The following is a 266757-nucleotide window of genomic DNA, read 5'->3' as shown; positions in this document are numbered from 1 at the left end:
GCTGTGCCCGTGGCCACCATTCAGTCAGAGCAGCTCTGGCTGCTCAGTGAGCCCCCAGGGGCAGGGCTCCAGGCGGCCACTACCATCTGGCCAGAGTTGACATGCCGGGAGAAACTGTTCGCCATCCCAGGCAGCCCCCCAGGGGGACTCGGAATCAGATGGCACCTGTATCACCCCGGATTGGGCTGGTGACGGAGCAGTGGGTGAGGCAGGCCCTACCCTCCCGGTGCTCATGTCCAGCCTGGCGGGAAGATGGACGGTGTGCCTCTTACTACCATGAGGTAAGCGCTCCCCAGAGAGGCATCTTGAGCCTGCTCCAAGGCCCGTTACAGAATCAGAGTTGCCCTACAGTCACATTGTGGATTTAGTTTTTGTTTTTTTTTTTAATTTTTATTTTTTTATTATTTATTTATTATTTTTATTTTTAGCTGTGTTGGGTCTTCGTTTCTGTGCAAGGGCTTTCTCTAGTTGCGGCGAGTGGGGGCCACTCTTCATCGCGATGCACGGGCCTCTCACTATCACGACCTCTCTTGCGGAGCACAGGCTCCAGATGCGCAGGCTCAATAGTTGTGGCTCACGGGCCTAGTTGCCCCATGGCATGTGGGATCTTCCCAGACCAGGGCTCGAACCCGTGTCCGCTGCATTGGCAGGCAGATTCTCAACCACTGCGCCACCAGGGAAGCCCCTGGATTTAGTTATTTTTTAATTTCACTTTTCTGTAATTATAATAGCGACCATGTATCAAACACCTGCTATGTGCTACTCACTTTACGTCCCTTCTTTCTAACCTGCACGACAGCCCTGCTGGCATCATTATCCCCGGTTTACTGAAGCCGAGACTGAGGTTCCAGAGGGTAAGTAACTTGTGCAAGGCCCTGGGACCAGTACGCACGGAGCCGGCATTCAATGCGACGTCTGACTCCACAGCCCGTGCTCTGCCCTCCCTTGAGCTGCCTTGTTCAGGAGACAATCACAGGTCCCTGACTGATACAGTCCACTTCGATCTGTTCCACTGTCCATATGGGATTTAATGAATTCACAACGAATGTAACCTATAGAATCTTAAATTTTTTTTAATTTATTTTTTATTGAAATATAGTTGATTTACAATGTTGTGTTAGTTTTTGGTGTACAGCAAAATGATTGTTCCCTGTGCTATGCAGTCGGACCTTGTTTATCCATCCTATATATAATAGTTTGCATCTGCTAATCCCCAACTCCCAATCCATCCCTCCCCCACTGCTCCTCCCCCTTGGCAACCACAAGTCTGTTCTCTATGTCTATGAGTCTGTTTCTGTTTCATAAATAAGTTCAGAATCTTAAATTTTTTGAACTAAGGTTTGTACTTAGATCATTAGTCCTTCAGCTTTATTTTCTTTATAAATTTTGTTTTTACCCAGGTAATGCTTGTACATGGTACAGAAGTTCAAATTTTAACAATAGGTATGCAGAGAGGAGTCTCCCTTCCCATCTCCCACCCGCCCCCAGGCCTCCCTATCCCCGGAAGCAACTGCTGTCACCTGATTATCCATCCAGAGAAGTTCTGTCCAGCAGTTTTCCAGCTGTATTCTACCTGAGCCCCAGGCTTCCCACAAGTGCATCAGAAGCCAACATAGAAGAGAAGGTAGGTAGGGCTCCAGGCCACTGACCCCCTCAACTACAGTCCCCCTGCTTTGCCCTGCTTCCTATGTTAGACTGCCTCCTGAGAGTTTGTTTTTCCAGTAAGTCCCTGTACTAAAAGCAAGTTTGAACTCACACCTTCACTTTCAAATGAGGATGAGGTCCCCTTTTCCATCAGTTTTGTGATGGGAGGGTTTGGGGGGAATGTGAGGTACAATCCCTTAGGATTCAGAAAGAGTGTACGGTTCCAGGGGTTCGGAGACCAAGGAGACGGGATAAGGAGAAATCTCTAAACTCAGCTAACTTTTAACAACCCGCCACTCAAGGCTAAGAAAAGCTTTAAGAACAAGGGAAAGATCCTCATCATTAACCTTGCGAACCCTTAGGCTCGAGGAGTGTGGGCCTACCTCTTGCATCTGCTCATGGCTGAGATTCTGCCTCACCAAGCAGCCCCACCCCTCCAGGAGGACTTCTTGGGCTCGAATAAAGGCCCCATTTGCCCTGTGGTTCTGAACACGACCCCTGCGTCCGCCACTCGTGGGCTTCCCAAGCTCTCCCCTTCAAACAAAGCCCCTTCATGTCCATCCTTGTGTCCATAGCTGAGTCCAGGACATGGCACCCCAGCCAGGCGGTATTCCTTTTCCTATCTAAACACGGCAATAAAATAGCCTTTCAGCACTATTAGCCAGAATTTCTTCATGAGGGAAATGAGGATTTCATTTTCCTCTTCCTTTGCAGCTTGCTGCTCTGCTCATGGTGGTCAGCCTGAATTCAGCGGCGTCAAGATGGGCCGTGTCTAATTTAGAGAGATTTGCATGCAGGCTGCATTCCTTCTTTATCTGGGGGAAATGCATCGTCAGGGAAGCTGGAAGGCAACCTTCAGTCACCCTCACAGCAGCACCAGTGCCCAGGTGGCATCTCCTGCCATTACCAAGAGCGTCAATTTAGTGTCCACAGGGAGACCAGACTCGCTTTCCTAAAGGCAAAAACTTCTTGATTAGATTTTCTTACTCCACAGTAGAGAGAAAAGCGGAGCCACATTTTTCAATCTGTCTTGCTCCCTGGTACACATGGAAAGTGGTTGGTATCACAGCGGCGGGCCTTCGTTATCTGTGCCGAGAAAATGGCAAGCGCTCCTCCAGTCACCTTTCCCTTGATAGGTAACACACGCCCTTGGCATAAACTTCAGAAGGTACATAAGGAGATTCAGTGCATAAGTCTCCCTGCCAGCTGCATCTCCGGTCCACCCAGGCCCCTCCCCAGAAGCAGCCAGTGCTAATGAGCTGCAGTATCCTTTCGGAGGCAGTCTTCAGTGTCTTCAAGTGAATGAATATAGTCAACACAAACGGTGGCATCTCCCGGTCTCTGGTCTGCACCTTGATTTTCACTCTACATCTACCCAACGCACAGAGTCCCTCCCCCTACTCCTTTAATAGCCGAGCTCCGCTGCAGAGCGGTACCATAATTCGGTTAATCCCGTTAATGGACATTTAGGTTGTCTTCAATCTTTGGCTATTACAATGCTGCAGTGAACATCCTTGTATAGAACGTCATTTCACACATGTGTGAGTTCAAATTCGCAAGCAGAATTGCTAAGTCAGGGGATGTGCAGTTTTCACTGGGATGCATATTGTCACGTTGCCCTCCTTCCGTCAGTGGTGTACGTGAGGGCTGCCGCACACCCTCCGTGGCCGTGTTAGCCGTCTTCATCTCTGCCTCTCTGATCGGGGAATGGAGTTTACTGTCTTAATTTGCATTTCTCTTATGAGTGAAGTCATTCAGTGTTTCGGAAGAATGGATTTATTGAGTGTGTGCCATATTAGCTGATACTTGTTGAAGCTCGTGCTATGAGCTCGTCAAATTAGCACATTTAACCCTCGTTCATGAGGTGTAGGTACTTTTATTATCAATCCATTTCACAGATGAGGAAAGCAGATCGAGAGGGTCAGTGGCTTACAAAGTGACAGAGCTGGGAGGGGAACAGCGAAGCGGTTTCAAAGCCCACACTCTTGACCCCAGAGCCACACTGTCCCCCAACTACGCGGCAGAGAAGGGGCTCCGCCCCATCGCACTGGAATTAGAAGCCCCAGAGAAGCAGCCCGCTCAGCCTCATGACTGAAGCCCCCAGCGGCCCTGCCGGGTCCCTGCTTTCTCCCTGTGTCTCTCACACCACATCTGAGCAGTGGCTGCAGCACTCACCTGCGTGAGGGCCCCGGGGCCAGGCTCCCTGGCTGCTCTTCCCTGGAAGAAGGTTAGGCTTTCCCACCGCAGCAGTGAGGAGGAGAAGCCACTTTCAAGCACGCTTGGAGCGAGGCTCCTTGCCTGCCTTTCCCGTCATCCCCCCCTCTGCCCATCCACCAGCTCACACCCCTCACCCAGCACCTCCCTGCTCCTCGTCCCACGTTGCCTCCTTCCAGTCGTCTCCCGGGAAACGTTTGCTGAGCACCCACTCTGTGCCAGGCCCCATGCTGGGCTCTGGAATTGTGCACCCCAGATTGAAAGGCAGTGTGGACCACCCCCCACGGTAGCCAAACAGGGTGTCACGAGAGAGCGATGATGGGCTTCAACAGAGGTGAGGGGCAGAGAGGGGCCCCCAAACCTAGCAGGAGAGATTGGGAGAGACGGGACCCGGCACCGTAACTGCGTCTTGAGTGACTTTCACGGGGGGCTTAGGATGGCCGCGAGTCTCAACACCCAAGAAGTATCAATAGAAAGTCATTCGAGGCAGAGGGAACTGCGCAGGCAAAGGAACGGGGCCATGACAGTGCAGGGGGCCTTTGGAGATGAGGGGGTTTTCACAGTTACCTCACTGGTTGCCCTGGCTACCCTGAGGTCAGCGAGGCCGGGGTTGAATGAGCTTCTGGCTGTGGCAGAACCTGACAGAACCACATATGTGGTGATTTCCTGGGAGTTCGGAGGTCACGTTTGTCCAGAGTCACAGCTTGTTCCAGTTAAATCTCCACAGTCCCTGAGTGATGGAGAAACAGATTCCATTGGATGCTGGTGAAGCCTCCATTCTGACCCCTCAAGCAAGATCCGGCCTCGCAGGTCATGCAGAAAGTGCCCAGGACCCAGATACACTGATACTAGCTGAGCAAGGAGCAAGGCCACCACCCCTAAGGCAGCGGGAAGGCTGCAGGAGGCTTCCCACAGCCCCTGGGAAGAGGCTCTGCTCTGAAGCCCTAGAGAGCAGCTGGGGAAGAGCCACCAGAGGCGGGTCTTCAGAAACCAGGCTGTGGTCTGGCCACCGCTGAGGAAGGTTCCAGCCCGGCTCCAGGCCCTGAGGCCTCAGCAAGCCCGCCCATCCAGGAAACACCCAGATGCAGGAGGGCAGGGGACCAGGGGCAGGAGCCCCCAGCCCACCCTCTGTGAGGCATGAGCCTCACCCTCTCGGAATCTCGGCTCTCCTTCATCTGGGGACTGAGAGGGTCTCTGAGGGTGCAGCCCGGGGAACTCCACACCTGTGACCAGCTCATGGTACCTGGGAGTTCATCACCCACCTCCCCCGCACCATTTACTGAACACCCACCAGAGCTGGAAACAAAACAGACATTGTCCCTGCTCTCCAGGAGCTCACATCCTCGTGGGACAGACTGAAGGACAATAAACAAGTAAATAAATACGTAGAGTGATTACTGTCAAGGAGCAAACTCAGTGCAAAGTGATAGAGACTAGTTAATGGGGGACCCTGAGGATGGGTGGTCTGGGAAGTCCTCTTCAATGAGGTGCCTTTGAGCTAAGCTCTGGATGATGTCAAGGAGCTGGGCAGCCCAAGAGCTGAGGGAAGAGGGTTCTAAGCAAAAGCACAGGTGCAAAGGTCCTGAGGCAGAGAGAGAGCACCGTCATTCTCCAGAAAATAGCCAAAAGAAGCCACTGTGGACCCATGCGTGAGGCGGGGCTGATGGGGGATAAGGCCAGAGAGGTGGGCAGGGACCAGGTTTTGCCGGGCCTGGAGGGCCACGGAGGGGTTTTGAGCATGGAAGGGATGTGATCTGGTTTTGAAAAGGTCCCTTTGACGGCTTGATGGAGCTCACACTGCAGAGCCCAGCGTGGAAGCAAGAGACCCAAGAAGAGGAGATACTGGCGCTTAAGACCGGGAGGAGGTAGTGGGTTAGAGACAGGGGGTTAGGGATGTGGCTGAGGCAGAGCCAGCCGGTCACTCTATAGGGAGGGGCCCCCTGCCCTGTGGAGGCTTCCCCCAACACTGAGGACTGGGAGCAAGTTCACGGGCCCGGCAGGAGTCAGGTGGGGCCGGCAGAGGGCTGCTCAGTAATAAATATCTGTAATGAATAAATAGAAGTGCTTTTAGGGCTGACGGAGTCATATCATTTCCACCTGCCGTAAAATTTCATCAGAAGCAGGCGCTGCAGGGGGAGAAGAATGGCTGCAATCAACGTGCCCACCCACCCTCAGGCCCTGCCTCCACTCTGAGCTGATGCAGCCCCACGCCCTGGAGAATCCAGACCCAGACCCCTGTCCCCAGGCCTTCCTGGGGCCCAGGGGAGTCTGGTCCTCCCCTGCGCCAGCCCCACAGCTTGAACAGGCAAGAGGGAGCAGTGGTCAGGGACATGTGTCTTGCCATCAAAATCCAGGGGCTTCACTCTCCTTAGCTGGGAAATGGGCACAAAAATTCCAGCCCCCACTTTTCCCCCCTCCCCTGGACAGGAGGACTTTACTCTCTCCTCATCTAAAGCAGATTAGGTGGGTTTCAGAGGAAGCAGTAATCAACACTGCTGAACAGAACAACTGGAACGACAGAGCTGGGGGGAAGCAGAACTTGGGGTCAGATGTTTTACAAATGAGAGAACAGAGGCCCCAAGAAAGTAGGTGACTGTCCTAAAATCACACAGGATCTGCAGATCCAGCCATCGAAAACTACCCTAGTGTCAGCTACATTATAGCACCAACTAAATGCCTGGCTCCTCGAATCCTCGCTACATTCGTGTGATGTGGAGACTATCGTTATACCATTTTGCAGATGAGAAGACTGAGGCCCAGAGAGAGCTAGGGTCCGGGTCACCCTTTCAGTTAGAGACAGCCAGATGAGAGTCCAGTTCTCCAGCCCCTCACCACAGGATTTTTCTGCTTTATTCAAGCGTGGTAGGGCTGAGATTGTTTTCTTGAGGGCTTTGAAGGACTGGGGTGGAAATTTTGCTGAGTGCCTACTACAGGCCGGGTAGTCTCTGAACTGAAGGCCACTGTTCCCAGCACCTTGCTGCATCCCTGTAGCATCCTCCAGGTGCCACGCTCACCTCCATTTTACAAATAAGAAAAGGAAGTACAGAGAGATCAAGGAATTTGCCCAAGGTCACACAACCGTGTCACTGATGCTGGCCATGGCTGCCAGCACTCAGACAACTGGAGATCCTCAGGCCCCTCCTTTGGCCCCAGTGCCACCCTCCCCCAGCCAGTGGGTGTAAGGCCAGGAAGCCTGGCCAAATGAACAGACCCAGCCGGCAGCCTGCCTGGGCCTGTGGTTATCAGCTAAGCTCATTAAGTAGCCATGGCAGGACTTGGCCTGTACCAGCTGCCTTCCCCACTACCCCCAACCTTGCTCCGACCCTCTTGAGAGCAAGGCCTGAGGACAGGTTCTTGCTTTTAGCAGCTGCAAGCAAAAGTCTCTCTGTAATTGGGAAAGATTAAAAGATGCACAAACAAGTTTCACCAGGCAGGCCTCGTGGACCCACACGGGCAGTGAACACAGGGCATGGATGCTGGAGACAGGCTACCTGGGTTCAAATCTAATCCTGCTTCTCCCCAGCTGTGTGACCCTGGGTGAGTCACTTCACCTGCCTAACTCAGTTTCCTCATCTATAAAATGGGGCGATCATACTATACAATACTACTCACTGTCTAGACCAGCAACAAGGTGATACACAGGAAGTGCTTGAGCACCTATAATGTGCCGATCAGTGGTCACACTGATATCCTTATCCTCCCTGATATCCTTATCTTATTGGGTGTTCTTGTTCACCTTCCCCACTGGACTGGGAGCTGACTCATCTTTGTTTATAACTTCCAGAATGAAGGAGAAAACCCATGAGGGCATCAATCCATCCATCAGCGAACACCCAAGCCAAGGTCCTTTAGGAACAAAGAGTGAGCAATGTATTTTATACAAGTGCCTTTTTTGGGGGGGGGGGGGTCCTCATTGCTGCTTGCAGGCTTTCTCTAGTTGCTGCGAGCGGGGGCTACTCTTCACTGCCGTATGTGAGCTTCTCCTTGCGGTGGCTTCTCTTGTTGCGGAGCATGGGCTCTAGGTGCATAGGCTTCAGTAGTTGTGGCTCGCGGGCTCTAGAGTGCAGGCTCAGTAGTTGTGGCGCACGGGCTTAGTTGCTCCGCGACATGTGGGATCTTCCCGAACCAGGGTTCGAACCCGTGTCCCCTGAATTGGCAGGCGGATTCTTTTTATTTTTTATATTTTTGGAATTTTTGTATTTTATTTTATTTATTTTTTATACAGCAGGTTCTTATTAGTCATCAGTTTTATACACATCAGTGTATACATGTCAATCCCAATCTCCCAATTCATCCCACCACCACCACCCCACCCCCGCCGCTTACCCCCTTGGTGTCCATATGTTTGTCCTCTACATCTGTGTCTCTATTTCTGCCCTGCCAGCTGGTTCATCTGTACCATTTTTCTAGGTTGGCAGGCGGATTCTTAACCACTGCGCCACCAGGGAAGTCCCAAGTGCTCTTTAAGGGGTTGGGGAATTGAACCGAAGTGCCATGGGTGGGCCTGAACTACTGTCCAGCCACTGCTTACAGCCCGCACGGATGTCCCCCACCCCAGGCCCTTGTCCACGCCCTTCCTTCTCTGTAACCTGCCCCACTTCCCACTTCCCCAAACCCCTGTTGACCTTACTCATTCCTTGAGACTGGCTCCCTGTCTGGGAAGCAGGAGCACAAGTCCTGCCCTCGGGGGGCTCCCAGCCTCACGGGAGAGACAGAGGCAGATATAACCCCCATCAGCCAGAGCGTGATAAGCAGAGGTGCCGAGAACCCCACACACTCTGCCCTCAGCCCTGAGGCCCCCCAGCGCCTCTTCCACCCCCTCTCTGCCCTCCCCAGACCCCCAGTGAGCTTTCCCTGAGCCCACTTCTCCCCACCTGCCCTATGAGCTGACTGAGGGTGGGAGCCGCGTTTCATCCATTTCTGCTCTGCTGTGCCCAGCACAGGGCCTGCCACCCAGGTGGTGCTCCTGCAACATTTCTTCAGCAAATACGTTCTGAGCACTTACTCTGTGCCAGACCCCGTGGGAATAGAGAACAAACAAGGCAGACATGCTCCTTGCCCTGCTGCCTTCCAAGCAGGGGAGACAGAAGTAAACAAGCAAGAGATAAACCAGCAAGGCAGCCTGAGATGGCGCTTAGGAGCTATAAAGGAAATAAAAGAGAGACTGGAAGGAAGGGTGGCTACTCTGGTCTGGATGGTCAGCCTTTCTGAGGAGGTAATGTTGGAGTTGAGACAGGACTGCTGAACAGAGCAGCTGCCAGGGGAAATTGGGAATAAGATCCTAGACAGAGGAAATAGCAAGTGCAAAGGCCCTGGGGCAGGAGTGTGGTTTACCTATTGAGGAACGGCCAGATGTGCCATGAGAATGAGGAGGAGAGCGGGAGGAGATGAGTTTGCAGAGCGGGGCTGGGACCAGACCGTACAGGGCCTTGTCAGCCACAGTAAGCAGTTTGGATTGTCTCCCACATGCAATGGGAAGCCATCGGAGGATTTTACGCAGAGAAGAGAAATGTGTGGAATACAATGACTGAGCCAAAGAGGGAGGGAGGAAATGGGTGAGGGGAGGGAGGATGAGAGGATGAATGATGGAGTGAAGGGTGGAGACTGAGACTCTGGCCGCCTGCATGGAGGAAGCGCCACCGTGTGGGACAGGATCTGTTCCCCTCCTGTCCTCTGTGTCCCTCTGGCCCACTGTCTGGAGGGGCCGGCGCCCAGCCTGGGCTCACAGTGGTCAGAGCGACAGCCACAAAAGCGTCTTGAGTCAGGGTGGGAAGCAGTGGGAACATCTGAACTGAATTATGTCTGGGAAGGTCCCCGCCACTTCCTGGAGGAGGCTGCTCTGGCCCAGGAATAAAAGGGAGAGTGGAATTTCTGCAGGTAAGAAGACAGGAGGGGCTTCCAGGAACAGAAATGAGCAGGCAGAGGTGGGGAGGCAGGAAAGAGTCCAGCTCTGAGCCAGGGGCCTTACAGACCCAAATCCAGTTAGTTGTCACCACAGCCCTGTGAGGGGCAAGCTGCTGTCCCCATTTTATAGATGGGAAAATCAAGTGTCGGAAAGAGGAAGAAGCTGGACGGTCATAGGCTATTGCGGGTGAGAGCTGAGACTTGAACTCAAAGCCCAAGAAGGGTTAATAAAATACATCCCCACATTCTTGTGGGAAATGGGGATTCTACCTGGAAAGCAAGTGGGGAGTAGGGGAGGATCCTGTCAAAGACCCACAAAAACACTCGTGGGCAAACAGAGTAGCTCATTCTCCCTGGGGCATCATGGAGGGCATCGTGGAGGAGGTGGCATCCGAATTCAACTGTGAAGGGTGGAGAATTGGGTGGAGAGGAGGGAGCGGGGCAGGAGGGGAGAGGTTGCCGAGGGAAGAGCGTGGCAAAGGCCCAGAGGGGGAAAGCATGTTGGAGGAAGTGTGCCCGCTCCAGGGTGGCCAGAGCATGTGTGAGTAGAAGGGGCGGGCAGGGAGGCGGGCGGGGCAGTAGTAGAGACGGTGACAGGGAGGTGATCAGGAGCCAGATTAGGAATGCTCCAATGCCAAGGCCAAGCGTTTGTACTCTTTTCGGAAGGCCCAGAGGGGCCCTGGAAGTGTTCTGAACCAGAAAGAGGCAGGTCATATACATATATGAGTCCGAAAGACGCTCCGGTTTTGCACATAATGGATAGAAAGGGGTAGGTCAGGAGGCTGTGAGAGCCGGGCAGTGGCTGGTACTGTTGTCTAGGCAAGCGTGCGGGTGGCTTCAGCCAGGGCCGTGACCTTGAGGATGGAGAGGAGGAGACGTATCTGAGAGCTATTATGGAGTTCTAGTGGGCCGGGCTCGGTCAGGGAGAAGGGGGCTGAGAGCAGAGGTGGGTCCCCTCTGGGGATCAGATAGCGCTGTCACCTCCCTGGCCCGAGACTAAAGCTATTCATTAATGCATTTATCCATCTCTCCAGCCATCCATCCACACACCCGCCCACTTACCCTTCCTTCCATCCAGTAGGTATCAGTCTCCTCTCTGGGAGGATTCCTCTATGTTTTGCGGGGTGGAGCGGGGCATGAGATGCCTGGGCCGGTCCCCAGCTCTCTGGAGCACTTCGTGGTCTAATAGGGAGATCATTGTGACAAGCAATGGTCACAACCCAGTGTGCCGAGCACGTGTGAAAAGGGAGACAAAGTTGGAGAAGGGTGTCTGGGGGGGGGAGAAGAGGAGGAGGAGCTTCAGCGCAGCCCAGCTCCACTTTGGGACGGTGGGTCTGCAATGTCATTGTCCCAGACAAAGGACAGTACATTATTAATGTTATTAATTATCATTAATCTAATTAAATGGCAATTACAATTAAGAACACAGCGATAAAAATGCCACCTTGGATTTAAAGGCCTCTTCTCCTCCGGCACCCGAGTGAGGGATGCTTCACGAGCTCAGCCCACCCTCCACTGTGGCACCACCTCCAACACTTGCATCTCAAAGTCCCGGCTGAGGGGCCACAGAGTCTGACTCCCCTCGTTTTACAGATGGGCAAACTGAGGTCCAGGGACAGGAAGTGACAGGCACCGGGGTCGCCCACAAATCTGTGGCTAAGGTGAATTTAAGCCAAGAGGCCCCATTCTTGCTGCTTTCCAACTCACCCCATCCCTAATAGCATTGTTTTTTCTGGGAAAAACAGCCATCAGAGGCAGCCATTCTGTTACTGATTAAACAAGGCAAATTCTATCGGAGCAGAATCAGAGACACCCCTGGACACCTACTTACACAGGCCAAAACGAGGAACACGGGCAGGGAATAGAAATATGAACAAACAGTGCAGGGAGACAGCTGAGGTGCCCTCTCCGTCACCCGAAGCCATCATATCCCTGAGGCTTCCAGACAGGATGCATCTCCCAGTCCTTGAATAAGATGCCTGCTCCCCAGGAAGGGGCTCCCCAGCCAGGGTTCACGCACACACACCCAAAGAGACAAAGAGACAAACCGGAGCTTGTGCACGCTGGACTGGAGCCGTTCCCCCTCTCAGAGCTTCCTCCAGAGCCCCACAGACAACTGGTGTCATTTCAGGTCTCCAGCCAGGGCCATCAGGGCCGGGTGAGATTGGGCAGAGCTGGGATGGAGCCCGCACTGGCCTGGCCCCAGAGCTCTGACCTAGACAGGACCCAGGGCTCTGTCTGGATGCTGCCCCAGGCTCACTGCCCCTTGTCTGGCCAACCCCCCAAGAGGGCTGTCCCAGGAGGTTTTATCCCATCAGTAGTGTTAGGTGCAGGGGGCTGGGCTTCGCTGAGATCCTGCAGTTACATATTGGGCAGTATTGTGAGCATGTGAGGGCAGAACATTGGTCTAATTCATTTCTGCATCCCTCACATCGACAGGCACCAAGGCAGATACTAACGAACGGGTGAATTCAAAGTTCATTCTGCCGTATTTGTTGAGCTTTGTGTTCCTGCTGGGCTCTGGGGAGATGGAAAGGAACAAAACAAAGCTCTCTACCCTTTTTTTTTTTTTTTTTTTTGGCCATACAGCATGTGGGATCTTAGTTCCTCAACCAGGGACCAAATCCATGCCTCCTGCAGTAGAAGCGCAGAGTCTTAACCACTGGACCACCAGGGAAGCCCAAAGATCCCTGCTCTTAAGGAACTCATGAGTGGAAGGAGACAGACACAAAGCAAGCTAAACCAATCAAAAGAAGAAGAATGAAATGATATAATTTCAGATAGAAATAGGTGAGATGAAGAAAATAAGGTAAATGAGGTAAAGAGCAAATTAGAGGGACTTCCCTGGTGGCGCAGTGGTTAAGAATCCGCCTGCCAATGCAGGGGACACGGGTTTGAGCCCTGGTCCAGGAAGATCCCACATGCCGTGAAGCAGTTAAGTCCGTGCACCACAGCTACTGAGCCTGCGCTCCAGAGCCCGTGAGCCATAACTACTGAGCCCGACTGCCACAACTACTGAAGCCTGCATGCCTAGAGCCCGTGCTCTGCAACAAGAGAAGCCACCGCAGTGAGAAGCCCGCGCACCGCAACAAAGAGTAGCCCCCGCTCGCCACAACTAGAGAAAGTCCACGTGCAGCAACGAAGACCCAACGCAGCCAAAAATAAATAAATAAATTTATTTTTTTAAAAAAAGAGCAAATTAGAGAGTGTGTTGTATGGGAGTGGTGAGGTTCTACTTGAGATAAGATGGTTCTGGGGGGCCTTTCATAGGAGGTGATGTTCCAGCTGAGACGTGAAAGGTGAGCAGGGCAGCCAAGGGCAGAGCTGGAGGAATGTTCCAGGCAGAGAGAACAGCGAGTGTGAACAGAATGAACCCGTGAGTGGGTGTACATGTGAATGAGGAGGAGGGGGTCTCCTGTGAGAAGACAGGCTGGGAGCCAGGGCCAAGCAGGTGTCCCCCCATCGGCCCCCGCATCCTCGATGGCTCACAGGCCCCTCTGAGAGTCCCACGTACTGGCCTGGTGCGCCATCGGCGCGTCCTCCCTCCGCCCTCCATCTCCCGCAGCCCCCGTGAGAGGCCTCCTCCAAGGTGACTTGCTCATTGGTTACTGTGAGTATTATTGGTGCACCATTAATAATCATCAACCCTCAACTGCCTCCCTGCTGTTCACTTTCTACCTTTTTTTTTTGGCTGTGCCATGTGGCTTGTGGGATCTTAGTTCCCCGATCAGGGATTGAACCCCGGCCCCAGCAGGGAAAGCGTCCTAATCACTGGACCACCAGGGAATTCCCTACTTTCCACCTTAACGTAGGTCAAAGGGCCTAAGTCACTGGGCTGTCTGAGTCTCGGGTCCCCCATCCCAGGGTTCAGCCTCTTCCAGGCCAGGCTCTTCCAGGGCTCTGACTCTGGCCTTCATGTCGTGTGACCTAGAACAGGTTACTGGTCCCCCTTAGCCTCCCTTTCCGCCTTGAACACGGAGAGGGGGCAGTACCCGCACCCCTCTACCACATTGCTTCCCACCCATCACCCAGCGGCTCATTGAATCCACACCCACAGCAACCCTGCAAGATAGAGATAAGATTGTTACCTTGACCACCTGCTTTAGATGTGGAAGCGGGGCCTAGGCGGGGCCCTGTGGCTTGGCCGGAGTCACACAGCCAGCAAGTGATGCAGTGGGCTTAAAACTCAGGCCCTGGCTGAGATTAGACAGCAGTGATGTTTCCACGCAAATGTCCCTATCCCTGTGGTTATATTGTGGTTATGTGAGAATATGTCTTCGTTTTAGAAAATGCACACTGAAATTTGGAGGTAATGGCATATCACATACCATGCTTGCAACTTTTCTGTAAGTTGGACATTAGTTCAAATTTTTTAAAATTTAAAACATCCAAAATACAGAAAAAAAACCCAAACAAACAAGGCCTGTGTTCCTTCCACCCTGAGCTCGGTGTCCAGGCACGGCTGGCCAGGCTGCCGCCAGCAAGTTGGGTGATGTGACTTTACCCCTCACTTTGCAAACCTGGAAACTGAAGCTCAGAGTTGTCCAGTCACTTTCTGAGGCCACGCAGCCAGTGAGGGGCAGGAGGCATGCCCATGGGGCGCTCCCCACCTAGTGAGGCAGAAAAACCAGAGAGAGGGGAACACAAGGGTGGGGAGGGCAGGTGGCGGCTGGCGATTTGCGGCTGGGGGCCCCAGCAGGAAAGCCCTCTGGGGGATGCGGGGATGGTGCCGGATGCCAGGCTGCTGGGGGCCAGGGCACTGGGCCAAGTGGTACCCCTGCCCCTGCCCTGTAGACCCCTTACTGGGCTCCCACCCCGGTCAAGGGCTGATTGATCCTCCACCTCCCTGGAGCTGGTGCCACGTCCGCACCTTGAGCTGCTGCTTGTTTTCTTGTCTCTGATTGTAAACAGATTTGACTAAAGAGGTAAATTAGAAGTTAATTAGAGAGAACATGATTGATGAGGCAGTTTGCCGTGATTGGGAGGCATGGAAAGGTTGGGCCTCCCTGCACGGAGGGGACGGGAGATGGGGGTGGAGGAAAAAATTCACAGGCCCATGGATCTGGAGGGGGCACCCAGCGTGGTGAGGGGCCCACTCAAGGCTGCCCTTTCTCCTAGGCTCCAGGGTCAAGGCCGGGGCCCCCTGGGCACGAGGGCCCAGGTGAGCACTCCATGAGACCCTGTAAATGGGGCCCAGGCCCTTGCTGGGCTTGGAATGAAGCAGCTAGTTTGTCCTATGAACGGCCAGAAGTTGCATCCTCTATGTGCAGGCTGGGCTGGGGAAGATGTTGGCACTTACCAAACACTTACATGGCTCCAGGCCCTGTGCAGCTTCTCAAAACCTTGCAAGGTCAAGGCTGTATCTCTGTTTTCTAGATTAGGTGCCCTTGGAGACTCAGAGAGCTAAACCAACTTGCCCAAGGTCACACAGCTAATAAGGATGGAGCTGAGACTGACCTCTAGAGTTGGTGTCTTTCCCAATTCCAGGCTGTGTGCCTGGTCATGTGTCCAACTGCCCAGGCAGTGCGGGGGTCTTTCCCCACAGCCCCCCTGCTTACATACCTCCAGCAATGGTGAGCTCACTTCCTCACGAGGCAGCCGGTCCAGCAGCAGGACAGCTCTGACTGTGGGAACATTTGTCCTTATGTGGAGCTGGTCGAACTCTCTCCAGTCCCACTTCCAGGCCCCAGCTCGGCCACTTGCCCGCTTCCTTCATACCCCTCTGCTACCCTCCACGTTAGAGGTCACCTCACCGAACTCCCTCATTCTTCTGGGGAAACTGAGGCGCAGAGAGGGAGCAAAACCCCAGAATGACACAGTGAGGGGGTGTCAGTGCAGGGCCCAGGCTCCCCTGTGGCTGCAATACCGCCCCCAACCCCCTGCCCCACATCTTTTGCTCCCCAGGCTGAAGAGTCAGGTCTTCATTTCTTTATCCATTATTTCCCTCGCTCATTCAATCAGCGAGATTCACCGAGGCCCCCCTATGTGCTAAGCTCAGAGAATATGAGTGAGGAGCGTCGGGCTGATCCCTTGGGGTGCTCAAGCCCAGCTGAGGGTGGCAGGGATACAAAGGAGAGGGGAGAGGGGCTAAGGAGAGGCCTCCCGAGGGACAGCGGGCCCCTCCAGGAAGTCTCTGTAGAGCCGAGCTCTGCGAGAGGTGTGAGAGTGCTCCTGGCAGAGGGAACTGTGGTGGGAGGGGGCAGGGTACATTCTAGAAACCGCCAGAAGGCCAAGTGGCTGGAAGTGAGGGTGAGGGGGAGCCAGTGCGAGGCAAGGCCCCTGAAGGAAGCTGTTTGGATTTTATGCTAAGTGTGAGAAGCATTTAGAGTTTTAAGTAGGGGAGGTTGATCGGAAGATGTTCCCTCCGGGGCGGGGTGGGGCAGGGGGCTTGGGGATGGATCCCATCTTAGGGACAGGATAGGTGGATGGACGGGGGCCACTCCTGAGATGGGAAGCCCAGATGAGGGCCAGACTGGAGGGGAAAGATAGAACTTCGGGTGGGGATGGGGCATGTTGGGTTTGAAGAGCCATTCAAAAAGAGATGGGCTCTAGGCAGGGGGATACTGGAGTCAGGGCTGACCAGAACCAGAGCCAGACTTGCATCCCCCAGAGGCTGATGAACTCACCCAGGTGAAAATATGTGGTCTGCAGGCCCGCCCGGTCCTGACACCCCTTTCCCTGCCAGTGAGTCAGTGTCCCTCTTAAAAGGAGTGGGAGGGTTGGGGGAGGGCCGGGGGAGACCAGGGCTGGACAGAGCAGGGCAGGCCATCCCTTCCCTTGTTCTAGGCTGTAGCCTCCTGTCAACGCTACCAGTGGCCACGTGGCCTGGTCACTGGCCTCACCCTACTGGTGTCAGTGGAGCTGGAAGCCCCCCAAGGGCCTTGAGTCCTGACGGTCAGCTTTCCTCACTCCTCAAGACTCCTCCAGACCGGAGCTGAGCCCACCTGGAGAACGTCCACTGAACCAGACCAGCGACACGGGAAGTCGGGCCTCACAGCTACCTTTCCTGAGCCTGAGCCACCATCCACCAGGTGCTGCAGTGAGTGATGGGTGTTTGGCTAGACAATGATCCTTTGTGCTAAGCTCGGTTTTTATTCCCATTTTACAGATGAGGAAACAGAGGCTCAGAGAGGGAAAGGGCCCAAGGTCGCACAGCCCAGAAGAGGCAGAGTCAGGATCCAAACCCAGAGCCAGCTGCCTCTTGAGAGATCGACGGGGCCTTCCCAGCCTCATTGGGGTGGGGGTGGGGAGTGGGACGGAGCCCCTGCTTAGAGGCAGTGGGGCCTCACACATCACATCTGCTTGAGGGGGCAGGAGCATGGGAGAAAAGAACAGTGATCCTTAGAAACTACCTTTCCAGGGACCAGGGAAGCAGGAAGAGCAATTGAATATTGGATGCTGAGACCAAGGTGGAACGGGAGCCCAAAGGACACACACTTGACCCATGGCCAGAGGTGGCCTCCATGAGGACACAGGCCTTCCAGCCTGGTCAGTGCTGGGGCTTCTGTTTCCTCCGGGCATGAGTGGCCAGTGGGGCACAGGGTGGAGGATTGTGATGGAGGGGGGTGGCGCCCTGGATGCAGGCCTCTTTCTCCCTATTCATGGGATGTGTGGTCTCAGAAGTCTCTGCCCTTCCCTGGGCCTCAGTTTCCCCACCTGTACAATGAAGTAGGGCAATAAGATGACATCCAGAGACCCTGACAGCTATAGATTATCCGAGAGAGGGTGAGGACAGACAAATCAAGAGCTAACATTTATTGCGCCCTCTACTGTGTGCTGAAGAAGGGCTTTTCATGCTTATCTCACTTAATTTTTATGAAACCCAGTAAGATAGGGATCACTATCTCCACTCTAGAGATGAGGAAACTGAGGCTCAGAGAGGTTGAGTAGTTTTCTCAGGATCACACAGCTGGGATGGGGTGAGACCAACTTCAAGCCTGCCTCTGTCTGGCTTCAGACGAGGCCAGTGTTTGTTCTGCTGCACACAGCCCTGCACGTGGGTTGTGAGCGTGTGTCCCATCGGAACTGCACCCTCAAGGGTGTTGAAACAGGTGGGGTTTGGGGGAAAGGGGTGGACGGGAGTATGGAAAGAAAAGTGTGGTGAGCGTGGGTAGAAGTTAGCAAGAATAAGTCAGTGTGTGACTCTGGGCAAGTTTCTTTACCCCCTCCAGTCTCGGTTTCTCCATCGTGAAATGGGGATAATCCTGGTCTCCCTCCCTGGGTGGTTTAAATGCGATGATATATGTAAAGCCATAGGCACAGTGCCTGTTGGTAAAATGAATGCTGAGATTCTGTCTCATCTGCTCTTGCAACAGCCCTACGGTTGGGGGAGGGGAGGTATACCTCTGTCAGATGAGGAAACTGAGGCTCAGAGAGGTGAAGAGACCCTCCCAAGGTCACACAGGGTAGGATTTGAAGCCAGTGGGTGACCTTTCACCACTGCACACACCGCACTAGCAAAGAGGAGATATTGGATGGATGATCAAAATTGGATGGATGGATGGATGGACAGAAAAATGAAAACATGCACATAGTCCTAGGAACCCTCTTCCCTCTGAACCTCTGAAGCTACCTTGTGGTTCTTAACCAGGTTTCTCCTGGGAGGTAGGAGGGCTGCACCTCCAGGATCATGGGCTTCTGCTCAGCCTGCTGTGTCCCTCGCCTACGTCTGCTCCTGGAAGGCTGCCTTCCCCTGGGGGTGGGGAGGCTCTGAAAGCCACACACACACCTCCCCCGCCCCCGCCCCAAGGTGCTGTGCTGCATTCAAGATCACAGCTGGAGGTGTTCCTGAATTAGAGGGGAATTTATCCCCTCCCTGAGCTGCTGTGGCATGATTTACAGGCCTTGGCAAGTGGCATGAATCTCTGGAGCAGGTTCCAGCCGTTTAAATATAATTACCCGGCACCTCCATCCGGATTCTCCCAATAGATCATTAATATGAGAGACCCAGGATGCCCGATGATGTGTCCACTTCAGCAGGGACCCCTGGGGAAACCCCTCTCCCCCCACCCAGGCCCAGCAGCCTGGGTCAAGTTGGTCAAGACTTGTCCCTACCCCCATCCTTGCCTGAAATTTCACCATTAGAATGTCATTCCTTTGGTTTAACACTACAGCTCTGGCTTTAAAAGGCATTTTCTTCAGTGCGGAGAACAATGGCCCAGGTGTCTAAAGATCTATGTTGGAAACCTTGTATATCTTGGTCAAGTCATTATCCCTCATTTCCTTCTACGGTATTGAGCTGGAAGGGCTCTGCAGCGATGATCAAGCTATACCCTCCCATTTTCGAGATGGGAAAAGCTGTAGTGCGGAGAGAGGATGGCTACTAGGGGTGACTTAGAATGCAGGGGAAGAGGGCCTGATTAGGGCCTGGCGTGCCTGACTCCCAGGTCCACCTGACGGGGGACAAAATCCCAACATCATCAGGAGTGGGCCAGGCTGACCCTCTCCCCTCCAGTCAACAGAGATTTTGGCCCCAAACAACACCCTTCTTGTGATTAAGAGCTCAGGCCCTAGAGACAGGTCACCCGGTGGCCACAAGCTGTGTCATCTTCAGCACACATCTGATCCCTCTAAGTCTTAGGCTGCTCATCATTAAACAAGGATGTCAGTGGTGGGACCTCATGGGGTCACTGTGGCTGTGAGGAGGACAGTGGACATCGCACTCAGCTCAGTGCCCAGAGGGGCCAACGCAGGGAGTGTTATTTCCTATTTGGAGTCAGGAAGAGCCAAGCTGGACCCCGGATCTGCACTTGCCAGCTAGAAGACCTTGGATACCTCTCGGGACTCAGTTTCCTCATCTGTAAAATGGGCATGAAATATCTACCTTTCAGTGTTGTGAGGATTTAATGAAAAAACTGGTAAGCACTTGACATATGACCTGGCACATTCTAGACCCTCAGCAAACGACGGCTGCGAGTCATGGTAACACAGAAGTCATAACCCTTCCCGGAGTGTGGTGTGTCCAGTTCCACACGGCCAGTAGCAGCTGAGGGCCCACTGTGTGCTTGGCCCTGCAGGAGCAAAGTGATGAGCAAAACCAGCTCGGCCCCTCCCTCGAGGACATCCCAGTCCCTGGGGGAGACCGGCACAAACAAGTTTCAAAAACCACATTTGTATGTTCATTCAATAATTAGTTCTTGAGCACCCACTCTGTGCCAGGATCCAAGCTGGAGAACAAGACAGCCACTGCCCTTGTTCTCATGGGGTTTCCATTGTAGTAAGGGCAACAGAGAGTCAAGAAATAAACATGTAATGTGGCAGATAATGGTCAGAGTTCAGAAAAACAGAAATGTAAGGGGCTTCAGAGGGGCGGGGACCGCGGTTTTATATTAGATGGTCAGGACAACATTTGATCAGAGGCTGGGGGTCTGAAAGGACCGTGTTCCGCGGAACACGAACATCAAATGCAAAGGTCCTGAGGCAGGAGTGTTCCTGCAATGTTTGAGGAGCAGCAAGGAGGCCAGTGTGACTGGAGCAGGGGAGGCGAGGGGACAGCAAGGAAGATAAGGGCAGAGAGGTGACGAGTGACAGGCCCAGATCACGGTGGGTCCTGTGAGGTGTGGTGAGCACCCGGTCTTGGCCCGAGTGACAAGATGAGCACTGTGAAGAGAGTCACCAGCCTCGGGACCCCTCGGATCTAGCTCTGGTACAGAGCACATGGCAGGCATTCCAGACACGCTTGAAAGGAAAGAAGGAAAGAAAACAAGCAAAGGCACTCAGGCGGTAGAGGGGGCTGGGGACACCTGGGCACAGACAAGAAAACATGGGGGCCTGGTCCCTGTCTTCAAACATCTGAGAGGCACAGAGCCCTCTTCTCTGGCCCAGAGGGTCCACCGAGGGCCCACTGTGGATGTGACGTAAGTCCCATGATATTAATAAAGGCACCAGTGGTAACTGACACAGACACAGCAGAGAACAAAGTGCGTCTCATGTGCCTTTCCCTCTGGTCCTAAAACAACCCCATGAAATGGGCTCTTTTATTCCCATTTTACAGGTGAGGAAATTGAGATTCAGGAGGCTTAAGTGACTTGTCCAAAGCCACATGTAAGTAAATTGCCGAGCAGGAGCTTGAGCCCAGGCCTGGGGCTGCCTTTTCAAACAGATCATGCCCTTCAGAGGTGGAAGGACCCTCCTCTGGAGCTCCTTGTGATGGAGGAGTTTCCAGAAGAAGCGAACTCAGAGCCTACCAGGTGCAGCTGGCTGGGGCAGGCTGTTTGGCCTTGAGGCTACAGTGGGGAATAAAGAGCACATTGTTTTTCCTTATAAGAGCTCACAGTTGAGGAGGAGAGACAGACACTAAACAGCTAGTTGTACAACGAATTAGTTAATTAAAATTGTGATACGGGTTCTGTCGTTGCTGTCACCCTGGCGCTGGTGCCCTGTTTCCTCTCCAAAGCTCAGGACGAGGCTGGGCAAACCCCTTCCACAGGCTGCCTTTGCTCGGCAGCCAGAAATCTCAAAAAGATGTTTGAGGGGGAAACGAGAGGGAAATAACTCCTGAGGATTCAGGCTCATGTAAGGCCACCTCGCTGAGTCTGGGGCAGCAGACCTTGGTCCCAGACACTGTGTGACTTCAGCCCAGTCACTTCACCTCTCTGAGCCTCAGTTGTCCCAGCTATAAGATAGGGTGAACACCACCTACCTTCCAGACTCGTCGTGGGGTTTTAGTGACATCTGTCCCAGTGCCTGGCGTATAGTATGTGCTCACTAGATTCCTGTCCGCTCCCTCTGTGTGGGGTCTGTGGAGATACCGCAGCCTCTCCTTGGCGTGGTTCAGCTCTTTGTTGTCCGCTAGGGTAGTCAAGAACCACATGTGGGGGCTTCCCTGGTGGCACAGTGGTTAAGAATCCACCTGCCAATGCAGGGGACATGGGTTCGAGCCCTGGTCCGGGAAGATCCCACATGCCACAGAGCAACTAAGCCTGTGCGCCACAACTACTGAGCCTGCGCTCTAGAGCCTGCAAGCCACAACTACTGAAGCCCGCATGCCTAGAGCCCGTGCTCTGCAACAAGAGAAGCCATCACAATGAGAAGCCCGTGCACCGCAACAAAGAGTAGCCCCCGCTCACCGCAACTAGAGAAAGCCCACACGCAGCAACTAAGACCCAACGCAGCCAAGAATAAAAAAAATTTTTTTAATAAAATAAAATAAATAAATTAAAAAAAAAAAAAAAGAACCACATGTGGCTACTGAACACCAGAAATGCGGCCAGTCCGAATTGAGATGTGCCATCAGTGTGAGATATACACCAGATTCTGATGACTTATACATAAAAGGAATGTAAAATAGCTCATGAATAATGTTTTATATTGATTATGTGTTGAAATGACAATATTTGGGGGTTACATCAAATATATTATTAAATTAACTTCACCTGTTTCTTTTTACTTTTTTTTATTGTGACTACTAGAAGCTATTTTTATTTATTTATTTTTTTGGCTGCGCCACGCGGCTTACAGGATCTTAGTTCCCCAACCAGGGATTGAACCGGGCCCTCGGCAGTGAAAGCGAGGAATCCTAACCACTGGGCCACCAGGGAATTCCCGAAAAATTTAAATTACACATGCAGGCTCGCATTTGATTTCTACTGGACAGCGTTGGTCTAGCTAATTACTCACAGCCATGGAATATTTAGACTGGCATTAACCACACCATTAACGTCATTTCAGGATTTTAAAAACACTCCCACAGCAGAGCCTCAAAATTGGCAGAGACCCTGCTGTCCTGTTGTGTTTAATAAGCACCCGGTTGGCAGGGTGAAGGGCCCTAGGAACCCTGTCTTTCTGATGCAATTAATTGCCCTTGATGGGGATTATCATTAGGCTCCTTGCTGGGAAACACAAATACACAGCTTGTGCACGTTTCACTGGCCTTGGTAGAGCGCGATTTATGGGCTTGGGTTCAAACCTGAGAGCCAAGGCCTAGAGGGGTTCTCTGGACCTTAGAGAGGTGCCCGCTTTGGGAAACCCCAGAGTGAGATGCCTCTGGAGTAGCTGCCTGGCCGCGAAGTTGATGATGGGCTCTGTCTGCTCTCCCCATGACATGTGGAGGAAAGACTCCAGCTGGAGTCAGGAGACCTGGGTCCTTGGCCTGGCTCTGCCATTTCCTCCCTGTGAGACCCTAGGCTTGTCCTCACCCCTCTCTGGGCCTCAGTTCCCCCATCTATACAATGGGGCAACCGTGGTTGATCCTTGATGACCCTTCTCTGTTAAAAAACAGAGTTATTTTAAATTCTAGGTTTTAGATGATGTCTTCACTCTACGTGGTCCACCCAGGCTGCAATCCAGAAAGAAAACCTCAGAGTGGCACCACAGGTCTTCATGGGGTTACTCAGCCTAGAAGGGACAGGGGCCAGCCTGGAAGACCACCCCTTGTCCCTGGCCTCTGGCCCAGGCATGGCCCTCAGCCTAGCTAGGGGCTTCCTCATTGGCCCATGAGTTCTGAGGGAGGCAGAGTGCAGACGAAGGTTCAGAATCCACGAAGATGGGAGGATCTGGGTCTGCATCATGTGTGAGCCACCTGGGCAGAAGGAAACCTGGAGGCTCATGTGACAGAAACATGGCCTGACTGTAGAAGCCACTCACGGCTCCTGCCCAGCTTGTGGGAGAACGGATAAAGAAATCAGTCATCAGAGGAGAAGAGCGTCCCAGACCTGGGTGGGAGGGGGTCACAGCTCGGCCCCCTGTGCTGCCCTGCACGTGAGAGCTAGGGCAGGTGGCCTCCTCGCCCCAAGAGGCTGGCTGGGCCCAATTCAAGGACCAGAAGAGGAGGAGCCCCTGTCCTCCCATCCTGTTGGGGTCCTCACTGTGGCCCACCGGATCCCTGCACGAGGTACACCTGAAAGCTTGGTAAGCCGGCAGATTCCCAGATATCTCCCCCAGCCATACTGGAAGAGAACCCCCAGGAGTGGGGTGTGGGACTCTGCAGACACAACCAGCCTCCCCAGAGAGTCTGAAGTCCACTAACATCTCATAACTCTGTGTCTAGGCCAGCGGTGCTCAACCCCAGCTGTGCACTGGGATCACCTGGGAAATTTCAAAAAAGCCTGATACCAGGCCTAGCCTCACCCAAAGAAGTTGGGTCAAATCTCTGGGGTGTGGTCTGAACATTATTATTTTTTTAAAGCTCCCTAAGTCATCCCAGTGTGCATTCAAAGGGGTACCCCAGACCCCAATCAATTCTAAAAGCCTCCAGATGAATGTTTGGAGAAAAAGGGAACTCATCGAGCTCAAAGAGGGGAAGTAACTTGCCCAAGGTCACACAGCAAGATGATGGCAAAGCCAGTCCCAGAACCCAGGCCTCTTTTCTGAGCCTGGGCCAATTTTTCTCCTGAGGCTGCATCTCCTTTTACAAACCAGAGCCCAGGCAGGCAATGCCCACAGTATTTCACTTTAATAATATTGGATCCTGGTACAGTCAGGGCCACCACAATGATGAGATGGGAGCCGTGATGGAGATTAGGAGAGCTGTAAGTCTTTTGCTTTATCCAAATTTTGGGCAGTAGTTTAGGAAATTTAATTAAAGGGGGAGAAATGGGGACACCTCAAGCTCCTTGCCTCCTGTTATAATGAGTGAAATACACCAGGCTGTAAAAGGAAATGCTGTCTGAGACACAGCTCCGATGTTTTATTGCCAAGTTTTATTCGCTGATGTAAACATAATCGCTGGAAACCAGAGCTCTATTAACGCACATATTTTTACCCATCCAGGGCCCCGCCTGCCCCCTCTTCCCCTCTGGGTTTGCTCACCCACCTCCCAGGGTCAGCCCTAGTCCTTTCTGGGCATGTCTCTGCTAAGTCTGGATTTCCCAGCAGGTTTCATACCCTCCCATGGCAGATAAGAGTTTAATAGAATTCCATTGCTCCTCTGAGCTCAGTAATGCATTCTGGAAATTAGGCGGCTACATACTGAAGCCATTGTTCCCCCTTATAAATGGGCTCCTTCCAAGCCAGCGACCGTGGGGTCTCCGATAAGCTCTCATGAAGCCACGCTCCACATGTTATTGGTGTGTTAAAAGGGGCAACTCGGGGCTCAATTGCTCATTGTTAGGAGATGATACATTCAGGTAGTTTCTCCATGAATCAGGCAGCTTAGGTATTTCCCCCCTCTTGGCATTGATAGATGAGCAGAGGGAAGCCATTTAGACGGCGCTATACAGCGCCCTGGCCCACGTGGTGAATGATTTCCAACGCCTGGTTTAATTTATTTTTAAATGAAATTTGTTATTGATTCTGGATTAAAAGGACAAATCTTATGGCTGTTACCACAGAGCCATGGTGCTCAAGTGACACCTCTCAAGGAGGAAAGGGAGGCTAGCCTCCCTGAGTTAAGGGGAGGCTGGGGACTCTCCAGGGAGCTTGGGTCAGAGTCAGGGGACAGTGCAAGATCCCCTGCTTGAGGGGAACTTTTAAAAGATCGTCTTTCCTGACTGAAATCCTTAACATGATGTTCACCTTCTGAGCCTCATTTGGATCATGGAAATAACAGTGATATTTGCCTCTCGGCATCCACGTGACCACTAGATGCTTGTTTAATTGCCTCCAGGGATGGGAAGCTCACTGTCTCCTAGAGGATTCCCAGAGTGAAATGAGTGACAACAGCCACCCGCCCTGGTGAATTCCTAGAGACTATTTCCTGGAATAGTTTTCGTTTACCTTGTGCCTCCACTAAGCTCTTAGTTTCCACAGTGTCTGCTATTTGCACTTCGATCGCAAAGCAGAAGAGAGGCAGAATTACACAGAGGAGAAATATGGGCTGAGGATTCGTCCTTTCACATCCAGCTTTTGCCCTGCTTCCCTGTGCCATGTTGAACAGGTTAGTTCATCTCTCTGAGCTTCAGTTTCCTTATGTGTAAAAGAAGGAAGCTAATAATAGCAGCCTTGGGCTTCCCTGGTGGCTCAGTGGTTAAGAATCTGCCTGTCAATGCAGGGGACACAGGTTCGAGCCCCGGTCCGGGAAGATTCCACGTGCCGTGGAGCAACTAAGCCCGTGCACCACAACTACTGAGCCTGTGCTCTAGAGCCCAAGAGCCACAACTACTGAGCCCGCAAAGCACCTAGAGCCTGTGCTCCACAACAAGAGAAGCCACCGTAATGAGAGGCCCATGCACCACAACGAAGAGTAGCCCCCGCTCGCCGCAACTAGAGAAAACACGCCCACAGCAACGAAGACCCAATGCAGCCAGAAATAAAATAAATTTAAAAAATAATAATAATAATAGCAGCCTCAGGGGTTGTTGCATGAATTATATGAGAGCATGGATGTAAATGTGATTCATAAACTGTAAAGTACATTTTAGGTGCTGTAAGAAATACAAATGGGACAGTATGGTATTTTGGGAGAGCCCTGAGCTGGGAGACAGAGGTCCTGGATCTAGTTCTGTCATGGTTGGCTCTGTGACTGAGGAATTCACTCATCCTCTCTGGGTCTTAGTTTCCTAAGCTGGGTGGGTTGAACTAGATGTGCTTAGGTATTATGCCAAGAGCATCGGCCCTGGAGTCAAACATATCACGGCTCTACCACTGTCTTGTGAGACAGTGGGGAAGATACTTAACCTCTCTGAGCATCTGTTTACTTATCTGTAAATAATAATAATAACAGTAATAATAATAGCCAACATGTATATGGCTATGTATTTACTCTGTATTACTATTTACTATGTGCCAGGCAATGTTCTAAGTGATTTCTATGTAGCAAGTCATTTAATCCTCACAATAATCTTGTGATGGAGGTATTATTATCTTTAGTTTACAGATAAGGAAGCTCAGGCACAGAAAGGTTAAGTAACTTATCTAAGGTCACACAGCTAGCAGTTGGCAGGATTCAAAATGAGAGCCCATATTTATAACCACACTATTCTACCCTATACGGCTTGGTAGTGCTGAGGATTAAGTGGGATAAGTAAAGTTCTTAGCACAGCGCTGGGTAGACAGTAATGGGCCAACAGAGGCTCAGAGATTGGGAGAAGGCAGCAGGCATTTCTTCCTGTGGGGGATGCAGACTGGACGTTGGCCAATGGAAGACCCAGCTAGACAGAGGGGAAGGCATGCATGTGGAGGGGGAAGCACTGGGAAGGGTAAGGACGTGATGAAGCTAGGGCATGTTCAGGGAGAGAACATGGGGCGAATGATGTCTGGCATGTGCAGGTGGTGAGGCTGGGACCTTGAATGCAAACCAGAGACGTCACGATTTCTATAATAAACAAGGCCATTGGAGGGTTTTGAGCAGAGCCATTACAGCATGAGCCTTTTCAAACTCATTAAATTCCTGGAGGTCTGTCCTTGAAGGAACCTCAGAGGTTACAGGGTTTAACCCTGTCCCAGACTATGAGAAAAAAGGATTCCTGAAGGTCAGTCAGTGGGTTAGTGGCAGAGCTGCTGTTCCACCCTGACCTCGTTCCTCTGCAGCCCACAAGCAGAGTCTCTTGTTTTCTCCTGCCTCTTCTAGTCTCCGATCTCTCCCTGTGCCCTTGCCTCTGCCCCCTTCCCTCCAATCTGAGGTTTAAGAGGAGAAAGCCCTGGGTTTGGGCCCCATTTCTGCCATTACATTCTCCTGGAGAGGCTTCAGCCTGGGACTGAAAGAATCCTGGGTTTCAGTCTTGGTGCTATTATGTGATCAATTTTTTTTTTTAAGATTTATTTATTTATTTATTTATTATTTATTTTTTAAATTTTTGGCTGTGTCGGGTCTTAGTTGCAGCACACGGGACCTTCGTTGAGGCATGCGGGATCTTTGGTTGTGGCGTGCAGGCTTCTCTCTTGTTGTGGCATGCAGGTTTTCTCTCTCTAGTTGTGGCGCGCAGGCTCCAGGGCGTGTGCACTCTGTAGCTGTGGCACGTGGGTTCCAGAGTGCGTGGGCTCTGTAGTTTGCAGCGTGGGCTCTAGTTGAGGCAGGCGAGCTCAGTAGTTGTGGCAGGCGGCCTTAGTTGCCCTGCTGCATGTGGGATCTTAGTTCCCTGACCAGGGATCAAACCCACGTCCCCTGCATTGTAAGGCAGATTCTTTACCAGTGGACCACCAGGGAAGTCCCTGCTATGTGTTCTTGAAGAGTCTCAGTTTCTCCATCTTTATAGTGGGGGCAATGAAGCCCATTTCACTGGGAGTGAGAGTCAAGCGAATTAATAAATGAGGAAATACTTTCGTAGGGCCCAATACAGCTGGTCAACCCAGGATAGCCTAAATACCACCTTTGAGTGGGAAGGAAGTGAGAAGTAAGTTAATCAGGCAAAAAATAGATAAATAAATAAATAAAAGGCCACTTCCTCCAGATAATATGGGCGGGAATTAGCTAGGACGGGGTTTTGTCCTTCCGCGGTGCTGAAGGCAGCGCCGCGCCACCGGTCCTGTGAAGGCTGTCAGTTGTGCAGAAACATTATTTGTAAGTGCGCGACACTTCAGGGTGCTGAGCATAGTTTTAAATAAACTGTATTGTTGCTGGTGACCACAGGCCCCAACTGGTGTGCTGCCTGCCATACTATTGTAAAGGGGTGTGAGGCACAGAGTAAAGATGGGGGTGGAGGGGCGGAGGGAGAAGCTGTCCTTCGGGCTCTAATTTCATTCTCAAAGTTGGGGTGCTGTCCACAATGCTGGATCCACCTGTGTGTGCCCTGGAGACGGATGTGGGCCGTCTCAGGCGCTGACTCCCATTCGGCAGGGGCGAGGGAGGAAATCAGAAGGCCTGTCCTTGGTGCTGAACCTGCCCATCTAAGAGCCCGCGGAGGTGCGGTCGGTGAGGTTGAAAAGATGGGTGTCCGTGGGGCTTCCCTTGTGGCGCAGTGGTTGAGAATCCGCCTGCCAATGCAGGGGACACGGGTTCGATACCTGGTCCAGGAAGATCCCACATGCCGCGGAGCAACTAAGCCGGTGCACCACAACTACTGAGCCTGTGCTCTAGAGCCCGTAAGCCACAACTACTGAGCCCGTGGGCCGCAACTACTGAAGCCCGCGCGCCTAGAGCCCGTGCTCCACAACGAGAGAAGCCACCGCAATGAGAAACCCGCGCACTGCAACAAAGAGTAGCCCCCGCTCGCCACAACTCGAGAAAGCCTGTGTGCAGCAACGAAGACCCAACACAGCCAAAAACAAATAAATTTATTAAAAAAAAAAAAAAAAAAAAGGGTGCCGGTGTTAACGCTGTCCCCCTCCGTGGTGCTGAAGCAGCGGCGGACAGGGCCGTCGGGAATGATGCCTGGCAAAGCACAAGGGACGAGAGCAGGAGGGACCCTGCCCGGGAATCAGGGACTTAGCCCCGGACTCGCTGTGGGGCCTCAGAGAAGCTACTTCTCTGATTTAATGTGCTTAATTTTCTTTTAAATGGGGCCACAGTAGGTCCGCCTTGTGTCTGTACTGGAGGTCTGTCCCAGCAGCCCCAGTTAAGCAGTCGGAGAAGGAATCGGAGGATCTCGTTGGATTCCTGCTCTTGGGAATGAAAATGGCTTCATTCACCACCACCTCCTTCCCCCTCACCACCCGCCCAACATTCCACTATGCCCATCTGTCCGAGTAAGGGAGCCCTACAGTCCAGAAGGGGGCGATCCAATCCACTGTGCAGGGCCCAGCATCTCTAACCTAGAAGGAGACCCAGCAACTAGTCTGCTTTACGCCCACTATTACAGACACGAAAACTGAGTCCCAGAGAGGGGAGCAACAACAGTAATAACTATTGAGCTCCTACCACGAGGGCGGCATTATGCTTAGCGCTTTACACACACGATTTTGTAAATCCTCACCAGGATCCCTGAAGGCAGCTATTATTCCTACTTCTCAGTTGAAGACCCTGAAGCTCAGACAGGGGTAGACACCCGGACACGATCACACTGGGAGCCAAAGGCTGAGGCAGGCAGGTCTAACCAGGTCTAACCAGGTCTCCTGTGCCTCAGCCCAGGTTCCCATCCTACCTCAACCTCACCTCCACTCCACCCCCACGTGCCTCCCTGACCCCGGCACCGCCCTGCTAGCAAAGTTGAGGAGTCCCTCCTGAGAGCGCTGGGTCTGGCGGCTGGTCGACTGGTTTTTCTCCTTTTCCCGATGGAAAGCATTTCTGTTTCTGAAGCCAACAGTGTTATGCTTTGCAGGAACCGGGTCCCTGGGGTGGCTTCCTCCACCCCATCTCGCCCCCGCCTTCTCTCTCCAGCGGGGGAAGTTGTGGGTACCGCTTTAAAAATCCCAGCCTGGGCAAAACTTTGATGATAAATCAAGCGACAGATCCCTCCGCCGCCGCCTCCTCTGGGCGGGCGGGAGGGAGTGGGAGGGAGGGGGTGCGGCGGCAGCGGCACCGAGCGGAGTGGCCTTCCGCGGAAGGGAAGAGTCCCGCAGTCGGAGGCGGCCGGCAGGGCGTGCGCTCGCTACCCGCAGCCGGGGCTGGGCCGGAGCCGGGCGAGGACTGGAGCCGGGGCCAGACCGGGTTCAGCGGGCGAGGGGCAGCAGCCGCAGCGGGGCAACCAGGCCGCACCGGGCAGGGGACGGCGGGCGTGGTGTCTGCGGTCTCCTGAGCCCCGATGTGAGGCGGCGGCGCCCCCGGCCCGAGCGCGCACCATGGGGGCCCCCCTCGGCGTGGCGCTGGGCGCCCTCCACTACCTGGCACTTTTCCTGCAACTCGGCGGCGCCTCGCGGCCCGCCGGCCACGCGCCCTGGGACAACCACATCTCCGGCCACGGTGAGTTGGGTCGCCGCCCCCGCGGACTTCCACGCCAAACCCCACCCTGGGCCGCATGGCTCCAACTTGGCCGTCCCCGGGCTCGAACCCGTGCTGGCGGTGGCGGGAGTCCCGGGGCGCCCCCTGCCGGGTCTATGGACCGACCCTGGCTCCCTGGCCACCCCTGCGGAGGAGGGGGCACCCCGAGGGCACCCCCTATGCCCCTCTCGCGGAGGGCTCTCTCCTCCCACCCACCCCCCCGACTCGCTGCGATACACACACCTCCACGACCACACAGATATTCACAGCCACGGACACACAGCCACACTCACTGCTTTCTCACACTCACAACTCCTACCCTCACACATCTCCAGACACCGTCTCAGATCCCCCTTCTCACTCATGTGCTCACTACACACACAGCAGGCACTAGGGCTGGAGGACTCACACCCTGCCAGCTGGCACCCAGGCGCACAACTCTTGCCTGCCCGCCTGCCTGCAGACACACTGGCATATACAAACACTTTGTGAACACACTTTGCTCACCCACCCCTCTCCGCCCATCTGCCTTTCCCCTTTGTGGGTTTAACCCCACAGCTGTCCTTGTCCCCTCCCTCTCCACACCTCCCCCACTGGGAAAGGTCCTGGGGGGCAGAAGACCCCACGTCTTGAGAACTGGTAGCCTGGGCTGCAGCCACCCCTGTCAGGTGGGTGGCATCTTGGGGACGAAAGCTTGGTGGGAGCCCCTCGAAGACATTGGAATAGTTGGCATTGTCGCTTCCAGCCAGAGGCATGGAAGGGGAAGAGGGAAGCCAGGAGCTTTTGTCTGCCTCTGGGGAGGCGGGGTGGTGGGGGACAGGAAGCCCCTGCCATCCTTCTATAGGGTACCCACCCATCCTCATCTTTGACCCTGGAGGACTGAAAGGTGGGAAATCTCAACTCAGCCACTGTGAGAGCCGGGGAGCAAGAGAACATTCCCAGCACTGGTTGCCTGAGTGTCAGAAGCTCCTTCTAGCCCCAGAGGAGCCCAAGTTGGCAGTAGAGTTGTATTGTCTGAAGCTGGCAGCTCTGGGGGCTCCCCCTGCCCCCATGAGCCGGGCTCCTTCTGGTATGGGGACCAGGGCATAGATGAAAATGGAGACCCTTTGTCCGTCCACCTCTTCCCTACAAAGGCTTCCAATCTGGTAGGAGAGGCTGCAGCACCAATGCTGGGCACTGTATGCCCAGGGCTGGGGAGAGGTTTGCACAAACGGCAGAGAACTGGGTGATTTATTCTGATGGAAAAGAGTGAGGGCCATGGTGGTAGGTAATCAGAGAAGGCTGCTGGGGCATGACGCATGAGTGGAATTGCTTCGGAAAGTAGGGGGCGCTTCCAAAGCCCTTCTCAGGGTCTCTGCTTTTGGGAACCATGCCTCCCTGCACCCTTCTTCCTTACCATGTTAAATAGAAACCGCTCTGTGTACCATTTACGCACCCTTCTTATCCCTCATCTAATTTCTACCGACCTGGCTGCAGTGGTGGTAAATAGGGGAAGGGTTGTTTTGATCCTTAGTTTACAGATGGAAAAATCAAGGCTCAGAGAGGTAAAGGGACTCGCCCAAGGTCACACAGTGAGTGAGTGGTTGAGCTGAGACTGGCCCCAGGGTCTGTTGGGCAGACACTGCTTTTTCCAGGACATTCATCTCCCTGTCAGATTCCCTCCCATTCAAGGGAGACTGGGAATTCCTCCTTCCGCTCCCCTCCTGGCTCCGCTCAGTTCGCTCAGTTCCTTGGCACAGTTGGAACTTACACTAGGAGGGTTTTCCAAGGAAGGGCTTTCCTGAGTTTGCGGTCCCGAGACATACAAGGACTGGGGCTCTGAGGTTTACCATCATCCGGTCCCTGGAGCACCAGACCCCTAGGATCTGGGTGCCACTCTGTCATTCCTGAGGCCCCAAGGTGACCCCCCCCATAGGAAAGCAGGGTTTGCCCTTTGTGTGGCAGTCTCCGCCTGCCCCCTGGTGCCAGGCGTGCTTAGGGCACAGCTCTGCCCCACTAGCTGTAACGTCCCTGCTGAACCCTGGGGAGGGGCCAGCGAAGGCCCAGAGGAGGGGTTGGATGTCAAGGACACAGCACTGGCTGCGGGGGGACCTGGCTTCTCTTACTGACCCACCATGCAGTTCTGGACCAGTGAGCCACCCCTCTAGGGCTCGTTCTGTCCCTCAGGAAGCGAGGAGGCCAGGCTGCTCTGCAGGGGCCAGACTGCCATCTCCCAACACTGCCAGGTTCAAAGTCACCAAGTAGTAGATGCCGAGGAGCCCCCAGTGCTGCCCCTCTGCCAGGCCAAACGCCCGAAACCACAGGAAGGGTTTGGAGCCACTCACTTAATCACAAAAAGAAACTGTTATTAATGATAGTGAGACACGGCGGATAAGTGGGTCATGTCTAATAGCCGTTTGCGTTCAGGAGGAGAATACCAATTTGATAAAAGCTATGTGCGCTGAAAAAGCCCAGAAATTGCTGTTTAGCAGATCGGAGCCTGATCGTTTCATTATTCCTGGGCACCGTGTGTCCTCAGCTGATTCAGGAAACGTGGCTGGGTTAGGCAGGTGTCTCTGCGTCTTGGGTGGGGGTAGGAGGCTGGAAGCGGGGGCTCCCGGGGAGGATTCCGTTGACCCCAGCCGCCTGATGGCTGCTCACTTCTCCAGCTCGGTCCCAGCCCAGCCCAGCTGCCAGGCTAACGCCTTCCGCCCGCTCGCCCCGGGGCTTGTCACAGGGAAAGCCCGCGGTCAGATGGGTCCGCAAGGACATCTGTCTGCTTCCCCTCTCCCTGCTACCTCCACTCAGCCCGCTTCGCAGAGGGCTTTTTAAAGGCATGAGGAATGAATGGGGAGTGAGTGGTGCCTGCCTCTTAGGGAGATGTCAGGGAAGTGGGAGGCAGGGGTGGTGATGGTCAGTGTCTATGCCAAGTAGGTATTCAATTAATGGCAGCTATTTTGATTTTTCCTCATCAGACAAGGTTAGCTCATTGCCATGAGCACAGCGGGTGGGAGGAACAGGAGCTGACATTTATGAACTGCCTACTGTGTGCCAGGTGCTACCAAACCCCTTGCCAGTGTTAACTCACTAAGGCTGACATTATTCGTGCCAGGCTGGTGCTGGACATATGAGGAAACAGGTTAGAGAGGGCCAGTGACTTGCCCAAGGTCACTGAGTCTGTACAGAGAGCTGGGGAGCTGTGCTTACACTGAAGGTGTGTCTGGGGGTTCTGCTTTGGGCCTGCCTCCTCCGGGACAGCCTTGAGGCAGACTTGGCCAGTCGTGTGATGGGACTCCTTCCTCTGCCCAGCTCTGCCCAAGGGACTGCCTTCCACTTCCCCAGAGAACTGGTAAGGCAGTGGGTTCCACTGGGAGGAACCAGTAGCTCAGAAAGGTGATGGGATCTTGCTGAGGCCACATGCAAGTTAGAAGCAGGAAGCTGGATTAGCCTCCTTCTCCAGGACGCTTTCTAGATCTTGTCCACGGCAGGCAGGATCTTGTCTTTTTTTTTTGGCTGCATTGCACGGCATGTGAGGTCTTACTTTCCCCAGACCAGGGATCAAACCCGTGCCCCCCTGTGGTGGAGGCTCCGAGTCTTAACCACTGGACTGCCAGGGAAGTCCCCGGAAGGCAGGATCTTTATGAAGATCTTTGTGGACCTCCTGCATTGCAATCACGCAGGGAGTTTGTTAATATGCAGATCCTGGGGTCCTCCCCAGATCCATTGGCCAAAATGATTGTTGATGGGACCCTGGAATTTGCATTTTAATAAGCTCCCCAGATGATTACCAAGCAGCCTGTAGTCTGGGAGCCACTGCCTTAAGTATTCACTCAAACCTGATGAGACATGTAGGGATGGAAAATCGTCTGGTGCCAGGGGCTGCTGGATTGGTCTGGTTTTGCAAGGGAGGAAGAAGTCCAGGCTGGAACAGGTATGTGGACCCTCAGAGGAGCCCCAGGAAGCCTTACACTGCAGCAAACATCCATCCTCCCGCCCCTGCCCTGACACACACACACACACACGCATACACACACACACACACACACACACACACACACACACACACACACACACACACACACACACACAAACCCTAGGCCAGCACCTTCAAATATTAATACACCCTGCTGCAGACAAAGATCCTGGCTTGGCCTGGCGCTTTGTCCACTGAGTGATTCACTGTCCTGAGGTTTTCTCTGTTGCCAGGAGGGAGCAGCGGGGCGCTGGGGGAGGGGGCGGGGGCCACCGGGCCATTTGGCAAACAGCCTGTGCACTGAAAAATGACTCTGGCTTTCTCGCGTTCCTTACCGAACTGTTGGTATCTCCCCATCAGTAAGCTGGCTAGTTTGGTGGCTGGGAGATGGAGAAAACTGAGTGCTGTCTTCTGAAGGTTATGATGTTAAAAATGTGTTCGCCGTTGTCTCGGGTGTTGGTGATTATTCTATCAATTACGCCCGTAAACACTCCGCCTTGGGCTGAGGGTTTCCCGGCCTCCGGTAGGGAATTTACCCTCGCAAGCGCTTTTCCCCAAGTCCTTCACACCAATTGCTTTTGACACTTTGCCTATCAGCGGCTCCCTCAGCCTTTTCCCCAAGCAAGGGGAGCCACAGGCAGCGGCAGGACGGGGAATTTGGCTCACTGCCACCCTGACAGCAGGGGTGTTGGGGAAAGTCTCCTGTTGACAAACAAGTGGGCAGGGTTGGGGGTGCCAGGAGAGTGGTCCCTTCCCACCCGCCAGCCACCGAGGCAGGAGATAGAGCGCTTGGAATGAATCACTAAGGCTCAGGCCAAGCCAGCAGGACCTCTGGGACCATCTCCTTCTACCCATCTAACAGAGGGGAAGACCAAGGCCACGGGCAAGGGAGCGTGTGCCCAAATTGCCTGGGAGGTTAGTGCTTGGCTTTTGGGATCACCTGACCCAACTCGATACAAAGAGAGTGAAAATTATACGCAAGCAAATGTTTATTGTCATGCCAGGGCTGTAAATGGCATTGTCTCATTTGATCATCATAAGAACCCTAAGGGGAGGGGACTTTCCCTGGCCCGATGTTTTCATGAGGAAAAACTGAGGCGTGGTGAGGTTAAAGGCTTGCCCAAGGTCACGCACCTAGCAAGCGTTGGAGCCCAAAGTGGAGCCCAGAAGGTGGCTCCAGGGCCCACGCTCACAGTGCTGTTGTATCCCAGAGAGGACAAGGGAGAGGCCCAAGGTCACGAGACTTCCTGTGGTGGAAGGAGTGAGCATGGTGACCTCCACATTCCATGCCCCAGCTGTGCAGCAGCAGACATGGCAACCCCCAGACCAGCACCCTGCCTCAGTGACTTTCCAGCTTCTGTTGGAGGTTGAGAAAATCATATGCATAAGGAGAGGAAGTACGTGGTGTGAACAGTGATGTTGGCACCCACGTGAGGGGTAGGTGTCAGAAAGAGGGGAAAGGGGGCATGAAGCAACCCCACCTCCTGGTGCTTGGCCATGACCTTGGACTTTAGGGACTGAACCAGCTGTTGAGGGGGTTATGGGAAGAGTCTCTCAGCCCCGAAGGGAATTTGGGGCCAGCTGGCTATACAGTGGCCGGCATCCGGCCACTCTCACCACTCCCATTGTAATGACTGGGGGTACGGGTCAGATTCCCTTGTATCCTGGTACCCTCCACAATGCCCAGCCTAGGGAGGTGGCAGGGAAAGACTGAATGGGTGGCAAGGAGGATAAGGCAGAGGTCTAAGGTCTGAATTCTTCAACTTTTGCTCATTCCAAGTCAATATTGTTTTAAACATTCACGTAATTTTAATTTCATGAGAAATCCATGTTATTAGTAGAAAAATCACAAAACTGGAACCCCTCCTCATCCTTACTGACCACAACAAGGATATCTGGGGTGGGTAAGGCTGATTTCACCTTGCAGTGGGTGAACTCAGACCCAGTCCCTTGGGGTGTATATGAGATGCTGCAGCCTTGAGGGTAATGGGGTCCCAGGATGTATCTTCTTCTCCCAGACCCCAGTGAGATTCTTCCAACAGAAAAAGGGGCAGTGGTCTCACTGGGGGAATAAATCCACTCCTTTCCCAGCTGGTCACCCTGGGATCCCTCTGGTACCTGCTGCTGTGGAGAAGGGAAGTGGGGATGGGGGGGCGGAGGGGCTGCTGCTCCTCCGGGTCCCCCTGCCCACCGCTGTGTCCCCTCCCCTTTCTCGAAGCCAGCAGAGGACTCAGCTCCACCATACCCAGTTGAAACCCTTCTTTAAGAAGCCCCCGGGCCCTCAGCAAGATTGGGTCCTACCTGAGAGATGGTTTTAGGAAGAACGCAGACAAACCTCTTACATTTTAACAGTTATGCATTTATTTTAATGTGGATTGGAAAAATATAACCAGCACATCAAAACTGTGATTTCACAGATATGATTGCTTAGGATGAGCCTAACGGGGATATTAAAACATAGTGGGTTAGTTTATAGAAAAACACAAACGACATACTAGTACGGGTGGTACCCAGGCCCATCTGTGTGCGGGGATGACTGGACTTGGGGGCTGCTGGCCTGCAGGCCACCCCTTCCCATCTCATACTCCGTACTCCTCATACTGGGAACTGCTGGCCTAACAGGGGCTGCTGCCATTTATTGGAAGCTTGATCATTCCTTCCTTCCTTCATTCCTTCAACAAATATCAGTTGAGAACCTGCCACGGACCAAGCTCTTTTAGCCACTGGGGACATATCAGTGAAGAAGACAGACAAGGATCTTGCTCAGACAACTAAACTTATAAGATACATATAAGTATAAATTGTGATGAGTTAAGAAGCAGGGATGATGTTCAGGCTGGAGAAGGGCACTCACTCCTGGAGCAGTTAAGGTACCCAATGGTGAGCTCCCCATCACAGAAGGTATGTAAGCTGGACCAGTTATTAGCTGGGGATGTCACGGGGGGATTCCTGCCTTCTTTTCCAAAGGAGCAAAGACTGGTGAAGTGGGCAGAGAAGCCAGAACACAGTGGGCGGTTAATTAGGATGTGTCACCCAGCAGTTTAGTGGTGGGCCTGGGACAAGGGCTTAGGTGGGCGGAGCTCCGGACTCCGATGATGCCTGGTCCCACACAGGGGACGTGGTGGGAGTGGGGCCTTCGCTGCTCCCATGTTGAGGGGTGGGGATAGTGACCCCTTTGTCATTTCAGCCCCCAGTTAAAAGTGCCAGAATTGGGGCGGGGAATGGGACCAGGGTTTTTATCCACCCTCCCACTGCCTCCACCTTCTGGGTGGCTTGGCAGGTTCCTGCCCCTCTCAATTTCCCCACCTGAACAGTGCCGAGTTCTCCTAAGCTGTAAGCATCTAGAATACCTCCATCTGTATCCTCCCAAGCGCTATTCTTTGTCCTCCAATCAACAGGTGAGGATGGAGTCGATGGTGGCGTGGGATTCCGTCCAGCACATGGTGCTTAGCTCTCAGTGGCCTTTCGGGCTATGAACCAAAACACCAGCCAGCACTCATGGGGGATATTCTCCGTGCCTGCCACTTCCCCCACCTCCTCTCATCTAATCCTCGCCCGCCCTGTGAGGAGGGCACTCCCATTTTACAGATGAGGACACTGAGGCTTGGGGGATGATGCGATTTGCCTGAGGACACACAGATGTTGGATGGCAGAGCCAGGCCTGAGCCCAGCTTGTGGCTCTTAACCCGCTCATCTGTCCTCTCCCGGCTGCCAAACCGCCTGGGCTTGTGGGCAGGTGCTTTGTTCCGCAGCGGCGCCCTGGATTCGTCAGATTCTCTCAGGGTCCGTGATGCCAAAATGCCGAGAAGGCCTGGGTCTGGCTGAAAGAGCCCGGGGCTGAGAGTCTAGGCTCCTGGATCCAAGTCCAGCATTGTCAGTGGGGAGCAGTGGGAGTGTGGGCGCGCCTGCCTGAGTTTCTACTGGGGGGCTGCTGTTCTTGTCTGAGCCTGAGTCTAGAGTGAGTGTTCGGGTAGGGTATTTGCTCGCGTGCAGTTGGAGGAGCTGTGGCAGTGGGGGAAGGGGCCTGGGAGGTCCTTTAGCGGACTGGCCTAAGGGGCCAGGTGGGTGCCCTCTGCCTTTGCGTCAGTACCAGCCTCCCCAGTCCCCTCCAAGCTGGTGCCCTTAGGATGCGAGGCGTGGAGGCTCTGGGAGCATCTGGAAGGTTAGAGCCGGAGCCAGGAGGGGGGCCTCGCTCAGAGCCATCAATTAGGGGGGCTGGCATTGCCCATCGGTGGCACATGCTCGCCTGCCCCTCTTCCTCCAGATCTCTCTCCGTGGGTTTGTCTCTCTCTCTCTCTTTCGATCTCTATCTCTGTTCAATCTCTCTCCATCTTTCTTTGTCCCTTTCCCTGTGTCTGCTCTATCCCTCTCCCTCCCTCTTCTCATCTCTCCCACCTTGGTCCTCCCTTTCCCTCTGTCTCTCTGTAGACACACACACACACACACACACACACACACACACACACACGTACGCTCCTCTCTTCAGGTGACATCTCAGGATTACACGTACACAGATTCTGTGCATGATGATGACACCCACACCGAGCAAGCACCCAAGAAATGTTGGTTGAATGAATGAAGCGAATAAACGAGTGAATGACCACGTGGGGAAGCTACAAGGGACGCTGGACATTGTCTAGACGAGTGCTTCCTAATTTTTTTGGAGATCGTGATCCTCTTGAGAGCTGGAATGTTGATGAAGACTGGATTGTTTCCTCAGAAAAATGCCACATGGTTTTGTCCATCGTCAGAGGGTTTGTTGAGGACCCCAAAGCCCACCTGTGGTCCTCCAGGGAAGCAGCCTTCATTTCACCGGGGAGGTAACTGAGGTCCAGACAGGAGCCAGGGCTGGCCCTAAGACACAGGGCCGGTGTGCAGCAGAGCCAGGCTCTGGAGTCCTTCCCCCCACTCCCCCACACAGTGCTCTCTTGTGACCTGGAAGAAGCTTCATTCACTTTCCTGGCAAGTCCTTAGTGAGTGTCTTCAGGGGGTGAGTATTGGGAGAGATAATGGAGGACAGTCAACCAGAGGTGGGAGCCCAGGAAACAGGGCAGGTGAGCCATTGGAGGAAGGTCTCTGGAGGTTTCCAGCGAGAGTGGTTGCTGTGTCCTGGTGCAGTCAGGGACGACTTCCTGGGGGAGGTGGACTCCTTTTCTGCCTGTATCCGGGGACCATCAGGGCTGAGAGGAGACTCTGCTGGTCAGTAGGGAGCCTTGCCTGACTGCCTGGGTCTGGGAGGGGCTTCATTTGGAGAGTCATGTGTGCATATCCAGAAAAGCAGGCTGTAGCTGGAGGCACTGAGAACAGGCTGGGAAGCTTGGTTTTGATCCCCGGGGCAGAGGCAGCCCTGGAGGGTTTCTGAGTGGGGAAGGCACAGGGTGTGGCTGGCGTTTGGGTGGGGATGGCCCTGTGAGTTGAAATGGGGGCTCAAACAGGACTTGGAGGCTGGAGGGGCTAACGGAGGAGGAGAGGCTGTTTGCCGGGGGCTGGGGGGCTGAGTTTCTGGGCTCATAGGATGATGGGGCTGGTCCAGGTGTCCAGGGAATGATGGGAATGTGGGCTCGAAAGGAGATGGGAGCCCGTGTGTGTGTGTGTGTGTGTGTGTGTGTGTGTGTGTGTGTGTGTGTGTGTGTGTGTGTGAGAGAGAGAGAGAGAAAGTACACTCGCTTCCTTTCTTGAACACCCAAGCTCCTCCCTCCTTAGAATCTTTTCCCCAGCGATTTTCTCCCCTTGGCAGGCTCTCTTCCTGCCTCCTGGTTCTCTGCTTCATGTACGTCCTCAGAGAGGCCCGTGACCTCCTTTCAGAAGCTCATCGTGGTCACCCCAGCAGGCACCCCAGGCAACCATCAACATGCCCATCTTGACCAGGAGGAAACTGGGGCTTAGAGAGGTGTCTGGGACCCCCCACCTAGTTCAAAGCAAGGGAGCAGAGCCCAAACTTTGTTTTCCCCCAGCCTGGCATGTTAAGGGTGTCTCTGGGGTTGGGGGGGTCTTAACTGAACCCCCCTGTCTCGGAAACCTCAGGCTTGGTTCCCGGCTGAGGGCGGGGAAGGCGAGAGCAGACGGCAGGGTGTCTGTTTTGCTTTGTGAGGTTTTAAAAAAATCATTTCCGACCTTCAAGGCGGCAGCAATTACGGCTGGCTCGCTGGGGAGCTGTTGGCTGCCTGTCATCGGCCCCAGGAAAGGGTCTCTAATGGAGGCCCGGCGGCCAGAGCACATGGTAGTGGAAATAACGCTCAAAACAAAGCCACACTAATGGTCTCGGGCAGGCAGAGGAGAGGGAGGGGGAGGGCAGGCTGGCTGACAGCTGGCAGGGGGGGCCTCGGGGGGCAGGGGCCCTGAGACTCACCAGCTGGTCTCCTTATGTCCCCCAGAGACCCCCAGCAGTGGTCACTGAACTCCAGCTAGGTGCTGGGTGCCCCAAGCTCCATCCCAGCTCTGCTGCTTTCTATCAAGTCCCCTTCCAGGCAGAGGGAACAGTAAGTTCAAAGGCCCTGGGGTAGGGCAGAACCCCTTCAGCTAGGACTTGTTTGGTTCTAGAATAGTCCTTGTGTTTAAAAGGCCAGGTCAGGCTAGTCTTCCAGGTGAGGAAAAGGGAGGTGGGAGCCTTGGGGAGGCAGGAGGTGGACCAAGACCCCCTGAGAGAGGCAGTGTGAATAGCAGCCTGAACATTGCCGCCATGACAATGCTCCGTGGAGCCCACCATGTGCCAGACATTTACAGGTATGTACGATCCTGTTGAGTGCCCACAATACCCATTTTACAGATGAGGAAACTGGTGCTCAGACATTTGCCTACCTCGAGGAAGTGTAGTTGGGGTTCAAACCCAGGTCAGCTTGACTCCAGCGCCCACATGTTTACAGCTGCATTCTTGGATTTCTCAAACACAGTTGGGCAGAAGTAGGAGGGGCTGGGACGGGGGCAGGAACTAGGTCCCAAGTGGGACCAGGTTTAACCCAGGCCAGGCCCTGGCAGGGAGGGTGTGGAGGAGGGGGCAGCATGGCCACTCTGCTCTCTGCCCCTGCCTGCTGGGCACCCCGAGAAGCTCTGCTCTGGAGCGTCCCTGGGGGCTGCCTCAGTTTCACCTCTCCGGTTGGTCTCTGCACCTGGCCTTCAGATGCCCTTGTCTCTGCCTCTCCTCTTCTGCCCTGTTCTGCATGGCCCCGGCCTCCCTCGCTCCACACTTGGTGCCTCCAGACATTGCTCGCTTTTCTCTCCTCTTCTCAGTGGATCTGGGGATGCTCCTTTCTGGGGTTCTGGGGTAACCACTCATACTATGGCTGATGCAATCTCCCTATGCTTCCTCCATTTGCCCCCTCTCTGCCTGTGACAGGCATTAGGGATGGGTACACGCCTGGGCTTTGAGATCAGACACTGTTGGGCTCAAATTCTGGCCCCCACTCAACCTCTCGGAGCCTCACTAGCCATCGGTGCAATGGGCTTACCCCACCGGCTTTGCAGGATGTACAGGTGAGGATGAAAAGAAATGGTACCTGCACAGACATCAGGATGCCTATTTGCCTTCTCCTCCACTGGGGAAACCTGCTCAACTTGCACAATCCTGCAAGTGCCAGAATGTTTTCACTCTCCTTAAATCTCCCTAGATTTGTAATTCCACTGCTGTCTCCTTCAATATGCGCTGGTGGCCTTGGGAGGCACTCTGCCCCCGGCCTTAGGTGCCAGCACTGCCCACCTGGCTGTGTTGGGGCCGCCTGGCAGGGGACCTGGGCAAGTCCCCACCTTCTCTGTGCCTCAGTTTCCTCATCTGTAAGAAGACGAGGGTGACAGTGGCTACTTCCCAGGTCGTGTTGGGGATTCAGTGAGATATTTTATTAAAGAAACACCTCTACAAAACAGAGTGAAATTTGATATACGCTACAGTGTGGATGAACCTCGAAAACATTATGCTAAGTGAAAAAAGCCAGTCCCCAAAGACCACATATTCTGTTATTCCATTTATGTGAAATATCCAGAATAGGCAAATCTATAGAAACAGAATGCAGATTGGTGGTTGCCAGAGGCTGGGGGAAGGGGGAGTGACTGCTTAGTGGGTAAAGAGTTTCCTTTTTGGGAGATGAAAATGTTTTGGGACTAAGTAGAGGTGGTGGTCGCACAACATTGTGACTGCACTAAATGCCACTGACTTGCACACTTTAAAATGGTTAATTTTATGTTGTGTGAATTTCACTTCAATTACAACTAAATGAATAAATAAATAAAAAGGAAACATCTTTATAAGCACATACTTGGTGTCAGGCAGTCACTTTATAAATGTTAACGCATTTAATCCTTACAACAGCCTTATGAGGTGGTGGTTATTATTACCCCCATTTTAGAGATGAGGAAACTGAGGCACAGCATCTCCAGGCACTTACCACATAGTCAGCGCTCAAAAGTGTTAGCTATTTTAATTGTTATTGGGCAGGTCATCAGCCAGGGCTGGGCAGGGGCCCCACCTGGGTGAATGTGCTTGTGTGTCCCTAAAACTCAGCAGTGAGTGGGCGTTGAGGCCCTCTTGTGTCCCGAACACTGAAACAGCCTCTTCACCTGCATGAGTTCATTTAATCCTCAAAATAAGCCTTTAAGCAGTGACACATGTGGGAACCGAAGCCCAGAGAAGTGCAGCAACTTACGCGAAGCCACACAGCAAGTCAGGGTGGAGCCGCAACTTGCATCTGCATGTGTAAATCCTGGGCTTCACCCTCCCCCAGCCCCTCTCTTTCCTCTCGGTCCCCTGCCCCTTTTGCTGACACATCAACACTCCAGTGTGCAGAGCATGGTCTGAGGAGCCTGAGGCTGCAGAGGTGAAGGCAGCTTCTGATTGGATCGGATGGAGGCCCTTGAGGAGGGGTTCTCCCCATGCAGGAGAGTAAACAGCTCCCAACCAAGGACAATATTTCTTTGATGTCTCCTATTTCATTCAAAATGCATGAATTCTGTATTCTATGCCATAATATATTCATGTTTGTTTTAATGCAAAAACAATGCTCTTTCCCCATTTGGGGGGAGGGAAGCCAATGCCTCAGGAAGTCACTTCCCTGGTTTGACCAGCACAGCCCAGAAGGGAGCCCTCCATTCATTTCTTTGGTCATTCATTCTACTAGCACGCATTCGGGCCTCCTCATTCTTGAAATGGTGTTAGTCCTCCCCATGCGCAAGGCACAGGGAAACTTACAGCGAATCAGACAGGATGCTGCCCCGTATAGGTGAGTGGCAGGAAAGGCTTCCAGGTCTGTGGGCCAGAGTGAGCAAGGTCTTGGAGGTGCCAGCTAAAGGTGAATCGTGGGACTGGGCCAGCGGCCAAGGAAGCCAGAGCTGGTGACAGTGGTGGCGGTGGTTGCCCACTGATGCCCACTGGCGTCAGCTGGACCTGCATCCCAGGCCCTTCTGATCAAGAAGAAAGTTTCTGCTCGGTGCTGCTCTGAATTTAATGCCTAACTCTCGCCAACCTCCCCTGTTAATGTGAGGAATGGGGACTGAGGCTCGTAGCCTTCAGTAGACAACCTCCCCTGGCTAGAATTTACGAACGCTGTTTGGTTTTCGTCGTGTTTATTTTTACTGTTACCCTCTCTTTATGGCAAGTGATGCTGATTTTCCATTTATGGCAGTAATAAAAGTCTCCTTTTAAGCTGAATTTATTTAGTAAAAAGGGAAAGATGCTTTCGAAAGTAAATATTAAGTAAATGATAGTGCAGGTGGTACCGGGATCCTGCAGAAATGGTAAAGGTGGTCCCCCAAAGGTTGGACTTGGGAAACTCTATTTCTGGTATGCCCTTTCCTGTCCTGAGCACCCCCAGCTGTGCAAACCCCATCAGTGTTTAAGTCCAATCATGTCCCCACTTCCCAGAAGCCTGACTCTCCAGGCAGACATGGGCCTGCCCTTTTCCTCTCTTAGCACGTGCACCTCCATCCAGAGCTTCTGCATGCGGTTGTGCCCTGCACATCTCTGTGCACTATGATTCTTGGCTCTGTGAATGGTGCACACCCTGAACAACTGTACGTGCCGATCCAGGCTCAGTCCCAGCTGTTGTCCAGACTGTTCTGTGTGTTTGTCACTCCTGCAGAGTGTGGGCCCCTTGGGAGTCAGGGCCTGGCCTAAGCATCTTAGGAAGCCCAGCACAGGGCCTAGCTCAGGGTAGGAGTCCATGAAATTTGATCTCTTTCATTCCTTCTGCGGGGAGCACTTGAGCCCCTACTGCGTGCCCAGCCCCCCATTTTCCCAATAAGGCACACTGCAGTTCCTCAAGCTTTGGTACAAAATGCATTCCCTGTCACTTCTTGAGAAGAGGAAACCTGTCCACTCCAAGATGAAACAGCCTTCATTGACTCACACCTCGATCCCTATTGCTGCAGGCCGCCTGCCAGAAGCTGGGGGCTGCCCAGGAGGAAACAAAGAGAACCCTCAGGTGTCTCCCCTGGGTCCATCCCAGGGCAGATGCCCTGCACCCATCCCTGCCAGCCTTCTCATTCCCTGGAGGCTTTTTCATCCCACTTATTTAGGTTTTCCTCTTATGGACATTTTACATCCCCTGATTTCAGAAGCTCTGTGAGACTCGCCTGTGAGCTGGGGCTTCCTAGTAAACACTCCCTCAGCAGCCCTTTTCCCTATTCTGCCTCCCAGCTGGGAGTTCTGGGGGCTGCAGGCCTTCCTGACCCTGTGTCACACACCCTTTTGGCCCCGGCACCCTGCTGAGCTGGGCACAGAGCAGCCTTTCTGGAAATGGCCCTCAGAGAGTCACACTTTTTATTTTTTAATTTAATTTAATTTTTAAAATAAATTTATTTATTTTATTTTTGACTGCGTTGGGTCTTCGTTGCTGTGTGTGGGCTTTCTCTAGTTGTGGCGAGCAGGGGCTACTCTTCGTTGAAGGCTTCTCATTGCGTTGGCTTCTCTTGTTGTGGAGCACGGGCTCTAGGCGTGTGGGCTCAGCAGTTGTGGCTCACGGGCTCTAGAGCGCAGGCTCAGTAGTTGTGGCTCACGGGCTTAGCTGCTCCGCGGCATGTGGGATCTTCCCAGACCAGGGCTCGAACCCATGTCCCTGCATTGGCAGGTGGATTCTTAACCACTGGGCCACCGGGGAAGCCCCAGTCACACTTGTTAGAGCTGAATGGGGAGAGGGAGCTTAGAGAGGACTTGGGTTTGGGTTGGGAAATTCTGCAGTCAGCCTTGGGATTGAAATCTGACTTTGTCTCTGTAGGCACTGAGCCTGGGTACCTCCCTCTGTGAAATGGGGCTGATAATAAATAGCACCACCTCATCAAGTCTCTGGGAGGATGAAGTGGGGTCTTGTGTACACTGCCTGCCACACAGAGGGGTTCCCTTCAACACCGGGGCAGGGGACTGGCCCCAGTGGCCCCCAGGTTCTCTGAGCCTCGGTTTCCCCACCTATAATAAAGGGACCGTGACCCCTGCCCTGCAGGGTCACTGTGAAGATTATTGGGAGCAGGCACATCGACTTTCTGGCTCCTTGTGGGCCTCCAGTCGGAAAGATGACTCCACAGGGTTGATGGCGCTGGTCCTTGGGCCTCAAGGGCGGGGGAGCTGCCGGTGAAGCGGCCACAGCCCTTCCTGGCATTGTCGGCCTTTCTTTATTGCCCTATTCACTCTTGGTCACATTTCACATGACAACTTTATGGGTCATTTCGGGGAGCCTCCAGGTTGCCTGTCAGTTTGCTGAGAAGCCCCTCGGCTGGGCCCAGTGGGGCAGGCTGGGCTTGGGCACCAGTGGTGGTTGTGAGGGCCAAAGGGAGGAAGGATGCGGAGAGGGCCAGCCTGCTGGGGCCCGACTCAGGACCTCCTGGTTGCCTGTGTCCATACATCTGCTCTCATGGGTGCCGTCCCCCCAAAACACTAATCTGGCACATAGTAGGTGCTCAATAAATGTTGCATGAATGAATGACAGGATGAATGAATGAATGATGTCTATATCTTTTGTTTTCTTCTTACAGTTTCTAACTTAAGTTCTTTGAGTTTTTGTCTAACCTTCATTGTTATTCTTACAGTTTCTAACTTAAGTCCTTTGAGTTTTTGTCTAACCTTCGTTTCTCACTTCATTCATTCATTCATTCAGCACATGTCCAGCAGCACTGCCTGTCTGCCTGCTCCATCCTGGGCAATGCAGGAGCCCTGCCCTGGGGGAGCTTCCAGGCTGGGGGAGACACAGACACCCTAATTAATACCTGCCATCTAACACACTCCAGTGGGGCAGTGCGGGGAGGACTTGGAGACCATTGGGGGCACCAAGGAGGGCTTCTACCCTAGCCTGGGAAGGGAGGGCATCTCCAGACAGAGGGCTACTTATGAGCTGGGATTCCAGGAACCATGCAGAGGCTGTGCCCCCGGGAGACACATGCATATGGCCCAGAGGGGCAGGAGGGGCTGCAGTTGGGGTCCGGGCAGGGCCAGAGCTGGAGGCTTTGGATGCCCAGCCCTGGGAGCCTGACTTTGACCATGAAGGCTGGCAGTTTCCCAATGGGGCATCCCAAGCATGGGGACTTCCTGGAGCTCCCAAGTGGCCCAGGGCAGGGAGGATGGGATCCTTTCTCTGCTTTCCACCAGAGCTGCTGCATATGTCTTGCATAATAACAGCAGAGTGTTCATTGTACACCTACTGTGTGCCTGGCATTGTTCTAGCTGCCAGGATGTGGCAGTAAGCAAAACAGAGCAAAATCTCCTGCCTTTGAGGGGCTTACACTCTGGGTGGAAGATGGACAGTACATGAGAGAAATCAGTGAGGATATAATATGTTAGTAAGAAGTAAGGAGAGGAGGGCAGGGAAGACACGGGAGGTGACATTAGAGCAAAGACTTGAAAGAAGCGAGGGGCGCTGTAGAATGTGGGGCTGTGGGGAGCATTCCAGCCACCAGTCCAGGGAAATTTTTGTTGCGTGAAAACCACCGCTGCAGGGCTGGGAAGCCATGGGAGCTGTTTTTTAAAAAATTGTGGTAAAATATGCATAATGTAAATTTCACTATTTTAACGGTTTTTCAGCGTACAGTTCAGTGGCATCAAATATAATCAGGTTGCTGTGCTGCCATCACCACTATCCACACCTGGGAATGTTTCATCATCCCAAAGTGTAACTCTGTACCCATTAAACAATGACTCCCCCATCCTCCCTCTTCCAGCCCCGACATTCTGCTTTCTGTCTCCGTGAGTCTGACTACTTTAGGAACGTCGTGGAATCATACAGTATTTATCCTTTTGTGCCCGGATTATTTCACTTAGCCTAATGTCCTCAGGGTCCATGCATGTTGGAGCGTGTGTCAGAATCTCCTTGCTTTTTTTTAAGACTGAATAATATTCCACTGTATGGAGGGACCACATTTTGCTTATCCATTCATCATTGGAGGTTTTGAGCAAGCAGTGACTCAGTATGTCCTGGCAAGAGATGGGGCCTGAGATAGGGATGACCAAGGGGCCCTTGGGGCCGCACTGGCTCTCTCTGCTCTGCCCCCTTTGTCTCTCTCTAGCTCCAGTTCTGCCTTGGTTCCCCTGCCTAGGGGATGCCCCTACCACCAGTCCCCAAGGGGAATCCTGCTGTCGCTCTGGCAAAGACTTATGGGTGGGCTAGGGTCCAGTCTCTGCAGGCTTCCCGGACCAGAGGGTCTGGGATGGGGAACCTGAGCTCAGAGATGGAGGGAGGTGGGGGCTGAGCTGGGGTCACCTTGGTTGACAAGCCCCCCAGGACCTGTGTCAATCCCCCTGGCTTGGCGGGGGGACGGCTGTTGGGAGCAAATGAGGAAGGAGAGGAGGTACGGGACTGATGGATGAGAGGTCTCATGGTCCAGGTGTGAATGAAATACAGATGTTGCATCCACCGTATAATCTGATGAGGCTACAAAGAAGCATCTTTAAAAATCTTTCTGGTGATGGTAGAATTTTGAGCTAGAAGGTGAGAGAAGGGAGTGCTGTTTGGTGAGCACCTACTATGTGCTGGGCATGCGGCATATGTTGCCTTGTATAACCCTCTCCCTGTCCTCTCATTCACCCCTTTTTTCAGCTAAAGAAACTGAGGTTCAGAGAGGTAAAGGGGCCTGTCCAGCTCACACAGCTAGGGACTAGAGGAAACAGGTTTCGAAGCCAGACCTGAGGCCAAGCCCTGAGCGTGTGTGTGCTGAACCCGGGCCTGAAAGGTTAGGAAGAAGGTTAGGGTTCTGCTCCTGAAGGGCAGGTGAGATCTTCCAGGTCATCCCCTGCCTTTCCCAGAAGCCAAACTCAGTGACTCAGGCCAGGGCCACGAGCTGTTTCCTGCAGATGACGCCCTGATAACCAGGCCTGGGGTTAATTAATACGATTAAAAGCAGAAAGGAAGGAGATGTTGCATTCAATGAAGCCCCTTTCTCATTCTCCTGTAGAATCCTAATTTGTGGACAGTGGTTTTTTTTTTTTTAAATAGAGGATATCATGGCCAGCTGATTCTTTTTTTTTTTTTTTTAATTTATTTATTTATTATTTATTTATGGCTGTGTTGGGTCTTCGTTTCTGTGCGAGGGCTTTCTAGTTGCGGCAAGTGGGGGCCACTCTTCATCGCGGTGCGCGGGCCTCTCATTATCGCTGCCTCTCGTTGCGGAGCACAGGCTCCAGACGCGCAGGCTCAGTAATTGTGGCTCACGGGCCTAGTTGCTCTGCGGCATGTGGGATCTTCCCAGACCAGGGCTCGAACCCATGTCCCCTGCATTAGCAGGCAGATTCTCAACCACTGCGCCACCAGGGAAGCCCCAGAACAAATTCTGATGGGAGCTGATGGACCCCTGGGTCTTGGTCATACCTGCTGGTCAGACCCAGTTTCAAATTCCAGCTCTGTGTGTGTCTTGGGCAAATGATGTCACCTTTCTGAGCCTCATTTTCCTCACCTGTCAAATGGGAGTGAGTGGATTAGAGACTGTTAGAGACGATGTCTGCACCATGCTAGGCGTGCAGTAGGTGCTCCGTAAATGGTGGATGATGTTGATGATGATTTGTGGCTGCGCCACGCGGCACGTGGAATCTTAGTTCCCCGACCAGGGGTCGAACCCGTGCCCTCTGCAGTGGAAGCTGAGTCTTAACCACTGGACCACCAGGGAAGTCCCTATTATTATCATTTTTAAACAAAGCTCCCTGGGTTTCCCTCCTTTCCTCCTTGGTTCACACCATCCCTTTTTTCCTCCTCTGCTTGTCAGTATCCACGCCTCCTTCGGGGCCTGGCTGAAGGGCCAGGCCACCTCCTCCTCCCTCCAGAGTCCCCTTCTCCCCTAAGTAGGAGGGACCCCTCCCCTTCCAATGCCCAAACCATGGCTCTTAGGACATATATCACTTTCTCCCTTAGGCTGTCTGAGCTGGTGGGGGTCTCAGACCATGAGATACAACCCCCATTGTATAGAGGAGCAATCTGAGGCTCAGAGAGGGGGAGAAATTCTCCCAAGGTCGCACAGCAAGTCTGTTGGCAGAAACAGGCTCAGTCCCTCCTCCCCAGCTCAGTCCTGTGCTCCTGGCAGTTATCTGCACACAGCTTCTCCCTGGGGGAAGGGGCTTCCTTGGGGTGGAGCCCAGACAAACCTTCATGTTGCTGCCTCTGGAACAGGAAGACTCAGATACGCCGTCAAATATCTAGAGCCTCGGTTTCCCCACTTGTCCTGAGGATGCATTGCCCCCATCACCACTGAGGTTGGAGTCAATGGGATCCTGAGGGCGTCTCCCCCAACCCATTTCACCAAGTGCCTCCAGGCAGGGTCTGAGGGGATCAGAGCCCATGTGGCGAGGAAGAGCTGGTGGCTACACCTGCAGACAACTCTCCTGGCTCCCAGGAGTTCTTGGAACTGGGTTCTCCCTCCATTCTCCCAGCTAGTGCCCCTCCCCACTCCAGCTCAGGACATCTGGCCCACCTGGGGATGGGGGGAGCAACACCCCCTCTGGAAAGCCTCCCTTGATTGCCTCAGCCTGGGTGAAATGCCTCCTCTGTACCCACCCAGGCCTTTACACTCAGAATAAAACAGACTGCCCACCTCGTCCCAGAGGAAGGGTCCTCTCCAGGACCTTCCAAGGCAGGGTTGGCCATTTGGGACTGTTCCTTTTTAAGAAAGAGCCCTACCACCAAAAAGAGTTTGAATTCTCTGGGAATAGCATGGCCTTGGGAGTCAGACAGTCCTGAATTCAAATCCAAGCTCTGCCACATGGCCTTGGAAGGGTTACCGCCCTGTGCTGGGCCTGGGCCGCCTCCTCTGAGCAATGGGGACATGTGAGGGGGAGGGGAGCTGAGGCTGGCACAGTGTCACCACCTGCCAGGACACCCGCCGTAGGTGGCAACTGAGCAGTGGGAATGTGGCTAGTCTAAATTGAGATGTGTTGTAATCATGTAAAATACATGCTGGATATCCAAGACTTAGCACAAAAAAGAATGTAAAATATCTCATTAATTTTATACCTGTTGAAATAATTTTTTGATATCTTGGGTTAAATAAAATAAATGATTAAAATTAATTTCACCTGTTTAAAAAAATTGTCGTTACTTTTTGAAATATGGCTATAGAACATTTAAAATGCCGTATGTGTCTTGCCTGCGTGGCTTGCATTTGGTGTCTGTTGGACAGCGCCCTCTAGAGGACAGTTACTGGGATCCGGGTTGGGGGATAGGGGCTGTGTGTTGGGGGTGAGCGGGCCTGAAGCCTGACCTTGCTGACCCCTGGCTGCTGAGTAGCCCCAGGCCAGATACTGCCCTCTCTGAACCTCATTTTCTGCATCAGTAAGAAGAGCTGGTGGGCCAGGGTCAGGGTTTTCAGTCAGCTGGGGGAGCTTGTGGGCAGGGGGAGGCTGAGTGAGGGTGGATGGAGGCTGGCCCTTCCCCAGGTCACCCTCATGGAAAACCCACCCAAGGACAGCCCATCTCTGCCCTTCCTTCCACCCATGAGACCCAGATGTACCATTTCCCATCCTCCTGTCGGAGAGATGTGCTTCCCCCACTCAGCCATCTCTGGGAGGAGAAGGGCCATGGCTGAGTCACGCAGGCCCAGGCTCCAGGGCTGGCTCTGCCCTTCCTAGCTCTGTGATCCTGGGATGAGCAAAGCCCCCACTCCCCGGTAGCTCTGGACCCCCTTTCTCCATTTGCAGGAGGGAAAAGTGTGGGTACTTTCTGATTCCCGTGGCTCAGGCAGTGGCACCTGGAGAGGGTCACAGGTGTGTCCCTCCCGCTGTCTCTTGGTCAGCAGGGTCACACCGCCGGTTACCTCGGATCCAACTAGGGGGCCTCACCACTCTCCTCCTTCCCCTGTTTGCAAAGGGTGCTGGGTGGGCAGGGGCCTGGATCAAAGCCGAATCCGGCTGTCCCAGGACCGGGGGCCAATGGCTCGCTCTGATCACCTCCCAGCCCTCCCGGTGGCTCGGTCCTCAGCGGCTCCCTTCAGTCCTGCTCGAGTTGGCAAGTCAGCATCAGAGCAGGCATGGAGGGCTGGGCCTGGCCTGGGACTCTCGGACGGGGGCCCTCCTGCCTGTGGACGCTGCTCCACCACTGACCAGCCAGGTCTGCGCATTCGTTTATTCAAAAAGTATTTATTGAGCACCTACTATGTGCCAGGCTGGGGATATATCAGTAGACAAGACAGGCACCGCCCCTGCCTCCTGGAAGGGAAAGCAGACCATAAACATAAATAAAATAAGTGTATTAGCTGTGCTGTCCGATACAGTAGCCGTTACCTACAAGTGGCCATTTACATTTAAGTTTAAATGAATTTAAATGGAATAAAACTTAAAATTCAGTTTCTCATTCACACTGGTCATATTTCAGGTGCTCAATAGATACATGTGGCTGGTGGCTACTGTATTAGCTCAGATATAGAACATTTTCCTTGTCACAGAAAGTTCTAGTGGACAGCACTGTTAGTATGTGGGACGGGAAGAGGGATTTGAAGCACTGGGTTGGGGCAAGGGATGCAGGTTTTTTTTGTTTTTTTTAAAATACAAATTCAATTTTGCAATTTTCTTTTCATTTTTAAAATTTTTATTTATTTGTTATTTTGGCCGTGCAGCTTGTGCGATCTTATTTCCCCGACCAGGGATTGAACCCTGGCCCTGGCAGTGAACGCGCGTGAGTCCTAACCACTGGACTGCCAGGGAATTCCCAGGGATGCAGTTTTAAGTGAGGTGGTCAGGGTAGGCCTTGCTGAGGAGGTGACATTTGAGCAGAGTCCTGAAGCAGGGGAAGGAGGGAGCCATGTGAGAATTTGGGGGAAGAGCCTTCTAGGCAGAGGGAACAGCACGCGCAAAGGCCCTGAGGTAGGATCTCAGCTGGAATGTTGGAGGAGCAGCAAGGAGGCCATCGTGTCAGGAATGGAATGAGCAAGTGGAAAAGCAGCTTGAGGACAGAAGAGACAGGGATTGATTTGTGTTTTGCCAAATTACCTCTGGCTGCTGTGTTGAAAATAAATTGTCGGGGAGGGGGCAGGGAGGTCAGTGAGGAGGCTCCCCCACTGTTACGGGGGAGAGGTGGTGACGGCTGGCCCAGCGTGGGGCAGTTGAAGTGGGCAGAAGGGACCAGATTCAGGAGATGTCCTGGAGGCAGAACCCATGGGATTCCCCAGTGACCGAAAGGGGGTGTAAGAGGAAGAACGAGGGAGGCAAGGGCAACTCTACAGTTTGGGGCCAGGGCACCTGGAAGGCAGAGGCGGGTGGGCGGGTACCTTCCTCCAGGAGCCTGCTGCCCATTGGGAATAAGGACAGGCCCCGCTCTCAGCTGACCGCACACCACGCCTGGCTTGTGTTCAGTAACTCCAACAACACCCATTCTCATCAAACGGGCTTTGTTATGCAACAGCGTAACAAGGTCCCTCCCAAACCTCAGAGGATGTGGGCAGCCCGAACCCATGACCGTGGAGGTCAGGGATGTCACAGACTTTCTCTTAGCCCAGAGACTCGTTGCTGGAGTCAGGCTCCACTTGGAAACCCTGTGTGCAGAGCAGAAAAAGCAACTTATCAATCCCGATCCTCCCAAAACCCTCGGGATCATGGGGAGGGGGTGGAGGGAGGTGGCCCCAGAGCAGGACCCCCGCCCCCAGTCAGACTCTGTCCTCCTTCTGCCCTGAGCTGAGCGGTGCCTTGAGGGACCACCGGGGCTGCAAGGTGGGCTTGTCTGCCCGCTGGGTGGGGGGTGTCTGGCGGGCTGCAGCAGCAAAGTGGGCACGGGATGGGGGCACTGATGGATGCAGCATTCCCTGGGTGACCTGCCTGTTGCCAGGCGTCTTTCCAGGGCGAGAAAAATCTCTCCTGAGAAGAGGAAAGGATTCTAATTACATCTCAGGACGGTATGTATTTGGAGAGACGAGAGTCAGAACATATGGTGGGGAGCAGTGCTGGGCTGCACTGAGCGGGGATTTGTTTTCTGTTTACCTGCCAGCGTGGTGGGCATGGCAGTGGGTGGGGCTCCTGCTGGGTCCCAGGAACCGCCTGCTCTGGGATTTGGTGGGTGAGCTGGACCCTGCTGGAGGGATGGGAGGCACATGTGTCTCCCACCGCCTCCTGGGGCTCTTGAGAGGATGGAGGATGTATCACCCGTTTGGGGCACCTGCGAGGTGCCGGGAGATGTGTAGCCACAGGAGAGCTGGCCCCTGTTCTCATGCAGCTTGCACAGGCAGTGCAGGCAGTGAACCGATGCAAGACCGTGGCCATTCCCCGGGCAGGTGGGAGGTGGGCAGGTGGGAGGTGGGCGGTTGAGAGGACCCTACCCAGGTGGCCAGGGAGGGCCTCTCTGAGGGGACCAAGTTTCAGCTGAGCTTTGAGTGACTTGCTGGACGAAGAGGGACCAAGGGAAGAACATTCCAGGCGTTGGGAACTGCGAGGGCAAAAGTGAGGTGAGAAAGTGAGGCATGTTTACAGGACAGAATGGAGACCAGGGAGAGGTGGGGGCAGGGCTTGCCCCCCAACCTGGTGCAGAGGGGACCCGACGAAGGGTTCCGAGGGGGCCGGGGGGTAGGTCCGATTTGGTTTTGCAAAGACGGTGCTGAACGCTGTGCCCTGGGGTGGGGAATAACCCAGGATGGGGGCAACTGGAGAAATCGGGGAAGAACTGATGAAAACGGCAGCTTCCTCCCTGGCCTCCTTGCTCACACCTTCCAACCAAGGCCTCCTCGGATCCATCGCTCCCTTCTCGAGAATCTGGTGCCCGCGGGCTCCGGGATCAAGGCCCAGCTGTGTGGGGCCTTCGGGGCCCCGGGCCTACTCCGTCGTCCCCAGGTCTGGCCAGCTGCCGCCGCACAGGCCTCTGCGCAGCCTCGCGGAGCTCGTCCAGGTGCCGCACCTGCAGCCAGGCCACCCCCGCCCGCAGGCCCGGCCGCTCCCTCTCTCTCCGCTCCAGCCCCCGCACCGGCCCCGGGCCGCCGGCCCCGCTGTTTCCTGAGCCCCGGCCCCCCCTCCCCCGGTTTCTCCGCACAGCCCTGTTCACAGAGACGCCCCACGACATGACGGCGCGGACGGGCGAGGACGTGGAGATGGCCTGCTCCTTCCGCGGCAGCGGCTCCCCCTCCTACTCGCTGGAGATCCAGTGGTGGTACGTGCGGAGCCACAGAGACTGGACGGACAAGCAGGGATGGGCCTCGAACCAGGTACCGCCCCTGGGGAGACTTCCGAGTGCGGCTGGGCCTGGTCTCTGCCCCTCACCTCCTCGGAGGGGCGTGGCCCCAGCTCTGTTCGTCCTCTGAAGCCCCCGCTGTCTCCTTCCCTTTTTCCCCGGAACGGAGGCCTGCTTGTGGGGAGGGGCAGGGGGCGGAGCCAGGCTGAGCACTTGGGATGGGCCCACTAAGAAGGGCCTTCCAAGGAGTAGAGCCCCTCCCTTCGTGTACAGGTGGGGAAGCAGGCCAGAGGGACAGAAGCTGTCACACACACGTGTACATGCATGCCTTTCCACATACGTGCAGGCACACGAGGCAGCCCAGTCACGGCACACACATTCACCTCTGCACTCGTACACGCTGGCACGCACACACTGTGCCCGCCTGCGGCGGGGAGGTGGGGAGGGGATGGCGGGGTGCAGAAGCTATTGGTGTCCCCGCCCACGTGCCGGGTAAGCACCATCCCCTGCCACCAGCCCCGCCGCCAAGCCCTGCAACACTGCCTGAGGGTCTTCTCTGGACAATAGAGCCTGCTGGCCAGCAAGGCAGGCTGGAGGAGCGCTCCGTCAATGACTGACGGGAGTTGGAGGGTAAATACCCCAGCTCCCTTGCTCCTCAGTTGGGATAACTGAAGGGCATCCTACTCCCTTTCCCCCAGGTGCCCAGTGGGAGTAAGTTCCAGTTGCCCAGGGTGGTAACTGGCTTGATGACATACCCATTATTGACTTCCTTTCCTCTTTTGTCTCACTCACTCATTCCTCTCCTGATGTTTCCTGGGATCACCTACCAAATAAAACCACTTGCACCTGAATCTTTGTCTCAGGGTCTGCTTCTGGGGGAACAAACTAAGACACTCTCATTCTTACGCTTGTGTACATGTAAATATTATGCAAACACATATGTATCTGCCCACCTGTTCACTTACGAACTCTTACATGACACACCTTCATATGCACACACGGGCATGCTCACACATTCTTGCATGTTTCATGAAATGGCCTCTAACATATTCACACATATATATTAAACTCATCTAGCTCCTGGAGGTGTCAACCCCCCAGCACACAGGCTCAAAGGACTCCAGTGGTCAGAGAAAGCCCTTAGGCAAAGAGTTGCAGGCTTTGCAGTTGGACGCCTCTGGGGTCAGCTTGCAGGGAGATAGTATGTGGGCAGGGCTCCGACAGCATCTGCTGCAAACACTCCTGAAAACACAACACATTCACAGATAGAGAGATGCAAGTGTACAGACAGACACTCCTACAGACACACCAAGCCCGAATCACATTTTTGCCTGTTCACACGTACCCTCCCTGTATATCTCCAAATACCTTACATATCAGAATGCGTAGCACATGCACAGTTTTATAGGCACCTCCTTTATCTTCCTTTGCTCTGACTCACCTCCATCCCCTGAGTGGACACAGAGCTGAAGGACCCCAACCTCTAGACCCGTAGTCCCCAGAGCATCACTTGCGGTCACGAGCATCTTAGCCATTGCTTGTATCCCCACCCCGTGATCCTAACACATTGTCTCTGTTTTCTCCACCCTCCCGCTCCCAACAGCTAAAAGCATCTCAGCAGGAAGACGCAGGGAAGGACGCAACCAAAATAAGTGTGAGTTTTGGTAATGACTTCTCACAAGGGCTCTAATGGAGGACACAGCTGTAATTAAAAAAAAAAAAAATCCAGTTCAGCAGGGAGCTTGGGCAAGAAGATGGAGGAGAAGGAAAAAAGAAGGGGGAAAAATTGGCCTGGCTCTGTTTTTTAAAAGCCAGAGATTTTTCAAGTTCATTGAATGACAGGCACAAACAAATGACGAGGAGAGAAGACGCATTCTCTCCTCTTGGGGCCAAGGCTGTGTGCATCCCTGATGCTTCATGTCTGTCTCAGCAGCATTTTTTATTTGGGGAACCAACAGGGTGTAATGAGACTGAGCCAGCTTTTTTTGGCCCATCACGAATGACTGCTATGGCATCTCATGGTCACTTGGGTCATCTGGCTCCAGACGTGAGGCGGGAACTACAGCTGAAGGATTTCAAGACTGGCCGGGCCTTCTAATGCATTGACTCATTTTATCGTTGCTCCATCTCTATGGGGAAGGGCAAGCTTTCACCCATTTTACAGGTGGGGCAACTGAGGCTTAGAGGGGTCAAAGCCTTGCTGGAGGTCGTGACTTGGCTGAGCTGCCTCCAGCTTTTTGTCTCCAGGCTATGCTGGAGCCCAGTGAGGTGGGGCACCCAGGGGACTCAGGGATTGACAGTTTTTGTAGAGGAGGGCACCCAAAGCAGGGCCTGGAAGAGGCAGGCAGGATCGAGAAAAGAGACTGTGTAGAGGGGACCGGCCTGGTGACACGTGTGGCCATGGGACCAGGGTGGGTTTGTGCACAGGGCATGCGGTCAGCCTGGCAGGAGGTTAGAAGTCCACTGGACACATACTTAGAAGATGCAGGTGCCCGCCGGGGTATGAATGTGCATGTGTGGGAGTGACCTCCAAAATCACTCTTTTGTGCTGCTCCTTCTGAAGCCCTTCAAGGACCTGTGGGGGAGCTCGGGACCCCAATGCCAGTTAGATGCAGAGGAGCTCCCTGAGCAGAAGTCACAGTGTAAAGAGTGGGCATTGGGAGGCATGAGGTGCTGTGCCAGGCACTGGAGGTGGCAGAACGGAGGCAGGGAGGCCAGGAGGGAGGCTCCCACAGAAGCTCAAGCAGGAGGTAGGCAGATGACAGACAAGGGCCTTCAAAGCATCATTTGTGCAGTCTGCCCCGGGGCCTTTCTGAGTTGCGATCTGGAAATTTGAGCCATTTCCAGCTCAGGGCGGCTGCTGGTCCACCCTCTCTAAATCCCTAGCCCCTCACCCTAACCCTCACCCTCTGCCAAGAGCACACCCATACGTAATACCCCATTTCTTGCCCAAACACCCATCAGTTAAGCCCAGGAAGGTAGAAATCTGTGTGTGTATTAATATACCCCGTTCATGGCAACTCTCTCGCCGATGATTTTGTTTGGGGTTTAAGGAGCGTCTCAGGCAAAGGAGAGAATAATCTAATTGACTTAGAGGATTAGAATTCAAGGCTGTTGGGCCCCGCGTGAGGGGAATGCGAAGGTGCTAACTGGTTAAATAAAATAAATGTGCTCAGCATGATTGTGCAATCCCCCCCACCCCATCCTAGCCCCGGCGATTCTTGCACCAGCTGGGGCTCTGGGGCTCTGGTTAGGAAACTCACAGACAAGCACAGACCCAGTTCCTTGTGCAGACAGCGTCTTGCACGTGACCGTTCTTAAATACACAGACACGCAGTTAGTGGAAACCTGTAAGCAGAGGCACACCCCGGTTTCCCGCAGCTTAGGAGAAGGCTCAGACTTTTCTCTGCGGGCTTCGAGGTTCTGTGCAACTTGCTCTGCTCACCCTCTGGGCTATCTCGTCTTGCTTGACCCGGCTCACACCGCCCCCTTCCAGCCGCTGCCTTCCAGCCTCCCATTCCTTCCGCCTCTGGGCCTTTGCACAGGCCAGTCCCTCTGCCTAGAAAACTGTTCCTCTCTCTTCCTTCAGAGCTCAGCTCAGCAAGCCTCCCTGGACCCTGGAACTCAGCCGGCACCCCTTCCTTCTCCCTGCTGGCTGCATTTCTGTCTGCACTTATCCATGCCTGTGAGCATTTGTTTCAGGCCTGTCTTCCCCGGAGACAGTGGGGCTGGGACTGTGCTTGCCTGATTGACTGTTACATTTCCAAAGCCTGGCACAGTGCCTGGCAGGTAGTTAGTGCTCAATAAATATTTATCAAGTGACTGTCACACATGCCCACACACCCCCAGGCCAATGGCAGTGTAAAGCCAGACACAGATTTTGATAAACGGACATGCCAACACGATGTGCATCATGCCTGTGCATGGATGTGTACAGGGGACATGCAGCCGTGAAGGGGCTTGTGTGAAACTATGGGACCTGGGGACCACAGGCCCTGTATCTGTAGGAGCTAGATGAGCCAGGCAGGAATTCCGGCCCCATAGTCCCATGTCACCTAAAAATCCCGAGTTCCATGGAATAATCTCCCAATTTTTAACTGTTGGGACCTAATTTGATTTTTGAAAAACTGTGAAAGCCAAACGGCTCAGTCTCCCCGCTGGTAGCGTCGGCACCTGGGGGGGGCCTCAGGTTCGGAGGAGGAAGTACAGTGAGTTTCTGGGAGTTTGGTGGCGGCAGGGCTCCATGATGGGCTCTGTAACCCGTTGGGGCCGCCATGGTGGCCCTGGGAAGGTTGAGACATGGCAGTGCTGAGTGCGGGGGTGGGACAGTGTGGACACAGTGGAGCCAGCCCTGAATGTCACAGGACCTGAGTCCTGGTCCAGCTCTGCCAGCTCCCTGGGCCTCTCTTTCCCCCCTCGCTGCTGTCTAATGAATATATGAAAACACTTCGGCAACTGTAAAGTCCTCTGGATTTGGCCGTGTGAATGACAGTGGGTACTAGAGTGGAAACTTAATACGAGTATTCGTATCACGTGACTCCTGTTCCTAGCATGTGTGGAGCAGGGAAAGGAGGCCCGGCTTCTCTACAGGAAATGGGAGGGAATGAAAAGAGCTCAGAATCTCCTTGGGAGATCATTTATATGGGAGGACAGGCATCTGTGATGATGATGATGATAATCATAATAATAGTAATAATAAAGCAGCTAACATTTATTGAGTGCCCGCCATATGTCGGGAACCATGATGAGTACTTTACATGAATTATCTCATTTAACTTGGGGCCTGGGAAAGGACCCCCTGGCCTTAAAAATATCTCCCTTGGGAGCTTGTATATGCTGAGGATTCTACCATCAGGGCCTTATTCCTGTGGCTCAGGTAAATTCTGCTATGTCCATTTTCAAGTTCTGGAAACTTTTCTTTTGACCTAACTGAAGTTCTGTCTTTTGGAATTTAGGTTAATTTCCCCTTAACCAGTCTTGCAAGTTGAGATGGCCCCCGACTTCCTAATTGTAAAATAAGGTGAAATTCTCCACACACCTTCTTTTCCAGGGGGCTTACCTGCCTTCATTACTGTTAGTTCCTCCTTCAGCCTAACCAAAGTTGTTTGTGCTGTAGATTCAGTTCATGTAACCTGTTTCAGTCCAAAATAGCCGTGGGCAGCCTGGGTCCCCATATACGTGTGGCCTCGTGCTCCAGCCCACTTATCCTAAGCCTCCTCTCCAGCTAAGCCCTAAAAGCTAGGTACATCCAAAGTGGCCTCAGGAAGCATACTGCAGCCCCCTGTCCCCAAATCTCCATAAATGGTTAAAAGGCAGCTTCATTGGTCAGATCAACCAGGTGGCCCTATAGGTCAAACCCCTGTTTACCCCGCTTGGCTGCCCCACAGGTATGATACACATATGGATACCGCATCTTTTCTGGTGCAGGGGATGGGGACTGGGACCACCGGAGCAGCACACGAGGTCTGCATCCTTCACTAGGGATTAACAGGCCAAGCGGCGGGTCATGGTGTATTATGACTTTATTTTCTGCAGTAGACGTTTCTATATTTTCTTGAAATTCCTGCTGTGATCCACAATATACAAAGGGCATGGAACTCTGAAGTCTGAAAGGGAGGCAAGATTCATGTGGAGTCAAAAATCACTCCATCCATCTTGGAAATCCCTTGAGACATCCATAGAGCAGCCGGCCTTTGGCTGGGACTGCAAAGATTACTCTGTGAAGGCCATGGTCACACACTCCCAGTCCCTGCTCTCACGGTACTCCCAGTCAGTGTGGGGGATGGATGTTAATCCAATAATCCCTCATGATAAAAAGTAAAATTACAACTGTGACCATCAAAATGAGAAGGAACGCAGCCAGTAACAGAGGACCTGACCTAGTCTGGTGGGTCTGGAGGGCTTCCTGGAGGAGGTAGAATGAGGTGAAGTGAGCACTGAAGTGTAGAGAGGTTGACTAGGAGTAGGGGGAACTTCTCTGGGTGTGTGTGTTGGAGGAACTGCAGGAGGCTGTTGTGGCTGAGGGGAAGGTGGGGATGAGACCCCAAAGGTCCCCCCAGCAGCCACTGCTGGGAGCCATCAAAGGAAGTGTTCTAAGTTGGGGGCGTTTTGGGAAGATCTGTCTGGCTGTCACAGGAGGACGGATTGGAAGGAGCCAGAGTGGCTTTGGGGAGACCCTGGAGGAGGCTGTGGTGTTGTCCTGGCCAGTGCCTGGGGATCTGGATTCTGGAGAGAAGGGAAGGGGGCCCAGTGATGTTTAGAGGGAAGATCAGTGGGATTCAGAGATGGATTGTGCCAGAGTGTGAAAGGAGCAGTGGGGATGATGACTTGGGAAGGTCTAGCTGGAATGGGTGAAGCCTTCTGGGGCCCAGATTTGGGGAGACTCTGGGTTGGGTTCTGGACATGCCAAGGGGCTGGTGAGGTGGCTGGGTGCTGCTGACGGAGGCACGGGAGTGGCGGAGCTCAGAGCGAGCCCTGGCCTGGGGCAGGGACCCTCTGACCCCTCTTCCCCACCCAGCACCTTCCCAGGGCCACCACGTCACTCTTAGGCTGAGGCCACGTGGAGGAAAGGTCTGGCACCATGGACGCAAATTAGCATCACCCATTCTTCCTGGTTCGGCTCGGGAGAAAGATCCCAGCCTGCCCACCTGATGGTCTGTGGGCTCCTGCCGTGTCCGGAAAGGCCTGGGCCGTGGACAAGCAGGGAGGAGGCTGAGCTTGGTGCTGGTGTGGACTGGCCTTGTCTCTTTCAGCATAATTAGGTACTTAATTGCACTGCTAAGGCCTGTCGATGCCTGTGCCGAGGTGATTATGATTTACAGCCAGCTGCCGCCTGGGGGTCTCTTCCCGTCATAACCTCTCCGGCTGTGTTGGAGGCCGGGGCCATAGGATTTTTCTGCCCAGTCTGTGAATGTTGAAATCCAACAGGCTGCTCCACCGCTCACAAGAAGCCTGGGTAGGATGATGGGCCCCCTCCCGCAGGAGGTGCTTCTGAGGAAGGCCTGGGCTCCCCCAAGTCATGGAGGGCTGGGGGCCTATGGAATGACGGGGGAGGGGGTAGAAAGACCTGTGGTTTACTGGTTCCGGGAGGCTCCCCAGAGATGTGGTTAAGGCCTGGTCTCTGTCACCAGCTGGGTGGCCTTGGGCAAATCACTTCCCCTCTCCGAGCCTCCGTTTTCTGACCCATACAGTGGGTATCCCAGCAGTGCCTACATCACGGGGTTATTATGAGGTTTAAATAAGGTGTAGACTATCTAGCACATCATTTCACAGGGATCAAGCGCTCCATAAACACTAGCTACCAGCAATACCGTTACTGTTGTGACTGTTTTTCTTACTTGCCTTCTCCGGACGGTGCTTAAAGGCGCAGACCCCTGGGGCTGGGAGGGAGCAGCCTCTGATGAGTGTCCCCTCCCTTTGTCCTGTTGGAAACCAGCTCCCCGGGCTGCTTGGTTACGGGTGTGAGGTCTGGGTTTTCCGTTAGACCTGGAGCCCGCCTGTGGATGTTGCTGGGGTCTGGCTGATTCACAGCTGTGTCCCCAGCGCCCAGCTCGGAGTGGGCGCTCGCTAATCGTCAGCTGGATGGATGGATGGATGGATCTAGCCCAAGAAAACCAAGGCCAGGGTGCTGGTGACTTGCCAGTGTCAGAATCAGCCTCCCAGCACCGTCTGCCGTGCTCCCTGTCTCCCTCCTCCTCCCTGAAGGGGGAGGCCACACAGAGGGGCAATAGGGCAGGAGGGAGCTGGTGCCCAGGCCTTGGTCTCTGGGCCGGAGCTGGGCGGAGGGGTGGGCTGGGCTCGGTGCTCCCTCCCTAGCGCTGCTCCCAGCCTTCACATTATTACTCCATTAGCGCCTTGTAGGGTTGACAAATGAAGGATAATTAATATCCGTGAGGGAAACAGATGTTGAGTAATTCGCTCCCCGCTGCGCACTTGCAGCAGCACCTCCTAACTCTCCTGAGAGCTTGGCGGGGCCGCAGGACCTCTCCGTGCCCTTGGCCAGAGGCGATGGAATCAGCAGGGCTGATGGCCTCCAGCTGGGAGAGGAGGGGTCCTCTGCCCGGGGGGGCAGCTGGAAGAGTCTCCCGCTGCTTGCTCTGGTGGGAAGGTGGGAAGTTCTGCCTCCGTCCCACCTCCTGCCTCCTGCTGTGCCATAAGCCCATGCTTTCCTGCTTCGTGGGGGGATGATGACCAGCCAGGAAGGCTCAGAATAAGGGAGGACGGGCCAGGCTCCTTATGGCTGCCCACCGCTCTCTTCCCTTCTGGAGCCTGGGAAACCGCCCTTGGCCCTGCCAGCTCCGCGTGGCCCTCTGTGGGCCTCTTGTCACGCCTTTGGAGGGTTTGAGTGCGTGGACTCAGGCCTGGGGTCAGTTCCCCGCTCTGCCATTCACTGACTCAGTGCCCATGGGAAAGTCGCTTCTTTCAGAGCCGTAGCTTCGCCATCTGTAAAGTGGGTAGGATCATATATACATGACCTGAAATCAAAAAGCGTAATATCTGGGTACCACTTCATTTGGAGAAAGAAGGAGCTAGAGTGAGGCCATTCATTTAACAAATGTTTTTATCGTTATTATTTGCAGGGTACCAGGCTCTGCGATGGTCACTAAGATGAACAAAATAGGTATCATCCCTGCCCTCGTGGAGTTTATAGTTTAGCCAGAGAGAGAAACAAAAATCAAGTAAACAAAATGGTTCTCAAATTGTGATGGCTATTAGGAAAGAAATAGACAGGGAGATGTGATCGAAGGCTTTTTGGAGGAGGTGATGTTTGAGAATGAATGGGAGTCAAGGGGACAGCACCCAGGCAGAGAGACCAGAAGGCTGTGAGGCCAGAAGGAGCTTGGCATCTGAGAGGAAGGGGCCAGGGAAGCCAGAGCAGATTAGTGGGGTGATTAGAAGTCATGTGTGTGAGTGCCCGCTGCACAGTGAATGCACCCCCTCAGAGACCGTCCTCTTCCTCATCCTGTCCTCCTCACTGCAAGGGTGATCGGCAGGGGTGTCCTCCTCCAGAATGTGGGCTGTGGCAAGAATAGGCAGGCTGGTTGTCTGTCCCCATTGCCCCCCCCCCCCACCCAAGGGGAGAGGGACCAGATGGGCTCAGAACTGGGGCCACAGGTCTGAATCCCACTCAGCTCCATCCTGGCCCTGGCGAGCCTGCAATGCCAACTGGTGGTGAGATCATTGGGCAGGGGGTCCGTGGCTGGCGGTTGGGGACTGTTCTCCCCTGTTCTGTGTAGGTGGGGCAGGGGCTACAGGAGGTGGGGCAAGGCTCCTTTTGGTTGTAAGAAATAAGGGGACAAGGAAGGATGGAAGCCTCCTCCCGTTACCACCCCCCCACTCTATAGGCCCAACTCCTCTCTTTTTTTCCAGCTTTTTATTTTGAATTGCAGACTCATAGAAAGTTGCAAAAAGAGATCACAGAGTCCCCTGTCCCCTTCACCCAGCTTCCCCAATGATTTATCTTATATGACTGTCCAACTGCCTTTTCTTTCTTAATTGAAAAAAACCCACAGTAGCTTTATGTTTGTGGCAGATTTATTCGTAAGAGCTGTAATCTGAAAACTACCCAAATGTCCATCAACAGGTGACTGGATAAACAGATTGTGGTATATCCATATGATGGAATACTACACTGCAATAAAAAAGAACAAACTGAGCCGTGCAACATGAAGGGATCTCACTGATATTATGTTGTGTGAAAGAAGCCACACACGGAGGAGTTCAAGAACAGGGAAAACTAATCTATGGTGATAGAAATCAGACTAGTGGGTAACCCCTCGGGGGTGAGTATTGACAAGGAGCGGCCACAAGGGTGCGCTCCAGAGGGTTGTAAGCGTCCCATGCCTTGCTCTGGATGGTGGTCACACCGGTGTACATGCGAGTAAAATTTCATTAAGCTGTGTGTGCCTTACTCTATATAAATTATATTTTAATTTTAAGTAAAAATTTTAAAACCACATCAAATAAATAAACGAGCAAAAAGCCAAAGTACAAAGACAGATGTCACACTCTTGCTCCCCCCCAACTGAACAGTTGTTAGCATTCTGATATATTTGTGATCAGCATTTATTTGTTTGTTTGTTTGTTTGAGAAGCAAAGCTAAGGATTCACTTTGCAGTCTACCCCGGGTCCTCGGCCCTTCCCTGGGCTCCACTCCAGAGACAACCATGGCTGTGAGGCCACTGTGTTCCCTCCCATCTGTTTTCAAACTTGCACACACACAAGTCACCAAAACCAGTGTAGAGTATTTTCCCGTGTTTCTTTCCAGAAATGGCATCACACTGTACGTAGGAGTTTTGCAATGAGATCTTTTCACTTCCTGCATGTCCCTGAGCTCTAACACGCCTAGTTCTAGCTCATTCTTTTTAACTGCTGTGCAATAGTCCACTGAATGAACTGACTACTGCCTATTTATCTGATCTGTTGATGGCCATTGAAGTTGCTTCTACTCTTTTGCTGTTGAACTCCACGTGCCCTCGTGGGAGTGTCTCTGGGGCCCCCCATGGCCAGGTCACCGTCTCTCTGTCGCCCCCAGGTGGTCAAGGTGGTGGGCAGCAACATCTCCCACAAGCTGCGCCTGTCGCGGGTGAAGCCCACGGACGAAGGCACCTACGAGTGCCGTGTCATCGACTTCAGCGACGGCAAGGCCCGGCACCACAAGGTCAAGGCCTACCTGCGGGTGCAGCCGGGAGAAAACTCCGTCCTGCACCTGCCCGAGGCCCCGCCCGCAGCGCCCGCCCCGCCGCCCCCCAAGCCCGGCAAGGAGCTGCGGAAGCGCTCGGTGGATGAGGAGGCCTGCAGCCTCTAGACTGATGCCCAGCCCGCCGCCGGCCCGCCCTGCGCCCCTACGGCTGTACCGAGTGCATGAGGAGCCGCTGGACCGCTGGGGACGGGATTGTCCGGGTCCAGCTGCCTCCCCATCCCGAGACCGCCCATGACCCCCACGTCGACCCTCCTCCCACCACCCCTTGGCTCAGCATGTAAGGCCCGCCCAACCCTTCCCCTTCAGACCCTCCCCGTGACCTGGCTCAGAGAAGGTGGCCCGGGGCACCGAGGGGACAACCGCCCCGGAACGCTGGGGTGGGGCACCAGGCCGGGGCCGGGCTGCCGCCTTCTGTCACCAGCTTCAGTAGAGTCCAGTGTTTCGCTTTGCTTGCTTGTCCCCCATCCCGTCCCAAGCCGGGGCCTCCCAGCCTCACTCCCCCTCCTTCCGACCATCCCCTGCTTGGACCTGGAGGTGTGGACAGTGACCCCTCCCCAAATTTGGACTTGAATCTTCTGAGCAGAACTGGGGCCTCTCCTCTGGCAAAGAACTGGGAGCAGAGCCCCCAGGAGACCTGTGGCCGGTTGGCAGGGTGGCTCACAGGGGCCCTGGGAGGAGAGGGAGACCCCACTGCCTCCAGGTGGGTCCTTCACGTTCAGCCTCCTTATACTAAGAAACAGCTCCCTGCCCGCCCCGGGGCAGGAATCTGCCCCTTCACATGGCAAGTCGGAAGGAGGGCCTTTCCTCTCTGACCCCATGGCCCCATGCAGAGTTCTGCACCAGCAGGACCCCTTCGAGGGGCTTCGAGGCTCTCCAGGAGCCCCCCCTCTGCCAGCTCCTAATGTCCCAGCTGCCTCCCAGGACCCATGCCGAACCCACCCAAGGGCCTGGGGCTGTTGGGAGCCGAGGGCCCCCCAATACCAATCCCCTCACAATTCCTGATCAGGGGGGCACCCACCCCCTGGTGATTTGTAAATATTTCTATTGGGCCCAACACCCCTTCAGAACTGGCTCAAACCTCTGGCCGCACCTCAACGATGGAGTCGGGGGATGTGGGAGAGGCTTTGCCTAGGGGTGGGTGGGTTACCCTGTACACATGATCCAGTCCGTGACTACCAGCCAACCTGAATAAAGCGGTTTAAAATAGCCTCTGGGCAGTGTCTTTCTGGGGCATTTGTATCCGGGAGCAGTGCCACCGGAGAAGGGCAGGTGGGAAGGGCTTGGCCAGCCCACGCCCACGCCTCACTCAGCATCTTCTCGCTCCTGCTTTCTGCCCCCCAAGCACAGAAAAAGCACTGGAGGGGGGGGCACAAGAAGTCAAAGGAAAAGCAGCCTTTGTCCAGCGCCAATCCAATTACCAGGCACTTGAATTATTCTCAGATTTTGAGATAACTACACATACAGAAGAGAGCATAAAATATGTTTACACTGTTCTGTGAATAAATAAATTATAAAGCAAGTAGGGGTGAGCTACCAGCTTATCAAGCAGCACCCCATAACTGAACCCTCTGCCCAGCCCATGTCTTCCAGATCACCCCCCTCCTCCCTCTTAGAGGTCACCACCACCCTGATTTTTAAGGTAATCCCATTCTCAATGTTCTTTTTACACTTTTACTACCTATATGTATATCATCTTAATATAGTTGAGTTTTGTCTACATCTTTTGAACTTTATATGCATGGAGTTATACCACGTCTATTCCGTAACGCACTGCTGTGTTTGTGAGATTCATCCATGTTGTTTCATGTGTCTGTAATTTGTCCATTTTTATTACTGCATGACTGTCTACAACTTATCAACTTATTTATCCATTATACTGTTGACAAAAATTTGTGGTCCCATCTGGGTGCACGATAATTAACAGCACTGCCCCGAGCATGTGAGCACGAGGGTGGACTGGCTAGGTTGGAGGTTTAGGCACTGCACTTTAGGGGTCTCATTTTCTCCCCAGGTATCACCATCCCCACACTACAGTTGAAGAAATGGGCTCAGAGAGGTTAAGTGGCTCGCCCAAGGTCACACAGCTATCGAACCCTGCTCTGCCAAGCTGAGCCCCTGCTCTCATCATGCCCTGGGCTCTGGACTCCCCCTGGCTCATCCCAGCCTAGAGTCCCACCCGCCGTGGTCCTGCTGAGAATCTGCCTGAGGGCTTGTCAGTCAAGCCTTGGTAGCCACTATGGCTAGCTGGCGCCTCCTTTGTGCATCTACAGAAATCACGAGCATCACCCACACTGAGCCTGGGGCATCTGCCTGTCCCTGAGCTCCCCTGCCAGCCAGACTGAGCGAGCCTCCCTCAAGGGCAGGGACCGGGAACTGTTGAAATGATGACTGACATTGGCTGAGCACTAAGTGTGCCCCAGGCACTGTGCCGACCGCCACAGCAGCCCCAAAGGGAGGCATGTATCCTCAGTTTTGAGATGAGGAAACTGAAGTTCAGAGAAGAGTGGGTTGGAGGCTGGCTGGCTGGCTGGATGAGGACATGGATAAACCAGGCTATGAAGCAGGCAGGGCTCTGGACCGGTTGCAGAATCCTTGGGCTGGATGGTCTATGACCTGTGGTCCTTTCAGGCCAGCAGCCAGTCTTTATTCCATGAACACGGTCCCTTCTAGAAATGCCCAAGTGCAAGGCAGACCCTGAAAAGCCCAGGTCCCTCTGGGAAGGTGTGGAGGGTACAGGCTCATGCTAGAGTGATAATAATACTTACAGGTCTTGAGCACTTCCTATGAACTAGTGAAAGACTTTCCACAGGAAATCCTGAGGCTCCACAGGATCTCATTTCACCCTCCCAAGGACTTGTGTCTCATCTTGGGTCCCCTCCCCCTTTAGAGGGGTCCCCGCCTCCTTGGAGGGATTTTTCTTGCTCTATTGGGAATGCAGCTCAGGGGAAAGAACAGTGCCTGGGTTAGAATCCTGCCTCTGCCCACCCTTGTTTCAGGACCCTGGGCAAAGCTCTTCATCTCTCTGAGCCTCAGTTTCCTTTTCTGTAAAATGGGAATGCTCCCAGGGAAATGCAAATCAAAATCATAAAGAAATACTACTTGCACACACTGAGATGGCAAGAATCAAAAAGACAGAGAATAACAAGTGTTGGCAAAGATGTGGAGAAATTGGAACCCTCATACACTGCTGGTAGGATTATAAAATGATGCAGCCTCTTGGGAAAACAGTCTGGCAGTTCCTCAGAATGTTAAACATAGAGTTACCATATGACCCAGCAATTCCGCTCCTAGGTATATACTCAAGAGAACTGAAAACATATGTCCACACAAAAACTTGTACATGAATACTCACTCATAACAGTGTTATTCATAAATAACAACCCCAAAGTGGAAACAACCCAAATACCCATCAACTGATGAATGCATGAATAAAATGTGGTGTGTCCAGACAATGGAATATTATTTGGCAATAAAAAAGAATGAAGTACTGATAACATGCTATACTGTGGATTATTCTAAGTGATAATCAAAACATTATTCTATGTGAAAGAAGCCAGATGCAAAAGGTTATGTATTGTAGGATTCCATTTATATGAAATGTCTAGAATAGAAAAAAATCTATAGAAACAGAAAGCACAGGATTTCCCTGGTGGCACAGTAGTTAAGAATCTGCCTGCCAATGCAGGGGACACGGGTTCGAGCCTTGGTCCGGGAAGATCCCACATGCCACGGAGCAACTAAGCCCGTGCACCACAACTACTGAGCCTGTGCTCTAGAGCCCACGAGCCATAACTACTGAGCCCACGTGCCACAACTACTGAAGCCCACATGCCTAGAGCCTGTGCTCTGCGACAAGAGAAGCCACCGCAATGAGAAGACCGCGCGCCACAACGAAGAGTAGCAGCCAAAAATAAATAAATTTTTTTTAAAAGACCCCTCCCCCTTTAAAAAAAAAAAAAAAGAAAGAAAAAAAGAAAGCAGACTGGTGGTTGCCAGGGCTGGGGGAAAGGAAAATGGGGAGTGACTACTAGCGGGTATGGGGTTCTTTTCAGGGTGATGGAAATGTTCTAAAATTGATCGGGCGTGTTCTAAAATTGATTTACACAACCTGTAAATAAACAAAAAACCAATGAAATGTTAATATAGTACATTTTACATGGGTGAATTGAATGGGATGTGAATTATATCTCAGTAAACTGTTGAGGGAAATGGGACCCTCTTAACGACAGCCCAGTGCCCACGTGCCCACAGCAGGCACATGGGAGGCACTTGGAAAATTCTGGCCGCTATTAATATTGCTGTGATTTTTATGTGGAAGCCAAAGCCAAGGTGTGCTGACCTCAGAGCAGAGCTGGAGGTGGCAGCCTGGGCGCTGGGGCCAGGGGGCAGCAGAGAAACAGGAGACCTGGGAGAGGGAATTTCTTAAAGGTGATCCCCAGGCCCTGCCCTGAAGGCTCAGAAAACCCCCTCACACCCCCAGGTTAGTTGTCCCCCAGTATAAGAATAACCCAGGGGAGGTGTTTGTTCTAAATTCAGATGTCCAGGCCCCCTCTTGGCCTTCATACCCACATGCAACCACATCTACATCTAGTGCCCCTGGCTGTTCTCATGCTTCTGAGTGACTCCAGCCCCCCAGCTCCCTTGGTCTCCAAGGCCCTGAATTCTGGCCCAAACCCTATCCACGCTGCCTGCCCAGCTGCCCTCAGGTGTGGACCCTCACAGGGCTCCCCTTTCAACTCTACCCCAGAAGCTCCCTTTCCATCCCCTGCTGGGTGAGGATGGGGGAACTGACAGCGAGGGTCAGGCCTCTGCCCCCTTTTTTAAATTAATATTTATTTATTTATTTATTTAATTGGCTGCACCGCGTCTCACGCGGGATCTTCGTTGTGACATGTGGGATCTTTAGTTGCGGCATGCGGGATCTTTTAGTTGAGACATGTGGGATATTTAGTTGCAGCATGTGGGATCTAGTTTCCTGACCAGGGATTGAACCCAGGCCCCCCACACTGGGAGCACGGAGTCTTAACCACTGGACCACCAGGGAAGTCCCGTCTGCCCCGCCCCCTATTCTTGATCCTTCATCCTAGGATTCAGAGTGTGAGGCAGGGACGCCCCATTTCAGAAGGTGAGAGAGCGTCCAGTAAGTTTCAACCCAGGGGCTGGACCCTCCCAGCACAGGGCAGGACTGACTGTGCTCCGAGTCACTAGTAAGCGCTAGCTGTATGATTAGCTAACCAGAAGGGCAGGGACCATGCAGAATTATCCCAGAAGTTCAGCAAGAAGCCAGCTTGGGGCAGGGGATAACGGAGGCCTGGTCCAGGGAGAGGGGGGAGGAACTCAGGAGCCCCATCAGGATCCCTGGAAATGGGTGAGGCCCGCTGCCTTCTTGGGGCCCACACATCACCTAATCCCGGGGCCATCCGAGTCATGGCAGCTTGTGAGCAACCCAGGTTTGGGGCTCTATCCCCAAAGATTCTGACCCAGTAATTCTAAAGTGGAGCCCAGGAATCTATATGTCCAACTGGATTCTGATGGAGGTGGCCAGTGCAGTATAGTTGGAGAAATACTGTACTATATGATTCTTTAAAGAAACAGACACAGATAACTTTAAAAAAAATAATACTTTTTATAAAAGTGGGTGTTTGTTTCACTTAACCACTTGCCACATATAGACTTATCTCATTTTTGCTGCTAACTGGAGAGCATTTCAGCAGAGGATGCACCACAATTACCCTCCTCACTTGCCTCCTGATGGACATCTAAGTTATTTCTAATGATTTGCTATTACAGGTAATGATTATCTGAGTATGGCTCTATGAACAGCTTGGCACTCTTGGGGTATTTCAGAGTGTGTGGGAAATCCTTAAACATGGAATTGCTAGCACCAGATATTCTATCAAATTGCTCTCCTCAAGCAACCTTGACTATCTTAAAAAAAATTTTTTTTCGAATAAGTTAATGCTAAAAGTTCAAAAGAGTATTTATAGAGAATTACATTCTGTTCCCACCCATCCACCATTTCCCTGTTCTTCCAGGAGGCAATTACCATTAGGAAGTTCTTAACTCTGCTTCCCGTTATAGTGTGTGTGTGTGTGTGTGTTTGTATGTGTTTAAATACCCAGATGATAGTGTGATATACATAGTTCTGCATCTTGCTTTTTCCACCTAACAATCTACCTTGGCGATGGTTCCACATTTTTATTGGCTGTAGAATAGCCCGTTATATGGATGAACCATGATTTATGCAGCCAGTCCCCTAGTGATGAACACTGATGTTGTTTTCAATCTTGTGCTATCATAAACAATGTTTATTGTGAATTTCCTAGAGTATAAATCTGTGCGTACATATGCAAATATGTCTGTAGGATAAATATTTAGAAGTTAGAATTGCTGAGTCAAAGAGTTTGTGCATTTTTTTTTTTTTAAAGATTGATTGATTGATTGATTGATTGCTATGTTGGGTCTTCGTTTCTGTGCGCGGGCTTTCTCTAGTTGTGGCAAGCGGGGGCCACTCTTCATCGTGGTGCACGGGCCTCTCACTATCGTGGCCTCTCTTGTTGCAGAGCACAGGCTCCAGACGCGCAGACTCAGTAGTTGTGGCTCACGGGCCTAGTTGCTCCGCGGCATGTGGGATCTTCCCAGACCAGGGCTTGAACCCGTGTCCCCTGCATTGGCAGGCAGATTCTCAACCACTGCGCCACCAGGGAAGCCCTGTGCATTTTTAATTTTGGTAAATATTGCGAAATTGATCTCCACAGAAGTTGGACCAACTTACACTCCTGCAAGCTGTGTTTGTGAGAGAGCGACCTGTTTCCTGATTCCCCCACTCTCATGTTTTGATCCTGGTCAATCTGTTGGCTAAAATGGGATCTCATGGTGGTTTCAATTTGCACTTTTCTTATGAGTGAAACTGAGCATCGTTTTGCTTATTTAAGAACTATTTGGGGACTTCCCTGGTGGCGCAGTGGTCGAGCATCTGCCTGCCAATGCAGGGGACACGGGTTCAAACCCTGATCCAGGAGGATCCCACATGCCACGGAGCAACTAAGCCTGTGCGCCACAACTACTGAGCCTGTGCTCTAGAGCCCACGAGCCACAACTACTGAAGCCTGCGTGCCACAACTACTGAAGCCCGTGTGCCTAGAGCCCGAGCTCCGCAACAAGAGAAGCCACCACAGTGAGAAGCCCGTGCACCGCAAAATGAAGAGTAGTCCCTGCTCGCTGCCACTAGAGAAAGCCCACGTGCAGCAACAAAGACCCAACGCAGTCTAAATAAATAAACAAACAAAACAAAACAAGAAAAAGAACTATTTGTACTCCCTTTTCTGTGAACTGACAGCTCATAATCTTTGCCCATTTTTCTATTGGTTTGTTGGTTGCCATCTTATTGATTTGTAGGAGCTCTTTGTGAGATGAAATATTTTTCTCAGTCTTTTGTTTGTCATTTGGCTTTGTTTTTGGTGTCTTTTTTTTCTCCCAAGTAAATTAAAAAAAATTGTTAAGTACTTTATATCTATTAATCTTTTATTTTATCATTTCCATACTATGTTTCATTTCTATAAATGTAAATTTTACCCTTCAGGGATTTAAATTGCTTCAAAGTATGAGATAAGGTTCCCATTTTATTTTTTTCTAGATGGCTATTGCTTATCTCAACACTGTTTTTCCTCCACTGATTTGAAATGTCATCATTATCATATTGCAAACTCCCACATATATATGGACCACTTCTCAACTTTGTTTTCTACCTCCCCCCCCATTCATGGGTCAGTACTATACTGTTTCAATTGTTATGGCTTTATAACATATTTTAGCATATTCTGAGGCTGTTTTCTACTTCCCTTTCTGTTTAATTTTTGTTTCTAGAACTTGCCTGGATTCTTCTTTGCTTTTCCATGTGAACTTTAGAATCAACTTCTCTAGTTAAAAAGAATTTGATTGTTATTGGGCCTGGGACTCTGCATTGCTAACACAAGAAAGTTTGTAAGCTGGTGGGATATCACATGTGCATAGCAAGTAGTCTGAAAAGACATCCATTAAGCTGAGAGCTGTGGTCACTTCTAAGGAGTGGGATAGAAGGGGTACATTCCAGTAGGCTGAATATTTGTAAAGGGCAGGTTTTATATCTGTACCTTGAAATACATACAAATGTTTAAAGAAAACCAACCAAGAAACAAAAGTAAATAAAACGGGGGTGGGGGGCGGTATGTAAGATGCCAAGGTTGGCAGGAATCCTAGTATGTCTGAGTCCCCTTGCCGAGGTCTCTTCCTCCAGTGATGAGAAGTGTTCTCCCTCTGAAGGAAGCCCTTGCTGACCCTACACGGAGCAGACCCCGGAGTCAAGTTCACCCCACTCCTCCTCTACCCTACTCTCCCACCCTCTTCACACTCTTCTTTTTTGCTTGAGTTAGTCCGATTTAGTTTAGATATCCACACTCCTTTGAAGCCACTTGTCTCAGTAAAGACCTGCCCACTCCCAGATTCAGTATGTGAATCTTAATTCATCTAAGCTAGGGGCTTTTAATGTAGTCCACAGACCACCCCTACCGAGGGTCCGTGGATGGAATGCATGGGATTCACAATCTTGCATTGGGAAAAAAGAAAAAAAAAACTACGTCTTTCTTTTCATTAAACTCCAACTGAAATTTATCATTTCCTTCTATTATGAATGTAAGCAACAAAACACAGTATCATTAGCAGTAACTTGTGACTTTGTCACCAATGGAAATCACAAATATTTTCATATCACAAAACAGTTATTACAGGTATCTCAGAACATTACTTACCTTCATCACTATTTAAAAATTATGGTTGTTATTAGATCGGCCGCTAGATTTTGTTATTTAGTGCACTAATAAAGAAGCAAGTTTATTCCTATATTGCTTAAAAATATATTTTTTGATATAGTTGGTTTCTTTTGTAATCCGGTCATTTTATTCTATGCAATTAAATGGAGTATTCTGGGAAGGGGTCCCTAGGCTTCACCAGACTGCCAAAGGGGCCCATGGCACAGAAAAAGTGAATAAACCCTGGTCTAAGCCAATGCTGGCAATTCCATTATCCGAGCTGAAGACTACTTAGGAAGTGTCATGTGACCTAGTGTGTCACATTCACAATGAGATGCAACGGGACATCTGTTGGAGGGAGAGTGGAGTCCCTCTTGGGAAAGGTTTCTTAAGAGGACACACAAGGAAGTCATACTTTCTTCCTCTGCTTCTTAGTGTCTGAGCGTGTGAGCTGGGAATTTCTTCCACCATTGGGCAGCCGTGTGAAGAGCAGCTGATCCACTTGAGATGCAGAAAAGACTGATGGGAGAAGCCTGGGTTTTTGAGGATGTGGTTGATCTGGTGAATTAGCCAGATAAGAACCTCCCTACTTCTAGACTCCTGTTATCAATCAATAAATTCCCTAAGGTTTAGGCCGTTGGGTCAGTTTTCTTTTACTTGCCGACAAGAGCACTTTCTCTAATCCACCATGCTATTTTTGTTCCCCCATGTTTTCCACACTTGGTCCTAACAATCAGTGGGATGACATGGAAAAGAAGTCAGCTCCTTGTTCCATCTGAGTCTTATGATTGGTCAGATCTTCTTTCCTCGAGGCTGAACATCTTCAGGTCCTTCAACTGGACTCATGTGAGATGGTTTTGAGACCTTTTTCTACCACTAACACATATGTCTATCCAGATCACTGGTTCTCAAACTTTAGCATGCATCAGAATCATGCTAATGTTTGTTAGCATAGGTTGTTTTTTTTTAATAAATTTATTTATTTTATTTTTTATTTTGTTTTTGGCTGCATTGGGTCTTTGTTGCTGCACGCGGTCTTTCTCTAGTTGCGGCGAGCGGGGGCTACTCTTCGTTGCAGTGTGTGGGCTTCTCATTGCGGTGGCTTCTCTTGTTGCGGAGCACGGGCTCTAGGCACGCGAGCTTCAGTAGTTGTGGCAGGTGGGCTCAGTAGTTGTGGCTCGCGGGCTTAGTTGCTCCACGGCATGTGGGATCTTCCCGGACCAGGGCTTGAACCCGTGTCCCCTGCATTGGCAGGCAGATTCTTAACCACTGCGCCACCAGGGAAGCCCCAGCATTAGGTTGTTAAAACACAAATTTCTAGGTCCCACTCCTGGAGTTTCAGGTTCAGTGGGGCTGGAGTGGATCCCAATAATTTGCATTTTCTAACAAATCCCCAGATGCTGCTGCTGCTGCTGCACTTGGGGACCACAGTTTGAGAACCACTGGTCTCGGTCCGTATAAAACATGGCTTTCAAAGAGGAAACCACTACTCAAGGCGGGGGTCTGGCTAGTGCTAAGCAGAGCAGAACTATTACCTCCCTCGATACCAATAGCATGCTCTTATTATTGCAGCCCAAATTACAAACTGCTTTTTCATACTGTTGAACTCTATGTCACCAAAACTCTGAAACCTGTATCACACATCTGGCTCCTAAACTCTCTCCCTGTTCTTTGTTGAGTGCCTATTGTGTGCCAAGTGCTTTAAGGAATTATCACATTTAATTCTCATGACAACCCTTGAAATGGGCAGCTATTTCTCTGGGGGAGGCTGATGCCCAGAGAAATAAAGAAAAACAATTCCCAGGTAAATAAGTGAGGGCCCCAGGATTTGAGCCTGGGTTATAGAACTCTGCAATTAAGAACTCTCCTCCGTCCTAACAGCATCAATTAATCAGCTGCCCTTTGGGGCCCAAGACAAATTTACCTAATTGTGCCTCATCTAGCTCATTTCTCTTTCTTGTCTACAAGGTCATCTAATGTGATTTTTGTCAAATGCCCCAGGTTTCTTGAGTATCTCCTTCACCCACAACTCAGCCCTTTCACTGCCCTCACTGCTGCCCAAAAGAGAAGGAGGCTAAGTTTGCTGAGTTGCATTTAGAGCCATATGAGTTTAGTCTCTGAAAGTGTTAATTGTGGGCACTTTTTTTTTTTTAACATCTTTATTGGAGTATAATTGCTTTACAGTGGTGTGTTAGTTTCTGCTTTATAACAAAGTGAATCAGTTATACATATACATATGTTCCCATATCTCTTCCCTCTTGCATCTCCTTCCCTCCCACCCTCCCTATCCCACCCCTCTAGGTGGTCACAAAGCACCGAGCTGATCTCCCTGTGCTATGCTGCTGCTTCCCACTAGCTATCTATTTTACATTTGGTAGTGTATATATGTCCATGCCACTCTCTCACTTTGTCACAGCTTACCCTCCCCCCTCCCCATATCCTCAAGTCCATTCTCTAGTAGGTCCGTGTCTTTATTCCCGTCTTACTGTGGGCACATTTTAATAAAGGTCATTTTCTAGGCTACAGCTACATAGATTTCCAATTTAATATGCAAATGTACCACAAGTTATTTAGGATGTGCTGGGCCTTTATTGTTCTAGTTGCCGTTATGTTGATTTAGCCCAGAGCTTTATAGTTAATAATTTAGTAGACAACCTTATTTTTTAATCTCCCTTTGTCCTCGTGCCTCACTCTTTTTTACATTAAGGGACTTAGGCCTGTATGAAGATTCAGTTTAATGAACGATCAATCCTTGAATAAGTGTAGTGGCAAAAGGACTCCCTTGAAATCTAGGAAAAGCTTTAGGTTCATGAGTTTTCACCTTCTTGATGGGATTCTTGGTTTCATCATAAATATCATGACTCAGTTTATCCCTAGTAGTCCTTTTTGTATTATATTCTGCTTTGCCCAATATTAACATCGTTAGATGAGTTTTCTTTGGTTAGTATTTGCCTGGTATATCTTTTTCTATTTTCATCATTTCTGTGTCATTGTCTTAGGTATATCTCTTATACACAGCTTATGCTGAATTTTGATTTTTTAAAAATCTTATCTTATAGTCTCTGTCTTTAATAGGTAGGTTTAATCCACTTACATTTCTTGTGATCACTGATTTATTTGGACTTATTTTCTACCATCTTATTTTGAGTGTATGTTTGTGTGTGTTTTCAATTATCATGAGATTCTTTTTTTGGGGGGTGGGGAGCACATATGGTTACTTTAATTTTTTTCTTCTTTTTTGACTCTTGATGGATAGCATTCTTTAGCACCCCATCCTTTTTCCTCCCCACTGATTTAAAAGCTGTGTATCACATTTCTTATAGTGTTTTCATTTTAATTTTTAACATACTTACTTAAGTATATATTTTACTAACAGTATAAAGTTTTTCAGTATCTATTTTCCTCCTAACAAGACAATCCCTCTAACACCATGTAACTGCCAACTGAATTGCCCCCCCCATCATCATTCTTGTTATTGTCTAGAATCTTAGCTCCACTGTTTATCACAGAAATGAATGTTTATATTATCAGAAATTATTTAGATTCACCAATATATTTGACTAATTTCTGTACTTAATGTCTTCCTTCTTTCACTTTCCCTTTTGCTGAAGTACTTGCTTTAGCAATCCTTTCAGTGAGGGTATAGGTGGTAAACTCTCTTAATCTATGAAAGTCTGAAAATACCTGTAATTTGATTTCCTTTTTCAGTGTCCATCTAGCTGTGTATTGAGGTAGGCTGATCATGTTTTACCCTCTACATGATCAAGATATTATTTCTCTGTCTCTGTCATCCATTGCTATTGATGAGAAATCTGCTGTCAGCTCAACTGGATTTCCTTTCCTTTGTAGGCAATTTGTCTTTATTCTCTGTAAATCTTTAGATTTTTTTTCTTTATCTTTGATATTCTACTCTATCATTACAATGTTTCTGGTTGGGATTTTATTTATTTATTTATTTTAAATTTTATTTTTTTGGCCACAATGCGTGGCTTGCGGGATCTTAGTTCCCCAACAGGGGATCTATCCCAGGCCTCAGGAGTGAAAGCCCTAACCCACTGGGCCACCAGGGAATTCCCGAGATTTATTTTTAACCATTCTATCAATATTTTGCACACAGTATGTGTTTTTCATCTGAGGACTTTCATTTTGATTCTGAAATATTCTGAATATTCTGAAATATATTCAGAATATATATATTCTGAAATATTCTCAGTCACCATCTCTTAAATATTGTATCTCCATTACATCCTTTAGTCTATCCTCCTGGAATTCCTATTACACATATGTTGGACTCTTTGCATATCTCACTATATCTTAACTGCTCTTTCATATTTTCCATTTCTTTATCTCTCTGTGCTGGGTGAATTACTCAGAAATATCTTTCAATTCATTAACTGTCTCTTCAACTGTGTTTTATTTAGAATTTATTCCATTTGAATTCTCTTCAATAATGATACTTTTCATTTTTAGGATTTCTAATTGTTTCTTTTTCACAGCAACAGTCAAATCTGTTTGTCTTTGTTTCATAAATTTTCTTTTTCTTTTTACAAGTTATTCATTCCTTTACCTTTGTTAGGATCCTAAACCTGTAACGGAATTTTCAGATTGCTCTATCATTTGCACTTATCATGAGCAAATTCATCTCCTAAGAGTTGAGTTTGTTGGCCATCTCTCTGTCAGTTTACTTCAAGTGCTTTAGAATTTTGGTTTGCAAGCTTATTTTGAAGAGGAATCTTTCTGTCCATTTTCTTTCTCTGCACCTGTCTAAATCCTCAGGACCCTAGTCCCAAACTGGGCTTCCTATTGGCAGCTCAGGATTCCCAGTTTTGGGTGCTATCAGAGATGTCACAGATGCAGTTAATGAGTCAAGGTGGCATGGCTCAGGTCCCAATTGCCAGCCCTGCATCTGCTCCCCCTGTTACCTAAGATATGGTTTCAAGCAAGAGGCTGATGCTAGACCTCCACTTCTTGAAGAACCCTTTTGGTCTTGAATTCCTGGTCACTTCTTCCTGTTTCCAGACCCAGAGCTTGGCAGGTCTGAGGCTTCAGCCTCCATTTATGTCTGTGTTTCTATTCCCTTAAGTTAGCATATTTGTGAGTGTGGCTATGTAGTTTTATTTATTTAAAAATATAGGGAGGCGGAGTCAAGATGGCAGTGTGGGAAGACGTGGAGTTAGCATCTCCCCACAACTAGGGCGCCTACCGGCCACTGGTGGGGAACTCTAACACCCTAGGAGACGGGAGGAACCCCAAAGTGAACCAGTAGGATGAAGGGGGACTGAGGGGGGTGGAGAAGTGGAGGCCACACAGGATCAGCACCCCTGAGGCCACAGACATCAGGAGAGGCAGGCAGGAGGGGCTCTCCGGAAGGAGCGGGAGAGGAGTGGAGGACGATTGCCCCGCCCACTAGTGCCTGGGGAGCCTGCTGAGCTCCCAGGCCGATCCCCTGCCCTCGAAAGCCTCCTGCAGGTCTCCTGGGTCCTTGGGGACATAGGAAGGAGGCCGAGGGGAGAACAGGAGGGGCAGGTTGAGGGGCCCTCCCAGACTGGAGGAGTGGGAGAGGAGAGGAGGGCGTTTGTCCCGCCCACTCGAGCCCAGGAAGCCTGCTTGGCTCCCAGGTGAGGTCCCCTGCCCTCTGAGATCAGGGGTGGGGGGCACGCCTGGGCCCCTTCTGTTCCTTGAGCCTAAGCCCCACCCCCCACAGCCCTCAGGGCCCTTTCCAGCCCTGCAGGTCCTGAGCATTGGCCCTGCCCACTGTCCAAACCTCGCCCTTGCTTAGACACCGCCCTCCACAGCCAAGGCATTTCCCCCCCCCCCCCTTTTTTTCCCCCTCCTCCTCTATTTTACTATTGTGGTACTGTTGTACTTTCCAGTTGTTGATTCATCAATATTTTTATTTTTATTTTTTTTATTTTTTTATTTATTTTTAAAAAAATATTTTTATTTTTATAACCTTCCTAACATATCTGTTAGTTTCCTAGTCTAATTTTATTTTTTCCTTGTTATTTTTATTTTCTTTTATTTTTTTGCTGCCCTGGGTGGCTTACAGGATCTTGGTTCACGAGCCTGGGGTCAGGCTGAAGCTCCTGTGGTGGGAGCTCTGAGTCCAAACCACTGGACTAACAGAGAACCTCAGACCCCAGGGAATATTCATCGGAGTGAGGTCTCACGGAGTTCCTCATCTCAGCACCAAGACCCAGCTCTACCCAATAGCCTACAAACCCCAGAGTTGGAAACCTCAGGCCAAACAACCAGTAAGACAGGAACACAATCCCACCCATTAAAAAAAAAAAAATGAGACGGCAAAAAAATATGTCACAGATGAAAGAGCAAGGTAAAAACCTGCATGACCAAATAAATGAAGAGGAAATAGGCAATCTACCTGAAAAAGAACTCAGAGTAATGATAGTAAAGATGATCCAGAATCTCAGAAATAGAATGGAGACATGGATTGAGAAAATACAAGAAATGTTTAACAAAGATCTAGAAGAAATAAAGAACAAACAAACAGAGATGAGCAACATAATAACTGAAATGAAAAATACACTAGAAGTAATCAATAACTGAGGCAGAAGAATGAATAAGTGAGCTGGAAGACAAAATGGTGGAAATAACTGCTGAGGAGCAGCATAAAGAGAAAAGAATGAAAAGAATTGAAGACAATCTCAGAGACCTCTAGGACAACAATAAATGCACCAACATTTGAATTATAGGGATCCCAGAAGAAGAAGAGAAAAAGAAAGGGTCTGAGAAATTATTTGAAGAGATTATAGTTGAAAACTTCCTTAACATGGGAAAGGAAATAGTCACCCAATTCCAGGAAGCACAGAGAGTCCCATAAAGGATAAACCCTAGGAAAAACACACCAAGACACATATTAATCAAACTAACAAAAATTAAATTCAAAGAAAAAATATTAAAAGCAGCAAGGGAAAAACAAAAAATAACATACAAAGGAATCCCCATAAGGTTATCAGCTGATTTTTCAGTGGAAACTCTGCAGGCCAGAAGGGAGTGGCAGGATATAATTAAAGTGATGAAAGAGAAAAACCTACAACCAAGATTACTCTACCCAGTAAGGATCTCATTCAGATTCGATGGAGAAGTCAAAAGCTTTTCAGACAAGCAAAAGCTAAGAGAATTCAGCACCACCAAACCAGCTTTACAACAAATGTTAAAGAAACTTCTCTAAGTGGGAAACACAAGAGAAGAAAAAAGACCTACAAAAACAAACCCAAAACAATTAAGAAAATAGTAATAGGAACATACATATCGATGATAACCTTGAATGTAAATGGATTAAATGCCCCAACCAAAAGACACAGACTGGCTGAATGGATACAAAAACAAGACCCATATATATGCTGGCTACAAGAGACCCACTTCAGACCTAGGGACACATACAGACTGAAAGTGAGGGGATGGAAAAAGATATTCCATGCAAATGGAAATCAAAAGAAAGCTGGAGTAGCAGTACTCGTATCAGATAAAATAGACTTTAAAATAAAGACTGTTACAAGAAAAGGAGGGACACTACATAATGATCAAAGGATCAATCCAAGAAGAAGATATAACAATTATAAATGTTTATGTACCCAACATAGGAGCATCTCAATACATAAGGTAAATGCTAACAACCATGAAAGGAGAAATCGACAGTAACACAATAATAGTAGGGGACTTTAACACCTCACTTACACAAATGGACAGATCATCCAAACAGAAAATAAATAAGGAAACACAAACTTTAAATGACACAATAGACCAGATAGATCTAATTGATATTTATAGAACATTCCACCCAAAAGTGGCAGAATACACTTTCTTCTCAAGTGCGCAAGGAACATCCTCCAGGATAGATCACACCTTGGGTCACAAATCAAGCCTCGGAAAATTTAAGAAAATTGAAATCGTATCAAGCACCTTTTCTGACCACAACGCTATGAGACTGGAAATCAATTACAGGAAAAAAACTGTAAAAAACACAAATATATGGAGGCTAAACAGTGCGCTACTAAATAACCGAGAGATCACTGAAGAAATCAAAGAAGAAATAAAAAAATACATAGAAAAAGATGACAATGAAAACATGATGACCCAAAACCTATGGGACACAGCAAAAGCAGTTCTAAGAGGGAAGTTTATAGCAATACAATCTCACCTCAAGAAACAACAAATCTCAAATAAACAATCTAACCCTACACTTAAAACAACTAGGGAAAGAAGAACAAAGAAAACCCAAAGTCAGTAGAAGGAAAGAAATCATAAAGATCAGAGCAGAAATAAATGAAATGGAAATGAAGAAAACAATAGCAAACATCAATAAAACTAAAAGCTGGTTCTTTGAGAAGATAAACAAAAATGATAAACCCTTAGCTAGACTCATCAAGAAAAAAAGGACACAAATCAATAAAATTAGAAATGAAAAAGGAGAAATCACAACTGACACTGCAGAAATACAAAGGATTATAAGAGACTACTACAAACAACTATATGCCAATAAAATGGACAACCATGAAGAAATGGACAAATTCTTGGAAAGGTACAATTTTCCAAGACTGAACCAGGAAGAATTAGAAAATATAAACAGACTTATCACAAGTAATGAAATTGAAGCCGTAATTAAAAATCTCCCAACAAACAAAAGTCCAGGACCAGATGGTTTCACAGGCAAATTCTATCAAACATTTAGAGAAGAGCTAACCCCAATCCTTCTCAAACTCTTCCAAAAAATTGCAGAGGGAGAAACACTCCTAAATTCATTCTACGAAGTCACCATCACCCTGATACCAAAACCAGAAAAAGGTCACAAAAAAGGAAAATTATAGACCAGTATCACCGATGAACATAGATGTAAAAATCCTGAACAAAATACTAGCAAACAGAATCCAACAGCACCTTAAAAGGATCATACACCATGATCAGGTGGGATTTATCCCAAGGATGCAAGGATTCTTCAATATATGCGAATCAATCAATGTGATACACCACATTAACAAATTAAGGAATAAAAACCATATGATCATCTCAATAGATGCAGAAAAAGCTTTTGACAAAATTCAACACCCATTTATGATAAAAACTCTCCAGAAAATGGGCATAGAGGGAACCTACCTCAACATAATAACGGCCATATATGACAAACCCACAGCAAGCATCATACTCAATGGTGAAAAACTGAAAGCATTTCCACTAAGATCAGGAACAAGACAAGGATGTCCACTCTCGCCACTCTTATTCAACACAGTTTTGGAAGTTCAAGCCACAGCAATCAGAGAAGAAAAAGAAATAAGAGGAATAAAAATTGGAAAAGAAGAAGTAAAATTGTCACTGTTTGCTGATGACATGATACTATACATAGAAAATCCTGAAGATGCTACCAGAAAACTACTAGAATTGATCAATGAATTTGGTAACATTGCAGGATACAAAATTAATGCACAGAAATCTCTGGCATTCCTATACACCAACAATGAAAAATCAGAAAGAGAAATTAAGGAAACACTCCCATTTACCATTGCAACAAAAAGAATAAAATACCTAGGAATAAACCTGCCTAAGGAGGCGAAAGACTTGTACTCAGAAAACTATAAAACACTGAAGAAAGAAATCAAAGATGACATAAACAGATGGAGAAATATGCCATGTTCTTGGATTGGAAGAATCAATATTGTGAAAAATGACTATACTACTCAAAGCAATCTATAGATTCAATGCAATCCCTATCAAACTACCAATGGCATTCTTCACAGAATTAGAAGAAAAAATTTTATAATTCGTATGGAAACGCAAAAGACCCCAAATAGCCAAAGCAATCTTGAGAAAGAAAAATGGAGTTGGAGGAATCAGGCTCCCCAACTTCAAACTATACCACAAAGCTGCAGTAATCAAGACAGTATGGTACTGGCACAAAAACAGAAATATAGATCAATGGTACGAGAAAGAATGCCCAGAGATAAACCCACGCACATATGGGCACCTAATTTATGACAAAGGAGGCAAGACCATACAATGGAGAAAAGACAGCCTCTTCAATAAGTGGTGCTGGGAAAACTGGACAGCTACACGTAAAAGAATGAAATTAGAACACTATCTAACACCATACACAAAAATAAACTCCAAATGGATTAAAAACTTAAATGTAAGACCAGACACTATAAAACTCTTAGAGGAAAACATAGGAAAAACACTTTTTGACATAAACCACAGCAAGAACTTTTTTGACCCACCTCCTAGAGTAATGGAAATAAAAAGAAAAATAAACAAATGGGACTTAATTAAATTTAAAAGCTTTTGCACAGCAAAAACCATAAACAAGACAAAAAGACAACCCTCAGAATGGGAGAAAATAACTGCAAATGAAACAACAGACAAAGGATTAATCTCCAAAATATACAAGCAGCTCATGCAGATTGATATCAAAAAACCAAACAACCCAATCCAAAAATGGGCAGACGACCTAAATAGACATTTCACCAAGGAAGACATACAGATAGCCAAGAGGCACATGAAAAGATGGTCAACATCACTAATTATTAGAGAAATGCAAATCAAAACTACAATGAGGTATCACCTCACACCAGTTAGAATGGGCATCATCAGAAAATCTACAAACAACAAATGCTCAAGAGGATGTGGAGAAAAGGGAACCCTCTTGCACTGTTGGTGAGAATGTAAATTGATACAACCACTCTGGAAAACAGTATGGAGGTTCCTTAAAAAACTAAAAATAGAACTACCATATGACCCAGCAATCCCACTACTGGGCATATACCCTGAGAAATCCATAATTCAAAAACGGACATGTACCACAATGTTCATTGCAGCACTATTTACAATAGCCAGGACATGGAACCAACCTAAATGTCCATCAACAGATGAATGGATAAAGAAGATGTGGCACATATATACAATGGAGTATTACTCAGCCATAAAAAGAAACGAAATTGAGTTATTTGTAGTGAGGTGGATGGACTTAGAGTCTGTCATACAGAGTGAAGTAAGTCAGAAAGAAAAACAAATACCGTATGCTAACACATATATATGGAATCTAAAAAAAAAAAAAAATGGTACTGATGAACTTAGTTGCAGGGCAGGAATAAAGAAATAGACATAAATTTTAAAAAATACTTGAAAAATTATTGAATAACAATATTTCAAGCTAAACAAAAAAGAGAGACAGAAAATGGACTTGAGGACCTGGGGTGGGAGGGCGAAGCTGGGGCGAAGGGAGAGTAGCATCGACATACATACACTACCAAATGTAAAATAGTTGGCTGGTGGGAAGCAGCAGCATAGCAGGGAGATCGGCTCGGTGCTTTGCGATGACCTAGAGGGGTGGGATAGGGAGGATGGGAGGGAGACTCAAGAGGGAGGGGATATGGGTACATGTGTATGCATATGGCTGATTTGCTTTCTTGTCCAACAGAAACTAACACAGTATTGTGAAGCAATTATACTCCAAAAAAGATGTATTAAAAATTTTTTTTGATGGAAAATAATAATTTATCTATTGTTGCAGTGTATAAATGGAGGTTATTTTCCCTCACTAATTCATGGATGGTGTGGTTAAATTTTCTTACATCATTTTTATTGAGGTATATATGATTAATACACAATAAAAGCATCCATTTAAAGTGTATAACTTGATATAGTCATACAATCACCATTATGTGATAAACATATAGTCATATAATCACATTACAATCAAGAAAATAACACTTTCATCAACCCCCAAACTTCCTCTGTACCCCTTTGCTATCAATCCCCTTCCCCAAACCCCAGCCCCAGGTAACCAGTGATCTACTTTTATAGATTAGTTTTGCCTTTCCTAGAATTTCATATAAATTGAATCAGACAGTATATACTCTTTTGTGGTTGGCTTCTCTCACCAAGTGTAGTGATTTTGAGATTTATCCATTTTGTGTATACCAGTACTTCATTCATTTTTACTGTTGAGTAGTATTCTGTTGTATGGATATATCACAATTTGTTTATCCATCCTTCTATTGATGGACATTTGGGTTGTTTCTAGTTGGGGCTCTTATGTATAACTCTGCCATGAACATTCATACACAAATCTTTGTGTGGACATGTTTTCATTTCTCTTGGGTAAATATCTAAGAGTGGGATTTCTGGGCAGTATGGTAAATGTATGTTTAACTTTATAAGAAACTTCCAAACTGTTTTTCAAAGTGGCTACACCATTTTGCATTCCCATCTGCAATGTATGAGAGTTCTGGTTGAGGAGCAGGTTATTTTTAAAGTATGAGCTCAAGGCCATATTCACTGAAGGTGACTGTAAAAACACTTTAGAAGGTACACTGAGCGATAAAATGTCAGGAATGGTAATGAAGGCTCTGTGAGGGCACAAACTTTTAGTGTCCTGTGTACTGCTGAGTCCCCAGTGCCTCGCACAGGTCTTGGCTCATGGCATGCACTCAATAAATGAATCAATGAATAAAGATTTGTTCCTGACAGACATTAACAGCTTTTAAAGTTTGGGTCAAAGTTTGGACCTACTGCATCCTATCTGAGCAAAGGAAGTTTTTTGGAGCCCTGTTTTCTCCTTCCCTCAATTTCACAAGACCCTTGTTTTGAACTAGTTGGCATTTCTACCCCATTTCTATGAGATCTACCATCCCTTTAGCCAGGCTTCTCTTCAAAGCCCAAGATGATCACTCTACCCCCAGCACTGCGTCTGCATTGCAGCCAGGAGGAAGGAGGAAAAGGGAGAGAAGGGCACACACCCTCTCTTTAAGGATACTTGCTTGAAGTTGAAGATCATTTCTGCTTATCTATCATGGGCCAGAACTTAAGCCACATGGCCACATGGCAAGGGAGATGGGAAAGTGTGACCTTTATTCTGACCAGCTGTGTGCCTAGATAAATAGCGGTTCTTTTACTTAGAAGAGGAGGTTAGATACTGATGACTTCTAGCTGGGCCTACCCTGAGCCTGCCTTTGTCCTGAATGCTAGGCACTAGTTCAATATACTGTATTAGTCGAAAAATATGTTTATTCCTCAACTCCAGGGAGAACTTTTTTATTCACTACACAAAAGGATGCCAGGCTGGTGGATAAGGAGGTGTCTCAGTCAGCACTTCCAGGCCTCACCCCCAGCCACCAGACCAGCCACCGTGGCTTCTCCCTCAAAGTTTTCTGATCCAGCTACAGGGGGTAGGGAGCAGTTGAAGGATGGTGCATTCAGAGAAGGGGGAGTTAAAAATGGAATCTGTAGGGACTTCCTTGGTGGCGCAGTGGTTGAGAATCTGCCTGCCAATGCAGGGGACACGGGTTCGAGCCCTGGTGAGGATCCCACATGCCGCAGAGCAACTGGGTCTGTGCGCCACAACTACTGAGCCTGTTCTCTAGAGCCCGTGCGCCACAACTACTGAGCCCACGTGCCACAACTACCGAAACCCACGTGCCTAGAGCCTGTGCTCCACAAGAGAGGCCACAACGAGAAGCCCACGCACAGCAGCGAAGACCCAACACAGCCAAAAATAAATAAATAAATAAATAAATAAAATAAAATAATGGAATCTGTAGACAGGCCCACATTGTTGACCACACTGGGACCCAAGTGTCTGCCTTCTGGTGACCTACCTGAGGAAGTTCTGATGGGCCCAATGGCTGAGCTGGGTGCAGAGAGCTGGGTCCACTCAGCTGCCCTTCCCACGGTCCATCAGACTTGGTGTCCAGGAAACTTAGCAGCCTACAGAGGGTAGGGTATATCCCAGAGCTGTGTGTCCAATACAGTAGCCATTAGCCCCATGTATTTATTTCAATCTAAACTAATAAAATAAAATATTCAGTTCCCCAGTTGTACCAGCCACATTTCAAGTGCTTAGTAGACACTCGTGGCTAGTGGCCACCATAATGGATAGCACAGACATAAAACACTTCCATCCTTGAAGAAAGTTCTATTGGACAGTGCTGCCCCAGAGGAGAGACATCTCAGGTTGAATTATAGAGGAAGAGTACTAAGAAAGAGGCAGGTGATGGGTCTGATCTACACTGTGCCATGCGGACCCAAGCTGGGCCACCATGGTCCATGGGCCCCACACTCTGTGAGGGAAGCAAATGAGAGAGAGGAAGGTGTCCAGGCAAGGGTGCAGAGGGGGCTGGAAACGTATCTGTGTCTTGTTTAAAGGATGTTTTAGTATGCGTTCCTCCAGAAGCAGATGCTGGGACAAAGGTTTAATGGCAAGTAGTTTCCTGGGGAGGTGATTCCAGAAAGTACCAGAAGAGGAGTGGGGAAATGAGACAGGGAAAGTGTGAGTGGTCAGGCAAGCATCCACTGTGAGCAAGTGGGGCTCCATCCTACCAGGGAGCTCTGGGAGCCAGTGTAGAGCATGTACCTCAAAGTCATCCCAAGGGCTTGGGGAGCTGTGGTTTTTATACATTAACTTCTACTAGTCATTGGCTGAAGGCTGCTCCCAGGGTGTTAATTTGCTAAGACTTCTGGGCTGCTAAGTATGGAGACAGAAGGCCTTCCTTACCTGTGGAAAGTCCTCAGGCAAAGAGATGCAAACATGGGGCAGCTGGAAGTTGGCTGGAGCAGACTGAGGCAGTAAGACCTGAAGGATATGGGCTGGGCACCCGGAGAAGACCAACATCCTTAACCCCCAGCCTCATCTCTCTCTCTCTCTCTCTCTCTCTCTCTCTCTCTCTCACACACACACACACACACACACACACACACACACACACACACACACACACACACGCCTTGCGTATCTCTCATCATGCTGGCCTCTTCCTTTTCCTCAGACTCACCCTGCTCCCTCCCACCACAGGACCTTTGCATATGCTGTTCTGGGAATGTCTGAAGCACTCTGCTACTCTTTCCCATCCCTTTTCATCTAGTCAAGGGCTACTTATTCTTCAGATCTTGGCTCAAATGTCCCTTTCTCTAGGTAGCCTTCTCTGAGGGACACCCCACCCCCACCCCAGGACAAGAACAAGTCCTGTTGCACACCATCCCAGCTCCCTGTCCTATAAGTGCGTCATTATATATTCGTGAGGTTAGTTGATTACCACTGTCTTCCAATCAGACTGTAACGAAGGGATCTTGCTTGTCTTATTCAGAGTGACACATAGTAGGTCCTCAAGAAATATATGTGGGGTGAATGAATGAAAAATGAGTGAATGAATGATTGAATTCCAGTCCGATTGACTAGGACTCCCAGTATCCAGAGAGAGAATTCACCAGTTTAAGACCCCAGGAAGAGGAAGAGGCTAATTAGCAATTCATTAGGATCCTTCTCACTTCTGTAGTCAATGCTAATCACTTGTTTGTTTAAAACAGGAAGTTCTGCACTCATTAAATCCATTAGTAAATGAAAACGTTTCTCAGGGAAGTCTGGCCTCCCACACTGGAGTGTAAATTCTAAGGCCACACCCCACCCCCGACTTTGTATAGACTTCCCAGAAGTCAGGAAAGCAGGTGCTCGCAAGCTGTAATTACCCTGGGAGAGGACTTGAGTCCTCCTTCACAGTGGGACCTTAGGAACCTGCTTCTTCAGCCCTCTGAGCTCAGTTTCTGCCCCTGTACAATGGGCACATTGTATCTCATGGCTAATTGTGAAGATTAGAGGGAGCTGTGGCGCCAGGAGTGTCTGCTCACACCTTGGTGTCATCCTCCCTGATGGCCGGTAGAGGGTCTATTTTGAGAACATAGCTACCCAACTGTCCTGAACTCTTTCCTTCTAGTTAACAACGAGGCTCCTCTCTCCTCCTAAGCAGCCCAGCTTAGAGGCTCACAGGCCATGATGTGCTCACCCTGGCCTTGCATTAGCTCATTTAGTTCGCACAGCAAATCCATTACTAGCTGCATTTGCAGATGTGAAAACTGAGGCTTGCAGAGCAGAAGCGCTGGCACACGGCCTTTTCTCCTCCCCACGCTGGGCTGTCTCCTCCAGGAAGCCGCCTCTGCCTCGAGGCAGACTGGGCTCTCCCCAGTCTGTTCTTCATCAGGTGTGTCTGCTGGTCCTGGGTCTTACTCATCCTCCTGTTCCCAAGGACCTGATGCTCTGCAGAAATGGAACATCTCCCTGGGTCCGGGCATCAACTACATACTAGCCTCAGTGCTCAGTAGTGCTTTTCCTGCATTAAATCACTGAGTCCTCACCAAAATTCTACAGGCTGAGCTACTATTATTACCCCCATCTTACAGATGAGGAAACTGATGTGTCAGAGGTCACAGGGCTGGAAAGTGCATAAATGGCCAAGGCAGGCTGCCTTCAGAGCCCTTGCACTTCACCCCACAGAGGACTGTTCTGCCCTCACAACAGGCCTCAGGAACGGTGGAGAGGAGGGCTTGGGGGTAGCCTGGCAAGGGCGAGCTCAGCCCTCCATCCTGTCAGAGCCCCGCAGAAAAGCCACAGAGAACAACTTCCCTGGTGCAATGTTACCAACCCATTCCTTAGGCGCCTACTGAGTGCCCACTGGCAGTAGAGTTGTGTCTGCCTTTGGATATCGAACAGATCAGCCTCCCTTCCCGAAGTTTCATCCTTTTGTTCAGCCTTGTTGTTTACCGTTCCCACCTCCCATTCACATGAGCCAAACACCATACGTGCTGTTCCCTCTTCCCAGAGGGGATCCTTCCCTTGGCATCTGAGGGGCAAATACAGCAAAGCCAGTTTGGACAGCCTCTCTTCCATGAAGCCTCCCAGTTTCCTTTCAGTTCTACCTCTGGGCTGCCACTCATACCTCTAAGGTATCATCATCATCATCATGACCAACTCCTACAGAGCACTGCCCAGGGGCTAGGCCCTGAGTCTAGCACTGTATTCTCACCATGCTCTCAGGGAGGTATTATTTTTATTCCCATTTTGTCAACGCTCGGAGCAATGAAGAGACTTGCCCAAGGCAGCAGGGTCAGAAGTCAAACCCAGGCTGTCTGTGTCCAGAGGCCATGCTCTTAACTGCTGCTCCCAACCTCCTCCCAATCCAAACTTTATTGCTGCCTTCTCATGATGATTGTTTTGTTTAGCTCTCCTCGGAACCTGGCTCCTAGGAGACAGAATTTATGTCTTTTTGTCTCTGGGCCTGGCACATAAAAAGCCTCGGAAAATGCTTGTTGAACTGAATTGAAGTTTACAACCTGAAGATTTTGAATTCTGTTGCATAAACCTGATGTAACTGAGCATGTAACTCATCATTTGATGTTGGCAGCCTCAGGTTTGAATCCTATCTTTGTCCTTTATTTGGTGCCTTTGGGCCCGTCACTGGGCAGCTGTCATCCTAACAATGAGAGGAAGGCACAAGCTGCAGCCCTGTCCAAGGTGCTGAAGATGCAGTCATGAATGCCATCCCTCCACGAGGGAAAAGGCTGCAAGCTGGACAGAGCCTCACTGGGGGCTGGGGCAGAGGGCACTGTGCAATGCCCTGAGAGCACTGAGTGTGAGCCCTAAGTTCTGTCTGGGCAGTCAGGAGAGCCTCTGAGGCTCGACCTGCTTCTCTTGGGGTTCTGAGGGCTCAGATGAGCTGGGGCACGGATGGGAGATGGTTTTTCTGCATGCACACAGGGGCTGTGTGGGGTGGCTGTCCGTACAGCACACAACCCATTCCCTGAAGGGATCCTCTCTAAGATCGCTTTTCTTATTTGGCTTAAGCAATACCTCCTCTCCCCCCAGCCTGGTTCCCCTTGAGAAATGCACAGCACAGGAGAGGGAGCCCAGATTATGTTAGACTCCTATCACCAAAATGTGAGTTTACCATAGAATTATAGACTCACAGATGTCTTATATTTTAATAATAACTTTTTTGTGAGTGAATAAGTTACACATGTATATGATTTAAAAATGTGAAGAGTAGGGGCTTCCCTGGTGGCGCAGTGGTTGAAAGTCTGCCTGCTAATGCAGGGGACACGGGTTCGAGCCCTGGTCTGGGAAGATCCCACATGCCACGGAGCAACTAGGCCCGTGAGCCACAACTACTGAGCCTGCACGTCTAGAGCCTGTGCTCTGCAACAAGAGAGGCCGCGATAGTGAGAGGCCCGCGCACCGTGATGAAGAGTGGCCCCCGCTTGCCGCAACTAGAGGAAGCCCTAGCACATAAATGAAGACCCAACATAGCAATCAATCAATAAAAAATAAATAAATAAATAAACTTTACTTGTTTCACTACTTCCAAAAAAAAAAAAAAAAAGTGAAGAGTAAAGGGAATTCCCTGGTGGTCCAGTGGCTGGGACTCGGCATTTTCACTGCTGAGGGCCCGGGTTTGATCCCTGGTTGGGGAACTAAGATCCCACAAGCCATGTGGCATGGCCAAAAAAAAAGAAGTGAAGAGTATAAAGGGTGCAATGTGAAAAGATTTCTCATCACTAATCCTGCTACCCTTCCTAGAGGCTGCCCCTTGAGTGTTCTTTAAGAAAATTCCACACATAAAGTACCCCTGTCCCTCATAAATAGTAGCATTGTTCTGCTTGCCTTCTTCTTTAATAATATATCTTGGAGATATACACAGAGAACCAGCTTTTTCTTTTTAAAGGCTACTTGGCACATTGCACGTTAGTAAGACACTTATTTAGCCAAGACTCTCTGGATGGACTTCTAGGTTGTTTCCAAACTTTGATTAATGCAAACACTGCTTCGATGAACTCTTTCTTCATCATCTTTGCATGTGGACAAGGAAATTCCTAAAAGCGGGACTGCCGAGTCAAAGAGTATGTGCATTTAAAATTCTGGTAGCCATTGTTGTTTTATTCATTTTATTATATGGATGGACCATAGTTCATTTACCCAGTCCATCCCTCCCTCCCTTCCTCCCTCCCCAACCCGTTCTCCTGCTTTCTTTTTAATTCCATATTTACTTTTAGGAAATAACTAACATTTCATGACTTTTGATGTACCATTTGTTCAGTATTGTTCACTAGAATTTCTGTTTTGGGGGAGAGCAAGGGGGTGTTTCAGTCTCTTCTGGATGGATGTTTAAGTCCTATGATTAGGTTACTTCCTATCTTTTGCTTCCAATCTCTTGAGATATTCATGTAAAGCATTAGGCATAATGCCTGATACATACTGGGCATTTACTATTTGTGAGTTTCTGTAAATCAGGAACAACCTCGCAGTGACTTGCCTGTGCATGTACTCCTTTGTGCACGTGTGAGTATTAAATTCTTAGAGACAGAATTGCTTGTCAAAAGGTGTGTACATTTAAATTTAGGAAATATGGCCAAACTGACCTCCAGGGAGCTTGTACCAACTTACATACCCGTTTCCCCCAATACTTGCCAACACTTTATTATCCAACCACAGTTTAGGAGGTGGAGCAATTTTGGAGACCAACAGTTTCAAACCCTAGCAGACAGGGAAACTGAGACCCTGGGGAGGAGGAGGGACTGCCCAAGGTCACCTGTGAACTGTGGCACAGTTAGATTCCCACTTCTGGCCTCTCCGTCCTCTTCTAGGGGACTGGGCAGTGTCCAGGATGGAATGTGTGAGAGCACCAGGTGGGGTCCATGAGGTAAGAAAGGATGTGAAAATGGGGTGGAGGGGAGGTGGGGTGCACCAAGGTCTGGGTCCACTGCACACCTCTGCCTTGGGGAATGTAACATGTTTTATTTCTTGTTATTTTATTATTACTATTTTTTGGCTGCACCGTGAGGCATGCGGGATCTTAGTTCCCTGACCCTGGATCGAACCCATGCCCCCTGCGGTGGAAGTGTGGAGTCTTAACCACTGGACCGCCAGGGAAGTCCCATGTTTTATTTCTTGAAGGAACTTCTGACTTTTCTCCATTACTTCTCCCTATCTCCACCCCCCACCTCACCCCCCAGCGTCTTTTCCCTTGGAAACGGCCTCAGAGATTCTGAAAGGAGCTTTCCTTACTTCAGAGCCTGCCTGTGTGGGAGGAAGCTGAGGACGTGAGGGTACTGACTGAGAGAGCAGGTTGAGACCCAGGAGCCATTGTGCGAAAAGAATGGAAAATTATATAAGGAGGGAAAACGGAAGGGGGTGGTGGAGGCAGCCACTCATCAGTGCTTTTTAACCCTTTCCTGCTGCAAAAGCGGGCAGCCCCAGATGCTGGGAGATGGCTGCAGTGAGAGACGTTTTCATAAATGGCTGGTGCCTAAGGCTTTGAAGGGTGGTGGGCACCACTCCCTCCTTGCCCTTTGCAGGCGGGCTTTGTACTCTGGGTAGAAGTGTCAGAAAAGGTAGAACAGCTCCTAATCTAGGAAATGATTCCTCTGGGAAATCAGGCTGCTTTTCAAGTGTAATTTGGAAAGTCGCTGCCTCCAAACTTCAGTGGGTTGTGGGCGGGGAGGCAGGGGGGCAGAGGGAAGAATGCCATTTATAAAGCAATCAATGCTTCGACAGAGGCAGCCATCACTCAATTATTTTCTGAAATTTGGCCTCTCTTCCTTACTCTGGAGGAAAGGCAACATGGGCACTTTGCTTCCAATCAAGCCCGACACAGAGGCTGGGGTAAGTCACACAAAGGGAGAGGAGCCCTGCCCTGCTCATCACAGCTGGAGCTGCGGAAAATCATTTCTAGGGCTTCTCAACTCTTGCGAATGAGCTGGAGGAAGCCTCATCAGAGGTTCCATTCATCTCACTTCTTACTTTTAAACTTTAAAGCACATATTTATGTGCCTCAAGTTGCCCATGAACCATGGCGTGTCAAACAGTTTGGGGTTGATGGAAGAGGTACATTTTCTCGTCTTGGGACTTTCAGAAACACAATTTCATCACCAGGCTCTCTCCCTTCCAATTTCTCCTGTATGCTGCCACGAGATGCATATTCCTAAAACGCTTTCAGTGCATTACTCACGCGTTCAAGAACCGTCCAAGACCTCCTCTCTTGATCTCCTAAGTCTGGGAACCCCAGGTTGACAGTCAAGGCCCTTCGTACATGTGGCCTCAGCGACCACAACCTTCTCACACCCACCATCCCTAGACCACCAAGCCACCCTTGTCACCCGCCACAAATATGGGGTGGTGAATGCCTGTCATTTTGGTCCCTCTCCACCCTGCAACTCTTCTCCTGGTAACCGGATGCAGGGTTTCCTTTTGGGGGAAACCACCCCACCCCAGTTCCCTCTCCATATGGTTTGGGTGAGCTGACCTGACACCTGCCTCCAGGCCTGCTCGTGAGAATGTAGATCCAGCCTTGGCAAACTAAGATCCCAGGGCAAAAAAAAAAAAATGGCCCCTAGCCTATTTTGAAAGACTCCTGAGCTAGTAATTTTTACATTTGTAAAAGGTTGTAAAAAAAAAAAATCAAAGAAGATGCCATAGAGAACCTATGCCCACAAAACCTAAAATATTTGCCATCTGGCCCTTTACAGAGAAAGTTTGCCGACACCTGCTTGAATGCACAATGCTTGGTTTGGGGCGGGGCGACGGAGGGGCTGAGCTGAGGAGAGCAAGTCCTAGGACTTGAGCTGGAGCCGTCAGAGGGACGTGCACACTCTCCTAACTTTGTTCAGCAGAAAGAACGTAAGCCTGGAACTACTGGTGGCCGTCTTTGACACTTTACAGAAAGAGGCTGCTGGAGAAGGAAGGCAACACTGGGGGAAGCAGAATCAAAAGACAGACTGGCTGTGGGACTTGGAGCCAGCTGGGCTGGTTGGTCGTGCGAGCCCAGACATTTCTTTCAACTCAAGCCAGTTTGACTTGGGTCTGCTGTCAGCTGCAAGGGAAGGAGTTATGATGAGTACAGATACTGGCAGGTATGGCCGATGCATTTGGGCATGTTATTACCTTGTCTGGAATGCCCTTTATCCTCTCTGCCTGCCAAAAAGTCTGCTTGTCTTGCCAGGATCTTTTTTGTTTTTTAGTTTATTTATTTTATTTTATTTTTGGCTGCGTTGAGTCTTTGTTGCTGCGCGCAGGCTTTTCTCTGGTTGCAGTGAGTGTGGGCTACTCTTCGTTGCGGTGCACGGGCTTCTCATTGCGGTGGGTTCTCTTGTTGTGGAGCACGGACTCTAGGCGTGCGGGTTTCAGTAGTTGTGACACGTGGGCTCAGTAATTGTGGCTCACAGGTTCTAGAGCGCAGGCTCAGTAGCTGTGGCACACGGGCTTAGTTGCTCCGGGGCATGTGGGATCTTCCTGGACCAGGGCTTGAATCTGTGTCCCCTGCATTGGCAGGCGGATTCTTAACCACTGCACCACCAGGGAAGCCCTCTTGCCAGGATTTTATCCCCCGCCCCGCCCTCCCCTCCCCCCCGCTGTGGTCCTCTGTAGTTCCTGGGTAGTTCGTTCTGAGACATAACCATCTACTTCCTCAGCTATAATTGACTTGGAAGAGTAGGTATTGCATCCCTAACAAAGCCACGAGCAATGGGGTGGGGATAGGGGGAAGGAAAGCATGTTGTCGAGCCCCAGGCACTAGCTAAACACCATAAACACTACAGCACTTATTCCCCCTGAAGCAGCCGTCAAAAGAGGGGGAGGCAGCAGCTCCATTTTAGAGATGGGAAAATGAAGTGAAGTGACTCACCGAGGTCACGCAGTTACTAAGAGGCAGAGTCAGAAATCAACCCCAGCTCTGATGAACTCTACATCCATGTTCTCTCCACAGTATGGTGCCCCCTGAGGGCCACATCCAGCTCTTCTCGGGATCCCCTGGATCCAGCTCTACACTTCCCTGAATCCTCCAGGAGCCTCCACTGCCTGCAGATCAGACCTCAAACATCTCAACCCGAAATGCAAGGCCTTTCAATATCTGCCGGTTAATCCCTCCCCTACCCGTCTCCAGCCACATTGATACTCAGAGTACTCAGGTTGCACCCCGAATGACAGAAGAAACCCTCACTGCACCACCAAGTTTTAACAGGGGAAACGATCACTTTGCAAAGCCTACGTTAACAAAGACTGGATTGAGTCAGCTGGACAGCTTCAAAATTAAAGTTGCCTGAATATAATAATAACCAGAGAGGCACTCTAATTAGTTTTTTTTTTTTTTAATCAAGTGCAACAATCTGCCTGCAGGAATCTGAGAGTGACTCGGGATGTCTTAACTCTTTGAGGAAGAGGTGGGTTTTTGGAACATCACAGCAAGCCCTCATCACGGCAAGTCCTCCCACGTGGATGATCTCCTGGAGGGCTTCCCCAGAGCGCGAGTTTTGTTACAGCACAGGGTGGGTGTGCATGTTCCTCCCCCCCCCAATTCTCAGCACACCATCACGGCCTGCCACACCCAGGCACCTGGGGAAGAAAGGCAGGCTGCTTTAATCTCCCTGGGAGCTAGGTCATGCTCGACAATTCACGCCACCTCTCTGACCTGTTTTTTCATTTGTCAGGACCTAGGGATTGAATTAGTCTATCACTTTGTGTCCCCAGTGGAATTAGGAACAATGCTCTGTGAATCCTTCTACAAACCCCTCAGTTAGAGGGCATTTCCTCCCTTTTCCAAAGGAAATCATCCCAGAATTTTAAAACTGGAAGAGAGTTAAGTGACTATCTCTCTCAGGACTTCTTAACTTGGAGTTCCTCTGGGGTCATAGGTGAAGTCTCTGAAATTGTACCCAGAATTTTGGGAGGTCAGCTAAGCAGCCCCAGCGGGAGGTGGAGATGGTGCGTGACTGTAGGCTTGGAGGATGCAGCGCCCTCCTGGGAGTGACAGGGGAGGAGGAATGTTTTGGGGGAGTGGGTCCTCAGATCTCATCTGATTCCTGGAAGAGCACAGGATCCTCAAAGCTTAAGAACTCTCTCTCTGGCCCATTCCCTCCACTTTACAGGTGGGAGAACTGAAGGCCGAAGCAGGGTGGTGATGACTCACTGACAGCCAGACCAGAAGCCAGCTGGACATCCCATTGCCCTTGCAGGGAAGGTCCTAAAAGGAAAGGAGGGGGGCCTCTCTGGAACTGGCTGGGGACCCTTGCTCCAGTAAGTCCCCATGCCAACCATCTTGTTTTGTTGTGTTTTTTTTTGGAGCTTGGGGATTATCTATGTCAGTGGAGGAGTTATGTAGATAGTGCCTCACCATGCATCTGGGGAGGAAGCATTCATCATTCTCGAATGCGCATCTTTCAGCATGGGTGAGTGAGTGTGTGCATGTGGCTGAGTACCTGAATTTACATAATCTGTGGGGTTTAAGTCTCCCAGCTAGAAAAATCAAGTGTTTATCCTGCTTTTTCTACACAAACTCCCTCAAGGTTACCACATGGTTGATGAAGGGACCAAGGCTCTAGCTACAAGCAAGCCGGCATGACGGGGCTGGAACAGCGCTGCTCTGCAATCCCTAATGAACGAGCGGGTCCAGGTGAGGCTCACCAATGGCTGCCAACTTCACAAGAAGAGTTCAGACATCATGTACCTCCTGATGGAAGAAAATAATACCACCCATGGAGGAGTGCAGCCAAAAAGCAAAAACAAAAAAATCAAACCCGATCAAGCCTCTTGTTCTGCCTCCTCATTTATAGGAAACACAGGTGACAGGAGCAGCCCATGAAATGACCCCCCACGGGGATGCAATCAGTAAAGCCAGACTGTGGGAAATGCTGTAGAATAAATGACCTTGTTTCCTCAACAAAAAACTTCCCGGGAAAAGAAAAGAGAGGTGGAGGGAGAATCTATAAATTAAAAGAGATTTATTAAGGGACATATCGATAATGGCAATGCACATACCTTATTTGCATCCTGATTCAAACACACAGGACCATTGTTAAATTTTTTAGGTGTGATAATGCTATTCTGGCTGTACATTTATTTTAAAAAAAAGAAGTTTGGATATGACATCTGGGGTTTGCTTAAAAAGCATCCAGGGGCTGGCTGTGATGTGGAGGTAACTGGGAAGGGGCGGGATGAAGCAGGGCTGGCCACGTGCTGGTGACGGGGTGCAGCTGGGTTATGGGCACATGGGCCTTCAGAGTACCGTTATCCCTGATGGAAAGTTAAAAAATACTTAAAAGGTATCCAAAAAAACTGTCATGAGTGTTTGCCTTTGGAGAGGGAAACTAGATGTCCAGGGAATGAGGATGGGGAGACTGACTTTTCATTATTTTGTACTGCTTGGATTTTATACCATGACTTTTTATTACCCATTCATGAACATAAACTCAGTTTTTTCTTTTTTCTTTTTTTTGGCCTTCCCTTGCAGCACGCGGGATCTTAGTTCCCTGACCAGGGATCAAACCCAGGCTCTCAGCAGTGACAACGCAGAGTCTTAACCACTGGACCACCAGGGAATTCCCCATAAATTCATTTTTTAAAAAATCACCCAATTTAAATAACAAACTTCAAAGTGAGTTCTTGATCGTACTTTTCATCCAAGAAGTGCCTTTATTTCATTTTCTTCCAAAGAACAGGTTAGGTTCTTATCTCCTTACTTGAGGAGGGGGAGGTGTGTGAGTCCATGCTGCAGGCCGGTGATCTGAAAACTCTCCGATGTGTGATACTTCCACGTGGTCCTCAGGCACCGCGGTCACACCTGATGGGTAGTACAGGCCTCCGCCCCACGTGTCCTCAAGCTCTTGGGTGTGGGTGGGTGCGTGGGGTGGCCTGTGAGGCAGCTAGGGCCGCAGAGATGGTAAGCTAAGGAGTTAAGCCCTTAGAGCTGCCAGACAATGTCATTTGAAAATACCAGGTATGAAATATAAGTAACAGTCAGCTGCTTTCCTTCAATCCAATTTCTAAGCAGTTGTGTGATCAATCAATTTATAAATCGATTGGCTGTCTAATCCACCTTGGCAGTCTTCTCTGAGGCTGACACCAGCAGCCTCGGCCAGGGTGGGGTGGGCCCCACGTCCTCAGCAAGGGAGGCAGGGGACCTCCTCTGGCGCCTGCCTGACTAGGGGGGAGGGGCGGGGTCACTGCAGCTCCTGGAGCAGGCGGAGCACGTTGGCTGCGTACGGGTTCTGCTGCCCAGCGGGCCCCCGCAGCTGCACCGGGTGGAGGCTGGGGTGGGGAGGTGTGAACTCCTGCGGGCAGTAAAGTTCGTTCAGGAGCAGCCAGGTGGAGTCCGGGTCTACCTTCATCAGGTGGAGGAAAAGGCTGTGGAGAGACGGAGAAAGAGAGTGAGGGCACGAGGGAGGGCTGCTGGTGCTCCACCCCAGAGGCTGCTTAGCGGGCTCTTGGAGAAAAAAATGATCATTGCATCACTCTGCACAGCAGAACAAAGCCCACTTTCATTCCTAATACAGGGCCATTAGGATGGTCCCAAAACCTAACAGAAAGAGAGGTAAAGAGCTTCATATCCATTGACATAGAGGAAAGGAAAGTAGTTAGTCTGAGCAGAACAATATTGACATCAAACAAGCTCTTGGCAAAGAAACCGGTTAAATTCTGGGCTATAAAACAGCTCTCAGAAGGAAGAAAATGGATAGGGCCCACCCCTTATTACAGAGTCCACTTCGCTCACAGGACCAGCCCCGGTGCAGGGACTCTCTCTCCTGCTTGGGGAGCCTGGGCAAACCCTCAACTCCTGAGTCTCAGACCCTTATCTCTGACCCTCCAGCACGCTGCTGAACTCAGTAGTTGGCCCATTGCTGGCCCCTGAGAGCCATGGATTCTCGGTGGTCTGGATCCCATAGAGGGATCAGATGCAGTTATTCTCCCACGGCAGGATCGGCTGAGCCTGGCTCTGGGACCTTTAGCAGAGGCAGAGCACTGGTGCCCTATACACGACATGAACACAGCTGAAGGGCCGGGGCCACCCAGCACCAGACACCCACCACGGGTGAGGTTCTTTATCTTGGTCTGAACCGTGGGGTCACAACCCTTTGCCTCGTATCTGTTCACATCCCATTTCTGAACGACGCCCAGGCCACTGTGCCGGGTAATCCAAGTGTAGACTTCCTATACCTGGCTGACTCAGCGATTCGGATCGGGCTTTTCAATCTTGGGAAGGATGAGGTCCTCCCCTAGCTGGGCGGCTCTCTCTCAGCCACCCTGCCCATCTCAGCTCACGTATCACATGTGCGGAGACGGTGGCCTTCCTGACCATGTCGCCTAAGTGGTTGCCCCTTATTTTTAAAGTTATACAATTTTTATTTATTTATTTATTTATTTATTTATGGCTGTGTTGGGTCTTCGTTTCTGTGCGAGGGCTTTCTCTAGTTGCGGCAAGTAGGGGCCACTCTTCATCGCGGTGCGCGGGCCTTTCATTATTGCGGCCTCTCTTGTTGCGGAGCACAGGCTCCAGACGCGCAGGCTCAGTAGCTGTGGCTCACGGGCCTAGTTGCTCCGAGGCATGTGGGATCTTCCCAGACCAGGGCTCGAACCCGTGTCCCGTGCATTGGCAGGCAGATTCTCAACCACTGCACCACCAGGGAAGCCCCGCCCCTTATTTTTCTCCCTCAGGACACCCTCCCCAGCATTTATCAATTGCCTGTTTACTGACCATCTCCCATCTCCCTTCCTCACAGCAGAAGCCCCTGAGGGCAGGGACCATGTCTGTTTGGTTCACTGCTGTATCTCAGGCACTTAGCACGGCACATGGTTAGCACTCAACCAATACTTGATCGAACAGGTTTCATGTTTAATAAGGGACTTATTATGCTGCACACTAATGACTTCAGATGGCATCCCTCTTTGAAATAGTTATATTTTGTAAAATGATCTAAAGGAGAGGTCAACTGCTCACTACCAAGGAAGGACCAAGGATGTTACTAACAGGAGTCACGTTACCGCAGATGTCACTAGCTGTACGGCTTGCCTCCGTCTCAGTTTCCTCATTTCTAAAACTGCGGATGTACTTCACCCAGGGTTCTGCTGGGGTTTAAATGAGAAAACACAGATCCAGCCCTACACAGGGGCTCCCACATGTGATCCCCGTCTACCAACTAACAGTGGACAGAATCTATTTGATGGATCACATTTTATTTTTGATGACCATTCCTAGGAGCCTCTCCTGTACTGCTGGGCATCAGATAGGAATGTAAATGCTTGCTAAACAGAGCTAAATTCTGGTTTTTAATTTCGTTAATCTAAAAAGCCTGTGCCGTCAGGGGATTTGGGTTTTACTTCGGTGAAGCCAGTTTTGCTTTCTTCCTTGGGTTTAACAGACATATGCTAAGGAGGCAAGGGAGACAGGTGGAGGGGGCACTTTGACACATTTTCTGGCCTGTTTTGTGCCTGAACAATTTAAGTTTTCTTTACTTAGGATAATCTTGAGTTTATAACCTCAGTGGTGGTTGCTGGAGAAGTGATTAGAATATTCTAATTCATCGTTTCCACTTCACCGCAGAAAGGAGATGGGCCCTGCGTGGGAGACAAGTTTTGTTTAAAAACAAAACTATCTTTGATAATTAGAGTGGCAAGGGAAATTATGAAAAAAATGCACCAAAAATGGGAAGCAGATTTCTATTTACACGTGACACAGTTGACAGTTTTCCCTGGTGCCAAAGACTGTTAGAATGCAAATGGTTTCATTTGATTTTTTTTTTCCCCTTCAAGAACTGGAACAAGCTACAGCATGGGCGCACTCTCAGCTTCAAGGAGTATTTTGATCTGGGCGACACCAAGCAAAGTGGTGCTGTGGCCCAGTTCAGTCACAGCTCTGCTCTGATTTACACGGCATGGAAACGTTGCAGTGTTCATTTTTGGTCTCCTTTTTAACTTACTAAATGCGGGTGTTGTACTCAGTTGGCAGGAAAGGAAAAGGAAGGAAGCCACTCTCTTTGCCCTTCGAGATCCCTAAATAAAATGCCAACAGGGAGGCAAAGGAAAAATCGTGTGCAAAGTTCATCTTCTTTTAGTAAGCTAGAGCCATACTCTTGGAAGAATTATTTTGGGTCTCACTTCTGAGCTCTTAAAGAGGTAGAATCCCCAGAATGGCCGGTGGCAACGCAAGTTTCTTCCCCACCTCTGAGGCTGGGAGCAAATTATTTTGCCTTTGTGAACCTGTTTCCTCCTTCTCCAAAGGAAAATAATCACACCTGCCCCACCCTCCTCACAGGTTTGCTCTGAGGCTCTAAGGAGATGAGGTGCAGGAAAACACTTTGAAGTGTATAATGAATACACTGTTCCTTCCAGAAAGAGTGTGTGTGTGTCTAAGGAATAATTATCACTACCAACCCTGGCAGCACTGCCATACCATGGAAAATTCTCAGATGCTCTGAAAAGGGCAGAACGTTTGTCTTTTGTTTCAGTCATAATTTCCTTCATACTGACTTGGTAGGGGTCCCAATTCTCAGCCACTGGGGTTGTAATTTTGTCCATTACTTTCAGGAAGAGACGAATGTAATATTCTTTGCCCTCTGCATGCCTGAGGTCTGGAGCAAACGCCGTGCCATGCAACCAGGTGGCTGGCAGGCATAGCTGTGCTCTTGCTTGGCAAAAGACATGCAACCCGCTGAACTCTAAACACCGACAAATTCTGAACCTGGACCCCTGTTCACTTTGAGGCCCTGGGAGCTGAGCCTGAGACCCAGGAGGTCTTGTCTGAGTACTCAGCGGCCCAGCTTTTCCCCAAACTCCAGTATTGCTTTGTCCTGGGACCAGTTCCTGCCCTTCCTGAGCTGGGGCGAGGGGCTCCCAGACAATGAAGGGCAGAAGGCTGAAGACCTCGAAAGCATCCTTTTGCATAATCAAAAGACAAAAGACAAAGGGGAGACCTCTGCTTTGAAGCGATAGGAGTAACTGCCTGGAAAATGTCCCTAATACATCTTGAGACGTGGCCGAGATGGCTGCTGAACATGTCAAGTGGCCGACTCCATCTTTTTTCAAACCCAAAGAGAAACACTTTAAAAAAATATATGTACACCATTTAACTCCTGAACAAAAATTTCTTTCTCTTTCCCCCAGGCCCGAATCAGTGGCTCCAGGGAGCACAGTTATCAAGAGATTATCTGGTCCCCAGAGTTTCGGCAGGCACTCAGCTGTGCCTCCTGCCTCCGAGTGTCCTGAGGCGAGTGATTATCTCTCAATAACCGGTAGGGCCGTGTAGCTTAAATGATAACTTGACTTTAAAAAATTTAGAACTCGCCGTTAGGCAGTTTCTAAGCAACCTCTGTTTCCATGGCAAAGAAGCCTGGTGTTTATACTGATTTTTCACTTAAAATGCGGCTTTATTGAATTTCACTTCATGCAGGCAGCCATTTCCCTGCACTTCAGCCCTATCTACAATTGACGGGTATCAGTAAGTACCTAATAAACTCCAGACACCAAACCAATAGAAGCAACTCATTCCTTTATGATCAACATCAGGTGTTCCGAGTGACAAAGCTGGGGGCGAGGTCGCCTGGGGAGCTGGGAAATGTGCCGCTAGAATCTGGCTGGCCGGGTCTGGTTCCCTCTCTGCATGGTTCACCAAATGTTTACTAGCGCCTGGTCCAGCCCAGGCACTGCGTCAGGTGCGTGGGACACAAAGACGGATGGACAAAGGCTCTGGCCTCAGGGCTCCCTGTCTGGTGGGGAGGACAGACTGACCACAGAAGCCCATGATGCAATGTGAAGAGGGCCAGGCTCAAGTCACGGGTGGGCCGGAGCCGGGGAAGGATTCCTGAGGTGGGGACGTGTCAAGTCACTTCTCTGTACATCAATCAGATCGGTTCTAACCCCCTTCCAGCTCCAACACTCCCAGCAGTTCTCAAGCATGGGGGCTGGATCATGGGCCCTTCCACCCCAAATGCAGCAAAAAGACACCCCTCTGTTGAAGATGCAAATATTACAGAGTATGTCCTCACCATCTTGCGTTAGACAACACCTGCTCAAGGGGAGCTCTAGAAAACCACCAGCCAATCGAGACCCAGCAAAGCTAAATAAACTTAACTGAAATTCAGAGCTCCCAGCTCTCCTGGGTGACAGGCTATTCTTTCTCTGTCAATTACTTGCTTGAGGGATCTGCTGCTCCTTGTCTCTTTCTGGATTTATAAAATGCTCTCGTGAGCCGTCTGCGTAAACGCCAGTGGTAAAGAACTTGCGGCTTTGTGATGTTTATTTATTTATTTATTTATTTATTTGGGGCATCTAAAGAAGTTATTCAGGGTGTCTCCTTAGGGACACGATACAGGCTACCTCTACGTGGGCACAACTAAATGCAAGCAGAGGGTAAACTCACTTGTTGGAAAGCAGGCACACCTGCAGAGTTACTTTGGCTTCCCTGTCATTCCCCTCTGGCAGAACAGCCTCCACGCTCTTTCTTCCTCTGGCCATCTCTTCTCCCGTGACTCCGTACATGATGATGCTACAAGTGAGGCTGTGTGTTTCCTTTTAAATAAACGGATGCTCAGGGTGTCGACATGTCCGAGCCAGCAAGCAATGGGGCGATGCTTCCATACTCAGTAATTTACTCTAATGGGTCTCGGTTCATCGGTTAACCAGTATTTCAAGCCTGTCCTTTCTTGCTATTCAATTTAGCTATCTTCCTCTGCACGCGGGCCGTTTTTTGTTTCTAAATGTTGGAAATGGAGGATTATGACTTGAAGCAACAACTTACTCTCCAAATAAATACTACCAATTACCTCTGCAGCTATACATACTCATTCGACTTAACTCTATTTACCTGTTCACAGTCATTCATCTATCGATCGCCAACCCACACACTCACACAGAGGCTGATATTAAAAATATTTAAATGCAACGGGGACAGGATTTAAAACCATAAACACCAGTGGAAGCTTACGATGATAATCGAGTCCCTAAAGTACCACAAGACAAAGTACCATAGATGCTGTGGAATGACTCCATTGCTTTGCGCATATTTAAAAAGATATGGCACTGAGAGGCCCAATCTGCTACTGACAATTCAAAAATAAGCCAGAACCAAGAAGGGTTTAAATCCCACTGGGGCAGGATCTAAAAGCAGCCCTTTCCATCTGGCCAGCTCTCCCCGCTCCAGGCACCCCCCCCGCACCCCCCCGTCGGCCTAAAGCCCATGATGACAACGCTGCCGGGCGCAGATTTCAAAGTGGCCCCAGCCGTCTGCACTCTCAGGCCGCAGGCCGTGTTCCTTGGTCCTCCCTGGAAGATGCACACCCTTGCAGATAAAGACATCTTCGTGGCAGCCCACCTGTTTTGCGCCCCCCTGCCCGCCACCCCCGAACTGTTTTCCTGTAACCCACGCTCTGGCACTAAGCCAGCAGCCTCCACTGATGGAGCCATCAGAAACAGCTCTAGGAAATGTACTTCTGCATTTACTGCAAGGACATTAGGAATAATCAGTCACAATGGTACCTAGTGTTCTTCTAAGATGACCCACGGGGAAATTTTCTCAGGGTTCAGCACCAAGGGAATTCCAGAGCTGTGCTTCCTTCTAAAAGCTTTCTTTTCTTATTGCAGTAATGACTGGAATTTGCGCAGCAGGTGCGTTTCCCTCTTTGCCTTGTCTGTTAGGAGGCCCAGAGCCACGCTGCAGGCTCATCTCTAGCGGAGGTGAAGAGTTCAAAGCCTGCATTTTATATATTAACCTCAACCCTGGCTTCACCTTGTTTTCCCTCTTACTATTTTTCCCTTAAAAAATGTCTTCACTTCTTATTTACCTTGCTGCATACACTTAAGTTTATAAGATGCTTTAGGTCTTTTTTGGAATACGGAGGAAGTTTAAATACTGATAACAACGACTATTGATTGACTTTTTAACTCTGGGCTGACATTTTGTGCTAAAGACTAATATACATGACTTTACTGAATCTTTGTGATAATTTTATTAGGTGGAAAAAATAGATATGCTTATTCTAGTCTTGTAGATGAGGAAACTGAGACTTCGAGAAGGAAATTAATTTGCCCAAGGGTATACCACTACTGAACAGCGATGTGAGGCCAACTCTACCTTGGTCTTCACCTTAGAACTCTCAACACAGTACGTGGCTAGTAAGAGACTCTAAAGCATCTTTTAAATAAATACACATATAATAAGACAATTGAGGCCATGTCCTTGGCTACTTTACTTGGTACTGAGATCATCAACATTCACTCCTGCCTCCCCTGCAAAGGGATGAAATGACCACCCTGTGGTCGGCCAAGGCTTCCGATATTTGAAATCTACTTTGTGCACGTGGTCCACCTACCAGGCTCGATCTCCCGTCAAGAGCATGGTGGTTCCTGACCCAGTATGGCATATACAAGTGCGTGTACGCCCCACACTCGGCTTTCCAACTGGGTGGGGAAATGGATGACCCTGGCAGATTATCAATCACATGACAACACCAAGGAAGCAGGGGAAGGACTGGCTGCATTTGATTTAAGTAGCACAGAGGTCCCTGCCTTCAGATCTGAAACCCAGCAACCCACTTTGTTTGTAATCTGCATGGCAGATGTCTCTTATCTTTGACACCAGGAAATCATGCCTATATATGCACAGTGAACAGCTTCAGATCTAAGTGTATTTTTAGAACAATGAGCCTTGAAAAGAAAAGCAGCAATGCCTGTCAAAAGATGGATAATGGGAAAGCTAACTACTTGGGTCTGGATTTGTCAACTATTAATCGAATGTCAAAAGGGAAAACATTAGGAGTGCCCTCATTTCCATAGGAAACAGCTTTGCAGCCCAAGCTCAGACAAACTGCCCACACCATTTAAGGGGATGAGCTACTAATTTCAAGCTCAGCTGAACTACTGGATCACCTCTGCGGCTCCTGATCCATTCAAATATAATAGGCCCACGTGTGGGTAAAGCGAGGAGTTGGGGCTCTGACGGGGATGAAATGAAAGAGCCTCTGCCAGTCTGAGTTCCTCCAGGGTTTGAAGGCAGCGGCTGCATTTTTGATGGGCTGGGATCCTACTGCTAGAAAGAAAGTGGGGAAGTCAGTCAGTAAATGAACCTTCAAACTCTTGGTCCTGGCTTCTCATGCAAAAGGCGGTAGGGGGAGGTAGAACAATTAACATGAAAAAGATCCTTCTGAGATGAAAACCCCAGTTTAGATTTCAGTCAAGATGAAGCAGGCTTCCAACAAGAAATACCATGCCCAAGTGTATATGTGTACATGTAACATATACACATTATATATTTGGCAAATTTATATATCTCCCATAAGGGTGTGTATACACACATAAATAAAACTCCAGAACGTAAGCACTACGAGGGCAGAGGTCTCCTCTCTCCTGCTCCCCTCTATTTTCAGTGCCTAGAACAGTGCCGGGCACACAGCAGCTTCTCAGCCAATTGGCAGAATGGATGAACGCCGAGTGTACTCTCTTACATATTAACGTTATTCATCCGCATGATGGTTCTGGAGGAAGGTGTTATCACCAAACCCAGTTTACAGAGGAAGGAAATGAGGTGCAAGGAAATGAAGTCATTTGCTCAAGGTCACAGAGCCAGTAAGATGTGAACCTAGGTTTGTCCACCTCCAAGACTGGTGCCCTTTGCCCGTACATACAATGGCTAAGAGAGGAAGATGGGAGGGCCCCCTCCCTTCCCCACCACACACATCAAGAACCACAGCATTCAGCACCTGTACAACCAGAAGGTGCAGCAGGCTGGTCACTACCTGCTGGCACCCTGCGTCCCCACCTGGGTTTTGGGGTTAACAGGTGGAGGTAGGACTGGGGGGTGGAAACCACGTGGCCTAAGAGCATTGTTGGGCATGGACTTCAACTTTCAAAAAATAGATATTGCCTAGTTTTGTTCCGTTTAGCCCCAGGGTGGAAGACTGACTGATTTATGCACAAGAGAGGGAGCCTCAGAGGCTGCTCAAGAGAGGCCCAAGGAGTGTGGTTTAAATGGAGTTGAGTTGAACCAGGCTGAGCATGTACTGGTTGGAAGGAAAAACACAGAAATTTGGGGAATGTGCTCTCATCTCAAATTCCTTTCACATGCAGGAAGGAAGAGCTCCGTGGCCAGGAAGGCACAGAACTGTGGAGGCCCACTGCATGCTGGGAGGTATCTCAGAGGCTTCCAGGGCCACTGGAGAATTTATATCAGCTAAGTCTGCCAAGGCTGAGATGTGGGCGTGGCGGATATAACCTGTTATTTTGTAATCCAGTGCTTATTCTCAGGGACTCGGCCTTATTTACAGCTCACGATATGCTGACCCCTCTTCCCATACCCCAAATATGGTTTTCTCATTTGTTATCCACTGAAGTCATTTAACTAGGTGGCCTTTGGGGGAGTCGGTATTTTTTCTTGCATGGCCAGTTCACAGTGACACCTGGTGGTAACAAATGGCAAGATTATACCTCGCTCTTACCCGCCGCCCCCCCCCCCCCGCCCCCCACCCCCAACCAAGTTGCAAGATTCAAGTCCCTCCTTACAAGGCACATTTGCTAGATAAAAGCATTAAACTGGAATGGCATCTCCGTTCTTAGCATTTACAACCTTGGTTATATCAACCACCCCCTGATCAATTTCCATTTCTAGAGTTTACAGCCTGGATGTAAAAGCCTGCCACAAAGGCTCTATTTAATATGACAAATTAAAAAAGCAAACACAGGCTTGGTCATTCTTTGGAGCCAGGAGAAACAAACAGGAGGAAGGAAAAATCTGTAATGCACACAAAGAGGAACTTTCACGGCGCTGCTGAGTTCGCCTCCATGCCAGCGTGAGGGAGGCTGCCCTGCAGAGGTCCCCACCGCCACCTGCCAGACCTACAGACACAGCTGCTCATCCACCTCTCTGAGACTGCAGGAGGCCTCAGAGCAGCCACCTGCCCTCACAGGTCTCCTCACCAGCGCCGCCCGATCCAAAGCCAGCCGGTCATCCGCCCAGTGTCAGAAAGTCACTACTTCTGAGGGAGCTGGGGCGTCTCTGGGCGGCTCTGGCTTTCACTAGTTCTTTTGAATAAGGAGCTGAAGCTTGAGTTTTTGTAACCCTCTGGCTACAGATCTCCCTCTTGGGCCCTGGCAAAGAACACACAGCCTTCTCTTCTCCCCTGAGTGGGTGGAGCTGTCACTGACAGCTGCGTGGGGAACACTGAAGGGCACGTGTGGAAGCGGGGGGCTGGGGTGGAGGCTCCTGCAGGGGATCAGGTAAGAGATGAGGGTGACCTGGCCTGCCCTGGCAGCTTGGAGGTGAAGAGAAGCAGTTTGAAGAGAGATTTCGCAAGTTAGGTAGACAGGCTTCACTTCTGGAATGGATGTGGGGTGTGATGGAAAGAGAAGAATTCAGGACAAACAACCGGATGGATGTGCGGCCATTTGCTGAGCTGGGAACTCTGTCTCACTCAGGGGACCTCGTTCATTAGTTCCCGGAGGTCTGACTGTTTTCATACTAATCGGCCCACCCATCTCCCTCCCTTTGCTCTGTAATGAGACTCACAAAGAGACCAGATTTCCTATTGTCTCAGACGGCTTCTCCCATTTAGAGAGCTTATTAATTTCTGAATCAAGATGCCGAATCAGCTCCTGATCAAGGACAACACAGATATTTTTTTCCCTGACTTCAAAATAAGTTTGCAGATGATGTGTACGTAAAGCAGTCAACCTTGCACTTCCTCCCCGCCCAGCCCATCAGAGGGAGGTCATCTGACTCAACCTCAAGTGGAACAAAGAGGCGCCGCAGTCAGGCCGTCTGGCTGCAATCTCCTCCCCGCAAGGCACCTGGAATTCCAACTCAAGAGTCAGTAAGGTCCAATTCAGGTTTAACTGCTTTCAGTAGCAAATAAAGAAAATTAGAAATGAAAAGATAATGAATTGTGAATATTAGCTTGTTTGATGGGTCTAAACTTGAAGGATGGGTATGGGGCGGGTGTAGGAAGAGTAGAATGGGACAGGGAATGAGAAAACCAGATCTTTGGGACTCTTGGCTGTAACAGGCACCCAGAAGAATTCGCTTCAAGATGGATTCATCATGTCTGTGAGTTGTCTTTTAAATCATAGCACAATTAGCTTCAGGAACACTGCCTGGAGGAGGACTATTTTCATCCTAAGTTGGTTCTTTAAGGAATAAGAATGTCCGGGGACAAAAAGCTCTTTGGCATGCACCCCTGTGCTTGAGAAACCATGATGGATTCTGGGCCTAGGGGATGTGACAGGAAAGGGACAGAAAGAAAAAACGGAACTGGGGAAATCAAGAGCAGAAAACTGCAAAGGATAATAAATCAATTCAAAGAGATATTTCCATCGCTCCAAGAGAGTGCAAGGTTTATAAGGGAGCAAGTTGGCTTTCCTCATTTCACAGACAGAGCAGCCTTTCAGCCCTTCAGGGAGTAAGATGACGTCTACCCCACCAAGGAAGATCAGGGACACGTTTCCAGAAGCTGATGAAGTGGGAAGGACTGTTTCTTTGCCCGGGGAGGTGGAGCTGCAGTGCCCAGAGCGGCAGGCAGTGCCAGGCCAGACCGGCCGGCTTTCGCCCCAGCTGCAGATGTCCAGGGATGGCAGTTGCAGGGCACAGGCTGATCCTGGCTAGAAGGAGAGCTGGGGAAAGGGGGTCAGGGTACGTTTTGGGTCTCAAGTCTGGGGAATGCTCCTGTGCTCAGAATTTTAGCTTTTGTTAAATAGCCTTTAGGACTCTAGGAACCAGACATAGCTTCTCCTGTTAGAGGTGGTACAGCTACTCTCTAATAAGCAAAACTCTTAGAAATTAGAATCACATAATTTCAGAGTTGAAAAGGCCCTTTAAATCATTAGTCCAGTGGTTTTGAACGTTTCTTGGTTCACAGACTCCTATTATAATCGGATGAATGATGTGGAATCTGTCTAGAAACAGATACGCACATGTCTGCTTGCACACACACAATTCTGCATACAATTTGTGAGGGTTCACAGCACCTGACACCCATTAAGACGCTCTGTGGAGCCAAGGTTTGCTAGATCAATAACCCAATGCTTTCACCTTGTGGATGAGGAAGCTGAGAGAGAGGTGCCAGGGTCACCTGGTCACCAGAAGAGTAGGGCCTAGAAGCCGATCACCCTCTGAGCAGGAGAGTGCTTTGTCCCCTACAAGACACCACCTTTCTGCTTTTTGCCCCTTTGGAATTGTTGCTGATGCTGCAGCAGCCGAAAAGGTTACTTTCAAAGAGAAATGTGTCCAGTAAAAATACCATCTCTAGATGTTGGCACAGTTAAAGAAATCATCTTAACCTGGCAAGAAGAGAGAGAAGAGAAAAGAACAGAGATGCCTCAACTCTGCTCCCCATTAGCAAATCATCTATAATTTAGGACAAACGTAAAGAGATGCGGGTGATCAAGCAGACGTACCTCCTGGCAGCCTCTTGTAATTTCACGGGCTGTTTGGCACTGAGGTAAATCAAGCAGGCATCAGCCACTTTATTCAGGTCACCCTCACCTGCAGAGAGGAAAAACAAAACAAGCGTTGGCCCTCAGGCTTCAGTGGGGATGAGCAGGAACCAACTGCTGTCTGATGAAACTGGAACAGCTAGGCAAGATGCTGTGGGCTCTGTGCTCCATCCCTAAGTCACAAAACACAGCAAGGTAAATGGATAAATGAGGCCAAAGTGAGATGGAAGGATGTGCACAGGACAGGAGATGACAGGAGCACGGCTAAGTGAGGAGGGCAAGGGTGGGGGTGAGACAGAGTGTACAGTGTGTGTGCCCAGGCGAGACTGGCTGGTACCTACCTAGGTCTAGTCTCTCACAGAGGGGGCCCAGGCCCTGCAAGACGGCCAGCTGCAACTTGAAGGCCAGCGTGTGGAAGTAAACTGGTCCAGCCCTGGCACTGATGGGAGCCTGGCTGACTAAAGAGCCAGCCACCTTTGGCAGGACATCTTTGCAGAACCGGCTCCTTAGAAAATCGCCACACTTGCCTCCCAGGGTACGCAAAACCTGTGGAAACAGACCCCAACCCGGTGACTGAACGTTGCCAAGGCAGCGAGAGCGCTAAAAGAATGTTTGCTAATTCAATTTCATCTAGGTCTCTGCTTGAAAAAGAAAAATAGAATTATTGCTGTTAATTCCTTGCCCATGGTTTGTGATTCTGACAGTTATGAATTTGGAGGTCTATGCTCCCGAGGCATGGCTGCTTCTATCCATAAATACAGATTACATGGAGAATAATTCAAAGGAATCTTGGGTTGGATGAATAGTATGGTTAATACCTGGATTTCCCTCCCTTTTTTGTTAAAAAAAAAAAAGAGCTTAAAGCAGTTCACATAGATCATCTCTTGAATCTTCCTAACATCCCTTGGGGAAAGACTTGTGCTTTTAACTCCAGCTAGCTGAACAAACATAAACAGGCCCAGTAGCTGAGGCCCAGCTCAGCTGCTGCCACGTGCAGGCATCGAAAAGGGCAGTGGCTGGCTGAGGTCCTTGGCTGGGTCAGGGCAGGGTCCCCAGTGGGCAGAGCCGAGTCAGAGTTCCTTCTGTTCCACGGCACAATCTCTTATGTACATCACCCTCATTCCATCTTTCACGACAGGCAGTCTCTTTGCATGTCTTGTTTTAAACCTTCTCAAGCAGAACATATTGAAACGTTTTGCTCCATTGCACAAGACTGAGTATACAGGATAATAAGAATTTCTTTAAAAATTGGTAAGCAAGGGACTTCCCTGGTGGCGCGGTGGTTAAGAATCCGCCTGCCAATGCAGGGGACACGGGTTCGATCCCTGGTCCGGGAAGATCCCACATGCCACGGAGTGACTAAGCCCGTGTGCCACAACTACCGAGCCTGCGCTCTAGAGCCTGTGAGCCACAACTACTGAGCCCATGTGCCACAACTACTGAAGCCCGCGTGCCTAGAGCCTGTGCTCAACAAGAGAAGCCACAGCAATGAGTAGCTCCCACTCGCTGCAACTAGAGAAAGCGTCCACACAGCAATGAAGAGCCAACACAGCCAAAAATAAATAAGTTAAATAAATTAATTAACAAAAAAAATTGGTAAGCAAGGCATATCCAGGACAGAGAACATTTACCGACTTTGCAGAGATCAAGGCACTTATTTCAGGGCCCTCAGCAGGACTGCACAAGGCCTTACGGACCTCAAGGGTCACTAATGGGTCTGGGAGTGGAAAAGCAGCCTCAGTTACAGTGCACGTATCTTTATATTTTTTCATTTTTCTATACTTGCTGTCATTTCAGATAACCTATTAATTTTCATAAAGGAAAACGGCACATCTGAGTGATTTAGCAAGACCTCCCTCCTTCCCTCTCCCCCCACCGCCCACATGTGCGTGCACATGTGTGTCATTTTGTGTATTTTGCTTTGGAAAAAAATATTAACGATTTTATATGTTTTAGATGTAAGCTTGCATTTTGGTCCAGTATATGCTGAAGAATCTTACAGAAACAAAATACTTTAGCCAAGTATATTAGTTGCATTCCTGGCTTCATTCTATATCCTACGCATCTTTTTTCTTTGCCTCATCTTGCTCACCCACTTCTAATTTATGTTAGCTTGCTATGGTAAATGTATCTCTGTAACTTGCCTTAAGTGCTTTTTAGAACAAGGAAGGATATAAATAAATAAGCCAAAATATGTGTGCTAATATAAGCCAAACTAAGTCAGGGAGAATAATCCCTTACATACACAGAGGGCTTTTAACTTTTCAAAGCATTTCACCAAATAGTCCCACTTTATCCTTGACAACAACTATGAGAAAGGTGGGATAGGTGGTCATGGGCTTTGCCCAGAGTCGCTCAGCTGCACAGAGGATGCCCATTGCTAGAACCTAGTCAGTCTTCATCTTGACTCTTGTGCCGTGCACAGAACATGGGCATGAACTCAGATTCAGGTACTATCACTTCCTAGCTGTGTGATCTTGAGAAAGTTCCTTAACTTTCTGGGCTTGTTTCCTCCTCTGTCAAAAATGGGGGTACTAGTATCTTCCTTATAAGGTTGTTGTACGGAGAAGAGCTCATGTGCGAAGTGCCAAGCATGCTGCCTGGCACAGAGGAGGTGCTCAATGAATACTGGTGGCCCTTCTCATCTACTAGTTCTCTCTGCTTCGAATTCGAAAGGAAACTGACTTTATTTTCTTCTTTGTGCTTTTATTTGCCTATATACTTTCTTCAAGGCATAGTAGGTCACAATCGGATAAAAAGAGAACTACCCGCAAAAGACACCACTGAGCTCCGTGCTCACTTCCCTCCATCCCCATGACTGATGGCGGTGGGGCATCAGTGCAGTACCTTGAAGGCTCTGAGCACTGCCAGGGGGTCATCATTTGTGAGTCGGTGCACGAGTGAGGGCCACGCCCGATGAGCCAAGGGAAGGAGCTGGTTCTTGTGGGACTGCAGAACAACCACACATAGATCCAGCACATCCAAAACCTGCAAGAAAAGAGGACAGTATCTCAGCAGATAGTAAAGGCTTGAAACCAAATACCTGGGATCAAGTCACCATTTTAAAAGAGTGAAACTTAGAAACTCATGAGCCAAGGAAATATTTACGAGTCCTGACTACATGCCAAGCACTGGCTAGGTACTGGGTGGGGGGCACACAGGGACAAAATACTTATGTTTCCTTTCCTTGGCTTATGGTCAAGTGGGGAAAGACTTCAGATAACACCGAAATAACGGGATGAATGATTACCAATTGTGACAAGTACAAGGAAGGAAAGTCAAGGGGGAAATGCAAAGGCACTAAAGGGAGGGATCTACACCATACAAACTGTTGGGAGGGCTTCTCTGAGGAAATGACTTCTATAAGGAGGCATAAAGGATGAGGAGGAGCTAGTCACATCAAAAGTGGAAGAGTGTTCCTAGAACTGCGAACAGTAACGAGGAAGACCCAGAGGAGGGAGAGCTTGCAGTGCTTAGAAAACTAAAGCAGGGCAGTGTGAAGCATGACAGAGGAGGGGTAAGATGGGGCTGGACCTCGAAGACGTCACATCAAGACTTTTTAATTTTGTTCTAAATGCTGTGGGGAGCCATGGAAATGTTCAGGCACGTGCTATGATACAATTCATGTTTTTAAAAGGTCACTCTGGCTGCTGAGTGGAGAAGGGACTTGAAGTGGGAGTGAGAAGAAGTGAGGAGGCCCTTGAGGGAGCCACGGCACACGTCCACATGGGAGGCGGGGAGTTACGCGGCTACATGGTTGTGGCCGAGGCAGAGAAGTGAAGGGTTTGAGATCTGTTTTGGAGACGAAATGGCTTAAATTGCTGAAGGACTCGCTCCTGGGGAGATGAAGAGAGGTATCAAAAAGAGCTGCTTGGGTTCAGGCTTAGCAACTGAATAGATGCAGGTGCAGCTTAATGAGATAGGAACAAAGGAGGAGGAGGAAACCAGGAGGGTGGGTGAGATCAAGTTCTGTACCTCTAAATGGAGAGGTCAAGTAGGCAGCTGGGACACAGGTCAATCTCAGAAGAAAGGTCTGGGGTAGACTAGATGTAAATTGGGGTTTTTACCTTCCCTGAGGATATGTTTCCTGATCTCTCATGTCTCAAAGCTCACTGAAGACAGACAACCTGCTCAGTGTCACAGGCAGTGGTCACCATGATAACCAAGTGCAGGTTTCCCTCCCGCACAGATGGGCCAGCCTTCCCAGAGCAGGGGAAGGTACACGTCTGAGTCAGGAAGACAGAGTGAGGTCTGCAGTAAACCCTTATTTGATGACTACTGTGTGCTGGTCACATGGAGACTGGAACAGAAACAAAGAACAAAACAGGCCCTGCCCTTGAGGGCTGAACAGTGAGGCAGGGGAATAAGAGAAACCTCAGGAGAGCAGAGTAGTACGGTGGAAATGGCTTTGGTATCGCTGACTGGCTTTGGATTTGAGTTCTGTCACTAACTGGGTAAGTTACATCATACTTTAGTGAATCATTCCCCTTCTGCCTGGAATGTTCTTCCCCCTCCGTTTGCCCCTGCAGGGCTGGCTCCTTCTCAGCCTTTAAGTCTCGACTTAAACATTATCACCCGACAACTGGTCTAAATCAGAATGTAGCTCCCTCTTATTCAACAGGGTTTGGTAGAGTAGGTTCCCAAAATGTGTTTACTACATGGGTGAATTTTCTATCATAGAACCTTCTTATTACCTTCATAGCATTTCCTCCACGTATATGTATTTGTGTATCACCCCTTTCCCCTCGAGAGACAGGAAGTTACATGAAGACAGGGATCATGTCTGCTTCGTTTCTTTCTATATACCCTCTGCCTGACCTATAGCAGTCCTCAATAAGCATTTAGTGAATAAGCGAATAAGTGAATGAGTGTATATGCCATGCCTGATGCTAACTGTTTTATATTTATAGTCAATGACCCAGTGAGGTAGGTACCATCATTTTCATTTTACGGAGAAAGAAGCTGATGCTCAAAAAGGTGAACTGACTTACTCCAGGTGGCATGGCTAGCGAGGGGCAGAGCCAGGAATGGAACTCGGGTGTGCAGTGCTGGTGCTCTCAATAGCTACAGTGTACATACGCTGCTACAAAGCCTCCAGAAGAGGGAAGACACTTTACTAATGTATCAGCCAGACACCACCAACAAAAGCCTCCTGAAGAGTGCCTCCTGAGTGGAAGAACCGACAATGCTAAGAAGTATCTCTGGGAAGACTAAATAAATTCTGCAAAACCCAGGTGCTGAGTGAGGTAATCTGTGGGTCAGGGTTTCCCAGCCCAGCACCCATGACCAGGGCAAAGTGCTCTCATCACTATCAGTAATGCACGGAGGCGGCTGTTTCTCACTCCTGTTTGGGGGTAGGGAGGAATGGGTCAGGCTGTGCTTTCCTTTGGGTGTAAGATCTGCCCCCAGGTGATTCTGAAAGCTGTGTCCCCCATGCCCACCCCGTCCCACTGTCCTGTTATCGGAGTCACTACTGTATAGTTTAAGTCTTTGCTGATGGGGAGGCTGCTTGGGAAACTGCTAGCAAACAAGGATGTAAGATTAAGAAAAGTGTTGGTGCCAGGCCTAGGATGAAAATGGAAACAGAAACAGAGACAAGGGCTAGCGTCAGGCTTGGACGAATGACCACCTCAAAATATTAAAACCTGTGTCCCACATTAAGTCAGCTCAGAAAGTGATATCCTTTCCAAATCATATGACTTTTTCCCCCTTGGAGATGCAATAACGCTCCAAAACTTTGTGGTTTTTAATTCTACCAAGGGGACTCAGATCCCTTTTGGCCTCTGGGCTGATACAGAAAGACGTAAGACTGGCATCCCACAGATAAATTCCTCCTGATGCCTTCTCTCGGCCACTGCACATGCACTGGGAGATAAGGGGGGGCTCCTTGCTCATCCACGTAGTCACTGCCAACAGACCAAACCTCAGTCCCGCAGCTCTGTGAATGCAGGGAAAGGGCCGCACACTGACCTTCAAGCGGATTTTCAGACTTTTGTCTGACATCAAGTGGATGCAGCGCTCCATCACGTCCGTGGCTATTTGGATCTGCACTGGCAGTGGTGCCTGCACACCGGGATCACTGCCGTTCTCATCCACTTCGGGAGGGTCTGACTGCTCCTCTGGAAAAAGAGCGTAACTGGGGGCAGTGTTTTATGAGAGATGCCCCACCCCAACTTGATCTCCCACCTTCAGATCAGGAGTAAGACTTACAAGGGAAAATGTCTAGGAACCGATCCCAAGGAAACCATGTACATTTGGGTCAAGCTATGAGTCAAGATACTCACCAAAGCATTACCTGTAACAGCTAAAAACTGGGGGAAAACCTTCCATGTCCACTCAAGGGGGTACGGTTATATAAACCATGGTATATCCATACAATGAATGGCACATTATGAGGGCCTGAAAATTTGCGTTTACCAAGGGCTTTAATGACAAGGGAAAATGCTTATGAAATAACATTGTGTTAAAAAGAGAAAGGCAGGATACGAAATTGCATACACAGTGTGAGCACTATTATATAAAGTTTTATACAAAGACAGGAGGAAGTTCAAAATATTAACAGAGACGGGGTCATGAGTTAATGGATGATTTTTATTTTTTCCCTATATCTTTAGTCTTTTCTAAGTTGCCATTAATAAATATTTAAAATAAAAACATAAGAGGGCAAAGTTCTAATTTGGAGCCCCAAGGCTGGCAGTTTCCTGGCTGGCCTCTGGCCCTTTACTCTCTTTCCTTTCCTTTTGGTTTATCTTTTGACTAAAGGGGGTACATATCTGTCTTCTCTACCAGCCTGTAAGATCTTCTGAGGGCCAAGATGAAGCCTTACACATCTTGGTATGAGGGACAACACCAGGGCAGCCTGGTGCAATATACAGGGATGGGGTTTGGTCAGAGGACCAAAGTCTTGCCTCCACATCTATTAGCAACTCCTCTCATCCCACGTCACCTCATTTGAAAAAAAGGGATAAAGCATGTATACCTCATCTGCTTGTTGAGAGAGTTAAATGAGATGAATGTCACCAGCTATTATCATTTTTTTCATTGCCTGGAGTGCTGCATTGCATGAGATAGGTGTAAGTTTGTAAATTAAAACAACAAAAAGACTTGAGAGTTGCATGAAACCCTGGCCAAAATTCCTCCCCTGAAGGTTTTCCTCTATCTGCTTATAGCCTCCAGTCTCCCCACGCCCTCAATACCAGCTGTGCTCATTTACACTGAGCTAAGCATTGCTCCCCTAACTTTCTGCCATTTCAGTTTCCTCTGCTGGTAAAACAGAACCTTACAGTAGAGTCCACACCTGTCTCTAACAGACGCTGAAAAGATAAATGAAAATGCGTTTGTAGAATGCTTGGATTTCTTGGAGGAAGGGACCTCAGATATACAAGGTGCTCTTACTGTGGTTAAAACAAAAACCCATGTCAAACCAACATCAATCCAAACATTCCTTATAATGCCAAGTGTGTGGTGTGTACTTGATGAATGATAATTATAAGAATGATAAGGCTGTGCTTTTCTTTCTAGAGGAGGATTTGTTGTTTGAAATTCACCTACTGCGAAATGTTATCTGAGGGATGTGGATTTTTGCTATTGGAAGAAAGATCTGATTCATTCAGTCTGCTCCTAGCGAACATCAACTAGAACCAGAAGATCCTAATCGTGAAAGAATGGATTCAGTGACAATGCTAGAATTTCAAACAAGAATGGCAAATCTGGAATACGAGGGATCAAGATGCCTCTTCTTCACGGTTTCTAGGCTTGAGCAAGGGCTGCAGTTTACGAGAAGGATTGGGTTGGCTCAAGAAACAAAACTGAGAAGAAAAGGCCTGAGAGATTTCTGATTAGAAAATTCTGTTCTTGGGGAGAATAACAACTCAACCCTGCATAAATCATTATTTGGGCCTTGTGATGCTTCCCTGCTATTTAGAAGGAATTTGTTGCAGTTAGTTGCATTGAACTACTATTTCCTGTTATCCTGGAGGTACTGGCTTCAGTTCACCAGAGTCTCAGAGTAGAGTGCCAAAAAAAAAAAGAAAAAAAAGAAAGAAATCTGCTCTATTCCAACCTAACAAACTAATTTGGGACTCAGTTTGATTTAGGATAGTTCTGAGACCACCAAGCTCATTATGACTTGGCATTTTATATTTGCAGAGGAGATTCTAATAATTTATTAATCCTTCCGTGACCTGAAGCTCCAGATTGAGCTTGTGAATAAAACAATAGGCCAGAGCTTCAACTAGCCTGAACTCCCTTCTCCTTTATCATATAAATTGGTAAGAAAAACAGTGGAATCTACTCCTACCAATAAATAAAATAAATGGACAAAGCATATGAGAAGATAATGGGCATAAGAAAAAATTGTTAGGAAAGATGCATATAGAAAGATGTTCAACCTTTCTAGCAATCAAAGAAATGCAAAGTAAAATAACGAGAACCATTTTAATTTAGCAAGAAGTAAAATTGGTAATAGTCAATGTTGGCAAGCTTGTGGTGAAACCAGTATTAATCCTGAACTGCAGAAGAGAAGGTGTAAATTGCCACAACCTTTCTGAAAGACAATTTGGCAAGCATAACATGATGTTCATATCCTTGACCTAGAAATCCCACTTCTGAGATTTATACAGAAATATGCAAAAAGAAGGAAAAGGTCACGTGCACAGAATCATGCACTGCAGCACTGTTTATTAGAGTGAAAAGCTAGAAGCAACCTAAACTTCCCAAGGGGAATGTATACTTAGTGGCAGCTATTAAAACATTAATTATGAAAACCCCATAGCAACATGAAGAGTTCCTTATTATATAACTAAATGCAAAAAGGGTATAATGCATTTAAACTGTGGCTGCAACCAAACAAAAACAGGTTTGCAATAGAAAAGGATGGGAAAAGACTACAAACAAAGTGAGAATGCTTACGTTAGCATGGTGGGGTTATTTGACCTTTCTTATTTCCAAACTTTCTATCATGATGTTTCATTGTTTTTATAATAATCTGCTTCCAAAAGTAAAAAACAGCTGAGGCCAAAATAAATAATAATTACCTTCTTCATTATCAAAATCCGAGACATTTCCATCTGCTACATCCTTTTCCTTGAGGTAGTTCAGCACAAACTGTTCAATGTCTTCGGCTGTTGTGGTATTCTCAAGTCCTTTCTCAAGACTTGCTGGTCTTTGGCTCAAATGACTTCCCTCTTCCCCTACACTTTGCTCTTGGAGTTGCCCGAGATGACCTGTGTCTGGGAACCACTGGGCTATAAATAAAGTGTTATAATGATCACCTTGGTCATTGACAACAGGCATTAGTACTTTCTAAGTAGAATAAGCTCTCTGCCATGGCCTGCATGGTGCCCACAGGATCCAGTCCCTACCTGTCTCTCCAACCTCCTCTGCTAACCACTCCCGGCTGCCTGTTCACCGACCATCTTCTGGTTCCTCCAATGCGCCAGGTATCCTCCTGCCTTAGAACCTTTGCACATGCTGTTCTTACTATCTGGAATACTTTAACCTCCTATGTAACATCTGGTTAATTCCAAATCACTTTTCATGTTTCAATACAAATATACGTTGCCTAGTAAAGCCATCCCTTGACCCCCCCCTCGCCCCGCCAATCTAACTTAGGTCTTTTATACAGCACCATGTTCTTTTCTTTCAACTCATCAGTAATTTGTAATTACTGTATTTACTTTGTATGTATTGTTTAGTGTCTGAATCTCCCATTAGACACTGTGTTCCATTGATCACCACTGGAAAGCCAATATGCCCAGCATGGAGTGGGTGCTCAAAATATATGCTGAATGAATAAATATGCTAGACTGGAAGAAAGCTACCAGTGACAAAATTCTGAGTGCAGGATACACTGCTCATTAGCGGAAGAGAGGCTCTGCAGAGCCTTGAGAACGGACACAGTCTCACAAAGGTATTTGATATAAAATGCTTCAGAAGGCTGGCATTTTCTCTCCAAAGCTTTTCCTTTTTTAGTGATGCTCCAATACTTCTGACATGTCACTGCAGAATAAGCCTTACATTACAGAACCAGTGGTTTTCAAACTGTGTCTTGAGGAGCCCTAGGGCTCTGCAGAAATGTCTCAGGGTCACAACAGGGAGGGCACCCAGAGACAGCAGTTTAAAGGGTGGGAACAGGGTTTCTATGCCTTCTTTCACCAGTCCTGCTCTAATTTGAACTCTTTTTGTATACTGGGGTCCCCCAGGGCTTCATTTCAAAAAAGGCTCTTAATACTTAAAGAATGAATCAACAAGAAAACCCTATGGCCTGAATTTTTGCCCTCCTTTTGCAGACAGCAGGGGAGAAGTCTCTGATGACCTTTAGCACCTGCTAATCTCTTTTCTATCAAGGAGCATCTGCACAGAGCCACAGCAACAGCAGATGGGCTACGCCAGGGCCAGGCAACTGGGAGCAGCAGAGAGCAAATGCTGGACGTGAGAGCCTTCGGTCCAGTACCTGGAGGTTCCTACAAGAAGGGATCGATTATGCCATTTCTTCAGTGCCCAGACATAAAACTGTCCTTAATGTACTCTGAGGGACTGCATTCCCAATGGGTTAAAGCCAGGGCCCAGCATTTACACTGCTAAAAGTAGACATGCTGCAAAGATTATTTTCTAGATTTAAGGCTAGTGCCAGACATTAAGAAGTCTTTGCTCACAAATGGCTTTTAAACATATGAAAAGCAGCTCGACCTCACTCTTAATGCAAATTAAACTATAATAAGGTGCACTTTTTCTCCTACTGGATTAGCAAAGATCAAAAAGCTAGGTAATATACAGCGTGGGTGAGGGGGTGGCAAAATTGGCGCTCTCTTACATTGCTGATGGGAGTTTAAATTGGTGCAACCTCCTTACGGAGCAATTTGAAACTCTTTCTCTATCACAGATTTAAAAGTAATACCCTCTAAGCCAGCAACTGTCTTAGGAATATACTCTACTGGTATACTCAGACATGTCCAAAATGACCTACAGAGAGCACACTGCAGCATTTTGGGGGTGGAGGGGGCAAAAGACTGGAAACAACCAAAATGTCCACCAAGAAAGGACTGCTTAAATTATGGTACAGCCACACAATAGAACATTATGTGGCCAGCAAAACACGGCCTTGTATGTGTGGATGTGGCACGATCTCTGAGTGCTGAGGTATGTGGTATGGATGCTTTCTCATTTTCAAAGCTACCCAATTTTTTTGTTGTTATGAATAATCAGTGAATCAGTAGTTGGTGCTAAGCAGTAATTTAACTGATGGTTCTTGCCTTCACTGCGGAACCTAATGCTTTTTTAGTCAATGCCTGTGAAACACTGTGTATGTGGTAACTCAATTTCCTAAAAGACATACTGGGTTCTTTTAAAACCTTTTGGAAGTTCTCTGAGACCATACTTCCACTCCCATCTTAAAAGAGTGACCATCAGTTAGACAATTCAAATGACAAGAGGAAACGCCAGCAGACAGTGTTACTTTGATTTGTGTGGGACTGATCCACTCTCCACAGTACTGCTTACCATTCAAAATGCAAGTGTAGTCTGGGTTATTTCAAAACTTTCAGAAAAGCTATCCCCACTTTTGCTGCTTTTCCTAGGATGCTCTCAAGTCAAGCTTAACCATCCTCATTTTCCTCTCTGCAATTTAGAGAAAAGGTGCTACACAGGATTCCTCTTTAGAGATGACCAAAGACACTGGCAATCCAAGGCAATTCAATTTTCATGGCCCAAATGGAGATATCTCCTGAAAGGATATATTTAATAGGCCTTTTGTTAATATATTTTTTAAAACTCAAACTGACATGTAGTAGAGTTCCTCAAAACACTAAGGGTGGAAGCCTGGGGTATATTTGGGCCATGGAAGCCACTCGTAGTCTAAAACCTATAAGCAGTAAGCCAGTCTTAGGAGTGTTTCCATGTTCTCCTTGGTCACCATTGCCATCCCAGTGACTAGTCCAGCACACAGGCTTCCGAGTGGTTGCAAAATACAACCCCACTCCTTCCCTTGGTCTACAAGGCCCCGTGGGATTCATCCTCACCCATCCTTCCAATTTCATCTTGTGTCACTGTCTCCACAATGATCTCTTCTCCATTCTCCAAAGACCCCAAGCCCTTTCTTCCCTCCAGGCCTTTGCATCTGCTGTTCCCTTTGCCTGAATGTTCTTAAAAACCATAAAAAGGATGTGACAGCTCCATATGTACTGATGGGCCCTTCTCAGCCTTCAGGTCTCAGCTCTAATGCCGTTTCCTCAGGGAGGAAGTGCCATGATCAAGTCCCCTGACCACTCTGCTACTGTCCTGTTACTCTCTTGCAGTAGCAGGAAAGCTCCTTGAGTTTATTCATCTTGTTCACTGCTGAATCCTGATTACTTAGCAGTGTCTAACATATGGCAGGTAATCTTTACTGAATGAATGAATAAAAGAACATGTACACTGCATGTGAACGTTCATGAATGAATGAATGAACACTGGAAGTGGTATCAGCTACAGGGCAGAGGACTGTCCCTGTTCAGTCACCTTCCTTGAGAAACTTTCTTACATGGTCTTAGCTTTTTCAGCTGACAAAATGAGGTCAGCGACCTTTCCACCTACTTTGGTGGCTATTAGAAGTACTGAAATAAATACTGGAGGTATGCTCTTTGGATAAAAGGAACTCATGTATATAGCTCATATATATATATATATATATACATATATATATATACATATATATATATATTTTTTTTTTTTTTTCATTCGAAGATTGACTATCCAGTGGAGGGATTCTCTTTCTTATAGTCCAAAACTTTGCCATTTTAATGGTGGGTAACACCTCCAACAGACACCCAACAGGGTGAAAGGGAAGTAGAGAAATTCAAACCACCTCATACAATTAAAAGGTTAAAAGAAAGTTTCTAGACCTGCTCTGTCCAACATGGCAGTCACTAGCTAGCTACATGTGGCTATTTAAATAAAAATAAAAAATTCAGTTCCTCAGCTGCACTAGCCACATGTAGTTATTGTATTGGACAGAACAGATAGAGGACAGTTCCATCATCACAGAAAGTTCTATTGGACAGTACTGTTCTAGATTATCTGTGGACTGAATAATTGATGTTAGTCCTGTTCTCCATTAGCATAGATACTGCTAACTCTAAATACTGTCAGAAGCAGTCTGGTATATTGAAAAGAACAAAATTGTCATAAATCCTGACTTTCCTCCTTATTAATTGTGTAACCTTGGCTAAGTAAGAGCTCACTGAGCCTTAGTTTTCCTTACCTGCAAAATAAAAATAATGTTTACATTTAGTCTGCAGGGTTTATGTCCCTGGGACAGAGCAGGGGTTCAACAGATGGTAGAGATTATTAAAAGTATAAAAACATAAGCAATGGAACTCTACTGTAACATGTGGGACCAGACAGACACCTATTCAAATAACGTCCTCCACAGCATAACCCCAAACAAAGAAAAAAACAGTTAGGCGAACAAGGATACTAGTCCTCCCCTCCAATCAGCATTTACAAAGGGCTCTCAATGTACCTAATGCTGCCAGCAGGGCATGCAGTACACTGACAAAGGAAGTTGTTCTCTTATCATAAAATTGGTCCAGGGTAGTCAAGACGTCTTGAACCACATCTGCCACCAAAGGGAGCAGGCTAGCATCTGAGTTCTGTAGCATGACTTCCAAGACCTTCGGGGTATGCGGGTGGAGAGACAGATGACGCAGATTTAAAGAGATCCCATTTACCAAATAGTCTGAATTCTGATTGATCAGCTGCTGCAGGGAGTCGTAGCCACAAGCCTGGCAAATGTCCATCATGGCACTGATGGCTGCCTGACTGATAAGCAGGGTTTGGTCTCCAGCTTTCTCCAGGACTGGATAGAGGGCTGACATCAAGAGCAAACAGAAGTCTTTCCCTAGTGCGTGTGCAAAGTGGCCAATCCCTTCCAACTGGATGCATATTTGCCAGATGTTGCTGTTCATGGAGCAGATCGTGGGACTTGGCTTTGAGAAGGTGGGAGGAGAGGTAGCCTGGCAGGTGTGTGCACCAGATGCGAGGGCCTGAAGGCCTGACCGCATCATCGTCAGCTCCTCTCCCACTTCTTCAGCTTCCAGGCAAGTGACCAAATACCAGTTTTCTTGGCTTGTGTATTCTTCAAGTATTGATGTCACGATCTCCCTCAGTTCCTCTGGGTTTGTTTTAATGTGTTTTTCATGAAGATTCTCTACCCCTAACCCAGCAGCCCCTACAACCAGTTCATTAAGGATCATGGCGGCCTGCTTCCGGTAAACCACAGATTCGTGGTACAGTTCCATAAAGTGATCCACGAGCAAGTAGAGGTTCCCATAGAAACCAAGAAGCTGACAAACCTGCCTCAAGAGCAGGAAAACCCTCTCGTCAGTGAAGAAGCGGAAATATCTCCTCTGCATTTGAGCCCATGGCCGCAAGGCTGAAGTCTCTGGAGAAGTGCTCAGATGCTCAGAGTTCCAATGCCGCTCTTCAACGATTTTGATGTCGGTCACGTCTAATTCTAGAACTTGGATAAGCGCTTTGGAAAGGCGCTGGAGATGGGCCACAGAGTTGAGGACAAAGTTCACTTTGGGGCCCAAGAGTTTCAGGTACCCGAGTAACAAGGAGAGAGTAGAGAATCTGCCCTGATCGTCTTGGGAGTTCATCAGGCGGGGAAGGGACGTGGCAAGGGAGTGCAGGTTTTCTGACAAGATGTCAGCAAAGGCTCTGCTGCCCACCACTACTTTCTCATCTGCAAAACGTCTCAGAATTTTATTGCATTGGGCTTGGACGTCAGGACTCTCATCATTTACCAGACTCACCAGAGCCTTCAGAAGGGGACCAGCTGATTCGACCAGTGACTGACTGCACTTCAAGAGAAGGGCCTCGACAAAGTCTATCAGTTCCAGCCTCACCTTCCAGTGTGGGTAAACTGAAACGGACTCAATTATCTTTTTAATAAGGACAGTCAACCTGTCGCCAGTATTTTTTACCCAATTGGCTTCCCTGTGAACCAACAGCTCCGCTACTCTGTGCTCCACGGCAGGCTTTGCTCGGACCTCTGAGACTCTTCTGAGCTGTTCATCAGCCATAGTGAAGCTCACTGTTTTGTAAAAGACCTTTAGGGAAGACACGACAATGCTGTGCCCTTGTTTGAAGTCTCCTGTGATGATCCTGGTCAGTGTAGTTGAGAGGCCAGGTAAAAAAGAAGCAAACAAATCCCCCAGCTGCTTTTGCTCAAGTTCATCCAAGGACCTTGGATGATCTTGACACTCACATTGAAAGAGTAGAACCTGTAAACATTTTAAGGCAGCCATTTTAATTTGTTTTGATTTCTCCTGTTCTGCTAGGCCTAACAGTAAAGATACAGCAAATCCTAAACGAGGCAGAATGGAGGGCTCATAAATAGTCAGAATGATGTCCCCATAAGCCGAGTGCATTAATGCACTGAGGCCCTGGATCACAGCCAATTTCAACTCCTCTGACACAGCGGCAGGTTTCTGGGAGTTGGGTGAATACAGGCAAGCAGAGAGTTCCGAAAAGAGTTCCTGGAGAAGTTCTTGTTCCTTCACACACGTTGAAGAGAGGACGAGGGTGATGCATTCCACCACACTCTGGATCAAGTGCTCTCTTTTGGGGCCCGGGGTCTTCAGCGTAAATCGCAAAGGGAAGAGGATGTACTGCTGAAGTTCCTGAAGGGCAGAGTCACTCACGACTTGTAACTGTGCCTGCAGACGCTCCACATTCTCCACTGTCTGGGTCTTTGTGAGCTGAACACAGATGGGCCGCAAGACGCCAAAGGCCTCCTCTGGAGTATCAAAAACCGCCATTGTGCAACAGGCTTCCTCTCTCTGAGGAAACACCCTGCAGGCTGGAGGGAGGAGACTTTTCAGTAAAGAAGACCAAGCTCAAAGCAAATACAAAGTGAACTTGCACTCATTCTTTCAACAGACATTCAGTGGGGGCTTATGTACCAGTCACTCCACGCGGTGCTAGGGGAGCGATGGAACGGAAAAGAGCCGGTTCCTAGTCTTAGGGAGCTCCCAGTCCAGGGAGGGAAGCAGATGTACAGTTACAACACAGTCTCTTAAGAATTAGGCTAGGCCTGTGCTTATGGTCCTACATGAGTGTAGAAGACGTATGCGTCATAACACTCAGAAAACCAGGGTGGGTTTCACAGGAGGAAGATGCTTGAGCCAAGACTCAAGGGAGGAGTGAATTGGAACCTGTGGGCTATTCTAAGGAGTATGGACTTTAACCTGTGGTAGTGATGGAGAGCCACTGAAGGTTTTGTCTTTTTTAACTTGAGGTATAATATACATAGAGCGAAAGGCACTAGTCTTAACATAACAGCTCAGTGAATTTTAATGTACGCAGAGACCCATAGAACCACTACCCAAAATAAGATATATAATATTTCCAGCACCCTGGAAGGCTCCCTCATGCCCCTTTGCAATCAATTCCTATTTCCCCTGCCCAGAGGTAACCATTACTCTGACTTTTATCAGCCTGAACTAATTTTGCCTGTTCTTGTCATGGAGAGATTTCAAGCAGAGGGTGATAGGAACAACTTTATGCATTGGAAAGACCCCCTGGCAGCCAGCAATACAGGAGAAGACTCAGAGCTGGGTGAGACTGAAAGCAAAACAAAATGAAAGGGAGTGGGCAGAGAAATGGGAAAACCAGGAGCGCACACTACCACAGAGACCACGGGAGAAGAGAGGTTTGAGCAGGATGGAGAGGTGGATTGCAGGCAGGCAGAGAAAGGAGACAGGTTTATAGGTAAGTGAAGGAGCTGAGCGACTTTACACATGGGCTATCAGCCCATGACTTTGCATTTCCCCTCACAGAGAAGAGGCTCTTTTCTCTGTGAGGGGAAATGCAAAGTCATGGACTGATAGCGAATAAGAGGTGGGTAAACAGAGGGCTTGAGGAGAGAAATAAAATTCTCAAATATTCCTTTGGGGAAGCAGAGCATGCTGGGAAGACACAAAAGTGTGGCCCAAGGGTACTGAGGACTGAGTTGAAGCTGGAGACCATTAAACGTGCACAACTGTAAAATGCTGGCACTGGATGGAGGCTTAGAGATCACCTAGTCTGGTGGTGTCTCCCTCTCTCTCTCTCTCTTTCTCTCTCTCTGTCTCAGCTCTATTTGCTGGGGGCTTCTGAACAGATGATGACAAGAAAGTGTCCGCTGCTTCTCGCTGTCCCCAGTAGTGCTGGCAGGCAAGTGGTGCCTGGTGGGTGTGGGCAAGACCTGCTCAGCCCAGAGAGAGAGCTGGTGCTGGATCTCCTCCGTGGGTCAGGAGAGGGCTCCAGGGCAATAATCACGCTCTCAGACCCTGGACAGAGTCTGGTCCACAGAACTCCATGAGAGGAAAGGCAATGCTGGTTTGTGAGGGTCCTTGGGGGGATATCTCCTGGTCTCTGTGAACCTCAAGAAGCCAGGGAAGGGAAGAAGCTCAAATCTTCCCTATTCCAGACTAGCAAAATGCCAGGTGTGGAGGCCAGAAAGCTGGGCCAGGGACTACTGACACCCTATCAGCACCAGCTCACACACTGATGACCCAGAGGCTACTACTGTGCCACCCCTTGCCCAAGGTACTAGTAATTAGAACAGAAGCAAAGGAAGTAACCACTTAATGGGACCCAACAGTCAGGAGCAGGAAATGCAAATAGAGCACCTTTGAGGGGGTGAACCTTAGTTTAACAGAAATGCTAAAGGAGACAGACAAGAATATGAAAAATAATAAGACCAATAAGGAAATTCAATTACAAGACAAAAGATATTTCTTAGAATTTAAAAACATGTCTTTCCACACTAAAAAAGCTCAACTGATTAAAAAAAAAAAAAAGGCGGTTAATTGCTGAGATCCAATTAGTGGCTGGGAAGATCAAGTAGAGCTATCTTAAAACTCTCAGCAAAAATACAAAGAGATGGAAAATGTGAGACTTGGAGGACAGATCTGGGAGAACCCACATATAAATAGCTGAGAATTCTGGAAGGAAAAAAAGGAACAGATGGAGGAGCTAAAACAAATAGATAACTGAAACATTTCCCTGAGCTGCAAAAGGATTTATCTGGAGACTGAAAAGACTGAAGGATACACACCTAGTCAAATTGTGGTAAAATTCCTGTACACTAAAAGATAAAGGGAAAAAAAATCACATATGCCTTCAGGAAGAAACAACAAATAACTTATAAAGGAAAAAGACCGGCTTTGGACTTCTCATTTGCAATAGAAGACAGTGGAAGAGCATCTACTGACTGCAAATAAAGGATTGTGGCCCCCAAACCCTACTTACAGTGAAGATATTCAGCTGTCAGGGTGAAAGAGCCGTATGCAAGGATTCAGAGACGGTAGTACCACATGCCCTATCAGAGGACTCCATTCAAACAAGAAGTGACTCGAAACAGACCTAAAACGGGAAGATGAATGAAGAAGGAAACATTGCTGAGTAACTTTTTTTTCTTTTAGCATGGAAAACTTTCTTCAAATAAAACGTTTAAGTGGAAGCCCAGCATGTACAACAGATAAAATCAGAGGGTCTGGTTAAAGCTGGGGTGAAGGCGATGGCCGGGGGCTCTGCATCTCTCTTATTTATCTCAGGAGTTTCAAGACAATAACCTGGGGTCCCCTGAACTATGTTCTCAGATAATATGACAAAAACTGTAATACAGCAAGTGAAGTGAGAACATACAACCTGTCCCAACCTGAACTTACCTGCTTTCTTCTGTATTCCCTTTGTGATTTATGGTCCTCACCTGGACTAGACGCCTTAGCCTCTCTGCTTTCTTTCACCTCCCTCTTAATTCCACTGTTCCCTTAAATTTCATCAGTTCTACCCCTTCAACATCTTTCAAAGCTGTTGATGATGATAATCATCTATTTGATATTGGACTGACCGTAATGGTTTCTTCTCCGGCCACCCTTGCCTTGTGTGCTTGCCCTTCTTGAATCCATATTTCACACTGACATGTAAGTAATTTTTTTAAAACAAAAATCTGGATCACTCTTTTCCATGTTTAAAATCCTTCACCTGCTCTTTGTAGCCTGCCTAAAGTACAAACACCTTTTTACCATGGCATACAGGGCCCTGCACCATCAGGCCCCTGTCTGTCTCATCAACCTCATTTTGCACTGCTTCACCCCTTGAACTTGAAACTGCAACCATGTGAAATTATAAAACTTGCAATTTCCTAAACAGGTAGTGCTATTTCATATTCTCCTCCTTTCTCCTACCACTGTACATACTGCTATTACAGTATTTAGCATGCTGAATTATTTTGTATATGCCTGTTTTATCTACTTTACACTGGGCAATCCTACACCTAGAACCTACAAGGGCATCTGGCATATGATAAGCACTCAGAAACATCTATACAGATTCTCCTTTCAAGTAGGATATAGGAGGGTATGGCAGGCCAATACTCCTGGTGACTACTAGAGAAACCAGATAAATTATAAAAATCGTTTCTTAAAGCATCAAATAGTTGCAGAAGCAACAAAGACCAGATGAACTAATACTCTAGTGAAGGATGAAAGTTCACAGTTGAGTCAACAATCAATAGTTGGGTTTTTTTTGTTTGTTTGTTTGTTTTCCATTTGCTGATCCTGGACATGGCTCAGGATTACGAAGAGGCCCAGGCCGAGGGCTGTCACTGAGGAAAAAGAAACCACGATGTTTTTAATGTGGTCATATAGGACTGGAGTCCTATATGCAAAACCATAGTCTTCAGGGATCTCAAAATACATGACTTCTGAGAGAAGGCTGCTGCTGGGGGACAAATGGCTGAGAAATGTCCAAACAAGAAAGATATCAACCCACAGATTCAAGAAGCTCAGCAAAGCCCAAGTTGACAATACAAAGAGAAACACACACAGACACATCATAGTCAAACTGCTGAAAAACCAAAAGTATGGAGAAAAATCTTAAAAGTTATGCAGCAACAGAAGTGACAGGCAACTTCTCTAAAGAAATGATGAAATCCAGAAAACAACAGAATGACATCTTTAAAGTGTGAAAAGAAAGTAACTGCCAACCTTGAATTTTACACCCTATAAAAATCTTTCACAGCTGAAGGTAAAATGCAAGACAATAATGCACAAAAGGTGCATGGATAGTGTAAAAGGAGTTAAGTGTATTAAGAGTCTAGCAGCATCAGGAAGTGATAAAAAAATCCATATTAGACTGTCAAGAATGCATGTTGAAATCTATAGGGAAAACTCCAAAAGAGCTATAAAAGTTCAGACAGTAGTAAAAATGGGATAATAAGTACTTTTGATTGATCCAAAAGGTGAAAAATGAGAAAAAGGGAAGCAAAACTGGTGGGTCAAACAGAAAACAAATACTTAATAAGATGGTGGACAGAAGCCCAACTGAAACACTGATTACATGAATCCAGAGTTTCTCAACAGTGGCACTACTGACATTCTGGGCTGGATAAGTTGTTGGTGGAGAGCTGTTCGGTGCATTGTCAGATATTTAGCAGCATCTTTGGCCTCTGTCCCCAACATGCCAGTAGCACTCCCCCAAGAGTACCAACCAAAAATGTCTCCAGATACTAACAAATGTCCTGTGTAGGGCAAAAATCGCCCTGGATAAGAACCGCTGGTACAGAATCAACATAATCCCAATCAAAACCCCAGCAGCACTTTTATAGAAAGTTATAAGACGACTCTAAAATTGATATAGGAATGCAAACAACCTAGAATAGCAAAGACAATCTTGAAGAAGAGGAATTAAATTGGTAAATTTTGGTGGTGTAAGTTTTACACTATCTGATTTCAAGATTTACTGTAAAGATACAATAATTAAAGGGCAAAAAGAAAGACAAACAGATTAGTGGAACTGAACAGAGTCCAGAAATAGCCCCCACATATACAACAGAGACTCCATATATAGACTCACATACCTGACAAAGTTGACACTGAAATCAACTGGGAAAGAATGGTCTTTTCAATTAAATGTACTGTGCCACCTGGCTATCCATACGAAAAAATATATAGGTCTTGATTACATCTCATACTAGATTTAAACATGAAATGTCAAATAATAAAGCTTCCTGAAGAAAACAAAGAATGTCTTTGTAATCTTGGAGTAGCCAAAGATTTCTTAAACAGGACACAGAAAAGAGCTAACCATAAAAAAATGATAAATTGGACTACACTGAAATATAAAAGATTTTCTATAAATCATAAGAAAAAGAAAATCCAACAGAAACATGGAAAAGAACTTGAACAAGCATACCACAATAGAGGATATCCAAATGGCCAATAAACACATGAAAAGACATTAACATTACTGCTCCGGAAAATGCAATATAAAACCACAACAAAATACCATTACACACCCACCAGAAGGGCTAAGCTGAAAAAAAGGGGAAAAAAAGAAAAAGGAAAAGAAAATACTAGGCGTTGGCAAGGATATAAAACAACCAAAACTCTCATTCAATGCTGGTAAGAGTGTAATTGATACAACTACTTTGGAAAATCCTTAGGCAGTATCTATTATGCTAAAGGTAAACATACATACGCTCTATGATCTAGTAATCACATTCTTTGATATATACTTAACAGAAATGCATACATAAATTTACCAATAGATGTGTTCTGGAATACACTATCCACAATTGTCCCCACAAAGAAACTACCCAAATGCACATCTATAGTAGAATGGATAAACTGTGGTATATTCTCCCAATGGGATACTATACAGATGAAGACTTACCACAATTGGAGATCTTCAAAAGAATGGGTTACAGGCTCAGAAATACATAAACCAGCTTTCTGTAAGGAAGACAGTATAACAAATTGCTACTATGGCATGACTATAAAAGGCAATCATATACCTTTATGGGATGGTCATGAAATCACACCCGTGTGACAATATGTCGATTACAGAAGGAACTGCTCACAGATTTAGAAGCTTAGGAGTCCTAGATTCTATTCCGATAAAATGCAACACTGATTAAAGTGGCACTGCAAAGTTTGATGTTTATATAACTGACAGCAACTGGGGTATTCTGGCCCAGAAAGTGATACTGGGATGAGGCATTCAGAACAAGCTGATTCTCGGGGTGAGCAGAGAAAACAACCCAGAGTTCAACTGTGGCAGACAGTGACTATATAAACCAGTTCTTGACTCTAACCCTTTCTGAGTTCAGTGTACCCCTTCTGCGGTCATAGAAAGCAGTCACTGGGGAGGTGGGGGAAGAGATCTGCAATCGGAGTGCTTGAGTGAACCCATTCCCCCGGCAGCTTCTTCCCCTCCTTCCCATCTCTTTCTGCCTTTTCACAGGGATGGGCTGTGTAAGATCCCTGGGCCATGGTGTCCAGGTGGTGCAGACAAACGGGACAATCCGTAGGTGCTATACTTTACAGACACTTAAAAGATAAGACGATAGACCACAAGGTACTTATTGTATCATATAGTTAAAAAGTGAAAAAGGGAGGAAAAAACCCCAGAGAAGTACAAAAGGAACTCAGAAAAAGAATGAACACCAAAAGGGAAGGGTTCATGGAGGGAGGAGGATTTATGTTGGGGTGGGGGGACTACACACTTGGGGCTGCATGGGAAGGCTGTTCAAGGAACAATACCTCACAAGCAAAGGCCAGAAAGCAGAAAAGTTATAGCCCCTAATAAAGGCAGAGACGAGAGGGAGTCACCATCATGGCAAGTGAGCCATGCCTCACACAGGAGTGATGTTCTGATGAGACCACCTGCTCGGGGCCTTTGTAACTTGCTGTTCCACGATATATCCTCACGGCTTGCTCTCTCACCTTTCAGGGCTTTACTCAAACGTGAATTCTGAGGGAGGCCTTCTCTGATCACCCTAATTTAAAACTGCAACCCATCCTCACTCCTCCCCTGCCTTGCACTCCCAATCCCCTTCCCCTGCCTTTGAAATTTTCCTACATAGCATTTAGTACCATTTGTCAAACTAAGTTATCCACCTATTTATTTGTTTATTGTCTCTCTCTTCCCACTAAAATATAAGCTCTATGAGGGCAGTAATAGTTGACAGTTTTGTTTATTGCTTCTGGCAAAGAGCAGGCATTCAATAAATGCTTGTTGAATCAATCGCCATAGACCAAGGTCTGGCTCTCTCTTTGGTGGATCTTTGATATCAGATATGTGTGAACTGGAGTCTGGGTAAAAACCACCATACTCTTCTTCTCCTGGGGTGAGTTATTCCTACAGGTAGTCGATCTCATCCATTACAGGAGGATCTTACTAGATTCACTCTCAGGCGGCAATCATAGTTCTAGATTTTGACTGCATGCCAGCCCATTTTTAGGGTGTTTCCAGACAGAATGAGTATGAGAACAGGAATCTGACAATCTGGGTGATAGTCCTGGCTCTGACAGTACCTTTCCATGAATTTTAGTTTCTTCAACATAAAATAAACTTGGTGGATAAGATGATCTCTAAAACTTCTAACTTTGAATTAACTAGCACATGGTAGAAAGACTGGGTTTAGATCCCAGAAATATGAGTTTAAATAAAAGAACTGCCAACACAAGTTCTTGACTAGAAAGAAGAGAATTAATATTTGTTGAAAAAACCCACCATATGCTAGGCAATGTACATAAATTGCTCGTCTACAAGCCGAGTAACACAAGGTTCAGAGAGATTAAGTGATGCCCAAGGTTACACAGCAAGCAGTGGGATTCACCTCAAGCCTGTGGGACTCCAAAGGCTGTATGCACTCTTTTCACTACACCAGAGGTTTCCAACCCAACTGTTTATCAGAACCAAGGGGAAACAATGTTAAGTACAGATGCCTGGGCCTCACACCAGATCTACTGAATCAGAATCTATGTTGGGGGTGGGGTGGAACAGGTATGCTTTGAGAATCTATTTTAAAAGTTTGCAAGGTCAGTCTGATGATCCATGAAATTGCTAAGAGAGTAGAGTAGATCTCAAATGATCTTACCACACACACAAAAGGGTAATCTGCTGAGGTGATGGAGGTGTTAACTAACCTTATTGTGGTAATCATTCTCAATATATATACACTGATATGTGTATCAAATCATTACATTGTACATCTTAAACTTTTACAATGTTGTATGTCAATTCTATCTCAATAAAGATGGGGGGAAAAAAGAAAGAGAAGGTTAAGTAGGAGTGGGGAGACAGGACTCCCACTTCCACCTAACAGTAATTAGGAGCCCTCCCTCATGGGTGTCAAAGGAGGCTGAGTGAGGAATCTGGACTTCTACCTACACTTGGAAGTAACAAGGTTGGTCCCCCCACCCCTGCCTTATCCTGCCAGAGTGGTTTCAGAGGAAGCCAGCTAAAAAGAAGACTTCTGTAAGGTCCAGAGTCTTAGAACATAATACAAAAATGTCCAGTCAAAAATCATTCACCATACCCAAGAACCAGGAAGATCTCCAAATGAATAAAAAAAGAAAAATCAATCAATATACGTTAACACTAAGATGACAGAGACATTAGAATTATCTGACAAAGTTATTAAAGCAGCTGTGATGAAAATGCTTCAATAAGCCATTATGAACTTGTTTAAAACAAAAGAACAGAAAATCTCCGCAAAGAAATAGAAGATACAAAGAAGAAACAAACAGAAATTTTAGAACTGAAAAATTCAATAACAAATAAAAAGCTCAGCAGATGGGCTCAACAGGAGAATGGAGGGGACAAAGGAAAGAATCTGTAACATGGAAGACAGAATAAGAGAAATTACCCAATCTGAACAACAAAGAGAAAACAGACTGAAAAGAGGCTCAGGGACCTATGGGACTATAACAAATGATTTAAGCATCCCAGAATGAGAGAAGAAAAAGGGCAGGGTTGAAAAAGTACTCAAAATACTGAAAGCTCCCCAAATTTGGCAAGAGACATAAATCTATATACTCAAGAAGCTGAGTGAACCCTAAACAGGATTACCCCAAAGAAATCTGCACCAATTATAATTATAATTAAAATTAAAATTTATGAAAACAAATGACAAAAAATCTTGAAAGCAGCCAGAGAAAAATGATACCTTGCCTATATGGGAAAAACTATTTGAATGACACTGGATTTTTCCTCAGAAACCATGTAGGCCAGAAGGAAGCAACACAATAATTTTCAGGTGCTGAAAAAAAAAAAAAGAAGAACTGTCAACACAGAATCCTATACCCAGCAAAAATGTTCATCAGAAAAAAAAAAAAAAAAGAGGAATGAACTGGAGAGCTATCCTCAGATGAAGGAAAACTAAGAGAATCTGTCACCAGCAGGCCTACTCTAAAAGAATGGCTAAAGGAAATTCTCTAAACGGAAAGGAAACGTTAAAAATAAATAAATAAATAAAGAATCTTGGAACATCAAGGAGGAAGAAAGAACATGGTAAATAAAAATACGTATAAATACAATAGGTTTTTCTTATTCTTTTAAATTTTATAAATTGTGTTTGACAGTTAAAGCAAAAATTATAACACTGACTGATGTGGTTCTAAATGTATCTAGAGGATATATTTAAGACAAATATAAACAGGAAAGGGTAAAGAGATATAAAGGAAGTAAGGTACATATACTTCACTAGACCTGTCAAAAATAAGTTATATACACATAATATGATACCTAGAAGAACCACTAAAATGGTTATACAAAGAGATACACTCAGAAACACTACAGATAAATTGAATGGAATTCTAAAAAATGTTCAAGTAAAGGAAGTCTGGAGAAAAAAAGATAATGGAGAAACAAAAAACAGAAAAAACAAAACAAAAGAATTAAATTTCAGACTTAACCTCTAACATATCAATAATTATATTAAATGTAAAATGTCTAAATACACCAATAAAAAGACTGTCAGAGTTGCTTAAAAAATATGACTTTAACTATATGCTGTTTACAAGAAATTCACTTCAAACATAATGATATAGTCAGGTTGAAAGTAAAAAGATGGAAAAAGATATTATCATGTAAACATTAATCAAAGGAAAGCAAGACTAGCTATATTAATATCAGATAAAGTAGACTTCAGAGCAAAAAAATTACCAGAGACAAAGAAGGACATTATATAATGATTAAAGGGTAAATCTATGAAGAAGACATAGTAATCTTAAGTGTGTACGCACAAAACAGAGATGCAAAATGTGTGAAGCAAAAATGGATAAAACTGAAAGGAAAAGTACAGGTGGTCACCACAAGTATAGGTGGTGACTTCAACATTCCTCTCTCAACAACTGATAGAACAATATCAATTATAACACAAGAGCTCAACCACACCAACCAACATTTACATAACTGACATTTACAGAATACTACGACAGTAGGATATACATTCTTTTCAAGTGTCCACAGAACACACACCAAGATAGACCATATCCTGGACCACAAAATAAACCTCAACAAACTTAAAAGAACTAAAATCATACAGTGTGTTCCCCAACAACGATGGAATCAAACTAGAAACTACTAATAGAGAACAGGAAAATCTTCACACACCTGGAAATTAAGCAACACATTTCTAAATAATTCACGGATCAAGGAGGAAATGTCAAGGGAAATTTTTAAAAAATACATGGAAATGAGTGAAAATAAAAGTTCAACATATCAAAATTTGTAAGACACAGGTACAGCCATGCTGAAAGGGAAATTTATAGTACTAAATATATATATTAGAAAAGAGGAAAGCTCTTAAATGAATATCAATAATCTAAACTCCCACAGTAAACACCTAGAAAAAGACAAATAAAATAAAGCAAAATAAATCCAAAGCAGGCAGAAGGAAGAAATAAAAAAAATCAGAGCAGGAATTGAAGTTTAAAACAAAAAACAATAGAGAAAATCAATGAACCAAAGAAATGGTTCTTTAGAGAGATCAATAAAATTGACTTCTAACTAGACTGATGGGGGTGGGGGGAGGGAGAGGTAGAGGGAGAGAGAGAGGGAAGGAGGGAAGGAGGGAGGGAGGGAAGGAGGGATGGAGGGAGGGAGGGAGGGAGGGAAGGAGGGATGGAGGGAGGGAGGGAGGGAAGGAGGGAGGGAGGGAGGGAGGGAAGGAGGGAGACAGAGAGAGGAATTACCAATACCAGTACTACAGACTACAGATATCAAAGGATAATACAGGAATACCACAAATAATTTTATCCACATAAATTTGACAGATGAAATGGCAAATTTCTCAAAAAACACAAACTACCACAATTCACACACTCTGAAATAGATTACTGAACAGCCTTATAAGGAAACTGAATTTATTGTTTAAAGATTCCCAAAATCAAAGAAAAAAGAAAGAAGAACTCTTCAGGCCCAGATGGTTTCACTGCAGACTTCTACCAAGCATTTAAAGAAAATTAACACCAATTCTATACAATCTTCTAGAAATGGAAGAAGAAGAAACACTTTCCAATCCATTTTATGAAGCTAGTATTACCCTGATACCAAAACTCAATAAATATAAAAAAATTTTAAAACTGCAGACCAATTTCCCTCATGAATATAGATGCCAAAATCCCAAACAAAATATGAGGAAATATAATTTAGCAGTATGTAAAAAGAATTACACACCATGACAAAGTAGGACTAAATTCCAGGGATGTAAGGCTGGCTCAGTATTTGAAAATCAATCACTGTTATTAATATTAACAGGCTAAAGAAGATAAATCACATGATTATATCCTCCTCATCTTTCTGACCTCCACATGTTGAAATGTCCTAGGACTTAATCACTGGGCCCCTTTTCTTTCTATACCTATTCCCCCTTATGACTCCCACATTTATATCTCTACCCCAGATCTCTCCCTTGAACTCCAGACCCATAAACCCAATTGCCTATGAGATACCTCTACTTGCACAGGCATTTCCAATTAGACACATACACATCTAAACTGCTCTTACTACCCAAACCAGCTCTTCCCACAATTCAGTACATACATGCAAACTCCATTCTTATGGTTGCTTAGGCTAAAACCCTTAGGGCCATATAAGCTCTTGCTTCTTTTATACCTCATATCTATGCTGTCAGTAAATCCTGTGATCTCTTCCTCTAAAATATCCCCAGAATCTGACCCTTTCTCACTACCTCCACCCTGGTCTGAGTCTTCCTTTCACCTGGGTTATCACAACAGCAGCTGAACTGGTCCTCCTGCTCCTACCCTTGCACCCTGTCTATTTTCTACTTAATAACCACATGCTCCTCTTTTGCTCAAAATGGTCCAATGGACTCTTGTTTCATTCCGAGTAATGTCCAAAGTCCTTACTATTGCCTATAGTTCCCCACATGATACGGTCCCTGGCAACTTTTCTAAGCTCATTTCTAGCCTTCTGGTTCACATCACTTGAGCTGTCCTCCTTGCTGGTCCTTGAAAATGCCAACAATGGTCTGACCTCAGGACTCTGCACTTGGTTTTCCCTCTGCCTGCAACATTCACCACATAGCATAGGGCTTGTTCTCTCATTTTTTTGAAGGCTCTGATCAAATGTCACCGTATCAGTGAGGCCTTCTCTGACCAGTATATATAATACACACCAATCCGCCCATACGTGCATTCCTCATACCGCTTACCCTCCTTTATTTTTATTCAAGGCATTTATAACTTTCGGGCTCATTTTACACACATGTTTATCTTCCCCTGCAGAAGGTAAGCTTCCAAGGACATAGATTCTGTCTGTTTGCCTAGAATAGTGCTTCAGACATAGGTTCTCAAAAATTATCGGCTGAATGAATAAATCAACCACTGGCTTGGGAGTGAAGAACTTGGGATAAGATAACCTTGATTTGATTCCTGGTTCTGTCATTTCTTGTGTCCAAGTGACACTGATGACTCACCCATGTTTAATGTTTTCTCATCTGTCAAATAGTGATAATAACCCGTACCCCACAGGACTGTTGTAAGGATTAAATAAAAGAATGTACGTAATGTGCTTAATACACAGTGACTCGGTATAAAAGTGCTCAGTATATGACACTGTTACTTAATACAGAAAGATGGCCTAGATTTGGACTCAAAGGCCCTAGGTTGTAATTATGACTAGATATTGACTGTGATTTTAGGCTATTCACCTCAGCTACAAATAAGGTGCTGGGGTAAAAAAGATAGAGTCCCTTCTCTCTAATCTTAGTTATGTGATCTTGGGCAGGTCACCCAAGCTCCCTCAGCCTCAGTTTCCTCATTTGCCAAATGGGAATAACATAATACCTATTGCATAGCTTTGTTGTATTAAATGAGTCACTATGTGAAAACACAGTGTCTAGCCCATAGCAGCAGCTCATTATGTTGGCTATGATTATGATGATTCCATTCTGAAGGAGGAGTAAAAGCACCTAAGCAAAGAACAGCGCAGTATGAGCAAAAACAGGCATCAACTAGCACAGTGCCTCCTAACTGGAACCTGCCCACAACTGGTCTGTTCCACTATGATCAGGACATTTAAAAATTCTACTATGTCTACAATAACCTAACTCCCTACCACCACCCCACAGCAGTTAGAAGAACAAATTTCTCTGCTGATGTGATAATTGGAATTTAAAACTTTTAAAAAATAGTTAAAGGATAGAGTCTCAAATAGTGTTTCTTAAAGGAGGCCAACGAACCCATTGACTTCTTTACCCCACCCCCCCACAAAGTTAACATGTATTACTTAAATTTGAGCAATAGTCAAATGAACCCCCAGAAGGCAGCCTGTAATTCCCTGAATACAACAACCAACTAAGAGCTGGGGGCACAAGGGTGTGTTTGACGGCGGTGCTGTCACAGACTAAACATCGGAACTGGCCACTAAAGGTGGTCCCGGAGGCCTAGTAGGAGCCCACCGCGTGAGAAGGGGGGCGTCACCTTTGGAAAAAGAACAGCAAGAGCCAAGGCGTGGAGGCGTGAAAAGTGCACGTGGGTGGCTTGGCAGAACCAAAAAAAGCTTTTTGTGGGGGGCGGCCAGAGAGCAGGACATGTACGGAGGAAGATTGCTGCTGGGGCCTGCCAGGTGAGGGAGAAAGGTCCCGTTCCATCCCCAGGTCATGATCTCTCAGCCTCAGCATCCCCTCAGGATCCCCCTCTAAGGGCTCGCGGTTGCTGTCTCCCTCTCGTTCGCGCCACTCTTGCCTTACCTCGTCTTCCAGCCTTTCCCTCACTCTCGCACCTCCTCCGCCGCGCCGGAAGTGACGCGTAACTCGCGCGCCGCACCGCGCCAGAAAGGTTCTGCGGGAGCGGGAGAAAGGGTTCCGGTGACACTCACTGCGCCGGCGTGCTGGCGCGAGCGGTCAAAGCGCCTTCCGGAGGCCTCCGAAGTGCGCCCTTTTCCCTGTCTGTCGCTTTCGGAGTGCTCCGAGCGAGATTCAAAGAGGCCTTCGCCATCGGAGGGGTGTTTTTCTATACTCTGAGTCCCCCCGGTGCCCCGCCACTTCGGCCCTTGCCCTTTGACCCTGCTCTCGCGGCGGGGTGAGAGGTAGGTGGCCATCTTGTGGCGGCGGCGCGGGCGGCTGATACTGCGGAGACCCATCCCCTCCCCCTCCTGGCCCCCCCCGGCCATCTGTCAGTCATAAAGAGTCCCGCAGGCCGCCAGGTGAGGTCCCGGCCTCGTGCCGTCGCTCTCCCCGCCGCACTGGGCGGCCCAGGCCGATCCCTGCCGGGCCTCACCGCCGCCACCATGTCCTCCTTCTCCGAGTCGGCGCTGGAGAAGAAGCTCTCAGAGCTGAGCAACTCTCAGCAGAGCGTGCAGACCCTCTCCCTGTGGCTCATCCACCACCGCAAGCACGCGGGACCCATCGTCTCGGTGTGGCACCGCGAGCTCCGCAAAGGTAAACACTCCCTCTACCCCCATGGGTCCTCCTCCCGGGTAGCCCTCTCCCGCACCCACTCCCGAGGCCCCTCTAGCTTCTTAGCTGAGCCTGGCTTTCCAGGCCTGGGCCTCTGATTGATTGCGCTTCTGAGGTTGGAGACAGTGTTATCCCCATTTCTCGGAGAAGGAAACTGAGGCCTGGGAGGGTTTAAGGTACTTGTCTGAGGTTCCACCGACCGGGGCTCAGGACTCCCAGTTAACCCAGCCGCTTTCCTCTCTGGCTCCTCCTGACACTTGTGACCATTATTCTCTCGGCAGCGTTGAGCGCCTGGTGGAGGGTACAGGCCTTAGCCTGTTGTGTGCCAGGCGATTGCTGGGCATTCGGAGTAAGATTACCTAGATCGAGCCCTGGCTTAGCCACTTGCTAGCTGAGTGATACCGGGCAAGTTTCTTCTCTCTAAGCCTCTGTTTTCGCATCTGTCAAAAGAGGACAAGGGTAACTGCCACTTACAGAGCCTTTATTCTGTGCCGGTCACTGTGCTAGGACCTTATGTATATCCTCGTACTTAGTCCTCAGCACTGCCCTGGAAGTGGGTACAGTCACTGCCATTGCAGAGAAGTCAAGGGGCCACACCACCTAGACCTTGCCTCTCAGTTTCCTCTTCTCATGCAGCTCTCCTTGGTTCTAGACCCTGCTCAGCATCTGGCAGCCATTGATTGAGCTCAGCCTGTTGTTGTGTGCCAGGCACTGGGTTGGGAGCTTGATAGCATGTTGGCTCCAGAGGCCAAGTGCCTCTGGAGCCTGACTTTGCCATTTACTGAGCCCCCGCAGCTTCACCTCTCTTTCCCTCAGTTTCCTGATCTGTAAAATAGAGATAATGATAACTGATATTTACTGTGCCTTTGTTCTGTGCCAAGTGCAGTACTGATATCATTATATACATTGTCATTTTTTACAGTCTCAGAGTTCTGTGAAGTAGGAACTCAGCAGATGAGAATAAAACGGAGGCTCAAACAACTTGGGGTGAAGAGTAAACAGGATAATTCACATGAACATCTAGCATGGTGTCAGGCAGAGTGTAGGCACTGGATAAATAATGGTGAGGTGGGATACTGATTACTCAGTGTGGGGCATGTTCTTTGCCTCAAATTGCTTACAGTCTGCTGGGGAAAGATGGGCATCTACACAGCCATTTGATACCCCAGTGAGCTTCATAGCAGAAAGCTGAGCAAATGAAGCTTAGCGCTGTTTTGGACAGCCTGTATGTGGTAGGCCCTTTATAGCATAGGAAGTAACTCTACGTGTGTTCTCTGCTATCTGTGAGGTCAGGATGTCATTCTGTTTTACAGATGAGGAAACTGAAGTGGCTAAGTGGTATTTTCAAGGCCTTAGAACCAGTGAGGCTCGGACTACATCAGACTGGCAGACACCAAAATCCAGGATTCTTTCAGGAGACCCAGTTCTAGTCCTCTGGCAGAGACCCCCTGCCCCCCAAATATCATGTGCTGTACTGAGATGGGGGTCCCCTCAGCCCTCAGGGTAGTTGGGGGATAGAGCCTGGGCCTCCCAGAGCCCCATTCATGTACCCCACTGTGCCATTCAGATATTATTTCTGTTGTCTGAGATGTGGCGGAAAAATTCGAATTGCTTTCTACAGGATCCTATCTGGTAGGATCTCAGAGGCGCGTCAAAATCCACCTCAGATGTCACTTTTGTGAAGCCATCTTGATTCCCCACCTCACCCTATTGGAGATACAGAAAATAAAGAGTACTTTTGTTTATGAATCTCCTTTAACCCTAATTTCATATGATGAAACCTTAAGTTGTAAGTAGGTCAGCATTATTATCCCCATTTTATAGATGAGAAGATAAAGATATGAAGAGATGAAGTGCTGTGTTAATGAGTGTACAGCTGGGACATTAGCCCAGTGCTCCGAGACGCCGAAACTTGTTTTCAGGTACCTGGTGCATCAGTGCACTTAATAAGTGAAGGTGATCATCTTACTCCAACCAAACCCGTAGTGCTTTTGTTTATTAGAATTAATCTGCATTTATTTCATTCTTACTAGTTATGTCTCTTTCACTGGATTATATTTTGAGGGAGAAACTAGCTCTTCTGGTTGTCCGTAATGTACACAACATTTAGCATGGTGCCTGTTAACACAGTTAAAAAATAGTTTAGGAGTTAAATTGTCGTCTCTTGACATCATTTTCATGGCTGAGTAAAGGATCCAAGCGGCACTGTCTGATAGAGCATTCTGTGATGAGAGAAATGCTTCATATTTGTGCTGTGCAACAAGGTAGCCTCTTGCCATGAGCACTTGAAATGTGTGACTAAGGAAGTAAACTTTCAAATAAATACAATTGAAAATTCAGTTCCTGAGTTTTGTTAGCTACAAATCAAGTGTTCAGTAGCCACATGTGGCTAATGGCTATCATACTGGACAGTGCAGAACTAGAGGATGCTCTTCCAAGCATCAGTGTACAGTTTCCTAATACCCAGCCTTCATGAATTGAAAATGCCCCCGCACTAAAGTGGAAAAAGATTTTGTGCCCTAATGTTGGAATTGACTAACCTTTTAGGTTCTAGCCCACCCTGAATCTTTAAAAACGGACATTTCTATCTGTAGTCAAGTCATTTCCTTAAGACATTCACAAACCATCTCTGTTTTGCCTCCAAATATTTATGAGACTTTAAAAGTTTTCTTTTTCCTACTTAAGTACTACTTCTATTCATGATGTGTTATTTTCTTTCCATTCCCTAGGAATAATTCTTAATTTATCCCTTTGGGCTCTGTTCTAGGTAGAACTTCTCCCTTTCTTTTTGGAGCAGTTTGTTGTAAAATACCCTAAGATGAATATTTTTTAGTAGTACATTTGTACCTTACGTTTGTACTACTACTACCTTTAATAGTGCAGGTAAATAGGCCTTTTTTTTTTAAAAAAAATTACTTCCTCTAGATGTCAAAACTAGCCAGACAAGTGAAAAATTTTGGTCAGCCAGTTATTTAAACTTTGCTCAATAACTATCTCAACCAATTTGGAATGGGCCTCAGTAGGGAGTGAAAGAATCCATACTGACATATTGGAAAGACATCTGCACAAGTGAGTTACCACCCAGGGCTGGAGTAGAGGGTGTGTGTGTCGTGTGTTATTATGACCGTGTGTGTTCAAGTGCTCTAGGGCTTTGTGGGTTTTTGTTGTTGTTTGCTTGTTTTGGCCGCACTGCACGGCTTGTGGGATCTTAGTTCCCTGACCAGGGATCGAACCCCGGCCCCTCGGAAGTGAGAGGGAGGAGTCCTAACCACTGGACCTCCAGGGAATTCCCTCTAGGGCTTTGTTATATTACCTTTACACACATGGTGCTCATGTTGATTATTCAGGATGCTGGATGTGGAGGGATAAAGTTTTATCCTAAATTCTCATTGCTAAGTTTGAGGGTGATGAGAATTAATTGGCATTGTAGATAGTGAAAACCTTGGCTCTCTTAGCTATCATATTTGTAATACTGCAAAATGTATCAGGTCTTGAATGGCCAAATTGACATTTTACAATATGGATTCTGGGTTTTTTAACATAAAGTATATTAGTCCGATTTGCTTTGTAGAAGTTCTGTTTTACTTTTTTTTTTTTTTAATATTTATTTATTTATCTTTGGCTGCGTTGGGTCTTTGTTGCTGTGTGCGGGCTTTTCTCTAGTTGTGGTGAGCGGGGACTACTCTTCGTTGCGATGCGCGTGCTTCTTACTGTGGTTCCCTTGTTGCGGAGCACAGGCTTTAGGTGTGTGGGCTTCAGTAGTTGTGGCTCGCGGGCTCAGTGGTTGTGGCTCGCATGCTCAGTAGTTGTGGTGCACGGGCTTAGTTGCTCCGCGGCATGTGGGATCTTCCTGGACCAGGCTTCCAACCTGTGTCCCCTGCATTGGCAGGCGGATTCTTAACCACTGCGTCACCAGGGAAGCCCTCTTTTAACTTTTAAATCTAACTTTCATGGCATTATAGACTTGGTAGTTTAACTTGCTGCAACATCCTAGAACAAGGTTTGCTTTAAAAAAAAAAAAAAAAAGCTTTTTGCCGTAATCATACCTTTGTAGCAACAGTGGGATATTGAAACTATTGACACTTTTGTTCTGTTTTTGAATAATAATTAGAACAGTTAAAGATAGCTCCAGGTTTTCAATATTCTCATCAGTTGGCCATCTAAACTAGGTTATTATCAGAAGGTTAGTACATTTCAGGATATCCATATTTAATTTTATGAGCACTTTAAGTCATCAGTTTCAACTATAACATGCTTTAAAAATCTTGTTTTTAACTTGAGTGAGTTATTCTCCTGTAGCTACACTTTGAAATGTCAGATCTTGAGCCTGCTGTGTCAGAATTTATACTTGCTGTGTGCATTTCAAAAGAAACAGAAATGGTTTCTGAGAGCAGTGGAGTAAGGACTAGTAATTCAGGTGTAAAGGTTGACATAGGGCTTGCTTGAGTCTTTTGGGCACTTTGGCATTGGAGTAAACTTAATGTTTTGAACTATCTGATTGTGTTATTATTTATTTCTTTTAAAAGAAAACTGGGACCAAAAATGGTAGTGATGTAACTTTACGGTTGAAAAGTTATGTGCATAGAAGCCAGGAAATTCAGTAATGTTCCCCCAAGCAACTGTAACTCAGACATATTGCGTGAGGTTTTTATGGTTTAATGCATGCTACCATATAGAGTAATAGGAAATACTACATTTAGTAGGTATAAGAGAGAAGAATTATATTTTTTGTGGGAGCCATAATTTTGCATATCCAGATTTCAGACATGTGTAAATTTTCAGTGATCATGTAACATTAATGTATATTTGTATTTTGAGATAAATATCCATTGGTGCATCTAGAGATTCCTCTGGATTGTAGAGTTGATATCATTGACTGATTATGGTTATTGGAATGTTCAAAGAGAAATTCTTGGTCTAGGAGCATAAATTACAAGTATCTTTTAAAATTGAGACTTAACTCAGTCTTTCATTCTGTGGTATTTGATAATTAACAGTGAGTAAGAAATGCTCATCTTTGCAATATAATAAATGAAAACCTTGGTTTTAACATGTCTTCTGGAGATGTATTGACAGCTTATCCTTTAGGAATTTACGGGAGAATATTGACTGCTTAAAGGTTTAGGAATTTTCTTTGGATTATCTTAATTTTTACTGCCAATTAATTACCCTGACTAAAATAACACAGAAGTTAAGATGGCGTATTCTCTTTTTTTTTAAAAACAATTATATTGAACTATAATTCACATTCCACACAAGTCACTCTTTTAGAATATACAATTCAATGGTTTTTAGTATGTTCGCAGTTATGCAGCTATCACCACAATCAATTAAGATGGCGTATTCTTGTTTTTTATTTTTTTCAAAATTGTATTCTCAATCCTGTTTCACTAGACACCTCCAGGAGTCCCTTAAATTGTTTTTTCAAACATAGCAGTCTTGACCTCAAGTAGGTAATGCTTGTCTTCGTGTTCTTTAGGAGTAGCTTAGGGCAAAAGAATTGTGAATTGAGAATTTCCTTGGTGTAAGCTAAATTATCTTCTTTTCTTTTTTTCCAGCCAAATCAAATAGAAAGCTTACTTTTCTGTACTTAGCCAATGATGTCATTCAAAACAGTAAAAGGAAAGGACCTGAATTCACTAGAGAATTTGAATCTGTCCTTGTGGATGCTTTTTCTCACGTTGCCAGGTATGTTTTCTGGTTTTTTGTTCTGTTTTGTTTTTGAATGCATTACCTTTTCCTTTTTGTTCTTTGTTTTTTGTGTGTGATAGCCTTTGTAATTTGACAGCTTCATACTTTAAAGAGAGGTACTTTATAGAGAGTTGCAGAGGCCAAATTGTGGTTTTATATTTTGCCTGACTCCTTGAGAAACTATCTCAGACAAGTAAATATTTTGATGCATTGAAGGGACTCAGTCTAGCACTTGAAGCACATCTTTTCTCCTAGATGTATTCACTATTGAATTCACTTCTTGAATATGGTACTTTCCTTGGTTTGGCTGAGTTGTCTTATTAGCTTATGGTTAAAAAACAAAGCTAAATAGTACAAGGGAACTTTCCAGTAACAAAACCTTAAGCAAGAAATTAGTTGCTGTGCCTTTGTTTTTACTTACTTCTGGATGTCTACATGTCTAACTTACTAAAAATAGTAGTCATTACTGTACCTGCAAAGATAGTAATTATTAGTGTGGAAAGTAGATATTTGCTCTGGCTCTGTCATATTAAGTGTGTGCCACTATTGTGTTTTGTGACAGAGGACGGGGGTGGGTAGAGCATACTTATAGCTGATATCACGGAAACTATACATTTAATTAAAAGTTTTACAAATCACTTTTATTTATTTAAAAACAAACTGTTTTTTTGTAGATATAAGTTGGTTGTCTAGGAGGAGCAAAGAAAAACTATTTTTTCACTAGAATATTAATAAGTAAGCAAATCAAACAAAACATCTTTGCCAAAGGAAACTGGGAAGGGTGAGAAGGAGACTAGTGGGTTAAACGAAAATTGTTCTAAGGCCTAGAGTGTAAGTGAAAGACCTTAAGTGTGAAAGTAAGTCTGGCATTCCGTGAAAGATTTGGAAAGTTTGAAGGAGTGAAATGAGAACTCCAAAGGATTTTTAAGAAATGACATCTAGCTTTGTAGAGATGGATAAAAGATTTTTGTTAGTCAACTGGCTTTTTTTTTTTTTTGAACATGGATACTGAAAAAGCAGAATGTTTGGGAACTTGAAAAAATATTGAGTCGTCATAACAGAGAATAAGCTTAGAACGGACTACTCGAGTAGCCCTCTGAAATTGGAGACAGGCATTTTCTTGTTTTGAGGAGATTCAGTTCAGTTTCTTAGACGTTGGCTGTAGCTCTGCCTCCAACACTGAGTGGCCTTGGATGTGTTATGTAGCTTTTTGAGCCCACGTTTGCAGGTTAGTTAAAAGGGAATGTCACCACCTGTCTCATTCGAGTTGTGAGGATAAAGTAAAACAACAGTGCTCAATCCACAGTCTTTGCCCATTCATGGGAGTGTACTATATTATAAACTATGTGAAGAGAAGGACTGTTTCTTTTTTGTTCTTTCCTGTATTCCAGACACCTAATAGAGTATCTGGCACAGAGCTACTGGGTTTTGTACCTTCGAGAACACCATTTAGATAGTCTTGATGTGAATGGTGTCCCAGGAGCTGAGCAACACTGTGGTCTGCCCTGGCACAGAGTAGGGATTCAGTAAATAGTTGTTGAATAAGTTAATAAATTTAGGGTATAAGAAATTGACTAAAGAAATTTCCTATAGGGATAGTAAACATAACATTTTTCCTTAAAAATTGAACAGTAATCATAAGCTGCTCCCAAATCAGAAAAGTGTAAGTAGAAAAGCGGGTGGGAGAGGGGGGATGAGCAATACCAGGATTAAAAATTTTTCTACTTGGTATCATCTTAAAACCTATCTAGGAGGCACTGTAAGAATGTCTTGGCAAATTCTGTGGCATTATGGGGAAAATAGACCTGATCCTTTTAAATAAAAAAAGATAGCTCTGTTACCTTTCTTTTTTGCATTCTTCTAGTTCTTTTAAGGTCCCGTTCAGGTATTATATTCAAGATCCCCATGTCTCTAAGCTCCCTCCCCACCCCCACCCCCATTATTAGAATAGGAAGTCCAGCCACACCACTTCAGTCCTGATGCACCTTATCAACAGTAAGAAGTGCTCTCTGTACAGTTTTTCTGTGGCCGATTGATGAACAAAGATAGTGGACCCATTAATATTGACTAAAATTGATTAGGAATCTCTTTATGATAATTTCCTACCTCCTCCCTCAAACCCCCTACCCCCTAGGAAAGAAACAACAAACCTCTCAAGTCAGAGAAAGCTGCCAAGCTCATAGGGTAGATTTAATTTGAATAGCAGTTTAAGTAACCAGACTTTAAACTTATTTTCCACACAAATGCCTTCTTGTTTTCTTCTCAGTTTGGAGATAGTTGTGCACTTAATCTTTCCTTCAAGATGTATTTAAGTGCCTTCTTTGTGCAAAGTACTGATCCACATACTAGGGGGGCAAGCAGTGAACAAGGCAGGCAAGGACAAAATGAATAAGATACTTTCAGAGAGTGATAATATGGACATAATAAAATAGAATGACGTTCTTGAGTGGGATCTCTTCCAGTGTGGTGAAGGAAGGCCTCTCTAAGGAAGTGACATTTGAGGTAATCATGCGAAATAGGAACAGCTATTAAAAAGAACCTAAGGTACAAATAATCTTGGCATGTTAAGAGGATCAGAATGAAGGCCATTGTGGTTAGAACACAAGGAACAGAGGGAAAGTCGCATCCAGGTGAGATCAGAGAGGCAGGCAGGTGATAGTCACATATGCCTTGTAAGCCTTGGGAGAGAGTTAGGATTTTGTTCCGAAAGGATGTCAGGAGTTTTAAGCAGGGGAGTGATATATTCCAAATGCCTTGTTCAAAGATCCCTCCAGCTTGGGGTGGAGAATAGATTATAAAGGCCAAGGGAGAGGCAGGGACCTGAGGTCGAGGGTGTTGCTCTAGTGTAGGCTAGAGATGACATTGGCTAGGTCTCAGGAGCATTGAGGAGATAATAGCTTCCACTTGTTGAATGTTTACTTTATGGGTAGATTTGTGCCCCCCCCCCCCCATGTAAAACTGATAGGATTAGTGGGAGCTTGGTAGTGAGGGAAAAGAGAAATCAAAGATTATTTCTAGGTTTTTGACATGAGTATGTGGATGGCTGATGGTGCTGTTTACCGAGGTGGAGATTGAGGTAAAGATATGGTAGAGGAAATCAAGAGTTTTGTTTTGGCCATGTTAAGTTTGAGATGGCTAATAGATATTCCAAAGGGTGATGCCATATAGGCGGATGGATGAAACAGTCTTGAAGCTCAGTAGGAAATTGATTTCTGGAGACATAAATTTGGAATTATCACCATATACATATTTATTTCCTGTTATAACAGTCATGGGTCCCCAAGACCACTTCCAGGTTTGGTGACTTGCTAGGAGGACTCACAGGACTTGGGTATAATTGTGTTCCTGGCTATGATTTATTACAGTGAAAGGATATAAAGCAAAATTAGCAAAGGGAAAAGGTGCAAGGGATGAAGTCCAGAGGAGACAAGGCATAAGCTTCCAAGAGTCCTTTCATAGTGGAGTCACACAAGACATACTTAATTCCTCCCCCTTTGAACTGTGGCAATACATGTGAAGTGTTTTCTACCTGAGAAGCCCGTTAGAGATGTAGTACCTAGGGATTTTGTTAGGGTTGGTCACAGGCACTCCGCCAAAATTCTAGGCTCCCAGAAGGAAAGCAGGTGTTCAGCAAAAACCATACTGTTTGTATAAACAGCTTAAGCACAGTAAACCGCCCTTATCAGTTAGGGAATGATGGGAACGCTTCTGAAATCCAGGTTCCGAGATGCCAGTCGAGGGCCGACCTCGTGAGCAGGCCTTTCTAAGGGCAGCAGTCTCAGGCCTGCTGTGTTAACTCTTTTCTATACAATTGCAAAGGACTGTTTCTGCTTTACCTTTACATGAGGCGCTGTTGGAAGTGCTGAGGATACTTAGAAATAATTTATGCCCTGAGTAGGCCTGCTATAGTCCTACTGTGCATGGGATAAGAGAGAAGTACACAAATTATAGTGGGTGTACCAAGGCAGTGCCATTTGAGCTGCAGAGGAAGAAAAGGCCCCCACGCTGGCTTGGGAAGCCCTCTGGTATCCAGCTGACACTTCAAGCAGTAGTCCTACGTGTGTATAACACATACTTTTCACTTTTTAGATCAAATTTTCAGTGGTTGAATTTATAAATATTTAGAATTAAGATACTAAGTTGTGTTCTGCAAAATAAGTTACATATGTACTTATTTATCATCTTTCAGTTTATTCATTGATAAGTGGCAAAGATTTTTTGTGTTTTTTCACTTAAAGATTTCTCAAGTTAGAATGGAGTTAGTACAACTTGAAAAGATAGCTCCTTCTGTCATAAAATGACTTTTTTGCTTTGGTTGTATCCAATTTCAGGTGCTAAAGTGACTTCCACTTCATTGGAGCTACTTAGGGCAAAACCTCATCAGTAAAAAATTTCTTGACTGTTGTGTCTATATCTTTAGACCTTAGCTGGCAAAACTTTGATTTACTGTAGTGCTCAAAGAATTAGCCTATCATGGTTAATTATGTTCACTAATTAAAGTCGAGCACCCTTTTGGCTGTAGCCTTCAGTGGTGAAAGCCTTTTGAAAATCTTTTGGTTACAACAGGTTTGAGCATCAGTATCCGCTATATAGTAGTGTGACTGCAACTGTACTCACTATCAGTCTTAATCAAGCCCCAAATAGCCCCGGGAATGGTGGATGGTGGTTGGATGGGTGTTGTGCCCCTCCCAACCCTTTTAACTAAATCCTTGATAAGAATTTGTTTTCATGATTGGTTTCTCTTTTAAGAGAATTTGCAGAGAACAGATTTTATGTTAAAAGTACCAACCAGTTAAGTTCTGATTAGCTGTGATTTTGTTACAGTAGTTATAATGACTTTATTTTTCTAAAGCCTGCATTTGATCACATTAGGGACTTCCCATTGCCTTCAGGATAAAGGCCACATGTTTAGTATGGCATTTAGGGTCCTCTATAATCTAATTCCACTGTATCCCTCCAGATTCTTCTGCTGTTTCCACACCCCCCCATATAGTACTTCAGCCACCAGAATTACTCAGAACCTTTTGCTCTTCACCTTGTTCTGTTTTGGGGATTCCATTCAAGTGAGAGGAGAAAGCATGAGCATAGGCACACGTACCAGTGGCAGCAAGTGCTGAGTAGAAAATACTTACTGTTGAGTGTTGCTAGAACATGAAGCCTCAGGTAGGGTGTGGAGAGGTGAGGGGCTGCTGGGTCAAGAACCTAGAGGTCAGGACCTACGCCTTGTTCTTTGTATTTCAAGCACAGTATTTCATAAACCTTAATGCGCAGATGAATGCTTAATTGATGTCTGACATGAATGACCTTGATGTGGTAAAATGGTCATTGAAAGTTAACTAATTGTATGGCCTACTGAAACCTTTCTAACATTTTTCAAAAAAAACATTGCAATTAAATATTTATTGTGCTTGTTCTAGGGCATATAGCAGTGGGGGAAAAAGACAAATCCCTGCCCTTGTGGAAATCACATTCAAATGGAAAGAGAGTATAAACAACAGGGAAACCGATATATAGCACACCAGAAGATAAATTGTGTGGAGAAAAATTAAGTAGGAGTAGGGAGTGTAATTTTAAGTAGGGAGATTAGGAAAGGATTCACTGAAAAGGTGCTGTGTGAATATACGCACCTGAAGGAGGAGAGCAAAGGATCCTTGCCTGGCCTGAGCCTTGGTTCCAAGCTAAGTGCAGAGGTCCTACACTTTATGGCAGGAGGGCCAGGGAGCTGTTGAGGAGGGAGGGGAGAGTGAGGATAGGTGAGGTCAGAGAAATAATGGGCTGGGCTGAGAAAGGCTTTGTAGGCTTCATTAGGACTTTCACTTTTATTCTGAGGGAGACCAGGAAGAACCATTGGAAGTTTTGAGCAAAGGAGCGACATGCTCTACCTTAACACAACAGTTAGGATTTAAAACTTGAGAATAGATGGTTGGAGGACAGGGTGGAAGCAGGGAGACTAGTAATGAGGCTGTTGCAGTAATCAGACAAGAGATGATAGTGGCTTGGATCAGGGTGAGAGCAGAGAAAGAGGTGAGAAGTAATTTGTTTCTAGATATATTTTGAAGATGGAGTAGAGATGTTTTTATTATAAATATCAAGGTCATATCTTTAAGTTTTATAAATATCAGTGGAAGTTTTTTCCCCCTTTTCCCCCTCACCCTGACCTCTGACTTAAAAAAAAAAAAAACAGCTTTACCAATAGAATAATTAATTTGTATGTATCCTGATTTAGTTAGTACTTTAACCCCCAATTTAGTGAAATTTGCCACTAATAATTCATAAGTACAATCTGACCAGATTAGGCCGGAAACTCAGCTCATCTTGAGTGTTAACATAAGTTTTAGAAAAGTGCTGTTAGGGCTGGGGGTGAGTGAAATTCCCATCTGAGTTGAATTTTATATGGTTTCTTCTTGAGGTTCCCACTAAAGATACTGACTTAGATACTAAGATGTCAGGGTAACCCTTCTTGTTTATAGTTCCTCAGTGTAAGGTCATTGACATCCGCACAGCCTCACAGAACAGAACAATTCATAGTAACACAGTACATGGTGAGGGAATTTGTTTTCCTTTCGGAAAGTCTTCCCCCATGCTTCCACTTGCCGTCTGACACTTTATGGTAAACAACTGTTTCACCCTGAGTGTGATTTATGGTCATCTCACTGAAAAATAAGAGAGTGATGTGTTTTAAGAGAGTAGTATGTCAGGAAAATAACTAGCTTCTTTCATTCAGATATAAATTACAAAGGACTGTATTATGCTCGGTGTGTTCTGAGATTATCTGCTAGACACCTTTGTGTGAATCTGGAATACAGACCTAGACTGGAATTAAAATAATTATGAAGTAGTGAGTTTAAAGTTGAGATCAGTCTTGACATATATGTGTGTACGATTGTATTTATACATATTAGAGGTGTTGGTGTGTTAGCACTGATGAGTTATTATGAATTTCTTCCCTACTTTAAACATTTGGTTTTAATCATTTTTTTCCTGTCCTTAAAAATTTTGGCCTGCTTTAATTTCCAGCAGTATATCTGGCACTAGATTTCAGTTAATGCCTTGTAAAAAGCAAGCTGTCACAATTGATATGATTGATTTTTGATAATTCTCTGTCAGTAAAAATCAGCCTTTGGCTTTTTGCCCTATTTGCCCCATCTTTCAAAGAGGATAAAAGAGACAGATTAATTCTGTAACATAATCCCTCTGTCTTCCCTGCACACCACAGGAAGAATGTAGTTTCTGGTCAAGTTTTGAATATCCATTAACTACAGTATGTACCTTACTCTTCCTTCTGTTTTTAAATATGTAAATCATTTAGTCAGTTGTTGGTTTTTTGTTTTTTTTTTTAAAGTAAATCTGTCCTAATTAAAAGCAAAAAATCTTAAGCTTATATATATCTTTTCGTCTTTTCTGGGCAGAGAGGCAGATGAAGGCTGTAAAAAACCTTTAGAAAGATTGCTGAACATCTGGCAAGAAAGAAGTGTGTATGGCGGCGAGTTCATACAGCAGCTGAAGCTGTCTATGGAGGACTCCAAGAGCCCTCCCCCCAAAGGTAGAAACATCACCACATGTTTACAGCTCTTGGTCTTTGCCTACTTTCGAATCACATATGAAAAGCTGCAGTGGGGGTTGCTGTGAACCACCAGCGATTATATGATTCTTCAGAGAGAGATGATCATAAACGATGGTGAGAATTTATATAGTGCTTGCAGTGTGTAAGCCTGGTTCTAGTATTCATGCTATTCATCATCTCATATCCTACCTTTTGATCTGTATTCTCCTTGGCACGCTTATGCCTTTCAGAGACTTTCCTTGCACAAGGGAAAGGAACAACAAAATTGTTCAGAGTTATGGCGAACTAGGAAGTACCCTGGGCTAAGATTTTGTCTGAGCCTTGCCGCTAACTACTATAGGATCTTGGATAAGTCCTTCAGCCCTTTTGGAACTTGGTTTCATTAAATATTGATGTGGTTTGGGGACATACTTTTGATGGTTGTCAGCTGCTGTCTAAAATTGGTTTTGGTCCTTATTGAACCCAGAATATCCTGAGATAGTGTGTTCATGTATGTGTGTGAATTTTACCAAGTCCTTCTTAAAAGCTATGTTATTTTTTCTTTTAAAGAGGAGTAAGATCAAACATTATTTGGTTCTTTGGCTTCCAGTTAGTTGTGGCTTAATTCTAGCTGGCATGACATGTTTCTAAGCTGCAGATCTGATCTAACTGTACACATGCTCATTGCCTGGAGGATTAAGTCCAAATACTAACATTGTATTTAGGACCCTTTATAATGTGAACTAGTCTACTTTTCCAGATTCTTCTCCCATTTTCTCACATATACCATATTCTTTGGCCATACCTAGCAATTTCCCCTCTGGATGCTCTGTTGGTACCCCTTCCTTTGCATCTGCTGTTACCTCTGCCCAAAATGTCCTTATGCCCCTTTTGTGGTGAACTTATTCTTTAAGAATGCTGCTCACATTCTGACATATTTGCTAGCTTGTCTGGGCACATGTAACCAATTCCCTCCATCTTCCTCTGGGACTTTGTACATGCCTCTGCAATAGAACTTAACCACAATTAGCATATGTGATAATATCATTCATTCAGCAACTCTTTTTATTGTATACCTTTCACAATCTCTTCCAGGTCTGAGTTTATATGCGTTTTAAGGTGGAGTAACTTTCCTGTGAAACTGGAGGTTAGAGGCTTTCTAAGAATGACATAAGTGCTTTCAGTCTGCAGGTCATTGTTGTTTTACTTGGAATTGATAGAAAACAATTTTGGGATTGGATTGGATTCTGGCAGTGTTTGTGTTGTATCCTTTGGAAGTATTCTACACAGTGTTGGGGAATTATCCAGCATTCTTTTCTCTCCTCTGACTTGAAGTCCATTGGTAAACAGTGCTGATTTTTTAAAAACACCTTTGGGCAAGTAGGAGAGCTCTGAAAGATGATGTTTGAAGCTAAGTGTTGAATTTCAGTTAAACAAGCATTTGCCAAACATGTGCTTTGAGTAAACAACTATGCTAGACAGTATAGGAAAGAGCAAGAGAGGAGTGAGAAATAGTTTTGCACTCAGGAAGCAGTCAGACAAATTGGGGAATCTGTGGCAGTGGCAGATTTGAAAATAGCTCCACTGGGTTTCTGATTTTTTTTTTTGAGTGTCTAGACATTAACAGCAATAGAGGCAGTATTCCTTTAATGTAGAGGGTAATGCTGTTCTAAAGATCATTTCTCTTTCTCTAGTTTGTAAAGATGAAAACACATTTCAGAAGGTTCCAATGTGTTTGTCTCAGCTAACTCACTCTGTCTTCTCACTGTCTTCTTTGGACCTGAGTTATCAGAATATTTTACACAATCCTTTCAAAATATTGATGAGTTTTCCAGAAGCTTATTTCCAAATTTAAATAGTCCTTTTATATTTCAACCTTAATTCAAGGCTAATTCTTTATCTTCAGACAACTTTACAGAGTTTACTTTTGGAATAAAAATTTTCCTGTGGAACTGACATTTCTAATGTTGGAGAATGTGTGAGCTTAGGAATTTTGTTTTAGAACTGGAGTTTTCTTGAGTTTGTGTACCTGTAATATAAAATCTGTGGGGTTTTTTTCTTCCTTTTTTCAATCCCAGGTATAAGACCCAGTGATTCTAAAGTTGTCTCTGTATTCTTGGGAATACTCATGCTGTTGCTTGACTGAGTGGAACTTCATTACTTACTTCAGTCCCACGTAAATCACATGGTATCCTATAGTTGTAGGCTTTAGAAAGGAAAGGTAGATACAAAGGAAATAGCATTTATTGAGCACCTATTCAGCACCAGCCCTTCTGCTGGCTGCTTTTCATGTTAACTTATTTTAGATCCTTACAACTACTCTATGTACTAGGTATTATTTTCATATTTCAGTTGAAGATATTAAGACTCGCAAGGGTACAGTAATTTTGTCCAAGTAGATATAATAGATAAGTAGAGAATTCAAACCCAGGTCTGTATAACTTAAAAGCCTATGTTCTTCACACCATAATTTTTCCCTGAAAGCGCAGGGATTCAGTAGACTTGAATGAGGGTATGATTTCATGAGTAGGTCACACAACTTTCCTGGACCTTAGTATATAGTTAGTTTAGCTATTCAGAGCAAGGGTTTGAAATCAGACTTCCATAGTATGAATCCCAGCTCTGTCACTTCCAAGCTGTGTGACCTTGGGCATGGCATTTGACCTCTCTGAGCCTCAGGTTCTCACTGTACAGTATGGCTATTAATAGTAATAATACCTCATAGGGTTGTGTGAGGATTACTTGAGATAGTGAAGGTAAGATGTTATTAATGTGATCATATGACTTCTATTTGGTACCCCCTCCCAGTTCTAATATCTAATATTCTGAATTTCTAAATACAAACCAATAGCAAAAGTAGGAGGAGTCATGTTAGTATGTTCAGCCCCCCAGATTTTGTGCAAGGCTGGAGAGCATGGTGGTTAAGAGCACAAGCTCTAGGCCCAGCTTCCCAGGTTCAGGTCTGGACCTGGCCATTCATTTCAGTGAGATGATATGGGTAGAGTGCTTTCAGAACTGTGCCTCAAGTGTCAGCCCTTTATTGCACATCTTTTTCTCTCTACAAGTAAAGGTAAATGTACTTTTTTAAAAAAACTCCCTTATTTTGCAGGGAGGGGACAAAGAATGAGGGAGCTGTTGGAAACAGTATTTCCTGATTCTTTTTTCATTATAAAAGTAATATAGAAGTGGAAATAAAAACAAAAGTAAACAAATGGGACCTAATGAAACTTAAAAGCTTTTTGCACAGCAAAGGAAAACATAAACGAGACGAAAAGACAACCCTCAGAATGGGAGAAAATATTTGCAAATGAAGCAACTGATAAAGGATTAATCTCCAAAATTTACAAGCAGCTCATGCAGCTCAATATCAAAAAAACAAACAACCCAATCCAAAAATGGGCAGAAGACCTAAACAGACATTTCTCCAAAGAAGATATACAGATTGCCAACAAACACATGAAAAGATGCTCAACATCACTAATCATTAGAGAAATGTAAATCAAAACTGTAATGAGGTATCACTTCACACCAGTCAGAATGGCCATCATCAAAAAATCTACAAACAGTAGATGCTGGAGAGGGTGTGGAGAATAGGGAACCCTCTTGCACTGTTGGTGGGAATGTAAATTGATACAGCCACTATGGAGAACAGTATGGAGGTTCCTTAAAAAACTTAAAATAGAACTACCATACGACCCAGCAATCCCACTACTGGGCATATACCCTGAGAAAACCATAATTCAAAAAGAGTCATGTACCACAGTATTCCTTGCAGCTCTGTTGACAATAGCCAGGACATGGAAGCACCTAAGTGTCCATCGACAGATGAATGGATAAAGAAGATGTGGCACATATATACAATGGAATATTACTCAGCCATAAAAAGAAACGAAACTGAGTTATTTGTAGTGAGGTGGATGGACCTAGAGGCTGTCACACAGAGTGAAGTAAGTCAGAAGGAGAAAAACAAATACTGTATGCTAACACATATGTATGGAATCTTAAAAAAAAAAAAAGGTTCTGAAGAACCTAGGGGCAGGACAGGAATAAAGACGCAGACATAGAGAATGGACTTGAGGACACAGGGAAGGGGGAGGGTAAGCTAGGACGAAGTGAGAGAGTGGCATGGATATATATACACTACCAAATGTAAAATAGATAGCTCATGGGAAGCAGCTGCACAGCACAGGGATATCAGCTCGGTGCTTTGTGACCACCTAGAGGGGTGGGATAGGGAGGGTGGGAGGGAGGGAGACGCAAGAGGGAGGAGATATGGAGATACATGTATATGTATAGCTGATTCACTTTGTTATAAAGCAGAAACTAACACACCATTGTAAAGCAATTATACTCCAATAAAGATGTTATTTAAAAAAAGTAATATAAAATCTGGGGGAGGGGTTTCCTTTTTTTCTTTTTCAATCCTAGAAATTTCAAGTGGATTATTTAGAAGATCCAGCTTTACGGGTAGATGACTGCATTTTGTCATGTGATTTGGGATCCTTCAGGCTAACTTTTTGCCTTAAAATTAGTTTCACAGGAGGGTGGGAGGGAGGGAGATGCAAGAGGGAAGAGAAATGGGAACATATTGTATATGTATAACTGATTCACTTTGTTATAAAGCAGAAACTAACACACCATTGTAAGGCAATTATACTTCAATAAAGATGTTTAAAAAAAAAAATTAGTTTCACAGTCTGCCATAGTGTCTGAAATTCTATCACAGGTCTCTAAGAGGCATACCATAAACCCTTAGGTAACCAGATTACTTGAAGGTTAGCTGAGTACAAGGCCCCGTGAAGACACAGGGATGTGGTGAAGCATAGAACAGAAGGTGTGCAATAAGGACAGAAGGATTTCGGCCCCTGTAGTGTTTGCCCTGCCTATAAACAGAGTGGTTGAGGAAGTGAAAAAAGGAGTGAGTGTAACACTTGTGGTTAGAGCTGAATTGATAACGGAAGGTGCCTGATCTGAAGTTCAGACACAGGAACAGGACTGGCAGATTTCCCGGGTCATTTTAATGGTTGTCCGACTCGATTGAGAATTCTGGGCCTTCTCGCTGCTAATTCTGTACACATGAGCAGGGGAGAGTCTGGTTTGTGTAAAGCGAAGCAGGGATAGTCATTTCTGGCACAACACTAGGGCTTTGCAGTCGCTATGCTTCCTCTGCCTTCAAGAAGTTTCAGACTCAGGTGTGTTGACACTTTCCTGGGTATTATAGCGATGTAAAGGAATAAGACACTTGCTGTTGGGATTGGAGAGGTAAGGCCTGTGCCTGCCAGTTGCCATGCAAAGTGGCAAGGGCCCAGCGCTTTCAAAGAGAGGCCCCGGTGCTGTGGGGGCTGGAGGGAGAGGATGACAGTCGGAAAGGAGTGCTCAAGGTGGTTCTGCCGTTACCATCACCAAGGAGACTTTGAACTTAGGTGGCCTTTTCAGGGTTTTGAGTAGAGGCATGATGGGGTGAGAGCTCAGCTCTAGGAAGATGGTGTAGTCTAAGTTGCAAGAGTGACTGGAAGAGGCAGAGAGCCCAGCTGGGACAGCGGTCTGGACAAGGCATGCGAAAGGACAGGTGGCTGATAAGAGGCTTTGGGAAGGAGCAGAAAGAGGATGTAAGGAAGAATTCCTCACAATTATGGAATCTGCCAGAAGTTGGGACTTTGGGAAAGATTCCACTGTTCTCCAAGGCATTGTACCTGGAAGATGGGGCCAGTGGCAGTGTTCATAATGGTAATAGGTAGCTCAGGAAAGGAGGAGCCCTGTGGAGGAAATGATGAATAATTTATTTCCAGTAGGTCCTCTAGTGGAGATACGAGAGAACTGGAAAAGTAGGATGATAAAGGTTACCTCCTGTTATACCCTCTTCCATCAGGATGGCGAAGGACTGAAATGGCCCTAAAATTGTCATCAGTTTGATTTCGGTTTTGCATTGCTAGAAGTGAGTGGCAGCATGAAGTGGTAAAAAGAACTCCAGATTAGGAGACAGAAGACTTTTGCTGTAGGACCCAGACTTAGACTAATGAGCTCTCTGGCTCTGGACACACCACAGCTGGTGGGCCTTGACATTCTCATGAAAAATGAGGTGGGGGCAGTGGGGAAAGCAAATACATAGGTCTGCCTAAGGCCTTCCAGTGCCAAAATTCAGTGATTCTGAGTGTCCTGAGATGTTCAGTGATGTGTGGTTTTTATACATAATAATTTCTGTATGAGAGTTGGAAAACTGAAGGATTCAAATTTTATATTTTTTTCTACCTTCTTTAGTGTTTAACAATTATTTATTGAGCATTCTTCTAGGTGTTCGGAAGTGAACAGAACAATACTGTAAATTTTTTTTTTTGCTCTTATGCTTACATTCTCTAGTGGCTACTCATCAAACATGGCCACTTTGATGCTGTAATGGCTAAATGTTTACACGGGTCATACCACACACTACACATTAATTAGGCAGCCACTGTGTACAAAGTACTGTTAGATATTTCATATGCAGATTATATCCTTATAGATTTTCTGTTTGAAAAATACAGACGTCCTTGCTTTGCATAGGAGTGCAGGACTGTAAAAATGACCATTCAAGCTGAAACCGTACAGAGTGATCTTAATAATCAATGGGAAAAATTACAATTATTCTGTGACTTAAAATTTTTTATCAAAGAATTAAAAACTCACTGTTGATTACAATTGTATAGGAAAACAAAAAATATAGTAAAATTAAGACTTATTTAGCATGCTGTAACATAAATTAGAAACATTGTGAGTTAAAGTGTTTATTTCTCTGTAACAAACTTATCAAGAGCGGGTTGAACAAAGCTTGTTGCATCTTTTCCATCTTTGTCATACTTCTTCCTAAATTTGGATCAGCTTCCAACATTTTATCCTTTGTGCTTTCAGTGTTGTGAAGTATCTCAGAATTCCTTTAAAGTGAAGTTTTTTGTCAGCATCACTTCCTCTGGGACATTGTCATCCTTTTCATCACAACCACATTCTTCATTTATGTTGATGAGTTGGCCTTCAAATTCCTCTGGCTGCGAATCCAGCGCCTCTAGAAGAGCATGGCGGTGCCGGCATCCCCACAGCCAGCTGTTTCTTCTACAGCCCCATTTGTGTTCCATGTGAACTTCATTTCCAGCGTTCATTTTAGTTTTAGTTTCTTTGCTGCTCTTTCATCTTTGTCAGTCAGTTCCCTGTTTTTGATTATTTATTTTTATAAAATGTCACGTGGATTTTGTCACTGGGAGACTAACAACACAACTAAACACTTTGTTGTCTGTGTGTGAACTGAATAACGGAGGTGCAGTAACCAATTACTGACCTTGGGAGAAGTGATGCAGTCAGTAATCATGATGCACTTCTATTATTTATGTAGTGATTTGTGGACTAAAGTTAGCAGCGAGGTTTTGTTGTTTATGCAATTACACAGAGTAAATATGCCGTGGTAACTGAAATTTGAACTCTGTTGTTGGGGGAATAGTGTCATTTAACCAAACTGTAGTAATAAATCTGTGCATAATTGAATAGTGCAAAGACAGGACTGCCGGTAATGCAAATGCTGCTGTTTCTCTTCTTTAGTAGAACAAACAAAAACATTAAGAAAAAATAAAATCCACGGTATTGACTTGGCTTTCACATCAAACATAGCCTGGTCAGTTAATATGTAAGGTAGAGAACAGGAACTACATCCTGGGTTCCAGAAGAAAATGTTGAATCAAGCAGGAAGTGTACATGATTCTGTTTATATCTCACAGAGTTCTGAGGCAGGTGCATGGCGACCCTCATTTGACAGATGAGATGGAAATTGTGTGATGCTAAGTAAGTTGAATTCAGTGGAAAGAGCACAGATTTTGAAATCATACCGTTACATGAGTTGTTTAGCCTCTCTGGGTCTTCATTTTCTCACCTCTAAAGTGGAGATACTATTGTACATCTTAGAATTGTTGGAAGGATCAAATGTAAAGAAGCTATTGCAGTGCCTGGCACATGTTAGGCATCCAATGGTTTCTTTACTTTCCAAACCTGAATTTCTCATTTAGATTTATGTCCCTCAGTTGTTTGGCATTTATTTTGTATTGTCCAATTTAATGCAAAAGGAATGATTTTGGAATTAACACATCTTTCATAACAATTTAAAAGCATGTGGTACGGATCATAAAAAAATGTAACCTGTTAGCCTCAGAAGTGGTTAATTTTAAAATGGTGACTTATGTAATTTCTCTCAGTAATATGTCATAATGCTCAGTAATGGTTATTTTAAATTTTAAGGTAAAACTAGGTTTGTTTTGTTCTTAAAGGGATAGTTTAAAGGATGTTTGTTTTTAGAGCTTTTGACACAATTTTATTGATGGGTCTCTCTCTACTACTTATTTTCTGAAATGACCCTGGAAAGCGTAAAGTATCTCATTTTGTACGCGGTATATTCCCTACAAACCCTTGCACACAACAGCTTGCTTCATTACACATTACATTTCTGATGAGGTTTCTTACCTTTTTTTTTTTTTTTTTTTTTTTTTTTAAGATAATGACGTTTTTAACGAAATGTGTTAGTTTGGTAAATTTCACTTTTAGATGCTTTTTTTCAGTAGTATTTTTCCAGTGAGTCAATCTGAGATGACAGACTGAGGCCATTTTGACTCTTCAGTAACGTAGGGAATGACCACCAATTGAAAATAAGTGGCTTAAAGGTTAATATTAAGCCATCTCTGGAAATGTACACCCCTTCTACCCTTTCTTACTTGCGACCCATTGTGCATAGCATTTGACTCTTACCTGTACAGGCTGTGGTGATGCAAATTTGTCACTTTTTTCTTTCCTCTAGCAACAGAGGAGAAGAAATCTCTAAAGCGAACTTTTCAGCAAATACAAGAGGAGGAGGATGACGACTACCCTGGAAGCTACTCTCCCCAAGATCCTTCTGCAGGACCCCTCTTGGTATGTGTTGACCGACCCCCAGAGAGTAGGGCAGAGTGGCTTGAAGTGACCTCTAGTTGAAGGTTCTGGCCACAGGGTGGCGCCAGTGACCAATAGTATGGAATCACCAGCGGGCAGCTCTTGGCACTGGGTGCAAGATCCACCTAGTGAAGCTTGCCGGACAGCAGGCTTGATTTTGCCTTTGCATGCCCTGAATCTGGGATGGATTTGTAAGAGTATTTGGATTTGGGTTTTTTCACTCCTAGAAATTGAAACTATTCTTTAAAAAAATAGACTTTTGTAAAGGGGTAGATAATGTTACAAAGGCATTCAAAAGTCCTCTACCATGGCTTGTCTCCAATAGCATGGTTGTTTCTTATAAGTAGACAACATAGTAGTTTTTAAGGACAGTCTGTGTAACAGTAGCAAATTTACTACACTATAACCTATTTAAATATTAAAACAGGGAGCTAGCATTTATTGAGTTTTTAGCTATGTGTCTGCATTGTTTGACCCTTTGTGTAAGTTAGTTCATGAACTCTGTGTGGTTGGTTTTAGCTGTTTGTTTACGTATTTATTCATTTACAGTCAAAGAAAGTGAGGCTCAAGGAGACAGATTAAGTAACTTGCCCAGTATTTTAACTGAATCTGAGTCTGACTGACTTTCTGAAGTCAGCCCATGCTCTTTTCACTGAGTTGCACTGCCTCTCATTTTGCCGAAAACAGCTTTATTTTATTACACATGGGTGTGTTTAAGGCTTGTGTAAATAGGAAGCATGTCTGATTTGTGTTATGTTAAAATGTTGAATTAGTCCAGGGATCAAATGAAAGCAGTGTTAGGCCATATATCTTTGCATTTAAAAACTTTCAAGAGAACAGCCTGAATTACCAACTTTCAGGATAACCTGACTACCGTCTACATGGTAGCCTTAGGGTCATTATGGACTAGCTAACCTGTCAGCGTTGTGTGTCTCCTGACAATTAAAAAAGCCCCTTTCTGGCATACACAGAAGATGCATTCTTGGTTTGCTCTTCTTGGTTTTCTTCCCTCTTTGTAACTAATGAGCTTGACACATTTAATTTTGGGAGTGACTGCCAAAATCAAAAATATCATCTTTGTGATATTCATTTTGTAGAGCAAATTCAAGAAAGAATTGAAGTAGGTAGTGTCATTTCATTTAATCAGTCAACACACAAATTGCTGAGCATTTGACATGTATACTTTTATTCTAAACTGGAGGCCATTCTGTACTAGCGATCATGCATCCTTTGAAACTAAACAGTATGAACCAGACTCCATTTTCTTAAGTTGCCAAAAACATGTTCTTTAAAAAAATTCTCTTTCACAGTTATGTAGAATTTCATTTGTGTTCTACCATGGACTTAGAAAAATTATGTACATTCTCTTAGAATTTGTATCATTGACTTCAGCATATACTCTGGGATAAGAACAATGATTTTTTTAAATGTCAGGGATGATCATTTTTAGAATTTGCCTCCACCTCTTTTAACTCCAGCTCAGTTTCTTTAAACCCCATATCCCCATATGTCTTAATGGATAGTGTTGTTTGTGTTTTCATTGTACAGACTGAGGAACTAATCAAAGCTTTGCAGGACCTGGAAAATGCTGCATCGGGGGATGCTACTGTCCGACAGAAAATTGCTTCTTTACCCCAGGAAGTGCAAGATGTTTCTCTTTTGGAAAAAATAACAGGTGAGAAGGTAGTTTGGGTGAAAGATGAGGGGAGGGAGACATATCTCCAATGCATCAAACCCCAGGACATGCTTATGTCTGCAAATACAGACCTTCCACAGGGTGTTGGGTTCTCTGTCATCTTGGGATTTGCAAACATAACTCACATGCTGAACAAAGAAGCTGCTGGAATAGTCCGAGCTTGAATAGTGACTCTAGGAATTACTGCAGAAATGCTAGCATGCCATAGCCTGTGGTACTCAATACAAGTAAGGTCTTTTGAAACCACAGTGCAAATTATGTGTGTGGGAGCAGACTGGGTGAAGGCATTAAACTCATGACCCTTTCCAAAAAAAAAAAATTGTGATTCAGTGCTGTGACTTCTGCATTGTACACTGACATACCCCATAGATGATAGTGCCTTCAGTGCCAAGAACTCCAGGTTTGTATTGTTAGTCATGTCATTTTGCCCTCTTGATGATCACCCCCAATTAAACAGGAGGAGCAGTTGGCATTCTTCCCGCTTTATGCGTGGGCAGTTGAGAGGAAGGAGTGAAGTGCCAACTCATGTAGAGTATGCTCTGCGCCAGGTGCTTCTTCCAGCCTAGGCTGCAGAGCCTGTGTTCTTTCCGTTACAAAAGCTCGGACCTGTTGTTCCATTCTCGTCCGAGGGCCACCATTTTCTCCTTCCAGTCCCTTACCTTGGCTGCTTCACTCACTTCCTCCATATCCATTTAAAGGAAATCAAGGTTACTCATGAAATACTTCCTTCACTGAACAGACGTTTGAGGCACCCCGTGTGGCATCTGCTCTAGGGGCCGCACCCACATCCCGTCACAGGTTAAGTGCCCCAAAGGAAAGGAAAGCAGAGGTGTGGGGGTGGAGACGCTGTTCTAAAAGTGCCCAGGGAGGTCTTCCTGATGAGATGGGCTTTGATCAGAGGCCCCCCGATGAAGAAGCAAGCTGTGAGGAGACCTAAGGGAAGGCAGTGCCCCCCAGGTGGAGGGAGCGGTACCCGGGAAGACCTTCAGGCAGGAGTGTGCTTAGTTGGAGAAGACAACACGGAGGCCTCTTGGGCTCGCTCTCTCTACTGCCACCATCCCTCACCCCAGCAATTAAACCCACTGGATTTAACAGCCTGTTGATCCCACAGTCTGTCGATCCTTCCACCTTTTCCCAGCCTTTATTCCCCTTATGGCCTCATTTTCTTCATTACTCAGCTTGGAGTCATTACACTTACAGTCTTTATAATCACTCTCCCACATACACCCTCAGCCCCTTTTGCTCTTTTTTCCCTTCACTCTAGTCTCGTGGCAAAACCCCAACTTTTCTCCTGGTTAAATCCAACTTTGTTGTTGTTATAAGGACCACATCATTTATTCTTACTGTCAGAATCGCAATCTGCAAAATTGGAAGCAAATTAATATAAAACTAGCAGTGTATATAATTTCATTTGTTTTCACTGACTTAAAGGATTTATATGGCTTTTTAAAATTATTTATTTATTTTGATTTTTAATTATGGTGAAATACACCTAACAAAATTTACCATCTTAACCATTCTTAAGTGTGCCACTCAGAAGTGTTAAGTACATTCACGTTGTGCAACCAATTTCAAGAACTCTCTTCATCTTGCAAAACTGAAGCTCTATACCATTAAATAACAACTCATTTTCCCCACCCCCAGCTCCTGGCGGTCACCATTCACAACTGAATGTGTCTGGGCAGAACAAATAAACACTGGCTGACTTTTCTTCCTACTTCTGTGGATGAGCATGCTGTTTTCTAAAGCAGCCCCTCTGCCTGTTAGACCTATTCCTTCTCACCTACTCAAGAACACTGCTCCAACGATTCTCCCCTGTTCACCTGCATCTCCAGTTTTTTTTTCCCCTTTACTGGATCATTCTCCATAGCATAAAAACATGTATTCTTTTTCCCATTTGGGAAAAATTTTTTTCTTGACCCATATCTTCCACCAGCTACCATCTCATTTCTCTGTTCTTTATAGCAAAACATTCTAATACAGATCGCCAATGCTCATCTGTCTCCATCCGTGCCCCGCCCCCCCACCCGCCTGCCCCGTTCTCTTTTGGTTCCACTTCACTGATTCTGCTCTTATTAGTGTTGCTGATGACTTCCATATTGCTAAAATTCAGTGGTGAATATTTTGCCCAATCTTAACTTGATCTCAGTAACATTGGCCCAGTTGATCATTTCTTCTTCCTGAAAATACTTTCTCACTTGGTGTGGTAGACAGAATAATGATCTGCCAAAATGTCCATGTCCTAATTCTCAGAACCTGTGAATATATTATCTTATATAGGAAAAGGGACTTTGTGGATGTGATTGAGTTAAGGATCTTGAGGTGGGGAGATTATCCTGGGTTAGTCAAGTGGGCCCGGTCCTTATAAAAGGGAGGTAGGAGGGCAAGAGTCAGAGGAGATGTGACTGTGGAAGCAGAAGTTTGAGAGATGCATTTTGAAGATGGAGGAAGGGGCCATGATAATGAATATTAAGACAATCCATTTATGTTGTTTTAAGCCACCAGGTTTGTGGTGATATGTTAGAGCAGCAGAAGGAAGCTGGGACCGCATATTCTCCTAGCATTCCTCCTCTCTCTGATTGTGTCTTTTCAGTCTCCTTTGCTGGTTTCTTCCCTTCTCCTTTACCTTTTAATTTTGAGTAATTAGCCCTCTTTCCCAGTTAGTTTCACGGACAGTTCCTCTCATTCTGTTCGATGACTTTAAATAATAATTTTTATGCTAATGATCCCCTAATTTACATCTCTAGTGTTGACCTCTCCCTTGAACTTGAGACCCACGTATCCAGCCTCCTGCTCAGTGTTACTATTTGGATAGCTCGAAAGACATTTCAGATTTGACCTGTCCGAAAGCAAAGTTCTCATCTTCCCTCCAAAATTTCTCTCACGGTCTTTTCCATCTCAGTAGATGACCCCCTCATAATTCCTGTTGATCTGGGCTACAACTTGTATCTGACACCTTGTTACCACCTTCGCTGCTGCCACCTGGTGCGAGTCACCACCACCTTCACTTGAATTATCACAGTAGCCTCCCATCTGCTCTCCCTGCTGCCTGCTTGTCCTCCAGTCATCTTTCTGTCGTCAACATAGTAACCAGAGTGATCTGCTAAAATGGAAGTTGGATCATGTCCCCCCTCTGCTCAGAACACTCTAGTCATATGGGTTCCTTGCTAGGCACTTTCCCCTCCAAAGGCCTTTGTACTTGGCTGTTTCCTCTGCCTGGAATGATCTTCCCCGGATAGTCACGTGACTTGTTCTCTCACTACCTCCAGCCCTTGGTTTCTGTATCACCTCAGTGAAGCCTACCCTGGCTACCTTTTTTTTTTTCTTTTTTCCTTTGACTGCATTGGGTCTTTGTTGCTGTGCACAGGCTTTCTCTAGTTGCAGCGAGCGGGGGCTACTCTTCGTTGTGGTGTGCGGGCTTCCGTTGCGGTGGCTTCTCTTGTTGCGGGGCTCAGGCTCTAGGCACGCGGGCTTCAGTAGTTGCAGCATGCGGGCTCAGTAGTTGTGGCACGTGGGCCCTAGAGCACACGGGCTTCAGTAGTTGCAGTGGGTGGGCTCAGTAGTTGCAGTGCACGGGCTTCGGTAGTTGTGGCGTGCAGGCTCAGTAGTTGTGGCTCGCAGGCTCTAGAGCTCAGGCTCAGTAGTTGCGGTGCCCGGGCTTAGTTGCTCCGTGGCATGTGGGATCGTCCCGGACCAGGGATCGAACCCGTGTCCCCTGCATTGGCAGGAGGATTCTTAACCACTGCACCACCAGGGAAGTCCCTGGCTACCTTACTTAAAATTGCCTTTCTCCCTCTGAATGCCCCATTTTTCCTCCTTTGCCTTATTTTTCTGTAGAGTTCTTATCTTCAGCTGGTAAATAACTAAAATATAGTGTATTACTTATTTCTCTTCCTCCCTGAGATTGTAAACTTGCGGGCAGAGAGTTTTTGTCCTTTGTGTTACCTGTTGGCTCAGAGCCTAGAACAGTGTTGGACACACAATAGGAGCCCACATATTCGTCAGGCTAATTGGAAGATTTGGAGTATAAAATTTGATTGGAGTGAGTTTAGTGACAGCAGTAGGGGAGGAGGTGGGTACCAGGAGGATAGACAGCTTTCTTGAGAAGTTCTGCTTTAAGAGGAGCAGGGATGTGGAGCAATAGCTAGAGAGTGACACACAGTCAGAAGATAGAGCAACGTGTGTGTGTGTGCTGGTGCATGCTTCCGGAGGGAGAGAAGTTGATGAGGCATGGGGAAACGCAGGGGACAGACCCAGAAACTTGAGTCTTGGAGTAAGCAGGAGGGGGTGGGATGCCCATGCGCAAGTGAAGGGCTGGCCAGAAGAGGCCCACAGCCGTCGTTTGTGTGGCTGGGAGGGCAGAGCATGTGAGGACAGCCACAGGTAAGTTCTTCGAAGTGAGCATCTCGCCGCTACGTTTTGGCTGCATATTCTTCTATAGCTCATAAAACTATTACAGGTTCTTTTTCTGGTTTGTAATTATTTGTGTGAATGAATTATTTCCTTTGTACACTCCTTGGAGTGTAAAAGAATTGTTTTTATTTATTTATTTATTTTAATCTCAAAAATTAGTGTTTTCCTTGCCTTTTTCTGCCACAGGCACTTAAACATTTTAATGAATTAACCATTACAAAAAATAGCTAAGCAGTGACAAAGCTAAAGCAGCCTAACCACCCCAGCAGCTTACTCCCAGACCGCACCACCAATCTAGAAGAATAAGTGTCACTGTCTGCTTCACCCTCAGCGACTGAGAATGTCTCTTTCCTTTGTGTTCTCTTTGGCTCAGTCCTCCTCCACCAAGAACATCCTGTTGTTTCCCTGTCCCCGAGGAGCATAGAAGTACCTGATCTTTGACATCAGGCCTAATTTGGAATCCCTCAACAGTCCATCTTCCAGTATTCACGTAGAGAAGGCATCTAAAAGTCAGGCAGACTGTTTGCCAGAGAAACTGTGTTGGAATTCTTAAATCCCGGTTAGCGTATGGCAATGCTGAGGTCTCTCACCTTGACGACCTGTATTCATAGGAAGCAACGGATCTGTATCACTGTGTAACTCACTTTGAGTTTGTCCCATGGAACTACTGGAGTCTCTAGTGCTTTGTTTCAAAGCACCGATCTCTATCGATCCTTTAAGGCCCTTTTAAAATGAGGTATACCTACTTAAAAATTTTAATCTCACCATACCCACACGTAATTAATTACATCACTTCTTTGAAATACAAATAGTCCTTTGTCTTTTCTTATTTCCTAATGTTGAGCCTTGTTCACCCCTTCTTTCCAAGGATACCCTTTCTTATACTTTGATTCTTCCGCACAGTTTTTTCCTCAAACAATGAGTTGCAGCCCATTAATTGGACCTGAAATCAGTCTGGTAGATAATGACCAACATTTTTTTTTTTTTTTAATGGGTTAGAAGATAGAACACCCTGCACACACTAAGGAAAGTATTGTTTTATGAAACTTTCTTTTATTTTTGTATATTTATATGAAGTGTATTTCTTAGCGTGGGTCACATACAAAAGCATTTGAAAGCTTCTTATCAGACCCTGTATTTTGTTGACTAGAAGAAGAGGTTTAAGGCTTACATAGTTTAAGAAGTAGAATCCTATAGGTCCATTTTATAGATGTGGTTTTGAGTCCCAGCTCCTCAGCAAAGAACCTGCTACTGAACCTGTCACTTTTATTAAGTCTTAGTTTCCACACCCAGGAAATGAGTGCTTGCTTTTGTATTTCAGAGGGATATGCAAAGAATATTTAATGAAATAATATGAATGAAAGCACCTTTGAAATTCTCAGAGGCAGGGAAATATTATTTCACAAATGACCTTAAATATCTCTTTCTGTTTATTTGTAGAGCTTTTGTCGCTATAGATATTTATTTATTTATTTATTTATGTTTATTCGTTTTTTGGTAGAGGCATTTAGAAATCATTTACCAGATTCCCGTCTTTGTACAATTGCCTCACTTCAGGTAATTCAGAAATGTCCCGTCTTGTTGACAGGAGTGAGTACCTTTGGATTTCTCTGTCAGCCAGTCCATTGTTTGTCTACAGGTTCTGACCTGTTCTTGGACTTGAATGTTAGAGGAGAAACTAACCTCCCCCAGAAATGTTTGCAATTATGCCTGTGTCGTTGTATATTGTCTCTCTTTTTTTTTATCTCATTTGTACTTAGACAAAGAGGCAGCTGAACGTCTTTCAAAAACAGTAGATGAAGCATGTCTGTTACTAGCCGAATATAACGGGCGCCTGGCGGCAGAACTGGAAGACCGACGCCAGCTGGCTCGGATGTTGGTGGAGTACACCCAGAACCAGAAAGATGTTTTGTCAGAAAAGGAGAAAAAACTAGAAGTGAGTACATTGCAAGGCAGACCCAAACTTCCCAAGTTTCCCTTCCTGCAGCCCACATTAGGAGGTTTTTATTATGCCTTAAATAACACGTTATTTTTTCCTTTTAAAAAAATTCATGAGATGAGAACATCCATCAGATTTTAAAAAAAATAATTAATTAATTTATTTTTAGCTGCTTTGCATCTTCGTTTCTGCACGTGGGCTTTCTCCAGTTGCGGCGAGCGGGGGCTGCTCTTCATTGTAGTGCGCAGACTTCTCATTGCGGTGGCTTCTCTTGTTGTGGAGCACGGGCTTTAGGCACGCGGGCCTTAGTAGTTGTGGCTCGCGGGCTCTAGAGCGCAGGCTCAGTAGTTGTGGCGCACGGGCTTAGCTGCTCCGCGGCATGTGGGATCTTCCCGGACCAGGGCTCGATCCCGTGTCCCCTGCATTGGCAGGCGGATTCTTAACCACTGCACCACCAGGGAAGTCTCTATCAGATATTGTAATTATCTGAACCTAGTTAAAAATCAAAGTCATGTTTTTATGCGTCCAGAAAAGAACAAATGAGAATGCAGAAAACAAACAATGAAGCCTTAAATAACAGCATTTAGGGTACTACTGTTGCTTTAGTGTGAACTCATATTAAAAAAACAAAATTGTAGGGCTTCACCGGTGGTGCAGTGGTTAAGAATCTGCCTGCCAGTGCAGGGGACACGGGTTCGAGTCCTGGTCCGGAAAGATCCCACATGCCGCAGAGCAACTAAGCCTGTGCTCCAAAACTACTGAGCCTGTGCTCTAGAGCCCGCGAGCCACAACTACTGAAGCCCACGTGCCTAGAGCCCGTGCTCCGCAACAAGGGAAGCCACCACAGTGAGAAGCCCACGCACTGCAACGAAGAGTAGCCCCCGCTCGCCGCAACTAGACAAAGCCCGCGCTCAGCAACAAAGATCCAACGCAGCCACAAAAAAAAAAAACAACAAAAAAAACACGTATATTGAGGTACAGGAAGAATAGGCATTCAGCAAAACCAAAGAATGTTTATTTGGTAATATTTGGGAAATGCTTGAAACTTTCTTTCTTTTGGGTTATACTGAGATTTATTTCCAACTTGTATCCTTGCTAAGGCCAATAAGTAGTGTGCCTCTAAGCTCTGTCTGCAGTCTGTTCTAAAATTCCACGTAAACATAATAATGTTTATGGAGCCCAGTTCTCATACTGTTAAGAAGGAACTAATTTCCACCCTGAGCTGACATTGTCTGAGTGCCCTTGGAGAGGGCCTTCAGAACTAGTTTCTCTAGTTTGCATTTGTCTGGCTTCTTAATTAAATACATGGTGGCTTATCCTCAGTCCTTTGAGATAACTGAACTGGCAGTGTGGACATTTGGGAACTTTTGCTTGCTTCCAGCTGCTAGGCTTCCTTTTCAGGAGTGTCTTCCCTTCTTTTTCTCATAGAGACGTGGAGAAGAGTTGCAGCCAGTGGTTTGGGAAGGGAAGACAGTTTTGACTTGGAGAATCAGTCACTTACTACAAGAAACAGAGTAGATTGGGGAGGGAGGGGATAGTCCCCCTCCCCCAGCCCTGTACTCAAGAAAGACATTCTCTGGCACAGAGGGAGGGAAAGGTGAGCTAGCCCTGTGGCTGACATGATTGTGTTTGCCTTTCAACACAGTCACCTGACTTGTGCGGGGAAACGAAGGATGGGCGCTCTTTACCATGTTGTTACCTGCAATGACTACAGGAGCTGTGATGGGTAGTAGTGGTGGAAGTTTCATATTCCTAGCCAGCTTGAAAGTGGAAGATGGGAAACGGCTATAAAAAAATAGTATGGCTTAGATTTAGAAATCAACACTGACCAGAAATCCTAAAGGGAGTTTCACAGGCAGTACCAGACGGTCATTTATCTGAAATGCTCATCTTTCACTGAGGAAGCATTTTCAGCACTGTGCCCTGGGACTAATAAGAGAGTGTAATTAATGATTCTGGTTGTAAGTCACCATGCCATCTGTTGAACTGCCCCTTGGCAACACATTAAGGGCTTTCTCTGATCTGTCAGACATTGATTATCATGAGCAGCTGCTGTCGGGTGGAACGTGGCACGCTACCATAGAGGACAGAGTCTTTGAGAAGGAGATTGGGTTGGTAGCGTGAATTAACTCTTTGTACGTCTCCCTTCCTCATAGTTGCACTTTCCTCCCTATATTTCTTGGGGGATCATTCTGGTTTCTGTAGAACCAGTGGTTTGCTAGATGCCACAAGAGGTCATTAAGGCAGAGAGATGGATCAGAGATTTGAGTGTGTTTTGTTGCTTTCCAGCCCAAATTTCTTTACTCATCTGGGCATTGGAATTCCATTGCTTTAAGAATCAGAACAGGTATGTCCCACCACTGGAAAGTACAGGTTCTGAACTGCCAGTTCTTATTCCAAACCATGTCTCTCAGCCACATGAGCAAAACTATTCATCGTAAAAGTGGAGCTAAATTTGCTACATTTAAAAAAACAAACTACTAGATATAACATAAGATGTTGAAAGATGGTTTTAGTTCTTTCTTTATCCATGTTTGCTAAAAATATGAACGGTTTGCTCCCTAGAATCTGAGATTTTTCTCTCATATCCCATAGTAGACTGGTCTTAATTCCATTATATCCTTACAGTGATGATAAAACTTGCTAAGTATGTGCCACGTGAAAGGTGCATTATTACTATGAATTCTTATAAATCTTCCAAAAGTCTCTTATTGATGAGGACAGTAAATAAAGTTACCTACCTTTTTAACATTTATTTTTTTTAATACTGCCAATCCTTGTTTTAAAACTGCCACATCATGAAGTCTGCTTTTATTTTTTAATCTTTTCATTGCTGTCGGTGTAGGATATGGAATTCTTAGAACTCTGGAAATGTAATTATTTGCTTGAGAGTCTCTTTTCTTCCCAAAGTTCTAATTTGTTAACATGTAAGGTTTTTTTCTTCAAGTTTATATCTTCCTTATGTAATAATCATACCTTTTTATTCTTTCACTTGAGAATTTTATGTTATATTTCTCAGTGGCTTCTAAAGTTTGGGATAGGGAATATAATGATTCAGTGCCTAGGATGATTCAGACCCTGGGATGTAGAAGACAGAGTTATGGCTCACAGAGAGATTGTGTTTCTGCCTTCAAGGAAATCATATTCTTGCGTAAACAGCATGGGTGAACATAAAACCAAACTGAGGGATTATACATAATATAGATCAAGGAGACAATTGGCAATTGTGATTGTGGTTTAAGGTTAAGTCCAAACTTCCTGACAGGCACTAAAGCCTTTTCTTAAAAGGAAATAGCAGTTGAAGAAGGGAAATATACTTATAAATGGAGAACAGCCAGACTGGAGCACACAGATTTATGAAAGGAGACAAAGACAAAAGGTATGGGAGCGGGGTGCCAGAGCCCTCCTGTGGGAATTAGGATCCATACTCTTTCAAGGGCTGCTTATTCAGCCATGAAGTCAACAAAGCCCATGCCAGGCAGGAGATAATCGGAGAGGAGCATGATGTACGCTCTCCCCTCAATGAGCTTCCACTCTAGTGTGGGAAAAACAGCGAAAAAGGAGTTAGAGAATGTGAGACATGTTCTAAGTAAGGGGACTATCCTAACTCACTGTGTCTAAGTTAAAATAGACCAAGGAAAAATGAATATGTTAATTGTTTAACATTAATTTGATCTGAAGTTTATTTAAAATATAAGAGAATTATAAAATGCACGGGCAGTTTTTGAGCAACATACTGCCTTCAGCAGGTCTTCCAAAGTTCATTAGAATATGTGCTCTTTGGCTGCTCTTACAGTGTCAGGAACATAATTGTTCCTCAGTAAATATTTGTTCTGTGAGTTAAATTCATCACCTGATGAAACCTTATTTCATAAAGAAGAGGATTTTCTAGGTTGCATTAAAAAATTAATTCTTGGTTGTAAAGAATATATCAGTAAAGAAAGGTGAGTATTTGATGGAAACTGTGGGTTTCCTCCTTTGTGTTGCTTTTCTTTTTTTTCCTTGAAGTAGAATCATGATTCATTTTGAGGTGATTATTTTTTTTACCTTTTCTTTTTTTTCTGCTTTTCCTTTTGGGTGTTATGGTAGACATTGGCCTTAAACTCCAGGCAGGGTTAGAAGGAGAGCTGCTTAATATTTGTCATGCTTTTGTCATGAACATGAGGAAACACAGAAATGGGAAAGAAGGCATGTAGAAGGAAGCACAAACAGCAGCCCCAAAGTGAGGATAAGGAATGTGGAGGATACAGAAGACGGTGAATTCAAAAAGGAAAAGGCCAAAGGTACCAGAAAAGCCTCTAAACTTCAGTTCTTGGAGCAAAAGGAAGGTTTGTTTCTGGGTGACAGAGGTGACCATTACCCCAAGTGACTGCTAGAAGCTTACAAGCCATAGAGTAGGACAGACAAAGTCCCCGTCTTGTCAGTTTGGAGAAAGTATGATGTGGTATGTTCCGTCTGACTGATCAGGGCATGTGAAAAGCAGAGAGAGAGAAGAAAATCTATTTGTACAAGCATTGAAGAAAAAAATCAAAAGGAGGAAGGTACCCAAAATTTTACCACCTTAACACATCAGTTGGTTTCTTTTACATCATGGTGTTTGACTAGCAGTGCTCTAGAACTGAAAGGAGACAGTTCTGTGATACACATGCCACTTGGTACACACACAGACTATATGCCACACAGGGAAGAGCTCTGGGGAGATGTGTTCCTATCTGCAGATTGTTTTTAATTGAGGTGAAATGTATAGAACATAAAAGTAATAACCATTTTAAAGTGTATGCATTTCAGTGGCGTTTAGTACATTCATAGTATTATGCAACCACCACCTATATCAAGTTCCAAAACATTTCACATTCCGTCATACCAAAAGAAAACCCTGTACCCATTAACGAGTCATTCCCTATGCGCCCCCTCCTCCCAGCCCCTGGCAACCGCCAGCCTGCTTTCTATCCCCATGGATTTGCCAATGCTGGATATTTCATATAATTGTGTCTGGCTTCTTTCACTTAGCATGTTTTTTAGGTTCATCCACGTTGTAGCATGTATCAGTACTTCATTTCTTTTTATGGCTGAATTGTCCATTGTATAGGTATGAAAAAATGTCTACCCATTAATTTATTGATGGACAGTTGGATTGTTTCTGCATTTTGCCCATTATGAATAATGGTGCTGTAAACAGTTGTGTACAAGTTTTTGTGGGGACATATGTTTTATTTCTCTTGGGTATATGTATAACTAGGAATAGAATTGCTGGGTCATAAAGTGAATTCTATGTTTAACTTTTTGAGGAACCACCAAAACTGTTTCCCATAGCAGCTGTACCATTTTACATTCCCATTAGCAGTGTATGAGGGTTCCAGTTTCTCCACATCCTCGTCAGCACTTGATAACTGTCTGTCCTTTTTAAATTCTAGCCATCCTAGTGGATGTGAAGCGATATCTTGTGGTTTTGATTTGCATTTCCATGACGACTAACTGGGATGAGCGTCTTAGCATGTGCTTGTTGGCCATTTGTGTATCTTTTTTTTGAGCAGTGTTTATTCAAGGCCTGTGCCCATTTTTGAATTGGGTTGTTTGTTCTTGAATTGTAAGAGTTCTTTGTATGTTCTGGATATTAAACTCTTATCAGATAAATGCTTTGCAGATATTTTCTCCCATTTTATAAGTTGTCTTTTCACTTTCTTCATAATGCCCTTTGAAGTAGTAAGTTTTTAATTTTGGTGAGTTCTACTGTGTTTTTTCTTGTGTTGCCTGTGTTTTGGTGTCACATTTAAGAATCCATTGGCAAATCCCAGATCATGAAGATTTACTCCTGTGTTTTCTTCTAGGAGTTTTGTAGTTTTAGCTTTTACATTTGGGTTGTTGAGTTAATTTTGGTATATGACGTGAGGTGGGGCAGGGGGACGTGAGTGCAACTTCATTATCTGCATATAGATATCTAGTTGCCCCAGCACCATTTGTTGTCCCCCACTGAATACTTGGCACTTTTGTAAAAAAATCGGTTGGCCATAGATGTATGGGTTTATTTCTGGACTGTCTGTTCTATTCCACTGATCTGTGTGTCTGTCCTATGCAGGTATCACAACTCTTTTGATCTCTGTAGCTTCATAGTAAGTTTTAAGATCAGAAAATGTGAGTTCTCAACTTTGTTGTTGTTTTTCATTATTGTTTGGCTATTTGGGGCCTGTTGCAATTCTGTGTGAATTTGAGGATCAGCTTTTCCATTTCTGCAAGAAAGGCTGTTGGAGTTTTAATAGGAATTGTATTGAATCTGGAGATTGCTTTGGGCACTATTGCCATTTTAACAATCTTAGGCATTCTAATCCATGAACATGAGATGTCGTCCCAATTATTTAGGTATGCTTTAATTTCTGCTGCAGGATTTTAAAAGAGATGCTAGAGTATCACTTACTGATGCACTTGATATTATAAAGGCCCTGTTTAGGTGCCCTGGGTATCAGGGACCACAGTAGAAGACAGTATGCGCCTCCTTTCAGTAGGCAGTGTCTTACGCACCTCTAGAAGGCATGCATATGTATGCGTGTGCACTCAACAAAGTCACCAGGGCATGGTCAGTGACAGCCAGCTTCACTCTGCAAAGTAAAGGCCTGGATGTCTAGGTAAGGTTGTTAACAGGATTACTGAGCTGGACAGAACCTTAGAGGTTGTATAGTCCAGCTTCTGAATTGGTAAAGAAACTCAGACCCAGAGTTAGCCCAGACCAGGAATACAATTCAAAGCAGACATCTTGTAATTTTTATTGGGTTTGTGTTTTTGTTTGTTTATTGTGGGTTTTTAAAATTAATTAATTTATTTCATAAGGTCAGGTCACAGCAGAAAGACACTCTACACAGAAGAGTAGCCAGAGTTGATCATTTCAGCAATCCCGAGAATCTTGTTTCAGAGACATGACATCTTATGGAGGGGGATTAAAATGGTTGCATGAAAGCATTCTAAAGTGGCCCTCGAGAAAACCTTTCTGAGTTTGAGAGAGCCCATTTTGCCACCAAGGTTCTGAGTACCCTCCTGCTATAACTGTGCATGCTCTTGCTCTGAGAGGAAGGGAGAAATTGGTTCATGGAACTTGGGCCTGCTGCTCTTTCCCCAGCTTGGCTCCTCCCCCTCAGCTGTAATGAATTCAGGAGCACAGCTTTCTACTTCAGGCAACACAGCTGGGAAGGGGGAAACGGCCCGGAATCCAGCATTGTCTTGTGATTCTTCATATATCTGTTTGTAATTTGGTTATAACAGACTTCAGAAAGTCTTTGACTGTAGCTGAGGGGCGCTAAACCAAACTGCTGGCCGTCTGTTGTTTTTGGCAGCATCCTCCACCTCCCTACAGGGAGCACATGGTTAGAAGTGTTCATTCCTGTAATGGGATAGGCAGTAGGTGGAGATAGAGAGCTCCTTTTTTGTCAGCTTGGAGTAAATTCTCCCCTTTCCCCATGGTGATGGAAGCCAGTATCTCGTCATCCATTATAGTGAGGGCAGATGGGAGCAGGTGATCTAATCCTCATTTTGTAATCGGAGGGGGTTTTTGTTTGTATTTTTGGTTTTTAAAAAATTTTTGGCCACACTGCGTGGCATGCGGAATCTTAGTTCCCTGACCAGGGATTGAACCCGTGTCCCCTGCAGTGGAAGCTCTCAGTCCTAACCACTGGCCCACCCGGGAATTCCCTAATCCTCACTTTAGATAAGAAGACAAAGCTCAGCATTTATATGAGCAATTCAAGGTCACAGAGGAAGTCAGTGAGGACCAGAACCCCAGTCTCCTGAAACCTGACTCCAGTGATCATCTACTGTGTTCCCCTGGGAACTGAGAGGCCCTGCCTGGTCCCCCACTAAGCAGTCTTCTACACTCACTGCCCTTCCTCAGCATGTCATTCTTTCCTCCCTAGACTAGCAGTGCTGTCAGCATCACGGGCTGTAGAATAGTTGTTGAGGCAGGTCAGTCTGCTCACATGGGTCAAGTGATCAGGGGAGTTGTACTCATGTCCTTCCCCACACAGCAGGCCTTGGCTTGCTTACTGCTTTTTCATCCCTTTGATGTGGGACCCCTTTTTTTTTTTTTTTTAAATAGGTTTCCCTCCAATAGTTGGGGACTTTTCTTGAGTTGTGTGGTTCTGTGAGTAATTTGGAGTTTGGAGGCAGTGTTTTAGTCCTTGGATTCCTTCCATTCATTTTAGGTGCTGATTATAGCTCAGGCCAGATTTGCAGCTGGAACTTTTATCTATCGGTGTGTGCGCTTAGGTGTGTGTGTATGTTCTTTCTATATTAATCTCTTGTCACTCCAGGGGGGAAAATGCCCCATATAATGTACTTCACTTACTTGGTGACCTAAGGGCATGGTTCACTGACATTTGAGACTTTACACTGAAAAAAGTGATGTGATTTCAAAGCTCTCCCAGCTGGAATTCCATACTTTTTTTTTTTTTAAGATTTTTTTTGGTGTGGACCAATTTTAAAGTCTTTATTGAATTTGTTACAATATTGCTTCTGTTTTATGTTTTCGGTTTTTTTGCCGCAAGGCATGTGGGAGCTTAGCTCCCTGACCAGGGATCAAACCCACACCCCCTGCATTGGAAGGCAAAGTTTTAACCACTGGACCACCAGGGAAGTCCCTGGAATTCCATACTTTTAGCCACAGTGTTGTTTTTGTATTTATAGTTAACTTTTGATGAATCCTCCTCCTTCCTGAAACAGCTCCACTGAGTTTTAGCTGGTGTATGTAGCACTAATTTTTCGTATTTATTTATAAAGTGCATATACATATTGAGTCAAAACAGCATCCGGGCCCCATGTCACTGCTTGTCTTTGAAAACATTCATTCTTATTCAACTAATATTCAGTTCTTTCTCTTTTCTTTTTTTCTGATTATAAAAGAAGCACATCATAGGAAACGTAGAAAAATTAAGTATAAAGAAAAAAATCATAATCTCACGACCCAGAGATAACTACTTTTAGTTTTGGTATATTTCTTTTATTTTTTTCCTCCTATTTTAAAATTAAAATAATCATAATGTCATGCCTTTTAAAACTTTACGTGATCATTTTCCCTTATTGACAAAAACTTTATAAACATTTTAAATGGCTGCTTGAATATCTGTGGTTGGATATTCAATGATTATTTTTATTGTACTGTTTCTTTTTTCTTCCCCCCCCCCGCCCCTCCCCACTTTGGGCTAACTTTTAGTCTGGATTATTTCCTTCCTATAAATTTCTAAAAATTGATTCTGTATGTGTGCAGATGTCTGCTTGTCTCTAAGTACCCTGCAGGTCATATGCATTTTAAGGTCTTTGCCACTAGTAGGCATTTCTGTCTTAAGGGTTCTTGATCTTTTTCAAAGCATCTTAGGCAGTCTAGAACTTTATTGAGCTTTATAGACAGACAGAAGATATATATGTATAATATGTGTATATATATCCACAGGTTAAGGATTAATCTTCGTTTTATGAAGGAATGAACATTGAATAGTTTAATTAGACAAATAGGGCTCTCTTCTAGGTTTTATCTGTTTACATTTGGAACAGCTGTGGGAAAATAGCAATTACTTCTTATTATAGTATTGACTTGAGTGAGCATAACTTTGAGAGCAGAGTTCAGATTACAGAAATTTGAGCTCTTGTGTCTAGGTGTCTATTTGACCCAATGGGTACATGTTATTTCGAGCAAAGATCTATTTTAGTCTTTATGAATGTTCCTACTCCTGTTAAGGTGGGTCTTCTGCTCCCACTTCAAGTTGTGATTTTTGAAGAAAGTAAAATTGGATTGTGGCATACTCTGCAATCTTCTAAGTTATATCTCTGACTTGTTTTTCCTTATAAAATGTAGGACTTGAAATAAGGTCAGAAAGAGTCTTTTTCCATGATTAGGGCAAAAATGTGCATGCTTATAAGAGCCAACCTGAAACCTTTACAAAGTCCCTGAGGTACATACAGCATGCTTCACGTAAAGAAGTTATGGTACCAGCCAAATGTCATTATGACTCTGCTAGCCTCCTTATTTGTTCTCTTCCTTATTCAGGTTCTTCAGCATCTTTAGGAAAAAGTGTGGACCACTCTCTTGCTTCTTCCAGTCATTAGGTACTTTGAGAATTTTAAGCAGAGTAACTTTGCAAATTTCAACTCGGCAAAAATTTGCCAGCAGCCTTCTAAGCATTCTTGGGGTTTGGATAGTGATTATGTATAGACACATCCCACTTTTTCTTCATGATGTCTGGTATGATGTATTTGGTGCTTTTCCGAGTCCTTTTATTTTGCCCATAGTGTTTCTGCTCTGTGGGACATAAACTCACTAGGAGTTATTCCCAGAAAGATACCGTTTGCCCCAGTTAGGATTTAGTGATGAGGACCTAAAGTGCCCATTCCAGGCTCTTTCTGACTTTCTCTACTGAGGCCAGAGGTCTTTGCAGCCTCTTGTCTTTGGCGTGGTTTTTCATTTATAAAATAACAATTTTACCCTCACCTGGGGCAAACGGGTTCCAATACTTGTCTAACCTAAGTTGTTAGTGTTTGCCTTTCTTTATCCCACAGGATCTTTAGGGCCAAGTTATTTTCCTTTCTGTGGAAGAAGTCTCCAGTAGGCTGGCTGAAGGGGTCCTTCTCAGCACGTGTAGCATGCTTTGCCTCTCTAATATTTTTTTTAAATCACATTCACACAAGCACACCCCTGCACCACTACCACTATCCCTTTGTAACTTCGTGTCTCTCCTTGCTGCCTCTGCTTACCCCATTGCAGCTTAGCAGGCGTATCTCCATTACCGTCTTTAGAATCTTCCACCAGTAGTCTAATCTCAAAAGCCAAAAGATACTTTTCAGTCTCTGTCTCTCATCTCCTTTTCTCTTTTTGGCCCTCTCTATAGCATTTTATACTATTTAATAATTTTTATGTGTTTTCCTTCTCTGGTTTCTGTATCCCACCTTCTGCTGGTTCTAGGACTTTTGTCCTTTAATCAGCTTTTCTCCATCCTTGCCCTTTATTTTATTATTATTATTTTTAATAAATTTATTTATTTATTTATTTTTGGCTGTGTTGGGTCTTCGTTTCTGTGCAAAGGCTTTCTCTAGTTGCGGCAAGCGGGGACCACTCTTCATCGCGGTGCGTGGGCCTCTCACCGTTGCAACACTCTCCTGTTGTGGAGCACAGGCTCCAGACACACAGGCTCAGTAGTTGTGGCTCACGGGCCTAGTTGCTCTGCGGCATGTGGGATCTTCCCAGACCAGTGCTCGAACCCATGTCCCCTGCATTGGCAGGCAGACTCTCAACCACCGCGCCACCAAGGAAGAGCCCCCATCCTTGCCCTTTAAATATGGGTTTTCCTTTAGCTTTTTTCTTATTCCAGACCTTTTCCTTGAGTGACATAAAGTGGCTTCAGCTACCACCTTTGTGCTGGTGGCTTAAATCTAAATCTTTACCTAGACCCTTCCTTGTACTTAAGACCCATTTATCTTATTTCCACAGACACTTCTTACTTAATATGGTCAAACCACACCATCTCTTCCCTTCCAACCTTTCCTTTCCTCCTCTTCCCCTCTCTTGGAGAAGAGCATTGCCGTTCATCAAAACCAGACCCTGGACCTCATCCAGTGTTTCTCCCCCTATTTTTCCCACCTCCCACACCAGTCATTTCACCCTCCTCATGTCCCAGTCTCTCCCTCAGCTCCTCTGCTGCACCTCTGCCAGACAAGCTCCCGTCGCCTGTCTTCCACATTGGAATAGTCACCAAGCCATTGTGATCTTTGTCTCCTCAAGTTTTCTTGAATTTGTCCCCCTTCTCTTCATCTCTGTCTCCACCTCCACCACCTTAGTTCAGGCTGTCACCATGTCTCACCTGGTCACCTGCAGTAGCCTCGTTACTGGTCCATCTGCATTTGTACTTATGCCCTGTGATCCATTCTTTGCGTGGCACCCTGTGATGTTTTCAGCATGCAGCTCTGGGCATGTCATTCTCTGCTCAAACATTTAAATGGCTTCCCATTGCTCCTAGAATATAGGCCCAAATCCTCACATGTGGCCATCCCCCCACCCCACCCCAGGACTTGGCCCCTGCTGACCTCATCAGCCATATCTCTTGCCGTGTTCCATTGCATTTTGTCTGTGCTGGCCTTCTTTTATCTCTGGCTTCATATGTGCTGCTCCCTCTGCCTAGAACACTCTCTCCCTCCTTTACTTCCCACTGGTTACCCTTACCTGGTTGATCCCCATTCATCGTTTATATCCCAAGTCAAACAGTATTTCCCGGAAACCCCATCTCCACCCCATAAAGCCAGGTCTCTCCCCGCTGCCACCCCCCATATATACTGTCATAGCTCCCTATCATTTTCCTTTAGAGCACCACATAGTTTGTCGTTCTGTTTAGGGATTATTTGGTGATTCTCTGACCAGGTCATAAAATCCTGGCTGTATTGTCATTCTTTCATCCCCAACCCTATCCTGATGCTTGGCTCAGCGTCTCACCTCAGGTGGCGCATATGGTTGCAGTTCGGTTCATCTCCAGGTGCGGTCAGAGGATGGTCTTCAACGGGGGCTCCTTCTGGTTGAGGACATTCCTACGAGATCTAGGCTTTACTCCTGAGACACATTCTTTTTCTCGCTCAGCTTTTAGATTGATAGGGTTGGACTATGGTGCCACCTAATTAAAAATTCCGTGACTTTTTTCCCCTCGTCTTGGAGGTCATGGGCCTTTTCATTTTCTCAAGCCAGCTTCTAGTAAATGTGCTAAATTTTCAGGTCATACTCAAATGGTTTGTGGGAGGAAGGACTTTGTATCCCATTAATAATTCTCTTTTTCTTCAATTCTGTACATCTTTAACATATAAATCAGGAAGATTAAATATTACTTATAAAATAATAAACATGGGAGGGGTGATTGTTCTTTTCCCCTCTCAGATCTGTTCATTGACATTGGACAGTTTTGTAGGACTGCTTTTGAGACCAAGTGCTTGGTCTCATTCAGAACTCACCATCACCCCAGGATATAGGCATTATTTCCATTCCCATCTTAGGAGGACACTAAGCCCAGCAAGGTAAAGTCACATGTCATACCACAGACAAGAGGTAGAGTAGGATCTGAACCTTGGATTTTATGACTCTGAGTTTTTTCTGTTCGACCACAGAGACCTCCCTCCAGTGGGAGTGTGATATACCCTCAGTCTTTTGGAGGAGCTAGGAAATGCATTTTCTTCCTTTTTTTGCTAATGGGAAGGAATTGATGTTTTTTTTATTGCTTGTAGAGAGAGCTGTATCCAAATACTGTGCAGTAACCTACAGGCTAGCCTGCTTCAGGCAGACCGTATAGCACTTAAAATTATAATAAACATTGCTTAAAATTATTATGTGTGAAAAATGTCCTTTTCCTTTCTACCCTTTGCTTCTCATTTGCCTTCTAGGAATGCTTGACTCCACCAGTATTAGGCTCAAAAGGAGAAACAGGTGAAAAGTTGGCACCTTTGATGCTTGCACAGCATCAATAACCTGGTTCTTTATTAAAATAGTCATTAAGGAAGTCAGTTTGTGGGGGCTTTATTTGCATAAAACTTGCATATTTGAAGGTTAACTTTTTTAAAAAGAACTAATTATAAATAATTCTTCCTATACATTAGTATTTTGGTTTTATCTGGTTTTGTATGAGGGAACCATTGCATAAATGGTGTAAGCATTTTTGAAGGACCCAGGTCATTTTTAAATAAGTCTCTTTTTAAAGCACTTTTATAGGCATCCGTTAAATTGTAAATTTTAGCTTTATGATTACGTTAAGGTTTGAAAATTTGCCCAGTCCTAAAACTGATTTTATTTTTGTTAGTTTCATTTTTATTAGTTTAGTTATGTATATACAATGACTTTTCATTCTTCTTCCCTTGCTTTTGCAATTCCCTATCAGAAGGGGGTTTTTGTTGTGATAGTAGAAGCTCCCTTAAACCTTTTGTGTAGAGGGTCCTCTGGGGAGAAGGAAATACCCTGAAAACACTTTGTGGTATGATTTCAAGTTTAAGAAGCCTGTTCCCACTTGATTCCTCCAATAGATGGTTGGATCGCTCTGGGATCGCTCTGAGAATACTCCTAATTGTAGTCATTTTGTCATTTTCCCTTCTGGGAAGTACCTTGTGTGTTCTGTTGGAAGGGGGTGGGGGTGAGGGATTTCCTCCTCTGCCCCTCTTGAGCTTTTGTGGCTGGACTAAGAATAAAACTGACAGAAGGCAGATTAAGAGGAGAAAAAGAAACAAATTTTAATCATGTGCATGGAAATCTCATAAAAATGGGACCTAAGAAGTAGCCAGAGAAGGCAGCTTTTATACTTTTTAGACAAACAATAAATTTGCGAGGAATTGACAGCACAAAAAAACTTAGGCTTTGGGTGCTTAATTAGAAAAGAATCTAAACAGAATTTAAGCTTGGGGTAGTAAATTAAAGAAGTAAAGTAACAAGGTTTGTATACAGGCTTCTCGGCTCTGAATTCCTTGTCTCTGACAGTAAGTGTGTCCTTCTACCTCCAGATGCAGAGAGAACCTTTCACGTGAGAGATTTATTTCTTGCTTTTCAGGGAGACAGAGGAGGGTCAGAGTCTTTTTTTTCCCTTATATCAGCGGCTTCTTAAGCAGCTTCAATTCAAAATAATCAATATGCCATGGTGGCACATTTTGGGGCAGCCCACTCTGAGCCCCAACAATACCTTTATTACTGATTTTAGTAATGGAGCCGCGAGGCCCTGAATACTGGGATCGGAGCCACGACTTCCTCTTTTCCCTGTATCTTGCATCTTACTCAGCAGCTCCAGCCCTGCTGTGACACCCCAGAATGTATCATTTTGAGATGTCTCCGCTGCCACTAAGTCATATGGAGCATGGAGCTGGGTGAGAGAGAGGTGCAAGTCAGTGATGGCTTTTCAGCGTTCCCGTGTAGATCCTTGAAGAAAAATTAAAAACAGCATTCTTATTTTCAGTCCAAAGATCTATAGGTTGTACTTTCCCTTAAAAAAAATGAATGAAAGAAAGAGAAATTAATTAACTAATTGGGGTTTAAGTAGAAGCTGTGACTTCTACGTGTAGATCCTGTGAGCCTTAGTGGCAAGAGGTGAGCCTCCTGGCAGGACGAGGGGGCTGAGTGGGCACGTTAAGTAATCTTAGGGAGAGGATCAGCTTCCCCTTTCTGCCTGGCTCTCTTTACCCTTCATACGATGAAGCCGTTCTTTGACTTTGAAGCCGTCCTCTGAACAGGGCCCTTCGTAAACTTCTTCATGCATAATAACCCTTTATGATTCTTAATTGGGAGTAGCCAAGCAGTGGGTGATTTTTATATACCGTATGTCCTATAGCACAACAGAGCAAGATAAAGGAACACATGAGTCTTGTTACTGGAAATCTTATCAAATCAAGCCCCTGCCTGTGGTGTTATTTCTAACATAATATTTCTTATGTAAATAATTCTTAGCAAGAAAAAAGTAGGTTTGACAGCGTTTACATTTTGATCGGTATTTCTTACATGAGTTGCTAGAGGAGATGCTTCTAATTTTGTTGTTTTGGAAATGAAATTCCGTCAAAAGGTCACTGTGATGTCGGACCCTGTCATTTCTAACCATCTTATCCCCAAGCTCATCTGCAGCGTGCCAGGTTTGGCTTCCCGCTCTAACCAAAAAAGGCAAAGAATGTGTCAGCCTTGCTTCTTCAGCCAGTTGTCTTGGTACTCCATGCTGGACTGTGTTCCCACAGAGTCAGCTGGATCCATAGGAAGCAGGGGGACATTGGACACATTTTCTCCCTCTGGTTTGAAGAGTCTGTGAGGCAAGATTCCAGCGCTTTGTCAGGACCATAAATCCTCGGCATTATCTTAGAACTACGCATTGGGCCTTTACCTTCTATGTTTTAAACATTTCTTGGCAGTCAGATAAACCCAGGCAATTCCTCACAGGTGCCTGCTTTCCCCTCCACCTCCTCTCCTCAAGGATCCTGAAACAGGGCAGCCGTAGCAGCAAATTTGGTGGAACTCCTGCCTGTTTCATGGCTCCCCATGGCCTCTCTAGGGTGGCGTGGGGTTTGCTGCAGTAGGTGCCTGTAGCAGAATGGAGGGTTCAGCTCAACCCATCACCTCTGCCACCACCCCAGTATAAATTATGCATGAGCAGGGAAGGAAAAGCAACAGCTGCCTGGGTTTGCCTTGTCTTTTCTTGCTTAAGGTAGGTAGTGGAGGAAGAGGCAAGTGTCTGAAGACAAGAGTACGAAAAAGAGCCGTGTGAAGTGTGGGTGAGGTGAATTAGCTGATAGGGAGAGAAGACTGATGAGCAGGAGCGGTGCAGCGGCGTCATCTGCTGGTGTAAATGGTACAGGGCTTGATCTCTCAAATTCCTGTACCAGGCAAGGCAAGGGGGCATGAGCCTTAGATTAAAGGCTAAGTCCTCTGTTACAAGTGTAAGGTATTTTAAACAAGGAGCATGTGGCCACCTTGCCACATCATTTGTCTGAATGGTACTTGGTGATTGTGGGATGCAGCACACTTAAATGTGTCAAAAGAACTTGAATGGGTCTCATCACTTTGAAGTTGGTTTTCATGGTATCATGAAAGGAAGCCTGGATTTCTGCTGAGCACAGGAGTTGCTGAGGGCATGGTTTGGAACCTTGTAGCAGCAGAGCTTGTGGACCACAGTTGTCAGAAGGCAGGCTAGTAGGTTGAGATAAAAGATTCTTGGATTCTCCTGAGGTCTGTTTCCTTTGCCCGTCCAGAACCTAAGAGAATAACTGGAAAGGCAGCTATCAAGGGAGTGCCGTGACCCGACCGGCAGATTCTTCACAGGGACCACCGGGGAAGTCCCTGTTTTAACAGTTTTAAAAGCAGTCTTTACCTGTATTTAGATATTTAGAGTATATATCTAGTCACTCTTGCTGATACATTTTAACCTCTTGTCCCATTGGTCATTTTTTTTTAAGGCTATTTTTTAGAACAATTTTAGGTTCACAGCAAAATTAAGAGGAAGGTACAAAGATTTCCCATATACTCCCTATCCTCAGATATGTATAGTCTCCCAACTATCAACATTCTCCAGGTGTGGTACATTTGTTACTGTTGATGAACCTACACTGACACACTATAATCACCTAAAGTCAGTAGTTTACATTAGGGTTCACATTGGTGTTGTACATTCTGTGGGTTTGGACAAATGTATAATTTATCATTACAGTATTTTCACTACCCTAAAAATCATCTCTGCTCCACCTGTTCATCCCTCCCTACTTCCCTCCAACCTTTGTCTCCATGATTTTGCCTTTTCCAAAATGTCATGTAGTTGGATTCATACAGTAGTTAGCCTTTTCAGATTGGCTTCTTTCACTAAATGATATGCATTTAAGGTTTCTCCATGTCTTTTCATGGCTTGATAGCTCATTTCTTTTTAGTGCTGAATAATATGCTGTTGTTTGGGTGTACCGAAGTTTATTTATCCATTCACCTACTTAAGGACATCTTGGTTGATTCCAACTTTTGGAAGTTAGGAATAAGGCTGTTATGAACATTCGCGTGCAGGTATTTGTGTGGGCATAGATATTCATCTCCTTTGGGTAAATACCAACAAGCATGATTGCTGGATCATATGGTAAGAGTATGTTTAGTTTTGTAAGAAGCCACCAAATTGTCTTCCAAAGTGGCTGTACCATTTTGCATTCCCACCAGCAATGTATTTGACAGTTCCTCTTGCTCCACATCCTAACCAACATGTGGTGTTGTTGGTGTTCTGTGCTTTGGCTATTCTAATAGGTGTGGGGTGGTATCTCAACAGTGTTTTAATTTGCATGTCCCTGATGACATGTGATGTCTTTCACAAACATTTTCTCCCAGTCTCTGGCTTGTCTTTTCATTCTCTTGACAGTCTTTTGCAGAGTTGAAATTTTTCATTTTAATGAAGTCCAGCTTGTCAGTTCTTTCATGGATCATGCCATTGGTGTCCTATGTAAAAAGTCATCACCAAACCAAAGACCATTTAGATTTTCTTCTGTGTTATCTTCTAGGAGTTTTATAGTTTTGTGTTTTACCTTTAGGTCTCTGATTCATTTTGAGTTAATTTTTGTAAAGGATGTAAGATTTGTGTCTAGATCTGGTTTTTTGCATGTGGATGTCCAGTTGTTGAAAATACTATCTTTTCTCCGCTGTATTGCCTTTGCTCCTTTGTCAAAGATCAGTTGATTATATGGGTCTATTTCTGGGCTCTCTGTTCTGTTGCATTGATCTATTTGTTTATTCTTTTGCCAGTATTGCGTTGTCTGGATTACCACAGCTTAAAATAAGTCTTTTTTTTTTTTTTTAAAGTGATCAGTTGTTGTTTTTTTAAATTAATTAATTAATTTATTTATTTTTGGCTGTGTTGGGTCTTCGTTTCTATACGAGGGCTTTCTCTAGTTGGGGCGAGCGGGGGCCACTCTTCATTGCGGTGCGCGGGCCTCTCACTGTCGCGGCCTCTCTTGTTGCGGAGCACAGGCTCCAGACACGCGGGCTTCAGTAGTTGTGGCTCACGGGCCTAGTTGCTCCACGGCATGTGGGGTCTTCCCAGGCCAGGGCTCGAACCCGTGTCCCCTGCATCGGCAGGCAGATTCTCAACCACTGCGCCACCAGGGAAGCCCTAAAGTAAGTCTTAGAATCAGGTAGTTTCTAACTTTGTTCTTTTTTAACATTGTGTTGGCTATTCAGAATCTTTTGCCTCGCCATATAAACTTTAGAATTAGTTTGTCTGTATCTACAGAATAACTTGCTGTGGTTTTGTTGGGATTGCCTTGGATCTGTAGATCAAGTTGGGAAGAACAGACATCCTAATAGTATTGAATATTCCTATCCATGAACATGGAATATCTCTCCATTTATTTACTTCTGTGTTCAGTCATCAGAATTTTGTAATTTTCCTCCTATAGATCTTATACATATTTTGTTAGATTTATACTTAAGTATTTCATTGTTTTGGGGCTAATGTAAAGGTATTTGGGTTTTAATTTCAAATTCCACTAGTTCATCACTGGTATATATGGGAAAGCAATTGACTTTTATATATTAACCTTGTATCTTGCAACTCTATGTTTTTTAATCCTTTTCAGTGAATCCCACTTTCATCCTTTCTCTAGTGATGCCCTCCTCCTAGGCTCATGCAACTGCTCTTAAAATAGAAATCCCTATGGGAAGGGAACGAGAAGAAATGCCCATGGCACAAGGAGGTATGGGCATGATCCATCCACTTTCATAGTGGCCTGAAGAGAGGACTTTAATATGGAACATATTTCCTTTTATTAAAATGAAGTTTCTGTGGTGATATCTAGAATATAATAGCAGCCTAAGCATGAGATACCTCTCCACTCTCCTAAACAGAAATAAATGGGATTTTTTTTTTTTTTTAAGATTGCCTTTGAAGAGAGTTATTTGAACTTAAGGTAGTGTGGGGGTGTTATCAGATCAATCACTTTTCCTTTTTTAAAAACTATTTATTTATTTATTATTTATTTATTTAGGCTGCACCAGGTCTTAGTTGCAGCATGTGGACTTCTTAGTTGCGGCATGCATGCGGGATCTAGTTCCCTGACCAGGGATGAAACCCAGGCCCCCTGCGTTGGGAGTGCAAGAGTCTTCCCACTGGACTGCCAAGGAAGTCCCAGCCACCTTTCCTTTTGACTTCAGGTGGACTTGCTAAATTAGTCTAAGGATTACCCAAGAGTGAGGACCCCTGGATTCTGATCTCAGGGCAGCTCACTAGAGACTCAGTGATTTTCAAACTGTTCTTGAGGAATTCCTTCAACTGAAGTGCTCTGTAGCTACCCAGACTGGATGGCTCTGAGTTGAGGTGGCTTTTCATTTGTCAGCTTTGGTCAGAGGATTTGGGCAGGGAGCAAGGGGTAACTATTCAGTAACTATTTTACCTTTTTTGTACCTAGAATTCAGGAGAAGTTAAATAAATGAATCCATGTCCAGTAATAAGAGAATTGGTCTTCTCTATTAATTTCCTGTGAAGTCTGTGAAACCAAAGAAGAAAACTATTTGTGGAGGGAAGGGCAGAGAACCTTCACATTTTAGGTCCTCAAATTTGAAAGTAGTTTTCAGTTTCAAGAATGAAAGGTGATTACTTTATGTGGTGTGCTTGTGCGTGATATTATCTTTTATATATTGTTAATTCATTGGGCAGCTGTGTAGACACCTACTGCTTACAGGGCACTGCTGGGCATGGTGGATGCTGGGTGAAGCATATAGGTCTGGTCCTAGCCTCCCGATGCTTACTAGTTTGATGGAGGAGTCACTATCAATAATTAATGTAAGTCATTTTTTTAGTTGTATTAAGTCTACGAAGGTAAAAAATGGGGTGCCAGGAGAGCTTACTTTCTTAACCTGTCCCTTGTCTGTTCGTTTGATGGCTTGTGTGAGCAGCTCTCATTTCAGGTGGAAGGCTGACCGCCACCAGTCATGTAGGGGTGGAACCTCTCTGCCCATTTCCCCATTCCCCTCTTCCACTCCTTGCTTGGAATTTGTCTTTACAACTCAAAGTAAGTGTTCTTCATTTAACCTTTTTCCTGTCTTATCACTCTTCCTAGGAGTGCTTAAGCTTATGCCCTCAAACCCTTTGCCTCTCTAAGTATGCATAGGTGTCTGGCATGAAGGAATCTGGAACTTGAAAAAAAACCTTACGGGTGGTCCAGTTCCTTCAGTTTTCAGATAAAGAAGGATGAAGGAAAGGAGGGAACACGTCCACAGTCACACAGAAACTAAACGAGCCAGAACTAAACCCAGGGCTTTGAGTCTCAGCCCTGTGCTTTCTGTTACCTTCCTGCAGGAGACGCTTTAGTCACCAAGGGCCCAGCCTCAGGAACCTCCTTATCCTTGCAGAAACACCAAGGAGGGTGACACAGTTAGAGGGAAAAAGTCAAGCCCCAAAGGGGTTGTAAACCACAGATCTCACATGGCCCAGAGTTGTTACTCCATACAGATTTACCAAGAAGACCTTTTAGCTGGGAGCTGAGGAAAGAAAATAGTATGTTCAGTTCCTGTCATCAGGGGAGTCATATTTTAGGGAAACAGAGAAGTCTTGTATGTATGGAGAGAGTACCTAAGAGCAGTCTGTTAGGGGCGCAGTGCACAGGAAAGCCAGTGGAGATGGGGACCAATGCCTTGGATAAGGAGGAAAGATTTTTCTAGAGCAGTGGGACTCAGCAAGTAGGCGAAGGAGTGGAGTCAGGACTTTGCCAGGACCAGGAGAAGAAAGAGATCCCTTCAGGCTTGAGGGGAATCCTGAACAAACGGCCTATGCAAGCTCTGGCATGTGCATGGGGGGTTGGGAAGTTGTAAGAAGTAACATTTGGGCAGGAGCTAATTTTAGAAGATCTTGCTGCTGGGAGCAGTCATGGAGATAGTGCCGTGCCATGCTTCCCTTTCTCAGAGGAGTGACTTCAAAGCCGGGCTTCTGGAAGATAAGTCTGTTCAGGGGAGTCTACTAGAAGGCGTCAGCTGGGCCTTGCTGCAGTTCTCAGGTGTGGAACAAGGAAGTCCTGGACACAGGCGGTGGCGGTGGGAATTTTGAGCTTCTGTAGTCCTTGTCTACGAAGATAATAACTCTGGGTTAATCTAAGTTTAACACACAGAATATAGCTTTATAGTGGTTTTCCTAGCCATGTCTAGGTGGAGTTTTCAAAATGATTGTAAAGCTTAGGCTTTATTTTATTTTATAAAGTATTCTGAAATAGATAAGAACCAAAGACACTGCAAATACAAAACATCACTTTTTACTTCCAAATCTCAAGTGCTTAGTTGAATACCATTTCATTCACTGTTGCCACTATTGAACTCTTGAGCTTTCCTTTTTTTATTTAAAGTTTTGCCTTTTGAGAGTTTGAATGAATGTTTAGCTGAATGGGGGAGGGGCTGTCTGGTGAGGAGCACACAGAGCAAGAAGGTGAGAGTACCTGTATCTGCTCTTTAAACCTGGCCATCAGCACACACAGACTTAACTGCACTGTGTTCTCTTTGTCTCCTTAGGAATATAAACAGAAGCTTGCTCGGGTAACCCAGGTCCGCAAGGAACTCAAGTCCCATATTCAGAGCTTGCCAGACCTCTCGTTGCTGCCCAACGTCACAGGGGGCTTGGCCCCCCTGCCCTCTGCTGGTGACCTGTTTTCAACTGACTAAGGCAGGTGTCATGCCCCAGACTCCCATCTGTACCAGCAGAAAGAAGAGGGCAAGTCATGGTTGGAAATAACCTAGTAGCCCCTGGTTCTATCCCTCTTTCTGCTCGGCCCCCCCAGCCTCAAGAAAGAACCGCAGGGTCTGATTCTCCTCTCCAGCTTCTCCTGTTGAGCACAATTGAGGACAGTGGCGAATGGAATCCAGTTTAGATTTATATTTGGAAAGAATACAAACTCACTTCATGTTTCCATGCCCCTGTTGGTTTTTCGTTCTTAGCTCTCTCTTTACACCCAAGAAGTTATGAAAATCATGTGTAGAAGAATCTTGTCTCTCACGACAGCATTGTGTCATGAAAGCAGCTTCTCTTTTCTGAGTTGGGCTTGTTCAAGTCCACTTGAACTTCCACTGAGGGACTCACTTCTGGAGTCGTTGGCTTTCCTGGCTGCCATCCACCCCAGAGATTGGAGGCCCAACTGTTGAGCAGCTTTGCCATAAAGAGTTTGCCAAATCTCGGATCCTCCCTTACTGTGACTTATAGCAATGCGTAGTCAAAGGTGTGACTTATAGCAATGCGTAGTCAAAGGTTGGGTGCATTTGTGAGCAGACTAGAGGATCTAGCAATAAGATTCAAAGCTGATCTGGGACATCAAGTCATAGGTCAGAGAACGACTAACAGGGATCACAAGCATGAATTAAAAATAAGTTATTTGCTTTAGGTTCCTATCCAACAACCTTCCCAGGCTGCACTTATCAAGGGTGCCACCCACGGTCAGAGAGCACGTTCCTAGAAACATGATCTTTGCCCCAGTTGGTTGTGAAGGCGGTTGTTAGAAATGGCACTGTGGGCCCCCAAAGCTAAAGGCATTCTGGGAGTCCGGGCTCTGCGTGGGTGTTGCTTTGACCCTTTCTTTTGGGGAGTCGGGCACACACTAACATTTAATTCACTGCGTGGGCACATGTCCACAGCACGGTGACTAAACTTGAAAATCTCCCCTGCAAATATGACACTCTGTGCATGCTTTTCTGTCCTTTAGTTCACACCACTGCACGTGTCCTTGTGCCCCTAGGAGGAGGAGTACTTTGTGTCAGATGTTACTGAATAGCTCATCTTGGGAAGGGGGAAAGTGAGGGATATTAATTGGGGGTCTTAATTCCATTATCATGCCAGCTGACATTATGACTATATAATGTAGTTAGAAAGAATTATTACCTTGCTTTTTGTAAAGGTTAGGCCTGCTGACTGTAAGTCATTCTAATTTGGCAGGCTTATTTTTAACATTGGAAAGGACAGAAAACAATTTGCCCCAATAGTGTAATAGGAATTATAGCCCAGAGGCTGAAATCCAAAAGCTATAAAAAGGAATTCAGTGGAGGGGGCTTCAGAATCTCCATTATTTTGAGTTGCTCTTTTCAGGATTACCAAAAAGCCAATTACATGTAATTTTACATGTTCAGCGTGTTAGAACATAACGTCTGTTTTTAAAAGTGTAACAGGCTTCCCTTCAAGAAGCTCTCTTGCCTGCCATGAAGTGAAAATGATAAAAAGTCATAGCAGGTATGCAGTTTAACTCTGTGTAGAACCTAGTAGCATTTAAGCTATTTTTCAGATTGAATACGGTCTGTGTGTTGTTTGCATATTGACACTGCCTGTTGTCCTGTCATTACTAAATTAATGAGTCTATATATAAAGTTTTTCTCCCAGAGGCCACAGGGCAGTAAATGACTTTTACTAAAATTGCAAAATAAATTCCAGTCTTTGCTGTTTCTATATATAAGCCCCCTGCCCGCGTGGTGTGCTGCTTCAGCCCCGCAGAGGAGCTTGCTTCTGAACAGACCCATCTTGCACAGACTCTGTGCTTTATTTCACCAGGGAAGCAAAGTCTTACCAGCCACAAACCAGCCAAAAAGGTGTAGTGGATATCTGCTCTCATCAGCTAGGTGAAAATGTTACAACATAATGGATTTTGCCCACTGCTCTGTTTTATCTGATTGAGTCTTTGACTAGAAATTGGTGCATAATCATTACAGGGAGAGCAAGAAATGAAACTGTAGCAATTATGTAAATGAATGTGTTGGCCTCTTAACACCTGTTACTAGTGGACTTCCTGTAAGGAAGTTAGTTCTGTTTTTTTGTTCAACAAAATGTGCTTTTGTTTTTTAACTCTTAATTTTCCCACATCCTCCCCAGGAGTGCTTTTTACTTCATTTGTTTAATTTAAATGAACCTTTCTCCTTGTATGTGTGAGGTGATCTGGCAGGGCGGGGTGGGTGGGTTTTGTTCTGTGTTCTCCTATACTTAGGGCATCCGTCGGCCTCCAGGACCTTTCCTTTAGGTCTTCTTCCTCAGAAAGTCTTCAATCTTCCTTTGTTTTTTGTTCTGTTTTTTTTCTTAAAGAGTATTTTTAAAGCTTAAATTTGTATATTAATTTAGGACTTTATTTAGAAGTATAGGCTGCCATTGGCGGTAGCAGTATATTCTGAAATGTCTCATAGATATATATTTTTGAATAAAGATGGTGTTGTTGAATGACATTGTGTAACGTTTCTTTTCCCTCCCCTGTTAGGGAACACCCAAAGCTTTGTTTGTAATCAGTGGGTAATTAGTAATCAACAATAGAGATTGTGCTGTCTCTGCGGAGTCTTGTCTCTTAGGAGTTTTTGTGACTGTTTAGTAGCCCATAAATACTCAGCACTTAGATAGTATTTTTTTTTTTTTTTTTCCTAAAGTCTTTTTTTTTTTTAATTTATTTTATTTATTTTTGGCTGTGTTGGGTCTTCGTTTCCGTGCAAGGGCTTTCTCCAGTTGTGGCGAGCGGGGGCCACTCTTCATCACGGTGCGTGGGCCTCTCACTGTCACGGCCTCTCCTGTTGCGGAGCACAGGCTGCAGACACGCAGGCTCAGTAGTTGTGGCTCACGGGCCTAGCCGCTCCACGGCATGTGGGATCTTCCCAGACCAGGGCTCGAACCCGTGTCCCCTGCATTGGCAGGCAGACTCTCAACCACTGTGCCACCAGGGAAGCCCTAGATAGTATTTTTTGGTTCTTTCCAGGGGGTTAATTAGCCAATTCACACAGTACACAGGAGAGGTACCTTCATAGTTTTATCTTCATTGTACAGAAGTGGGATTGATGGAGAGAGGTTAAATGACTCTTTCCCTAGTACCACACGGTCTCCGACAGATTAAAACTTGGAAGTTCTTTGATTTCAGCACTTGTGTTCGTACCACTAGGCCTCCTAAGAGAGATTTGATTTTGGCAGTACAGTGAAAACCACTCTGAACAGTAAAATAAACATGTGAGATAATTGCAAACCCAAGTGGTATGTCTTTTAAAAACATTTTTTGTGGGTTTCTTTTCACTTTTAAATTCAGTGAGAGCATATTGACTATTATTGGTTAAAACTCAAAATAACAAAAAATGGTTTGCAATACTTTCCTTTGAAGCAATTGATATGTTTAGAAGGATGATTTTAACCTTTCTTACTGGATGAGGGCAGCATTTACCAAAAGAAGTACAGTTACCAGTTTATCCCGTTTATCTCACGACGCAAAAAAACTGCCGTAGCCCTGGTCCTTCAAGGCTAAATGCAGCCCAAGATGAAGATCAGATTTGGAAAGTTGAGACTATGCATTAACCAAGTTCTGTCTTAAAATATAAAGGTTGAATGTAATATGTGAATCTCAGGAGACAAGATCTCCTTCTGTGTCCCCAGGTTTCATGGCCTAGTTAATGTCTTCACTCCTGCCTATAAATAGTAAGTCCATAATTCCTCTGGTTTAATTAGCACTTCAGGCTACAAAATGTGACTCTGAGGTCCTCAGAGCTGAGGATGGAACTAACTACCCAAGAGTTCATGAATCTGTCAAAATGCTTAACCTCTGTGATTAGAGCCATTAACAGTGTGACCTTCCTAGGCAAGGTGCTTTCCTCTCTGGGCCTCAGTTTTCTTATCTTTGAAGTGTGTTGGACTAAATTGTTTCTGGACACCCGCCAGCCCTAAAGCATATGATTGTTGTCTTGCAGGAGAAGAATGCAGGACTGAAGTCTGAGAATGCTGGATGGCATTTGCTGGGTTCTCAATAGTATTTGATAGATAGAGTAATAATATCATCATTGTGCTGTATACGCTTATTTTTTAAAAAGTTTACATGAAATCCTGGAGACTGTGAGGATCAGAACACGAGACAGTGCGAAGACTAGGAAGATGAGAGTAAACACAGTAGCTCACTGTCTGGGGACAAACAGTCTGTGTTTGGTTTATTTGAGATCTTTAAGAAAAAGCCACCCTCCAACCTGGTTTGCTGTCTTGCTTTCTCTTAAGATCATTCATCTAGCTAAACTCATTTCTCATTGCCACCTCTGTGGGATTTTCCATTTAAAAATCATTTTTCCACTCTGAGGCACAGATTCAATTAAGAATCCTTTATTCTCCTGTACAGTATATTAGGATTCGCACAGCTTTATCTAGTGTTGAAAGCCCAGTTTGTTCAGTTTTTTAAGACTCTGAGACAGTTATTTTACAGTAAGAATTCACTTCTACCCCTGGTTTGATAAATCTTAAAATTAGCAGTATGCATTAGAATTTACCTAATACTTTTTACAAATAAGAGGCAGCTGTAGCAAATGATAACCCCCATCTTCTGATCTCCTCTCACTGTGATGACCTTGGGCAAGTCCCTCAGCCTTTCAGGACCTCAGCTGCTGCTTAAAGGAAATGAGTGAGGTTGACTAACCTATGAAGTCCTTTCCAGATCTAAAGTTCTGTGACTAGGCTTTCAGAATATTTCTTCCTATTGAGAATCTTACTAATAATACCTCACTCTGTAGATTTTTAAATGCCAGTTATCTGTATGAACTCATGAAATCGATAAGGTAGTTATAAGCATACCTATTAATAACTTTAAATGAGATGTTTGTAAAAAGGACCTAGTACCATGTCTGGGACAAAGTAGGGGCTCAATAGTAGCTGTTACTATATTCAAATGATTGTAGTTATTTAAATGCACATGTAACAAGAGGTTAAAATAGATGTTTTTTGCAAGGCAGCAATAGATACCACATAAGTATACCATATGCTGTATTTATAATGGAGATGGTCGAAAACCTGTAGCCATCTTAAACTCCCTCACCCACATCAAGGATATAAAAGAAGAGCTAAGAGTTGAAGAAGGAGAATTTTTGGTGGGGATTTCTTTGAAGAGAGCCATTTGTGTGTTTGGAGTCTCCTCAGCAAGAGTAATGGGTGCCAGTTGCCCCTCACCTCAAGGCTAGGGAAAAGGGCCTCACTGGAGCTTAATGTGCATCCCCTGTAGGGTGACAATCTGATAAACTATACAGACCCCGGCCTGGAAAAATCTAAAGGATGAGATACCAGTGGCTGGCTGGGTGCTTTGATGATGGAGCAAAGGAGAGGTGGCAGAGGTGCGTGCAGCCTCCACTCCCAGAGCTTGTTGGGCCGGGGATGTGTCTCTGCCTCCTGAGGACCAGATGTGGGCTGCGTGCAAGAGAACTGGCACGGGGTCATCTCAGAGCCTGAGCAAGAGGCGAGGGTTTCCTCCAGGAGATGAACTTCCAACTCGCGGTGCTGATGAAGGATCAAAAAGCAGAGTCATGGGGGAAGTCATCACCCCTGAGGGCTCCCTGGGGCATGAAGATGGCATGACAGGGAGAGAAGAGAGGCCGGATGAGCCACCCTGAGGAGCGTTGGAGGAGGCCACATGAGAAAGACAGTTAAACTCTTGCCAAGTCAGTGCCCAGTCACCACAAAGCCTCAACTAAGGATGTTTTCTTGCTTTGCCTTCATTTCCTTACTCCCACGGCCCTACCCCTGGAGAGTCAGAAACCTTAATACACAAAGAAGGCCTCACTTCCCTGATGCTGGCTTCTGGCCTGCAGCAGGCCCAGAGAAGGCCTCAACTTCAAATGATAAGCCATTTTGATTTTAATGGAATTGGACGTTTAAATTTCTGAACTGAGACTGTTTTGCATCTTAAGTGTGACTACAGGATGATATGATGATGATGTAAGATTGACTAGAGAAGTTGTAGAGGCCTGATTTTCTTCTAGAACTAAGGGATACGCTAGTCCCACAAGTTGGATTTCAGGAGACGGTAGGAGACAAAAAGTTGCTTTGTGATTGTAATTCCACAAGCCTACTTGTTTATCGCAATGGTTACACATATTTATTTTATGACCTTTAATTCTTTTAATTTTTGAATTTTATTTATTTTATTTTTGGCTGCTTTGGGTCTTCGTTTCTGCGCGTGGGCTTTCTCTAGTTGCGGCGAGCGGGCGCTACTCTTTGTTGCGGTGCTCAGACTTCTTATTGCGATGGCTTCTCTTTTTGTGGAGCACGGGCTCTAGGCGCGCAGGCTTCCGTAGTTGTGGCACACGGGTTCAGTAGTTGTGGCTCGCGGGCTCTAGAGCACAGGCTCAGTAGTTGTGGTGCACAGCCCTAGTTGCTCTGCGGCATGTGGGATCTTCCCAGACCAGGGCTCGAACCCATGTCCCCTGCATTGGCTGGCAGATTCCTAACCACTGCGCCACCAGGAAAGCCCAACCTTTAATTCTTGATTCATTGTTTTATTTTTGTTAACTTAAAAAGTTCCATTTCCACATCTTCAATTTGTTTCTTAATTAGTAAGTTCAAGAATTATCCTTCTCTGTGTATTTGAACACTTTTTTAAATTGTAGTAAAATGCGCAATATAAATTAACCATTTTAGCCATTTTAAAAGTGTACGATTCATTGGTATTTAATACATTCATGATGTTGTGCAACCATCACAACCTAGTTTTAGAATATCTTCATCCCCTCAAAAGGAAACCCCATAGTCATTAAGCAGTCACTCCTACTCCCAACCCCCTGGCAACCACTAATTTGCTTTTTGTCTTTATGAAATTGCCTATTCTCGATATTTAATATAAATGGAATTTTACAACATGTGATCTTTGCGTCTGGCTTTGTCCATTCACCATAGTGTTTTCAACATTCATTCATGTTATAGCATTTATCACAATTTTATTTTTTTAATGGTTGAACAATATTCCATTGTATGGCTATCCATCAATATTTATCAGTCAGTTTATGGACATTTGAGTTTTTTTTATCTTCTATTGTCAGTAGTGTTGCTATGAATATTCTTGTACAAATTTTTGTTTGAACACCTGTTTTCAATTCTTTTAGATACATACCTTGGAGTGGAAATCCTGGGTCATATGATAACTCTGTGTTTAACTAATTGAGGAACCACCAAATGATTTTCCACAATGGCTGCACCATTTACATTTCCATCAGCAATGGATGAGGGTTCCAATTTCTCCACATCCTTGCTGTGTTAGGGTTTTCCAGAGAAATAGAAGCAGTAGGATATTGATATATGTAGGTAGGTAGGTAGCTAGCTAGCTAGCTAGCTAGCTAGCTAGATAGGGATTTATTTTAAGGAATTTGCTCACAGTTGTGGAGGCTTAGTAAGTCCAAAATCTGCAGGGTAGGCCAGCACCTGGAGACCCAAGAAAGAGGTGCAGTTTGAGTCCAAAGACAGTCTGCTGGCATAATTCCTTCTTGCTCAAGGGGACATGTCAGTCTTTGTTTTATTAAGACCTTTGGTGGGTTACCCACATTGTGGAAGGTAATCTGATTTCTCAAAAGTCCATCCATTTAAATGTTAATCTCATCCTAAAAACACCACAGAAACATCCAAAATAATGTTCAACCAAATATATGGGCACCGTGGCCCAGCCACATAAAATTAACCATCACATTTGCCAACACTTGTTATTTTCCATTTCTAAAATTATAGCTGTGTTGGTGTCCTAAGGCTCCATAAGAAAGTACCACAAACTGGGTAGCTTAAAACAGAAAATTCATTGTCTCACAGTTCTGGAGGCTAGAAATCCAAAATCAAGGTGTTCACAGGGCCATGCTCCCTCTAAGTCACTACGGGAGGATCCTTCCTTGCCTGCTCCAGTTTCTGGTAGCCCCAGGCATTCCTTGGCTTGTGGTAGCATGACTCTAATCTCTGACTCCATCTTCACATGACCATCTTCCCTCTGTGCCTTTGTCCGAATTTCCCCCTTTTATAAGTAAACCAGTCATATTAGATTGAGGCCCACCTTAATCACCTCATCTTAACTTGATTACATCTATGAAGTCCTTATTTCCCAATAAGGTCAAAGTCTCAGATACCAGGGGTTAGTACTTCAACATATTTTGCAGGGGAGGGGACACAATTCAACCCATAACAATAGCTATCCTAGTGGGTATGAAGTACTCTCTCATTGTGGATTTGATTTGCATTTTCCTAATGACTAATGACATTGTGCTTCTTTTCATGTGCTTAATATTCTTTGTATATCTTTGGAGAAATGTCTATTCAGGTCCTTTGCCCATTTTTGAATTGGGTTGTCTCTGTTGTTGAGTTGTAAGAGTTCTTTATATATTTTGGATACTAGACTGTTATCAGATACATGGTTTGCAGATATTTTCTCCTATGCTGTAGGTGTCTTTTCACTCTCTTGATAGTGTCGTTTGATGTATATAAGTTTTAAATTTTGATGAAGTCTATGATCTATTTTTTCTTGTGCTGTTTGTGCTTTTGGTGTTATATTTAAGTAAACACTGCAGATCCAAGGTCATGAAAGTTTACTCCTATGTTTTCTTCTAGGATTTTACACTTTTAGCTCTTATATTTAGGTCATTGGTGCATTTTTTAGTTAGTTTTTGTGTACGGTGTGAGGTAAGAGTTCAACTTCATTCTTGCTTATGGATATTCAGTTATCTCACCCAGTACCATTTGTTGACGAGATTATTTTTTCCCCTTGAGTGGTCTTGGCACCCTTGTCAAAATTTTGAACACTTTAAAAAGTGAATTTAAAGGTTAAGTAATCGGTTGTGTCTTGATCAATTCGAGTTAACCTTGAAGATCTTTTCCTAGTTCAACTTTTCATAAAATCTTGACAGAGCCTAACTTCCTGGTAGAATTGTGAAACTCAAAAATATTCATGAACTAACTCCCAACACAATTTTCTTAAACTGTCTCTAACAACTTTTAATGAAGTCACCATCTATTAGTTAAATGATATTTTAAAGTGTAAACCAATGGTGAAAACAACTAGGATAGAGATTTTCAGTTCCACCCATGAAGGATTAAGCGCTGTGGGAATTGCCTTCCGCCATAAACAACTAGAAAAGCAGACAAAATATATGAGACAAACGTTTTCAGACATTGGACATCAGGAAGCATTGGGACATCTCAGGGCTGTGACTCCCTGAGAGAAGGAAAACACACAGGAAGAGGTGGATCGCCCATCTTACTCATTTAGGATTTTTCCAGTCTTCACAGAGGTGGGGAACCAGACGCCCACTGTATCACTGAACTGGGAGACAGGGGTCAGAGTTCAGGAAAGCTGAGGCAGCTAAAATTTACATGGAGAAATAACAGAGAGAAGGTAGCTTCATAGAGGCAGAGCTCAGAAGATCTGCAGAGGGCTCCCTTGACCCTTAGGTAAGTTCTGATCAGGACATGTGTGGGATGAAACTCCATGCCACCAGAGAAAGAAAAAACAGAAAGCAGTAATTCGAAGGGCCAAGTAATTCCCAGGGCTCACATAGATCTGGGAATAGTTGAAGTTTCTGCTAGCCAGAGAAGAGACATTGTAATACACAGTGTTGGATAGAATCCTGAAAAGGTCATGCCTTTGTGGTGGGGCTAAAGTAGTCCTAGAGTAAAGGTTGCTTTTAGCCTGCCATAAAACAAGCTCAGTATTAATCCTGAAACTGATCTGCAAGTAACTGCTTGGCAGAACAAAGTCCAGCACTGTTTAAAGAAATACAACAGCACTCAACAATGTAAAGTTTATTATGTTTGGCACAAAAAAAAATCACCAAAGTAGCAGAAAAATATGATCAGAACCAGGAGAAAAATAATTCAACGGATCCAAAATGACACAGATGATAGAATTAGCTGACAAAGATTTTAAACATATTATTAACATTATAAATACTCAAGGATATATAAAGGAAAACATGAACATAATGAGGAAAGACATAGAATGTATTTTTTAAAAATCCAAATCAAATTTTTGGAGATGATACACAGACTATCTGAAATAAAAATAAACTGAATGGGATTAACAGCAGAAGAAATTAGACCCTGCAGAAGAAAAGATCAGTGAAATTAAAGGCACGGAAATAGATATTATTCAAAATGAAGCACAAAGAGAAAATACTGGAAAAGGAATGAAAAGAGTAGCCTGTGAAACAATACCAACTGTCAAAAGTACATACCAGAAGGAGTGGAAAGAGAGAAAGAGACAGAAAACATATTTGAAGAAATAATGGCCATTCCCCAAATATGATAAAAATGATAAAGGGGGGCTTCCCTGGTGGCGCAGTGGTTGAGAATCTGCCTGCCAATGCAGGGGACATGGGTTCGAGCCCTGGTCTGGGAGGATCCCACATGCCGCGGAGCAACTAGGCCCCTGAGCCACAATTGCTGAGCCTGCGCGTCTGGAGCCTGTGCTCCGCAACAAGAGAGGCTGCGATGGTGAGAGGCCCGCGCACCGAGATGAAGAGTGGCCTCCACTTGCCACAGCTGGAGAAAGCCCTCGCACAGAAACGAAGACCCAACACAGCCATAAAATAAATAAATAAATTTTAAAAAAAATGATAAAGGGGCATAGGTCCAAGAAACTCAGTAGTCCTCAAGAAGAATAAACGTGAAAAAGACTTACATCATAAGGCACATCATAGTGAAATTGCTAAACCACTGATAATGAATAAGAAGAAACATACACCAAGGAACAAAGATCAGAGTAGCAGCAGACTTCTCATCATAAACTATGCAAACCAGAAAGGAATGGCATGACGCCTTTAAAGTGTTGAAAGGGGGGGGAAAATGTAGAATTCTGTATTTAGCAAAAATGTCCTTAAAAAATGGGTGGGGGTGTGGCCAAGATGGCAGAGTAGGAAGACCCTGAACTCACCTCCTCCCACAGGCATGCCAAAATTATAACTGTTTAGAGAGCAACTATCTATGAGAACAACTTGAAGGCTAGCAGAAAAGATTTTCCACAACTAACGACATAAAGAACTACAACAAGATGGGTAGGAGGGGTGAAGATACAGTAAAGCCAGGACCCACACACCCAGGTAGGTGACCCACAGTTGAGATCATGATCACAATTGCAGAGGTTCTTCCCAAGGAGCGAGAGATCTGAGCCCACATCAGGCTACCCAGCCTAGGGGTCCTGCACCGAGAAGATAAGCCCTAGAACATTGACTTTGAAGGCCAGCAGGCTTGCATACAGGAGAGCTGGAGAGCTATGGGAAATAGTTAGCTCTTAAATGGTGCTCACAAAATGTGACATGTTCCAGGTCCCAGTGCAGAGGCAGTAATTTGAAAGGAGCCTGGATCAGACCCTCATGTTGACTTTAGAGAGCCTCCTAGAAAGGCAGGAGGCAATTGGGATTCACCTTGGGGACACAGACACTGGAGGCAGCCATCTGGGGAAGCTTGTTCTACCACGAGGACACTGGTGGTGGCAAGCATCACTTTGCAATCTTCTCTCTAACCCATTAGTGCCAGGGTTTTACCCACCCGCCAGCAGGCCAGCACCAGTCCCAGGACCCCCCAAACCAAGCAGTCAGCTGCCCCAGAACCCAACCCTGCCCACCAGTGGACCAGCAGCCACTGCACAAGGCAAGGCCTGGCAGCCAACCAGACCAGGGCCCAGCACCCACCTACTAGCACACCCATAGTAGTAGGCCCTGTTACAACAAAAGGGCCCATGCTGCCCACATAGGGGACACCCCTAGAGCATACAGCTCTCGTGACCAGAGGGGAGTGTGGTGCTGGGCCCCATAGGACATCTCCTACATAAGGCCGCTTCTTCAAGATAAGGAAACATAACCAACCTATCTAATATACAGAAATAAACACAGGCAAAATGAGAAGACATAGGAATATGTTCCAGACGAAGGAACAAGACAAAACTCCAGAAGATCTAAGTGAAGTGGAGATAATCAGTCTACGCCCTAAAGAGTTCAAAGTAATGATCATAACGACACTCAACAAACTCAGGAGAAGAATGAATGAACATGTGAGAAGATTAATGAAGAGTGCGAAAATATAAAGAACTAAATAGGGCTGAAGAATACAATAACTGAAATTTAAAAATACACTAGAAGGAAGCAACAGTAGATTAGATGATACAGAGGAACAGCAGCGAACTGGAAGACACAGTGAAATTACCCAAGCTGAACAGAACAAAGAAAAAAATAATTTAAAACAATGAAGATAGTTTAAGAGACCTCTGGGTCAACGTCAAGCATATTAACATTTCCGTTACAGGGGACCCAGAAAGAGAAGGGGGGTTGCTATTTGAAGAGATAATAGCTGAAAATTTTTTTAACCTAGGAAAGGTAACAGACATCTAGGTCCAGGAAGCACAGAAAGTCCCAACTAGATGAACCCAAAAAGGTCCACACCAAGACACATTATAATTAAACTGGCAAAAAAAAAAAGAGAGAATCTTAAAAGCAGCAAGAGAAAAGCAACCAGTTACATAGAAGGGAACTCCCATTAGACTATCAGCTGACTTTTCAGCAGAAACTTTGCAGGTCAAAAGGGAATAGCATGATATATTTAAAGTGATGAAAGGAAAAAACCTACAACCAAGAATACTCTACCCAGCAAGACTATTATTTAGATTTGAAAGAGAGATCAGGAGTTTCACAGGGACTTACCTGGTGGTCCAGTGGTAAAGAATATGCCTTCCAATGCAGGGGACGTGGGTTTGATCCTTGGTCGGGGAACTAAGATCCCACATGTCACAGGGCAACTAAGCCCTCGCACCACAACTGTTGAGCTCGCGCACCTCAATGAGAGAGCCCACGTGCCACAAACTACAGAGCCCACACATTCTGGAGCCCATGCGCTACAACTACAGAGCCCATATGCCCTGGAGCCTGCATGCCACAACTAGAGAGAGAAAACCACACACCACAACTAGAGAGAAGCCCGCGCGCCACAATTAGAGAGAAGCCTGAGCGCCGCAACGAAGAGACTGCATGCCAAAATGAAAGGTCCCGCATGCCTCAACGAAGATCCTGCGTGCAGCAACTAAGACCTGACACAGCCAAAAAAATAAAGAAAATAAATAAATATTTTTAAAAAGTTTCACAGTTAAGGAAAAGCTAAAATAGTTCAGCACTAGCTTTACAAGAAATGTTAAAGGGACTTCTCTAAGCAGAAAATATTACAACTAGATATATGAAAATTATAAAAGGAAAAATCTTATTGGAAAAGGCAAACATATAGTAAAGGTAGTAGATCAATCACTTATAAAGTTAACAGGAAGGTTAAAAGTCAAAAGTAGTAAAATCATCTATATCCACAATAAGTAAGGGATAAACAAAACAAAGATGTAAAATATGATGTCAAAAACATTAAATATGGATAGGAGGAATAAAAATGCTTGGTTGTTAGAATGTGTTGAACTTAAGAGATCATCAGCTTAAAATAATCATATTTACATAGTTATCTATGAATCTCATGGTAACCACAAACCAAAAATCTATAATACACACACCAAAAAAAGAGAAAGGAATTCAAACACAACACTAAAGATAGTCATCAAATCACAAGGGAAGACAACAAAAGAAGAAAAAAGGAACAAAAAGGAACTACAAAAACAACCATAAAACAAACAAAATGGCAATAAGTACATACCTATCAATAATTAAATGTAAATGGACTAAATGCTCTATGAAAGACAGTGGCTGAATGGATAAAAAAACATGACCCATGTATATGCTGCCTACAAAGACTCACTTTAAATCTAAAGACACACACAGACTGAAAGTGAGGGGATGGTAAAATGAATTCCATTCAAATGGAAACTAAAAGAAAGCTGGGGTAGCAATGATTAGATAAAATAGACTTCAAAACAAAGACTGTAACAAGAGACAAGGAAGGACATTACATAATGATAAAGGGATCAATCCAACAAAAAGATATAACAATTTAAAATATATATTCACCCAACAGAGGAGCACCTAAATACATATGGCAAATAGTAACTATAAAGGGAGAAATTTGTAGTAACACAATAATAGTAGGGGACTTTAACACCCCACTTACATCAATGGACAGATCACCCAGATAGAAAATCAGTAAGAAAACCCTGGCCTTGACCAACACATTAGACCAGATTAACTTAGTAGATATCTTATAGAACATTTTTTAAAAAAATTTATTTTTGGCTGTGTTAGGTCTTCGTTTCTGTGCGAGGGCTTTCTCCAGCTGTGGCAAGCAGGGGCCACTCCCCATCGCGGTGTGCGGGCCTCTCACCACCGTGGTCCCTCCCGTTGCGGAGCACAGGCTCCAGACGCGCAGGCTCAGTAGTTGGTGGCTCACGGGCTCAGTTGCTCCACGGCATGTGGGATCTTCCCAGACCAGGGCTCGAACCCGTGTTCCCTGCATTGGCAGGCAGACTCCCAACCACTGCGCCACCAGGGAAGCCCTCTTATAGAACATTTTATCCAAAAGCAGCAAAGTACACATTCTTTTCAAGTGCACATAGAACATTCTTCAGGATAGATCACATGCTGGACCACAAAACAAGTCTCAATAAATTTAAGAAGATTGAAATCATATCAAGCATCTTTGTTGACCATGATGGTATGAGATGAGAAATAAAATACAAGGAAAAAGAAAACTGCATAAAACACAAACACATGGAGGCTAAACAGTATGCTACTAAACAAGCAATGGATTTTTAAAGAAATCAAAGAGGAAATTTTTCAAAAACCTGAGTGGGAGAAGGTGTGTGTGAACAATTTGGCGAAAAGAGGTTAATACCCAAAATATATAACTCATATCAAAAAAATACCCTATTTTTTTTTTAAATGGGCAGAGGGGAAAATAAGGGCAGAGAACCTGAATAGACCTTTTTTTCCAAAGAAGACACACAAATGGCCAACAGACACATGAAAAGATGCTCAACATCACTAATCATCAGGAGAATGCAAATCAAACCACGATGAGATATTACCTCATACCTGTCAGAATGGCTATCAGCAAAAATACAAGAAATAACAAGCACTGGTGAGGATGTGGAGAAAAAGGGAACCCTCGTGCACTGTTGGTGGGAATGTAAATTGGTACAGCTACTATGGAAAACAGTATGGAGAGTCTTCAAAAAATTAAAAATAGAACTGCCATATGATCCAGCAGTTCCACTTCTGGGTATTTTTCTGAAGAAAACAAAAACACTAATTCTAAAAGAAACATGTGCCCCTATGTTCATTGCAGCATTATTTACAATAGCCAAGCTATGGAAGCAACCTAAGTGCCCATCAACAGATGAATGGATAAAGAAGATGTGGTGTATATACACAATGGAATATTACTCAGCTATAAAAAAGAATGAAATCTTGCCATTTGTGACAACATGGGTGGACCTAGAGTGTATTATGCTAAGTGAAATAAGTCAGAAGAAAGACAAATACCATATGATTTCACTATACGTGGAATCTAAAAAACAAACTGGAGAAACAAAACAGAAACAGACTCATAGATACAGAGGTCAAACTGGTGGTTGCCAGAGGGGATAGTGTGGAATGAAATAGGTGAGGGAGATTAAGAGGTATAAACTTCCAATTATAAAATAAATAAGTCATGGGATGTAATGTTTAGCATAGGGAATATAGCCAATAATATTGGAATAACTTTGTATGGTGACAGATGTTAACTAGACTTCTCGTGATCACTTTGTAATGTATAAAAATATTGAATCACTATATTGTACCCCTGAAACTAATATTGTAAGTCAATTTTACTTTAATTTTTAAAAAGAGAGAAAAAAATGAAGATGAAAGAAAAATGTTTTCAAAGCAACAAAAGCTGAAATAATTCATCACCAGTAGACCTGAACAATAAGAAATGGTAAAGGAAGTTTTTCAGACTGAAGAAGAATGATACCAAGATAGAAATCTGCATCTACATAAAGGAATGGAGATCACTGAAAATAACTCCATGGGGAAGTATATAATTTTTTTCTTATAATTTAAATGTCTTTAAAAGATAATTGAGGGACTTCCCTGGTGGTCCAGTGGTTAAGACTTCACCTTCCAATGCATGGGTGTGGGTTCAATCCCTGGTCAGGGAGCTAAGATCCCACATGCCTTGCGGCCAAAAAACCAAAACATAAAACAGAAGCAATATTGTAACAATTTCAATAAAGTCTTTAAAAATGGTCCACATCAAAAAGAAAATCTTAAAAAAAAGATAATTGTTTAAACAAAAATAATAATGTACTTAGAGTTTTATAACATACAAGAAAGCAAAATATATGACAACAAAAGCATAAAGTCAGAAGGGGGAGAAATGGAAGTATTATTATAAGGATCTTATAGTATTTGTGACGTGTTATAATGTCACTTGAGAGTAGAATGTGATAAGGTAAAAATATACACTAAAAAGTCTAAAACAACCATGAAAATAACAAACAGCTATAGCTAATAAGTGAACAGAGGAGATGCAATGAAATCATAAAAATCATTCAATTATTCCAAAAGAAGGCAGAAAAAGGAAAAAATGGAGCAAAGAATAGATGAGACATGTAGAAAACAAATAGCAAGATGATATGCTAAAATCTGATCATATCAGTAATCACATTAAATGTCTAAATACCTCAGTTAAAAGGCAGAGATAGTAAGAAATTTAAGGTGCATGGTTTCAGGTGTCGGAGTCACCAAGTAAGACACAGCTCCCATAGGCACTAGATGGAATGATGCTTTACTCACAGAAGAAAGCAAGACCTGCTTTAATAGTGAGCACGGTTCCGCATGGTCAGCGGGTCCTGTCCTGCAGCTGACACAGGAAGATGGTCTGCATGCGCCCCTCTTGTGCTGCAGGAGGAAGACCCTGTTCCCTCTCCCCAGGAACAGATATAAGCAGTGGGGTTGGCCAGATGCCACTTAAGCAGAACAAAGACATATACATCAAACCTGTTAGCAGGGGAAAGATATTTGCAAACAAGGTGATATGCCCAGCACTAGCTGTGAGGGCTCCTTACCTTCCTGTAAGGAAATGTTTCAGGCCCCAGGAACGCGTTCATGCAACTGTGCAAGAGTCAACAGGCTGTGTATGACCACCTTTCCCAACATATTTACTATCTGACCCTTTACAAAAGTCTGCCCATCTCTGGATTAATGTAATATGTACTTCAGCCCAACAAGAGACCATGATGACTGCTGAATTATTGGGGTATGAATTAATGAGGTCTCCATGTATTTCCTAACATGTGCACTTTCAAAATATCAGTTGATTAGGTTAATTAGTTTTCATCTCCCTGGACCAGGAACCCACTGGGTAATTGTGGACTGTTAGATATGCATGTGAGCTCGAAGCCAGGTTAGAATGCATTTCACTTCCCTGGGTAGGATCTTTGTGATGTTGCTCCCCTGGAGGATTCCCCTTCAATTAAATCTGATGAGTCCACTCGGCACGCTCTAGGCTAGAGCAAAGAGCCCTGAACTTGGAACCCAGGTGAAGTCCCAACTCCATCACTGCAGAATGGAGTGACTTAAGACAAGTCACTTCACATCTCAGGTTGAGGCTGATTTTTCAGGGAGACATAGTATTTCCAGATCTCCCTGGAGATCTTCATCCCCGTGCTTAACATGAACAGCTGCACGGAGAGGCAGCACAGGGAGGTTACGGGCACCAGCTCCAGACTCCAGTGATCTGAGTTTGAGTCCCAGTCTCCCCACTTTTTAAATTTTATTTTATTTTATTTTATTTATTTATTTATGGCTGCGTTGGGTCTTCATTGCTGCGCGAGAGCTTTCTCTAGTTGCGGCGAGCGGGGGCCACTCTTCGTTGCGGTGCACGGGCTTCTCATTGCGGTGGCTTCTCTTGTTGTGGAGCACAGGCTTGAGGCGTGCGGGCTCAGTAGCTGTGGCTCGCGGGCTCTAGAGCGTAGGCTCAGTAGTTGTGGCGCGCACCGGCTTAGTTGCTCCTCGGCATGTGGGATCTTCCTGGACCAGGGCTTGAACCCGTGTCCCCTGCATTGGCAGGTGGATTTTTAACCACTGCGCCACCAGGGAAGCCCCCCAGTCTCCCCACTTAACTGGTACTTTGGCTGAGTGACTTTACTTCCCTGTGTCTTGGTTTCATCATCTGTACACCAGGGATGACAATAATAGACTTGTAACTCCGAGGGTTATGGGGATTTAATGAATATTGCTAAAGTAAGCTGAGCTACATGAGTATTTGTTAAATAAATAAAAGCTGTTTATTGATGTGGAACAATCCGTGCAAACTCTGGGCATGTGAGCCTGGGATGTGGTACAGCTGGACTCAGCCGTTCTTCTCTGGAGGTCATAGAGCAAGAACTGTGTCCTCTTAAAGTCACAGCTGTTGTGAAAAGATGCTGAAAAGGGGCACTGGCCAATTGCAGGACAGTAGCTAGGCCTCAAAATCAAGGCCTCCCAGGAAGGGTGACTTGGAACAGTTTAGCCTGCAGATGAGAGGGCAAATATGGTGGTGCTCAATGTACATAGATAAAGGCAGGCATAAAAATGGTTCTTATTTTGAGGATAAAAGTGGGGACAGGAGTTGGACGTTTCAGTGGGGACAGCTTCTGACCCATTATCAGGAAGACATTGCCCCACCAAGGCTGGCTGACCCTTCTTGTCCGGGGTGCTGTAGGGAACTTCTCAGTTAAGGTAGAGAGTTAGACGAGATGAAATATACAGGGGCTCTCCCATATCGAATAGTCCTGGACTCTAACATTTCTGTTGGCTTTGAGATTTGACTGCTGATACGTGTGGTAGGAACGAAGCCATTGCTTTTAAAGTTCCAAAATTTGAAGCTTGCCAAGAACTCTCCAAGAGTGTCTGCCCAGATTCCCTGGGCCACCTCCTGATGGAGTGCTCAGCGACCTGACTTTACTCTAAACCTCCCCCACCTCCATGGATTATGAAACACGGGTTGGTGGTGACAGCTCCTGGCAAGGTCATAGAAAGGCAGTTTATCTGAGTGCTGTCATTGCTCAAGAACCTGAAGACAGACCTCCAAACCCTCTTTTGATATCGGCACTGGTTGCCTTCAAAAACTTCCAAAGGGCCATCCAGACTTGACCCCTAGTTTGCCCAGAATGCAATGGCATCTGGATTTCATTTCGATGGCTTGACAGTCTATGAAGTCATTTCCAAGAGGGGCCTTCTTATCTGCCTCAGCCAAAACAAGCAGGTTCAGTCCTGGTTCTGAGGTAATTAAAGTTCATTAGGCTTTGGAAGTACATTACAACATGACCTGTTATACATGAATTCAGATCGGCCATGGTTCAAATCAAGCTCTCCCTCCCTACCACCATCTACGTGGCCAACCACGGAACAGACTGGAAGCAAACTCCCTGGAGGCAACAAACAGTGCCTATGTGACCCCTTATCTGGGGAATAGTTACAGAGGGGATTCGCAAATCTCAATAGAACAGGGGCTGCAAACTCAAATGCCTTCAGGACCTGGGGAGGCAATAGGAAGGAGGCAATTTGGCCAGCTGTGGACAGGCGAATGTGTGACAACCGCTCTGTAGTTCAGCCAAGTGTCGCACGCCGGAAGGGAAGATCAGTATTACCAGATTGTCTGATTTTTCTAAGAGAATGTGGAATCCTGGATTTGCAGGTAAAAATACTTTAGTTTTTTAGTGTTGGCAACTAATTTGAATACCAGTTTGGAATTTTGTTTTTTTGGAATATCAGTTTGTTCTTGGAATGCCAATTTGTTTTGGAATGCCATATTGTCATTTTTGCACGTAGAAAGTTACTCTGTGCTGAGGACCTGTGACAGGAATTTGCACAGCTGACCACAGTCTGAAGAAAACCACACCCCTGTTCGAAGAAGAATCTGTTAGCCTCAGATCAGAGCCTGCAAGTACCTTCAAGTTAATCCAGTCCGACTACTTACAGCCTGCTGTAGAGACAGGAGCACTGGTCAGAGAGTGGAGAGCCCGGGTTCTGGTCCCAGCCCTGTCACTGATTCCCTGTGTGACCTTGGGAAAGTCTCTGTCCTTCTCTGGCCTCGATTTCCCCTTCTGGAATTGGCCCAGAATATCTCAGGTCCCTGCCAACTCAAATGGTCTAGAGCTCCGCTTGAGAGGAACCCCAAATTGAGAATCCTCAAAAATAGGGCTTGTTTTTAATTTGGGGTGAAATGGCTATTTTCAGGACCAGTTGTGCATCTTTGGAACCAGTAGTTCCAGAGCTAAGAAAAGAATTTACTGGAAAGGAGGCTTTGCCAGCAGCTTCTGGAGTTTTTGTGCGAAGATCTTAGGGCTGATGGAGGTGATGTGTTAGCATTCGTCAAGTGCCAATGGTGAAGGCAAGTGGGGCTTATGACAGATGGGAAATGGCAGGTGAGGGGGTCACACAGAGGCCTGGCTTCTTGTCCTGTTCTCACTCACTCTGCATCCCGGGAAGTCCTTCTCTGTCTCTGGGTTTCAGTTTCCTCTGAGGAAATTGGCTGGCTGGTTTCTGAGCCCCCTTTGAGCCCTGGAGTTCTGTGATTCTAACAAATTATGTTTCAGAGTTATAGTTTTTTTTTTAATTTATTTATTATTTATTTTTGGCTGTGTTGGGTCTTCGTTTCTGTGCGAGGGCTTTCTCTAGTTGCGGCAAGCGGGGGCCACTCTTCATCGCGATGCGCGGGCCTCTCACTATCGCAGCCTCTCTCGTTGCGGAGCAGGGGCTCCAGACGCGCAGGCTCAGTAGCTGTGGCTCACGGGCCTAGTTGCTCCGCGGCATGTGGGATCTTCCCAGACCAGGGCTCGAACCCATGTCCCCTGCATTAGCAGGCAGATTCTCAACCACTGCGCCACCAGGGAAGCCCCCGAGTTATAGTTTTATCATCTTCCCAAGGACTTTAATTTTCTTTTAATTCAACAGGTGTTTCTTAAGCACCCCCTGGTGATAGGCACTATGGATGCAGCTAGGAAAACCAGATAGAATCCCTGTCCTCATGGCACTTAGAGTCTTGGGGGGAGACAGACAGCGACCAATCAGATAAAGGCACAGTGGGCCCGGGAAAGTGCTATGACCAGAGGATGAGTTTTCAACAGGTGACGTGAACCTGGGTTGCAGCATCTTCCAGAGCTCATGGCCCCTGGTTTGCCGTGTTGAGAGTCCAGAGGGAGGTGCCGAGGGGCTACCCCAATCCCCAGAGACCACCAATAATCACAGACAACATGTATGCAGCACCTTCTGGATGATGCGCCCTTACATTCACCATCTCGTTTAATCCTCACAATAACCCTGTGAAAGTAGGAAGGCCTATTAGCCCCATTTTGCAGGTGAGAAAACCAAGGCTCAAGGTCAGGTAGCTAGAGAGCACAGGACTGACCCAGGTCTGCATGCTTATGTGCTCTACCTCCTGGGCTCCTCTGGTGAGGATTATGGATTTGGTGGCTGAGTGGTATGGGGGAGCTGCTTTGGGGGATAAGGTGGCAAAGCTGAGAAGTCCAGGCCCTCCATCCCTGCTCCAGTGAAAGCAGCTCTACTGTTCCGTGTTGTGCCTTTAAGGGACTATGTTAAATTTCACTTGAAAAACAGTTACAAAAACCAAACCAAACCAAACCAAACCAAACCACATGGCATGGTGTTTCAGAGTGTGTGGCCTGAACTGAGAAAGTCCCAGTCCCAAGTCCCCACTTAGTGACCTGGGGAGCTAATAATAGGTCCTACCTCATGGGGACTCATGGGGGATTCCATGAATCAAGCCCGTAAAGCCTTAGCACGGTGCTGGGCACCGAGTAAATACTCAGTGGGGTGCTATTTGCAAGGAAAGATTTGCCTTTATCAAAGGGGTCTGTGGTGTTGGAAAAAAAACATGACTCTAGGCAGCGGGGAGACTTTGAAGGCTTTGAACAGGGTGAACCCACTCAAGTTTGTGCTTGTGGAGAAGCCCCTAGGCCAGCACCTACAGCCCTCGGGGGAGCTGTTCCGTTTGCCGCAGAACTTGAACTTTGTAGATAAGTGTGGTGGGGCGGGGGGCGGGGGCAGGAGGCAGGGCAAGAGAAATGCCGTTGTGGGTTTTCTCTGAAAGGAAAGCCTAGGAGAGGGAGGTGGGAAGCGATAAGATTAGGGATTGTTACAACATGTTCTGGAGCCGTAAATCCTGGTTTATTTTACCCACTTTACCAGAAGGATTAAGTTGATTCTGAGAGGAACCAGAAGAAAGGAGAGAGGCTGCCTCCCAGGGACAAGTGTGGGAAGAGCTGAGGTCCAGCCTGGGGAGAACCAGCCTCTCACTCTGAGCCCAGTTTCTTTCTCCAGCACCCCTGGCCACAGCCCATCCTGTCCCTGCTTGAACCCTTCCAGTGACGGGAAGCTCACTCACACACAGGGTAACCTGTTCCGACAGGTTTATCTCTGAACGTTCAGAAGACCTTCTTGTCCCCCAAGTGCAAATCTTCCCCCCAGTACCTTTTTTCAATAATTCAGTGGGTGATTATATGGAAACATATTTTTAATATGTTTATTTTGAATCCAGTAAAAATGGTAAATTTTCTTGTTAATTTAGATAACATAGTTGTAGATCATTTGGGGTTCCTCTATACATACTAATTATAGCACCTTTGAAAGATGACTTTTATTTCTTTTCCAAATCTTACATCTTTTATTTCTTTTTCTCGCCTCACTGCACTGGATAAGACTGCCAGTAAAATGCTGAATAAAATGGGTGCAGTGGGCATCCTTGACGTCCTGATCTCAAAAGGAAAAGCTTGCAATATTTTACCATTAATTATGGTAGCCACAGACATAATCTTTATCAAATTATGTCAATTCCCTTCTGTTCCTAATGTTGTAGATTATCATTTTTTTGGTTTTAAAATCATGACTAAATATTAATTTTTTATCACATGGTTCTCTGCGTGTAGTTTTTGTCCTTTTATCAGTTTATGTGCTGAATTGTATGAATAGATTTTCTATTGTTAAATCAACCTTGTGTTCCTGGGATTAGCCCACTTTTGTGGTATCCTTTTATATAGTGATTTTTGTGGCCAACACTTTATTAAGGATTTTTCATCTATATTTACGAGTAAAACTGGCCCGTAACTTTCTTTTCTTGCTGTATCCTTTTGCTGTTTTTGGTAGGCAGGTTATGTTAATCTCATAAAATGAATTGGGGATTGTTTACTGTTTTTCTATTCTCTGGAAGACTAAAATTGTTTCTTCTTTGAATGTTGGATAGAACTGGCCAGTGAAACCATCTAGACGTAAAGTTTTCTTAATGAAAGGGATTTTCAGTGTTCTTAATTATTAGAGGATTCTCTAGGTTTTCTATTTTGTCTTGAGTCAAAATTGGTATATTACACCTTTCCAGGTTTAAACTTTCAAATGTATTGACTCAAAGTTGTTCAGAATACCCTCTTTTTTCTTTAATGCTGGCAGCCTCTGTAGTGATGTCCCACTTTTTATTCCTGATATTGTTTTTTTTGGTGCCAGTTCTGTTTTTCTCTAGACCAGTTTCCTTCAGGGGTCTATCAATTTTACTGCCTTTTCAAAGAACCGTCTTTTGGCTCTGTTTTAATCTTTGCTTTCTTATTTTATTATTTTCTGTTCATGCCTTTATTATTTACTTCTTCCTACTTTTATTGGATTTGTCTTGACATTCCTTTTTTTTTTTTTTTTTTGGCTGCGTTCCGTCTTCATTGCTGCGCACAGGCTTTTCTCTAGTTGCAGCAAGCGGGGGGCTACTCTTCATTGCAGCTCGCGGGCTTCTCATTATGGTGGCTTTGCCCGTTGTGGAGCACGGGCTCTAGCCGTGGGGGCTTCAGTAGTTGTGGCTCGTGGGCTCTAGAGCGCAGGCTTAGTAGTTGTGGCGCATGGGCTTAGTTGCTCCGTGGCATGTGGGATCTTCCCGGACCAGGGATCGAACCCGTGTCCCCTGCATTGGCAGGCAGATTCCCAACCATTGGACCACCAGGGAAGTCCCATGCCTTGACATTCTTTTTACAACTTCTTGGAGTTGATGTTTATTTTATCAATTTTCAGCTTCTTTTCTTCTCTGACATATGTATCTAAGACTATAAATTTCCCTCTATGTACTGATTTACCTACACTCACAAATTTTTATATGAATTAATTTGCTATCAGTTCATTCAAAATATTTTCTGTCTTCCTTTATCAGTTCTTCTTTAACCCATAGGTTATTTAGAAGTGTATTTAAAATTTTCCTAGCATATGGAAATTTCTAATTATTTCTTATTATTGATTTATACCTTAGTTATAAGAAATAGCTGGTTAGCTAATATGCTCTATATGATTTTGGTTCTTTGAAATTTGGTGAGACTGGCTTTATAGCCCAGGTTATAGTCAAATTTTGTAAATTGTCTTATGTGTCTGAAGATAAGGTGTTGGACACAGAGTTATCTATGTATTTCTATTAGGTCAAGTTTTTTCACTGTTTTGTTCAAATCCTCTGAGTAGAGACTATAGATTCTCACTTCTGCCTGGTTTTCCTCTCTTCTGGAGACATAGGCAGACTACACTTCTCAGTATACTTAGAGATGGGAGAGAACATGTGACCAGTTCTAGCTAAAGAGATGTGAATGAAAATGATATGTGTAACTTCTGGGCCAAGGCAATTAAGAGCCAGTGTGCTTCCTCCACACTTTCTCTTCTTTTAGAAGCATCTGTGGCAACCACAGAGTGAGATGGCAGAGGCATGTGATGAGAGCAGACTGGATCTCTGGGTCACTCCTTGGAGGAGAACTGTCCTGAGAACTGCCTGACTCCACTGGACTTTGTGTGACTGACAAATAAACCTTTGTTGTACCAAGCCACTGAGACTTCGGATTTTTTTGTTACTGAGGCATAACCTATCCCTATCTGATAAATACATCTTTTATATCCATACTGACTTGTCTCCATATTCTGTCAAATACTGAGAGAGATGTATTGAATTATCATTCTATCAATTTTTGTTTTGTATGTTTTGAAACTATGTCATTAGGTGTATATAAAATTAAAATAGTTATATATTCTTATAAATTAAAGCATTTACCATTATACAGCAGCCTTCTTATCTCTAGTAATACTTTTAATGATAAAGTCTGTTTTATTTTATGTTAATATAGTCACACCACCATTCTTTTGTAAGTTATATTTTATTACATCCTTTTACTCTCAATCTTTATATATCCTTATGTTTCCTGTATGCTGCTTGTAAACCACATATAGTTGGATTTTTCAAATCCAAGCTATACAACGATCTTTATATTTTAACTGGAGCATTTAGTCTTTTGATATTTTATATAATTATTGATGTATATGGGTGTATATCCACTCGCTTATTTTGTGTTTTCTCTTCATCTCACCCTTTCTATGTTATTTTTCTATTCTTTTTGGCTATTCTGAATTGATTATTTTTTAATTCTATTTCCCTTCTCCACCAGCTTGGAGATTATACATTTTTTCTATTTTTTAAATGTTGTCCTTGAAATTACAACATGAATATTTAAATTTATATAATCAGTACCTTTTATCTTTTCCCAACCACTGCAATGCTACTTTGACATATATGCCGTAGTTTTCATGTATTATAATTCTATCAAATACTAAAGAGAGAAAGAAATTCTACCAGACATTAATCTTATTGTTTATATATAGTTAATGTTCAAATAGACCTGCAGATGTATTTATCAGTTTCTTTGCTCTTCATTTCTACTTTTATCTCAAGCCTTCCATCAGGGTTAATATTCCTTTTACACAAAGTATATCCTTTAGAATTTTCTTTAATGAGGTTCTATGAGTAGAAAGTTCTGATTTTGTTTGTCTGAAAATGTCTTTATTTAAACTTTGTTCTTGAAGTACATTTTGGTGGGTATAGAATTTTATTTGGGTAGCTATTTTCTTTTGGCCCATCAAAGATAACATTTCACCATTACCTGGCTTCCACTGTTGCTATTTAGAAGTCAGCATAACCTGTCACTCTTTTGAAGGTAATTTATTTTATTCTCTAGATGCTCCTTAGATTTTTCTCTTTGTCTTTGATGTTCTTCAGCTTTACTATTATGTATTTAGACATGGATTTATTCTTATTATTTAGCTTGGGGTTTGTTGGGATTCTTGAATTTGTGGATTATTAGCTCTCATCAGTTTTGGAAAGTTCTCAGTCATTATCTCTTCAGTTATTGTGTCTGCCTCTTTTTCTCTCTTACATCCTTCTGAAACTCTTAATAAACGTATTTTAGACTTTCTCACCCTGTCTTCAATGCCTTCCCAATTCTCTTTCATGTTTTACATCTATCTATTTCTCTGTGCTATATTCTGGATCATTTATCTTCTGCTTCACTAATTCTCTCTTCAGTTCTGTCTAATCTTCTGTCAAGCTCAACCATTGAGTATTAAGTTTCAGTTATTAATAGTTTTCATTTCTAGAAGTTCTGTTTGGTTCTCTTTTAATTCTTCTAGGCACCATTTATGGTTTCCTGTACCATGCAGACATTTGAAAGATCGTGCTCCTTCCTTCTTGCTGTTCCCTATCTGGATTGCAAATCCTCACTTATCCCTACCCATCCTCCACACCTGGAGGTAAGTCTCACCTCCTTTCAAAAACTTGGGCCGACAGTTATGATGGAAATTAAAGCCACATTCATCATTTAATCATTTTGTGTTTACTCAACAAAAAAACCTACTAAGTGCTAGGCAATTTCTATGTGGGATACAATGATGCATCAGGCCTGGAACCTGCCATTGCGAAGCTGTGTCCTGGGAGGAAGCTGATATGAGAAAAAGGAAATGTAGAATGAAATCCACATACCTTCCTTGAATGCCTTTTGTGTGCCAGTCACTTGGCGGGTTCTGAGTACACAGAAGGGAACAAGATACAATCTCCTCCCTCCAAAAGGTTACAGTGTAGTAGCAGAGATGAAATGAGGTCTTAAATAATCATGTGAAATGTAATAAGTGCCAGACACATGATGGATGCCTTGTAAATTATCTCTGAGTGAATGATGTGAGTTAATGTGGCAATTCAGAGGAGAGAGAGAGAAATTACTTCTGATGGGAATGGATCAAGGAAATCTTTGTAATGACATTTGAGTTGGGCCTTAGCAATCAGCTATTTTGGGGGCATTCAGATAGCAAGGAGAAGGTAGGGGCAATCCAGGTATTGCATGAAAAAAGGCATGGAGTATCTTTTTATTTTTAAACAGCTTTATTGAGATATAATTTACATACCATAAAGTTCATCTGTTTAAAGTGTACAAGTCAGTAGTTTTAAGTATATTTGAGTTGTGCAACCAACATCATAATATAATTTTATAACAATTTTCATCATCCCCAGAAGAAAATACTCATTAGCAGTCACTCCCTATCCTCTTGACCCCACCCCTCCCCATCCCCTGACTCTAGGCAACCACTCATCTATTTTCTGTCTATTTGTCTATTCTGGACGTGTCATATAGAATGGAATCATAGAATATATGGTCTTTTCATTTAAGATAGTGTTTTCAGGTTTCACATGTTGTAGCATGTATCAGTACTCTATTCCTTTTTACTGCTGGATAATATTCCATTGTATGAATATACCACATTTTATTTACCCACTCATGAGTTGGTGGACATTTAGGTTGTTTCTACTTTGCGAGGGGGGGGGTTGTTTCTACTTTTAAGCTACTATGAATAATGCTGCTATGAGTATTCATGTTCAACTTTTTGGGTGGACATATGGTTTTTTTCTCTAATTCTACTAGGAATGGAATTGATGAATCAAATGGTAACTCTATGTTTAACCTTTTGAGGAACCATCAAACAGCTTTCCAAAGCAGCTGCACTATTTTATGTTTCCAGCAGCAGTGTATGAGTGTTCCAACTTCTCCACATCCTCGCCTACACTTATTATCTGTTTACTGATTATAGCCAGCTGGTTGCTCTGAAGTGGCATCTCTTTGTGGTTTTAACCTTCATTTTTTAATGTCTAATAATGTTGAACATCTTTTCATTTGTTTATTAGCATCTGTATATCTTTTTTGGAGAAATGTCTCTTCAAGTCCTTTGCCTATTTTAAAATGTGGTTATTTGACTTTTTATTAATGAGTTGTAAGAGTTCTTTATATATTCTGGGTACTAGACTCTTATCAGATAGATGATTTCAAATATATTCCCCATCCTGTGTTTTGCCTTTTCACTTCTGGATGGTATCCTTTGAAACACAAAAGTTTTAAATGTTTATAAAGTTCAATTTATCAATCTTCTCTTTTATCACTTGTGCTTTTGGTAGTGTGTCAATTGTTCTATTTTTTAACCTGGATGCTGGTTTCATGGCTGGGTTCAGTTTATGATTTGTGGACTTTTCTGCACCTGTACTTAAGGCTTCAATAAACAGTTTTGTTAAGGGGTGATAATAATTGCAGCTTCTTCCCCTGGGTCGTCGTGGGGACCGAATGGGCAAATGCCTGCACAGCGCTCGGCACAGCCTCTGGCTCCCTCAGCGCTAATACACGGTAACTGTTACTGTTCTTGTATTGTTAAAATCTAGCTCTGCCCCTGATTGAGTGGGTGATCTTGGCCCCAAGTCACTTCACCTCATCAGACCTCACTTTCCTCATCTGTAAAATGGGTTAGTACTACCCACTTCACCAGGGCCACCAGGTGCCTCAATGATACAAGATACAACATCATCGAGCTTTAAATCTGCCCCAAGGACGCCCTCACGAAGGTTTGAGTCAATAAAACAAGGAAGAGGGGAAATAAAACCAGTCATGACTGAGGAGAGACAAATTGTCAGCTCTGAGAGCATCTGGGTGGCTGCCAAGAGCTGGCTGTGGGCCCCTCAGAGTTTCCATGAGCAGAGCTGGCGAGGCCTAGGAAGGAATGAAGGGGGAGTTGGCTGACAGAGATTTGGCTTCCATGTGGAGCTGGGTGTACCAGGCTTGGGCAGGGCTGGAGCTTGAGCCTGGCCGGGCAGGGGGCAAGAAGGCTCATTCTGGAATGATCAGAGACCAGCCCTCCCTCTCCTCCTCAGCCCCCTACACTGGCTGCCCCTGTTCTATTTCAGTCTCCCTGTCTTTGCCCAAAATATCCTCCCCAGCCACCTCCACCTCCTCCGCCCCTATCTTGCCTTTGAGGTCCCGCCCAGGAAGAATTCTCTGCCCTTCCCCCATCACTGGGCATCTCTGCAGCCCCTCCCAAGCCTCCCCTCTGCCACCCTGGCGTTATCACTCCCTCCCTGGGGTGGCTGGAGGGAGCTTCCTAAAGCATCAAGGAGATCATATCACCTGCTGCTCACAACCGTCCAGTGGGAACCACCGCATGGTAATAAATTCCAAACCCTTCTCTGGTCTCAAGGTCAAGTCAAGGTTTCAAGGGGCTTGAAGCTTATACCATTGGAGAGGGAAGCATTCATTAAAGTACAACATGCATATAGAAAAACATACGTCATAAGTGTATGGCTGGATGAATTCCCCCAAATTGAACACACCCATGTAAACCGGCCCCCAGCTCAACAATCAGCCCAGCACCAGCGCCGCAGAGGCCTCCCTGGTGCCCCTTTCCAGTTACTAACCATTCCCTAAAGGCAACCACTATCTGACTTCTCACATCGTAGATGAGTTTTGCCTGGGGTTGAACTTCATATGAATAAAATCATTCAGTGTACCGTGCATCTGGCATCTTTCCTTAACATGCTTGTGAGATTCAACTAAGTTGTTGCATGTAGGTGTCATTTATTTTTTTCTCATTCTTTCTTGTAGTGTTACTTTGAACGACTATACCAATTTATATATCCATTCTGCTAGTGTAGGACTTTTAGGCTATTTTCAGCTTTGGGATATTATGAAGAAAAAAAAAAAAAAAGAGACTGCTAGGAACATTCTTGCACATGTCTTTCAGAGAATATATGGATTCATTTCTGTTGGGTAAACACCCTTGAGTGGAATTGCTGCCTCATAAAGATAAATGATTGTACATTTAGAAGATATGGCAAATAGTTTTCCAAAGTGGTCATAACTATTTACATTCCCCTCACAGTCACATAGGAAAGTTCTTATTGTTCCATATCTTCACCAACAATTCGATTTTTTTTTCTTTTGCTTTGCATTTTAACCATTCTGGTGAGAAAGGTGTGTTATCACATCATGGATTTAGTTTTAATTTGGGGCGGGGGGACCATCTTTAATAAAAAGAATATAAGATAAAATTACAAATATAAAATTGAGTACAAAAGTGATTATTTATGAAGAATGTGAAAAGAAATCATCATAAATTGCTGGAGACTTGCTAGTTTCAGATTCCCTTCTTCTGGGCGTTTTTCAAGCTATTTCCCAGAAATGTTTACATTGAAATGCTTCCTGATAGCAATCTGGCTCCCCTCCCTGCCTGCAGTACTCCACAGCTGCCTGTGATCTTTGTGTGAACAAGGCCCCACACAAGTGAGGGTCCCAGAACCTAGAGCATCAGCTTTCTGGGAAATGGCCTCTGCACCCACCCCCCACCCCCGAACCTGCCCCCAACCCTTCCCTGGGCTGGCTCCTCCTCCCTAGGGTTTCAGCTTCCACATCAGCTTCTCAGAAGGCTTTCCCTGACCTCCTTGTCGAAGAAGACCCTCTTGTTTTGTAAGTCCACATCACAAGACAGATGACAACAGAGCAGGAGGTTAGGAGCAGTTGCTGTGAACCCAGCCTTCCTGGTTGGCGTCCTAGCTTCCTTGTTTTCTAGCTGTGTGACCTTGGACATGTCATGTAACCTCTCTGGGCCTCAGTTTCCTCGCCCACAGAGTGGAGAAGGTAATACTAGCTCCCGCCTCACAGGGTGTTGTGAGGACCCAGCAAGTTCATGCATGTGATGCATTTAAAAGGGTGCTTGGCACCCTTGCTCTTATGATTGTGCTGACGGCCCCATTATCCTGAGGCTTAGTCTTTTTTTCTGACACATCTCACTTCACACTGGTGATCTGCTTGAATGCTCTGTAGGACAGGCCTGCCATGGTGACCACTGTATCCCCAGGGCCTAACGCAGCACCTGGCCCACAGTCGGGGCAAAAAAAGATGTTGTTGAGTGAATGAATCTCCTCTGTGTATCTCAAATCCATTCCGATGACTCCAAGACAGCCACACCCTGGTCCAGGCCACCTCATCCTTCCCCTTCAGGCAACAGCCACCTCTGCTGACCCCATAGCTGCCCCTGGTTAAATAAATGAGCCTCAGTCGCTCGCCTTCATCTTGCCTTTCTCAGACATGGCTGGAGTTCCTGTTGGCTTCCATCTCTACAGCCCTTTACATGTAGGTTGTAAGACCTGTTCCCATCATAATCACAACCCTGGGTTGGGTGACAGGGCAGTAATTGGGAACTCCAGTGCGACAAAGGCCTGGAGAGGGAAAGTGGCTTCCTCAAAGTCACACAGCAAGAGAGAGAAGGGGAGATGGGACACAGGCCCAGGACTCCTGGGGAGGGGCTGCCCACACTTGGTTGGAGGCCCTCTCTCATCCCTTCTGGAGAGCACCTCAGGCTGAGCACATAGTAGGCTCTTAGGCTTGCTCAAGGCAAGTGGAAAGAGAAAAGTCCTTGGTTTCAGCCTTGGATCTGGGACCATGGACCTGCCCCTGCCCCATCTGTGCATGTTTCCCCATCTGTAAATGGGCTTCACTTACCAAGTGAAGGCAGAGCCCTGTCTCACCTGGTCTGGCTGGCATTTCTACTTGGTCTCTCTGTATGTTTACTCCAGATGACTTTGGAATGAGCTGACGTGGAGTTGGGAACTGACTAAGGGCCTAGAGAGAAACTGGGATTTCCACTGCGCCTCTGGTATCCTTGACATGGAGCAGTGGCTGAAAGCAATGTTTGGAAAAGCATCTCTTCTCCCATTTTTAAAGGCTGTTGAGGGAACATTGCACTTGTGACCAGAGTGCAAAGATCTCATGAACGATTAGGGGTTTACTAGCCCTGGGGGACCCCCAGACTCCACAGCCTGGGCCAGGAGCCTCTGTGGTCATGGGTATCATGCCCACATCAGTGGCGTTTCAGCACTCCTCTGCTGCTACTCTCTCCTCTCCCCCTGTGACAGCAGGGCCAACTAAGGCCCAGAGAAGGGAAGAGCTTTACCCAAGGTCACCAGCACACCCAGGCAGACCTCCTGAATCTGAATCAAGACAGATTCTGGGGCTCAGCCTTCTTCTTTTGCCCCTTGTTCATTATTAATTATTTTTAAACAGCTTTATTGAGATATAGTACATATACCTTGCAACTTACCCTTTTAAAGTGTACGATTCAATGGCTTTTAGTATAAAATTGTGCATCTATCATTACAATCAATTTTAGAACAGTTTCATTGCCCCAGAAAGTAACCCCATGCTTTTTAGCTGTCACCCCCTCCCAATCCCTCCAGCTCCCCAGCCCCAGACAGTCACTAATCTACTTTCAATCTCCATACATTTGCCTCTTCCGGACATTTCATATAAATGAACTCATACAAATGTGGTCTTTTGTGACTGGCTTCTTTTCACTGATTATAATGTTTTCAAGGTCCATCTATGGTGGAGCATGTATCAGTACATCGTTCCTTTTTCTTGCCAAATAATATTCCATTGTATGGATATGCCACATTTTATTTATCCATTCATTGACTGATGGACATTTGGTTTGTTTCCACTTTTTGGCTATTATGAATAATGCTGCTATGAACATTTACATACAACTTTTTGTGTGGTTATATGTTCTCAGTTCTCTTGGGTTTATACTTAGGAATGGAAATGCTGGGTCATATGGTAACTATGTTTATGAGCCCAGCCTTTTAGCTCTGGCTTTCTCAGACCTTGGGGGGTGCTGATGGGAGACTTGCTACTCCCAGTGGTCAGGGTCTGTGGATCAAGTCTCCACCCCACTTTGGACTTAATTTTAGAAACTTCAAGTACTATATTTTTTGAACTTGACACATTTTCAGAGGCTGAATGTACTTGTTTACCTAGCACCCAGATGTAAAAAATCAAAGCCATCCCAGTGCCCCAAAAGCCCCCTCGCGCTTCTGTCCAGTCTTTCCCCTGCCACGGAAAACACGACCCCAACTTCTAACACCACAGATGAGTTCATGAACTTTGTCCGAGTGGAATTATGTGGATCATGGTCTTTCATGTCTGCTTCTCTTGCTCAACTTCAGGTCGTTAGAGATCCTGCATTCTCAAGGCTGTATGCACCACCTTTTTTGTCATTCCTTCTGCTTTTAATGGAACCCTTTGGACTTTGCATCTTGAAACAAGACACAGGGCTTCACGGTCTCGTGGGCATGCATCTCTGTGTGTGTGCTCAGGCCTGTCGGGGAGGGAAGTGGGGAGGCTGGGAAAGTGTTTGTGATGACCTTGTCCTGGCTCCAAGGCACATGTGCCTCTAGGAGGCCCCTGCCTGGCCCTCCCACTTAAGCCTCTCCTCTTGGACTCTGTCTAAGTTCTGTTATTCTGGGTTTGACTTGAGGCCAAGGGGCGGAGCTGGCAGGCATCCCAGGTAAACGAGAGCAGCTGGAAAGGAGAGGGACTTTTAGGGGTGGAAAGATAGACCTGATCAGACCTCCACTCCACGAGGGCTTTTGTGGAGGCCTCTGCCCCGTGCACCCTAGCACTTGGTGGGAAGGGAGGGTTCCAGTAGAAATCGGGCCTCCTCTAGGCTAGGCCGTGCCCTGAGGAGGGCAGGCTGCCTGGGTTCAAGTCTCCCCACTCTGCACCTTACCAGCTGTAAAATGGGGGGAAAAACTGGATAGGATTGTTTCAGGAGTGAATAACTCAGTGCATATAAATGTTGCTGACCTGGAGGAAAGTTGGCTGATGTGGTTAGAATGTGCCAGGAGCCAGCTGAATATTTTATGGGCACTGTTACATTGAACTTACACACCAGTCATGAAAGTAGACACCAAATCACCCCCATTCGACAGATGAGGAAGCAGAGGCACAGAGAGTTTGAGAACCTGCCTGAAGCCACACTGTGAACCCGTGGCAGAGCCAGGATTTGATCCCAGGTCTGTTTGGCTCCAGAATCCAGGCCCCTGACACCCAGGCTATGAGCCGAGCTTTGGTCTGGGCCCAGTAGCTCTGAGCTGCCGCGGAGCTGTGCCCAGCACTGTTGTGTAGGGCCGCAGACTCAACCCTTGCCTCCGGTTTGTGGAGAAGGAGCTCAGGCTCTTTTCCCCTGTCTCTAATGGGCCCACGTGACCAGCAAAGCCTTCCTCCTTCCTGGGTTCCTGGCTAGTGAGCTCTCAGGGGTGGGGCAGGCCTAGGGGGTGGTCAGGAAGGCCCTCCAAATCTGTCCAGCATTGGCAGACCTGGCCGGGGCAGCCCTGTCTCTCTTCAGGAGGCGAGGCAGTCAGGCCTGAGAGCTAGAGTTGGCAGTACCGCGTCCACTTGGTGACCCCCTTGTGTGAGGTGTGCCCTGACTCTGTTCTTGGGGTGCTCCAGAGCATGGGCCAGGCACATCAGCAGCTGGTCCTAATCCAGGCTAACCTGAGTGTTGTAAAGGGCTCTCTTCCATATGCCAAGGGGAACAGAGCTTGAAGCAGTTGGCTGCAGTCCAGGAAGGCTTCACAGAGGAGGTCTCTCTGGAGCAGGGTTTTGAAAGCTGAGTTCCTTTGGTGGAGATGATTGGAAGGGTGTTCTTACAAAGGGAGCAGCCATAGGTATCGGCCACTCAGCTCCATGCCCCCCAACCCTTGCCTTGCCATCTCTGTTTTTCAGGGGCTGGAAGCCTGAAAATGATATTTGCCAGAGCCCCTCACCAGCTATTTCTACTGAGGATCTGCCAGTGGGGAGAAGGCAGGAGGATGAGAGATGCCAGCCTGCCTCTGGCTCCTACCAGGGCTGACTTCAGCAGGATTTGTAGATTCGGCAGCTCTGTTGGTTCCAGAGCTGGAGTGACAGTGCCTCCAGCAGCTGGGGGGTGGGGACCGGCTCCTGGGCCCCTGAGCATCCTGGGTGGCAGCTGCTTCCCGATATCTGGGTACCACTCCTTCTCCCTCTGCTCTTCCAGCACCTCAGATGTTTTTGGAGTCAGTTTCCCTTGTAAACTCCCTCTCCACCTGAAATAGCCGAGTGTTTTCTATTTTCTTGCTGGTCACTAATTGATAAAATGCTCAGGCCATCAAGGCCAGACCCAGGTGTAGTTTTTAAGGAACAGAAGGATTTAGCACCCCGAAAATGTGATGTCACGCTTTGAGTTTGATTTATTTTTTGCATGCATGTCAGATGTTTCAACATGGGTTCCCTGAAGGCAGAGACTGTCTTCCATCATCTATTCAATCAATAAACATTGATTAGTGGGCTTCCCTGGTGGCGCAGTGGTTGAGAATCTGCCTGTTAATGCAGGGGACACGGGTTCGAGCCCTGGTCTGGGAAGATCCCACATGCCACGGAGCAGCTGGGCCCGTGAGCCACAACTACTGAGCCTGCGCGTCTGGAGCCTGTGCCCCGCAACGGGAGGGGCCGCGATAGTGAAAGGCCCGTGCACCGCGATGAAGAGCGGTCCCCGCACCACGATGAAGAGTGGCCCCCGCTTGCCGCAACTAGAGAAAGCCTCGCACGAACCGAAGACCAAACACAGCCAAAAATAAATAATAAATAAATAAATAAAGTAGCTATAAAATTTAAAAAAAAACAACATTGATTAGTGCTTCATTGGTGGGGAATGACATGAATGACCAAATCCCCACACTCCTGGAATCAGTCTAGACCTGGAACCATTCAATTGAAACTGAGTCCCCTGAAACTGAGTTCCCCTGCTGAGTTTATGATTCATCTCTCTCTGTCCAAAACTTTATTCACTTTCTTGTCCCACCCCTGTTCCCCTAAGGATTAAAGAGTATCAACGAAAAGAGGGGATTGAAACCAAGCAGGACCTTGTGGGGACTTCCCAGGTACAAAAGTCCCTCTGTGTCCCCTGTTTCTTGTTTGAAAAAAAAAGGCTTCAGTCTCCTAGGCCTTCCCTGAGTTCCAAAGAGCAGATTCAAGCAGTTACTGATGAGGACCATAGAGTCACAGGGCTCCCAGTTCCTCCTGAAAGGATATAGATAACGATCTGATGCATATCTTTGAGTTGTTCTGTAGAAACTAAGACCCCCCCCTGCCCAGGTGGAGAATGGCGGCTACATGCTGACCACAAGCACGTACCCCGGACTGGCTGGAACCAGAAGGTTGAGATTCCTGAAACATCACCTGTTACCTCACCACCAACCAATCAGAAGAAGGTCCACAAGCTGATCACGCATCCTGCGACCATATCCCCTCACACTGTCTTTCCCCTGAAAGCCATCGGGGAGTTCAGGTCTTTTGAGCATGAGCTACCCATTCTCCTTGCTTGGCGCCCTGCAAATAAAACCTTACTTTGCTGCAAACACCCAACGTCAGAGTTTGGCTTTCTGTGTGGCAGGTACATGAGCCCTTGCTCGGTAACACAATGTAGTAGCCAGTAGCCACCTGCAGCCATGGAGCACTTGAAAGGCAGCTAGTTCGAATTGAAACAGGCTGTCAGTGTAAAATACACACCACATTAAAAGACTTTGTATGAAAATTAAGAATAAAATATCTCACTCATAATTTTTATGTTATGTGTTGCAATAACAATATCTCAGACATATTAGTTTAAATAAAATGCATTATTAAAATGTATTTTACCTGTTTCTTTTTCTCTTTTTAATATGGCCACTAGAAAATTTAAATTACATATATGGCTTGCATTTGTGGCTCATGTTATATTTCTACTGTATAGCACTGGTCTTATGTGAGCTGAGTTGAAACACATTGATCCAGCATTTATTAGTGTATGTTTAAGAGATTCTTGGTCTCTGCCCTTGGGGACTTCAGACAGGATGGGGAGGGGGACAGGTATATCAACATGGAACTAAAAGTCACTGTGATAAATGTTTGAGTTGTCCATGTTCCAGGGTTCTGAGAAGAAATCTGGGTAGGCGTCACAGAAGAGGTGACTTTAGTGTTAAGCATTATAAGATGAATAGGCGTTCACAAGCTGGGTAAGGAAAAAGAGGGGCACTCCAAGCTAAGAGGTTGACAAGTACACAGGATGTTAGAAGAGATACAGGCAGTTCATTCTGGTCTGAACATGGTTTGTTTGGAGAAGGGGCTGGAGGTGGAGCTGGACAGTTGTAGAGCATTGAATGCCAGTAAAGTTTAGATCTGAGGGAGGCACTGAGGCTAGGGAAAGGCTCTTAGGCAGGAAGTGGCTGGTCCAGATGTTAAGTGAGCTCACCTACCCACCCTCCTCAAAAGCATGCAGCGAACAGACCAGACCTGGTTTGAATGTGAAAAATAAACTCTTTTATTTCAGTACTTGCTCTTTGTGGCTCAAAAGCACATCTACTGCTTGCTTGGAACCCAGAAGTATTTATAAAACCATAGAGAAATCGAGCGATATTTATATAAACATATATATTTCGGCTCAAGTGCTTCTTCCTGTGCAAAGCAGAAAGTTCTAAGTGAATCAGCGTGACTTTCCCCAAATCCCTCTCTGGGATTTGGGGGACTCTGGAGGCTTTGACCCCACTCCAGATACAGAATTCTCCCCGCTTCCCTCTTCCAGGCTGAGGGAGGCCCAGTCACATGGAGAGAGCGAGGGGTAAAGTCAGAGATGGCAACTTGTGGGGTCCCCGAGCTTAGTCAGGGGCAAGGGCTGTGTTCCAGGGCCCTGGCTCTTCAAAGAGGGGGTGGCTGAGATGCCAGCTTTGTTGGTGAGTGACCAGCACAGGCAACTTAAGGCTCCTGTGAAGTCTACGCATTGTGGTGGGTGGGGTCACGGGTAGGACAGGGGCCTCCGGGGCTCTTTTCCCCTACAACTGGGCTCTGAAGGAAGATGCCTGGGCACAGGTGGGGGACTCAGACAGGGCTGGGGGCAGGAAGGTGGTCATGGTCATGGTCTCATTCTCCGAAACATCCTGGCCTGTGACCTAAGGCTCTGTGAAGCCAGGGAGTAAGACTCAATGTCATTGGCAAGGCTGAGTCATATGAGGCACCAGCAGAGCTGAAGGGGCCTTGGAGACGAGCTGGTTCCACCACTCTGTGACCGAGAAGCAGACTGAGGCCCAGAGAGGGGAAGGCAGTGGCTGGCCAGACTTGGGGCTCAAACCCAGGGCTCTAACCCCTCCAGTTTCCTCCCCACCTCCTCATCCTAACTGGATCCTTTTTGATCAGGCCCCAAATGGCCTCTCTGACAGTCAGCTCAGGGCTGGTGTGGTGAACGGGGCCCTGGACTCAGAGCCAGAAGGCCTGGCTCCATTCCTGCACCTTCATATTAAGCAGCCTTGCAAATATGCAGTGGTGCAGGGTGGGCCCCCTCCCTTCTCCAAGCTGCAGTCTCCTCATCGAGAAAGCGGCTCCCACTCTGCAGTTTCCCATGGCAATTAAATGGGTTGGTGGCCGTGTGAGCCCAGGAAGCACTTAGTAGGTGCCTCACAATTGCGGGGTGCGGGGGTACTATTGGGCCGGGGCTGCTGGGATGTGGGGGGAGCTTGGGTCTGGACTGTTCCTGGGACCCTCCCGATCTGCACCTGCTCAGGCTCTGCCAACAGCCCCTGGGGCCTGGGCACAATCTGGGGAAGGGGTTCAGGACACCCTAGGGAGCTCAGTTCCTTGATCTGGTCACTGGGCACACTTTTTCTCACCTGCTCCCAGGGAAGGGGCTCTGGAATTGATCAAACAATATGGCGGGTGGTCAGTGGCTTTCCAAATGGCATCTGGGCTGGGAAGGGAGGCGGGAGTCCCTCCTCCCCGGCCCACCCCCCAGGCCCAGTCAGCCAAGATCAGGGCTCCTACTGTGGAGGCACAAAACATTCCTCACAGGTGAGGGAGGTGGGGAGCCAGGCTCAGGGGGACCAGATGGGCCGGAAGTACATTCAATTCCAAAGAGCGCCCATAGGCAGCCCACCCTGCCCTGGGGTCCGGGGCCCAAGAAGGGGCAAATTTTGCTCATTAGCTTGGGATAAAGATTGGGGTCAAGTTGGGGGCCCTCGGCTGGCTCAGGTGGGGCTGGCACGGGGGCCCTTAGGAGGTGTTAATAATGACGTTCCTGAAGCCCTTCACGGCCTTCAGCCTGTCGCTCTCGAAGTTCACCACCAGCTTGTGGCGGCCCGCGTTCCGGGGCAGCAGGTCCACCCTCACCTTGACTTCCGCCCCCGCCTCCACGGGGTCCGGGCTGGGAGAAAGAGAGAGAAAGAGGGTGAGATCAGGGCCCTGGCCTGGTCCCCACGATGGGGACAGGCCAGGATGACACATGACTACTGAGATCTTAGCCCAGAAACTCCATGGATGTATAGCTTTGTGCCGACAGAATAAAATGGGTCCCGCTCACCACTCTCTGAAGGTCTGGGCCATCTGCCCTCCTATGTGTAGAGGGGCTGGTGTGTTTGTGTGTGTGTACGTGAAAGTGGATGGCGTGCTTGGGGGTAAGAGTGTGGATGCGCATGTGACCACATGCATGAAAATGCATTCAGCTGTACATACGTGACTTGTATGCTTTATGTAAATTACATTACAATGAAAAAGTGAAAAAGAAGAAGTGTGTATGCTCGTAAGTGTACGTATATATAAATATGTATCCATGAGGGTACACCACGCAGGCACGCATGTACACCTGTGTGTATGTGAGGACTCGGGTGTCCCGAGGTGGGTGCTTAGTGAATGTGTACCTGTTTAGGTTTGTGAACACATGTGCACACAACGCAGCTAACGTGTGGGTATTTGGGCGTAGACACGGGGGAATATTAGGCGGGTGTGTGGGTGGGTGTGTGGGAAGGATGAAGAGGGGGTTACGGGCCTGGGTTCAGTGCTGGAGGGCGCCCTTCCGCCCGCAGCATCTGCTCTCTGCTCCCAGGCCCCCAGGCTGGAGGGACCAGCACTTACATTTCCACGGTCTTCTGCTCGTCGGTCAGGCCCGCCCCCTCCACGGTGAAGGTGCAGCCTGACAGCGGCACGGTGAGCGGGTTCCACAGGGACACCTCAGCCACCAGCTTGCGATTCTGCTTGGGCTCTCCCAGGATCTAGAGGAGGCATGGGGCAGATGTCAGGGGCAGCACGGAGGGAGAGCAGCCCGCAGCCCCTCAAGGGCATGCAGGGTCCCAACTGGGCCATCTCCATCTTTGCTGCCATTTGGCCCAATGTCTGCCCAGCTCCGCCGCTAACATTCCTTGCCTCATCTGGAAAACACAGATGATGACACCTGCCCAGGCCTCCTTCATGGAGCTGAAGTGAGGCTCCATGCACCCACAGGATGTGTAAAATGCCTCCCTCATTCTAGGGTCTAGGGTGGAAAGATCAGAGTCTTTGAAGCCAGGCTGATCTCTGCCCCTTTCTCACTGTGTGACCTCGGCAAAGTTACTACCCTCTCTGAGCCTTGGTTTATTCACAGGAGAGACATGCCTGACCGCAGGGTTCTCATGAGGATTAACTGAGCTAATATGTGCAAGCTCCTAGCAGACTGTCTGGCACACAGTGCCCACTCCCTCCTGCTCTGCTCTTTACCATTTATTTGTAACTGCAGCGTTTGGGGATCTGGGGCTGTGACTCCTCCAAGTGAATCACTATGATGACCATGAAGTTGGTGATAAGAATAGTCAGTTTTTATTGAGCCCTCATAATGTGCTGGATACGGTTCTATGTGCTTCCTGTAGATGCACATTTAATCCTTACAACACCCATTTTATAGATGAATAAATAGACTCCAGAGTCTGTGCCCTTAACAACACATCCCTTCCTGCCCCACCAGGGCCCCAGGACCTGGGAATCTAGCATTAGTAGTTTAGCTTTTAAGGGTCCATGAGTCTGAGATCCCTAAGTGCCATGATCCTACTACTCTGGGATTTTAGGATTCATTCCTAGAGGCTGTGAGTCCCAAATTCTTTCTGCTTCATGATGCTTTTCTTTGATGAACCTAGGATCTGAGGAACCTGGGGCATCAGAGATCTTGAGGTTGCAGGGGGGGAGGTGCATGCACGTGTGGGGACCTGTCCGGGGACCCAGCCAGCCCTTACCCGGATCTTGATTTCTGGATTCTCCAGATAGATGTCCCTCTCAGCCAGCAGGTAGCTGTTGGCAGCTGGCTCGACGAAGAGGCCCCGCACCTTGATGAGGTTCGACTCGGTCAGGCAGTCACAATACTTTTCGTAGAGGATTCGAAGGGGAATGCTCTTCTCTGCAGGAGGGGAGAGGGGAGAGCACTCATGACATCTGAATCGTGGCCCCCACCTCTCCTATGGCATCTCCACAAGGCACAGAGAGGGCAAGTAATGAACTCGAGGTCACACAGCTGGTGAATGGATGTGCATGGCCCAGCACTTTCCCTCACCTGCCCTGGCTCCAAGGCTCCCAGCGAGGAAGTGGGGAGGGGAGGCTTGGGCTTTAATCCTGCCTCTGCCCTTTGCTAACTGGGGATGCTGGGCAAGTCACTCCACCTCTCAGGACCTCCATTCCCCCCATGAGGTCGGTAGAATTGTACCCATTTACAGATGAAGAAACACTTCTGCCAGTAAGTGTTCAGATCAGGAGAGCTGGCCCTGCTTGGCCACTGACTGACTGTGTGAGCCTGGGAAGATGACCTCCCCTCTCTGTTTCTCCTCTGTTCCCTCTCTGTTCCCTGGGACATCTGGCACCCGCTGGGCAGAGCTAAGATCAGAGGTCATTTCAGAGCAAGAGCCACACAAGTGATAGGGGTGAGAAAGAAGCCGGCAGGGCCAACCCCTCCCACTGCAGAGAAGCAAAGTGTGGATTGCAGCCCCATTTCTCTGACAAGAACACTGAAGCCTTAGGGCACCAGGGGTCAGCTTATAGGAGGCAGGAAGGAGCAGTGAAAAGGGCACAGGACTGATTCTCCACAGGCCCTGCTTGTTCACTCGGTCACAGGGAACCTTGGGAAAAATCCCTTCTGCTCCTCGGGCTTCCCCCCATCAAACAGCAATGTTGGAGGGACGGTCCTGGGGCTACATGGAGCCCAGCCAACCTCTCCTCACTGTCCCAGTGCCATGATGGGAGATGCTGTTTCTTCTTTTTCTGCCATCTGTCCCCTCTGTCCCTGCACTAGACCAGCGTTTCCCAAACTCCAGCCATTCATGTGATCTTCCACACGTCTGAGTAACTCCTCATTAAATAATTTTTCTTTCAGTCCCCTCACTTTTTAACCTTTTTTGCTTAGGGAACCTTTTCATCATTATTTGCAGAAAACCTGTCTCATTTACCGTAAGTAGAAGGAAGCTGGTAAAAACAAACACCAGCAAACAAAGTCATGTTTATTCAATTCAGGCCGATATTCTCATTTGCTGAGGGCTCTGAGTTTGAGACCTGAGCTTACTGTTAAAGAGGGAGATTAGCAAGGATATGGGGTGCCCGGGCCAGTGAGCACCCGCTGGGAGGTCATCTCTAGGGCCGTGAAGGCCCGAGCAGACGGTCACCTTCTCTCTGCATGAGTCAAGGTCCAGGTCCTGGCTGGGCACATTGGTGTTCCCTGTCCCACTCTCTGGAAAATGTGTGCCCAGCCCTCTAGTCACTCATTACTGGGGTGGATCTGCCCCAACCTCTGCTCAGATGACGTGGGGGGAAAAAAAACCCAAAACTTCTGCCAAAAAGGACAAAAAGGAGTGAAAATTCCTGGGTCAGGACCTGGTGGAGCAGAGTGGAAACTCTGACCGGCTCCACAGGAAAGAAGGAAACCATTGTCCTCCAGGAGCCTGGAGGAGGTGGCCCCAGCTGTTAACTTTTCCAGGAGGCTTAGGTCAGCGTGGGGCTGGACCTTTGAGAATTGCCGTCTATAGGCCAGGGGCCTTGGCCTTGGCTTCGGGCCAGATGCTGGCTGAAAGAGGTAAACGTTTGCGGTTAGTGTCTATTCATTCCTTAGATGATTCCTTTGATCATCACAGAGATCACGCTGCCTGCATTCCTCATGACCCACCTAGAGGGGTGAGGGTATCCAGAGAGAGAGAAGGGGTGGGTGGCAGGAAGGGAGAGAGCAAGGAGGCGGGGTGGGGGACAGCTGGATTCAGTTCAGCTGTCCTAGGCCTGGCTTCCTGTCCGCTAGCACATGGAAATCCCCCAGATCTTATCATCAGAGAAAAACCAGCAACTCAGCCAAAGTTCAGGGTCTCACAGGGTGGGAGAATCACTCTCAGGTTGACTTTGGCCTTGGAAGCCTCAATAGGGCATCCTGGCCTAGCCCCACCTGAGGGCAACACGCAGGACCACTGCTCTCCTCTGCCCTCTCCCGACAGGCTGTGCCCCTCAGAGGTCTCCGTAGCAGGAGGGACCCCTCCTCTGTGAACACATCCCCAGGAAGAAACACTGAGGCTGTGGCTGAAGCAGAAGAATGCTGCGAAGGGCCTGAGGGTATCTGGGAGGCAAAGGGTGACTCAACAGCAGCCTGGGTGGAAGTTATTCTGGCATCCCTGGTTCAGATTGGAGTTCACCTTATGATACACATTCCAGGAAAGACACTTCCTCCCTTTGAAGCAGTTCTGAGCGTGAGGAAGAACTGACACGTGTGCATTCACACAAAGGGGCTGGAAGGGCTCTTCAAAGATTAACCAGTCTTTGTACAAATGGGGAACCCAGGGCCTGGAATGGAGAAGAGAAATAGCCAGAGCCCACAGCCTGTGGGCAGAATTGCAGGAACTAGGACCTCGGTATCCCAACCACCCCACACACCTGTAGGGATGGAGCCCTGCCCCTGACTCGGGGCCTGGATGTGGAGATGAGAGCCGAGTCCTCTGCACACCAGCAAGGTTGGCAGTGACTCAGGAAGCACTGAGCCCGGCCCTGAGACCATTGCCTGGCACAGCAGGGTTCAGAAAAGACGCTTTTCGGCCTCTGCACACCTGTCGGCACTTGCTCAGCGAACAGTGAAGAGCCCTGCCGTGTCCAGGCACCATTATACACTTTCCAGATCTTTCCTGAGCACACATCTCCTTCGCAGCCCATGAGGGGCATGGTAATGCCCCATTTGATGGATGAGTGATTCAAGGCCCAAGGTTATACATCTAGAAGGTGGGAGAGGTTCTTCCCTGGTGGTCCAGTGGTTAAGACTCTGAGCTCCCAATGCAGGGGGCACAGGTTGGATCCCTGGTCGGGGAACTAAGATCCCACACGCCACATGGCGCGGCCAAAATTAATAATAATAATAATAACAGAAGGTGGGAGAGGCCAGATACAAAGCCAAGTCTGGCCTCCGAACACCCCTTTTAGCAGCATAAGTGTTGGGGCCCCAGCCCTGGTGCCACGTGGTTCTGCCCCTAGAGCTTTGCCTCTGCTCAGGGACCCTGACAGAGGGTCTGCTCTGTCCTGGCGTGTGGCTCCAGGGTGCCTGAGGTGGGTCTGAGATAGAGGCCCCAGGGTTGACTGATGTTCTACTCAGATCATGCTGACCACAGGTCCTCTCCCAACTCGAAGACCCCCCTGCCCTCCCCATGCCCACAGGCTCCAAGTGCAGGAACGGAGAATGGGCTGCTGGGGGGGATAGGAGACTGGGCTCCGTGCTGCCTCCCTAAGTGACCTCGGCAGCTGCAACCCCTCTCAGGGCCTCCAGCTTAATTTTAGGGAGATAACCAGGCGTGGTGACAAAGCCAGCAGAGAAAGGGATCAAGGGGACGATGACTGTGCAGGCGTCCGACCAAGAAGCCAGAGCGACAGAGGCTCTGCCCAGGGTTGAGGGCTGGGTGAGCTACTGACATTATTTCAGCCCCAAAAGGGGAAGGGGACCTGCTCCCAGGGAGGCCGGACCAGGCACTGGAGCCATGGAAGAGGAGAAGATCAGGACTTTTCCTTTCCTATCACTGTTAGAGCCACACTGTCCAGTATGGCAGCTTCCGGCCACATGTGGCTGTTTAAGTGAAATTAAAACTTTAGTCCCATAATTAACACCAGCCACACTGCAAGCCCACAATAGCCACATGGAGCTAGTGGCCACCGCACTGGACAACGCAGATACAGGGCATCCTTATATCACAGAAAGTTCTCTGGGTAGTGCTCGTCTTGAATCTCTTCTCTCTAAGCCTGAGAACCTCCAGAGAAATAGGAGAGGTTCTCAAAGGGGCTCTGGGGAGAGGCACCTGTAGTGTGAGTTGCTGGAGACGGAGGAAAGGAATTTGCTGGAAGGGGCAGCAGAGAGTCTGGGAAAGCAGTCAGGGGTCCTGCGAAGATGAGATGGAATGAAATAGAATAGTTGCTGCGAGTACAGGTTCAAGTCTCCATCCTGTCACTTCCTGTGTGGCCTTGGGAAAGTTACTTAACCTCTCTGTGCTCAGTTTTCTCATCTGGAAAATGGGGCCACAAAAGAATCCACCTCCTACTTTTGTTATAAGAAGGAACTGGGTTGCTATTTATAAAGTGCCGAGGACAGGGCCTGACCCACAGTGAGGGCGATGGGAGTTAGGTAGATGGCACACGTTCAGCTCTCAGGGCACAACCTAGCATGTCGTCAGGGTGGTCAACAGCTGCTCCAGGAACACAGGGCCTTACCAGAGAAGGGCTCCAGGGAAAAGTTGAGCAGGTTCTTGGTGCCACACTCGGGTCCCAGGATCCCGTTGTAGCTGACGGTGCGGGCACAGAGCAGGAGGCAGCCAGTGTGGTCCTTGGCAGTGTTGTTGGTGATGTGGGCAAAGACGTCAAAGTCGCTGCCCCTGTTCATGCCCTGGCCCGCACGGATCCGCATGGCCACCTCTGTCTCCTCTTTAGCAGCCAGTTTGTTCTGGTGGTTGGCCCTTGCAAAGGCTTCCCTCTCCTCTGCGGACCCTGTGGGGACAGGGAAGAGAGCTTCATCACAGCTGGAAGGGGGATCAATGAGAAGGAGGCTGGGAGCAGGGCAAGCTGGCTTCTCAGAGTCCTGGTGACTCAGAGCACCCCTGAGGGAGCCCCTTCTTTACATTACTGTGCCAGGAGGAGGAAAGAGTATTTTATTTACTTTCCACAAGTGAACTCCTATACATCCCTCAAGACCCATCCCCAAATGACCCCTCTTCCAGGACACCTTCTCTGACTCCTCCTTTCCCAGGATGAAAGAGTCACAATGTCTTTTGGAGTTTCATAGCTGTCTATTGCCTGTCATGGTGTTCTGGGCCACCAGGTTTTTTTCTGTTCATATGCTTACACTCTCAAGCCTCTTGAGGACTAAGACTGTGTTACTTAATCTTAAGTCATACCCAATGCCTACAACAGTGTTTGGTGCCTAGTAGGCACTGATACAATGAGAACTTTCTCACCTCTAAGCATTTGCACAGGGACCACTTCTACCTGAAATCCTTTCCCTCCCTTCTCTACCTGTTGAGCTTTCCAGCAGGAATGACTGCCCCCTGCTTTATATTCCATTTACTTCTCCCCATGTGCCTTTTATTTTTGTCCCCAGTGTTGTTGGGTACATATTTATTTCTTCTATCAAATCATCAGCTCTAGACCTTTCAGAGGCCAGGGAAAGCATCTTTTTCTTCTGTTTTAGCCCTTCCCACTAGAGCACGGCCACTTAATACCCAATCCCCAGTCAGCCCTGGAGAGTCAACGGGGGTCAGATAAATGCTGTGGTTTCTTAGTCACTTCTGTGAACCCTACTGTGCTTAGCACATCGTAGGTGCTTAGAAAATATCTGTCTATTGAATTGGCCATTGGATGTGCTCAAATCCAATTTTTAAAATAAACCACATCTTTTTCCCACTACTGATTTAATATTAGTAGCAGAAAGAAGCTTCATCTTTGTGTCTGATTGAGCCCATCTTATTATCTTTAAGTTTCTTTTGGTCCATTTCTCTTTAAACCTTTCCAATCTACCTTCATGCCCACTTCCCCACCTGTGTGTGAAATGCTAAAACAATTAACACTACAGAGTTCCAGGAACTTCTCTTCCATGGCCCCTCCGGACTTCCAAGCCTCTTCAGCACAAATACGTTGCAATAAAAAAGCATGGAGGGACCTCCCTGGTGGTCCAGTGGTTAAGAATCCGTGCTCCCAAAGCAAGGGGCCCGGCTTCGATCCCTGGTCGGGGAACTAGATCCCTCATGCTGCAACTAAAGATCCCGCATGCCACAACTAAAGATCACGCATGCTGCAGCTAAGACCCAGTGCAGCCAAATAAATAAATAAAGATTAAAAAAAAAAAAAAAAGCATGGAATTGACCATCTATTGTTGGAGCTCCCACCACTAATAAGCTCTGTTAAACAACATGGACATCATGATTTTTCTGTTAAGATGAAAGCCTCTCTTGTATAACAGCCATCCCTTTCAGTTTGAGTCAAACCAACAAAGAAAGCGAGGCTTAAAAACCAAATGAAATCTTTTTGTGGAATATAGAATTCTTTTCCTAAATGAATAATCCTTTACCACTGTCCCCCTGCCCCCAGTGTGTTTGTCAAGTTTGCACCTGATTCTAAGGAATTTCTTGAAATGGAGAGTAACCTACAGATCATTGTTGTTTGCAAGCTGCCAGAAAACACACACACACACACACACATATGCCCTCTGGGCTGGTAAACAAGCTGCTTATCTGCAAGGCAGTGATGAGCCGAGGGCCCCTACCCTCCGGGTACTTGTAGGTGTGGGTAATGTCCTCCCGCTGATCTCTGCCCACGCTCTTTGTGCTGATCTTCTGCCCCACGACCAGGGAGTGGTTGATGGACTTGTGCATGGACCCATCATCCTGCCGGATCCAGTCCACCACGTCAGCGTTGACCTCGGCAAAGACGAAAGGGGCGTCGTACTTGGTGCTCAGGTCGCCCACCTTGATGGCACGAACGGGAACCGGGCCACAGCAGTATGTCCCTGGTTGGGAGTAGGAGGAGGGTAAGATGAGCCTGGGCTGAGGGGAGGGTGGTACCTCCAAAATCTTCCACAATTCAACCACACGTAGCTGAAAACCTACAGACCATATAGCCTTTGACTCAGGGATTCCATTTCTAAAAAGGCAGCATCAGGTAAGAATTAAGAATTGCAGGGGAAGGCTTCCCTGGTGGCGCAGTGGTTAAGAATCCACCTGTCAATGCAGGGAACTCGGGTTCGAGCCCTGGTCTGAGAAGATCCCACATGCCGCGGAGCAACTAAGCCCGTGCGCCACAACTACTGAGCCTGCGCTCTAGAGCCCGCGAGCCACAACTACTAAGCCCACGTGCCACAACTACTGAAGCCCGCGTGCCTAGAGCCCGTGCTCCGCAACAAGAGAAGCCACTGCAATGAGAAGCCCGCGCACCACAACGAAGAGTAGCCCCTGCTTGCCGCAACTAGAGAAAGCCTGCGCACAGCAACGAAGACCCAACACAGCCAAAAACAAATAAAAACAAATAAATAAATTAAAAAAAGAAAAAAAAGAATTACAGGGAAGGGAGTTCCTTGGTGGTCTAGTGGTTAGGACTCTGTGCTTTCACTGCCAGGGCCCTGGGGTTCAACCCCTGGTTGGGAAACTGAGATCTTACAAGGCATGCAACAAGACAAAAAAAAAAAAAAAAAGAATTCCAGGGGACCCTGGAACCCAGCTTCTGGAGTTCAAATCTCAGCTCAGTCTCTTATTAGCTGTGTGACCTTGGAGAAGTCACTTAACTTCTCTGAGTCCTGGCTTCACGTGGGGATATTTGTACCTACCTAATGAGGATTGGCAAACACTTATCGCTATGTGTTTGATAAACAGAAATGTATCCCAAGGCACTTAAGGAAATGAGGGAGCCAACTGTAGGCAAGGGTGTGTGTCTGTCTGGTTTCCTGCCCAGACTGAGAGTAGCAGTCAGTGTCCGACACTGACTCAGGGAGTGTGTGCTAACGAAATGAACAAGAGAGCTAGGTGTTTATCTGGGTGTGGTTTACAACTGCCTCAAACTGGTCACAAATTTAAATGCTGAGGACTAGAGGCTTGGTAGCTATATTACAGTGCGTCCATTTGATGGAATGTGGTAACATTAAATTAAAATTAAAATCACAGAAAACTATCTGATAGAGAAATGCTAATGATATATGGAGAAGTGACAGGGCCAGGATGAAAGGCCATGTGCAGGAAGAGTTCTTAACCTGGGGTCCATGGAACCCCCAAGGCGCAGCAAATAGAATTCAGGAGTTCATAAACTTGGATGGGAAAAAATTACATCATTATTTTCACTTCCTTCGAATGTGAAAGAAGACCAAAAACCACAGTCTTAGGTGCACTTATGACTTGTCACTCATAAGAACCACAGATATTTTTATATCTCTTTATAGTTGTTACAGATAACTGGAAATATAGATTATGTTCATCTCTACCACGAAATTATGGAACTTATTGACTCTACTAATAAATCTTGTTATATAAAGCATATATTACTATATCACAAATTTATTTAAAAAATTTTGATAACTATATTGCAATGTAATTGAACCCTAGGTTTATATTGTGTGTATTTAAAATATTATTCTGAGGAAGGCTTCATTTGAAATTATTGGAAGCTGTGTGTGAATGTTAATGAAATTTCTTGGGGGGAAGAGGACAAAGATGCTATTTGACTTTTTTTCTTTGTGCTTCTCCATATTTTCTGTTTTCCACCATGTGCATGAATTACTTTTCAAATTATAAAAGAGGTGTTTTATAAAATATCAATGAGGTCCCCCAACACACCATGCTCTTTGGAGTCAGCCAGACCTGGGTTAGCACCCCAGCTCTGCCCCTCTCCAGCTGAGGAGCCCCTCTGTTGGGTGGGTCCCCTCCAGCCTCTGTTTCTTCATCTCGGTAATGGGGCCACACCTGCCTACCCACCTTCGCTCTTCTCCTGGGGCGTGGGGTCCAGGGCCTGCCACCCCTCGTATCCCGGCTGCAGGTCAGGCCTGGTCATCCACGACTCCACCCAGCAGTGGAAGTTCCTGTTGGGGAAACAAAACAAAACGTGGACCAGGACTCTCACGCAGACGTTCACGGTCACCTCCTGCGGGCTGTCCACACTCGCCTTGTCCTAAGCTGACCCCAGAACATCCCCCCCGACACTTTGCTCTTCCTCTGGGGGCCCCAGTCGGGTGCTCCCTCCTACACTGGGAGTCCTCAACCCCTCTCCCCTCCTCCTTGCCCCTCTCAGTGGCTCTGCAAGCCCAGCTGACCTGACCTCCTAATTTCTCGACTCTTCCTTCTTTTTCAGCTCACAGGCTCTGCCCGGATTCAGACCCCACCACCACCCACCTGGACCACAGCGCCGCCCACTGCTTCCCATCTGTCCCCACGGTCATCAGAACACCCCTCTCCAGTCTGAAGCCTTTGGAATCAAGACCAGACCCCCAGGCTGGCAGTGCAGACCCCGGACGGTGTGTTCTCCCTGACGCCCTTTCGTGCTCCCTGCATTGACTTTCCTTCCTCTTGGCCTTTGCTCCTGCTCTTCCCCCTCCTGGAGCCTCTCCAAGGCCCGCTTCCTTTTGTCCAAACACCGTTCAACTTTTAAACCCAGTTCAAACGTGACCTCCTCTGAGAAATCGCCCCAAGTTTCCTCTCCAGGGGATCCTTCCCACTGAGCGCCCCCCTCACCAGATCATCTCGCTCTTGTCGCTCTGGATCTCCCCAGACTCGTTGCGGAAGTACTCAATGAGCAGGTTGCTGTTCTGGTCGTGGGCCGAGTTATAGTTGGTCACGACGCGGGTGGGGATGCCGAGGCACCGCAGCACTGGGTCGGGGGACACAGTGGAGAGAGCTTAGGGGGTGAGCTGAGGCCCTAGAGACATCTGCTCCGCTTGGGCCTCCACGTGCCCATCTGTACCCCAGGGAGCACTGCACACTGGTAAGGGTGTGCCATCCCCTTGCCCGGACAATGGCACCCACCTCGCTGGTTGCCCCATGTCCACTCTTTCCCTTTCACATCACAGCTAACAAAAGACTCTAAATGCAAATCTGACATTAACAGTCCTCTGCTAAACCCTCAATGGCTCCCCACAGCCCTCGAGGTCAAGGCCAGACCTCCACCGTGGCCCTTGCCCTGCAGGGTCTGGCCCCTGACCACCTCCTGCACACTTTGCTCCAGCCACACCGGCCTCGCGGCTCCTCCAGCACTCCATGCTGCCAACAGCCCCAGGACACTGGCATATGCTGTTCCCTAGGCCAGGAAGGCCACCCGGCCGGGTTTAGATTACCCCATCATTTGCATTCATAGCAAAACTGGGGATTCATCATCGTTCCCAATATACAGGTGTGTGAGGGATTCTTTAATTTGTCCTCTGAGGGCAGTGAGCGAGCTGTCTTATTTTATATCCCCAGAGCCCAGCACAGGCCTGGCACAGACTAATTTGTCAAATGGGATGAAGGAGTGGGTGAAGTAGAAAGAAAAGGAGGAAGGGAAGGAAAGAAGGAATGACAGAGATTCAGAGTGAGGAGTGAACAGTGGGGCAAGCAGAAGAGGGAAAGGTCAGGAGCCCTTCCGTTCCAGCCCCAGCTGCTTCGGGCTGTGTGGCCTGAGGCCAGTCCCTTTGCCTCTCTGGGCCTTGTTTCCGCCTCTCTAGCCCGGGGTTCAGGTGCACTGGGACTCCATCGTGGGCCAGGAGGGCCTGCATTTGTGCCTCAGCACAGTTTACAGAGAGCCCGGAGTAACTGGGAAAGGGACTGGTGTTGGAATGATAGGTGACAAAGAGGCAGGATGTCAAGTGGCATCTATAGACCACAGAGGAGGGACGAAGACCCCAGGCACGAATCCTGCCCGAATGGTGATGCTAGGTGCTCCTGACAGAGGGAATTATGGGTGTTTTTCCTCCTTCATTTTTTTATGTTACTTTTTATGTAAAATGTAAAAGTAACATATTCTCAGGGTAAGGTAAAGAAAGTAACATCTAAAAAACGAAGTGAAACAGAAGGGCCTACTAAATATAATCTGTAGGACCTCTGTTCTACTTTTAGTTTTGATTGAGGTTGAGTCTCTGAGACGGGGGAGGGGCAGGGATGTGACCTTTGCCCTGTGCCCACCATCAACCAGGGCAAGAGCTTCCCCGATGGCCCTGGATTCTGGCTGGGAGACGTGAGGGCACTGGGAGGAGGAAGGAAGGAGCAGCTGTGACCCTTCACCTCTTGCCTGGTTCCTGTGCCTTTCAACTTGGGTAGAGTCTGGACGCTCTGCTGCCCGTGGCGAGGGCTGATGTCCCAACCCCAGGCCTTGCCCCACCATGTGACAGGCTTCAGAGCACAGACCTGAGGCTTGGGGAGGCCTGTCCCCGCTGCCCAGGGGGCCAGGCTCCACTCCTGTCCCAGGGATGGTGTCCCGGGAGGCCTCATCATCACAGTCTAAGGCCAGGAGGCTGTGCCAGAGCCGGGCCCACCTCGTTCCAAGCCTGGCTGTGCCGCTCACCAGCTGTGCGACCTTGGCCAAGCCACTTCTCTTCCTGTGCCTCCATTTCCTCCTCTAAGAGGAGCTAATAATAGCAGCTTGTCGGGATCTTGTAATGATTCAGAGAGGAATGGGTATGGGCAGTCTGGCCGAACAGAAAAGTGTGTCACTGTGCCCGTCCCTGCAAACGTCCATCCAATCACTGTCAGCCGACTTATGGACACAGAGAAAATGCCCCAGGATCCAGCTGCGGAATCCCAGCTGCCCCGGAAACCCACAAACCCCACCTAACTTGAACCAGAGACTGTGCTAAGTGACATCTCCCCGGGTCCTAAGAGCTCCCTGGGACTTGGGTCAGTTACTGCTGTCTCCATTTTACATGTGAGGAAACTGAGGCTTGGAGACACCAGTTCTCTCGCCCAAGTCCTCCCAGGGGTCAGAGGCAGAGCTGTGATTCAACCCGGCCAGTCCGTCTCGAGTCCCTGGGCCGATCCACCATTCGGCTCCCTGCAGAAACCCCGTGACCACGGGGATCAGACGCCCCCTTATTTGACCAAATCTCCCTGGCTCCGTTACACATCAGGCCTGGGAGAAGGCTGCAGGGACCCCGGGCTCACAGAAGCCAAGGGCGGTTCCAGGCCCTCTCACATCCCGCGTGCCGCTCACCAGTGCAGGCCACAGCAGCAAAGACCCAGCACTGGCCATACTTGACGCGCTGGCAGCCGCCATTCTTCCAGCGACGCAGGATATCCACGCTGCCGATCCAGAACATGGGGCTGACGCCATCCCTGTAGTTGTTGTCCCAGCGTCCCAGCAGCACGCCCTGGTCATCGTTGCAGTTGACCTGCAACCAGCGAGAGCGTCAGAGGGACCAAGCCTGGGGAAAGGGTGACGGCTGCACTAGGGTGGGCGTGAGTGCCGCACATGGTGAAAAGGCAGGGAAGGGCATTCCAGGTTGAAGGAACAGCAGGTGCAAAGATCCCAAGGTGTGACAGACTGGGAGGTTAGAGATGGCTGGCACCGGAGAGAGAAGAGGGAGGGAGGAGGTAGAGAGGGGTCAAGGTAGCGAGGGCGATGCTGGAGATGTGAATTTGTCCATGGGGTGGCAGGGGAATGACACGGCGTGATCTGAGTTTTACAAAGACCCCCTCTGGCCCCTGCCCAGATTGTGTCATTTGCCCCCAGACTCCCAGAACCTCGAGAATAAAATGCAGCCTCCTGACCGTGGCCCTGAGGCCTGCACCGTCTGGCCCTGCCCCCTCTGCAGCCCACCTGCACCCGCCTCTCCCGCTTGTGCTCTGCTCCAGCCATACTGGCTCCCCTTTTGCTCCTCAAACCTGCCACAGCCATCCCTCCTCAGGGAGCCTTTGCACAAGCTGTCCCCTCTGCCTGGGATGCTCTTCTCCTCCCAGTTACTACGTCACCTCAGGACTCATCACTTAGGGAGGTCCCCCAGCCCCTTGCTGGGGTTAGGCCCTGTATTCAGACACTGTCACACATCTGGCCCCTTTGGCGAGTGCATCGTAACTTATGACTGTGCACTCATGTGATACTGTGGTTCCGCCTGTCTCCTCCCACACACACCCTAGAACGGAAGCTCTATGAAGTTAGAGACCATTCATGTCTTACACCTGCTTTTCCCTGGTGCCTAGGATGTGGGTGGCACTTGATGAATACTTCCTGGATGAGTGAGTGAATGAATGAATGAATGGATTGCTTTGAGGGACCACATGGCATTACCCGCATTTGTACCTTGTCTCTCCAAATACAAGGTCTCCTAGCTGGGACTCACCCATCTCCTGGGTCCCCCCACCGTGCCCAGCGTGGGGCCTGGCCTCCATCATCACAGGAAGGGAGGGCCCCTGGGGCGGGCCGGCTACTCACTCACCATGCCGCTCACCACCCGGCCCACGTAGACTGGACTGCTGCGGCGGGAGCAGTCGCGGCCAGCATCCCTCAGGAACTTGGGGTTGACGTCCAAGAGCATCAGGCAGATGTCCAGAATCCCGTCTTCAAACTGTGTCAGAGGAAACAAGGGGAGGATGAGGGAGCTGAGAAGTCACCTCCTCTGGGAAGCCTGCCTTGAAGTCCAGCAGCTGTGGGACCCCTCTGCTCTGTCTCACACACCAGATCGGAGGCTCGGAGGCTCGGGCTGGGTCTGTCACATCTCTGTGGTGCCAGCTTTTCCTGGCCCAGGAAAGGGGGGTGAGGTGGGACAATGACTGAGTGTGTGAGAAAGGGGGAGGGGGTGTGACTGCATCCAGGCTGGGGGGTCCTGGGAACTTGGAGTAGAGCCCAGCGTCCCTGGAGTTTCCCTGCCCTCCGAGTCACCTCAGGCCCAGCCACTGCACTCCCCCACCGCCAAGTCTTCACTTCCCTAAAGCCTGACTCACCCTGCAGAGCTGATGAGCCTCCCCTCCTTCCCCATCCCCTCCCCACACACCGTTCGGATTGGAACCAAAGTATAGACTGAAAAGATGTAAATCTAACCTCATCACTCCTGTTTCCACTGCACCCAGAGTAAAATCTAGACTTTTCCCTGTGGCCTGCAAGGCCCATTAAGATCTGTGTCCCATAGAGAACAAACGTATGGACACCAAGGTGGGGAAAGTGGCAGGGGGGGCGGAGGAAGGGAGGTGGTGGTGGGATGATTTGGGAGATTGGGATTGACATATATACACTAATGTGTATAAAATTGATAACTAATAAGAACCTGCTGTATAAAAAATAAATAAAATAAAATTCAAAAAAAAAAGATCTGTGTCCCACCCCATCTTTGACTTCATCTCTCACCGCTCTCACCCATACTCATCCTGCTCCAGGCTCACTGCCTCAGGACCTTTGTACTTGCTATTTCCTTTGCTTGGAATGCTCTTCCTGCCTCTCTCTGTGTGACGCACACTTTCTCATCATTGCAACTCAGATGTTATCTTTATCAAAATCTCTCCTTGTCACCTTCCATCGGACCACCCATCTGTCACGTTCAAGGGCTCTCCTGTCTGCCCCCTGCTCCCCATCTCTGTGGTCTTGTCCCAAACCAGGCCTTATCGCAGGTCTCCCTCCATGACACAGAATAGCCCTCCCTGGCTTGAACCATTCATTTTGTGGCTCCCTATTGCCATCAGCCTGACATTCAGGGCTGTTCACAACCTGAACACTGCTGACTTCTCCCACGTCATCTCCTGGGGCCCCTTCTCATATAAGTGCTCCCCAAACTGTAACATACTTCTTAGGTACAACATAAACTTTCCCACCTCTGAGCTTTGGCTCATGCTGTTCCTTTTGCTTGGAATACCAGGCACCCGCCTCTTCCAAAGCTCAGCTCAAATGCTGCCTACTTCAGGAACTGCCTGATTCCCTTCCTTCCTTTAGGTCTTATCATCCTGGCTAGTGATGACTTCCGGAAGTTTGCAAGGCCATGTCCCACGGCCCCACACAACCTGGACACAGACCAGGAACTCAGAAAATGAAAGGGAGGAGTTGGTTTTGTTCTGTTTCTCAGGGGAGAATACAGAGCCCTGGGAAATAAGAGCCAATTCATTTTTTGATGTATTTTATGCATCACAGTCATATCACCATTTCATTTACATCCCACAGAGGGCTACAGGGTTTCTGCAGTTATTTGGAGGCAGATAGTTTTGCAATTATTATCCCCAATATTCAGAAGAGGAAACTGAGGCCAGAGCCCCAGATCTCAGGGATCATCCTATGATCCCAGGGCAGGACTCTCTAGTCCTGAACATGGAATCTGATCCAGGGGCTGCTAAGAGAAGTCTCAAGGTGAACCCTACCCCAGGAGGCCAACACACTAATACATCAGGAGGTTGAAGGGCGAGGGGTGTGATGGTTCTTGCTTCATGAGTTTTCTCAGCAATATCTCAAGAATTTTTATGGGGTGCTGGATAGTAGAGGAAATAAGAGCATTGATTCCAGGCTGGCCTGCTGAAAGAGGAGGAATCACATGGTACAGTGATGAGCCAACCAGCTGAGATCAGGCAAGCCCAGCCTAGACAGCCAGGTCCTGGTTGGCCCACAGATTTATGAGAAATAATGAATGATTGTTTTTTCAAGCCTCCAAGTTTTGGACTTGTTTGTTAGTCAGCAGTAGCTAGCTGATACAACAGTGATTCTCAAAGTATCACTGGATCAATACTATCAGCATCACCTGAGAACTTGTTAAAAATGCAAATTCTCAGCCCACACCCAGATCTACTGTATCAGAAACTAGGGATGGGACCCAGGAACCTGTGTTTTAACCCATTTTTTTAGGTGATTCTGACATATATTCGAGTTTGTGAACCACTGATCTAGATAATGGTTTAAAGCCCCTCTCAGCACATGCCTAGCATATCATAAGCTTTCTCGAATGCTGCCCATTATTTTGATACATGGCCTTGAATGTTCCCCTTCTCCCTCATGGAGCACCTGCCAGCCCCACAACTCTCAAAGGCCCTCCTATTCTTTCCCACCTTGAATCCAGAGCTGCTGCTCCCACAGTGGATAGGGCCACCCTTTGCTGTGTGACCTCAGGCTTGGCCTGGGCCCTCTCTGAGCCTCCAGCCATTTCAGGGCTCTTGAATCTTTGACAGCATGGCGTGGGTGACTCAGACCTGCTCACACTTCTGACTTTGATTTTGATTGTCTCAGACTCAGGACCCAGCACACAGTGGGCCTAAGATGGTTGGGAGGGGCAGGGTGTAGACTTACCTGCCCAAAATTCCAAGGTATGCTCTTGATGAACTTGGCTGAGCCCTGGTAGATGAAGCCCTGTTGGGTGAGGACATACTCCCGCCGCTCCTCATCTGAGTCCAGGTACACAGCGTCCGCTGTGGGTGAAAAGGAAAGGGCCTCAACTCTAGGTCTGGCAAGGCCCAGGTTCCCCACAGACATGGCAGCCGGGGTGCCAACTCCTCAGGGCCAGGTCAGTTTCTCAGAGGCCTTTCTCTCTTTTAATCAGGAAAACTAATCATTAATTAATAATCCCCCCCCAAAAAAAAGTAAAAAAAAAAAAATTAATAATCCCACATCGGTGAGATAAGGTATTATCAGTGACAACAATGTCTTTTATCCAACACTTGCCACGTGCCAGGACCCATGATAAATGTATGACATATATTAACTTGTTTAATCTCTATAAAAGCCCCATGTGGAAGGGATCCTTGGAAACCCCATTTTACAGATGGCAAAACTGAGGCTCAAGAATATATTACAGATGGGAAAACTGATGTCAAAACAAGAGACAGAGGCACACTCGCTGGGCCACGAGTCAGGAACCCCTTAGCTCTGAGTCTCCTTTGCTGTGTGACCCTGGGCAGGTCAGTTCTTCTCCTGCCACCTGACTGTGTTCCCTAAGAGTAAAATGTGATCCCAGATCTGAAAGGTGCTTTGCAAGCTAAAGCCCTGAGCCAGTGCGAGGAAGAAGCATCATTCAGGTGGAGAGGAAGCCAAGAAAGGGTCACTGCAGCTCAGGGGAGGAGGGTCCTCGTCCAGCTTGGCGGTCAGCTGGCTTCTGAAGGTTGCCTGGATGACATTCTAAGCAGAGGACCAGAGAGAGCAGAGGTGCGCCTGCTGGAAAACGCAGGGCACTTAGTTCCCTGTGGCTAGCGACAACAGAAAAGGACCTGGGGCGGTGGGGCCAGATGACAGGAAGGCAAAGGTTAGCCTGGCCTTTCTAATCCTCACTTCACAAGTGAGGAAATTGAGGCTGGGAAGGGGAAATCCAGAGGTATGACTTTGGTCGGCTCTGGGCATTTTTGCCTCCGTGGCCTCCTTCCTCCACAAAAAAATAAAAAACCAAAAATATATTTTATGACTGCATTGGTATAATGATGAACATATTAATATTATATGTTAAAACACATTCTCTGGCCTGAACATTCATTTTGTTTCTTCTGATTTTAAAAGAAATTAACACATTTTCATGGGTCCCTAAAAGTATGGCGGGCCCAGGCAGCGTGCCTACTGAAATCAGCTTGGGGAAACATGTCCAGTGCCTGGGATGCAGCTGCCCGGCCCCTCAGACCCCTGGGCTCCTCTACAGTGACCAGCAACCTTACAGCTTGGAGGAAGCAAATGTGAAAGTGGCTGGGTGTCTTTTGCATCCTGCCCTGTGGCTCTAAAGATTGCGCAATAAACATCAGCCTTCAGATAAATGAACTATGTGGCTGTAAATCAGCGGGAAGCGTGGGAGGAAGAATTTAAGAGAAGGAAAAGCCCACGGTACTTTCACATCCAGTGAAAGTGTCAGCACATGTTGAATTGTCCCCACCGCAGCCCAGGAAGCCAGGACTATGTCCCCGCTCAGGTCTCTAGCTGGTAAAGGTGGAGCCTTGGGGCATCCCGACCATGTTGGAGCTCAGGGACGGGAGGCCCCCAGGTCACGGGCAGATCCCCCCTCCCCCGAGAGGGAGAGCAGTTTCCTCCCCTAGCGCGCCCACCCCCACTGAGCCCAACTTCCTGCCTCCGCATCACCAGTTCCTGGCCTGGGACGTGGGTCCCTTTAGTCACTGTGCTGCTTGGCTGACTGTCAGCCCAACCCTCCAGGCAGGGAGGGGCCAAGGCCACAGGAAGGGGACATCCCCCAGACCCTCACTCCCCATTTCTGAACTCTGAAACCCCATGGTGTTGGGGTCAGGGAGGGGCACTGCCACGTTCCTGCCCTGCGGACAGGGTTGCCAACTAGCTGCAAGTTCACATTGACTAAAATCAAAATGAGTGGACAGTGGGTCCAGCAAGGCCACTTCTGTCCTGAGAAACCATTCCGTGTGGCCACAGGGCATGTGATCAAGGGTGCTCCTCCTTCTGATAAGCCACAGGGGACCAACTCATGCTTGTGGGTGGGAGCCAGACTAATGAACCATCCACCCGGCAAGACCCAGGGCACTCCCAGCTCTTAAAAAGGATGAGCAGATGTCTGCAGCCTGATGCGGAAAGAGCCTCAAGATGTACAGTTGAGGGAGAAGAAAACCAGCCCAAGTTGTAGACTGATGTATATGGTAAGATTCTTTTATGTTTAAGAAAGACGGGGAAACCCATAATGCAGTGAGGTCTTGTACAACATGACGAATGTAATTAACACTGCTGTATGTTACATATGAAAGTTCTTAAGAGAATAAATCCTAAAAGTTCTCAACACAAGGAAAATTTTTTTCTATATCTTTAATTTTGTATCTATATGAGATGATGGATGTCCATTAAACTTGTGATAATCATCTCACGATGTACGTAAGTCAGATCACTATGCTGCTCACCTGAAGCTTACACAGTGCTGTATGTCAACTACATCTCAACAAAACTGGAAGAAAAAAAAAATACAGCGACATCTCCAGGCACATACATTGGAATCTAAGGAGATAAACCCCCCAAAGACATCTAATAATGGTGTTTCCCAAGGAAGAGAGTTAAGGGGGGGTTGTCTCTCTGTAGTGCTTGAAGCTTTTATAAAGAGGGTGTTCTCATGTCTTACTGTTATAATTAGAAATAAAAGCCAAAGTATGTAAAAGAGAAAATAAAAAAATCTTTCTGTTCAAATAAAATGCCCCAAAATGGAGAAAAAATAAAGAAAGAAAGAAAGCAGTGGCCTAGTAGGAAGCTGGTTGTCTTGATGCTGGAGAGGCCAGAATTTCTGCCCTGGGCCCGGGCTTTGAGGAGGGACAGCCCATTCCCAGACTGGGCCCGCCCACAGGGCACCTCTCTCTGCTGGGCTACGTAGGAGCAGGAAGGAAAGAGAGCCCACTGTCTTGTAAGTCACATGCGGAAACTGAGGCCTGGGAAGGCCTGTGGCGCCCCCCTGTCTCCTCCCATCTGCTCAAGACAGACTCAGCCCTCTCCCTGACTCTCTAGTTTTGTCCAGCATCGCCCACTTGCTTCTTGAAGGACCTGCCTAAAGCCACTTATCTCTGAGCCTCAGTTTACCGTCTGTAAAACGAGGATGCTAACCTCTCCCCCTGGGGATTGTTGAGAGACATCATTGAAAGAGCGTATAAGGAGGCACTTAGGTGACCAAACTGCTCCTGCCCACCTCTCCTGGGTACCCCGCCCCTCCACCTCCCTGTTTCCCTTCCCCAAGCCAGTCTGGTGGGATTTAAAACAGAGCCCCACGAAAGACAACCAGGCATAAAGCCACGGCCCTGGGCATCCACTGGGCAGCCCTTTCCTGAACGGGGCTTCTGAACCCAGGCCACCTCCAGGCCCAGCTCACAGTGCCAGGGCCTCAGACACGGGGTGAGATCCCTTGGTAGCTGTGTAGGCTGGGGCAAGTCATTTTGCTTCCGCGAGCCTGTCTCCTCCTCTGTAAATGGGAATAATGAGCTCTGACATCACAAGGTCTTTGGGAGGCTGGAGCCCGGAACTGTATAGAGTAGGCCTCACTCAATTCAATTGGATGTCTCTTCTGCCCCATCCCCCCACCCTCAGTGGTTCCCATGGGTGGGTCCAGCCCTGCCCATCTCCCCACCCCCACCCGCGGATGAAGCGCAGCTCACCTGGGCACCAGGCATTGAAGAGCAGGGTGAAGTGACCCAGCACGAAGCTGGAGCCCTGGTAGCCAGTGGAGGCCTCCAGGCTGAGGCGGTACAGGCCGATGGGGGCGCTGGCTGGGCTGCTGAGCTGCAGCGAGAGGGCCCTGTCCTGCTGGTCCACCACCGTGGCCGCCCAGGCACCCTCCTCCACCGCATCGGACAGCCCGAAGCGGGCCTTGGTCCCGGCATCCTCGCTGGGGGCTGGGCCTGCAGAGGGAGAAAGCAGGGGCCGTGAGCCAGGGGTGGTGAGGGAGGGTGAGCGCCAGGGCTGGCAGGAGCAGAGCACATGTCTGGGGTCCCCTGGGCCTGGGTTTGAGGCCTAGTTCTGTCACTAACCAGTGAGGGAACTTTGGCGACAGGTTTCATCTCTCTGAGCCTCAGCTTCTTCATCTGTAAAATGGGGATCAGACCCCAAAATGTGCAGGATGGTTTTGCGGGAATACATGAAAAGCTGCAGGCACACAGCACGTCCTCAATCTCCTGGGAGATTCCTCCTGGGAGAGGGGACAGTGTGGCCTGGGACAGGGTCACAGTCACACTGTTCTGGACTGGCGCGACTTTGGGGAAGACCATTCTCTTCTCTGGGCTCAGTCTGCCCATCTGTAACATGGACAGGAATTAGGTAAGATACTCCCCGAAGGTCCTCCTCTCCTGCCTAAATCCTTTAACTTTCAGAAAAAGAAGCTGAGACTTTGAGTAGAGCGGGACCTTGGTCCTCTGATGTCCCCAGTGGGGCCTGTCTGAAAGCCTGCTTGCTCTTGGCTAGCAGAGGGTGCTGGCCAATGCAGGTCTAGGTGTCTATCTCCCAAGGGCCCCTCCAACTTTTTGCCTCTGTATCTCCATAGGCAGCCACGAAGAGCCAGAACTATCCCTCACCTCCCTACAGCCTTTTACACTTTACAAAGCACCTTGGCACTTCCTGCTTCCCCCAAGACCCCTTGGTGAGGGAAACTGAGGCTCAGAGAGAAGGGCTCTCCCAAAAACATCCCAGGGGTCTGCGGCAAAGCTAACAGCCGAGTCCACATCTCTAGGCCCTGGGTTGCCCCCCATGGTGCCTCTCATTCCTAAAAGGGATGCTCCCTAGTGGGGGGGTTTCAGGGCTCAGTGTGGTGAGAGCCTGCCTTGAACTGGCTCTTTTTCAGGTGGAGGGCAGGGCCTAGCCCATGCAGGCAGGTCTGAGTCATGGCGAGGGTGAGGGGGGCTGGTCACCCTTTCTGGACTTGGATGGCGGAGAGAAGAAACAAAACCTTCTCTGCCTGGTTGGGTGGCTGCTCAGGAGGGTTTCTGTTTATTCTTGCATCTCCCTCCCTGCAGCTCTGCCCTCCCACTACTGACAATATGGGGGCCTGCTCACTGAGGGGCTACCTGCCAGCCCCACCCACTCCCATGCCCAAATATAAATATGAACTAACAGGCATGACACAGGCCTCTGGGGCCCTGTCTGAGTGCCAGGAGCCAGCTGTAAGCCTTTAAATGCTCCCTGTCTCCCAGAGTCAGTATTTAGGGGAGAAGTTGGGCAGCACTGGGGCCCGAGAGCCAGCCTAGGTCTGGTTCCACCACTTAGACCCTGAGTGCTGTGTGACCTGGGCTAAGTCACCAGGCCTCTCTGATCTGCGATTTTCTCATCAAAGAAGAAAACAGGCTTAGACTTCATGTCTGGAAAGGTTCGACTCCAGGTCTGAAACTGGCTCTGTGACCTTGGACAAGCTATTTAGCTTCTCTGTGCCTCAGTTTCCTTATCTGTAAAATGAGGTCAATTGCAGTACCTCCTCATAAGGTCGTTGTGAGGCTCAAAGAAGGTGACCCTTGTAAAGCACATTGCAAGATGCCTGGCACATAGTAAGTGTTCAATAAATAATAGTTATTATTTATTATTGTCACTACCACCTTCTAATGCTGTTTAGAGGAACCAGTGAGAGTTTAAAGCACATGGTAATTATGCAGTAAATATGAGCTATCCCCAGTGTCATCCAAAGAGACCATTACAAATCAGAGTTCTCGGGTCAAATAACAGATTTTGAGACTGGAGTGGAATGCAGTAAGTGTCTGGTTCATTTGAATCACTTCATAGATACAGAAACTGAGACCGAAAGGGGTAAAGTTGGGGTGACTATACGTCCCAGTTTTCCCAGGATAGTCCCATTTTATGCCTGTGGTCCCAGCATAATTCTTTTTTTTTTTTAACATCTTTATTGGAGTATAATTGCTTTACAATGGTGTGTTAGTTTCTGCTTTATAACAAAGTGAATCAGCTATACATATACATAAATCCCCATATCTCCTCCCTCTCCCAGCATAATTTTTTTTTTTTTTCAGCATAATTCTTAATGGCACCCCTTTCATTCTCAGAAAAGACTCTGTTTGGATGATCAATGATCTGGTCTCCATGGTAATGGTCTGGGCCAGGTACCATAGCCACCGTCACTATTGATACACCACCCTCGGGGACAGGCCAGGAAACACATTTCCCTTTCTCTCTGTCCCGCGGCAGCCGTGTACATAAACGCACTTACACACCCCTTTCTTCTGAGGGGTCCTGGTGGATGAGATGAGGACGGGCTGTCCCCTGGCCCCAGTGCTGCTCACATAAGCTGGCTTAGAAAACTCCTTGGCTGCGGTTCCACACGGTACTCTTTGTGGGGCTAGAGGTGCCGCAGAGACCCCTCTGGGTAAATGACCCTGGAGACCTGAGGGGTCCTGGCCACTACCCCGACCATGGCAGTGAGGGGCTGGGTGGGGTGGATGAGGGGAACCTTCCAGAGTCAAGCCTTCTATTAGCTGCATAAGGGTTCTTTTCACTGCTTCAGGCTGACCTCACTCTCACCCAACCCACCCTCCCAACCCTGGCCCGCCTTGCGGGGAAGCAGAGCTTTATTCCTTAACAAGGATGGTGCTTGTCCACTGTGGTCTGTACCCCACAGCAGAGCCTGTCCGGCCTCGAACTGTCAGGGTGAAATGCATGGCATCTGGGCATGGATGGGGTCAGGTCACACACCCCATTTGCTGAGCGACCTTCGCCAGCTCTCTCCCCTCTCTGGGCCTCAGTTTCCCTGAAGAGGTAGGACAGGCTGATCATAAGCTAGAATGTTCCAACACTAGGGCAGGGTGCCCAGGCCAGGCCCAGGGTCGGGGGCTGACCAAAGCCAGGCCTCAAGGCAGAAAGCCCCGCTTCCTGGTATTGTTTCCCAGCTTCCCCAGCCCACAGGAGGGTCTTGGTAGCCCAGACAGGGAGGCTGAGTGCACCCAGAGATACAGTGCCTTCTGTGGCTGCCCCGGGGGCTGTGGACGTTACCAGGGCAGGTTGGCTATGGTTTGAGATAAGTTGGCAGAGACTGGAGAACAGAGATTAGTTGCTGGGGTAAGAAGGTCAGCTGCCTGCCTCCCCCGTGGCCCCAACCCTGAACTTGGGGCCTCATGACCTAGTGTCAGGCTGCCTAGACAAATGGAGAAGGAGAAAGAAATTCGGACACCTTGAAAGTGAAAGAAGGAAAACAAGGTGGGAAATACCCAAGCTGGCAGTTCATCGACCATCCATTTCACAGAGGAACAAACTGAGGCTGGCAGGCACTTGTGGTGAACAAGTAAATGTCCCTGCTCTCAGATCACTCTGGGGTCAGGGTTTCAATCCTGCTGTGTCCCTAACTTACTGTGTGACCTGGGCAAGTAACTTGACCTTTCTGAGCCTCAGAGTTCTCATCTGTAAGATGGGTGCTAGTTACGCTTCCAGAACAGAAGGATTCAGGATGAGTATGCATACACCATAGATGTGATTTTCATCAAGCCAAGCCTGACACTTCTCAGGGCACCACACCCAGCCCTTAACTGCCATGGATTCAGCCTTCCACTTTACAGAGGGGGAAACTGAGGCTGGAAAGATCAGAGACTTGCAGGAGGCCCCTCAGATTTATTGGAAGAACCCCAAGGATGCTGGGTATGTGTGTGTGGGGGTGCCCTGGCTAGTAGGTGTGTTCCTGCCAGAAGGGAAGGGGGAGGGAGGAAAGGGATGAACGGGATATCCGTGGCCGGTCTGCAGGCGCTGTGATAAGCTTTATCAAACGGCCTCCTAGGTAGTATGGGCCTCAGCCTGCTTGCTCTCCGGCCTCAGAGACCTCAGAAAGAGCTAGAGCTCACCTTTCCCACCCTTGGGCCAGAGTCCCAGCCAGGCGGCCCCTCTCTGACCTCAAGGGAGTGGTTCCCATCGGAAGCCAAACCCAGGGATTTGGCATTTAAGGCCACTTTCCTGGGAATAGCAAAGAAGACTGGACACTGGGCATCTGGGGATGGGGTGGTTGGGGCCTCAATGTCCCTTCATCCATCACTGGAGTCCCTGGAGCAAGACCAGCAAACAGCTGCTAACATCTGCAGAGCACTCCCTCATGTCACGCCCTTCTCACCTAACGACCTTCCACCAGGAGTGCTTTACCTCAGAGAGGCTAAGCAACTTGCCCAAGGTCACACAGTGGGTAGGCAGTCTGGTCCACACCAGAACCCAGGTCTGTCTGTCCAGCCCCTGAGCCTGAGGCAGCTTCCCAAGGCTTAGAGATAGAACTAGGGGAACATAAAACTGCCCACTCAGAGGGCTGGAGCCAGCTGGGGTTCTCTCCACCAACCAGACCCCCTTTGGGCCTGATCCCAGAGGCTTCGTCAGGTTGTGTGGGTTTGCAGGGGCGGCTGTTGATAAGAATTGGGAAGTTGTTTTGATGTGGGAAAAGGCAGGCAGGACCTCGATGGACCTGTGTGGCGGCAAACCTCCTCCTCAACCCTGGTGACAACAGGTGGTCAGGAACCCAGGCATCCAGAAGCACAGACTTATCTACAAGACTGAGTGGCCTGCGGAGACATCTCTGCGCTCTCTGGCCTCAGTTCCCTCATCTGTAAAATGGGGTATGACTGCTGGGAATTTCTCAGGGGGCGAAGAGGAACGGCGTCACCTGTCCCATGGTCTGTCACGAAATCACAGAACAGGTAGGTGCGGGCGTGGGACTCACCGGTCACGGCACAGAAGGTGAGGCTGTCCATGCCAGCCTCGTAGTTTCGGCCCTCGAAGTGCAGCGTCAGCCAGAAGGGCTGGCCCCGTCGCACCACCAGCTTCTCCCTGCACAGGTCAGCCGTGTGGTGGTCACGGCCATTGGCCTCCAGCTCCAGGTCACATCTCTCCAGAACAAGATCTGTGGAGGCAGTGAGGGGCTTGAGCCGTGGTTCCATCCCTCAGCCAGCTGTGAGCCCTGAGCTCCCTGGACGTGCCAGGTTCAGGGCGCCCCCGGGAGCCAGCCTTCCCAATCCCCACCCACGCTGTCACCCAGGGGCTAACTGGGCCTGAATCTCCCCAACTCTTTTTTTTTTTTGGCCGTGCTGCGCAGCTTGCAGGATCTTAGTTCCCCGACCAGAGATCGAAGCTGGGCCCACTGCAGTGGAAGCCCGGAGTCCTAACCACTGGACCGACGGGGAATTCCCTCCCCAGCTCTTAATCACAGGTTGCGCTCACTGTGGCAAGTGGGGAAGGCTTTGCACCTCCCAGCCGTGGGCCCTCAGGCAACTCAGCTTTTCTGGGCCTCGCTTTTCCCCGTGTGTCCACAGGTGGGGACAGCAGGACCCACCTAACAGGGCTGTGGTGAGCCACTTAGCCCGGTGCCTGGCACATAATAAATGCCTACTAAACACGAGCTAGTCTATTATGATTGGAGGGCTCTTTTGGTAAAAAGGGGGGTGGTATTCGGTATCGATTAATTACACAGGCTTTGCCATTTAGGTTCAGTTTCCAATTTCCAGAAAATACAGAGGACTGAGGAAGATGTAAACACAGAACCAGGAAGCAATCAACAAAATTCGTACTCTGGGAAACTATAGGTAAAGTGTTCGGTTTCTTTAACCAAGAAATTGCCAAAAAAAAAAAAAGAAAAGACAAGAAAAAAAAGTTGAAGGGATAACCTATAGACTAAGAGAAACCTAAAACACATTACAACCCACTGTGCTGTGTGACCCTTATTTGGATTTTGATTTTAAAAACTACTTATTACATGCATGAGGCAATTAGAAATTTGAATACTGATGTATAATGGTGATATTAAGGAATTTTTAATTTGTTTATGTCTAAAAAGAAGTCCTTATTCTTTGGAAAGATATATTGAAATATTTGCAGATGAAATGATGTGCTGCCTGGGATTTGTTTCCAAATAATGGGTTGGGGGGTGTGAGGGCAGGAGGCAACAGTAGCCATAAGTTGGTGGTAGTTGGGACCAGGTGACGAGAACATAGGCATTTATTCTACTGTTCTCTCTACTTTTATGTATGTTCAGTATTCTCCATAATAAAATTTTTTTTTCAATAACAGAGGTTTTGGAGTCTTCTGGACCTGAGTTTTAGTTCTGCTGTTCTGCTGTGTGATCCCGGGGAAGGTGTCTCTCCCTCTCTGTGCCTCCTTTTCTGAAGCGTCAAAGGGCTGCTGTGAGGTCTAGCAGAGGACACCCTTTCCCCAGGGCTGAGCCCAGGGCAAAAGTTTGATATGTGAAAGTTCTCTTTTCCCATATTTTCAGAGGGAGCTGAAGACCAGGGGAGGGATTGGGGTGATGGGAGAGTGAGGGTCAAATCTCATAAACCTTGGCAAGCTCAATCTGACCTAATCAAGGTCAAGATTAGGGGGACCATAGGGTGAGAGGAGTGGGCAAGGGAGATGCTCAGAACTATTGGACCCTTAAGAATATGTGGTCCCACTGAGGCCCAGGGGCAGGGATTTGCCAAAGTCACCCAGCAAGTGGGTCCTTCCACAGGGACATACATGCAGGTCTCCTCCCTCCCGCCATGGAATATCCCCCAAATGAGGCGCAAACAAATTGCCCAGTAACTGCCGAGGGCTTTGACATGGATTATCTCCACTTAAACCTCACAACTACCCACCTACACAGCTACTATCACTCTCTTCATTTTGTAGACAGAGACATCACATGGCCCCAGGTCTCATGGCAAGCACAAGCTGAAGCTTTGGGGTTTGAATCCAGGGCTGTAGATTCGGGAGCCCACACTGGTAACCACCTCACTCACAGTTCAGGATTTGTTGTTCATCCCCCTGCCCCCCTCCACTCCTCCCATTCCCTGCCCACATCTTGTGTTGTTTCAAGCCTAGGAGGAGACCTGGGGGAAGTTGAGGCCCCTGCAATCACAGCAAGAGAGACCTCCGCTAGCCACAAGGAAGAACTTCCTGCTGGCCTGCTGGGGTGAAGAAACACTGTTTTGGGAAACTTCAACTCCAGAGAGCTTAAGCAAGAAAGAGGCCACTGTTGTCCCCCTAGGAGACCTTAGAGAGATGGTCAGTCCCTGGTCTGGGGCAGATGCAGCGCTTTCTCACTCTATTGTGTGAAGAAAGATTTCCAGAAATCATGCCCAGCTCTAGAGGTGCAGAAACACTGGGGTCTAGAATCTTAGGATTTCTGCACTGAGAAAGGACCCGAGGTCTTCCAGGCCACCGGGACCCCTGTAGGAAGTGGCCACTCTGGCAATGGGGCAGGGGGCTCATCATAATTGGCATCTCCAGAGTCCCCCAGGTCTACTGAGCCCCACTCTTGGGGACAGGGTGGGAAACTGCATAGGGCACAAGTGGCCACCTAGGTGACGCATCACAGCCAGCCCTGAGCTGGCTTTCGATCGCATGTGTTGGGGAGCTGGGTCCCAGAGAGGGACAAAGATGGCCCGAGATCACAGCAGGTCAGGCACGTCGGTGGTTCCTCCTGCTTGTTCCTGCCCCACGTGCTCCGAGTCCCTCTCCATGTTCCCTCTGCCCACCCTCCTTCCTGGGGGCTGCAGAGGTGGTACAGAGGCCACCTCCAAATGGACTTGACCCAAGAGTCAGCCAGGATGCTGAGTCCAGCAGCATTAGTACAGGCGCATCCCCCATCGTAGAAATCCCTCCTCTGAAATGGTAGCCCTGCCTGTGTGTGTGTGTGTGTGTGTGTGTGTGTGTGTGTAGGAAATGAACTGAGCCCCTTCTCCAGTCCCCTCACAGATGTACCGAGGACTGGCATTACTGTCCATGTTTTACAGGAGGGGAAACTGAGACTCAACCAGTGGCCAAGGACCAGGGTTGCAGAACTTGAGGGCAGGGAGGGACCTAGGAGAGCAAATCTGCTCTCAGGCCTCTCCCCCATAGGATGCTGGGAGCTCCTCTCTGGCCCCCGAGGCCAAGGAGACAGCCAGGCTTGGGTTACACATCACCATGGACTAACCAAAACTAAATACGTGAGTCCAGGCCAGCACCCTCTGTACAGCTTAACGCCTGGCACACAGCAGGGAGGCAGCTCCCACTAACTGAAGGAGGACAAGTGACAGTGGTCTGCTAACACAGTACTTTACCGTTCATAGCACGCCTTCGCGTTCCATTGCCTCATCTGATCCAGGAAGGCAGAGGTTAATGACTATGCCCTGGGGATGGGGAAGCTGAGGCCCCAGGCAGAGCCAGGACTGGGAGCCAAGCACCTCTCACCCAGCCCAGCCCACATGTTGAGCTCCAAATCGGGGACTTAGGGATCGAGCCCAGCCCGGTCCTGACCCCCACTGCACCTGTGGGACCACAGAGACCAGGTAAGGATGGCTGGACCCGGGGCCCCTGAGCGGTCGCAGAGGCGCTGACCCTGATACTCACCCTCGGCCATGGTCGGGTGGTGGCTGTGCTCCTCAGACCGGTGGCAGGACTTTGCAAGTGCAGACCACTAGCGACCGGCGATGCAGAGGCTGAGACCGACGGTGAATTTATAGCCCGCTTAGGGGCGGGCTAGGGGCGGGGCCTCGCGGGAAGGCGGTGCCCTGTCTGGGTCCACGCTCCTCTCCACCAGCCGGCTGGGGCGCACCCGGGGGTCAGGAGACGAGGGAGGAAGTGAAGGTTGGGCAAGGGCGCCCCCTGGGGAAACAACGCAGGGCTGGGACGGCAGCCACGGGGACACACAGACCGGGACACCCAGACACACCTGGATACACAGAGTCAGATCTTGGGTAACAGAGACACCTGGATACAGAAACACACACACAGATACAGACACACAATTGCACCAGGACACACAGGCATACTTGGATACACAGACATGGACCCCCAGTCAGGTCAGACCCGGGATCAAGAAGACACACACCGTCAGATAAAGATACATATGGAGCAGACACAGACACACAATCAGGGACGTAGGGTTGTGGACGCACAGAGACACAGACACACTGTGACAGATACGGCAAATAAACCTGGACACACAGACACGGTGACACGGACAGAAAATCAGATTAAAATCAGAGACATGCCTGTACATAGACACAGCCAGACACACACGGACAGGTACCCACCAAGAGCCACACACAAATAAGCAGGTGTCCGGATGCACCCAGCTCACAGACACACAGACCACACACCACCACCAGAGGTGGACACAAAATCAGATTGGGGCACTTACAGACACACAAAGGTGCAGATACTGGGAGACGGACACACAGACGGACATGACCTCACGTACAGACATGCAGACACACCCACAAAGACAGACACAACACACCTGTCTCTGTCGCAAAATCCAGAGACATCCCTCTATCTCATCCATCCCTCTATCCATCTAATGGTCCATCCAGCTAATCATTCATTCATCCATCTACTCACCCACCCATCCATCCATCCATCCATCCATCCATCCATCCATCCACTTACCCCTCCCCGACTCCCTCCTTCTACTGATGATGTTCCTTCAGGTCCAGCCTGTGCCAGAAGGAAACAAAACCAACGTCCCAGGGACTCAACCTCTGACCTCTCACTCCTAGCACCCTAGTGGGTGGGGGGATCACCCATTCTTCTCCCTCTGGTTCCCCAGCCTCCTATGGTTCTTACCCACCACAAGTCCTGAACAGGAAGCGTCCTTGGAGAGGCAGGGGCCTGTGAGCCTCCTCCAGCCCTTTTTCCAGAATAAGTTCCATATCTATTGATGGATTTAGGCTACAAAATTGGCCCCAGTTTCCGTTCCTGTGTGACACAGTGCAGGGAACAAACCTGTGTTGTTTTAGTAGATGTGTGTCCCTGAGTCAAATGGACCCTGCCTGAGGTCTTAGTGAACAAACTTACAACAGTTTTGGGCCCTGCTGACCCATAAAATAGCCCAATGGGTGAACCTTGTCACTGCCCCATCTTATAGATTGTTGTAGAAACTGTTCCCTACAGCTAGCGAGAGCTCAAAGGAAGGAGTGGGGTGCACGAACATCAGTCAAGAAGCCAGGGTTTGAGATCCCACTATGTAGCCATGGGCAAGTATTTTGGCTCTTCAGGCCTCAGTTTCCCCCTCTGCAAAATGAGGACAAGAATTCCTCCCTCACAGGCCTGAAGTAAGACTCAACCATAATGACTGAGTTTGGGCACCTAGTACATAGTGAGCACTCAATAACTGGGGCCTCTGAGTTTTGGAGCTAAAATGCCATGTGTCCCAGAACGTGGCCCTGAGAGCAGGGACCTCAAGGAGAAACA

The 266757-nt window shown here is 46.9% G+C and overlaps 4 protein-coding genes and 1 long non-coding RNA gene across 21 annotated transcripts; 3 read left to right on the top strand and 2 right to left on the bottom strand.

Annotated features, from left to right (window-relative positions):
* The first annotated feature begins 30026 nt into the window (after positions 1-30026).
* On the top strand, positions 30027-66827 carry VSTM2L (V-set and transmembrane domain containing 2 like). Its single transcript, XM_082359862.1, has 4 exons — positions 30027-30415; positions 54784-54953; positions 56523-56573; positions 65454-66827. Exons 1-4 carry the CDS (start codon positions 30295-30297, stop codon positions 65724-65726), a joined length of 615 nt encoding a protein of 204 aa, XP_082215988.1. The 5' UTR covers positions 30027-30294; the 3' UTR covers positions 65727-66827.
* A 22308-nt stretch (positions 66828-89135) lies between these two features.
* LOC309614140 lies at positions 89136-99551 on the top strand. Of its 4 annotated transcripts, none has more exons than XR_014236036.1 (3): positions 89136-97476; positions 98099-98791; positions 99460-99551. It is a non-coding gene; the product is annotated as an uncharacterized lncRNA (long non-coding RNA). The 4 variants fall into 4 exon arrangements; XR_014236037.1 differs by lacking the exon at positions 99460-99551 and having other exon boundaries at positions 89136-96088; positions 97331-97476; positions 98099-98782; XR_014236038.1 differs by lacking the exon at positions 99460-99551 and having other exon boundaries at positions 89136-96088; positions 96940-97476; positions 98099-98782.
* On the bottom strand, positions 98940-142538 carry TTI1 (TELO2 interacting protein 1). Of its 4 annotated transcripts, XM_082361925.1 has the most exons (10): positions 142450-142488; positions 134121-134179; positions 130695-130808; positions 125917-128259; positions 121454-121663; positions 118389-118537; positions 115266-115406; positions 112760-112964; positions 112380-112467; positions 98940-100352 (listed from the first exon to the last, which is right to left on the bottom strand). In XM_082361925.1, exons 4-10 carry the CDS (start codon positions 128216-128218, stop codon positions 100169-100171), a joined length of 3279 nt encoding a protein of 1092 aa, XP_082218051.1. In that variant the 5' UTR covers positions 128219-128259; positions 130695-130808; positions 134121-134179; positions 142450-142488; the 3' UTR covers positions 98940-100168. The 4 variants fall into 4 exon arrangements, with proteins under 4 accessions (XP_082218051.1, XP_082218050.1, XP_082218052.1 ...); XM_082361924.1 differs by lacking the exon at positions 134121-134179 and having other exon boundaries at positions 142450-142525; XM_082361926.1 differs by lacking the exons at positions 134121-134179; positions 142450-142488 and adding an exon at positions 142181-142425.
* Positions 142539-142601: 63 nt separating this feature from the next.
* Positions 142602-245944, top strand: RPRD1B (regulation of nuclear pre-mRNA domain containing 1B). 11 transcript variants are annotated; one of them, XR_014236025.1, is made up of 9 exons: positions 142615-143139; positions 148716-148845; positions 156258-156391; positions 165198-165310; positions 166877-167003; positions 173198-173373; positions 195359-195509; positions 211365-211552; positions 220201-220356. XR_014236025.1 is itself a non-coding variant. In XM_082362011.1 (8 exons), the coding sequence occupies exons 1-8, from the start codon at positions 142989-142991 to the stop codon at positions 245710-245712; spliced, it is 1062 nt and encodes a 353-aa protein (XP_082218137.1). In that variant the 5' UTR covers positions 142610-142988; the 3' UTR covers positions 245713-245928. The 11 variants fall into 11 exon arrangements, 7 of the variants coding, with proteins under 7 accessions (XP_082218138.1, XP_082218137.1, XP_082218139.1 ...); XR_014236026.1 differs by lacking the exons at positions 211365-211552; positions 220201-220356 and adding exons at positions 192469-192558; positions 193270-193872 and having other exon boundaries at positions 195359-195467; XM_082362011.1 differs by lacking the exons at positions 195359-195509; positions 211365-211552; positions 220201-220356 and adding exons at positions 221987-222106; positions 245602-245928 and having other exon boundaries at positions 142610-143139.
* On the bottom strand, positions 232796-265052 carry TGM2 (transglutaminase 2). Its single transcript, XM_082361942.1, has 13 exons — positions 264913-265052; positions 261269-261448; positions 256245-256487; positions 252469-252587; positions 249650-249778; positions 248428-248605; positions 245982-246117; positions 245229-245332; positions 243035-243277; positions 240991-241263; positions 236523-236683; positions 235396-235532; positions 232796-234688 (listed from the first exon to the last, which is right to left on the bottom strand). Exons 1-13 carry the CDS (start codon positions 264920-264922, stop codon positions 234538-234540), a joined length of 2064 nt encoding a protein of 687 aa, XP_082218068.1. The 5' UTR covers positions 264923-265052; the 3' UTR covers positions 232796-234537.
* Positions 265053-266757: the final 1705 nt, after the last annotated feature.

The sequence above is a fragment of the Balaenoptera borealis genome (genome assembly GCF_965194805.1).
Source record: "Balaenoptera borealis genome assembly, chromosome: 16".
NCBI classification, from domain to species: Eukaryota; Metazoa; Chordata; class Mammalia; order Artiodactyla; family Balaenopteridae; genus Balaenoptera; species Balaenoptera borealis.
This window is presented reverse-complemented; position numbering and strand designations above follow the sequence as displayed.

What these genes read in the sequence shown, in the direction of transcription:
- TGM2 (XM_082361942.1), bottom strand. An exon ending in GCCCCAGGAGAAGAGCGAAG is followed by an intron (nt 243,278 to 245,228) that starts GTGGGTAGGCAG and finishes ACTCCCAACCAG; the next exon opens with GGACATACTGCTGTGGCCCG. An exon ending in ATCCAGAAATCAAGATCCGG is followed by an intron (nt 235,533 to 236,522) that starts GTAAGGGCTGGC and finishes TGCCTCCTCTAG; the next exon opens with ATCCTGGGAGAGCCCAAGCA.
- TTI1 (XM_082361927.1), bottom strand. Translation starts at nt 128,218, where the DNA reads ATGGCGGTTTTTGATACTCCAGAGGAGGCCTTTGGCGTCTTGCGGCCC. An exon ending in GGATTTTGATAATGAAGAAG is followed by an intron (nt 118,538 to 121,453) that starts GTAATTATTATT and finishes CTCTTTTTCCAG; the next exon opens with AGGAGCAGTCAGACCCTCCC. An exon ending in GTCTGAAAATCCGCTTGAAG is followed by an intron (nt 115,407 to 118,388) that starts GTCAGTGTGCGG and finishes CTTTTCTTGCAG; the next exon opens with GTTTTGGATGTGCTGGATCT.
- VSTM2L (XM_082359862.1), top strand. Translation starts at nt 30,295, where the DNA reads ATGGGGGCCCCCCTCGGCGTGGCGCTGGGCGCCCTCCACTACCTGGCA. An exon ending in AGGGATGGGCCTCGAACCAG is followed by an intron (nt 54,954 to 56,522) that starts GTACCGCCCCTG and finishes CGCTCCCAACAG; the next exon opens with CTAAAAGCATCTCAGCAGGA. An exon ending in AGGACGCAACCAAAATAAGT is followed by an intron (nt 56,574 to 65,453) that starts GTGAGTTTTGGT and finishes TGTCGCCCCCAG; the next exon opens with GTGGTCAAGGTGGTGGGCAG.
- RPRD1B (XM_082362011.1), top strand. Translation starts at nt 142,989, where the DNA reads ATGTCCTCCTTCTCCGAGTCGGCGCTGGAGAAGAAGCTCTCAGAGCTG. An exon ending in GCACCGCGAGCTCCGCAAAG is followed by an intron (nt 143,140 to 148,715) that starts GTAAACACTCCC and finishes CTTTTTTTCCAG; the next exon opens with CCAAATCAAATAGAAAGCTT. An exon ending in GCTTTTTCTCACGTTGCCAG is followed by an intron (nt 148,846 to 156,257) that starts GTATGTTTTCTG and finishes TTTTCTGGGCAG; the next exon opens with AGAGGCAGATGAAGGCTGTA.